Below are 222032 nucleotides of genomic sequence, written 5' to 3'. Positions count from 1 at the left end.
GCTGGAAGGCAGGAAAAGGCAGTTTTGGGGAGATTTGTCGCTCCGAAGTAGCGGAGATTTGTCGCCAGGCGACTAATCTCCCTGAATCTGACCGGGTGTCTCTAATAGGACAGTGTTGTGTGTTCAATACTGTCACATTTTGTGTGTGACACTAAATGCAAAATGTCTGTAAGATAAGGAGATAAAAGAGTAAAAAGGATGAGGAAAAATGAGAGAATTAAAGAGGGGAGAGACAGAATGAAATGAAGGCACATCAGTGTATATAGCTCCAGTCTGAGTTTCCATTGTGCCCAGGAAAGGGTTCTCTGTGACGTTGTATCTGTAGCAATTGAATTCTTTGTCTTCTACATTCAGACATCATTATAATAGTTATAGTTACCTTGCTTTAAAGGCCTATCAAAGTCTGAAAGTGAGAATTCATTAAAAAAGTCACCTTAACTTACTTTTAGTCCCTGCCACCTTCACCCCTTGATTTAATGGAGATATTTCATCTATAATCCCCATGGTTTAACTATGGAGTTATTACATTTGCAGATTGCATTGCCATGTCGTGCAATCCCATATAATCAGCATCATGGGGGAAAGTCTTGTCGAGCAATAAGCCTTTATGCTGTTTATGGCCAAAAAAAATTATAATCATCATTATTTTTGCTATTATATTAATATAATCATATGGTGCAATCCTGCTGAGAGCATAGTAGTGTTCTACATGACAGAAACGTCACCCATAGGGGCAGATGTATCAAGGGTCGCATATCGAGGGTTAATTAACCCTCAATATTCGACTGCCAAATTAAAATCCTTCGACTTTGAATATCGAAGTCGAAGGATTTTGCGCAATTCGTTCAATCGAACGATCGAAGGAATAATCGTTCGATCGAACGATTAAATCCTTCGAATCAAACGATTCGAAGGATTTTAATCCATCGATCGGAGGATTATCCTTCGATCAGAAAATTGTTAGCAAGCCTATGGGGACCTTCCCCATAGGCTAACATTGGCCTCGGTAGGTTTTAGGTGGCGAACTAGGGGGTCGAAGAAATTTTTAAAGAGACAGTACTTCGATTATCGAATGGTCGAATATTCGAACGATTTTTAGTTCGAATCGTTTGATTCGAAGGTCGTAGTCGAAGGTCGAAGTAGCCAATTCGATGGTCGAAGTAGCCAAAAAAAACATTTGAAATTCGAACTATTTTCCCTCTATTCCTTTACTCGAACTTAGTGAATGGGCCCCATAGTGTTCCTTTTATTTGTTATTCAGTAATGTTAGTTGCCATAAGTCCCAATTCTGAGCCATTATTCCTAGACTTCAGCAGCAGACCATTATATATTGATAGGAACACCTCCGAGAAGCTAAGTAGTATGACAGTATGAATTCTGCTGTGAAGAAGCCATTTGCTATAATGGGTAACTGAATAAATGGCACAATAACCCGATTTTAAATACTCTACATTCTGACCGTTTTCTCTCTTTTCTGTTGGTGTATACGTGATTTCCTATGAGGATTTCTGCAGAGATATTTGAAGATACAGCTGAGAATAAACTGAGCAAAGGCAGTAAAATGTAACTTATATTAAGACCGTTTTGGCTTTATTATAATAACTGTTCATCATACTAAAAGAGTGTGGCTATTATCATCTAGAGTTACATATTCCTAATTGCCACTGGAAAGCATCATTAAGCCTAAAGCATTGTGGCTTTTAGAAGTAATTAAGGTTTTTTTAATGTTATGAAGAGTGGAAAAATATGTAAATATGCCATTGAAGCAAACAAGTAACTCTACCATTAGGCCTGAATGTCCACTGCCTTATTCAGCTGCCTGTTGTACAAATATCTTCATATTGACACTTATTAGGACATGTTTAAAATGGGAAACCATGGCACAATTTTACAGGTACAGTTGTGTTCAGAATAATATCACTAACCTGATCAATCACTGTTTTTGGTAGAAATGATATTTCTACATGGCAAATAATTCACTAGTAATCAGGGTCAGACTGGTGGGTGCAAGGCTGCCACCCCAGGGGCTTCCACACCCCTTAAGGGGCCCGCTGTACCCCCACACACCCCTACAGGGGTCGCCACCACTTGCCCTCCCCCGAGCACGTGTAAATTAAACCTTCAGGGCGTCAGGGGAAGGAGATCAGTAGCCTGGGGAAGTGTCAATGGGGATCGGGTCCAAACCCTGAGTGTAGTAAAGTAATAGAAAATCAACGGTCATGACATTCATGCTGCTGATTCTGGAGTTTAACATGTTTTATTGTGTTTTACATAAACAAGCAAAATTGTATCAGAGTCAAATACTGGGCTATGAAGCAAACGTATACAGCTTAGGATGTCTAATGGCATGGGAAAGAAAAGAACAAAAACCAAAAAAAAGAACAAAAAACAGCTACTAATAATTGATGGCGACACCGCCAAAACTGTTCTTAGAGCTGAAGCAAGAAAATTAAATTAAACCATACATAATTACGCTCAGCAAATTACTAATTGATAATCAAGAAAAATAAATTGTCTTGCAGTGATAAATGGATACAATTAGGTGACTGTAAACCTCAGGTATATGGAATTAAACATTAGGGTAGGACTACACAGACTTTTTCGGCGTTGATCCGACGCGGCACAACTGTCGGATGCAGACGGAGTGTGCAGTGCGTTCAAGAGCCAAGGCTCTATGTGGGACATGCACTAAAAATCGTAGTTGCGTCTGCTTCACCGCACTTCACCAGGCATAGTTTCGACAGTGCTCCGGAAATTCACTAAAATCCGAAGTTGCGCTCAGGGGTAGCATAAGGTTGCGAAGTTGCGCTTGCGTTGATTCGCTAAGCGAAGCGAAGTTACGCTAGCGATGGTTAATTTGCATACGGCGCAAAATTCGAATTTCAATGGAAGTATTCGTAGCAACACTACACAAGCCTGGGAAACCTTCAAAACATCAAATAAAATTGCCATGAGTTAGGAAATGTAGGGGGGAAGGAGGGGAGCCCCAAAAAAAATTTCGATCTTTTTCAGCCTATCACCCATAATAAAGAAAAAACGCCAGCGTTTTTTGGGACTTAGAAAAAATGTTAACTTTTTTTGAAGCAATCCCTATCTACTCTATTGCACTGCGCCTGGTCTGAGGTGGCGAAGGAAGTCTAATGTAACAGGTAGCGTTCAGAACAATGCGCGCGTTAGTGAATTTGCGTAGTTACGTCCGTTGCGCAAATTCGCCAGGCGTAAGGGTGCGAAGTTACACTAGCAAAGTTACGCCAGCGTCAATTAGTGAATTTGCGAAGTAACGAAAATGCCCAACGCTAGCGAATTTGCCCCTATGTGGGATAAGACTGGGAATATTCACACAAACAATATGGACCATAATCAGCATATTGAATGGATATTTATTCAGGAGACACATCACTCTGGAGAGCCTGGATTCGTTTTAATTCATCTGAATTACACAAATTTGCCATGTGAGTTTAATTACTTGAAGCTACTTTTGGATTTCCAAAGGGAAACCTGTCCTGACTTGCAGTGTACGGTATTGAGTCCAGCCATTTCTCTGCATGAGAGCCAGTGCACATCAACATGTAACAGCAACAGACTGCAGCATTACTGAACATGTGGGTTGTCGTTTATTCCTAAACCCAAGGCCAAGAGGTATAGAATTTGACCATGTCTGTCAGTTTTCTTTCTGGCTGATCCGCAGTATTATGAGAAGAGGTGGGTATGATATATGGCTCCCTGTCAAAACTCAGATCTCCAAGAGCATGCTTTTTATTTCCACATTCAAACAAGGAAAATCCAAATGCTGAATCGTCTCATGGGGAAGGTCCATTGACGTAGCGCTAGTGGGAAGAGCATGAAACGTTAACAAGAATAAAAAAAAGACTTCAAAGGCACACAAGAAGTCCCTGACATCTGCGAAAAAAACTTTTCAGTATTGAAATCTATATTTTATTAGTCCAACAATTAAAAGTGTATACATAGGGGCAGGGAGATGCTCAGGCCTAACACATTTCATGCCAATAGAGAGGCCAGGCATTTCACACTGCTAAGAAACAATGAGGATATCACTGTAGCGAGTTTGGGAAGGTTATTGAGTGTGTCTGCCCCTTCAGCAATGGCTGAGAGTGTGTTTCCTTTTCACTTTATATTTTGATTCTCAGTCTTTGAAATGCCTTTACATGATCAAATGTTGTGCTGAAATATGTCTTGCAGTCAGGGCCCAGAAGATAATGTACCAGAGGTACCTGGGATTAGTTATTCAGACGCCTGCTTTCATTACACTTTTATTGAGCTAATGGTTCTAAAAAGGATTTTGCTTCATATTTAGAAATGAAATGTTGTCATGTTTAAAGCCTGCTGATGTCAGTGATATATGTAATCTCTCTATTATAAATTATAGTCATAACTAGGATAGTCTTGTGTGGATTTTGTCTGGTAATTGGGTAAAGCCATATTTATACAGGTATTAAAATGATTGTGGGTTGAGTAGTATCCGGAGCGGGAGTTAAAGGGTGTAGTTACACAGAGCTGTGTGTGTGTGCATAGGAGGGTCCCTTTGCTCTGGAATAACAATTTACAGATCTGGAAGCAGAGGCGAGGGTGCCATGGCCACCAAACACATTGGACTCCTGCTGGGGTGCAGCTGCGGGTGTCTCTGATGCCAGTCATTCCCATCCCCATCTCATGCTGATGTGCAGCTTCTGGCTGGGGTGACACTCATTTTTACTGAGCAGCCAAGCTTTTTTTATTAGAATGACTGAACCAGATCCATTGCAGCTTCTCACTATCTCCATCGATCGCACACCAAACTTTCTGTTTTTAGTCTTATCTGAGTAACCCGACACCTATCCAACAGGCCTGGTTGGGTGCACTCAGAACTAGCCAACAAACGCCTGGGTGCAGGTTTAAAAAAGCATTACATAACATTAATAACAAAACGCACACCAAGGACTTTATATGTGGAAAAAGCAAAACATTTTTATTTCAACGTTCCTGAAGACGGCCCGAGGAGCCGAAACGTTGAAATAAAATGTTTTTGTTTTTTTCACGTATAAAGTCCTTGGAGTGTGGTTTGTTATAAATGTTTTATATATATATATATAAATATATATATATATATATATATATATATATATATATATATATATATATATATATATATATATATATGTGTATTTCATCATTTGGCAGTTATTACCAACCTGTGGCTGTCAGCTGCAGCTTAGAGCACAATGGACTTACACTGTAGGGCTAAACATATCCGACACCTGACTGTCCAACGTCTCATTACAATGAATATGGTGTTTTCAGAAATATTGCAGAATTCACCCATAGCACCCAGTGTGGTCAGTCTGCTGCATGAGCCACAGGTCTATCATAGACACAAGGAAGCTGTAGTCACAACAGGGGGTCTATTTCTGCAGCTTTGGCTGTTGCACTACTGCAGCAAAATTGCAGTGCCATTGTCTATAGTAGGGATGCACCGAATCCAGGATTCGGTTCGGGATTCGGCCTTTTTCAGCAGGATTCGGATTCGGCCGAATCCTTCTGCCTTGCCGAACTGAATCCTAATCTTAATTTGCATATGCAAATTAGAGTTGGGGAGGGAAATCACGTGACTTTTTGTCACAAAACAAGGAAGTAAAAATGTTTTCCCCTTCCCACCCCTCATTTGCATATGCAAATTAGGGTTCGGGTTCGGCCGAATCCTTCACAAAGGATTCGGGGGTTCGGCCGAATCCAAAATAGTGGATTTGGTGCATCCCTAGTCTATAGCAGTGATCCCCAACCAGTAGCTCGTGACCAACATGTTGCTCACCAACCCCTTGGATGTTGCTCTCACTGGCAACATCCAAGGGGTTATTTTTAAATTTCAGGCTTGGAAGAAAGTTTTAATTGCATAAAAACTAAGTATAGTGCCAAGTAGAGTCTCCTGTAGGTTGCCAGTCCATAGGGGCAACCAAATGACCAATCACAGCCCTTATTTGGCACCACAAGGGACTTTTTCATGCTTGTGTTGCTCCCCAACTCTTTTTACATTTGAATGTGGCTCACTGGGTAAAAAAGGTTGGGGACCCCTGGTCTATAGCAACCAATCAGCAATGAGTTTTGATCAGTCTGCTGCAAATTGGAGAATAATAACAAATACAATTAAACCCCTGTTTTACATTTTTCGGGGCCAAAAATGGTGTAACATCTGGGAACATGGCTATCCATAATCTATAAGAAATATAGAACCACATCTCCCTCTTTTCTGGGCACTCAATCACAAGTCACTCTGAGCATACCTCCCAACTGTCCTGTTTTCTGCGGGACAGTCTCGATTTTGACAGCTCAGCCACAGTCCCGCGTTTCTTACTGAAATTTCAGAGTTTCTCTTTGATCTCCTGCACTGACGCCAGAAAAAGATATAAAGGCGGAAATGTAATAAAATTCACAAAGAACTATACAATTCGCAATCGCTATTTTACTGTCGTGTGAGGGGTTTGTGAAGTTTTTAAACTTTGCATACATTTATTCACATTGAGACTGATGTCTGTGCTAATGACCAATATTACATTCCCCCCAAAGTTTCTGAAACGTAATTAAAATAAGAGGCTTTTTGGCGGAGAGCCCAGAACTCTGAGCAGCTGCACTTACATACATTTGTAACAATTTAAGATAAGCAAAGATACAATTGCAACTAATAAGATAAGCAGGTGTCTTGGTGGCATTATATACAGACTCTATACATATTCTACAAACTAGGGGTGAGGCAGGCAAGACATGGGCTGTGTTATTGATATGTAGCCAAATGCAATGGCTCAAACCTGCTCAAAAGCAGCATTGTGCTGTTTATCACTGGAATGTCATTTATTTGATTGCTATATTGCGTGTGTAGTATGGCATCTCCATCTCTTATTAACAAACAGATACATTCCAATAAAGGACAAATATGTCCCTTATTCATTAGAAGTTCCAGCATATTATTTGTAGCCTCTCCCTCCTTTCTGGCAGCTCATGGGTTAAACAGTCAGTTTGCTTTAGGAAATCTCCCAGTGTGTCAGCTCCTTCATGTGCCTGTGGGTGCTGCTGGTTTGTAGGGAGAAGATCGGCCCAGTATGAAGCATCTGGCTCAGCAAGCAGCAAAGAGGAGCAGCCGAGACAACATTTGAAGAGAATCCTGGAGAAAAAATGGTTACAAGAAGGAAATAGTGAGGAAAATACTGAATTATCTGAACTACAACAGCAACTACATGTCCATGTTTGCAAGGCCTGGAATGGTTTAATCCCTGTTAAATATTTTACTGAACGTGGCCTTATCTTTTATACCTGAGCCTGCACTGCACATGTTGGCCTGTAGGGGGAGCCTGAGCCTATTAGCAGAGCTGCACCTAAACACCACACTATTAAGTGCAAATTTTCACTTGTTCTTTTCTTTAGAAACTGTTACTCACAATAAATGCAATTTTGTTCTTTGTTTTTTATTTGGTTGGTGGGAGTGTTACATCATAAGACTTGGGGAATGTAAGGGTAAGTTGTGCCTTCATGAAATGCAACTGAATTGTAACGCCCTCAATATAACTTGTCTTGGTCTCCTTCTTCATTGCACTTTACTTTTTTGCACTGTGCCTTTGCCAGTCTTCCTTCATTCTCTAAATTCACTGCTTCTGAACCTTGGGACCCAAATTGCCAGTGAATGAGCTAAATGCTGCTTTAGAAATGGAGTTGTTACCTGGCTGGTAAATTACACAGGTTAAGGCTGGAATTACAAATATGTTTGCCCCCCAGTGTTTCAGAGACAGCAAACTAGATGAGAAATGATGTGGGTGCATCTTGGCTCTGGCTCTTGCCCAACCCTCCCAAACCATAACTCTGTTCTGCCTCACCCTCGATTGTACTCCCTGCTCAGCTGCTTCAGAGGATTTCAGGTGACATTTCTGTGCAATTCACTGGAACAGGTAAGTAAGGATCTACTAACAGCAGGTCACACACCTGTAGGTGACAGGGTAAGAAAGGGTTACATTAGGGTGATTCGGGAGCATTGCTTGATAAAGGGGGCAACCCCGAAACGTTGCATGCTGCAATAAACACTTAGCAAGGTATAACCTGCTTGCATTACCTGTGTGCCGGTGAATTCTTGTTGCACTCTCACACTCTCATATGCATACACTCTCACACACTCACACTCTTATATACACACACACACACTCACACTCTCATATACATACACTCTCACACACTCACACTCTCATATACACTCACTCTCATATACACACACTCACACTCTCATATACACACACTCTCAAAAATAAATAGTCATCAACCTAACCATGCCAATAGCTATTGCTGAATGTACCCATTTTTGATTATTAATTGCATTGTAAGGAATAGGCAGAACTCTTAGCATCAACAACACAAACAGACTCATCCAAATAATCAGCCCTCAGGCCAAGAGCCGGATCATCTGCACAGAACCAACAGGGGCCGAGCCCATGGTTTTGGTTTGGGCTCACAACTGCCCAATATGTTGAGGACAAATCTACAACTGATATGTACTTGTGTATGGAGGTTTTACACGGCAGCCTCGGCACCCTTGGGTAAAACGACTAATGTAATGATTAGTGTAGTATACTATTTAGCATTCATACCAGGGAATTTAGCATTAAGCACTGCTATTCCCCGCATCACTACTAGTCATGGAATGTGAGAGCTATAATTCAGTAACAACAGAAGGAATGCAGGCTGAACTTCAATACACGTTGTATGAAGGAGGCCAGAAAGCATCCGCAGTGTGAACACTTGAGAAAGGGTCCTTGCTGACTTGAAACATGTCGTGTATTTTGGAATAAACGTTTTGCAGCACAGTACTGAGGATGCTTTGTGGCCTCCTTCATACAATGTGTATTCATTAATCTTTTGGTCTTTACGGTGTGACCCAATTAAGAAGGTGAGCCCACTTACTAAAAGTTAAGGGAAGCGCTGGAAAAATTGCATAGGATTGTAGGCTGAACTTATTGGTATTGCCCAGGGCCCTCTCTTTACTAGCCCTTCCTTCTGTATCTGGAATATATAGCAGAGAGGTGCCAGTGGAACATTATCCATTCAGCTGTACAGGGCAGTAGTGATGGGCGGCTTGACAAAAATTTGACCCACACCCAAACCTAACCTGCCTGCTCCTGCACCCCTATTTATAGACCGACCTACCCATCTCTGATGTCACATAAGAGGGTGAGACGGGCTCGAGTCTATAAATGGAGGCTGTCTGAGCTGAAAGCTGGCAGAGTAAGGTTACAGGTGGAGAGAGAGGAAGACCCACAAGCCGCAAAATGTGTGTGGAAGTCGCCCAGTACCCACTTTATCCATTGGTAAACCCGTGAATTGGGAAGGTATCAGGCCCTCACATCACTACATACTTCATACCATGGCTATGATTGTCACCTACCTAGGAAAAAATAACAGCCATCCTATAGTTTTATGTTGTTTCCATTTTAATACCTGGCATCAAGCACCATTTTTACAACCAGGTGGGAAGCTTAGCCCTGGCCCTTACACCTGTAAATATAAAGTTATTCTCACCACTGAGCACCTAACAATATACTGAGGCATCTGGGCTCGTCCCTATGTAGTGCTGCAGCAATTGGCTCTATGAATAGGGCAATGGCCGAGGAGCTGCAATGATTTGTATTGTGAGTTTCCTGGAGAGGAGGGGAAGGTGACATGTGTATGGAGATGCTGATTTCATTGCCGGCTGCCTGAGAGCTCAAGTGCTGATAAGGTTGGATAAAGTGTACATTGGGGGGGAGGCCTAACCTGCAGCTGTATGCTAATGGGGACAAATCCACTGCCTTCATCATTAAACAAGAAGGCACTAGGAGCACACATGACTGAGCAAACACACAGTGCTGACAAGGGACAGGACTAAAATATCTCCCATGTACAAACAGACGGGCCAAACCAAGGCACCAGAACAAGAGGCTCAGATCAGGTCACCAGCAGAAAGTGTGTCTGTATGTGGCCACTTGTCAACTGCCATTGTTCCATCTTCCATTTCCATAGCGACTGGAGAACAAGTAAATAGTAAGGGATCTAAACTGGGGAACCTGTTCTTTCCATAAGAATAATTAGCACTTTAACCCCACCAAGCAACCATCCAACCCTCCTGCTTCTGTACATAGTGATTAATCTTCCTAATACTGCCCTGCCTGCTCTCTCTTCAGCCAGTGGGCAATTCTCCCTGCTCAGGATTGTGGCATCATTACTGATATTAACTGTCGTGTTGAGTAGCCTGACACTCACCCTGCTACCCTGGCACAAGACTAACACACTGGAGAGACTTTACATTAGAAACCCCAAATACAGTAAACTATTTCATATTTATTTTGGGGCTGCTTTATAACGTGCCAGCCAATGTGCCTGAAACAGCCCCGTGTGCCCTTGGATGTTTTATAGAAGGATTAATTATCTATAAGTCCCATTATTTTGCACCTGTACTTGCTGAACTGCACCCAGATACTATGCTCCTTGTGAGCCGAGTGCCAGTAGGCAATGTAAAGCATATATATATATATATATATACTGTATATGTTGTATATAGGGTTGCCACCTTTTCTGGAAAGAAATACAGGCCTTCTTATAAATGTATCTTTTTTCCCTATTAATAACATTGGGATCAACCATCATTTTTACCGACCAGGCCGGTAAAATACCGGCCAGCTGCCAACCCTAATTGTATATGAAGCAGATTCCCATATATCGAGTCCCAGCTCCCCAATGAGAATTCTAATAAAAATCATCATGAAATGCAACTTCCCAACATATTTTTTAGCATAAAATTCTCATTTATTTTCTCTCCCATCCGAATGTCAACTTTTTGTTTCAGAATGTGGCACCCCATCCGGCCTTTTCCTTTCTCTGGCTCCTTCATTCCTTCCTATTATGGATGTAATTATTTAACGGAGATCCATACCAGCTTTATGCTAATGAGGGGAACAAAGGCTGGGGGTCTGGGGAGGGCTGGAAGGTGAATAGAAGGAAAATTGAAAGAAGGGAGGAGGCTTTGGGGTGAAAGTGCAGGGGGGGAATATGTTTGGAGGATGATTGTGTGAGACTATGCCTGGGTGTGTCACACTCGAGTCTGTATATACAGTACATTCATTTGTTCAAAAAATCAGCACAATTCGCCATGATTTTTTTTTTCTTACCCTCAAAACAAAAGTTTAACTGCACCCACCACAATCCCCTGCAAAACTTGTGCTCTGGATTTCTTAATTTCCCCCCTCCACAAAAGAAATTTTAGCACAATTAAACCAGCTGTGCTGCCATAAAAAAAAAATCAGAAGATCCACATCTTAAACTCAGATTTATTGACAATTGGTCTCTTTATTTCGATCCAAGTAGATCCTGGAAACAAATCTACATTTTTGGAGCGGTTAATTCCACCATGTGAGGTTTGGTTTTATGTTGGTCTGTTATTTAATATTAATTGATGGGTCTGTTGGCTCATTTTTCTTTTTATTGTAGTTATTGTGCTTACATTTAAACGTTGGTTATATATTCTTGTGATGTAAACTGAATAGCATATGTATTGTATGTAATCGTATTGTGCTTAACATGATCTGTTAAAACATAAATTCTTTTATGCTTTGGAAAACCTAATAAAAATGATGAAAACAAACTTTGTACCCAGAAACCGGCCAGGCGCCCTAGGCAACCTGGTGGGCCACGGCGCCGACTCAGTGCACGCGAAACTGCGCATGCGCAAAACTACGCTCCAGCGCACATGCTCAAAGCTTTGCTACAGCACAAAATGGTGTGCACGCATGCGCAGAGGCGCATTTTTGTGAAAGTTACACTCGGCAGTCTGGGAGAGACGGGACCGGACACGGGGTAGGCGACAGAGCAGGTACGTGCCTGTCGCCCCCCCAGCTTTGCGCCCTAGGCACGTGCCTACTCTGCCTACCCCTATTTCCGGCCCTGTTTGTACCCGTTTATCCATTTGGGGCAAACAGGTGCAACTTGTGCCTGAGAATGAAGGGGTGGCACCTTCAGCTGCACCGAATTCATTCAGCACAACAGAGAACACCTGTAGGTACAAAGGGAGGCCTGTACTCAAAGCACAAACCAGCTTTAAATCACTGAATAAGAAACTGTGTTTGGGAGAAGGACACTAACATTATTTCGTTCCCTTACAGACCCCAGCAGTGGGCAAGTCTGTGATGCCTGTGTGTGGCTGCTCTCTATTATATCTATATTATATTTGTTTTACATCCGTTTTATATTTGTATTATATCTGTATTATATTTGTTTTATATCTGTTTTATATTTGTATTATATCAGTATTATATTTGTTTTATATCTGTATTATATTATTATATCTGTATTATATTATTATATCTGTATTATATTTGTTTTATATCTGTATTATATAATTATATCTATATTATATTATTATATCTGTATTATATTATTATATCTGTATTATATTTCTTTTATATCTGTATTATATCTTTATTATATCTGTATTATATCTGTATTATATTATTATATCTGTATTATATTTGTATTATATTATTATATCTGTATTATATTTGTTTTATATCTGTATTATATTTGTTTTATATCTGTATTATATTTGTTTTATATCTGTATTATATTATTATATCTGTATTATATTATTATATCTGTATTATATCTGTATTATATTTGTTTTATATCTGTTTATATCTGTATTATATTATTATATCTGTATTATATTTGTTTTATATCTGTATTATATCTGTATTATATTTTTATATCTGTATTATATCTGTATTTTATCTGTTTTATATCTGTATTATGTCTGTATTATATATGTATTATATTATTATATCTGTATTAGATATGTTTTATACCTGTATTATATTATTATATCTGCATTATATCTGTATTATATCTGTTTTATATCTGTATTATATCTGTACTATATAATGTGCAAATGATTACAGATGGCTGCAGAGCTGTGATTGATGTGGCTCTAGGCTGGAACGAGTGTCACCATATTGCTCTCCTGGTGCACTAACGCCTGCAGTTGCTGCAGAGATGCTCAGACTCACACCTGCCAATCACTCTTCTACTCCATAGTCTACAGTAGATCTGTGCCCACAGGCTGTGCTTCAAAACTGCCCCACTATTCAGCAGCTGTAACTGCCAGTGGCACTGACACCTTGTTGGAGAGAGCAGGGGTTGATGGTTCACTTTGGGGCGTAGGTTGCATTCAAAGGGAAATGAAGTGCCTTTCAAGCTGCCCTCAGGAAATACAACCTGATTGTTTTACAGTCTTCAAACTAGAAATACTGCAGGTGGCAGAGCACCCTGATCCACCCTGTGTGCCAGCACCCATATTCATAAAATTGCTAGAAGCTGCAGGTCAATAACAGCAACGGGTCAAGTGCCCTTTTGCAAAGTTTGCCCCTGTGTGTTTAGTTTTTGTGCATAAAAATGCTAAAACAAATTTATTGTTACGGTTTACCTCCCCTTTAAGTTCAAGTCCATGTAATACTAGAAAGTGCAAAGTATTTGAGCAGGAGAGAGAAAGGAATAGTTCAGCATTCATTGCATGTGTGTGTGTGTGGGGGGGGTGATTTGTGTGAGTTCAGTCGGAGCTGTTGCTGTTGCTTCTTCCCCCAAACAAAACAATCCCCTGATTCCTTCAAATACAAAAGCCTCACTTGGCCCTGCACTGGGGTCAAACACTACACAAACAACATTCTGACAATATAGAAGCAGCAGCACAACTTCTCCCCACACAATCAGGGACAGAGACAAAAGGCCACAAGGAGAATCGGCCTCCAGCTTGTTATTGATCACAACAGAAAGATGCAGCAGGGCAGACACAAAGGCAGGACAGATGTCAGGCTCATCCACAATTATGTTCCGCATTCAGCAAGCTGCGCAGCACAGGCACAATACTCCCTGTAACAGGACAAATTGCTCTGCTGCTGCTTCTCCTCTCCCCTCATTTGCCAAACACTAAAATATATAACATTTATAATAACATATATAATAACATAACATATATAATAACATAACATATATAATAACATATAATAACATATAATAACATATATAATAACATAACATATGTAATAACTTATATAATAACATATATAATAACATAACATATATAATAAAATATATAATAACATGACATATGCAATAACATATATAATAACATATATAATAACATATAATAACATAACATATATAATTAAATATATAATAACATAACATATGGGAGGGTTGTCTCTGGCTCCTTTTTATCATCAGATTCATTATGTATAATCCCATTGCGCCCCATTTACAGGGCCTGATACCTCTTCTATTGATCCGGGAATCAGTAGCCCTTTTTTTAACCCCCTTATCCCAGAAGGGTAAGGCAAAAAAGCCATAATCTCATGCCTCAGGCCTAGACTGGGATACAAAATAGCCCCCGTCATTCCAAGTACACGAAGGCCCACCAGCCCACTAAATAGTGACAAGTGTTTATGGCATTTTACAGCAGCCCCTTTGGCATTTGCCACAATCCACAGATTGCCAGTCTGGGACAATGCATCACAATGGCATATTATTAGCACTGGGGGTTTCTGGGAGTTGTAGTTGTAAGTTGGACATCCCTGGCTGAAATACGTATATTGCTTCTTTTGGAATAAGACATGTGGAGCATTATCTTCCTAATTACATTTAATCATAAGATTGGGAAATGCCATACTGTTTCCACTGAGGATAAAACAACATAAGTAGCCTCTATTGAAACTGTCACAGCGCCCTCCTGTGGCCACACTGTGTAGCTGACATAGGGGAATAGTTGTATGTGTGTGAATTTGGAGGACAGCGAGCAGTATGGCAAGACCCTGCATGTATATCCAGTCTAATGTAATATACAGGAAAGGAACTTATCAACTGTACCTCACACTAATTTGCCTGTGTTAGAGAATATAGATGGAAATTTCCCCATTGTTTAGCCTGGAGCAGTGTCAGACTGGCCCACCGGGATACCAGGAAAACTCCCAGTGGGCCCAGGTATCAGTGGGCCTCTTCTTTCTAACCATTTGGTCTATTTCATGGTCATTCCCTATTTCTTTATGGGAAACAAATGCTTAATAATGGAAGAATATAGTAAGTAAATATAAAAGACTAGGAGAATAAAGAGGTTGAGTGAGGAGAGGAGGAATAATAGTTTGGAAAGTGGGCCCATGGTCTGCGGTTTTCTGATGGGCCCCTGGCATCCCAGTCCGACACTGGCCAGGAGTCACTGGGGGCCATTCCAACACAAACCTGGACACCCGGACACTACTGTGCACCAATATCCTAATATGTAAAATTAGGGGCTATAATATTGCTTATAACGGACAGGTGCGACTGAAAATTAAAATAGGTCCTGGCATTTCAGGTACACAGAGGCCCAATCAGCCCACATAGAGGCCCAAACAGCCCCCACTTAATACTGACTTTCTATGGGACCTTATAGCAGCCCCTTTGGCATTTGCCAGAACTCACAGATTGCCAGTCCGGGCCTTATAACAGACACATTTCAGGAATTCATTCAACGCTGGCGACATTAACCAGGAACCAAGTACAACCAATGAAATCACTAAGGAACTATGGGATTGGGGAATATGTAGCCCAGAATGGGCAGGTTATTCATGGACTGTGTGTCTGATATAACATTCAACAATGAAAGTAGCCGATAACTTTTATGCATCAAAGGGGGTGATCCCAAACTTTATTCCATGGTGTTCTCCACACTGTTCACAAGATCAAACGTTTCAGGAGTCGGACCTCATGGCCCTTCGTCAGTGATGATATAACATTCAGCCCTATAGCCGTACAAAGGGTCACCTTTCCCTCTCTAAACTCTGATTTCGAGTTTTTAATTGTGGCAGTTGCACCCACTGTCACTTGGGCTCTGGGGGTGGAGATGTTATTTGAGCCCTGTCCCTGTGTTTGTTTGGGAGGGAGGTTTTAACCATTTGGTCAGAGCCCTGACCCTCCCCCCCTTTATTCCAGGCACGTGTCTCCCAAACTAACAGATTGGCCTCAATCTCTTCTCAATAGCGAGAGGTGAAAGGGCAAAGGCTCATCATCAGCCATACACACACTTACCTGTATTCATTGTGACTCATCATTGCTTGCGCCCCCCTCCAGCGCTGCAGCGCTATTCAGCATTCCGTGATGCGCGACCCCTCTCATTGTATGGAAATTGCCTGAATTACATGCGCCTCGGCCGTTGCTGTGTGACTGTGTGTGATTGTGTGACTGTGTGTGATTGTGTGACTGTGTGTGATTGTGTGACTGTGTGTGTTTATACAGAATGACACGGTTATCTGCAGTAGATTTGAGGTGACGTCACAGTCGCCGTGTGGCCGGACACACTCGCTACCGGTTGTTCTATATATTAACACGTTTATAGCGGTGACACGGGGCAAGTTAATAGATGCGAAAAGACATCATTACAAGTGTTTGTCCCGCCGACGGGAGTCCTGAAATAAAGACAAAAGGGGGAGCCGGAATTGTAGCAGAGATCGATAGAATCGCAACGTTGTCAGGGCTCGGGCAGGACTTTACACTAAACTCGGCTCCCCCTGGTATAAAGGGCTCTATAGCCTCGCCGGGGCAATGACAGGAGGCCAATGGGATTAGTGTGTGAGGACAGAAGCTGTTCCTGAGTCAGTGCAGCCCCGCGCTCTGCCTTTGTGTGATAAGAATTAGGGAAGGAGGCGCACCCCCCCCCCCCCCCCCCATTGTCCTGCTGATGGTCGGAGCCCTCGCCCCAGGGAGCAGGAGCGGCACGTGGGGTCTGCCTGTAGCGTGTGCCACTGTGAGGAGGGGGAGGGGGCGTGTGCCTTTAGCCTGAGGGAGGGGAAGGAGGGAGCTCAGGTACATCTGCCGCCTGCACACACAGCCCCTCCCACTCCCCTCACTGATTGGCTGCTCCGGTGACAGTTCTGCGAGTCCCCCACATATAAAATGCGAGCCGGCTCCAGAGAAAGCAACGCAGAGAAAGCAGTGCAGCACCTCGGACAGTGCAGGAGAGAGCGGAGAGCGGTAGCACCACGGACAGCGCCAGAGAGTCGCACAGCCATTAACCCCACACTCCCCGGGACTCTCTCCGCCCCGGCACCAACATGCCTAAAGGTTTCCTGGTCAAGCGCAGCAGGAAGTCCCCGCCGGTGTCTTACCGGGTGCGGGAAGAAGAAGAGGAGACCCGCGGGGGCTGGATGATCTTAGCGACCTTGTGTCCCAGCGGCGGTGCCCCACCTCCCTCCAGTCCTTACACTGCCACCGCCGCCCCATCGTACAGCAGCCCCCGGCCTCCTCCCGCCGGTCAGTTCGGGAATCCCGAGGCGGTGCAGCAGCATCTGTACAGTCCGACCCGCCCGGTCAGCCGGGAGCAGCGAGACAGGAAATACCTGGGGTCTCCGGTGTCCGCAGAATCGTTCCCGGGCAGCTCCAGCGACTCGCTCCTCTTCCCTCCCACGGGCACTGCCAATGGGCATCACGGACTGGCGCTCCTGCCCCCGGTCTCCTCCTCCTCTTCAATCAGCCAAAGCAAGAGACCCGAGCCCGGCACTGCCCCCAGGAGCACAAGCGGCTCAGCCGCCCCCTGCAAACCCCCCGCCGCCAAGAAAACCAAAGCCACCCGCAAGTTGACCTTTGAGGACGAGGTGACAACATCCCCTGTGCTCGGGCTGAAAATCAAGGAAGGACCGGTGGAGCCTCCCCGACCCCGTGCCTCTAGCTCCGGGCCCCGACCCCTGGGGGAGTTCATCTGTCAGTTGTGTAAGGAGGAGTACAGCGACCCCTTCTCCCTGGCTCAGCACAAATGCTCCAGGATCGTCCGGGTAGAATACCGCTGCCCAGAGTGCCACAAGGTGTTCAGCTGCCCCGCCAACTTGGCCTCCCACCGCCGCTGGCACAAGCCCCGACCCACAGCCCAAACCAAGGAGGAGCCGCTGAGTGACCGGGACACCCCCAGCCCCGACGCCTCCGAGTCCGGCTCAGAAGACGGTCTGTACGAGTGCCCGCGGTGTGTCCGCAAGTTCCGGCGCCAGGCTTATCTGAGGAAGCACCTGTTGTCGCACCAAGTGGCCAAAGAGCCGGAAGAGGCGGGTCACACGATGTTCCTGAGCGACGAGCAGCGCGCGGCAGCCAAGAGTCCCCCCAGTGTAAATGTCACCCACGAGTCCCACCCGTGCCCTGTGTGCGGAGAAACGTTCCCGGGGAAGAGCAGCCAAGAGCGTCACATCCGCCTCCTTCATTCCTCCCAGCTGTACCCCTGCAAATACTGCCCCGCCACCTTCTACAGCTCCCCCGGCCTCACCCGCCACATCAACAAGTGTCACCCCTCCGAGAACAGACAGGTCATCCTGCTGCAGGTGCCGCTGCGTCCCGCCTGCTGAGCCCACACAACTCTATGCATCGGGGATGATTGATGGCTCAGAGCTGACAAAGAAATATAGGGGTGTTCTAAGCCCCTCCCCCAACATGGACCCTAGACATAGAATGTTGCACCAGTTAAGTGCCAGGGACGGGCAGCACATTGCAGGGCGGTGTGTTCGTCTCCTCTCGGGCACTTTTGGAATCAGATACTTTGGGGGAACTTGTTGGCTCAGGCTGGAAATTGAGGGGAGAGCGAACAGCCCTTCAGTTCTGGTGCTTTGACTTCAACTCTGCCTGTGCCCCTGAATGGGACAATGGAACGGACCATCTTGCACTAAAAGGTGGGGGTCGTGCCCTGCCAGTAGCTATGGACTGTCACTGCTGCCAACCAACACTCGCCTTCACAGGTTTCCAAGTTGCCCCTGCTGTGGCCACGGGACTCGCATTCTTGACTAGTCTGTGCCTTTCCCGACGCATCCAATGCCAAGCTGCCCACGACCACTGCCACCTGCCAAATCAGCAGCCATAGGCCCAAGTGCATTACATTGTGGTTATTGTGCTTTAAAGCGACCCACGGTTATCTCCATTAACCCCCTCAGTGCCCAAGGAGCCCGCTGTGCCCAAGTGATGCCATGCCGGACCGGGGGCACTGACGGGAGACAGGACGGAGAGGGAGAGCACTTTCTGCTTTATTTATTGGCTTGATTTCCTCTGAATCTGTGTCTGTTGTGCAAGTGACCAAGGATTCTACAACTAGTGCCCAGTTGGCACCTGCGTTCCCCGGGGCAAAGACATCAGCATGTAGCCCCAGTCACTGGCCCAGCACTCACCCCAAACTGTCTGCCCTTGCCAGTAAGTGTCACTACTAATAGTGCAGCGTTGGGATTGTGATGCCCTGGTGTATGTGCAGATGCCAGTGACTTGTACTACAGGCTGCTTGTCACACCCACAGCTCACACGGGGGGCAATGTTTTGGGGTGGACAAGCCATATACTCACTGTAAGTTTTAAAAATGTCCCATCGCAGGGTTCTCATGCCATTGATGTGCTTAACCCTTGAAATGCTGGAGGTCGGGTTGCCACCTGGCCGGTATTTTACCTGCCTGGCCGGTAAAAATGATGGTTGATCCCAATGTTATTAGTAGGGAAAAAAGATAAATATACAATAAGGCCGGTATTATTTTTCCAAAAAAGGTGGCAACCCTAGGTGTAGGGAGCTGCAGTCGTAATCCCCCCCACCCCCAGCAGCAGTTTATGTCGCCTGTGCTTTGTAGCCTTTACTCTTCTTGTCTTGATATAAATGTGCTTTGTAGCCTAAGGGGTTAATGTTTTGCCTTGATGCCCCCGGCCCGCACACACTCAACTGTACCATTAGCTTTATATAGTGGCCGGGGGGCTGCTCAGCTCTCTCTCTCCTCTCAGCCCCAGCTGTGGATATTTGGGAGGAGGAGACTTTACTTTAGTCGTAGCCACAAATGCCTTGAAGTCATTATTGTCTGTAATAACTCTGGAGTCAGCTGTAGCGACTGCCTTGTCACCCCCCCCCCACTATAGGGACCAACAATCTCTTTTTGTCAACGTGTTTTGTCCCCCCAGCTATAATATCTGTTCTGTATGCGTTTATTATCCAAAATGTTAATTTTATGATTAATTATGTTTATTTATTTTTTTTATTTATTGACGAGAATGACGAAGGTATGACTTTTATTCGATTTCTCTTTCGTTGCCTAGATCTATAAATATATATATTTTGCCATGACTTCTCACTGTGGATTTCAGCCTGTCCTTTGCTTTAACACTGAAACGGAATGAGACGAGGGAGATTCCGGCGCCAGCGCTCCGACCTGATTAATAGCTCTTATGTCTAGAGAAATCTCTTTTGTACACAGCATTATTTTCCTAACTGTAATAGGCATTTATAGAGTGCTTCAATAGAACTGTTCTACTGTGTAACTATTTGCTAATTCAAATAAAATTATTTTCAAATTCAAATCATTCTTCTGGCAGCCTCCGCTCTTCTTTTATTTGGGGAATCAAAGCCATTGGACAGGTTTTTGGGGGTCACTGGGGTTTTGTGTAATGAGCTGCTTGGAATAGATTTTTGGGGGTCGCTGGGGTTTTGTATAATGAGATGCGTATGCAACAAACTGCTTGGAATATTTCGATTGTCTTCTATAATTTGGTGGGACAGACCTGTAACAGACTAAAAACAAAACATGAGGATAGCACACAAAGTCAAAAACGTATTTAATCAAAAACACTCACATATCAGCAATTGGCCCTGCGCGTTTCGACCACAGGAGTGGTCTTCATCAGGGGAAAAATCCATCAAGTACAAAAAAAAGTATTTTTGGGGGTTAAAATGAAGAAACGAAAAAATCCTTAGTGTTTTGATTGCCCCAATGCTATTCCACTGTCAATTACTGATTTACATGGAAATGAAATAAATACGAATAATCATTCGTATTATTCGAATACGAATAATACAGGTAGGGGACCCGTTATCCAGATAGGTAATAATTACGGGAATCCATCTCCCATAACTCCATTTAGCTCAAATAATTTACATTTTTTAAAAATGATTTCCTTTTTCTCTGTAATAATAAAACAGTACCTTGTACTTGATCCAAACTCATATACTGTATTATTAATCCTTATTGGAAGCAAAAGCAGCCTATTGGGTTTATTTAATGTTTACATGATTTGTTAGAAGTATGGAGATCCTAATTATAGAAAACCAGCCTATTGGGTTTATATTATGTTTAAATGATTTAGTAGAATTAAAGTATGGAGATCCAAATGATAGAAAGACCCCCTTATCCGGAAAACCCCAGGTGCCAAGTATTCTGGATAACAGACCCCATACCTGTACTAATAGCTAACAATAACACCTATTATCAGTATTACCAATTACCAGTGTTTACAGGATATATAAGGCAAATAAGAATGGCAGATTTTGGAAGAGACTCCCATTCTCACTGCCAAAGAAAAGGGCATAACAGTTGCTTTACATTTTAGTATCAGAATATTTAGACATTTCTATTTACACATATTTTTAAACATGTTGACAGGGTGTTCTATATTATATGCTACATTTTGAGTCAAGCAGTAGTTAATTAAGAAGTCAAATCTTAACTAGAGGCTTATTGTGAGTTCATATTGAAGCAAACTGGGGTAAAGAGAGTGTGCAAGATGCAATTACCCCAAATGTCACATGGTACAAAGTGGAAAAGATGCAATTCGCTTGAGAGATGATTACTGGAGGATGCTGGGAACTGTAGTTTAGTAACAGCTGGAGACCCAAAGGAGGGCACATGGGTAGAAAAGCTAGGATTTATACACCAGCCACTAATGAAAGCAGATCCTAGCGATCATATTATTTGTAAAGGTTTTCTGTTAATAGTTTATTTATGCTCAGACAGTCCATTAAGAGAAATGATCAAAAGAGTCACCACTAAAGAAGAACAGATTTTTTACTCCAAATTCCAGAATTATCAGGGACAGTGCTACCAGGACACGGGCACTTTATAAGAAAGCATTAAAGGGGTTGTTCACATTTAAAGAAACTTTTAGTATGATGTAGAGAGTGATATTCTGAGACAATCTGCAACTGGTTTCAATTTTTTATTATTTGTGTTTGTGGTTTTTGAGTTATTTAGCTTTTTATTCAGCAGCTTTCCAGTTTGCAATTTCTAGGTGGTGCTAGGAACCAAATTCCCCTAGCAACCATGCATTGATTAGAATAAGAGACTGGAATGTTAATAGGAGGGGCCGGAATAGGAAGATGAATAATAACAAGTAGAATAACATTATTTTTGTAGCCTTACAGAGCATTTGTTTTTATAGATGGGGTCATTTGAAATCTGGAATGAGTCAGAAGGCAAATAATTCAGAAACTATAAAAAAAAAATGAAGGGCAATTGAAAATTTGCAGAGAATTAGCCATTCTATAACATGCAAAAAGTTAACTTAAAGGTGAATTGCCCCTTAAATAACAAAACAAAAGTGTAATATAAGCTGCATGTCTTGGAAACAAGAAACTCTCCAACTAAAAATCCTGTACTGGTTCTGATCCAATCAAGTAACATCCTCCCTATCAGTTTTTCGTCCTATTTACATGCTTTGTAAATACAGTTAGCTGTAATACTGTATATCATCTAGGCCAGTGAGACTGGACACCCAGTGCTGCTTAGTGTGGCTCTCCTCCCCCAGTTAATACAGTGAAATGCTACAATAGGTCATAGTAATAAGGCTCCATTCTAAACCCATGTTTTGTGTTATGATGCAGAAGGTGGCACAGACCAATGAGGAGCTAGAGCCAACTGTCCAGGAGGGAGACAGATTGTCAACATAGTAAAGAATAAAGCTGGACATCTGGACACCTGCTGAACACTTAGGGGCAGATTTATCAAGGGTCGAATTTCGAGGGGTTAAAACCCTTGAAATTCGACTATCGAATTGAAATCCTTCGAATATCGAATTCGAAGGATTTAGCGCTAAAATAGCATTCGATCGATCGAATAAAAATAGTTTGTTCGAACGATTAAATCCTTGGAATCAAACGATTAAATCCTTGGAATCGAACGATTTTTAGCGATCGATCGAAGGATTTTTATTCAATGCTGAAAACTTTAAAAAATGCACTGGAAGGTCCCCATAGGCTAATATAGCAATTCGGTAATTTGGCGAAGTATTGAAATCGAAGGATTTTTAAAGAGACAGTACTTCGACTATCGAATGGTCGAACGGTTTTTACTTCGAATCGAAGTCGAAGTAAATTCGTCGTAAAGTCGTAGTATCCTATTCGATGGTCGAAGTATCCAAAAAATTACTTTGAAATTCGAACTTTTTGAACTTCGAAAATTCACTCGAGCTAAGTAAATCTGCCCCTTAGATTGAGATCCCCAAACAAGTGGATATTTATTCCTGGTAATTTGCTCACTGGACCAATCCATTCATTTGACAGAGCTAACTACAGTTCTATGTAGACCCACTGCATTAACACAATTTGCAACTAGTGATGGCTGAATCTCTCCCGTTTCTCAGAAAAATTAGCGAAACGGTGAAAAATTCACGAAACGCATTAAAGTCAATTGGCATCAAAATTATTTTGACACACGACAATTTTGACATGAGCAACAATTTTTTTTACTGCGCAACTGCACAGGCCAATATGCTGCCAGCTTAGTCTGGGGGTCCCTGAAATTGCCTCTTTAATGTGATTTTTTAAGAAGCAGCACAGAATGTTTTTTTTAATTCAAATTAGCAACTTTCTTATATCCATGAGATGCAGCTTGATTATATTGATAATTATCTTTTGATTTTATGATAGTTCCTCTTTAAGTGAACAAGAAGTAACAAGATGGTTTCCTCTAAATTCCTCCTCCAGGTGTTCTCAGGTAAAGGGAGGACAAATCTGCTCAATTTATAGAACAGATTTCCTATTAATGTACGAGATGGAACCTGATCCTGCAGTGAGAGTCAGAGTCCACCTGGCACGTGGCATTTAGTATTAGTAGAGCCCCTACAGCTAGAAACTGTTTGCACCCAGATACAATGGAGATGCTGAAATCATTGGTGACCTACAAGATGCATTTTTATTTGTACCCACCTGTCTTTGTCCCAAGAGCTAATCTTTATTCTCCCTTAAAGGTATTATCACATGAAGGGACAGGGGGGTGTTCTCTGCTAAAATGTATTTTTGGGATGAAAATTGCTAATACAGTTGCTGCCAGTTATTTCCCATTCAAGTTAATACCAGTTAGCAGAGGTTGTTTTCAGGGCTGATTTTAAGACCAACACTCAGGGGTGTAACTACAGAGGAAGCAGACCCTGCGCTGGGGGGCCCAGGAGGTATAGGGGGTCCCATGAAGCCCAAATTAATGAGCTGTTTTAATATGTATTGGTAGAACAGGACAACCTCTGTATATTTGGGGGAACCTCCCCATCAGCGCCTCCATTGCATGTAAGTGCAAGTGACTGGTTACAGACTGGAGGGAATTTTCTTTAAAGCAGTCTTTTTTTTTTTTTTTTTTTTTTTTTTGCACCAATATAAGGATAGAACTACACGGACGACTTCTATGCGTTTTCGGAGGATCCGACTCACTGCGCCAAAATGCAGGCGTCAAATCGGATGCGATGGAAAATAAGGGAAGAAATATAAATGACGGATCTTGTCGCAGCTTTCATCCGACCCGACTGACGTCTGCATTCGACAGTCGTATTGTGTCGGATGAACACTGTGGCACCATCCGACATTTATATTTCTTCCCTTATATTCCGTCAAAAATGCATAGAAGTCATCCGTGTAGTTCTACCCTAAGAAGGGGCCCTACATTAAGATACTACACCGGGCCCAAGCTCAAGAACAGAGGGACCAGGCAATGCTGACAATCCCCCAACCTGCTAAACTATGGAGTGAAGAACCTTAGCTGCTTTATACTGTAGGTGAAAGATGGGAATTATAGTTGAACAACTAGTAGCTATATTACTACACTGGCCTTAAATAATGCAACCTAAATCTAACTTTGTTTCAATCGATTCATTCAGCCCAGGTTCTCATCTTACCTCTGTGGAGGGAACCAATCTGGGTCTGGGCAGTTGATATTATTGGGGCAGATTCAGAACAACTAGTGTAGTTCTTTTAAAGGAAAGTTGATGTCTGAATTGATAGCATAATGGCTGCAGTCCTGTCCCCAATCAGAACCATAACTAGTTGGTTCCTGACAATCACGGATCTTACACGAGGATGACGAAGGGACCTTTCTCTTTATAGAGTAGATTGAGACTTTGTGCATTCAGTTGGTTCTAACAGTTATTTACATAATAGGATTGGCAGACGTGGATTAAGCTATAACATGAGTATTACGGAATAATGTACATATATACTACAGGTCTTACTATTGGTTACACTATGAATATACTCAATGAATTATTATTATCAATGAATCTCAACATCATAAGAGTAATCTACAGAATAACCTCTTGGCCATATCAGTAAAATGTAATTAGCTGTATATAAATAATAAGGTCTGTTGCTATGCAATCCCCTGTGTCTAGGGAAAGCTCATTTCCATACACTGCAGGATCACTGCATTCCGTTACACACTGACACTGCAACAAACACCATTCTAAAGGGCAAACACGCCTCCTCTAGCTCAGTATTATTCTCATGTTATTAAAGCATTGTGACTTCAATAGTCCATCCCTTTTACCACTGCTATATGGTTGCTAGCTTCGTTTAATTAACCCTAGAAACCAGAAAATAGGGTCAATAAATTGCAAGAGAGGACCTTAATATAGAGAGAAACTATGAAAAAAATAATAAGGGTTACCCCTTAAAATAACTTTTAGCTAACTTTTAATTGTAACTTGTAGAACTTTGATAATCTGAGACAATATGCAATTGGTCTTTATTTTTTTAATTATTATTCTTTTTTAATTTAACTTTTTGCTCAGCAGATCTCAAGCTTAGAATTTCAGCAGCCGAGTCCCCATTTACGACAACCGTTTGGCTGACAGGCTGGAAGATGAATAGGAGAGGGCCTGAATATAAAGATAAACTTGTAGCCTTACAGGGAATGTTAAATTGAAGCTGAAGCAATAAAATAATTTAAAAGATTTAAATTACATATATATACATACATGTACATATATATATATATACACAGTATATATATATATACACACAGTATATATATATATATAGGTATGGGACCTGACAGAATGCTCAGGACCTGGGGTTTTCCGGATAACGGATCTTTCCGTAATTTGGGTCTTCATGCCTTAAGTCTACTAGAAATTCATTTAAACATTAAATAAACCCAATAGGCTGGTTTTGCTTCCAATAAGGATTAATTATATCTTAGTTGGGATCAAGTACAAACTACTGTTTTATTATTACAGAGAAAAAGGAAATATTTTTTAAAAATTTGGACTATTTGGATAAAATGGAGTCTATGGGAGACAGCCATTCTGTATTTCGGAGCTTTCTGGATATCGGGTCCCCTGGTGCTGGTGTTCTCTCTCTCTATATATATAAAATATATAAGTGCAAAGAACTTATACATATAAATGAAGACAAATTAAAAAGTTGCTAAATTTAAAGGTGAACTCTCCATTTAAGCTTTCTATAATCTTCCACGAGACTAGGGTCAAAATATTGGTGAATAATTAAATAATGATCTGAATGCTGAAGCATTTCCAGCAGGGCCCTGGAATTATGAAAAAGGGTCAGGGCTTGGGCAAAGTGGAGGTGGAGTTTGGGCCAGGACATGGCAAAGAAACCCCCGTCTTCAGGAACATTCCTCATTACAAATTGTTTGCCCTCAAGAAGTAAGGATTCAGGCAATTCTGGATGCATTAACATGTGATGGAGGAGACAGCTGGGAAATGAAAGAATGTTGAAATGCAGACATGGTTTGACTTTTTTTTTTAAATAATTTTAATTCAGTTGATAATCTCAAAATTTTCCACAAATATTCCAAGGATTTAAAAAAAAAAAAATCACAGAAATAGTATCTGATATGTCAGCAGTAAAGTTGAGCATTTCAGATATTCATTTGACTTTACAAAGATTATAATAGAATGAATGGACCAATGGGAAATCTCTGACACCCTCATAATAAAGGACAGGATTGCGCCCAAACAGCCACGCGCTACAATATCAGAGACAATGTTCCCTCTAAGGTGTGCACTTCTGTGGGGGGCACACATATCTGGAGGCCAGCGCACATCACAAATTGCGGTGAGCAAAAAGAATTTTGTTTGAAAACGCACAATTTTGTATTCATTCTGACCTGAGTGCACAAAAGTTTAAAACGTGAGCACAAAAGATTTTTTTTTTTGCGCACATAGCCGAGAAGGAATTAGAGGTAACACGGATCAGAGGCCCATAGTTTTAAACTAAATATGTCCCCAACTCGGGAAACGGCATCTCAGGAGTCGTAATGGGACAAAGAGCAACGACCAGCGATCCCTCGGCCTGAGTGAACAGCTACTCCACAAGGAGAGGATACTAAGTGGTCTCACCCAACTGCTTAAGGAAATATATTTATCTATATATATAGATCTGAAAGGGAACTTTCTATGAACACAATTCTCTTTCTGCCCCATTAACTGCTTTGTCTTCTGGATAGTTTGACATTGCTACAGGTTAGGGGGCAGCCTAGCAGCGACTAAAGAGAAGGAAAGTCACATCATTACAGAGAGACAGAGGCCCATGTTCTACACGGTGGCTTTAGCGAAGCCATTCCCTACACAGCAACTGTCACAATAGGCAAAGAATCATCTTCTGGCAAACAGAACCCAGACAAATCCATATTTCATGCTATCACTAGCTGGGGGGGGGGTAGGTATTGTGATGCATGATTGCAGCTACACAGAGCAAACCAGTACTCTCTACCAACGTCCCACCAGAAGGAATGTTACAAGAGAAGCCCAGAGCATTCCTTTTATTACCACTTGGCCGACCACCCAGCATGAGAACACTGACGGAGATCTGAACAAAGAAAGTCTATTGTAAGAGTGCAACACCCGTCTCTACACTGCAGCCCATTATTTTACATTGCATAAAGAATGTTTTACTGTAGTGTCACCTTTCAGTAAATGACTTTGCATAACTTGCACCGCTTCCATGTTTTCCACCAAACTGTGTCCAATCTGCACCCACAAAACAATGGGTAGAGGTGCTGCTCCCCTACAATCCCCCAGAACAGTGGGTTCTCCCGTATCTCCTATTCTGGCTTATAATAGTCAATCAGTATCAGGGCTGGCCACTGAGATCAGTTGCTGAACTACAACTCATTATTCATTGGCTGGCAGAGGATGATGGGAGTTCTAATTCATCAGTAGCTGGCTCGATATCCATGAAAGTAAGAAAAAAAACCATGGCAAAGGCAAAAATGACTTCTGATGCAAATTCCTGAGGGCTAAACAGCAGCAGTTTCCTTCTACAAAAGTCATTAGAACCAACACAATTCTATCTCCAAGTATGTAAATGCTGCACTTTATTTAAAGGGGACCTGTCACCCATAAATAATATTCCAAATCCTATTTTATCAAGTTACTCAAGAGAAAATAAACTTTAATTACACTATATATATGATTTGAATCTTGTTTCCTTCCGTCTGGGAATTCATAATTATAACAAGCAGGCAGGAGCCATTTTGTGGACACTGTTATTAAGACAATCCTTGTATCATCCCAGAATCTTGTTTGTGCACCAGATTGGGGGACCTGATGTCCATCCCCATGCCCTGGCTACACAATTAAATGGTAAAGAGAGTGGGAGAATGAGAGGAGAGCAGTGACATCTAGGAAGTGCTGAATGGAAAGTGAAAGTAATTACCTGCCACGCCTCTATGCCTAAGGCATAGAGAAGGGGCAGGCAATATTTGATTGACAGCTGAGATTTTTAAATGCGTTTACAACAGCTATGAATTGTTTATTAAAAAAAAGAATTTGGATTTCATGTTTAATTTGAAATTAACTTTTATTATACAGATTTTTATGTCTGGGTGACAGGTCCACTTTAATGGTAGAAACCATGCCTGGTGTCTTCCAGGCATGGATATAGAAGCAGCAGGTTAGGCTGTGCACAGACATCTGGTGCATTTGCTTGGGGTGCAGTATATTGTCTATCCATACCAAGTTCCTGACTGGCGGCAAGAAATAATCTGACAATCTTACTTAGAAGGGGAGGAGGGTGAAGTTGCATAAGATTGGTCCCTTGGCAAAGCAATCTTGAGAGGGAAAAAAAAAATATCTAAAAAAAATCAGAAAAGCCCAAGTTAAACATTGCTGATCCCTTGATTTAAAAACTGCAAAACAACATAAAATTTTTTTTTTGCCCCAGAAACACCCTTCCCTAAACTGCTCCTGATCCATAGAATTTCACATATACAAGGTTCACCAAGAAGAAAATAGACAAAATTAGAACTTAAGGTTGCTCTGCTTCACGAGAACAGACTCTTTACAAAGAACATATTCTCTTAGACCTGAATACGATTTACTCTTAAATAAAGAATCACAAGTGCATAAAGAATCCCCAAACAAAATCACAGTAAAAAAACGATACAACAATTGGTCTTGACGACAACATAAAAAAAGGCAATTGACATGAACATTAAAACACAACAGCCCTCACCCAAATACTCTGATTGACCATTAAGGATCTGAAATAAAACAATAAAATGCACAAATGTGTGCTTGAAGCATGCAAACCAACGGCTAGAGAGCACCAAGAGTATTAGGAATGCAGTAGTCTTGGATGAGCTCAGAGGTACCTGGTGTGGCCTGGTCGGGGAGCCAATGGATTCACATGTACAATATTTGGTGGTTTATTGATGACAAAATGCTCCTCAAACCACCTTCATATTTTGGGCCTAGAGGGAACCAAAGACACATTTGGATTTTAGAAAGACCAAAGAGCATCTCATCCATGATTCAGTGTTGATATTGTAAATCAGATAACAGTGCAGCCATGAAAATGCGAGGCAACAAAAAGTGGAGCCAGAGTTCGCTTAAGACATTTCGTAGATAATTTTTGTGCATGACGTGATCCTTGTCTGGCCCCTCTACATCAGTGCTGCCGCTTCTTTGCGCTTCAGCAGCCAATTCCTTCCAACAGTCAATACTATGCCAGTAATTGTATTATATCTTAGTGTCTAGTGGGTGGCTTCTACTCTAACCCACCCAAGGGGGTCCTGCCCCCGCTAGACATCAACTACGACATTGCACACCTCAACCATATTAAAATGTCTATTTTTTTTTAATGCACTTATTTTCATTTAAAAACATCTCTTGAATAAAGTTCCATATAAAAAGTGCTTCAATTGGAAGATTTGCTGATAGCGCTGGCAGAGCGGCGGAGCTTCCCCGACACTTTGCTCTTGGAGGCGCGGCTTAGTGTTGGAGAGGAGGGTTCCACTGTCTCGGCTCCGGCCAGGTCTGCGCTTGTACTTGCCAGGAGTCCTAGGAAAGAGCAGAGAAGATTTAGACTGCAGATATTTCAAGCAAGAAGCTTCTAGAAGAAGACTTTTTATATAGTGTGCAAAAACTGCAGAAATACAAAGCAATGGGACAATTAGGTGCCACCTCTAATGCAACTAAAATTGTGGGCCCAAAATCCCGTGTGTACCATTACCCTATAAATAAGGAGTAAAATAAATCGCTCACCTCTTCTAATGGGCTCACTACAAATGGTGTCAATGAACCCCCTTAGCCCCAACACTAGGACAGCTTTTTACATATACATTGCACAATGGGATTTCATTCATCTGATTAGTCCTAGTACAGTTGATGTGCATCATATGGACACTCCTTTTCAACACTGTGCAACACCGTGGGGCTCATTTATCAACACTGTTCAAATTTGCGCATGGACAGTTACCTATAGCAGCCAATCAGTGATTAGCTTTCTAAAGCCAGCTGCAAGTAAAACAATGAATGCAGCATTTTTATAGGTTGCCATGGGTTACTGCCCATAGGCAAATTTGCTCAGTGTTTATAAACGACCCCCAGTGATAGACAAAGAGCATATGCCTTTTAGATAGCGTAGAAGCATCTATATCAGTGAATGGAATTCCACAACAGGCAGTTCTCCTAGGCCTAAAGCAGCACCCCGACATATGGGAGACACTGCTTTCGCTGCAGCACCCTGACGTATGGGAGACACTGCTTTTGCTGCAGCCCCCCGACGTATGGGAGACACTGCTTTCTTTGCAGCACCCTGACATATGGGAGAGACTGCTTTCACTGCAGCACCCTGACGTATGGGAGACACTGCTTTCACTGCAGCACCCTGACGTATGGGAGACACTGCTTTCACTGCAGCACCCCGACGTATGGGAGACACTGCTTTCACTGCAGCACCCTGACGTATGGGAGACTCTGCTTTCACTGCAGCACCCCCACGTATGGAAGACACTGCTTTCACTGCAGCACCCCGACATATGGGAGACGCTGCTTTCACTGCAGCACCCCCACGTATGGGAGACACATAGCCACAGCTTTCAAATCTCCAACATGAATACAAAAACGCAAGGCAGATTTACCGACTGCGACTTCCACAGGCTCCGCACACCGATATTTTAATCATTAAGTCACAACTCAATTATTCCCAGAAGGTGCAGATGACTGAAGGTCACAACTAAACAGCTCCAGTGAATGGGACCAGATGAGGTTGCCGCTATTAAACAAAACAAAAAAACGAATACAATTGAAGCCTGTGTGTAACAAATTTTTCCCAGTACAATTATAAACGTGCACCGAGGAATTCAGAGAGGTCTGTTGCAATCTAGGACGGTTGTTGCCTTTGTTGCTTCTGCGTCTCCCTGGGCAGAAGGGTGAGAGGGAATTTCATTTCATCAGGCTCTCAAGCTGCATCATCTTTAAATCATGAATCAAGAGGTGGGAGAGCAAACAATAGCTGATGTAAAACCCATGCACTAACCCTTTCAACACAATAAACTGCAACTGACTGGAATAGAATGAATGCTGAGTCACATGCCTTCCCATCATGGTACCAATGTATCTGCTAGATGGGACACACAGAACCAATCAGTACTGAAGGACACACTGTGTCGGACACTCACCAATAACATCCATTTTCCCTGATTTTCAGTACATGTATGCTCCAGTACATCCAGATTGGGGACAGGCCATTCCCATTTCCCAGCTTCACTTTTCAGCCACATTAGGAGTGGGGAGATCAGGTAGGAAGTGCACAGAGAGGACATTTGGCATGGAGCAAGGGTTAGTCAATGCTACTGACTATATGTAGGATTAATACTTTTCTAATGATGCTTTAAACATATGAAAGGCATTTGACTCTCTCTCCTGGATTCATGACAACAAAAATGCTCTTGGTCACCAACTGTTGCAGAACATGGACTCTTAGCTACAGATGGAGCTGCTGGAGGAAACAGAGTAACAGCACAGGAGTCTCTGTTATCCAAAGTCTGTTCTAAGGACCCCTGACCCAATCAGCAATAACTCTCCTTTCTTCCTATTCCTTCCATCACTAGGCACTGCTTACCTGGTACCAGCAGAACATAGAGGGGGCAGCTTTAATAAATAACAAACCCAATTCTGGATCTAATTTAGGTCTTATGTTCAGCTTCTTTCTATGTGAGAGTGCTTCCTTCTGTTCGGTGTAATGAAGAGTAGAAAATACTATGGAGCAGGCATTCAAATGAATGCAATCTTCCATCAGGTAGTTAAAGCAAAGTAAAAAAATTTGTGTCCACAGCCAGTGCCAGACCCCCTTTCTCGATATTTTGATTTTGGCGGGAATTTTTTTTTTCGACGCTGCACATCGCATCTGCGCGCCTTCACACAGTCGCGCAGAGCTCAGCACGTCATAGTAGGGGGCCAGAGGGGGGCACTGGGCCAGCAGACCTGGTGGGCCCCAGGCCCCCAGTCCGACTCGATCCACAGCCTTGCACGTTTCATGTTATAAACACTTGGGGGGAGATTTATGAAAGGTCGAGGTGAATTTTCGAATGAAAAAAATTTGAATTTCAATCTATTTTTTGTGTTCTTCGACTAGGGAATAGTCCAAATTCGATTTGAATTTGAAAAAAAGTCAAAATTTTGAATATGGAAATTTATCATGTACTGTCTCTTTAAAAATTCGACGTCGACCATTTGCCAACCTGCTGAATTGCTGTTTTAGCCTATGGGGGACCTCCTAGAACCTAATTGGATTCAATTGGTGGACTTTGGATTTTTTTTTTGGGGAAAACTTTGTATCAAATTCGATTGATTGCGCTATTCCTTCCTCCAAATACGGACCTATTCGATCGAAAATGAACCTATTTGACCAAAAAAAAAGTTGTCTTAATTTCGGTTGGTCTTTATGAATTCGAATTTTGAAGTTTATTCAATTCGAAATTCGACCCTTGATAAATATGCCCCTTCGTCATAGGTGTAATGAAGAGTGCCATGCATATTTTATGAGTAGAGAAATTCTGAAATATTGCTGCTCTTATAGTGCAAATACAAATTACTTAGTGAGATCTCATGGACACACTGATGGACATTAAACATGTGACATAATCCCTGCAGCACTAATCTCGGCAGTTATCACTGCTTGGGAATACAAATGGTAGGCAGCTAACCAGCATGTTGTGGACGACACACATTTCCAGCACTGATAATGAGGTTGGATACAAACAGCAGTGATAAAACCATCAATAAGTGGCCTTCAAGCTGTGATCTTAGCAAAAAGGCAAAGAGGTCCTTTATTAAGTGTTGACCATATGGGGCAAATTTGAGCCTTGTAGCATCAGTGGTGCTTTAATAAGTGCTCTCCTATGGTGTTTACAGTATGCGCCATAAGACACTACATCATTAAGGCTCACCTCAGTTGGCAATGAAGGAAATGTCTTTTAAACTAACATTGATTGTAACTGAAAAGGACTGGTTTGTAATGACAGAGATGTCTCTACTGCAGGCAGATTTTGGCTTTGAACTACAGATCTCAGATTTAGAGTAAACATGGCCATACACTGAAAGATCTGCTCGTTTAGAAAGGGTGCCAAACAAGCAGATCCTTCCCAGATATGCGCACCTTGAGGTGGATCACAACAACAGGGATACAATCAATACCCCATGAGACGTAAAGCTTTACAAACTGTTCTATCAATATCTGGCAATTTTTCGTCCGGATATTTGTCGGGCAGCTCAGTCAGAGTGCAAGGGGCTAATTTATATTTTTCACGTAAAGGTGGACATGCATGAGTCAATAAAAGCTGCAGACAGTAAGTCGGCACTTACTGGCAAGTGTATGGGGTTCTCCAAGTGGCTTCCCCGGCTGATATCTGTCCAAAATTTGGCCAGATGTCAATCGGGCAGATTTAAAAATCCAGTCGGATCAAGGACTATATCGTTCGTTGATGCAGTTCTCGGGACTGACTTAGGGTTGCCACCCGGCCTAGCCGGTAAAATACCTGGCAAGGCCAGGGCCGGTATTACAAATTTACCGGCAATGTAGCTGCCGGTAAATTTGTAATACTCCTAACAAAAGCCCTCGACTACCCCAACCCGCTCAAAAGTTATATTTTTTTGCTCGCTCCAGGCCCATCACTTGTGTAGGCCTGCCCCTTTACGTAATGACACGCCCCTTTTACGGCACACCCGCACACTTTTACATCATACCCCGCACACTTTTACATCAAGGCCCGCCCATTTGCTCCGGCCCCCACCACCAGCCGGTAATTATTGTATGAAAAGGTGGCAACCCTAGACTGACTGCATTCATGGAGCTGTGAACCAATTGTTGGGCCCTAGGGGTATAAGCTTACCATATTTTACTCCTGATTTGTTGTCTTACTGCCCTGTGCATGGGGCCCACAATACGTGCCTGATATTAGCAAGATATATGGGCTATTGAGCTAATTTTAGCTGTTGATGGGGTCCTCTTAATAGGCCCTTTTTTGATCTGATTGTTGTCCCTGGTCCACAACCTGTGTGGCTAAATCAGACTCAAATCTGCTTGTATGTTCACCTCACTCAGCTGATGTTCCTGTGTATGGCTACCCTAAATGAAAACAACAATTATAACACAAGCGACAGCTACAACAAAATCTAGGATGCTGGGGATCTAGTTCCACAAAGAAGACAAAACGCAAGGTGTGCAGGGTTTGCTTCCGAGACAACGTTTCTGTTCCATCTTGAGCTGGAATGTGAACATTAATAAAGTTGACTCCTTGCTCTTCTCATTTCTATTAGTGTTCTTAAAAACGGCAGAAAAAACAAAGCTTTCTTACAGCAAATTTAAACATGTTTTGAACTTTGCAATCTCAGGTGTCCGCAGTATACATCACTTTGCTATTCAGGAATATCCTCGCAGAAATACCTACACTCTCCAAAAATTCCACAGGGGTCATATAATGTAGAGCAGTGTGAGGTCACGGCTAGTACCTGCCACCCAAGAGTGTCATTGTTCTCTTGGGCCATTATGCTTCCCAATAAACATACTATCTATACAAGCACAATGAAGTCCACACTCCTCCCTCTTTTCCCCAGTAAGTGGGCTCAATGGCTCATTGTAGGAGGACTTAAAAGGAATGTAATTATACCATCATCCTAAAGGAATTCTGCATAATGGCCACACAATGCTTTGAGTTTAAGTGAGTGAACACAACTTTCTTCAGGCACAAAACACCACAGATACATTTAAACCGAAGCAGTTACAAGAATGCAAGTCAGTGGGAAATACAATAAACTGTTTTAATTCAATTCTTTCACAGATAATGGAGGAAAAGGAATAGATTTCCTTGTTTATAGTTTGCATAAGGCAGGGGTGTTTCTTTATTCTTTTTAGTCCCTACAATAAATGGACCATGTCACATCAATTAACTTCAATTTCTAAAATAATGCTTAAATCAGCTTAAAGGAATTCTGTCATGCTTTATATGGTGTATCTTTTTATTTCTAAATTACATTGTAAATAATTCACTCTACAATATAAAATTTAAATCCTGGATGTGTATTTTTTTAGCTGTAATATTGGTGTGTAGGCGCCATCTCAGGTCATTTTGCCTGGTCATGTGCTTTCAGAAAGAGCCAGCACTTTAGGATGGAACTGCTTTCTGGCAGGCTGTTGTTTCTCCTTCTCAATGTAACTGAATGTGACGCAGTGGGACCTGGATTTAACTATTGAGTGTTGTTCTTAGATCTACCAGGCAGCTGTTATCTTGTGTTAGGGAGCGGTTATCTGGTTACCTTCCCATTGATCTGTTGTTAGGCTGCTGTGGGGGGGGGGGGTGAGAAAGGGGTGATATCACTCCAACTTTCAGTACAGCAGTAAAGAGTGAATGAAGTTTATCAGAGCACAAGTCACTTGATTGGGGCAGCTGGGAAACTGACAATACCCCTAGTCCCATGTAAGATTTCAAAATAAAATATAAAAAAATCTGTTTGCTCTATTGAGAAACGGATTTCAGATTTGGAGCAGCACTATTAACTGATGCATTTCCCATGACGGTATCCCTTTAATGTGTAGTAAGATGGCATTGGAAACATTCATCTGGAGGAATGATTAGGTCTGCACTGGCATTTAAAATAGGCCCTGACATTTCTAGTACACAGAGGCCCGAGGCCCAAACAGCCCCAAAAAAAAATGACTGTCTATAGCATCTTACAGCAGCCCCCCTGGCATTTGCCCCAAATCCACAACCAGTCCAGGCCTATAGTATGACATGTGTCTTGAAACTAAAGGTAATAGAAGTCATCTGTTTAGTCTACTGTAATGTCATTGCTTTCAGGTGATAGAAAATATTCAGATAGAACATTTTCTTTAAGTCTGGTTTGCTATAACCAGTCACCTACTGGTAGGGATGCACCGAATCCAGGATTTAGTTCGCAATTCAGCCTTTTTCAGCAGGATTCGGATTCAGCCGAATCCTTCTGCCCAGCCAAACCGAATCTGAATTTGCATATGCAAATTAGGGGCGGGGAGGGAAATCGCGTGACTTTTTTTCACAAAACAAGTAAAAAATGTTTCCCCTTCCCACCCCTAATTTGCATATGAAAATCAGGATTTGGTTCGGTATTCGGCCAAATTTGGGGGTTCGGCCGAATCCAAAATAGTGGATTCGGTGCATCCCTACCGACTGGCAATCTGTCGATTCTGGCAAAAGTCAGATGGGCTGCTGTAAGCAGGGTTGGACTGGGATGTGCGAGGCCCACCAGGGCTGCAGGGGCCACCTGTTCCCCACCCCTTTAATTACGATTACAGTGATCAGGGTAGGGATGGAGAAGGGCAGGAGCAGATCGAGTCTGGATCAGTGGCGCCCACCATGATTTTTCCCCGGGTCACGATGGTCAACCTTTCATTGGGAAAAAACCCGGTGGGCCCCGTTGGCCCAAACTCCCTCCGCTCCTGACCTCCGGCCTGATCCTCTCTATTAGTTCTTTGGCTCTCAGTGATCCACTCATGGATGTTGCTCAGGTTGACCCATGTAGCAGGTCAAACACAACCCTCTATGTGATGCACCTTAACAAAATGGAAAATACAAATTATTTTGTTGTCGACAATAGGGTTCAAATGTGGTTCAACATGGTGTGCTTGGAATTGTAATGAAACACCACTGGAAAGGCAGCAGGTTGGACATGCCTGGTTTAGATGGTGTGTCATATGTAGAGGCAAAGCATATGGTCTCCAGCTGGCCTATATCCATGCAGAGGCATGCATCCTCCAAGGAAGTAAGGTTTCCTTGCGTGCATATGGACAGACCCAGTGCAGCAGCTACTGACTACTGGCAAAGTGCAGGTGGAATAAAGCGAATATAGCCCTTCAAAAGAATTATTCTGAAAGCCAGAAAAAAATAATCATTGTAATATACAGATGTAAAAAAAAAAAAAAAAAAGCAAGTGGAAGGGATATATCAAGATAATCGTTTCACATTTTTGGTTTCTATTCTTTTTTTTTTTCTTATTAAAACTGAGCTTTCAGATAAAGATCCCACATAGAACATAGACCCTCCTGCAAAGGGAAATAAATGGTGTTAGCCTGCCTTGCAGTAATCCTTTGTATCAGGGGTTTCTCTCTCTCTCTCTCCTGCATTCAGTGATTTATTTTACAAAACCCTTCATCAAATGGTGTCTGGGAGTACAAAGCAGAACGGGCCGGGGGTTGGGGAAGGGAACATTTATTAAAATTCATCAATGCAAAACATTTAAAGAAAACTTCTCTGTGAAAAAATGCAGATGCTGGTTAGTCTGGGAGGGTTAGGAATGGAAATTCTTTATCCTTTTTTTTTTGTGCTGCCTGAGGGCATGAAGACAGGGGGAGGGAAGCGGCTTTTTGTATCATATGTTCCTGCAGCTAAACAGAATGGCAGATGGTCAAATTAATACAATTTCAGCCAATTGGGCAAGCTGAAGCAGCACTCGTGCAAGCGACTGAACAATAGCAGCTCCTGCGCATATGAAAGAGCGATGCTTGTGTATTGAGACAGGCCACACCTAGGTGCTCACAAGCTCCCATAACATTCCATTAGCCGGAAAGTTTGTGCATTCCATCAGTCACAACTTTCTTCTGGCAAATCCTTAACTATGCAATCAACCTTGAAGCGCCTTGTGAAACCCTTTTGATTGATAGTGAGACGGCAGCTGCACAACGAGCAAGTAATAACTGCGCAAGATAAAGCCTTTCATACAAATATTGTAATTTCACTTGCAAGCTGCCTGCCACGAACTCTAATTACTTGGCGTTTGTCTTCTAATGAAATTTTGAAGATTTCCCCCAGAAAGCTGGAAGCCAATTAACCCTCTCACCGTCGGAGCAATAAGGTACAAGGTGTAGATTTAATGGAGACACAAGCATGACATAGCTGATGACTTTTGAGTGAAATTAACTGGGAAACAAAGTAAAGTCTCATTTATTTATAACATTCCAAATGTCACCCGACTCCATTTAGGGTAAGGCCACACAAATCTCCAGAAACGCCCAATGTAGCCTTACCCTAAATGGAAAACAGGAAATAAAGATCCAAATATGGCCAAAAGTGTATCATTATCACCCTAATTACCCAGGGTTATCTTATGTCTCTTACATTTATTTATTTTTTTATTGCTTTGGATAATGGTTCATTTCCACATTTGCACTGGATTCACAAACAAATACAGGTAACGTTTTCCAAATAAGGGATCTTTCCGTACTACTTAAGGGTAAGGTCACACTGAGCGTTTCGGGGAGATTTAGTCGCCTGGCGACTAATCGCCTGGTCTTTGCGTCGACCAATCTCCCCGAACGCCTTCCCTCACTCTTGCGCTGGCTAGAATGAAAAATCGCCGGTGATTTTGAACATTATCAAGTGCAGCAACCTGTAAAAGCAAAGTGCAATTTGGGCAGGTTTCTCCATTGAGAGTTCATTTTATAGCCCCTAAAACCAAACAAGTGGATCTTCCCAGACTTTGACAACACCTGTTGGGTAAAAATGTTATCCACAACCATTCCGGTTGGGGATAACAGTAGTTGTTTTTTTTAAAAAATGCCCCCTGTCAACGCTACACTAGCCGCACCGGGAGGGAGCTTCTGGTGCAAGCAGCCATGTTCAGTCACTCGCATGTGCATAATAAAAAACTGTTCCGAATTGCTCTGTATGTGCATGCCGTCACATACACGTTATGCACATGCGAGTGACTGGACATGGCTGCTCGCACCGGAAGCTCCCTCCCGGTGTGGGTAGCGTAGCGCTGGTGGGGGGCATTTTTTTAAAAAAACCCTACTGTTATCCCCAACCAGAATGTAGGCTCTATTAGCCTGCACCTTTGGTTGGGGATAACATTTTTACCCAAGAGGTGCCCTTTAAGGTGGGTAATATCGGCTGATCCGATTATCACAATGCCTGTAAATGCAGGCTGTCGGCAGTCAGAACCACATCCACAAGCCTATGCCCCAACAGGATTTTTAAACCTGTCGGATGAATATCTGTCCAATTTTTGGTCAGATATCGGGTGGATGGGCCTGTCAGAGTCCCCTGCACAAGGGCAGATAAGATGCCATTTGGTGTAAATGTACGGCCACCTTTAGACAGAATCATGTGCTCCTCTTGCTACAAAAAACAACTGTTGGCTATAAATTTGCTCCCGATTTCTAAATTGTGACCATTAAGCACAAATCCCTTGTTTGGTGGAATATATATCGGGTCTGAAACATTTTTCCTATGTGCTAAGCAACTCAGGGTTTATGCGCAACTATTACATTTCCATTTCTAAAGAAACCTTTTTTTTTTGGGTAACTGGCTTTATATGTTTCCATATTTAATACACTTGTAAGTCTTAAAGGTAAACTGCACTAATATCAGAGTTCCTGTGCATTAAGATGCAAATGGTTGTTTCTCTACATTGTAATAGAAATAGGGCAGCAGTGAGGCCTCCTGGGCACTGGCCATTATGCTTTCAGTACTCGTAGTTGTAAAGCACAATTATAAATTGGCCAGACAAACAAGCAGAGCCAAAGAGCGTGCAAAGGTTACACCTGGCGTGTGGCCAGCCTGCTCCGTAGACTGCACTCTCCAATCTTAGGCTTGAGCCGCTCAGTGTTTCCCCTCTTCTTTTGTCTCTTTTCTCCTCTCCCAGCTGTTCCATTCAGAATCCCAATCCACCCTCCCAGCCACCAAAGGAAAAAAAAAAGAGGTCCTTATTAAGTTTGGCAAACTGAAAGGGCCAAAGCTGCACAGCACGTGCCAATTCTTATCTGTGCTATCTCCAGATCCTATTCAGAGATTCTTAGGCTTTACAGAGAAAAGGCAGGAGGGGAAAAGTAAATGGATTCTACTCCCATTGGCTCCCCTGCAGCAATACAAACAAAAGTGCAAGCAACAAAGACATTTTCCAGTATGGCAGGTGCTGGTGTCATATTCCGCCCCAAGCAAACAGAAGAAACAGAAGCAGAAGAAAAGGCAAAGAATGTGCTTTTGCACTGAAGCTCAGACATGCAGGGGCAGGGGAAATACTAACTGCCAGTATTGTCAGTGCCACTACACAGTCAGGTGTTTATTCCCAGTGCCACTTGTTTCACAGGAGCTTTGCGAAGAATGCGTGTAGTTTTGTTTTCTTTATTCCTTTTTTTCTTACAAGCCACAAAATAAAGGGTGAGTGGAATAAAGCTGCAGTGAAACAAGCTGGGGTGATGGTGGAAGGAGGGCAGCCCCATGAAATTCAAATCTTACCTTTTTTTTTTTTCCATTACCGTAAAGAGACTTTTACATATTAATCTGAAAAGGGATGGGGGGAGAACAAAATAAAATCCAGTAAGTAAAAACATCTGCTTGACATGCATATTCATCAGAGAAAAGTCACAGTTTCTTTGTTAGTGTACAATGCAAAGGACAATATGGGCACCCTGGTTGCTCGGAACATTATCATACTTTGTTTATATAGTGTCAGTGTATCTGCAGCACTATACCCATTATACTGCCACAAGTTCCTCCCCCCACAGGAGCTTACAATCTAAGGTCCCTATCACATTCACACACCCACTACCACCAATTGTTTGAGGAGTCTGTTAAAGGGGTGGTTCACCTTCATGTTCATTTTCAGTACGTTATATAATGGCTAATTCTAAGTAATTCTTCAGTTGGTCTTTATTTATTTATTTTTTAAATTGTTTGAATCCTTCGTTTGACTCTTTCCAGCTTTCAAATTGGGATCAATGACCCCATCAAAAGACTAATACTCTGTAAGGCTACAAATGTTTTGCTATTGTTACTCATCTCTCTATTCAGGTCTCTCATATTTATATCCCAGACTCTTATTCAATTCAGTGCATGGTTGCTAGGGTAATTTGGACCATAGCAACCAGATTGCTGGAGAGCTGCTGAATAAAAAGCTTATTAACTCAAAACCCCCTAATAATAAACAAACTAAAACCAATTGCAAATTGTTCAGAATATAACTCTCTACATCATACTAAAAGTTAACTCAAAGGTGAACAAGAGTGGGAGGAAACTGGAGCACCTGGAGGAAACACACACAGACATGGGGAGAACATACAAATTCCCTGCAGATAGTTCTCTGGCTAGAATTGAACCTAGGACCCTGCAAAGCAACAGAGCCAACCACTGCACCATGATTTTCTTCTTACTGAACAGAGGAAAAGATAAAGGTACTGTACATGCTAGTTTTCACTTTACTATATAACAGAAAGTGTGCACCCTAGTTTTGTAGCAGCTGTTCAATGGAATGGGCATTATATACATTATACATGTAGAGAGTCTCAGCATAGAAACTGGTGGAAAACAGAGTGAATTGTAGTCATTTAGGATGACTCTCAGGCAGCACCTCTTCCCCTAGTTTTGCTTTTCTATGCACCTATAAATCTGGTTAAAGGAACAGACTGCAGCATTCGGGGAGTGAAGGCCCCTTATAGGGTAGTTTATTGCCAATAACACACCTCATCCATAGTATATAGACATTGGTCTGGATGGGTGGGCTGCCATACATGTCCAGGATACTGTTTATATCTCTACAGCTATGTTCAGTTTTATAATGCTCTAATGCACTGAAAGCAAAAACGAAAAGGCTGTGATTCCTTACCAAAACTTTATGGTATTTGTAACAATGCATCTTTTTTACAGGCTCATTGAATTAACATGCAATCACATTCCTGTGTTCTACTATAGACTGTGGTGTGAGTACAGTACAGACTGTGTCATGCCCCATTATTAGGACAAGTATGGGATTTTGTATTATGGGAAAAGCCATCTCCCATAGACTCCATTTTATGCAAATAATTGTAACTTTTGAAAAATGATTTCCTTTTTCTCTGTAATAATAAAACAGTAGCTTGTATTTTATGATAACTGTGCTGCCTGAATCCATGTTTTTGGCAAAACAATTCTACAGGGTTTACTATTTTTTTAGTAGACGTAAGGTATAGAAAAGTAAATTGCAGAAAGATCCTTTATCCAGGAAAATCCAGGTCCCAAACATTCCGGTTAATAGAGCTTATAACTGTACCAAGATATTTATCTGAGAACAATTCTTAAAATCTTAACCAAAACCACATATGATGTAGGATCTGAGGGTTTCCAAAATATCGAACGTTCTTAGGGTTAGTCCACACGAGGAGATTCGGGGAGATTTTGTCGCCTGGCAACTAATCGCCTGGTCTTCTGAGCGACAATCTCCCCGAACTGCCTCAGCGTGTTTTCCCATAGGCTACAATGAAAAGTCGCCTGCGCTAAAGCACACGTGGCGATGCGTTTTCAATAGTCGCCCAACATTGCCTCCGTGAGGCAATCTGAATTTGACTGCCTCAACTATTTCAAGCAAAGAAAAATGTATAGACTATAGCAGTGCTGCCCACATAATGAGTCTACTAGCCAGCAAACCACAGTATTGGGGACCGGATTATATAAAAATGTTGATATTTATGGAGCCCTAAGTATTGCACTAGAGAGTCAATCATCACCCAAACATGATTTCAACCATGTATATGTAGGCAATAATGGTGATCCCCACTGATTACAAAGTAGAATGATCTGATACACTATAACTTGGAATGTCCTAGTGTGAAATAATGCAGCAACTTAGCAAAGCCCAGTAGAAAAATGCACCAGCCCCCAATGAAGCACTAAAGAAATGTCCCCATACTTCAGCCTGCACTTTCCTTATGGCATGGCTGTATTCAGTTGTATGAACGATACTAATCTGGGGCAAGTTTATGAGGAGCTCACAGTTATTGCTCAGCAAGTCAACAGGACATTCATACTCATAGGAGAGTTTGTGTACCATAGAAAAGGAAAGCTGCAGCCAGATATTGCTTACATGTAAGATTTAGGGAGACCTCAAACAGAGAGCTTAGAAGATCAATAGAAGAAGAAGAAGAAAATGGAATGGCTGGGATGAACAAAAAGAAGTAGAAGGTAAGGTGGAGGGAACAGATGTAGGCACAGAAGGGGAGAAGACATCTAGAAGGGAGAGGACACAATGGGTCAGAAATGAACGGGGGGAGGAGACCGGCTGAAAAGAGTAACAATAAGGAGAAGGATAGCTGACACTGAACAAGGGCCCCACTGGGACAGGAGAGCAGAAGTCATTTTGCCGACGGCTGGATAGATGTTGGGGTGAAACGGTTCCCTAGTTATTATGCAGGCTGTTCCTTCCAACAGACACAGGAATAATGTGGATCTTATTTAAGTGGAACATTTCTTGCATCATAGTCTGTGGTTATCCCTCCATCCTCTCTGCCTGTAAACTTTCTCTTACTGATGTGGGGACACTGAAATTTTCTAAATATATATTCTATTGTGAGGAATAGTCTATTGATCCCATTCACTGGTGCCTACAGTTCAGCTCACGTCGCACGAACTTTGTGAATACGAATAGCAAGCGATTGCAAAAGACAAATAAACGGATAATCCAAACAGATAACAGAATGGAAAAATAGGTTTGTATTTTTTGTTTTGTCGGACAAGTATCAGCAGCTCATAATAAGATTTACCCAGAAAGCCAACTTTTCTTTTCACTTATGCCATTTTCCAGTGTAAAGGCTCGACAGCAGGATTACAAAAAACTTTGTAGCTATAAATGGTGGAAACAATAACTGATCATTAAGCAGAGATAAATGCAGGAACATGCTGGAAGTGAAAGAATGATATATAATTAATCTCCAGCATCCCTCTTTCCTCCTCCCTGCCCTCCGCTCCAGACGCCAGCCCACCCTCAAGCTATGACAGCTGTTAAGCAGCGCTGGTCTCTGCCCAAAGACAGCACAGAAGATACACAACTGCTGTTCTTTAAACGGTTAAGCCGGGGGGATAGCCATGCATACGGCAGCTCAATTACACTGCTATGGGGGCATTTCTACTTCCAGCATGCGACTCTGAATGGAAGGCCTCGTAAACAATAGAAATTGGAGTTGCAAGACAATGAATCAGTCGGGATCAGCAAGTGTGAATGGCCTTTTTCAAATTGGAAACTGGGGGGGAGGAGATGGATTCACGTCAAATAACAATAGTAGAGATTTTTACTGTCTCTATAATATTTGCCTGATTCTGCACTGGGAACAGTAGCATGACAACTTAAGATTTTAAATGAATGTAAAGGGTATATAAAACCTTCAATTACCTGAAACGAAAAAATGTTGTTGTAAACATTCATGCTAGTGTTTGCAACAATTTGGGTTTTAAAACCAAGAGCAACTAATCTCAGACCTTTGTTGATAATACAGTGTGTAAACAAACCAACATAAAAGAAGGGGCGCGTTCCCATCGTGTAAAAAAAAAAAAAAAAATTTATTGCACTTTAGCAGAAAATGGTTGTTCATCAATAAAGTCTGTTAAATCTGTTTCCCAATGCGTTTCGTTGTGTCCCGACTTTCTCAAGGGTGATGGAGTGCTGTATCAAGATGATGATACAGCGGGGGCAATGGACTAAGCCAATGTTATTAAAGTTTTTTCTGCATGGCTCTTTGACGCAGGTCACTTTTGCAATGCTGGCAGCACAGAGGGCTTTTTAATTGAAGGAAGCTTCTCTCTGCTACGGAACAGATATCTTAGATATTTGTCTTTGAAAAAAATACATTTTCCCATGACCCATTGACATAGCCCTGATATGAAAGATTGAGCTATTACACAGGCCAATAGTTAGGGAAGATTCTATAACTATAGTGGATGTGATGTTTGTGCACTTTTTTTTTTATCAAACTGAGAACGCTTCCCTTCTACACCTAGGACGGGTTTCAAAAGAATGTTATCAGTTATAACATGTTCTATCGATAAAAACATGTTGAGTTTTTAGGGAAAGGACCTTTAGCTGCTTCTTAATTGTACTGCCCTATGTATCCCTTGCATTGGGGCAATTAACTAATAAACCATATGTTTGTCAGCAGGATAGCAATATAAATGATAACAAACATGTCTATGAAGCCTTTGGGTGGTCTGGAGGGCTGTATGCAATCCTGGGGGCTGCGGGTTAAAGAGCCTCGCTGTAACCGCACAAAAAATGCTCACTAACATTGAAGAGATATTTGCTGAAAGGCAACAGTTTCCAGAGAATAAAGCTTTAACAGCAACTAGTGTCTTGTTTTAAAATCCCCAAATCTGTTCAGAAACTTCTCAAGCAGCTGCTACACAGTCACAGCCCACACTGCAGTCAAGGGTCTAGTGTATCCTTCAGATCCACGACTGTAGCTGGTACATGGGCATCCTCAGCCTATGACACCAGGAGCCTATTTATGGACTTTGCTTCTGAACAGTGAAATCTCCATTTTCCATCCCCTGATTTTATGTTTTCTCTCATTTAACACCCATTTTTCTTGTCCCCAGCAAACCATAAAATGGGGGTTCAACCTACGTTATATCCAGATGTGGGAGAAAGAACCTCAACAGACACAGAATGGGGAAAACTTTGGGATAACCTAAAGAGAAGTTTCAATAACACAATATTACTTGCATCAGGCTATAAATGTCTCTTCCGTTGGTATCTTACATCTAGTAGACTAGCACGCGTGTACCCAGACCTTAGTATTGGTTGCTTTATGTGCTACACCAGGAACTATGACCCACATATGGTTGGATTGCCCAAGCATCTAGATATTGGATACATGTATATAACCTGATATTTGCAGTATTAAATGTGAACCTGCAAAAAAAAATCCATACGAAGCACTAAAGGGAGCAACACCACAAAACACAACAAGGGCATAAAAAAGTTAATCAACCACATGTTCTTAGCTGCTAGACAAGTTTTAGAGAGATCTTGGAAGTCCATATCCATAAATTATAATCTACTTAATCCTAAAATTGACTGGATATTTGTAAATGAACAATTGACCAACATATCTCTGGATAAATCCCCCTCATTCCTGAAAGTTTGGCAACCTTGGATAGACTATAGATATAAAGGGACCCTCCCTTCTCATTTGTTATAGCTGTAACTAATGGCAAATAGAATAGGGATCTTTACAAATTGATAATTTATAGAGGTTAAAAATTGTGAGTCGGCCCACTTTCTAACTCTTTCTCCTTTTTTAGTTTGTTTTTCCTTCTTTTTCATTTTATGTTTCTTTTTCTATTCTATGTTATCATTACATATGTTTCATTGTTGGAACTGGTTTTCCGAATTATGTATCATAGACAGCACAATTCACGCGTTTCTTTTCTATAAAACGCCTTTATTGAGACATGGGCTCTGACCCAGACAATCGGCAACCTTTTAGACCGCCATTGGTGTCATGCACTCATACATATGTAAACTGAAATATTGTCAGAATCACTGTATATATCATACAACACTGTAAACTGCTATTGGGAAACAAATTTTTTTTTTGATGAAAACAAATGGGGCTTAACTGTAGTCCCCTTTTGTGAAGAGCTCCATACATATAACCTCTTTCATTGGATTAGTTACTGCAACTTAAATGCCCTGACATACGACTTCCAAGGATGTATGTATTTCCTCAGTTATTCAAGAGAAGTTCATATTTATATAGAGACATTTTATCAGTAATTCAAGGGGAAGTTCAATTAGTATATCACAGATGAACCTATTCTAGGTAATGTCTCAGTTGGTCTCCATTGTTTGATTATTTATGGTTTTTTAATTAGAAGCCTTCCTATTTTTTTTTTTTGGCCTTCTACTAAAAACGCTACGTGGTTGTTGGGGGTCACTGACCTCAACAACTAAAAAACAATTCACTTTAGTTTTATTGTTATTCTTGTTTTTATTGCTGATCTTCCTATTCAGCCCTCTAGTATTGATCTTCTATTCTGACTTCCAACCTCATGCCGTGTTGTTATGGTAATTACATTAAGCCCACCAACCAGAGAGCAGTTAAAATTTCAAACCTGACAGCTGCACAAAAAAGTAAACAATAATAATAAAAAAAAACAACTTTTGGAAATTGTCTTAGAATACCACTGCTTTTATAACATTTATCTTGAGTTTTATGAAGAACTGCCCCTTTAACTGTTAAATAAAAACAGTGCAATTTTAAAGCACTTGAAAAGTGAGGTTCACCAATTCTGAATCAAACACATCATTTTATTTTATGGCTTGACGCTATCTGTTTTAGGGTAGGACTTCACAGACGATTTCTGCGCAATCCGACGCACTGTGCAAAAACTTAGGAGTCACGTCGGATGCAACAGAAATAAGGTACGTAATGGAAATGTCGGATGAAGTTGCAGCCTTGATCTGACGCGACACAGCGTCTGCATCCGACAGTCGTGAAGCGCCGGATCAACGCTGCAACTTCATCCGACAATGCATTCACTTACCTTATTTCCGTTGCATCCGATTTGACGCCTGCGTTTTTGCACAGCACGTCGGATCGCTCCAAAATCGTCCATGTAGTCCTACACTTAAAGGCATATCATCAATGCACTGCTGGACTATACTGCCCCATTCATAAACTGCATTTAAGTTTACAGTACTGCACTCGGAGCTCTTGCTGGCAGCCAACCTGTCCTTCATCTGGTTAGAAAGCAAGTCAAGTTTCATTGTAAACTACATTTGCCATAATTCACAGCTGTGTAGCTTTGACATAGTATTACACATTTAAAGGAATTGTTCAGTATAAAAACTGGGTAAATAGATAGGCTATGCAAAATAAAAATGTTTCTAATATAGTTTGGCAAAAATGTAATGTATAAAGGCTGGAGTGACTGGATGTCTAACATAACAGAACACTACTTCCTGCTTTTCAGCTCTCTTGGTTTCCACTGATTGGTTACCCAGGCAGTAACCAATCAGTGACTTGAGGGGGGGACCACATGGGCCATAACTAGTGATGGGTGAATAAATTCGCCAGGCTTGAATTTGCGGCAAATTTCCACTTTTCGCCGCTGGCGAATAAGTTTGCGAAACTGCAGAGAAAATTTGCCCACTAAAAATCCACCGCGTCAAAATTTATTTATTATTTGGACGACTATCTGAGCTGAATGCTGAGGATCTGTTGCAAACTCACTGAACTGGTATATCCTATGTAGTCCCCCTTCAAGTTGCTGACTAACTCAGAGTTAGAGAGCTGAAAAGCAGGAAGTAGTCGACTGGCTATTATGTTAGACATCCAGTCACTCCAGCCTTTATACATTACATTTTTGCCTAACTAACTATATTAGAAACATTTTTTTTGTTTTGCACAGCCTATCTATTTATCCAGCTTTTATTTTTACACTGAACTGTTCCTTTAACAGTTGAATTCTGCTTCGTATTCTGTTGTTGTCCTATCGGCCTATGTGCCTCATCACTGGCTAACATTTTCCTGCAAGATAATAAATAAAATGTTAATGCCAACTGCCAGACGTTATGAATTGCTGCTTTTCATGACTAATTTACGAAGATCTTTCGCTACTTTATTAATGGCCAATGAATTAGAATCCTTTGCAGACGGGTGACACAAATCTTGCATCCATTTCAAGGCCATAAAATCAGATTACGCTCACTGGTACAAGCTGATCCCTAGTTCAGTATGTAGTAAGCAGAAAAAAAGACGAGGCAATTAACCCCTTTTAATGCTGTTGCTGCGCCACTGAAGGTGCGAAGGCAGGTTAATTATGTTTGGGGTTTTATAAATCGGTGACAATAATAATTCCCCCTCCCTATATTGTGCCCTCAAGTAACAGGTAGAGTGTGTTTACATGCATTTGTATAAAGCCCATCATTACGCTTCATTTTGCAAATCATTAGCATGCAGAATGACCTCATAGCGAACAGATGCACATAGATACAGGAGTGATTAGATCAGTCCTCGCAGCAGCCAACAGTGTCCTACCATTCATTAACCCTTTCATCGTCTAGTTCTCATCTCTGGCTTCACAAACATTATACAGATGAATATGACTGTGAAAAACAGTACACGCACCAAGCAAGATGAATTATACAGCCCCATAGCATCTGCTCCTAAATCCCACCTGGTGCATGCACATGCACATTTATTAAAGGAGAACTAAACCCCCAAACAATGTAGGTCTCTATAAAAACATATTGCATAAAATAGCTCATATGTAAAACTCTGCTTCATTTAAATAACCCATTTTCATAATAATATACTTTTTTAGTAGTATGTACCATTGGGTAATCCTAAATAGAAAATTGCCATTTTAAAAAATAAAGGCCGCCCCCTGGGATCATAGGATCCACGGTGCACACAAACACATGTTAGGTCACATGAGCCAATTAACAGACAGAGTTCTGTCTTTTGCTTCCACACTTCTTCCTGTTACAGTTAGAGTTGTAGTATTTCTGGTCAGGTGATCTCGGAGGCAGCGCAGAGACCATCAAAGAACGGTGGTTCAAGGCAAGAGATGTAAAAGGGCAATATTTACATATATATCTATATATATCTATATATATATATATATATATATATATTAGTTTGGTAAGATTATTTAATGTCACTTAATATGATGTAAACTATCTGTTGCTTAAAGGAGAAGGAAACCTACCGAAGCAGTTTAATGCCAATAGATTCACTACAAGTGCAAGCTAGAATTCTTATAATTATCCTATAGTATTCTTTACCATACCTGAGAAAACAGCTCTAGAAGCTCTCTCTATTTGCTTAGCATAGCAGCTGCCATATTAGCTTGGTGTGACATCACTTCATGCCTGAGTCTCCCAGCTCACTCATAATTCTGGGCTCAGATTACAGCAGGGATGGAAGAAGGGAGGGGGAAAAGGGAAAGAGGAGCAAACTGAGCATGCTCAAGTCCTAGCCCTGGAGGTTTATGCTGAAAACAGGAAGTCTGATATAGAAGCCCATGTATACACAATAGAAGGAAATAAATGTAGTGTTTCTTTTGACAGAGGACTCAGAGCAATATTACTTTGAGGGTTTACTGGTGTATTTATATAGACCTTTCTGATAAAGCTTACTTAATTTCAACCTTTCCTTCTTTAAATATTCATTTTGGGGGTACAGTTTTCCTTTAAGTTTACCTGGGCGCTTGTTAGACATGTGTACTTGCATTTGTATCCTTCGCTTACATTTTTTAAATGTAATTTGTATCCTTGTAAGCGAAGGATACAAATGCAAAAAAAAAAACCCCCAAAAACTCGTCTCATCCCACCACATTGCCTAATTTCTTTTTAACCAAACTCCGAGGCTACACCTGCACACTTTCCTTCCATCGTATATGGCAGACGGGAAGAGTAAAACAACGAGAGAGGCGCTAATGAAAAGCCTTCAGTTGGGAGCATTTCCTAATGTTGCTTGGTATTCTGGTTCAACAAAGATAGAGGCCATCCCTATGTTTCTTGACGCCTCTCCAGGAAGCAGGGCACGATTATTTAAATAGCATTGGTTTCCTTTACTTCTGCCAGCTTGCTTATCTCCAAAGCCTTCTGCCTGCTGCTCCTGGCGACCAATACAAGTGTATACACACTGCTCTTATCTCCAAATAAAGCTCAGAGAGAGCACACGGACTGAAGCCAGCAATGTTGGACAGCGACGCATGGCTGATTTCTCTGTGTCATTTATTTAACTGGATTTCTTTTCTTCACTATGGCAGTTCCGATCAGAGATATTTGTCAACTGTTCCAAGTAAAAGATTACATTTAAAAAATGTCCAGAAACCCATTAATTGTACTGTAGGATAAATGCTTTTTTTCCTGTTGCTGAATTCCATGTAAACCTACAAATGGCTCAGTAAACGCAGTATCCAAGTGATATGGACGAGTGTTCTGGGAAAGCTGGCCTGCTGCATACAGAGGTACATAAGTGAGATGGATGGTGGGAATTGAGGTCCAAATGTTGGCTGGTTCGGATGCCCAAGGACCCTTACAGTGGTTTTAGTGTGCTCCCCTGGATTCAGGATAAATGCATTCAACCAGAAGGGAGCGCAGGCCCAGACGCAGCTGGGCAGCAAAGATGCATGTAAGCACTGATTGCAGGTGGAACGCTTTAAAATAACTCATTACATCTGGGCCTGTGCTCCCCTGCGGTTGAACACATTTAACCTGAACGCAGGGGAGCACAGGCAAAACCACCTGTGAGTAAGGGGGGACAACATTATCCGATTCAACTTTAAACCTTGTCGATTTATTGTTAACCCCTGTCGGTTATAAAATGACAGTACAGTGATACAATGCCAGATGGATCTATATATAAATACATGATGGCAGATTATTGAGGTTTGCAGCGAATGTACAACCTCTTAAAGGACAAGGAAAGGTAAGAAATAAATAAAGCTATATGATAAGTAGACTTAGTAGTTACAGACCTAAATTAATCTGGTGTCTAGCAGTTGGAAACACACTGTTCTGTGAATGCGAGTGCAAGACTCTGTTTTTATCTCTAGCTTACTCCAGGGTGCCCGAGACAGCCGTGAGTCGCAATGGACAAATTTCCTTCTATTGCGCATGATTCAGGAGCTCTGCTGTCCCCTCCTATGATGACGCGCTTGCAAGTTGAAGGTAACTGAGCGCGATATCATCTACGACGGGGGAGTGAGAAAGGGGAGTGGATTTTTCGCACCTGTGCAATAAGAAAATGAGGAAAAGGAAGCCTCTATTCCAGGCATGTCCAAAGTGCGGCCGGGGGCCAAATGCGGCCCGTCTTCAAATTTACACTGGCCCTCAGCCTCCACCATGAAATTAATAATAATATGGCCCAGCACAGTGCAATCAGGAATCGCCTAGCCGTAATATTTGGGCACATTAGTGAAATGATCTGCCTCTTGGTCTATACTAGGGATGCACCGAATCCAGGATTCGGTTCGGGATTCGGCCCCTTCCCACCCAATATGCATATGCAAATCAGGGTTCGGATTCGGTTCGGTATTCTGGCAAATCTTTCGTGAAGGATTTGGGGGTTCAGTCGAATCCAAAATAGTGGATTCGGTGCATCCCTAGTCTATACTTATGCCTGTGTGCTGAAGAAGTTAGCAATAGACAGGTGCTGGCACATAGTGATGAGTCGCTTCACATACTTCTTTAGGGCTGAAGGTGTCAATAGACGTACTGACGTGCCAGTACAGTAAACTACATGCCAGTGTCTATTGCTAACATTACCCATCTGTATAAGAACTCTAGAGGGAGGTATTTCATACATTTTGGCTTTCCTTCTCCTTTAAAGGGGTGGTTCACCTTTGAGTTAAAGGAAAACTATACCCCCCAAACAATGTAGGTCTCTATTAAAAGATACTGAGTAAAACAGCTCATGTGTAAAACCCTGCTTCATGTAAATGAACCATTATCATAATAATATACTTTTTTAGTAGTATGTGCCATTGGGTAATCATAAATAGAAAATTGCCATTTTAAAAAATAAGGGCCGCCCCCTGGGATCGTAAGATTCACTGTGCACACATACAAACCACATGTAAGGTCACATGAGCCAATTAACAGACAGAGTTCTGCCTTTTGCTTCCTCACTTCTTCCTGTTACAGTTAGTGTTGTAGTATTTCTGGTCAGGTGATCTCTGAGGCAGCACAGATAGAGTCACGAAATGGTGGTTCAAGGCAAGAGATGTAAAAGGGCAATATTTATGTAAATATATATTCCAGTTTGGTAAGATTCTTTAATATGTCATTCAATTTGATATAAACTATCTGTTGCTTAAGTATTCATTTTGGGGGTATAGTTTTCCTTTAACTGGTTAACTTTAAGTATGTTATAGAATAGTATGTTATAGAATGACTAATTTTCAGCAATTTTTCATTTGGTCTTCATTATTTGTTTATTTTTTATAGTTTTTTTTTCAATTATTTGCATTTTTCTTTTGACTCTTTTCAGCTTTCAGATGGGGATTACTAACCTGATCTAAAAACCAAATGCTCTGTAAGGCTAAACATTTATTGTTATTGCTAATTTTATTACTTTCTATTCAGACCATCTACTATTCATATTCCAGTCTCTTATTCATATCAATGCATGGTTGCTAGGGTCATTTGGACGCTAGCAACCAGACTGTTTGCAAGCTGGAAGAACTGCTGAATAAAAAGCTAAATAACTCAAAATTCACAAATAATAAAAAATGAAAACCAATTGCAAAATGTTTTAGAATATCACTATCTAAATCATATTAAGGGTAGGTGTATCAAAAACCACAGAAAAACTCATTCACTTTAAATTCATTCCTATTTGATTTTTAAAAGCATATGTATCAAAAAATGAACTCCATTGATAAAATCCCACAGGAATGAATAGAAAGTCAGGGAGTTTTTCGGTGTTTTTTTCTGATGTTCTACCTTTGACAGCAATCGTACGAAAGTTTTGTCCGACCAAAGCTGGTGACAGTCTCCCACTGAAAATCGTACGATCTGCAATACATGCAGAGATATTATCGGCAGCCGACAAATCTTTTAACCTGTCCGATCGACCAAAAATGTGTAGACTCTCTACAAAGGTCCGAAAATTGTACGAATCCTTGATTTGTATGATCAGATCTTTGCATCTCTGGCCAGCTTAACAGTTAACTCAAAGGTAAACAACCCCTTTAAAAATAGAACCACGTCTAGTGAAGGTAAAAGGGGTGCAAAAGTGCAAGATTTACCCCAGTAATTGTCCTTAGGTGACAGTAGGAGCATCCAGGGGTGCCAGTAAGGTATCAGTACAAAATACAAGATTTGATGCAGACTAAACCCAGTGCTGGACAAACAGACATTGTTTTATAAGGCCTTCTGGAAATAATGTATGAACCATGTGCAGCAATAAACAATACCATACAGTACCAGTCTAGCGTGCAGAAATGTCATTATTGGGTTAATGGAGAGCTGATGTCATTGCTTAGAGCCACAACCCATGTTCATGGTATTTTGATTTAAATGAGAAGGAAAGGCTAAAATTAAGGAAGCTTTATCAGAAAGGTCTATATAAATACACCAGTAAATCCTCAAAAGTCAAAAGAGCTTGGAGTCAAAAGAAACACATTGTTTCTTTCCTTCTGTTGTGTACACATGGGCTTCTGTATCAGACTTCCTGTTTTCAGCATAAACCTCCAGGGCTAGGGCTTGAGCATGCTCAGTTTGATCCTCTCTCCCCTTCCCCCCCTGCTGTAATCTGAGCCCATAGCTATGAGTAAGCAGGGAGAGACTCAGGCAGGAAATGATGTCACACCAAGCTAATATGGCAGCTACTATCCTAAACAAAGAGAGAGATTCTAGAGCTGTTTACTCAGGTATAGTAAAGCATTTTGCAGAATAAATATATTGTTATAGCTTGCACTGTGGTGACTAATCTATTGACAATAAACTGCTTCAGTAGCTTTCCTTCTCCTTTAAACATCATGCAAAATGCATATGGACAAATGCTTTAAATGATTTAGGGCCCTTAAACACAGGAGGTTTGTGTGTTGCATGTGCATTTGAGATGCAAGTTCAGGAGCACTCTCTAGCACACGCTAGTTGATCTTGTTTTATTCCGTCTGCTTGTACTTTTGCACATTCATCTTTCATTGCAATATGCTTTAAATGCATTGCTTTGTTTATGCATGAAATGCAATATTCTTTTTTTAATTTATCAAAATGAACTTTCGAATAACATGCACTATTTTTGTCATTATCATTCATGCAATATATAGTGAATAATTGTAAAATATAAGGATATTAAAGTGCTTTTATACAGGTCATGGAACTTTTTCTCTTTCCGTTAACATTTTACAAAAGAAAACTCTGGTTATGTTTAGTGGATGATTTTTTAATGATTTTGTCCCTATTTTGTGATTATGGCTCACTGGCTTCCCTGGCTGTTGGTCCGGGTGGAGCCCCAGGGCCTTAATGTCTCATTCAGAATGCAGACTATTACTTTATTTTCTGCCTCATCCTATTTATATACACCAGCTTAAGGGCAGTACCATCTGGAGGAAGCTGTGTGGGCCCACCTTTTATCATTTAAGTTAAAATCGATCAATAAATGTCTAAAGTGCACACATGGATGCACAATTGAGCATGCTGCTATTCAGAAAGGTACTTAAGTCGCTATGGAATTTATGCCCTATGCATTGGCCCCACCCAGTGATTTTTAGCTCTCACTATTCCTTTTAAGTCGTTTCCCACCACTGCCTGTTCTGGCTACTAACTAGTAACATGTATCTGTAGTCAGCTCATTGAAAGCCAATTCCCACAATGAATTGCATGTTCTTTCGGCAATAAAAGAAGTGGGAAGTGTTGACTGAAGGAGACCTGATTAGGTAGTCAGGGAAGCAGCAAAGAGATAAACAATTATATTTATAATCAATATCAAAATCATTGGTATTTTTAATGATGTTTTCATCAACAACAAACAAACAAAATAAACAATAAAAATTCTGTATTTTAGGTTACCACTAAAACCAATCAGGCTGACTATACAAGTCAGCATTTTATATTATCCTAAGGATTCATTAGACAAGCATTTTTGCTTCATTCATTCTTGACCCTAGTGTCCCAGCAGCATAATCCCCTATTTAGCACCATCAGTAACATTCTGTGCTGAGCTTCTCTGCCTCCCTGGTCTCCAAGTGTACACCCCTCATTGACCACACAATGATTTGTAGAAAATTCTATTCCCAGCAAAGAAATCCACACTCCTGAATGAGCTGGAGAGCACGGCAGTGAGAGAGTTGATTAACATTAATTAATCTTAATGCAGTAATCAAAATCTGCTCTATAAGGATATGGGCCGCACATTACCTTATTATTTATTTATTTTTTTATCAATTCTGTTTTATTGAAATGTATGAAGGAGAGATACATGTACAATGGTATTAAGGTATGTTTCTTGAGTTTACATTCAACAAACAGGTTCATATTATTTTAGGGAAATATAGATACCTGTCTACCATTCTAGAATTCCCATTAGGTTTAAAAAAAGTCCTCTATTGTTATATTACATAACCGTTCTAGAATAACTGGCCCACAATGCTCTCTCCCTGAAGAATATATAGAGAGCAATGTGTGCCTTACTTGTCCATGTGGGGTGACCACAGTTGTCTTCTAGTTCTTCGGGACAAAATTTGTAATAAAAGGGTCATTTCATGAAATATCAGTGCCCCAAAATGGACTCACCTACAAATTCCAGGAACAAGACCATGCAAAAAATGCACGTCTATTTTCTTTTATGTTGGCTGAAACCCATGGTGATGGAACCTACAACTTCTTACTGGTTATATTAGTTTGTTGAGGTAGAAAAGAATGAAAATTTTCATTATCTTCATTTTGTAGGGGAAAAAAATCACTTACCCAATCCTCCTGGAGAGTATGTGGGTGACGGAGAAAACACCTGAGCTGCAAAATCCTCAAACGTCATCACTTCTCTGAAATTATGGATTATTGCTTCGAGGTACAGAGCCCTTTCTTCATAACTGTGATGGTGGCGTTAAGTAGAAACCATAAGGTACATGCAGTGGTACAAAGACTTTGTTAAAAAGTTGAATATATATATATATATATATATATATATATATATATATATATATATATATATATATATATATATATATATATATATATATATATGAACATACAAGTCAAACACATCAAATGTAGTACAACAGAACACAAAAGCTACTGTACATCTGTTGCAATGCCAGCCTGCCTTATTCCTAATGTTAGTTTATCTCCACAAAGAGAAGATGGTCCCAGACCGCTTATCAATAAAATATGAATAATTTAATTTACTAATACAGCATGGGACTTCATTGGACCTGAATTAATTACTCCCATGACTCCAAAGGACATAAATCTTTGCAAATGATCACCAATCTCACCTTCAAGCTTATGACAAGCCCAAGCAGTATGCACTACTGGTATTTTTGCACAGGCATTGTGAATTTATAGCTCCTAAACGAATGCAACTACAACATAGCAGTAACCGGGCATTGGCACCAAGGTGAATCTTTTCTTGCCACATAGTCATGTATTAGATGTTTTGCAAGACAGATATAGCCGGGTACAAAGTCCTGGTGGATACTAAAGTTGTAGTCAATAGCACAAAGAACTTCTTACCAAAAGTTGAAAGGCTAAAATGGGGAAGATTGAAACTGTGGAAAAAGAAATAATCCCTTTTATAATGCAATTTTCTCCTAAATCATAAAATGAAGAGATGTATGTCTGTGTACAGATATGTTTACATTTATTTGAATTTATACTACTGCAGTGCTGTCCAACCGTGGTACCGTGGGCCGGAATTTTTCTGGCCTACATGGTGGAGGGCCGATAATGGAAACCACACCAGTTACCCCAAGACCATGTCCACATTAATTGTGGTAACACATCAAAAAAAACCAAATGGTTGGTGCTCACTGCAGTGATATCACTTATCATTCATATGTGAAAAAAGTTGTCATATTAAGACATACCCATAAATCCACATGCCTCCTCTTTCACAGGGGATAACACAGCATCCCCTCCCCCAGCACATGATTAACACCTTAGGGGCCCCAAACAATCATTTTCAAATGCTAACAAATGCCCAAAATACCAGGCTTATACAGGCAGAGCAGGGCACACACAGGCAGACTCTGGCACACACAGGGAGCATAGGGAAGCAAGAGTATGGCACACCTAAGGAAAATAGGGCAGGCATAGGATGGCACCCCCAGGTAGCATATGGCGGGCAGAGTATGGCACACACAGGGAGCATAGGACAGGCAGAGTATGGTACACCCAAAGAGCATAGGGCAGACAGATTATGGCACACACAGGTAGGACAGGCAAAGTATGGCACACACAGGGAGCATATACAGGCAGAGTATGGCACACACAGGAAGCATAGGGAATGCAGAACAGAGCAGGAGACAGAGAAACCTATCAGGACCACACTACGATGTTCTACATACAGTGACACTGTACAGTGCTGGTGCCCATTCAGCAGTTTATGAACAGGTGAACAATGTGGGCAGTTTCAGTCAGGGTCTCAGGTGTGACTTTCATGTGGGGGCCACACAATGGGGGGTCACAGGCCGCAGGCCATCATTTGGACAGCCCTGCCCTACTGGATACCCTGGCTAAATTATACAAATGACACAGTAACTGCTAAGAATACAACTGCTCTGAAAACAAAGTATGTATAAATACAAACAGTTGGAGAATGAGCACTGTGCATAATGTGCTCTATAACTCAATACAAGCATTTCCTAACAGGGTTGGGTGTAAGGATGCATTGGTTATTATTTGCTGAACTCCTTCAAGTTAATGAAGAAGCTGCCAAACTTCAACAGAGTGGAGATGCACGCCTGGACCCTATTCTATAGGGACTAACTGGTGCCATTCACAGCTCATTATAGGCATGCTTATTCTGCTTGGTTCTTGGCCGTTGGCAGGACTCTGCATGACACAGTGCTGCAGCAAGCCTTTGGTCCTGTAAACAGCAAGATACATGGACTGAGTGACCGTCTGGCGGGCAGGAATCTGACACTAAGCTGGCACGTGCTGGAGCAGCAGGAACAGCCTAAAGCATGACAAATTACTGAAAGAGCGGAGCTAAACTTATGTTAGGCAGCCACCTGAGCCTTGAGACCTCTGTGGGCCTGTCGGCTACTCACAATTCATTGGTCACTCAATTATTCTACAGATGGCTTGAGGGTCCATTTTTTTTTAACAAGGTGCAGTCAATTTCAAGGCTTTTTTATTCTGCGCCTCATGCCATGCTGCTTAATCAACAAGGCTGTAAATCATAAGACATAAAAACAACAGACAGGCAACAAGGAAAGGAACATCCTCCCTCACGTAATGAAACTATTTGAAATTTGCGCTTTTCACAATGTAAAGGTCCTGGACAAAGTGGGAAGGGACCCATAATGCCGGGACAGGAGAACGCACAGTTAATTAAACTGACGCAAACAGGCACCTAAATAAACACTGATTTATGCTTGCTTGCACACGACCCCTATGTGATCATTTTACATTATGTCAATAAATACAATTTAAATGCATACCCAGAGTGTGCCTTTATATAACCTTCCTTTGAGGTTATATCCCGCCTCTCAAAACTGGTTCCCATAATATATTTCTACCAATATTCCAATACAATATTAGTCTTTAGTCTTTATTTGCACCTCTTCCAAAAAAGAAAAAAACCAAAAAAAAAAACCCCCACAGCAAACAGACACATTGTGATAGGCCATACAAAATGCCAATTTGTCGAATCATGCATTTTTATTTTTCTGTTTTATTTTTTTTTTTTCTCAAATAAGTGTGTGCATGTTAAAAACATAACCTGCATTCATGCAAGACTTATACAATTTATTTAGAAGTACACAGAAACACTTTAGTCAAGGGCCATCCATTCACTAGACTTGCACACAGTTGTCATATTGCTTTCAAATGATAAGTTTTTTTTCCCCCAGACTGATTGGCAAAATGTACCTTTAAAGTACACAGGGGCCCAACAGCACCATACTAGTCTAGTAAAAAAATGCCAGTCTATGGAGGTTTACATTACCTCTTCTTAACCAAACAATAGAAAATTAACAATTTCAAAGGAATGACTATATAATGTACTGTTGCCCTGCACAGGTAAAAATTGTATGTTTCCTTTAGAATAACAACTATATTTTATATAAACAAGCAGCTGTGTTGCCATGGGGGCAGCCATTCAAGCAGCAACACATATACCTAATTTCCCCTGAGTCTCTCCTGAGGATAGTTGCCCGGTGCTGGCTGGAGGGGTCGGCGCCTCTCCCAACGATATCTGTAAAGAAAGTTAGCCAAACAACACAGGCCAGTGTAGCGGGGATCTCCCCTGCACGTTTATTTCGTCAAATGATGTAACGTTCCCGCTACACTGGCCTGTGTTGTTTGGCTAACTTTCTTTACAGGCAGCCATTCAAGCACAGGATACACAGTAAACAACAGTAGAATCCCATTGTATACCAAAGGGCTTATCTGTTATCTGCTGTGTATCCTGTGCCTTTTCTCCTTTTTCAGCTTTGAATGGCTGCCCCCATGGCTACACAACAGCTTGTTAATATAAACTATATATATATATATATATATATATATATATATATATATATATATATATATATATATATATATATATATATATATATATATATATATCTTTTAACTTTTATATTAATATTATAATAATGATTAACTGTAAAGTGTAATATAGGGGTATATGTAATTGATGGTTCAATTTTTAGTGTGGATAATATACATGGGAAACAACTAATGTGATTTATGTAAATGATAGTGCTGGCTATTGACTAAAATTATACGCCATTAAGGATGTTGCTGTCTTTTCCTGCCATTACATGTATTTAAAGCACGTATTTTACCATTTTTTGTACCTTGAGAAAGGCCTTTTTAAGTCCTCAGAGTGCAGCTTCTATATTCATTCTCTCTCTCTCTCTCTCTCTCTCTATATCCATAAGAAAGCATTTACATATTCCATAACACTGTTTTCATTGGCACAGAGTCCTGGAGGTTAAGAAGATGGAACACTTGAAATTATTAGTAATGCACATCTTTCATAAACTACAGTGGGGAAAAGGACAACAAATGTTTCTTTCATAAGCTTCTTAAGCTAAATATTGTTCTCATTTTCCTCAGCATCTGCCACTCAAAGATTTCATCTCTTTTCAGATGCCTAGACAGCATCTTTTATCAATAGGGGTTAGCAGAGTAGAGTAGCTAAAACAGGGTTATTTGAAGGACTTTTGTGTGGCTGCCATAGTTAGTCAAAGGTATTCATTCAACTGGGAGCAATCAAAGGAATTCTGAGATGCCTGGCTTGTGTCTAGAACAATAACCTGAATTAAAATGTTTCTTCTCAATAGGACTTCAAAAGGATAAACGCTCAGTCCTATGTATGTTAACTTCATTATTTTTTTTTCTCATTTTAAACAGAAGTGTGGAGCATCTTTTGCATTTTCATTATGATTTTTTTTGTACAATGATTTACATGTGACAATGAGATATTCTGAAATACATAAAAAGCTCGCGATAGAGGACTGAAGAGCGATGAAGTAGCAAAAAAACATTCATGGCAACATGCAAATTTATTCTAATACACACCTGTTAGATACTATAGCAAATGAATTAAATTATTAAACAAGCTAAACAATTGCATTAAATAAAAAAAAAACTATATGTTTCAAAGGATTGCAGTTCACAAAGAAATGGAGATTTTAAGCACCTGTTCCAGCCTTTAGGGAAGGAATTTTTTTTTTTTTTTATCTTCTACGGCTGTAAAATAGGTTCAGAAAATAGGTAAAATGGGTTAAGCATTCATTTCTATGGACACAACCCCTTTGGACTTACTTACTTACAGGTATGGGACCTATTATACCTAATGCTTGGTACCTGGGGTCTTTCTGTAATTTGGATCTCTATACTTTAAGTCTACTAAAAACTAATTTAAATATTTATTAAACCCAATAGAATTGTTTTGCCTCAAATAAGGATTAATTATATCTTAGCTGGGACTGAGTACAAGCTACTGTTTTATTACAGAGCAAAATAAAATTATTTTTAAAAATGGTATTTATTCAATTAAAACGGAATCTAAGGGAGATGGACTTCTGGTAATTTGGTGCTTTCTGGATAACGGGTTTCCGGATAACGGATCACATACTTGTATAATGCCCCTCAAATACACCAATTACAAAATATTGCATGTGTTCCCATGCTCTGAACAAGCCCAATGATCAACATAAATACACTGAAAACAGAAAATGTAAGAACACAAGAGACGGGTGGGAGTGGGAAATCAGAGGCAAATGAGAAACATGGAAACATTTCTAAAAAAAATGTGCAATAAAATAAAAACAATACAAGAGCAGGAATTTGTCTAAAAAGGAAGGATGAAAAAAAAAAGAAGGATGTATAAAGTGTGAATTCACAAATAAATTGGGGATAAGAGTAACCCCCACATTTCTAATGCTTTTTTCTCAAGGGACCAAAATTATGCTGGGGAATTAGTTTGGCCTACCAGTAGAGAAGATTATGGGGACTCATTATTAATAGTATGCAGATAATAGTATCCATTTGTCTGTCAAAAATAATGACTGATGTATTAGCAATTTAAGATACGAATGATCCATAATACACTTGATTTTTTCTATTCTTAAAAGTAATAGAAAAAAAAAAGAAAAAAGGTTTCCGTGTGGTCAGTGCCTTTCCTGAGGTACCTGTACTGTACAGTTTAAAAAATGAAATGTCAAATATTATATTTGTTTGGAATATCAAAGGTTGGAGATGCCCTCGATATGCAGAACAGAAGAGAGAAGCTTGTGACACAACAATCACTTGTACTGTAAGTAGTTATACAACTTTTATATATATATCTAAGTGATGTGCATGGATATATATGGTTTGGATCTGAATATTACTAAATAAATAAGGATATTAGATGTTGCACCAAGGTAAAGGGCACACTATTCCCTAAATCATTTCTTATTTTCCCATTTCTGATTGAGGATTTAATAACAAATTTTATCCAGGCGAAACAGTTACTTAATTAGCCCACAAGTGCTACAGCATATTATATTTAATATTGTATTATCCTTTCTAAAACAATTTCTGGGTTCTACAAAATACGGCAGGCTCTGCATGTACTTTCAAAAATACATAATTTATCACTGCTGCCATAGAAACTAGAGTTACTAAGCAAGAAGTTAATTTAAAAACGAGTCGAGTAGCATAGAGCTTCAGTCAAATGATTTCATAATAAAATTAGGTCAGTAAAAAAAGAGGGTATGTATGCTTTTTGTTGAGGAACTACATGCAGAAATGTCTTCTGTGTCAAACATAATACTGGCCTTAGTATATAATACAGCCTGGGCAAAGGCTTAAAGGTTCTGTAAGCACACGGGGGCCATTATTAAAATAAAAGGAAAAATCAGTATGTGTGTGGTGGAAATTGTGTGCTGAAAATTCCATGCAGAATTTAGTTATGGACTCTACTTGTTTTCCTGCCATTGAGGAGAACAAATTAAAATACATAGGATAGAAAGAAGCTAAGAAATAAGATATTATAACACCATAGTTGCTGAAGCAAAAATTATGTAAATGATTCGATAGATGCCTGTAATGATTAGATATTTGTGGTAAGGGAAATTGATTCACGCTCTCCATGCATCATTAAACAAAACAGCAATTATGCTGGATCTGGTTTCTGCAAAACTTTTGGGGACTTTCTGATACCGCAAAAAGGTGATACTAAGCAATAATTGTTTCCAGAACAGCTGTTCAACAAATTAATTTTCTATGCAAGCTTTTCAGTCTTCTGTGCCTAAGGAAAAAAGCTCCATTTTGTACTGCCACTATATAGCTTTAACACAATAATGGTTTCATGCATTTGCCATGCAATACTTTATTGACTTAGCATTTTATCGTAGCAGCACACTTGCCTCTATGTATTTACACCTTTAAAACAAAAACACTCAAGTCCAAAGTCTAGACCCAATATTGAAAAAAAATATTAAAAGAATATGGCAGCATCTAGCCTAAATTCAAAATCACTTTCATAAATCTCAGCAGTATATAACATCTTCATAAGTGTTGGCATCAGGTGGTTTTAGAAAAAGCAAATAAGCCAATATACTATTTGTTGTATTTTCAATTATACAGGATTTTAAATTTGCATACATTCTGTACTAGGTCCCTTGCTTTTCAACTTGTTTATTAATGACCTGGAGGTGGGCATTGAAAGTACTGTTTCTATTTTTGCAGATGATACTAAATTGTGCAGAACTATAGGTTCCATGCAGGATGCTGCCACTTTGCAGAGTGATTTGTCTAAGTTGGAAAACTGGGCAGCAAACTGGAAAATGAGGTTCAATGTTGATAAATGCAGGTTATGCACTTTGGCAAGAATAATATAAATGCAAGTTATACACTAAATGGCTTTGTGTTGGGAGTTTCCTTAAATTAGAAGGATCTTGGGGTTTTTGTAGATAACAAGTTGTCTAATTCTGGGCAGTGTCATTCTGTGGCTACTAAAGCAAATAAAGTTCTGTCTTGCATAAAAAAGGGCATTAACCCAAGGGATGAAAACATAATTATGCCTCTTTATAGGTCCCTGGTGAGGCCTCATCTGGAGTATGCAGTGCAGTTTTGGACTCCAGTCCTTAAGAGGGATATAAATGAGCTGGAGAGAGTGCAGAGACTAAGTGCAACTAAATTGGTTAGAGGGATGGAAGACTCAAATTATGAGGGTAGACTGTCAAGGTTGGGGTTGTTTTCTCTGGAAAAAAGGCGCTTGCGAGGGGACATGATTACACATTACAAGTACATTAGAGGACATTATAGACAAATAGCAGGGGAGCTTTTTACCCATAAAGAGGATCACCGTACCAGAGGCCACCCCTTTAGACTAGAAGAAAAGAACTTGAAGCAACGTAGGAGGTTCTTCACAGTCAGGACAGTGAGGTTGTGGAATGCACTGCCGGGTGATGTTGTGATGGCTGATTCAGTTAATGCCTTTAAGAATGGCTTGGATGATTTTTTGGACAGACAGAATATAAAAGGCTATTGTGATACTAAACTCTATAGTTAATATAGGTATGGGTATATAGAATTTGTGTGAAAGTAGGGAGGGGTGTGTGTATGGATGCTGGGTTTTCATTTGGAGGGGTTGGACTTCATGGACTGTCTTTTTTCAACTCGATTTAACTATGTAACTATCACTATGGCAGTTGAAAAATTATATTTTTGAAGTGGAGTGATCTTTCTCTCTTTGCATTAGTTGCTTGCCTAACCCTGACCATATAGCTTGTTTATCTCTCTGCATATCAAGTGTGTATACATTCAGCTGAGAATTCATTTTTCATCCTTAAATATAAAATCAAAGTGCTCCTATAATGCTCAGCAATCAGCCTGGTTCTTACACTATTTTGCATTGGGCCTAGAGCAAATTTCAACCCTGTAATATAATTAAACCCTAATGAGTTCTAGGGTAACAGAATAGAGTTGATTTTGGATGCTTTGAGTCCCCAATATTGGCTGCCATTTCTTATGCCACTGCTTGCAGGCAATCGACATGCAAGTCAATGGGGTGGCATCAAAAAGCATTTTTCGGCTGCTCAAAAAATGTGGAGCTAAAAGTCATTACTAATATTCAGTCTTCTCTGATTTGATATCCCATAGTATACGTGTACAAGCCACTTAATAAGAAGGCAACGTTAGATGAAATGTGGATTATATAATATGAAAAAGAAAAAACGGTTTCAGTGGGTTGCAGGGTGTCAAAATTAAAATTGTTCCACTAAGAAATCTTACAAGCAACAAGCATTTCAGTAAATCAAACACTCACTATTTTTGGATATATTAAAGATGGAAACCTGGAGGCTAATTGATTATTAGTAGTCTGTGAGATTTACCCTGCTTGCTTTATTTTTGCTGAACCAAATCCCCAAATCACGTTAAGGTCTACTGAGATCAGTGTCACAATGTGAGTGTTCCACATTATGAGTCCTGTTGATAGCCACGTTATGTAATTACTAAGCTTGTTCTACATGTAAGTCTATCATCTGGGGATGCATTAGCCAGGCACAGGGTGCACGTTACTAAGCAATGTGGCCTTTTGTGCATTGCTGGATTATTAATCCATCTCATAATGATGCTAACATATATGAATTTCAAGAAGCCTCCTAATCAGCTTTTTGAGAGGAACAGCAAGTTAATTGACCCTTTTGGGATTTATTAGAACTCACTCTGTGAAGCCATTTGGCTTCTCCAGTTACAAATGAATGGTCCTAACTAAAAGGAAATATACATTTTACAGAGTAAGTCACATGGACACAAGTTTAGAGTAAAATGATAGCACAATATGCAGTAGATGCTAACAGTGTTCATAATATGACCCCTTAGGGAAATGCATTGCAAGTTTACCAGTATCTATTCTTCAGTAAATGAATGGTACAGTGACTATAGGTTATAGGCCAACAGCTGTGGGATGGGCACAAAACATGTGGCGTGGTGAAGAGTAACAAGAACAGCATTTGAATTGTCAATTACAAGTTTTCTGGCAGGGAGAAAACCATAGCTGTCCATTTACTAAAGAGCAATAGAGTGTGATAATGACTTGAAATAACACCAGTAAACTGCTATCACTTCTCTAAGTGAGGATGTTTTTGGAGACCATATATATATATATATATATAGATATATATAGATATAAATAAATATATATATAAATAAATATATTATACAAATACACAAGATGTTGACATAGTCTCCAAACCAATACTGTATAGGCTTCTCTCTCACACGGTACATTAATATGTACTTTCATAATGCACACACACAATATGCCTTTCAGCATTTCAAATAGTAGAACTGTACGAGTAGAATCAGAAATTCATAATATTAGTCTGACATTATAGCGCTGTAGCTAACCACCCAGTCTGTCACTGCTTTTAATCATAATTTCTAAAGGCAACAGAGCCTTGATTTTCTCTATTTACCCTTGGCAGATGAGGATATGTAATTGTTTGAATGTTTTTGAAGCACAGTGTTTGAGGAATTTCAATTCTTTCTGATCATTCTGTATTACCTTCATAAATTTAGATGGCATTTAGCCTGTCGCTGTAAAGCAGCCCCAGTAGAATCTGAAAGAATGCACGTAATTCATTATAATGATTGTTTCTATCTACAAATATACTAACTGCTTTGGACAAAGTGAAATATTTTCCATGACCCTAGCAGGGATGCCATACCAAATGCCACATAGCTTTTGTTCAGCATCAAACCCCATTAACCAGCAATCAACCACTTCTGCAATGATGGCGTTTATACCCCATGCAAAGAAAAGCATTACTGATGACCTGGTACACAGGGATGATCATTTCGCTAATATGTTTACAAGAAATATGTTGGATTTTGCCTCTTAACTTTGCCTCAGGTTAGGGGCTAGATGAGCATGAAATGTGTGCTCTTGCTTGGGAATATATAAAGTTGCATGCCCAGTTTCCTCTCAGCCTGTGCCTTCTCCAAGGATGTGCATTATAAGCAGCCCATTAGTGTGATAATGTTCATATTGTCTATACATGACACATTTGTTGTTCATTCAGCCTTCAATCTCTCTAGAGAAAATTGAAAAATGTTCTGGATGAACTAGCTGACAGGAGTCATACAGAATAGCAATTACAGACTACTGTCATGATTGGTTAAGCCTGTGCAACTGCGTTCTCTGTTTTGTTTTTTAATTAATAAGGTGTAAAATAGATGGTTTTTTTGTAAAGGATATATATTTTAACCCTTCATCAATAATGGTCGTAACAAAACCCACAGGGCCAACCACTAGTTAAAAATAATAAAAATAGTGGATAAAAATATTCTCAAAAAGATCAGGGAAAAGAATCTATTTATATATACAGAATTTTTTTAGCCACTACTGCTTGAACTGAACTAAAACTTCCTTACTTCAGGGGTTGGCCCTTATTATAGCAACAAACTTTTAAGAAGCTGCCTAAACATTAATCCAACAGATCATTAAGGCAAATGAGTTTCTATTATTAGTACTATAAAGTTGCTTTTTTTTTTAAACAATATAATTATATTTATGATAATTGAAGAGTACACAGAAAAGCATTATCTTTGTTGTAACTAGATTGTACAATATGACACTTGAGGGCAAATTTACTTAATCCGAATTTTCACTTCGGAAAGCTTCGCCATACTTTGTGCAACTAAGTCAGATGTTAATTCGCTTTGACTATGCGTATTCATCAAAATGCAAAAATTTGTCTCGCCAAATGAAAGCTGGTGAGAATTGAAAGTTTCTTTGGAAATTTTCTATAGCGTGACTTTCTTCCTAGCAAAAACATATTACCGTATATACTCGAGTATAAGCCGAGCCGAGTAAAAGCCGAGGTACCTAATTTTACCTACGAAAACTGGGAAAACTTATTGACTCTAGTATAAGCCTAGACACAACTACTGCCCTGTCTCCCAGCAGCGCACATTCTGCCAAAGCGACCCCCCCAGCGATCAACCGGACTTCTTTGCAAAGTTGATGGTGACAGAGAATTGCCAAACGGATTACTGCGTGCATTGTCCCACTGTCCCACTACCATGTGCAGAGGGTGCTGTTTGATATTGCCATCACTGTTAATCTTTCGTATAACCAACAGAGGGCGCTGAGTGATATTGCAGTCAGTTATTCTTTCATATAACCAACAGAGGGCGCTGTGTGATATTGCAGTCACTGTTAATCTTTCATATAACCAACAGAGGGCACGGTGTGATATTGCAGTCACTGTTATTCTTCCATATAACCAACAGATGGCGCTGTGTGATATTGCAGTCACTGTTATTCTTTCATATAACCAACAGAGGGCACTGTATGATATTGCAGTCACTGCTATTCTTCCATATTACCAACAGATGGCGCTGTGTGATATTGCAGTCACTGTTATTCTTTCATATAACCAACAGATGGCGCACTGTTATTCTTTCATATAACCAACAGAGGGTGCTGTGTGATATTGCAGTCACTGTTATTCTTTAATATAATCAACAGAGGGCGCAGTTATTCTTTCATACAACCAACAGATGGCGCTGTGTGATATTGCAGTCACTGTTAATCTTTGATATAACCAACAGAGGGCGCACTGTTATTCTTTCATACAACCAACAGATGGCGCTGTGTGATATTGCAGTCACTGTTATTCTTTCATATAACCAACAGATGGCGCTGTGTGATATTGCAGTCACTGTTATTCTTTCATATAACCAACAGAGGGCGCACTGTTATTCTTTCATATAACCAACAGAGGGCATTGTAGGATATTGCAGTCTCTCCCCAAGTGTGTTGTTGGTATAGGAATGATTAAAAGTGACTGCAATCTCGGCTACGCGGGTCGGGTACCGCTGACCCGAGTATAAGCCGAGGTAGACTTTTTCAGCACATTTTGGATGCTGAAAAACTCGGCTTATACTCGGGTATATACGGTAACATTTTAACGCTTATGTCAATTGAAATATGGCGGGTACATACAGGTCATATGTATGTTTGTGAAACTGCTGGAAGTGGCCACTTACTATTAAAAATGTCCAAGGAAGCAAATTAAAGACAAAAGAGATCCTCTATTGTCCTAAAAATGTGCCCACCAAAAACAAATGAGCTTCATATGGTTAAAAAATTGTAAATAACAGATATTTAACAGTTACTTTTAAAGATAATCTCTCATTAAAATATGGAAAAATGCCAGGGTTTTTTTCATGAATTTTTTGAATACAGGATATGATGTAATTGACATAGTAACGGTGAGGACGTAGCTTCACCGTAACAGTTTGCCAGGTAGAATTCTCCAAAGTAGACTTTGGAGAAAAGGGTAACGTATTGGAAAGTTTACAATTTGATACAATTGCAGATTATCGATCGTTGCCTGAGCAAAAATTCGCCTTGTGAAATGGCGCAAAACTTCTCTATCGCTGAGCTTTTTCGCATTGGCGAATTCACTGCAAATTGTCATTTTGGTGAATTTTTGCCAAAAAACACAATGTGCCCCTTGGTCTCTAGTGCAATACCCAATATATGGCATTAGGATGAGATGATGTACTGCTTGGTTAACACCAGTGTAATAGGTTTACAGTTTTTTTTTAACCACTGAAAACCAAAAGATAGGAACAGAACACAAATGAAGCATGCAATCTGTCATGTAAACACGTTGTCCCAATATCATCTGTGTTGCCAGGGCTTTTTTTTTTCTTTTAGAGGGTTGGCATTGGGGGTGTTGTTGTTGTTACCGGGGTCTTTCTTTGTAGATTAAAATAGTGTTTTCTATTGTGGTCCCTCTTTGTTTCTTGTATAGGCTGTATTTCTGCATGTAATCTATTTGTTCATTGTACACTCTCTTCTATTGTCCAATGTTATGGCATATGTTGGGGCTTGATAAATACAGTATAATACTGTTATACTGTTTCAAAATCGTGGGTCAGCTATTTATTATACTTCATTAGACTATAATAAATTGAGGTCATCTGAAGAGGCCACTGGACCTTTTGAGCAGTCTAAAGATCACTCTGGCTAAGGGATATGATCTTGCATTTTGGTGCTAAGGTGCGAGATTGTTTAATAATCAGACTAAAAATAATATTAATAATCAGATTACCAATATAAACTGAAAACTGCCAGATTTATATTACATTACAGAATGATCCAAAAACGGATCATCTGTTAAAGCAAAACAAAGCTGCATGGCTGGACAGGAGTTCATTTTCACTTCAATAACTTGCCAGTTTCTCGCTCTTTTGCTATCTTTACGCTGCTTAATGTGCACATTTTCTGGGTGGAAGAACAGGAATAATCAATAGTAACCAGGTGTGGAGTGATTTGTGCAGTAGTTAGTAGGGGGACTGGGTATTGACAAGGTGCTGGGTTGACAGGTGTTAGCTGTTAAGGATAAAAGAGATTAGATGCTATAGAAATGGGACTCACCGTTGGCGTGGTCATTCACAAATCTATTAAGTCCGTAGGCCACATGATAATATTAAGTCCCTTATAAATATTCAAAATCAGATACCATTATGTTTTTTACTTACTAAACATTTTGCAAACAGAAGCCAAGGAAAGAGGTGAATTATCCAAGATTTCCTTTCATTTGCATCAGAATGTGTTTTTCATAAAAAGGTTTATTCTATTCTAGAGCAGGATTATAAAAAAGTAGTACATCTCAATGTTACATTAAAAGAATGGTTCATTGCAATGCAAATTAGGAGCCCTAATAAAGAAAAGCCTGCCCCTAAGTAGAAAATATTAAAGCCCTGGTTACAACTCAAGAATTTGATTCACATTTAATGTACTAATAACACACGACAATGTAAAAGGAAAAGCCTTGAAGTATAGATTGAACGTAGTTATTTAGATTTATCTGGTAATTCTAAAACCTTATCAGGTGTATTTAAAAGCTGATTAAGAACACGAGTAGAGAAGATTATAAAGCCCAAAGAAAAATAAGCTTTTTGCAATCCTCAGTCACACTGTGAAATCAAGCAGTTTATCCCCCAGTAAGAAGCAAAAAGAAAGGAAAAGCATAGCACACCTGCTACTCTGGCTCACATCTTCCTTGGGCAAACCTTCCAGCAAGGTGCCATTTGTTTAATGACATTACCAACTCAAGTTAAAGAACATTCTGCTTCAATACCAAAGGCTGCTGCTAGGGATTACACCGGGAAAAGAACCGAACACAGCCGATTGTATTCAAGATCTCTTTTGTCAAAGCACCAACATGAGAGCATGTATATGTGATGCTTGCCTGGTGCATAGAGAAATTACCCTTTATTATTATTATTATTATTAATAATTTATTATTATTACTATAATTATTATTAATAATAATAGTGTTAAGTCTACAAGTATCCTGCACATTCCCCTTATAATCTGAACAAATGTTCAATTTCATTAATATTCATTACTAATGGGTGTAGTCTCACAATTGATTGGTTGAAAGGGTCCCTCCATCTAAAAGTATTTTTCCCCCTAAACAATAAGGAAATTTCACACTAAACTTTCCAAAATACATCAACAAGAATTTCCAACCATCTTAAAATTATTTGTAAATTTAAATGAAATCGGTATTTTGTTTATACCTTTCTATGATCTGTTATATACAGTGGTGTGAAAAACTATTTGCCCCCTTCCTGATTTCTTATTTTTTTGCATGTTTGTCACACTTAAATGTTTCTGCTCATCAAAATCCGTTAACTATTAGTCAAAGATAACATAATTGAACACAAAATGCAGTTTTTAAATGAAGGTTTACGTTATTAAGGGAGAAAAAAAACTCCAAATCTACATGGGCCTGTGTGAAAAAGTGATTGCCCCCCTTGTTAAAAAATAACTTAACTGTGGTTTATCACACCTGAGTTCAATTTCAAAGGTTATAAAGCCATTTCTAAAGCTTTGGGACTCCAGCGAACCACAGTGAGAGCCATTATCCACAAATGGCAAAAACATGGAACAGTGGTGAACCTTCCCAGGAGTGGCCGGCCGACCAAAATTACCCCAAGAGCGCAGAGACAACTCATCCGAGAGGCCACAAAAGACCCCAGGACAACATCTAAAGAACTGCAGGCCTCACTTGCCTCAATTAAGGTCAGTGTTCACGACTCCACCATAAGAAAGAGACTGGGCAAAAACGGCCTGCATGGCAGATTTCCAAGGCGCAAACCACTTTTAAGCAAAAAGAACATTAAGGCTTGTCTCAATTTTGCTAAAAAACATCTCAATGATTGCCAAGACTTTTGGGAAAATACCTTGTGGACCGACGAGACAAAAGTTTAACTTTTTGGAAGGTGCGCGTCCCGTTACATCTGGCGTAAAAGTAACACAGTATTTCAGAAAAAGAACATCATACCAACAGTAAAATATGGTGGTGGTAGTGTGATGGTCTGGGGTTGTTTTGCTGCTTCAGGACCTGGAAGACTTGCTGTGATAGATGGAACCATGAATTCTACTGTCTACCAAAAAATCCTGAAGGAGAATGTCCGGCCATCTGTTCGTCAACTCAAGCTGAAGCGATCTTGGGTGCTGCAGCAGGACAATGACCCAAAACACACCAGCAAATCCACCTCTGAATCGCTGAATAAAAACAAAATGAAGACTTTGGAGTGGCCTAGTCAAAGTCCTGACCTGAATCCTATTGAGATGTTGTGGCATGACCTTAAAAAGGCGGTTCATGCTAGAAAACCCTCAAATAAAGCTGAATTACAACAATTCTGCAAAGATGAGTGGGCCAAAATTCCTCCAGAGCGCTGTAAAAGACTCGTTGCAAGTTATCGCAAACGCTTGATTGCAGTTATTGCTGCTAAGGGTGGCCCAACCAGTTATTAGGTTCAGGGGGCAATTACTTTTTCACACAGGTTTGGATTTCTTTTCTCCCTAAATAATAAAAACCCTCATTTAAAAACTGCATTTTGTGTTTACTTGTGTTATCTTTGACTAATAGTTAAATGTGTTTGATGATGAGAAACATTTTGTGTGATAAACATGCAAAAGAATAAGAAATCAGGAAGGGGGCAAATAGTTTTTCACACCACTGTAACAGTGTAATGAACTGTAACCCACAGCACCTTAATACTCCTCTGAATTGTATCTGTATGTTACCCTCCCATTTAGACTGTAAACCCTACAGGGTAGGGTCCTCTAGCCTTTTGTTTCCTTGACACTGAGCACTTAATCTGTTAAATTGTAATTATATTTTATATTTATGTGAATTGTATGCCTAATAATGCACTTATTGTTACTTTTTATTTCACTGACCCCTTGTTTGTTACTACTAATTTATTGTTTTGTTGTACAGTGCTTTGCCCTCAAGGAGCGCTATACAAATAAAAATTTACATACATTCATGATCTGCTTATGACTTAAAACAATGTAGGACAGGTCAGTTCTCTTCCAGATTTGTTAATAAGCTGCTTCTGCTACATTATGAGTGGTTTAACTATATAATAAAGCTAATGTGTCCATACTCTTTATAACCACAGACACATTTTTATGCAGAATTATATAAACATATGAAGCCAAGACAGTAGCAGAAGGGTGTAGATCTAGTGTAGAGCACACTTATAAAGTTTTACTTGGGTCCTAGCAGTCTAACAGGAGATATCATTCTAGGTATGATACTTTGGGTGTGTGGTACCCCAATATTGGTCGTTATACACCCATTATCCAGAAAGCTCCTAAATACAGAAAGGCCATCTGCCATAGAGTGCATTTTAATCAAATGAATCTAATTTTTAAAGATGATATATTTTTTCTCTGTAATAAAAAGTTGAATTGATCCATATTGGTGGCAAAACAATCCTTTAAATAATTTCCAAGACCTTTGATACATATATGCCTGATTTGCACACCTTGTTATACATTTAACAGAAATCTAAAGCAATCAAACAGATGTAATACCCAGATGTAGTGAGTGACAGCTTAGTTCAGCCAAGTGGAAAGGCTAAAACCTAATGGAACTAATGGAAATGACAAAAGTTTGGTTTTTATAAATGACCATTAATAAATTAAAGGGCCACCATATCTAATTTTGTTTTTTAAATTTCCCTATGGATTTGCTTAATAAAAATATTATGAGTTGAATATAATTTGTTTTATTTCCCCAAGCTACTACTAAGGTATTTCTGGCTCAGTGGTCACAAGCTCTTTCTCAGCTTTCATGGAAGCACAATAGGTGTTGAATGACCTTATTGAGAGTTTGGTCAGCTACAAATCCTCATAAATGGCACTTTCATATCTTTCTGTTTTCTCAAAAACTGAAATGCAAGATACTATATATGTGATTTATGATGGAAATTACAGCTGGAGAATAAGTGGGAGTAGCATCCTCAACCAAACTACCATAAACAAATACCACAATGTTTTTTTATTGTGATCTAGTTTCTTTTTAAAGTAACATTTTTATTAGCAAATTACTATAATCACAAGCTAGAATACCCCTTTCCCCTAAACAATGCAACCATGATGAGTCCACCCTGGTCCAAATCAAATTTCCATCTGACACACCTACATTAATTCTTCTTTCCTCTTGGGTAAACAGATTTCATTGGATCCCATAGTTTAAGTTCACTTCCTATTTTGTAAGTACCTTTATTTTTCCATTAATTATCAGAAAGTCAATAAATATAGTACTGACACTCCACTGATGCTCCATCTGAGAAGAGAAGGATCACTTATATCACCTAATGTTAGGCACTACCCAGGGAATATAATCACTTACCGGATACCCGAGGCCTGTTTTCAAGTTAGCAAAAAACGACACCGGCACATGGTGCTTCTGTGCAAGTACCAGCAGTCGTCTTCTTTATTCTTATGGTCACAGGCCAGCACATGTGCAGCAGAGGAAAAGCAATGGCTTTTTGCTTGACTTTACTCTCTACTGCACATGTGATCCAGCATGAAGAAGGAAAAAGATCATCAAAGAGTAGGTTATCACGTTCATCTCGAATGCAGGTCTATGACATAAAACAATGACTAATTAATCCACCAAGATGATACCCGATACAGGTCTAGCATTCATTGGTGCATAAATACATTTCCACATTCTGGTCTGTCGCAAAGTTGCAAAAATAACAATCAACACCACCTCAAAATAAATATAACCTCACAACTGGCTATTAGTTGCCTTATTTAACTTACCACATTCCAGGGCAAAAATAAACAGCAGAATATCTTAGGGGTGTATTTAACCCATAAGTCATCATTCAACTTACAAAAGATTTGGCCCATTGCATGCCAATGTAAAGCCTTATTTGCTTATTCAAATTTTAGATAAAAATATATTAATCATTTGTTAACAGAATTCAGTTTATATTATTTATAGCAGTCCCTATGAAGCAAACCAATGTTCCGACCAAACTGGTGCAGGCATTTGGGTGAATCCCAAACGGAATCCTCAATTTGGTGCGTCCTTTTGTTCCTACTGCCCAGTGCCTAAACAAAAGGCAGCATTACAGCACCAGGAACTAAAAGGGTTTTTTTTGTGTGCATAAACACTAGGCGGAACATCTACACATTCATTAAAGGGGTTGTTCAGCTTCCAAGCACTTTTTCAGTTCAGATAGTTCTTCATAAACAAATACTTTTTTCAATTGCTTGCCATCTAAAACCAACTGAACTAAAAAACGTGTTTGAAGGTAAACAATCCCTATAACTCAAAACAGTTTTCACACATATTTTAATGGAAAAAGAACATTTATTTTAATTTGCTATAATTTAACACCTGCGCAATTTCCCACAGACGCACAAAAAAACCCCAAAATGATCATGCAAAAATATTCCAACAGCAATTCTGCCACCAAATAGAACGGTAGTAATGACAAATGCTGTAACTGCTCTTCCTATTACCCATCAATAATAATATTGTGTCTTCAAGAAAGCTTTATTGCAGATTTATCAGAATGTGCAAGTCTGAAGATGACCCTTCTGCGGCACAAAACAATGACCGGCACTTGCAAATGAAAAGATGCGCCACCGCCATTAACACATCAAAGGATGCTCCGTGCAAAGGAAAACATTTGCATGACACTCTCTTTAATTATGGGCAGGCTAAATTCCATTTTTCACACAAATGAGAATATTTGTCACAAGGAACATATTTGCTACCTTTATACAAAGCCTGGTACGGCTGCATTTGACGAGTTTAAGTATTTAACAATCATAGGGCAATGCAACAGATGGCTAGCTCAACTGGCAATGCACAGCTTTACGTTTAGTCAAAGAATAGTATTCAGCTAAGCAAAAATGCAACTTGGAATAATGAGCGTACACTGACAGATCATGCATTATCCATGGGTAGTATTAAAGGAGAAGGAACATTTGCATAGAGTCAGTGGGGCTGTATACTAGATGTGTACCACAAATTATTATGCTATACCTCTTTTTTTTTTAAGGACTTGACAATTACTAGGATTGCACTTTGACTCGACTGAAACTACTGAATTATTGGAGAATGACTGCCAAAACAGTAGCAATTTGCTTGTAAACTTGTTATTGGATGGGGGCCACAGAACATATAAGGGTTAAGGTCCCTTTTGTTTTCCAGTAAGTCTGGATGCCTCTGCTTTATAGGATACTGTTGCCCTTATCTAGGGATGGAAAATTTTAGACACTACATTTATGGGATCAATTATCCGGAAACTCATAAAACTCCGAATTATGGAAAGGCTGTCTTCTAAAAACTCCATTTTATCCAAATAATACTTTTTTTTAAATTATTTCCTTTTTCTCTGTAGTAATAAAACAGTACCTTGTATTACATCCAAACTAATATATAATTAATCCTTATTGGAAGCAGAACTAGCCTATTGGGTTTGTTTCAATGTTTACATGATTTTCTAATAGACTTAAGATATGAAGATCCAAATTAAGATGCATTATCCGGAAAACCCCAGGTCCCGTGCATACTGGATAACAAGAACCAATACCTGTCCGATTCACAGCTGCCTTGAAAGTTTGTATTTCACCAACTATAAATTTGATTTAAATCTGCTTGTATTTTATATATTTTTTATTGTAGAATGTAAAGATAAGGCCTGCTGGTTTAGAGGGGAAGCTTGAGCAAAGCCTGACCTTTCTTTTTTCGGTTTTCTGGTGATCTCCAATATTGTTCAGCGAGAGACAGTGGCCAATATAAATGCCCACCTAAGTGGCCAATTACAAATCAAAGGGATTAACGTCACTGAAAACTTAAAGGGATACTGTCATGGGAAAAATTTTTTTTTTCAAAATGAATCAGTTAATAGTGCTGCTCCAGCAGAATTCTGCACTGAAATCCATTTCTCAAAAGAGCAAACAGATTTTTTTATATTCAATTTTGAAATCTGACATGGGGCTAGACATTTTGACAATTTCCCAGCTGCCCCAAGTCATGTGACTTGTGCTCTGATAAACTTCAATCACTCTTTACTGCTGTACTGCAAGTTGGAGTGATATCACCCCTCCCTTTTTTCCCCCAGCAGCCAAACAAAAGAACAGTGGGAAGGTAACGAGATAGCAGCTCCCTAACACAAGATAACAGCTGCCTGGTAGATCTAAGAACAGCACTCAATAGTAAAAACCCATGTCCCACTGAGACACATTCAGTTACATTGAGAAGGAGAAACAGCAGCCTGCCAGAAAGTATTTCTCTCCTGAAGTGCAGGCACAAGTCACATGACCAGGGGCAGCTGGGAAATTGACAAAATGTCTAGCCCCATGTCAGATTTCAAAATTGAATATAAAAAAATCTGTTTGCTCTTTTGAGAAATGGATTTCAGTGCAGAATTCTGCTGGAGCAGCACTATTAACTGATTCGTTTTGAAAAAAAATGTTTTTCCCATGACAGTATCCCTTTAAGGCTCCATATATTTTTCTCAATGTGGAGACTGCTTTATCTCCTACTACATTAGCTTCTATAAATATTTATTTGAACCTAGCTCTATTTTATTCATATTACAGAGGCTTCCATATTTTATAGGAGATAATAAGCTTGGTAAAAGCTTTCAGACTAATTCAGATCTTATAATTTAGAATTGTACATTATGTCCTATAGCACAGTGCCACAGCACTAAATTATAATCAAGATACAACATTCATTTTATTTAGCCAAATACGTTAATAATATCATCCAATAAGTCAATAGCTACAGTAGACAATTGCTTTTGTTTCATCCAGTTGCAAATGAAACTTTGAATCTGCTGTTGTGATGTGTTTGAGCACTGATACCCTGCACTAGTACACACTATATGCTTGTTTCATTGGAACTACTATATGTAACATAAACCGACGTGTAACACTAGGGCAGGGATCCTCAACCTTTTGAACCCGTGAGGAACATTCAGAAGAAAAAGGAGTTGGGGAGCAACACAAGCAAGAAAAATCTTCTTGGGTGCCAAATAAGTGCTGTGATTGGCCATTTGGTAGCCCTATGTAGATGTCAACCAACATCGAGACTATGTTTGGCAGTGCACCTGGTTTTTATACAACCAAAACTTGCCTCCAAGCCTGGAATTCAAAAATAAGCTCCTGATTTGAGGCCACTGGGAGCAGCATCCAAGGGGTTGGAGAGCAACATGTTGCTTATGAGCTACTGGTTGGGGATAACTGCACTAGGGGCAGCCACTGAAGCTGGATTTAGGCAGCAGGGCCCACACAACACAACAGTTATATATTATAATATATGTATTTGCAGGTGCTGAATGAATAGATGCAACATTTAAAGGCAACCTCACACTTGTGGGTTGAATTTCTTTTACTCTGATAAATTCGAATATACTCACAACTCGAATGGTAGGTTATTTAAGAAAACATTTGAATGTCTAATATTTGACCGAATAGTTCTGACCGGAAAATTCGAATCAAATTCAAATCGAGTATTCCCTCCGAAAAAAACCCCTTAAATGTCAGGAAGGCAATTAAGATATTCAAATGGTTTAATGGACCTGTTTACATGGTCGAGGTGTGATAACTCTCACATACGAATTTACATTTAAATTGGGGGATTAAAATTCAAATGTTGAATTTTGGACACCAAAAAAAAAAAATTTGGAATATTCAACCATTAATAAATCTGCCCCATAATGACCCCCTGTGTTGTTTTGTCACCATGGCTTTTACAAGTCCCACAGGCAGGTAACAAAGAGCTTGGTAATTATTTTTTATGGCAATTGCTTGGAATAAAGGGTGAAGCTGTATGTCAACTAAACGTTGCACAGAAATGCTTGAGTGATATAGATGATAAAAATAAACAAATGCCAAATAGCAATATGGGTCTAAAACAAATGCTGTATTCAGTCTTTATATTCTCATCTCTTCTGTTGGTTGTCTTTTTTTAAACAATAACAGCGAACAGTATAACAAAGTGTATTAAGAAGAAACTATTTTAGGGTAGAAAAATCAGATTGAAAGACTTTTTTTCAAAACTCTAATTAGCCTTTGGAATAATGAAAATCTAATCCTTTTGCAATTCTTTCATGTAATAATCTGAAAGTGTGAGTTTTGGGATTCCATAATTAACATCAAGGCAACATTTTTTTTCTTTAAATCAATGAGCAAAAAGCTGGAATGCAAATCCTATTTAACATCTTGAGAATACTAAGAGCTTTTTTACAAGGCAAAAAAGAACATGCTGAAAAGTTCATTAATTAAACAATACTTCAAGAACAGATGGAATGGCTATCCGAGCTCTAATTACTGTAAGATGGCATGTTGGTTTGCAGACTGTAATGAGGTTCAATAAAATAAGCGGTTGAACATCAATCATAATCAGAGGAAGAATGTAAGATGAGGTGACTTATTAGGTAACAAGTCATAAAATATCAGAGTAACCACATAATGGAATCTGGGCTATTGGTAAAGAAATTCTGCATATGATTAAGAAAGAGGGAAGATGTTCTTTCGGCCTACACTTACAGGCCACCCGGTATGCTTGGGTGAATGTTTTCCTAACATAAGGGCAACTTCTTCTGACTGTTTGCCAAATTTTTCCATGGTAAGTATGGGACACTGGACAAGAAGAAAACATTATAATGAACAAAACATTATGTGTGCCATTTACGATACAATTGGGAAACATTTTGCTTACATGTTTCTATGTGTTAGTATAGCAGTGTAAAGCTTGACATACACAGGCTCATTTAATTTATCAATTATGCCCCTAACCTGCCAATGTATGGGAACTCCCGGCTCTCTTTCTGGTACAAATTTGACCAAATCAGCCAGATATTGGTACCTGATACAGACACAGGACCAGTTATCTGGACCTTGGGCTTTCCAGATATGGGATCTTTCTGTAAATTGGATCTTCATACCTTAAAGGAGAAACAAACCCTTAATAAAAAAAACCCTACCCCAACCCTACAAAGCATAGTTGCCCCCCCCCGACAAATGCCCCTAACTCTTTACTTACCCCTCCGTGGAGATTCTGTCCAGCGGAGTTCACGGGCGACATATTCAGCCGCTTTGGTAATCTTCGGAATGAGACCGGCGGTTCGACAATTTTCGTGAGTTTCGGAGCATGCGCAGTTGTCGCGAAGCAGAAAATCGTTCCAACTGCGTATGCGCCGCATCGCCGGCCTCATTCCAAAGATTACTAAAGAGAAGAAGATGGCGCAGCTATGCTGGGGGGGTCTATGTAGGGTAGGGTTTTTTTTATTAAGGGTTTGTTTTTCCTTTAAGTTTACTAGAAAATCATGTAAACTTCGAAATTCGACCCTCGAATTGAAATCCTTCGACTTCGAATATCGAAGTCGAAGGATTTAGCGCTAAACGTTCGTTCGATCGATCGAAGGATTTTTCGTTCGATCGAACGATTATATCCTTCGAATCGAACGATTCGAAGGATTTTAATCCAACGATCGAAGGAAAATCCTTCGATCAAAAAAAGGTTAGCAAACCTATGGGGACCTTCCCCATAGGCTAACATTGACTTCGGTAGGTTTTACCTGCCGAAGTAGGGGGTCGAAGTTTTTTTTAAAGGGAAAGTACTTCGACTATCGAATGGTCGAATAGTCGAACGATTTTTCGTTCGATTCGTTAGATTTCGTTCGTATTCGAACGAATTTAACCAATTCGATGGTCGAAGTACCAAAAAAATACTTCGAAATTCGAATTTTTTTCATTCGAATCCTTCACTCGAGCTTAGTGAATCGGCCCCTAAGTAAACCCAACAGGCTGGTTTTGCTTCCAATAAGGATTAATTAAATATATACTTGGTCAAGTACAAGATACTTCAGATATCCAATTATAATCATGCCAATTTTTCCTACAGAATATTTCTAAAAAAAAAAAAAAACACCTATTCATGACACCAGACCAAAACAGAAAATCCCTCTCTCCTAATGTGTATTCATTATAGGGATGGACCAAATCCGAGCCTTTTGTAAAAAGCGGGATTCAGCTAAATTCAAGCTCCTGACAGAACCGAATCCTGGCAGATACTTTAAAATAACGTGACTTTTGGTCATATGAACAAGAACATTTTTTATTTAGTGGGCAGAATTGTTTGCCATACCACATTTGAGGGCTGGATTATGTTAAAATGATATTATCATATAACAAGGTCTATAAACCCACTGAGAAGACTGGGACCATAAATATCACTTGTAGAGCTACACTGGCCTATGGGCCTCCAGTTGGACAGTCCTGTTGCAGAGGCAAGGAATACAGTATGGGGAAAGAATAGGGTGTGTTCAAAACACTGACAGCAAATTCAAAGTAGAAAAGAAATAATAAATGGAGAAGCAATAGGAGACAAGTAGGCCAAAGAAAAAGCAAACAAGCCAGAGGATATAGAGGAAGAATAATGCTTTTGGCATCAGGTGGTATAGTAAAGAGCATGACATTTGGAACAAAAGATAAGGGAACAGTAGAGAGCTGGATGTAGGCAGTAAAGCTGAAAAGTGATTCAGGCAAAAAGTGGTACAGAAAAAGGGGGAAATGTGGTGTAACAGAAAAGTACGTAGATAATATTAACAAAGATTAACAAGCCTATTCTTTCACATGCGTACAATTAATACTGTTTTAGAGAAAGTCCATTTAATATTCTGGCAAAATCCACACTTCAATAATTTAACATTATGTTTTTCTTTCTAAACTTAATTAAGATGTCTCTTTAAACTCTTTGCCATATTACATAAGGACAGTCTTTTCAAAATTGAAATCTTAGTGCCTGTCTGTAACAGGGATATAGTAAAACTAAAAAGATGCAGTCTGGACACAAGTGGCTAAAGAAATTAACGGAACAGAAATCTTTTTGTCACTAATAAAATACCTTATTGAAAATGAGACACTAAGGGCTCTTTTTCATCTGAGTTGAAATAAAAAGATAAAGAATGCCAGGTACTTAGAGATTTTTTTCCTTAAGCTATCTGGAAAATGGAGTTAATAAGACTAAAAGACTATTTCAAACTAAAAAACGTATGATGTTTTTCCCCTGCAGCATTAATTAGACCTCTGCTCTTTGTGAACTAAAAGGCTCTTAACCTTATTTCTTTGTCAGTCAGGCTTTGTTCATGTTGCATTGTGAAGAGAGGAAAAGTCTGGTCTTAAAATTTGTATAATCACTTAAAATGAAAAAAGGCAAAAAAAATTCTAAAACCCTAAAAGGTCATTTGTCACAATTCTTCAGTTGCATCTCTGCTTATTAAATAAGCATTATTTTATTATAAGAAGGAGACCGTGGAAATTCAGGCTTAATAATTATCTAAAGATGCAGAGATAATTCCAGAGAATAAGATGAATGGTTGCAATGCCATCTTAAAATGTGGTAAGTGAAGTACAGAATATGTAATGCATTTTAGAGTAACCAAGTTAGAATACATAGAATACTACCTGTATCTGATGATTCAGCACTAACAATTGCCGATTTTTGGGTGCCTTCAAAGGACCCCGGTCAAAATTTTCTGTCCAGCCTGATCGATGAGCCGACCAATTTCCAAGTCTTCTGCCGATATCGATTGGCTCTTTTCCCACCATACACGCACTGAATATTGTACGGAAATTTGTTTTGTACAATATTATCTGTGCATCTACAGGTGTATGGCCACCTCAACTTAACTTGACTGTCGGCCAGATATCGATTGGAAAAGCCCGTCGGAGGGCCCCATACATGGGCCAATAAGCTGCCGACTCGCTCTGTTAGCAGCTTTTATCGGCCCATGTATGGCCAACCTTTAGTTGGCATCAAGTACAAGGTACTGTTGTATTATTACAGAGAAAAAGGAAACTATTTTTAAAAATTTAAATTGTATTGAAATTAAGTTCATGGGAGATGGCCTTCTCGTAATTCGGAACTTTCTGGGTAACAGTTTTCTAGATAACGGATTCCCACACCTGTATTCTTATTGTTTAAGTAGCAGGTACATTATTTGTTCTTATTATCGTGTCATGTGACAAATCATTTTGCACTCTATTAAGTTCTGCATCAGTACTTTCTGGTGTATTTGGTCATATATCCACTATACATCAAGTTCAAGGGCCAGAATATAACCAAGGGCCAAAATAATTATGTCATTCAAATTCTTAAAGGAAAAGGAAAGGCTAAAATTAAGTAAGCTTTATCAGAAAGGTCTATATAAATACACCAGTAAATCCTCAAAGTAATGTTACTCTGAGTCCTCTGTCAAAAGAAACATCACATTTATTTCCTTTTATTGTGTACACATGGGCTTCTGTATCAGACTTAATGTTTTCAGCATAAACCTCCAGGGCAGGGCTTGAGCATGCTCAGTTTGCTCCTCACTCCCCATCCCTGCTGTAATCTGAGCTCAGAGCTGTAAGTGAGCAGGGAGAGACTCAGGCAGGAAGTGATGTCACACCAATCTTATATGGCAGCTTCTATCCTAAACAAACAGAGACAGTGTCTAGAGCCGTTTACGCAGGTATGGTAAAGCATTCTGCACAATAAATATAGTGTTCTAGCTTGCACTATTGTGGCTAATCTGTTGGCAATAAACTGTCTTGGAGCTTTCCTTCTCCTTTAAGTAGTGCCATTAAGAGATGGCCAAGGGGCTAATAACTTGTGGAGGTCCTATTTTGTGGACCTTCTCTGCTGTTTTCTATGTATATGTAGTATGGGTTTGGAAGATGATATGGCTCCAACATTAGAATGAATTAATGTACAAATTAAAATATAGGCATAATAACCAAAATCAAATGGAATTTAAATGTCATGTTATATTTCACATTGAGAGCTTTTAAAAATGTTTTTTGTTTAACCATGCCTAAAGATTTTTAAGTCTTCACAGCCCCGAGGGTTAAAAGTGTGGGTGTGGAAGCAGGCTTTTGTTTGGAAAAATTAGCAATGCTATGAGTCATTGTGCATTAGAGGCAGAATAGTTTTGCATCTTGTATGAATCCAGACACCATATGCCATGCGAGGCCCTATTACTTTATTCGGTGCCTTTGCTGACAGGCAGACACGTGGGTATCCCCAATGGAAAGGCTGTCTCTTCTCAGTGGTGAGTGCAGGAACCCAGTGATCTGAACACACCAGACATTGTAACTAGCAGCAGGAACAGCTGGTAAGCTAGCAAGAAGCAGGGGCAATACAGAACCTGAATGTTAATAAGACACACTACAATATACAGACGGCTGAACCATTCTCAACTGTGCTCTGCTACTAAAATGTATATATGCACAATGCTTACATCACTGTGAAGTAAAGGTATCCATAAAATATAACTGGGGTTTAAATGAATTAGAAAATTAATTCTTTTCACCATCAAAATCATATTGATCAATTGTGAAACCTCAATTTTTCATCCCCTGATTTTAATTTTTTCTAATTTTTTTGTGGTGAAAATATATTTCACTGTGACTATATATTTTTTTCAATTACTTATGTTAGATATATATCACCGATTTCACATTTTCCTGCATTTAACATATTTTTCTACCCCCCCTCCCAAAAAATGTAACATGGGGGGGTTTAACTGTATTAAATTGTACTAAAACTGGAACTAGTGAACTTTGAGAACAACAATTGAAATTCTAAACAATGGACAAATATTGCAAACAGAATTATTTATGTTCTTTGTGTCTGTACAATGAAAATTACAGCTGAAATGCGAATAATGTGACCTGTTTAATATTCCTAAAAGCTATGGCTCATGAAAATGCTCAGTGATACGTGTATTATGCCCTACTGAGGGGTGGCTGTCTCGTGCCTTAATCCAACACATATAAGTGGAAAGAAAATGAAGAGGAGAGTCTTTGAGATGCCGACTGCTTTGTTAACCCCTTCACGGCCAGGAAGATCACTTCATACTTTTGAAGCAAAAATGTATTCATGTCCTTAAATATATACGGAGATGAGAGCATGCAGCGGATCTATTAAAATGTGTTCATTTCTAGCAGATTGATCAAAGAGGTTTCAAAACAATGTGTGAGATTAACCAGTGGCTGTGCAAATAGTTAGATGGAATATAAAATCACATATAAATAAAACAAATTATTTAGGTTCCTTGTCATGGTACTAGTGCTTGGAAAGCCTACAGGTTAATTCTTACACTTGCCTCAACTAGGCAATTAGAAATTGCATTCAGGTTAAGTATAATATAATATTATAATGAAATAAATGTAACAGCAGTGTAAAATATACACAATTTATGTAGTGGCGTAACTTGATGTTACTGGGCCCCACTGCAAATTAATTTTAGAGCTGCCAACATATCCAGAGATTGCCCTTGTTTTCCAATAAATGTTGAAATTGCTCATTATTTGGGCCTCATGGGGCACCCTATGCCTCCTAGGCCCCCCTGCAGCCACAGGGTCTGCTTCCTCTATAGTTACGCCCCTGAATTTATGCCAACAGATGCATTTTCACCCATATTCTCTTAGTAAAGAAAATGTATGTAAAAAAAATAAAGTGTACTAACATTTCCATTCACTAGATTTTAAAAAAAATTGCACCATTTATGCATGTCTTATAATAATTGTCAAAAATAGAGTGCTGATTTTTTTGCTGCCCCAGAGATGCTGCTTAACTACCATTCTACCTGTAAAAATTGCTACCATCTGGATTTGCCAAGTGCAAGTGTTCTGGACACGAAGTTGAGGATGGACTTTATTTAATATGGTACAATGAGAAACACAATTAGAAAAACTACCAGTTGCCTGGGTGCAAATAAAGCCCAAAAAGATAAGTATATACTAGAAGGAGGCTCGCACTCATAGGTCTTACAAAGAAATAACGGTGTTTATTAGTCAAAAATAAGAACTAACGTTTCAACTAGCACTGTAGCCTTTCTCAAGAAAGTCTATCTATCTCTATCTATATATCTATATATATATGTAATGCTGTCCTTGAGAAAGAACACGGCTAGTGGTCAAAACTATGGGCTTTTTAAAACAAATACTTAATTTTTAATTTTTCACAAGTTTGCTGTGAGTGTAGTGCTATGTTACATTATCTAATATTCTCACCAGTACCGAGGTAAGTAAAGGGAGTGCTCCTCTAGGTCCTTTATATGATTATATGAATGTTTAGTAGGTGACCAGCCACACACCCATCTGTTTGCATGTTCATATGTAGATGATTGCCATGGAACCAGGTGTTGCTCTGCTATCAACAACAAAAGCAGTACATGGATGGTTAAGAGGAATTTTTAAAAAGAATGTCTTTATTAAATTAAGTAAATAAACACACATATACCTGCAGATGACATGGATCTGTGAGTTAATATATCTTTCAACCATTCTGGACAAACGTGCCAGATCTAAACAAAAGAGCAATCAGAGAGCACGAACAAGAATCAAGACAGGGCTGTTAAGATGCTACGTGCAAGAAACGGAATTTAGCAAATTTCTGTGCAAGTTCGTAAAGTGCGCTACAGGCAAGAGCAAAAGTACTTTTTCCACAATCCCATGTAATGCCACCTAAAAGCTTTGCCTCGCATGAGCTATTACAGGCTAGGACAGATTAGTGCCACCAATTGATGCCTGCAGAAGGTTCTCACTGTGAGAGCGGAAGGTAAGCAGCAGAGGCAGACAGCTTAACGATCGATCTGCAGCAGCGGGGAAACTGCACTTCAAAATGAAGGTCAAGGCTTCTTCATCCCACCTATTATAGTTACCGTGGTGTTCATCAGGACACAACAGAGATTGGTGTTACTCGGGCAAGTGCTTCGGCCTCAAAACTCCAGCCTGTCTGGAGATAACCGCTTACAATAAGTGACAGAAATGGTTCGAGATGGCAAGTTAAATCTTGTGCTTCCATCTGAACGAGGTAACAAAGGCCGAGCGGCGACAAACCTGTCAATCAGAGATGATCACGTCACAGGAGAGAGCTGTCAGGTGCCACGGCAAATAAATTGCCACTGCAGTGTCAGGCTCCCTTCAAGGGTATCATAATCGCTTCCAAATAACACTTCAGTCACTATTACAAATGAGAAATGGCAGGAGCATAGGGGGAAAAAAAATAAAGCTTTTCAGAAAACCAACATCAAAAGGTTCCTCTTTACTAGTGAGGTCAAAAGAGGTTCTCCATTAATGAACATTTAATATTAACGGCTGTATACGATTTAATACCAAATATGCCATATTTTAGTCCATGCTACATAATAACTCAAATGTCCTTTTTAAAACACTGCGAAATCTATTCATAGATATAACGCCTCTCGACCCATATGCATTTATATTACAAACACAGTTTATACTCGAAACAAACATATCAGGGGTTATTTATCAAGGTCCGAACTTATATCAATATTGTCTGCTACAAACTCTAATCTAAGCCGATCGGATTTTTAATGCTTATATATTATTACATTTTCCCGAAAATTAGCTTTGTGGTAAAAAAAAACTCTGATTTTCACGATTTTTCCGGAGGTTTCACCAGATTTTCACGATTTTTTTCTGAGTTTTCACCCGAAACCTCATAAAACTTAGGGGTTTGGCACGTGACCCAGCTCACATCAATAAAATCATTGGCACTTCTCCCATTGACTAATATGCAACCTCGACAGGTCTGAGATGCCGGGATTTCAGATTCAGACTTTTCCAGCATCAGGGTTTTGTTTTTTTTTTAAAAAAAAAGATCGATATAATAAAAAAATAAAAAAATCACAAACTTTTCATGATTTTTTGCATTCGGGGCTTAGTAAATAACCCCCATATACTATACTTACATTAAAGGAGTTATCAATGTTTGAATTTTTGATGGGATTCCCCTTTTTTTATGCTAAAACTTTTGAATTTGCATAATGCTTTCAAAAACTCTAAAGTACGATATTTATTAAGTGCGAAAATTTCAAATGTAAAACATCAGCATCTAAAAGCCGTTGAGTTCACGTAAAAGTCAATTTTGTCTATGGCAAAAAAAATTTTTCAACGAGTTTTTTAGAATGTTTTGACGCATTGAAAATGCTAACTAGAGATATTAAAGTTATTTTTCATGATTTTATTCAGTCATTAAAAAGTATAAAGTGGCAATGTATAAGCACAAGTGTGAAATACTATAGAGGGATTTATTTCAAATGGGGTCTTTGCTCTTTGACTATAAAAATGCCAGTTTTAACATTAAAGGCAAACACAGTCAAAAATGGCTGTAATCATGATTTATCTAATAAGAGTTAATCACTTCAATGGAAATAATGCAGATAATTTTGCAGTGGGAAGATAGTAGAGATTTTGGCTTACCCTCTTACAGTCTATGCGAGTCACTGGCTCACTGTACTATAACTTGTCTCTAAGCTCAAATGGTCAAGATGGGGTTGAAGGAAACGTTCCAGTTGTTTTTATGTTTCTAGGTAAGATATCCCTGGTTTTATTTTATGTGAATTCTCTAACATCTGTAATTTATAGTACACATTTATATTCTCTTAGAATCACAGTCGTGCTATGCACTGTGTTAAAACATAAAACAATATCAAGGCATAAAACACACCACTGCATAGTTGAATATTTCAGCTACCAACACAGAAAAAAAGCCCTTGTATCACAGTGACCTTTTATGTTTACACGCAAAATTAGATAATTACTATAATAACGCTGCTTACCCTTCATTAAGTGTCAGTCAAACCTCAGCATATGCACTCTGCTAAGATCCTACCAACCATAAAACTGGGAATATGTAGAAACTGGAAATAAATCTGCTTCATGTAAAAAGTAAAAATAAATGCAATATTGGGTGGGATGAAATTTACAGTAAATGGCCTTCTATTTGAGTTATGTTCTGAACAGAGTCTGTGCAATATTTTTCATTAAAGCATTATTGTCATTCAGGACTGAATGACAATACAGAAACAATAACATATACTTACTTTATGAAATTTACATACACCCTATGTGAAAAAAATCTTGAAGGGATTGTTCACCTTCCAAACACTTTTTTCAGTTCATTTGTTTTCAGATTGTTCCCCAGAAATAGAAAAAAGACTTTTTTCAAATACTTTCCATTATTTATTTTTTATCATTTTTTCAAAATCTAAGTTTTAAATTGGATGTCCCCGTCTCTGGTGTTTGAGTCTGACAGTTCAGTAGTGATGTGCGGGCCAGCCCGATACCAGCGGGACCCGTTGCAGTGCTTTTATAGACGCTGCGCCTGCTCACCCCGCCACCCTTTTGGGAAGTCATTGGTGAAACGTGACACTTTACACTTGAATATTAGGAAACCGGTCACACATAGAAAATAGAAAGTAATCGGTAAAAGTCGTTATTTGGGGTGAACAATCTGAAAACATCTAGGTGTTTGAAGGTGAACAACCCCTTTAACGCCTCATATTTTATGCTTTACAATACTATGTTCGAAAACGTATATAGGTATGGGACTTGTTATCTAGAATGCTTGGGACCTGGCTTTTCCAGATAACATATTTTGCTGTTATTGCTATCCTCATACCTTAACTCTTAACTAGAAAATCATGTAAACATTAAATAAACCAAATAGGCTGCTTTTACTTCCAAAAAGGATTAATTATATTTTAGTTGGGATCAAGTAGGAGGTACTGTTTTATTATTATAGAGAAAAAGTAGGGATGCACCAAATCCAGGATTCGGATTAGACAGAATCCTTGTGCCTGTCTGAACCGAATCCTAATTTGCACATGTAAATTAGGGGCAGGAAGGGAAATCACATGACTTTTCGTCACAGAAGAAGAATTTTTTCCACTTTTTCCTTTCCTGCCCCTAATTTGTATATGCAAATTAGGATTCTGCCGAATGTTTCACCATGGATTCGGGGATTTGGCCGAATCCCAAATAGTGGATTCGGGCATCCCTAAGAAAAAGGAAATCGTTTACAACTTTAGGATTATTTGGATAAAATGGAGTCTATGGGAGAGGACCCATACGTAATTTGGAGCTTTCTGGATAACAGGTTTCAGTATAATGAATCACATACCTGTACCATAATAAATTAAAAACAGTGTTTGCACTTTAAGCCAAGACCTTATTTTGTACTCCGGACAGCATTTTTTAGCTGCCATTAACTGCCTTGCATTAGTCTAAACACACAATCATCTGGAAACTCTTCATCGCAGAATTCAAACATAACCATAACATACATTCAGACGATACCCCTGAATAAAATATATTTTGACGTACAAACAAAAAATCATTACAGCAATTGCACAACTGCATCTAAAGAAATTTTTGGGTGGCAAAGCTGATTTTTAAATTAATTTGGGTCCCCTAAGAAAAAGGTTTTAGAAGCTCTGCTGTAGTATACTGTATATCTCTTCTGAACAGTTGCACTTCTCATTCCTTCACAGCAATGGACACACACACATTCACACTTGAACTTGGGCTGGATGCTTGGCTTTCACTTGGTCTGGATTCCAGCAATCACAAAGACTGGTGTGCACATATATAAACACATTTCTTAACTATATTTCTTGTTGCCTGATTTTAATTCTGCTTCTGATATAGGTATGGGATCTATTACCCAGAATGCTAGGGACCTGGGGGTTTCTGGATAAGGGATATTTCCATAATTTAGCTCTCCACACATTTAGGGCATTGTTTACTAAACTCGTCAGGCTTTTTGGGGCAAAACTCGGATTTTTTCGGGTTTTTTTTAAAACTTTTTTTCGTGATTAATTAAAGCCTGGTGCAGCAAAAAGCCCCAATCTGAAAATCCACCATCTCAGACCTGCTGATGTTGTGTATAAGGTATGGCTTATGCCCCTATCCTATTTTCAAGTTTCTGTGGTATCTCGCTGGAGTTTACACAAAAGTCCAACCTTTTCAATGCTTTTCAGGCAAAAATCTGAAATATTTGGGCTTTTCCGGAGAAAGGCTGAAAAAATTGTACGATCCAGGTTTTTGCTCGATTTAATCAAGTTTTTACCCAACTGATTAAATCAACCTTTTTTATTTTTTTAATACTAGACAAGGTCAAATTGTGGATTCTAGTTTGGTCGACTTTTTATTTAAAAAATCATAAAGTCGGATTTTCATACATAAACCCCTTAGTCTACTTAAAAAATAATTGAAATATTAAATAAACCCAATAGGATTGTTTTATCTCTAATAAGGAATAATTATATCTTAGTTTGGATCAAGTACAAGATACGCTTATTATTACAGAGAAAAAGAAATCAGTTTAAAAAAATCTGAATTATTTGATCAAAATGGAATCTATGCGACACTGCCATCCTGTAATTCAGAGCTTTCTAGGTAACGGTTTCCTGGATAACAGATCCCATACCTGTATTGTCAAAACATAACCAGAAGCATACTTACAATTGCAGTATCCAGGGAAAACATTTCACATAATAAAATCAGATTTAAACATTTTAAGAAAATCAGGCCTGGAAGACACATGGACACTATAAAAAAATAACTTTCAGAAAGTTTTATTTGTCCCAAATGAATCAAGAGAGAAGAATTTGTGGTGATCAAATCATTACGGTGCAAACTGTTAAGATTTTTCAATGGCTCAGTAGGTCCCTAGTCCCCATGGAAATAAAATCTCATACATTGTCTTCCACTCAGCTGAAGAATTAAATATTGGGGCCTTTTGTGCATGAAGAGATTTCTTCTCTAACCTTCCAGCAACAGACTTCAGTGCTTCCTCCTGACTCTTTTCTAATTGAGATGCAAATTAATCTCTGCGGCTGATTACACTTCCCTAAAGCTTCTGACAAGTGCAGCTGTAGCCAGAGTTTGCAGACGCTCCAACAAGTGACTTCAGCTGTCTTTACTTGAAAACAGCTGCTGAGCATCTACTGTCCTCACGGAGACAGATCAGATTCAGAGGCACCCTTTCCCCCATGCAACCAGAAACAAGCCATCACAATCACCTGGTAAACTCGCCTGTCCACCTTTGTAGAGCCTTCTAAAGACAAACGTCGGCAATGGAAAGCAGTGAAATGATTTAAGCGAAAGAACATTGCTCAGTAATAAGGTCACAGCCTTTGTTTTCAAACCTGATTTGCACATTCACTGCGCTAAATCAATGATAAATGAAGAGAAGTATGACATCTAAACCAGAGCCATGCAGCATTTAATGAAAGCCAGAAAGCTAAGAAAGTTTTCCTACCACATTTATATGCTAATTAAATGGTCAATATATATCCAACCGTTCCTGGAAAATTGGGCTTAGAACAAGTGGTTACAAATCTTATCACAGACATATGCCCTATTTCTGCACAGCATAGGAAAAAATCCTAAGCATTTTTGCCAACTATGTTCCATTTATGGTCACATTCAACTACCTATGCAGTCAGTGACATCTTGCCATAGCCCTGTCAGGTTCTAGCTTCTTTTAAAGGGATTTTGACACATCAGAAAGTCTATGGTAATTAAGATTCCTTGAGCTTTGTTATGACATTCCAAAGGATTTCAATGGCTCTCAAGCTACTTTTGGCCTCTAAAGACTGAAATAAAAGTTTGAGGCCATCCCCTAATAGATTATATCCTTAGTAGGGAATGGGATGCACCGAACCTAGAATCCGGTTCGGGATTCGGCCAGGATTCAGCCTTTTTCAGCAGGATTCGACCGAATCCTTCTGCCTAGCCGAACCAAATCCGAATCCTAATTTGCAAATGCAAATTAGGTATGGGAGGGAAATTGCGTGACTTTTTGTCACAAAACAAAGAAATAAAAAATGTTTTCTCCTTCCCACCCCTAATTGGCATATGCAAATTAGGATTTGGATTCGGTTCAGGATTCGGCAGAATCCAGAATAGTGCATTCGGTGCATCCCTAATCCTTGGCCCACTATACAGTATAAAGTATACATTTATGTTCTAAATAATAAAGTTGGCCATGTGTGAGGCTGCACTTTAGGGGAAGGACCATATATCTATAGAGAATGCACCATATTTACCCTTCCTAAATACATTTGCTTTACAAATTAAGCATACAGTTATTGTTTTAATTATCTGCTACTTCTGAACAGAAGCACTCTCTTAGAAAAGTTTGCCAAATGTAGAGGCGACAAGCTCCCTACACAATGTGTGTATATATTCAACTACTCATATTTTAATTCTACCGAATATACATATAATATATTCATTTCCCTTTTTGAAATCAGAGAGCAGTAAAAACCTACCTACATAACATATCATAAGAACAGAGCCTTTGCACTACATTAATGTTTTTTTAAAAAGAGGCAAATTATGAATTCTAATTTATAATTCTAGTCCAGGACAGTTCAACAATGTCCCTTTACACAAAAGAGAATCTATGGGTGTGCTAATGGCCCCTTAATGCAATGCATCTTAACTTTTTTCCCCAAAGGACCCAAAACAAAGCTGTTACAATTATCATTTTAATTAATATTGGCAGAAAGAAACTATGTATTATTAAAGGTGGTCATTGGGAGCCACTCAAAACAGAACGGGAACCCCTTTTTTGAGTCCTTACCCCTAGGTTAAGAATCTGTGCCTTAAGGGGGGGTAGCAAGAAGTTCAGCACAGTGTTACAACATGCCCTTTAATCCTTTGATTTCAAAATCACTGAATGTTTTGAATTAAATTCCCGCATATATCAGAAACATTAATGTAAAAAAATTTTGACAGATATACAAGCACAGATATGTTGCTCGTTTACTTTTGAGTGATTGCTGCTTTTGATTAATATACTTATACACATACTGCAGTTATTCAGAAAGCTTCTTGAATATGGGCCCTGAGGGTGCAAGCTTTGAGGCTGACCCAATAACATTCACTGCTACAGGGAAAATAGACTTTAGCACTGCAAATGTATTTTCAACAGTTACAACAAAAAACAAAACAATCCCTCCTGATAAGGAGAGCATGTTGAGAAATTAAAGTAGCAGGTACATTAGACTTTCCATAACACACACACACATAACCCCCCCCCCCCAACAAAGAAAACTTACCAGTTAGAATCCATTTTGTCTGATGATGGAATCCTAGCTAAAAGACTACACAACGAAAAAAGGATACAAGCTCTGGTAGAGAGGTAAACGGGACTTGACAGCTCTGCTGGCATTGATACAGGTAGCACAAACAAGTGTAGGCAGGAGCTTCTCTGTTACAATTGCACCATCGAAAAGTGGACCAAAAAACGGCACCTAAAAAAAACACACACACAAAAAGATTATTATATAACAAAAAAGATTTTAAAAAAAAGAGAGAAAATGAAGGCTAGAGCCCAATGACTCCTTTCCTATAAAGTTTACAAACGCAGACTCTTTGGGGTCTATTCCCACTGTTATTTTGTTCCCATGTTACTCACCAGCATGAGTAATTTAACTTTTAATGTGCTATAGAAAGTCCTATTAGCAGCTTTTCAATTGGTCATAATTTTACTTTTGTTTTTAAATTATTTGCAATCCTATTCTTCTTATTTTCAGCTACCAAATTGGGGTCAAAGACCTGTGCAGCAAAAAAATAATTGCTCTGGGAGGATACAATTTTTTATTGCCTATCTATACTGGCACTCTACTATTTATCTTCCAGTCTCTTGTGCAAATCACTGTGTTTGGTTGCTAATGTAAATTCGACTGTAGTAACCTTATATCTACTAAAGTAGATGCTACAGAACAAATACAAAATTAAGACGGATGCACTAATTTTCGAGGTGAACAAACGACATCATGTCCCATAGATCAAGCGCTGACTCTGCTGATATAAGCTTGGGCAGAGAGAGGGATCTAGGAGCCCCTCTAACATGCTCGTCATTGGTCAGATGGATACAGCTCTGTGCCCAAAGCTTTAAAAAGAGAGATTAAGGGGGTTATTTTTTAAAGTCTGAATGCCAAAATATATATAAAATCCGAATTTTTAGTGGAAAAAAAACTTGAGATTCATTATACCCGGAAGACGGCAAATGTTCGAACCCGAAAATCCGGCATCTCAGACCTACCGAGGTTGTATATAAGTCCATTTGAGAGGTCCCTATCTTATTTTGACATTTCTGTGGTCTGTGCTGGAATTAGCCTGAAAACCCGACTATTTTGGACTTTTCAGGCAAAAATCCTAAAAATTCTGGCTTTCGGGGGAAAAACCTGAAAAAAATCTGAGCGATTTGGGGAAAAACTCAAACAAACCAGATTTTCTCTTGATTTTATCGTGTTTGTTCCCGATCGGATTAAATTCTGCTTTTTCAATAATGAATAAGGTCCAATTGTGGATTTTAGTTTGATTTGACTTTTTTTAGTAAAATACTCCGATAAATTCGGATTTTGATAAATATGCCCCCGTGTAAATGCAGCACTATTATGTTACAGTGTTATACTGTATTGGGGAAAATCAATGAGCACCCAAATTTGCAAGATGAGGCAGTCGAAGCTTCATAAATAAATGTATATTTCCATTGGCTAAATGCACATGGAGAATAGAAAAACACAGTTATATTGGCAAGCGCAGCAATTCTTTCCTTGCCCCAATATCCAAATACTACATCTCACATAGTTTTAAAGCAGAAAGAAAAGCAGCATGCATGGCATCGAATGCCTAGGATACATAGCCAGGACTACATGTAACACACAGCAAGTGTGAAGTAGCTAACTTACTAAATCAATAAAAGTACAACATATACAGGTATAGGATCAGTTATCCAGAATGGTCAGGACCTGGACATTTCCAGATAACGGATCTTTCCGTAATTTGGTGTTCATACCTTAAGTCTACTAGAAAATCATGTAATAACATTTAATAAACCCAACAGGCTAGTTTTGCTTATAATAAAGATTACTGTAATTATATCTTAGTTTGGATCAAGTACAATGAACTGTTTTATTACTACAGAGAAAAAGGAAATCTTTTTATAAAATTTGAATTCTTCTGATAAAAGGGAGTCCATGGGGGATGGCCATTCTGTAATTCGGAGCTTTCTGGATAATGGGTTTCTGGATAAAGCATCCCATAACTGTAGTTTGTAAAGATCACTTTAGTAAAAAAAGATTCATTGACAGTTAGTTTAGCCAGTGAATTCCAAGGCTGCCAGGTTTGGATCATATATGATGACTTTCTTTTGTTCCACGTATTCAGACACCATCATTCTTCATTCATGTAATGCCACTCAATTAAGTTCTCCAAAACATATTTCAGCAGCACTCCGATGCAGTGAAAATATAATTTATTTGAGCAACATTTTGGGTTTGACCAGACCTTTATCAAGTTACTCAACTAAGTTCTCTCTACCTGTCGGTAAACCTTTGGTAGGTAGGGTGCTAGAGAGTGAAAAGACCACCTTCCATAGGTCAGACAACATCCAAGGTTCAAAGTACACTGTAGCACACCACAACTGCATAATAAGTGCTTCAAAGGCTCCATTAGTAGATAAATACAAGGCTCATTTATATAATGCCAACATATTATGCAGTCCCTACCCAAGCAGAGCTTACAATCTATATGCCGCATCTCATACATACACACACACACAGACACCAATCCCTAACACTGTTGCCTGACTATATTTCATTAACTCTACATTTGATTCGTGTCAGTCCCTACATTGGCTTGCCATACCTATTATTAAAGCTAATTTCCATATTTTTTTTACTTTCCGGCACAATGTATGAGCAATAGCATGTCCATTGCGAAATATTCCACCAAATCTACCTCTGTGCACCACAAACAACTATTGACTATGGTCCTCTCTGTACTTTACTCTGGCTCTGCCGCACATGTGGAACTTGTTGCCTTTTGTCACCAACTAAAAGACTGGGGATGCATTATAATCTGACACTGCAGATTTATAAATCCAGTTCTACTGACTGACTCTGAACTTTAATGTGGCCTATTACCTGAAGGAACCTTGTGGAAACTGAAATTTGGCAGACAGCTTTTTTAAGTCATTGCTTTGTGCATCATGAATGTCAAAGTAACAAATTAATATTCATTTATGTATTATGTGTAGCCCATATCTGCATAAGTAAAAGTCTATATATAAGGGCTACATTGTCTCTGGTTGCAGGATGTCATTATATACTGTCTTCTATATTTTCCTCTTTCTACAGTGCTGTATGATATCTATCCATAAATATTTGCTGATATTAACTGCTGCTTTTTATAATCAAGGACTTGACTTAATGTTTTACAGTAAATGCTAAAATGCAGTCGTGCATGCTAAACAATTTCGCAATTTGTGTACAGAACGTTTTTTTATGGCTGGTACCATCGGTATTCAGTCATTAAAAGTAATAAACCCCCCAGCACAAAGAGAGATTTAAAGATGCTGATCAAGTCCACACTTGCCTTCAGCAAAAAGCAAGAGTAAATGGACAGCGGTTCCAAAAAAAAAAAAAGGAGTGCATGAAAGTCAGAGCATCGATCGATTCAATCACAATTGTCTGTTGTCCTGAAGAACACAGCATGGCAGATTGAGAAGCGACAAAGTGCTGCCTCTATTGCAAGACTTGGATAGGCTCACTTAGGTCCTCCAGGGAGAAAACGGCCAGGCTTGACACCAGATTTGCACCATCTGTTCCTTTTTTTTTTTTTTGTGGTATTGTATGTGCTTATCAACCCCTGGCTGACCAGCGCTTACTCAAACACAAATGGATAAAACATCTAGTAAATATAATTCATAGCATGGCTAAGCCTATTTTGGAATAATTTAAATGTCATGGAAATGTTATATTATGTCCCACATAATTTATGTAGCATCACAAACTGGAATCCTGGGCTATCGAAATCTGTTTTACATGACTTAAATTTCCATTATTCTAAAGAAAATATTTTTAGTACTATACCTTATAACTGGAAACTGAAATTATCTATAATCAAGGGCAATTTTTGTGTGTTCATTCCAAAGCATGGCACAAAAATACTCCAAGCCAGGCCTACAAGTTTCCTCATATAAGCTTTGTGCTTTAATATATGCTTTATTTTATATACCTCGATCTCTCTCTCTCTCTATCCATCAGTTTCGGCTGGAACACCAGCCTTTCTCAAAGTGAACCAACAATACAAATAACCAGTTAATATATAGGATTATAGTTAACAAAGTGGGTACACTAACTGGGTTTCTGGTAATGGTGATACATTGTAAATCTTTTGATCCGATAACATTTTCTTCATATTTACACATGATTATTGGTTACAGAGTACACTAACATAGATACTTTTGAATTTGAATATTGGACACTTGGGGTTTTCATTTTAACATCTGTATAATATTCACAAATTTGTGATTGGTGGTTTTGTATTGATGGTTGAACTAAGCACCTTATGAGTGGTTTAAGATTGGTTGAATTGAATTTTGTGATTTAACCACCCAGTGAAATGGTTACACGTCACACACTCTCTGCATGCCACGCCCTCTCCTGTCATAGCCTGTATATTAACTGGTTATTTATATTGTTGGTTCACTTTGAGAAAGGCTGGTGTTCCAGCCGAAACGTCCGTTTTTTTGCGCCCACATTAAAGACTTTTTTTATCACTCTTAAGACCTGCGAGTGCTCCTTCTAAGGACTACATAGATACACATATTTGAGGATTGCACCCAGGCATTTGTTCATTGTATTTTTCGTGAGTGCCGGTAGTCTCCAAATAGATATATATATGTACATATATATACATATATATATATATATATACTTTTAGAAAGATCCATACTCACAGGTCTTAAAATTAAACAACTCACTTTATTGTAAAGCAAAAAAACTAACGTTTCTGCCCAAACCCAGGCCTTTCTCAAAGTGCCTAATCAACAGTGAACATGTCTTAAGTATACGCTCTGGCAGAAAAACAGCAGTATTCCCCATGATGTATCTAACCAGCATAATATTCAATACATAACCATTAAATAACATCATACTTCTAGAATTCATCAACTGATACACAAAAGTTAAAAACAAGACACAAATTAGCATTCATAAATGTATCCGTATTTTAACACGTAAATTGCTAATGTGTCGATCTCTGAACAGATATTTAACACTATTGTGCAAGGCTACCAGTCATTTAAATGGGCTCCTTGAAATGTACCACATGTTTAGCTACAAATCACACAGTCTATGTGTGTGTGTGGGGGGGGGACTAAATTTTACCTGCAACTTACTAGCAACTTAAAACTCCCAAACTTGGCTGCCCTTTTATTTTATTATCATAAAAGGGCAACCAAGTTTGGGAGTTTTACTTTGAAAGCAGCTAGTAAGCTGCAGGTAAAACGTAGTCTCTTTGTAAAATGTATAATGAAGCAATAGAATTCTTAATGAATCAGATCAAAATTGAGCAAAGGATTGGCCAGATATGGGATGACTTTGACGTAGTTGGACATCTTAAATATATTGCAATACATGGACAAACAATCCCTGTTTTGTTTAAAGGGTAAGGCATTTTTCAGTAGCAGTATGCACAAAATGTCTCTGTCTTAAATATATTGATAATGGGTTGAGTGCAGAGGACTCTTGTATTTGTCTATCTATCTATCTATATATATATATATATATATATATATATATATATATATATATATATATATATATAGATATAGATATAGATATAGATATATAGATATATATATAGATATATATAGATATATATATAGATATATATATATATAGAGAGAGATAGTCCAAAGAGGTGCACACCTTCCTTGTAAATAACTGCCCAGGTGCTGGTAAACGAATAGTATTATATTGTAACAAAAAAAACCGCACTCACAGGACTTCAAAAGAAAGCCGCAAAGGCTGTGATTTATTGATCCGACATTTCGGCTACAACTCTAGCCGTCCTCAGTCCTGTGAGTGCGTTTTTTTTTGTTACAATATATATATATATATATATATATATATATATATATATATATATATATATATATATATATATATATATATATATATATATATATATATATATATATATATATATATATATATATATATATATATATATATATATATAGTGCTAATTTTCTAGCAACTTTGTACAATCCACACTTCAGAAACTTTAGATCCGACATATGCAAATATAAAGCACTCATTCCCTTCCATATAATATCATCAAGTATATTGTTTACATCACTTATTCATTAAGAAAAAATGCAACAAGCAAATAAGGCGGCCTATTATTAGCAAATACCTGTGATTTAATACAGATCAGCAGATAGACGGAGAGAGCCATCTAGTCAATGGAAGTGGAGTAAAACAGATCATACTGCAATAATTAAATGCGTCTCATTCATTAAGGATCTCTAAGAAAAATGGTTATTTTGTCGAATTCATTAAAAAGTAGACAAGGTTAGCTAAACCTCTTGAATATAAAGCCCACAGTCAATGGCAGCAGTTTAAACACTGGGGAATAGGTAAATTATTGTACCAAATGACTGAGAATTAATCTCGGATGACTAGCAGCAATCTAACGAGGCATCGGTGTCCCAGGGAACCCGTACTATGTCTCTGGCGGTATGTGTAGTGTATAGAGTCGGCATAGTATTCTTTGTCCTCTATGGCAGGCAGCTTTTCATCTCATTGTTTAAAATACCCTCATACATCTGTGACGCGTGGAATGCTTTCACGTTAACAGACTTACTATTGTCTTCCTCTGTGGCTTTGTCAAGCAAAGCCTGCCTTGTGGTCTGTGATAATTATATTGCTTAATTAATCAAATGTAAAAGGGGGAAACATGGAAAATAAGGAACTAGAGTCTAATCAATAATAATAGTAGTATTAATATATATCTATAAATCTTGAACAAAGAAAAAAAGAGGCTAAAAGCGCTCAAGAAATCATCTAGAACATTAAACCGTTCCGGCCTTATTACTGCTCCAGGTGTCCTCGTTTACAAGCAAATAAAAAGGCGAACATTATGTATATAAAGGCCAAATGTTGTTATGGATGCTGTAACCTGATAGAGAGGACAGCCTTTTCATTTGATTAGGGAATGCAATTTAAATACCAGTGACTGAAGCCAAACAACAGCCATGTCCCTGTGCGAGCCTCTTTCATTCACCCCGGGGTCAGTTGCTGGTGAAGGAAAGGTCAGTCGCACTTGCCCTGGAAATGTCTGGATTAATTTTATTACATTGTAAAGGTTTTTGCACATTTATATTTAGAGATAACCTTAATTTTTTTTTAATCAATCAAAATATGATTGGATGTTCAAAGAACAAATCGACCAATGACTCATTCAACCAATTGTTTTATTTTAATCAAATAAAAGGCAATTCAGAGGAATATTACAGCATGTTCATTTTCAGCAAGGAGCTTCGAGGCAATCACTCAACTTATTGCTTCCTTGTCCAAGGCCACCAGATTTTTTTCCTGTGTGTATGAAAGCAATGGAATTTTGTTTTTTAAAGAAAATAATTGTAAAAGAAATTCGGATTGAGTAGAGAGGACTGCATTGTGATTTAGAAAATAATGAAATATTTGGTAAATCTTAAGCGAGCCACAGGTACAAAACTGTCAAATAAAATTAATGCCCCCACTAAGCTTTGGAGTTTTTTGCATAATGAAAGAAAATGCCATTTGAATTAACTTTACTGTACACATTGATTTTTAAATTTTCATGTTTTTAAAAGGCACCTGCCAATCCGAAATTGTTTCCTCCACCAGGTGGGAGGGCTAATAGAGTCTGCACTCCAGTTAGAGGAATCAATATTTTGCGTTTTCAAAAAAAAAACAAACTAACAAAAAAAATGGCCCCTGCAAAGGCTAGGCATCTGGAAGGTGCAGGGTGGCCATGTTGTATGGAGCACATGCACATTATGAGCATCTAGCCTAAAATGTTTGTTATGGGCATGCAAATGACTTTACACACGCGTATATTTTTGAAGAAAAAAAAATATATGTATTTTTCAATAAATAAGTTATTTATTTATTTATTTTTTTAAAAGGAATCCTGGTGTGCATCAGTATTTTTCTACAATTGTGTATTTCTTTTCTGATTTGCACCCGGGCTTGTGTTTTGTTTGTGTGTTTTGTGTGTGTACGTGCTTTGTCTGTATGTTTTGTGTGTGTGTGTTTTATGTGTGTGTGTTTTATGTGTGTGTAAAGCTCGTACATATATAAAGTTCACAACCTTTTTCAAGATGCATGCATTACCATACAAAAATGTGTGAATAAATATACAAAATTTATTGTCTCACCTATTATGTGACATAATATACCCTCAAAGCTGTCAACATTACCCTGTTGCCGACGGCATAAAATTTTGCCTATTGTGGTAAGGAAATTGAATTTTTATTTTTACATTTAGTTGAACTGTAATAAGATGAAGTATTCCCTATATCGTAAAAAAACGATCGTAACACTGTGTTGCATGCAACCCAGAGGAAGCAGACCCCGCAGTTGCAGGGGGGAACCCCTCCTCCCCAGCCACTCTCTTACCTATGAGGAAGGGCGACGCAAGTCGGGTTGGAGTGGGCGCAGTCTGGGTGGAGTCTAAACAGGGAGTAGTGGCGTGACTGGGACGGAGGCTGGGTTGGAAGTGGGCGGGAGGATGGGGATCGGAGGATGTCAAGACCCTTTGAAAATTCTTTTGCAGGGGGGCCCAGCCCACTCTAGTTATGCCACTGATGCAATCTTGTATTCGTTATTGGTAATCTGTACGTTCATTGTATACACCCATTTATTGTACAGTGCTGTGGAATATGTTGGTGCTTTATAAATATGCAATAATGAAAACCCATTTCAGCATAGATACAGGGAACAGTACAATTTTACACACTTTATTATGGTTCATTTTGCTTAAGTTAAACTATTACTGTTGGTATTTCAATGTTGTTGATATGCAAGCAAACAAACATACAGTAGGTTACCATGAACTCACCTGTGGTTTCTTCATTATCTCTATGAAAAACAAATGATTCTTCATAGGGTAGATAACAATTAAAACATCTCCAAAGTCAGTGGGTATAATACCCTTCCTGTAGTTCCTGGTATGTTCCGACCATACAATTTGTACTTCATCATTCCCCAAATGACGCAGCTGAAAAGAAGGAAGCTCTCAATTTAGTAATGAACAATTCTGTCACAAATAAGCTCTGAATAATGGATTAATTGAGATAACTGCAGATGGTCATATTAGTGGGGTTTGCTTTAAACCTGTAGTAGTTTACCAATTTATTTTTCAAATTCAATTAAAAATAAAGTCATTTAGAATAAAAACAAAATAGATAAAAAAAAAAGACAGAAATGCAAATGATTCTGTCTCTGAAAACATACTTACCTGCATGTTTGGATTTTAGAGTGGGAGCAGCCATGATGGCTCAGATGAGCTAACCTTGTACAAAACTGTAATGAAACTGGGACCTTGCAATAACTTTTATCATACTTTATCTAAATCCCCACTACATATTAGACAACATATTAGAGATAATTTTATTCCACATCAAAAAAATATTTTTAACAATGGATTAAAATAAACGGTTACATTCAAATGTAGTATTTTGATGTTATTGTTAATGTAGGGATTCTTGTTTAAAGGGCAACTTAAGCACCACCTAAGATAGGGTTAGAAATAATCTTTTGTGGTGATGTTGATTAAACAAATGGTAGGGATGAAGCCCTTGGACAGCAAAGATTCATAAATCTCTATAGAGGGCAAGCTTAATGATAGTAAGAAATGGGACTTGCTATGAAAAGAATATGCCTTAGCCAAAGCAGGCAGTATAGAAACAAGATGTTCACCAATCCAAATGCTGTCTGACCACAGTAGAGTGCTGCATATACATCCAAACACAGTATAAGGAGTGTTGTCTGTGCTGAATAGGGTGATTTATTGACTATACAACGATAAGTCGCTGCTGGACGCGTATACCTTGAGACTGAAATGATCCTGAATGAGTTATGACTTCTGAATACAATGTGCTGGCCATGGCACAAAATCACTCAGACACTTAGGGGCATTTTTATTAAAGGTCTAATTGAAAATTCGAATTTTCTTTTTTTTTTTTTGGTCAAAACTCTCAAATTCGAATAATCCAAACTCAATTAAAATTTTAATAAACCATGGCCCTTTAAAAATTCCATTCAACTATTCACCACCTAAAACCTGCCGAGTTCATGTAGAAGTCAATGGGAGAGGTCCAGCGACCAATTTGAACATGTTACTAGCCTTGCTGACATACGAGTTTTTTTAAGAGAAAAAACTCGATTCAAGTATAGTCGAATTATATTCGAATTCGATTCGAGTTTTCGGGTTGGTAATATTTGTTCGAGTTTTAGATATTCAATTTTTTTAAATTAAATAACCCCCCAATCAAATTTCGAGTGTATTTGAATTTATTAGAGTTAAAGGGGTTGTTCACTTTCAAACATTTTATTCAGTTCAGTTGGTTTCAGATTGTTCTCCAGAATTTTTGCAATTACTTACTATTTTCTATTTGTGATAGTTTTTTCTAATATTGAAGTGTAAAGTTTCATTTTTCTCCTTCTAAAGCAGCTCTGGAAAGGGGGGGGGGTCGCAGATTCTGTTTCATTTAATTTATACATTTGTTATCTTTGTCCCTGCTGAGCGGAATCACTAAATTTCATTAAAGCCAGCTGAATTGATACAATAGTTGCTAATATTCCACAGATACTGCCGAGAAATGGATCAACTAATGTTGCAACTCAATGTATCAAATTGCAACAGTTAAGCATCGGCTCCTGAATTACTGAGCTGCAAGACTGAAACAGGAACATTCAACTTTAAACGTAAATTTTGGAAAAATGATACAAAATAAAAAGCAATGGAAGAAAGTCTATTTCTGGTCAACAATCTGAAAACGTCTAAAAGGAAAAGGTGAACAACCCCTTTAAGAATAATTTACATAAATTCGAAATTCAACCTTTGATAAATGTGCCTCCCAGATACGAGAACAATAAAGACAGTAAGGAAGAGTGTAAGTGTAGTTCAGCAACATCTCAAGCAAGTTCATATACATAACACCTACTCTATTCATCTTGTCTGAGCTGTCTTTCCTTAGTATCAGGCTTTGCTTTAGAATGCACTTGTTTCAAGTTGCAGAACAAATGCTCCATTTTACAGCTTTACCAAAATAATGTGTTACTTTAACCCTCAATGGCGCCAGAGGGGACTTACACTGTGCATTGCTCTGCAAGGCTTTGGAGAGATTGCTGGCACGAGAGGTTAGGAGGCTGCCCATATGCCTCTGTGATTCAATAGTTGAAAAGGCCAACCAGTTTCTATTTAGTTCCCCCCCCCTTTGGAGCATGGAGCCTGCCAGGCAGCACGCCACTAGTGATACTGGTCATGGTACACACCTAATGGTCTGACCTCTATTCTGTACTAATTGCATTACATGGCCAGCTGGCTCCAGTGAGAAGTTGTCTGTTTGATTGGAGAATTCCTTCTCTTCAGTAGGCACGGCTGCTGCTTTCACGTCGCAACTCAAGCCTGACAACCCCATTGTTTTCCCCACAGTGTGCCCATCCTAAAATCTAAGTTTTATTTGTAAATTAAACGAGAAACTTCCTGCCAGAAGAGCAGTGCTTGGAGTCTAATAATGTGCTCCTTTCATTCCCTTTCACTCTTACTGTATCACTGCCAATTTTGTTTTTCTGCTGCCGGCCAGCCCCAGGCTATAAAAGCCTGGTAAGACATAAGTGCAATTATAGTCCTAGAGTCAAATGAATTGGACAAATCCAATAGCACAGCCCTGTCCCCACTGTACAAACCCCCTACAGCAGTTAGATTAGCTGCTAAAAATCTAATCTTGAAATAGCTGACAAATTTCTCCGACAAAGGAGCAAGAGTTCACTATGGGGTTGCAATTCAGGTCCCTGTAAGGAATTGGTTCTGTCACAAACAGGGCCAAGTGGCAAAAAAACTGGGATTTTTGTTTAAACTCATTTCAGAGTTGTTAGCCACAATTTAGTTGCTATAAGAAGCACGACTGCAAAAAGCTGTTAGGGTGATTGATTTTTATTCCAGCCAAGGGACATGCTGGTGGAGAAAGTTTATTGCCAATAAATCCACATCTCTGAGCTGAAAAAGGTGTGTGGGAAGCCTATTTCAGTAGAGGATCCTTTACTTTTAACCAAGGCTTCCAATATTATTCAAGTGGCATCTGTTCAAACAGCACTGACCTACTGCCCCAAAATCAAGGCATTATCCTATTACTTTATTCAGCCTCCCATACAGTCCTATTTAAATAAACCATTATTTATGTACAATGTTTATAGCAAATATTCTATTGGGTTGTTTCAAGGCACATTTAAGCTTGTGGACAAGCACCCAAAACATTCCTGCCACCAATCATTTTTTTGAGGGAATAGTGTGACACTACTCACGAGAGCATCTTTGGTCTAACAAGCAACATTACTCATACTGTAATATGTAATCCATATTCAAGTTCAAGTGCACTGAAGGCAGTGGAGGAGCTTCTAGGAGCTTAAATATGTAGTATTGTTAAAGTTTTTAAGGACATGAAGAGTTTCTCCTAGATTTTCTCAAAATTCTCATTATCCCTTAAAGTATGTATACTTCACATGTGGGGGCAGATTTACCTAGGGTCGAATATCGACGGTTAATTAACCCTCGATAATCGACTGCCGAATTGAAATCCTTCGACTTCGAAAATCGAAGTTGAAGGATTTAGCGATATTCCTATGATCGAACGATTCGAAAGATTTTAATCCTTCGATCAGAAAATTGTTAGGAAGCCTATGGGGACCTTCCCCATAGGCTAACATTGGCCTCGGTAGGTTTTAGGTGGCAAACTAGGGGGTCTAAGTTTTTTTTTTAAAGAGACAGTACTTCGACTATCGAATGGTCGAATAGTCGAACAATTTTAACTTCGAATCATTAGATTCTAAGTCATAGTCAAAGGTCGAAGTAGCCTATTCGATGGTCGAAGTAGCCATATCCGACCATTCAAAATTCAAAGTATTTTTTCTTCTAATCCTTCCCTCAAGCAAGTAAATGGGCCCCGTGCTGTACCATCACCTTAAGAAACTTTTTCAAAAACTTCCTATATTCTGAATTATAGATCTCATGCACCAAATCCACTATTTTGGATTCGGCCGAACTCCCGAATCCTTTGCCAAAGATTTCGAATCCGAATTTGCATATGCAAATTAGGGGTGGGAAGGGGAAAACATTTTTTACTTCCTTCTTTTGTGACAAGTCAAGTGATTTCCCTCCTGCCCCTAATTTGCATATGCAAATTAGGATTTGGATTCGGTTCGGCCGTGCAGAAGGATTCGCCCGAATCTGAATCCTGCTGAAAAAGGCAGAATCCTGGCCGAATCCCGAACCGAATCCTGCATTAAAGGGGACAAATGCAATTAACGCAACTTTAAATATTTTGGGGTTTTTTACATTTAATTTTATTTCCAAAAACCACACTGGTACCAGCGCACAGTTTGTGCCGTTTTTTCCCAGGCCATACAGAAGATCAAACAGCACTTTTCACAAGAGATCGAATTGGAAGACAGCCAGCAGATTACTGGACCTGATAGGGAACTGTAATAAATATTTCCCAGTGTGAAGACAGAGCTACATTAAACTATCCCCAGTGGATGAGGGTCCAATTGAAACCTACACAACTTGTAGACTTATAGATGATCCAGAGGAAGGTTAACCTCACCTCATCTGAAGCCACTTCAGCAGTGGGAAAAACAATTGCTGAAGAGCAATTGGACCAGTTAATAGAGTAAATTCCACACAAAAAAAACACCACAACATATCCCCTTTTAATAGCAGATAACATAATTCAAGGAAAGATTATGTTTACAGGTTATTCAGAAAGCTCCAAATTATGGTAAGGCTATCTCCCGTAGACTCCATTTTATCCAAATAATCCAAAATTTTAAACTGATTTCCATTTTCTCTGTAATAATAAAATAATACCTTGTACTCAGAGGCATAACTAGATATTACTGGGGCCCACAGCAAATTATTTTTCAGGCCCCCAAAATGTATAGAGGTTGACCTGTTTTACCAATATTTATTGAAATTGTATATGATTTAGGGTTTCATGGGGCCCCGTATACTTCCTGAGCCCCCTCCCCAGCAGCTGCCTCTGTAGTTATGCCCCTGCTTGTACTTGATCCTAACTAAGATATAATTAATACTTATTGGAAGCCTATTAGTCTTATTTAATGCTTACATGATTTTCTAGTAGACTTAAGCTATGAAGATCCAAATTACAGAAAGATCCATCAACCAGAATATCCCATGTCCTTAACATTCTGGATAACAGATCCCATACCTGTATTCATAAACCTGTTTTAAGTGAACTAAGAAAAAAATTGCTACATTCTAACAATGAAACTGAAATAGGACAAAAGCAGTCGTGACAGTTTGTAGGTACAGTATATTCTCCTCCTTGGAGTGCTCTGTGCTGTCTTCCAACAGTTTATTATTATTATTATTAACATGTATTTATATAGCGCCAACATATTGCGTAGCACTGTAAAGTAACTGTGATTATACAACTACATCACATGAATTACATACATAGAATATATGGAGTAACAAACATCACAATCAATACAGGTACAAAGAGGTAAGGAAGGCCCTATGCATAGGCATACAGTCTAAAGGGAAGGGAGTAATACACAAGGTGTGGGAGTGGGCAAGATCGAAGTAAGTGGGTGAGAAATGTGGTGTTGCGTTTGGTAGTTAAGCAGAGTGAGGGTAGGCTTCTCGAAAGAAGTGCGTTTTCAGAGATTTTTTGAAAGCAGAAAGGTTGGGAGAAAGTCGGACAGATCGTGGGAGAGCGTTCCAGAGGAGGGGTGCAGTCCTTCCAAAGTTTACAATTATTAATATAAAAAGAAAGGAAGATGGCTCCAGCCCATCAATTTTTTTGTGCAAATTGAAAATTACTGTTTTCTCTTAATTAGAAACACCCACCTTTTTGGTCAGCGAGTCATCAGAATCGGACACAATTCGAGTAGACACATGAAAAATCACTTCTACTGTAGAGGTAGCATAATATGGAGCAGTTTGTCCAGTACTTCCATTCCGCTGTAAACCACCCATGAATCCACAATGAGTAGAAAGGTCAACCTAGATTACAAAACATTACAAGTGAATATACACATGTATCTTTGTCTAAAAACAGAAAACATGATATGTATTGTATCCGTGCAAATTATAGGTGACTGCCAAAATAAATGGGAAAATGATTAGCTGTCTAAATTGGCTGATTCAGCCCATCTTGATATAAATTCTACTGATAGCTGATACTGCTATGGGAAATATCAACATTTGATACGTTGTTGTTAGTGGCAGAAATGTGTTTTATATGGTTTACAACATGCTCATATTTGATTCAGTAACCATCCAAGCTCTGAGGTGGGAGCAATGTTATCCTGAAACCTTCCATTCTCATTTGTACAGAAAAGCTTAACAACAGAATGATGATCACGACACCTTTGTCTTGTTTGCATTCAAACTGCTATCAAAAGGCACTATTACAGTGCTTCCACAATCTTCATCATAGAAAGTACTTGAGCCTACAAGCTTCATTTACCCTTCTTCACACATATACTGCTGCATTTGTTGAAAGAAGGGCGAAGGATAAGCTATCTACCTGTATGACTCTTTCACAGCGAACTAGATCACCACATTGTTTTTGCACAACTGAACGTAGGAAATTGCTTTTTCAGATGGAATCGATTGTTAAGGCAACCCAGCCAGTTTCCTTCTTTGTAAAGTATATTTATTGTATTTGTGGGTGTCTTAAAAGTCAAACTAATGGATGGAATAAAGGTGAAGAAGGATGAACTTTTCTAATGGTGATGTTGTTCCCTTCAACCTAAAATGCGGCTTTAGTCACGGTTCTTTGGGAAATAGCAGGCTAAGTAGTTTCTAACTGTATCTGAATAATCTTCCATTTAATGTAGTCAAAAATGGGCATCTGTGCTGCCCTGGTATTTCCATATAAGATCCTAATAAGTATGGGATATTTATTTATAAAAGGTCAAGAATGGCCTTTTGTCTAAAGCAGACATGGTGTTCAGCTGTCCCTGCTCATTAAAGTAAGGGGTCTGGTATTCCTGCAAGATGTTTCGTTGCAAAATGATTGCATTTTACACACTGATAATGAGCCTGCCGCATATCCACAGACAATTTAACTATTCTATTGATATGTATGGAAGTGCTTAGCTGCTGGCAGTGGTAAAATGTTAAAATACTGTAAAGCAGGCACTCAAATGAAGGCAATCGTCCACCAAATAGTTGTTACAAACATTTAGTCATAGGCTTTGCTAAAACTTTGACTTGCAAGTCATAGCCATCTTTGTACAACAGCGACTTTTGAATGAAGTTTTCACAGAAATCCCAGAGCGCTCTTATTTAATCTGCTAGAAGAGCTCTACAACATAGTATAGGACTGTCATAAAAAAAAGTGATATTTCCTATTATTTTATGACAAACATCTGTTAGAAAGGGCAATATTTGTGTACCCCAGAATAGATTATTTATACGTATCTGACAAAAACAATGTATAAAACAAGAATATAGTTCCTTCCCCCGAGAGACAACATAGCTGCTTCCCACACTGCTAAAAATCTAATGACAATGATAATAATCACTTTGTGACATGTGTAAAATAAAAAAATGTAGGTAGATAATGGAGCAAATATGAACATGGTACTGCAGATTCCAGTTCAGAATGAATAAGTTGCAGGTACAGTTATGGGATCCATTATCTGTAAATCCATTATACAGAAAGTTTTGCATTATAGGAAGGTTACCTCCTATATACTCTATTTTAATCATTCAAAATTTGCCAGATATGTCCTTTTTCCCTGTAATAATAAATATTTTTGCTTGATCTTAACCGAGTTATAATTTAATCAATACAGTAACAATTACTCTTTTAGTAGTCTTATACTATGGAGATCAAAGAGAATGATCAGAAAAACACCAGGTACCAAGCATTTTGGATAAGAGGTCCCATACTTAGCTCCAGGAAGCTCAGAATTATGGGAAGGCCATCTCCTACAGATTCCTTTTTAATTAAAAAAAATTCACATTTTTTAAAAATCATTTCCATGTTCTCTGTAATAATAAAACAGTTCCTTCTACTTGATCTCAACTGAAATATAATTAATCCTTATAGGAGGCAAACTGATCTTATTTAATTAATGTTTAAATTATTTTTAGTAGACTGAAGATCATGGGGCAGATTTACTAAACTCGAGGGAATAATTCGAATTAAAAAAAAATCGAATTTCGAAGTATTTTTTTGGGTACTTCGACCGTCGAATGGATCAAATTCGATGATGATGCAAACAATTCAAAGTAAAAATCGATCCCATACCTGTACTTATAACCCCTAGCAACAACCCAATATAATGTAATTTATGCTTAAATAAAACATTGCAGCCAGAGAAGTTACTAGGAATCTTTTTGCTCCTGTAAACAATAATTAATGAAATTGTATTTATTTACAGGAGCTACTTATATACAATTCTTCTCTACTCATTTACAGTAGCTGTTCATATATATATATATTATATAGTTACCTCCCATCCAAGTCCTCCTAAAAAATCTTCATAGGCCTTGCTTCCAGCACTGTTTGAGAGAATGGAACGCTTATCCTCTTGTCCTTCAGCAATATAAAACACTGCAATCTTGTGTGTTTCACGGCTGTGAGAGAGATAACACTTAAGACCAACCTGGAACAGACTGTTGTAAGAGACTAAGGGGTTATGTTATAAAGGGCACTAAGGGGCATGTTTACTAACATTTAATACAACGAGCCATTGCTTAGTCATAAATTACTAGCGTTTGCCTACCTCACAACTTCTCCAATTAAATAATCACAGGGATTTTTCTTACCGAATTCCATTTATTCCTTGCAGCTCTGATCAACATGCCTACTTAACTCTGCCTGAGGGCCATGGGGATTTCCACTTTCGTAAGAACATGGATGTGGAACAAATCATTTGAGGTAGGAAATCTACAGAATTGTATTTAAGAGACTCTGTTTTATTTAAAGAATGTGGATCTAGCAAAGCCTGATCACACAAACAACACATTTGTGGCTATGTATCATAGCTCAAATGAAGAAGGTGTTTGAGGACTTCAGAAAAAAGAGTTGTTGATACCCATAAAGCTGGAAAAGGTTACAAGACTGTCTCTAAAGAGTTTGGACTCAAGGCAATAGTCCGAGAGGTTACAAAGGAACCCAGGGTAACTTCTAAGCAACTGAAGGCCTGTAACATTGGAAAATGTTGATGTTCATGAGTCCACCATCAGGAGAACACTGAACAGCAATGGTGTGTATGGCAGGGTAGCAATGAGAAAGCTGCTGTTCTCCCACCAAAAATATTGCTGACCGTCTACAGTTTGCTAAAGATCATGTGTAAAAACCAGAAGGATACTGGAAGAATATTTTGTGGATGGATGCAGCCTAAATAGAACTTTTTTGGCTTAAATGAGGAGCGTTACATCTGGAGAAAGAAAAAACTGCATTCCAGCATAAGAATCTTATCCCATCTGTGAATCATGGTGGTGGAAGTGTTCTGATTTGGGCCTGTTTTGCTGCATTTGGGCCTGGACGGCTTGCAGTCATTGATGGAACAATGAATTCTTAATTATACCAGAGAATCCTAAAGGAAAATGTCAAGAAATCACTCTGTGAATGGAAACTCAAGAGACAGTGGGTAATGCAGCAAGACAACGATCCTGAATACACAAGTCATTGTACTAAAAAATGGTTAAAGAATAATAAATTTTATGTTCTAGAGTGGCCAAGTCAAAGTCCTAATCCAATTGAAATATGGTGGAAAGACGTAAATCGAGCAGTTCATGTGAGGAAACTCACCAACATCCAAAAGCTGAAGCTGTTCTGTAAGGAGGAATGGACTAATATTGCTTCTAGTCATTGTGCAGGACTGATCAACAGTTACCACAATGTTTAGTTGCAGTTATTGATGCACAAGGGGGTCACACCAATAACTGAGCAAAAGTAAGTGAATTGGATCATTTTTTTCAATATATTATTGACCAAATATAATAATTTTTGTTTCATTTGTTTTAACTAGGTTTGCTTTGTCTACTTTTAGGACTTGTTTGAAAATCAGATTATGTTTTAGGTCACATTCATATAAAAATATAGGGTTCGCAAACTTTGAAGCTCCACTGTAAATGGTCAGGAGTCCATGGGCCTGTCAAACGAACAAGCATTTCATTTGACTGTATCTACTGGGTATTGATATCTGCACAATACTGAAAAGATTTTATAGTGGTGCATTATCTGGATTATTCAGTATGGTATTTTGCTTATTATATTACCGCTCTATAAGGAGTGAGAATTTGCAGACACCACTTTAACTTTTAAAGCGTATGCTGTTCAGGAATTGCAATAGATTTTCACAGAGTTTGGAAGCCTACATCAAATGCACACAAATAAATCAGCTGGGCACAATGTCACACTGCTTTATTCTTTCATAAAGAGGAGGCTAAAAGCTTGTGCTCCACAAAGAGTGTACTCCAGACAAAAGGAGTTCCAGCAGTAGTATGACCATTCACACACAACAGCTCTATCCATATAACATAAAGGTTTGAAGAAAACACTTTTCCCCAAATAATGATTAGATCCACAAGAGTCTTGTACAAAGCAGTCTTCCTCAGTATTATTGGTCAGCCTTGTGCACTAATTTTGCCACTTTGTCTTCTGCCTGAGCAGTGCTTTCCCTTTCTTAAGGTGGCCATAGACACACTGATAATATTGTACGAAATTAATTTTGGTACGACATTCTGTGCATGTATGGCAGGAGATGGGTCAACCGATATCGGCAGAAGACTTGGATACCAGTCGGCTCGTCTGAACATTTTAATCGGGTGCCTTTAAAGGCACCTGAACATCGGCCATTGTTAGTGCTAAATCATCAGATACAGGTAAAATTCTATTGTTTCTACCTGTATAGCTGACGATGCAGCTCTACACGTGTGTATTAAAACTAATGATCTTTCTTGGAAAGATCTTTCCCAACAAAGATCGTAATTGTTACGTCTATGGCCACCTTTAAACTGTCAAGTCGATAACAATAATGTTGAGCCACTGGAGCACATTAAAGCTTTGGTCAGTCAGCTGGAAGTTAGAAAATGAAACCAAAGGTCCAATTTAACAAAATGTAAAAATTCTTGCAGAATCTTATGCATAAGAAATGCTGCAGTGTTTCTACACTTTTGTACTGGGGTTAAGTAAAGAAATCTCAAGAAAGCATAGTAATATATTTCCATACATAGAAATACTGAACTGCCTGCTGGTTTGAGCTCCCAAGGTTTGTAATCAAATTACCAGGCAGAAAAAAAAGTAATCTGAAGGAGAAAAAGCATTTATTTTGTGTTGAGAATAAATAGAAATTTTATCTCAGCCTTCGAAAAATTGCCAAAGGTTGGTAGGATTGGTTGTTAGAGGGTTACTGTACTAGTACAACATTGCCTAGCCTTAGTAAATGAGCACAATGACTGCTGGTCTGGATATCTAACATGGCATCTTTAATGGAATAGGGTGTTGGTATATTGTATTTTCTAATAGTCCGTATTCACACACCATAATTGTAAAATGTGTCGGGTATGAAAACAAATTTGAAGACAGGTTATCACTTAAAATATTAAGATTACATTGACAAAGTCACCAGGGGCTGCAAATCCACAATGCAAAAACCATAGTCCAAGTATCATGGCCGCCATCACAAACCTTGGGGCCTTGTACAAGTTATTCTTGCGGTGGGGCCCAATAATTAGATATACAACGGCTGAAAACTTAATGTAGGAGACATGCAAATAATTCAGTAAGTAGATCCCAATATTAACCACTGATGTTATTCTACAACAAACAGTTTGCATAAACGGTTAATAAAATAATGAATGTGCTAATAAGTTAGTCAGTTCATTTGGGGGCAGTTGAATTGTATTCATTGGTGGTCAGTGGAGTTTGCCGCTACTGCTCTTGTTTCTCTGCATTGTCATTGTTTGATATGTAACTTTCTGTGCATGCGGCAGTTATGTGCATTGCATCACTGTATATGTAACGTGTGTGATTTGCGTAATTATTGCAACACGTCCTGCCCCCCCCTTCGGATCTGGATTTCAGCAGGCCCTCCACAACAGCAACCCCCACAATGGTGGTCCTACCAAGCATAATTACATTTTTAGAATACTGAAAAACCTCTTTAGAATAAAATGTATTATCTAACTGATTAGAAAATGTTCATGTTGCTTAAGCCCCAACACAGCAGTTTCCACCTTTTACACTTGCAAACAAAATGTAACCAGCCTTACTAGAATTGAATTTTAAATGGATGCATTATTTCATTTCGTTCGTGCTGTTCGGTAGATTTCCATTTATTAAATGACTTATGAAAGCTTTACTAGTTCATGTTTTCAGCATGACTTCCCATAACAACCTGTTTGTCAGCAAATAATTTCTATTTAATGTCTAAAGGCAACATCTCCTGCTGCTCCCCTTCAACCGCTGGAGCAGCTCCAGAGAAAAGTTGATGTGAATCCTGAAGGCCAACAAAAAAGGCTTAATGAATGTATGGATGACAGAGAAGATAAAGGTGACCAAGGGGAAGCTGTTGACATTCCCCGCAGGATCAAACCCTGAGCAGCCCTTTAGGATAACATGCGTCACCGGTATTTTGTTTGTGGGTAATTTATTTTACAGCAGATTGAATGAAAGGCTGTTTCTATTCATCTTCTTTCCCAGTGTCTAGCTCTATTTATCTGCTTTTTGTGCTCTTACCTTCTCTCTCTCTCTCTCTCTGACCCATTTCTATTTCATTAAACCAAACTAGGAAATAAAATGAAATTAACTTAACGGGGACATAAAGTGGAGCTGCCAATTTGTATCATTTGTTCCATAACAGAGATGACTTTAGCGAGGCCAGTGGGTGCATGCTTGCAGGGAAGTACTGTTTATCCCCAGGCATCTTAATGGAAATGTTTTGCTGTGCTAGGACCTGTATCGATTCATCACTAATGAAATGATCTGTTTTGCAGGAGAATCCTATTCCTACGACTACGAGTATGGTTATTCACTACACTTACTGGCATATCTCCTGGTTTTGTTTCTTACTGTACTCCTACTTACTTGTAGGGTGTGCAGCTTCTCCCTACTTCACACCTAACTATTTTCTTTTTTTTAATAACGAGCATAAAAAAAGCACACTTTTATGACAGTAAATGCAACAATTGAAAGTTAAATGTTAACCACTTAACCCTAAAATGAATACAGCTAGAAAAGCCATATTTCTATACTGAACTTATAGCCTAAAGCTTCAACATCATTATATAAGTAATCTGCGTCGGACTAAAAGGTAGGAGGGTGGTGTTGTGGGACCCCCCAGGGCCTGCCACCCCAATCCACTACCCCCACGGGACCCCTGATCCAGGAGCAAATCCTCCTCTGCCCCCCAGCACGTACCTTTGCGAGCTGACGTTTTTTATTTCAGCTGCGATTGGGTGGGGGTAGGGTCAGGAAGGAAGAAGCTCTTCCAGTTGTGGGGAGTATATCTGGGATGGAGGGGGCCCACTGGATTTTTCCCCAGTGTCCAACCCTGTAAGTAATGATTCAGGCCTTCAAAGTTGTCAGAGGAGCTCTCCATCTTGGATTCTGCTAGGAGTGTCAGTGACTCTGCACATGCTCAGTGTGGTTTGAGCAGCTATTGACAAGCAAACTTGGGGGGTTGTCGCAAACGATCAAGCAGAAAATTAAGTTTGCCTGGCATAGAAGCTGATGCTACAGGCTTATTATTAAAAGGGTGGTTCACATTTAAGTGAGCTTTTAGTATGGTATAGAAAGTGCTAATTCTAACTACTAGCCTTCTTTTTTTCTTCTTCTGACTCTTTCCAGTTTCCAAATGGGGATCACTGTCCCCACCTAAAAAACAAATGTGCTATAAGGCTACAAATGTACTGCTAATACAAATTTGTATTACTCCTCTTTCTATTCAGGTCCTCTCCTATTCAAATTCCAGTATCTCATTCAAATCAATGCATGGTTGCTGGGGTATTTGGTAACTGGAGACCTGCTTAATAAAAAGCGAAATAATTTAAAAACCACAACAAATAAAACATGTCTCAGAATAACATCATACTAAAAGTTAATTTAAATGTGAACAACCCCTTTAAAGTCTGATGCTAATTGCACTTTCTTTAGAACCATCATGTGCTAATACAGTGTACTGTGAGTAGTTCCCTAAGCTCAGGTAAAGGACAACAGCTCAGAGCATGTGCAGTGAACCAGCAGAAAAGAATATGGGGAGCGACTAGGGGCTTCTTTAGTTATACTTCAGGTCTCCCTTAAGGACAAAAATAGAGAAAATAATTATCAATTATTGTGAAAGTTCACATTTTACAATGACACTAAGGCCTAAAAATTACCCTGGTTATTTTTCAAAACGTTTTTTTTATTTTCATCATCCTTACAGTATTTGCATTAGACGTGTTATTTTGACATTTTCTTTCAGCATTCAAATACTCTCCTTCAGCAGAGGGGAGATCTTGCGTTATAGACCATTATACTGTACATAACTGTATTATCACATTTTTGTCAACATGTAAAAATCCTAATTTCAATAAAATAAAATTAAAAACAAATTAAAAATGTTGACCATTCAACAATAAACGTTTTTAAGCACACCTTTTGCATCCATCTCCATTACTTATTTTATCTTTATTATTTGTTCTCTCTGTACGCAATCATTCAAGTTATTAAGGATTCCATTGTAAATTTGACTAGGGATTGTCATCCTCTCTATGTTTTTACCCTGAAGGAGACTTCACCTTACAACTATTTTCATTGACCTATTAACAGCTTTTAGCTATTGGCGTCTATTGCTGGTTTACATTATCCAGTGGGACCAACTTTAGTATAAACGTTATATTTATCTGGCCCCAAGTTATTTTTGATTTGTTTGTGGAAAGAAGCTTTAGTCATTTTAGGATTGGCTAACACAGGTTTTTTCTGATGCAGTACACAATCATTCTGCCAAAGAATGTCATAAATTGAACGTTTTAATTGTTTGGAAAAGTGTAAAATTGAAGATCTGGTATTTATTAATGAATGAAAGAGTTATACCAATCCCAGGGAGGGGGAAAGCTTAGTCAATTTAACCGACTTTAGTATAAGAAAGAATGAAAAGCTTCACACTGTAGGTATATTCGCAAATTACTTACCACCGTCTTGAGTCCAGATTCTTTAGTTCCCTCAAGAGCTTGGCATTTTTCTTTAGCAGGTGAAAATTCTTCCTGAAAAATGTGCATTTAATACATTTCATACTATACACACAAAGAATTACAACACATGGCAGTTAAATAATACAGGGGATGTTGCACTCTGAACCACCCATGCTGGAGTGGTATGACTCCTACTATTTTTCACTACATTGAGGGCTTAGGTCTTACAGAGCTTAAAATGTAAATTCAACTTCAAATTATCTTTTACAATATAATTGACCAATTCTAAGCAACTTTTCAGTTGGCCTGAATTATTCGTTTTGTATGGTTTTTAGAAACAGTAAAGAGAGATTTATTAATATTAGAGGTTGTGATTTTACTGTGATTTTTTAAATTTTTGTTTGATGTGTTTTTTTCCCCTGGATCGAGTATTTTGCGCTGATTTATCAAACGCAAATCTAAAAACTAAAGTTAAGCCACTAAAAACTAAAGTCAATGGAAAGTGTAAAATAATTTTTTAAATTGAACATTTTTATTTTTTCCTGCTACTGTACTGGAATTATTCAGCTGTCAGAGCTGTAATTTACTGTGCTCTATTATTTTCATCTTTTACTCATTTCCAAACCCGTTGCAAGTGTAATTAAGCTTTAGCTACCAAACAGTAAATTGTAGAACAAAATTAAAAACCCAGCAAAAAAAAAAGGAGAGGGAAATGAATGGCAAACGTGTGCCGGCATCAGACTAACATTTATGTTCAAGGTTAACTACCCTTTCAATGTAAGCTGAGCAAAGCCAAATAAAGAGCAGTAGCTTTTTCCTATTCCCAACTAATACGAAGCAGCCTAATACAGAAGTGAAGACCAATGTATGTTTTGTACATATCATATAAAAGTATGGTAGGGAGACGATGTAACAACATACCTTCTCTCCCAGGAATTCATTCCCAAATCGTTTAGTAAAAGCCTACAGAAATAAAATGGGGCTTGAGGTTGCGTTGTGCGTGGCTGTTCCTGATAAGCAACTTTCACACCGGGGTCAGAGTTGCACATTTGTACATGCTGTGCCTCGTGTGCACTCTGTCTGTTAATTGCCTGGATGATCGCCTCCTCTTGCTCTCGATTCATTCCATAAGGAGGTGAGGCAGGTTCATTCAGCTTTGATTCTGGCTGAAGTAGGCACTCTGGACTTATATTTCCGAGCTGTTCCAAGAATGTATCCAACAAATCCTCTCCTTCACCATCAACTACCGCTGTTTTACATACACACGGCTCTACAAGATCCTGAGAAACATTTAGAACTTTTTGCTCCATTTTGAGTATAGTATTGCATTCAAGTGGTCCATACATTATTCCAGCGTCCCAAGAATACTTCCCTGAGATATCCCTGACAATAATTCGGACATCACCAGGAACCCCTGATGGGTCCTGACCAATGGTGTTTTCTGCAGGGATCTGCAAATAAGATATAAGTGTACTATCGTTGAATACAAATAGCTGCAAGTTAGGACTTCTGAAAACGTCATTAGAAAGCTCAGATGCTTCAACATATGGGTTATCTTGATTCTCATTGATTAAGCTGTGTAAAACTGCTGGGCCCCCACTCAGCGGGTAATGTCCCAAGTGATTGACAAGGTGGGTCATGACCATACGTGCAGTTAAAGGTATAAGCTCCAAGTTTCTTCTTTTCTTCTCTGAAATTAGCATGTGGAGAAAGAAAATGAAAAACCGTTTCAAACTAATTGTTGATTGTTTAGTGCACATTTTGTAATTCAAGGACTGCACTCGGACTAAATATGGATGCAGTGTTCAGACATCAGCAACCAGTCTGTCTGTGAGGCTAATGGCAGAAGCAGCATTTACTCTGCTAGCATATTTCTACCAGTGGAAAAGCAAATGTCCCCATCAATGCTAGATGCCACTGATTTTAATGGCAACATGATTTGAGCCATTCAAATCAATTTCAAACCAATGCATGTATGTCATCACGAATGCTGGTTTCCATTAAAATGACAGCCTGCATAGCTCGGCCATGTTTCTCCAAAAACATCTGAAAAATCCCATGTGTAGCATAAACTTGCAGATTATGTCACTTACCTTCTACAACAGTGAGGAGATCACCTAGTTCAAAAGTGGAAAAGAACTGTTGTGGCTCTGAGTTTTTCACATTCCCCAGAGGCAGAAAAGGATCATAGTCCATGGAGGAGAGGTCTGCCAGACTTAAAATGTACTGACTTTGCTGAGTATATGTATTGGATCCACAAACGCAGCAGTGCAGGACCTTAAAAATAAATAAATAAAACAGAATATTTTTTTTTTATTAAAATCTTTTCTTCTTTGCAATTGTTTGGTTGTCATAGATACTGTATAATATCTCATAATATAGCTTAAAGGACTGATGTGATCAAATAACCCATTATAATATCATATGGGTTTTACAGAGGTTTCATTTTCTGTCGCATTTCAGGTTCTGCTTCACATATTTAGTTAAAAGCTTCAGTACTTCTGTTTATTCTGTCTGTTAAATCCCCTACAGGCAGCTGCAAGCAGCAATGTACCGTAGTAAGTTTGCATGCATTTCAGAAAAAGAACAATTGATACTGCTTTGTCTTGCGGGACAGTGGCTCTTACATAAAATATTTCTATTATACCACTGAATATCAACACAGGACCTTCTGTTCAGAATATTATATTTGATCTTCTGTACACTTTTTTGTCATAATGAAAGAATTTAATTCTACTAATTTTTTACTAATTAATGGTTTTAAAGCAAACTTTACTGCTGCATTGACGTGGGAGTCAGAATCAGCAGTGCACAGATAAACCGACAGAGTTTTAAATTATATTTATAAACAGCATTAAACCACTGAACAGTTTTAATCAATGTATAGTAAAAAAATTGCTTACAATGACATTTTTGATTCATGCAAAAAACTATTTTTGGGCAGAGGTCCCCTTGCACCGAATCCTTTATTTTGGATTTGGCAGAACCCCCAAATCTTTTGCGTAAGATTCGGCCGAATATGAAACTGAATCCAAATCTGCATATTGCATATGCAAATTAGGGGTGGCAAGGGGAAAACATTTTTAATTTAGGCTTAGGGATTAGGATTTTTAATTTAGGATTTGGTTCGGCTGGGCAGAAGGATTTGGCCGAATCTGAATCCTGCTGAAAAAGGCAGAATCCTGCTCGATTTCAGAACTGAATCCTGGATTCGGTGCATCCCTAGTCCCCTTTATATTTCTTGATGCAAACATAAAAAGTGAAAATAACATTTTAAAAAGTAAAGTATATAATTTTCATATCTGAAAAAGAATGAACACTGGCATTTGTGCAGTGGCATTTAATTGTTTGCTTCAATGGTCTGAAAACTTGTACCAATACTCGTAATAAGGGTGAGTCTGAGGAGCAACACTAAAACTAGGCTTGAGGCATGTGACCTAAAAGTAGATACAAAATAATTAGCTGCTTGAGCTATTTTGTAAATAGCCTCCTCAACTGCAGCTCATAAGCTCACTTGTGTATATTATGGGTATGGGAGGCAGGCAGAAGACATTTACAAATAAGCGCAAAGTATATTTGGAAACAACTGCCTTACAACTAGTAATTTGCTAGCAGTCAGTAAGTACCCTGTAGAGTTTCAGGCACACAGAATCAACATTAAATAATGTCATAGTGCTGTGGTAGAGGTTGCCCATGTGATACTAGCTTTATGATATGAGATGATTGGGGGCTGGTGAGTTTTAGCAAATGGTAAAGACCATGCCACCAAACCAACGGTAGATTTCAAAATATAGGGGGTCGTACTGAATTCTTACCCTGTATATGTAGTCAAGGAGAGATGCTTTGGGTGAATGAAATTCATCAATTGCAAAGGTAGATATTGGTTCTAACAAGATGTCAAGAGGCAGAGCCATGCACCAATCCAAAAGGCATAGCAGGAGTGACACAATGAGCTGTAAAACATATACTACTTGTGAAAATAAGGTGAAAAACTTGGTTGCAAAGCAGACAATGGCAAAAACGATGACAGTTTTGGAACAGAATGTAAAGAACAGGTCCATGTCAACTAATCAAGATGGGAAGGAGCAAAGGTTTATGTTGGGTTACCACTAAATAAAGCACTCTTCATATTTTGCTAAGCCCTGTTGAGTGTTCTCTCTCACATTTTTTTTTTTTTAAATGTGACCAGATTTAACATACTCCAAAATACAAAAGAATGCATTGCAAAAGTTTTTTCATCAGGACTCTACAAGTGTGTATATATATATATATATATATATATATATATATATATATATATATATATATATATATATATATATATATATATATATATATATATATATATATATATATATATATATACATATACACACTTGCATGCACATTCCTCCTTGGGTCTAGTGCCCTTTCTTCAGATGTACTGCAGGAAAACAAGTTTTATGGCTATAAAAGCTTTGTAATGCTTTATTGTGCTGTGAAATGTAAGTACATCCACTTTCTGTACCTCAAAGAACGAGCAGCAAATTTCAGTGTAGCCTCAAGTGGGAATACAAAAATGGATTTTTCTTAAACACAGGCTTTTGCGATTATTGTGGATATCAACTAAATGGCACACATAAGAAATACCAGAGCTATGGTCTAAACTTGTTCTGCAAAAAGAAAAAAAACCTTTGTCTTTTGTTGGCCTCAGTACACGTAAGAGGTTTACAAAAATACTTGCTGGGGCTCAAGAACAGATGCTGCAAATCGGAATAAGTTTTCACTTGCTTGGCTGAAATGAGCAAACATTAAATGGCAATTGTATCTGTTTTGTATAGTGATCCCAGATAAAAAGATGACTAATTGTCACACTGGGCTAGCATGATATAACAGGTAGCAAAATAATCGTATATGGATCTTATAAGGGGCATATTCCTGTGTTCAGCATGAACTACTAAACTTGGCAAATGTTGGGCGTGAGATCCTTGTGGGAGTTTCAATAAACCTCCTTCAATCTCCTTGAACGCAGTGCCGTCTACTTTTTTGGTTTTGGTGTGATAAAAGCGGCGGGGGCGCTGCGGACTGAGCACCCAACAAGGAGGAAACGGAACAGCCAATGGGAGGGTAAGCTTTGAGCGGTCTATTTGGTGTGAGAGATATGTTGTAAATACACTCTCTGCTTTATTATACATGCATGTTATAAATAAACCAACCTCCTTGGTTCTTCAGATCAGTTGCTGGAAGCTTTTGCTTATCTGATTTTCAGAACTTAAAAGGGCTGTTCAACTTTAAGTTAACTTTTATTATGTTATAGAATGGCCTATTCTTTAGCAACTTTTCAATTGGTCTTCATTTTTTATATAATTTCAGAATTATTTGCCTTCATTTGCATCATTTTGTGAGGCTACAATTTTATTGGTAGAGCTACTTTTATTACTTATGTTTTTATTCAGGTATTCTCCTATACATCTTTCAGTTTCTTATTCACATCATTGCCTAGTTTCTAGGGTAAACTGGACCCTAGCAACCAGATAACTGCTGTAATTCATACTGGAGAGTTGATGAAAAAAAAACTAAATAAAATAAAAAAAATAAAAAAGCTAAATAGATTAAAAAACACAAATAAATAAAAAATGAAGACAAATTGCAAATTGTCTCAAAATATCACTAAATTCTATTAAGGTTCAGGGCACACGCTCAGATTCGGGGATATTTGTTGCCCAGCAACAAATCTCCTCTTCTTCAGGTAGAATGTAAATCGCCGGCGGGATGGCACTTGGAGTGCTTCGTTTTCGGAAGTCGCACAAAGTTTCCTGGTGAGGCAATTTCGGAAAACTAAGTGCTTTGAGTGCCACCCCGTCGGCGATTTACATTCTAACCGGCGGGAGGCAGTTCGGGGAGATTAGTCGCCCCCGAGGAAGAGGAGATTTGTCGCCGGGCGATTAATCTCCCCGAATCTGAGTTTGTGCCCTGACCCTAAAAGTTAATCTGAAGGTGAACTATCCCTTTAACTCTTTAAATATGTACAGACAACAAACACATAAAAGTGAAGCCAGTTTATACAATTAAAGGGGATCTAAAAACAAAAAGTTAGGTGATCGAAAGTTACCTTTTTATCCATCTCCACAGAGGAATTTTCAGCACTTGGTAAAAGGAATGAAATCGTAGCTACAAGAATCTAGACAAAATATTTAGAAAGTTTATACTGAATTGATCGTAAGACTGTATTCACTGCCAAGATAAATATGATCATTTTAAAAAGTCACTTGCACGTCACTGCTGTTACCAAAAAGTCAGGATTATTGTTAGTAACCGCATTACACTAAAGCAATAAAGACTAATAAATCAACTACATCAGTAGCTTTTTTTGGTTTTACAGGGTATGTGAAAAATAACTCTTGCATTGGATACACAAAGATGAATTATGTACACTGAATAAAAAAATAAAAAAAGTTATACAGGTACAACTTTTATTGCCTGAAAAACATGTTCTTGCTTGCGGAATAACATTTGCAACATGTGGCCTTTATAATTATGTTTTATGCATATTTATGCTTTTAAACACAAGACTAGGTTATTTTCAATTATCTGGAATCTTGTTATGAATGAAAGGGGGGTCCCTTACCAAAGTGGGGGGGGGCGATCACTGTACCAAGTAGTTAAATGAAAGGGTTTCATGAGGAAACTGAGGCTCAATGTTAGACATCATAATCAGAGGGTGAGGGGTTCCTAATAAAATTGCCAGTAAAAGGGGCTCAAGGAGAAATTCCTCATCCCACAATGAAAAGTATAAAACATACTTCGGTAATTTTCCTGGACAAAGGTAAATCCGTATTCTGGAGTTCACGCCAGTATGAAACCAACAGCTGAAGGACATCGCATGCCATCTGAGCCACTGTTTTGTTGGGAAACTAAACAAAATTAAATTATTAAAAAAATAAATACATTTCAATTTCTTTCTAAAGACAGTCACAAACACTGCATGTATTTCTGGGTATCTGACCCACTAAAAATGTACTAATGCATAATAGATGCTCACGGGTTGAAAATCCCAGAATTTACAGATGTCTGATTTTGAGGGTGTTTTGATATATACAGTAGGGCTGCACCGAATCCACTATTTTGGATTCGGCCAAAACCCTAGAATCCTTTGCGAAAGATTTGGCTGAATACCAAACCAAATTCTAATTTGCATATGCAAATTAGGGGTGGGAAGGGGAAAACATTTTTTACTTCCTTGTTATGTGACAAAAAGTCCCGCAATTTCCCTCCCCGCCGCTAATATGTACATGCAAATTACGATTAGGATTCGTTCGGCCGAATCCTGCTGAAAAAGGCTGAATCCTGGATTCGGTGCATCCCGAATATACAGCTTATATATGATCTTATAATCGGCTGTTCTATGGTTTTAACATGAAACAAATAAGGACTAAATATCAATGAGCTGCCAACAAACCAGGGATTTGCTCGTTTCACTCTGGTTGCAACCTTCATTAAGTAGATTCTACACAGAACTGTCCTTGGTGCTGAAAAGTAAAAGAGTTGGAGGAACCAGGGAACAGCAGGGGTGAGTGCACAAGGCTTAAGAGCCACACATCACATTTATCTGCTGTTTTTACTTGAATAATTCCACCAGTAATATTAAACAAAGACAAAACAATTAAGAGTAGGACAATCACTGCAGCTACGGCATATGGTGTAGATGTTCATCTTGCATGCACTACATCTATGGCGAAATGTGTCAAGTTCTGGCATTTATAGTCCCCTAGAATCATGTTGAGTTTAGGACTAGATATGGCACATAATTATCATCTATAGCCTTGTCTAAACTCTATGGGATTGATTGTTGTGCACTGCCTTGACATATCTATACTTAATGCCAAGAAAATGCATCCGTTATCAGCTTAAATGGCTTCTTACCAGCCTACTATATTAATAACTTGCCCCATGAGAGCAATGAATAAAGTGGAAACATGCTCTTGTCTACCAAATCTGTTTGATTAAATGTACGTATATATTGACGGCACTGGATATGTGTCTCACTGGTTAAACCCTGGGGCAGTAGCAAGTAGGGCAATTACCAGGATGTCACCACCCAGACAATTTCCAGGTCAGCGAGCAGGTGGGAAAATGGTGGGAAGAGCTCCTCCATAGATTTGTACTGAAATCTCCTGGGCTACTAATGCACCACAATGGTCCAGGATACAAGTCAATAGAGGGTCAATTACCAACAGGTGGCAAAATCAATCTATGTGTCATTGAATTTCAATTGTGCAATAGAAAATGGGAAAATGACTGCAGTTACTTCTTTAAAGGGATACTGTCATGGGAAAAAAATTTTTTTTCAAAATGAATCAGTTAATAGTGCTGCTCCAGCAGAATTCTGCACTGAAATCCATTTCTCAAAAGAGCAAACAGATTTATTTTGAAATCTGACATGGGGCTAGACATATTGTCAATTACCCAGCTGCCCCAAGCCATGTGACTTGTGCTCTGATAAACTTCAATCACTCTTTACTGCTGTACTGCAAGTTAGAGTGATATCACCCACCTCCCTCCCCCCCCCAGCAGCCAAACAAAAGAACAATGGGAAGGTAACCAGATAACAGCTCCCTAACACAAGATAACAGCTGCCTGGTAGATCTAAGAACAGCACTCAATAGTAAAAAAACTCACTGAGACACATTCAGTTACATTGAGAAGGAAAAACAGCAGCCTGCCAGAAAGCATTTCTCTCCTAAGTGCAGGCACAAGTCACATGGCCAGGGGCAGCTGGGAAATTGACAAAATGTCTAGCCCCATGTCAGATTTCAAAATTGAATATAAAAAAATCTGTTCTGCTCTTTTGAGAAATGGATTTCAATGCAGAATTCTGCTGGAGCAGCACTATTAACGGATTCATTTTGAAAAAAAATTTTTCCCCCATGACAGTATCCCTTTAAGCACCCGAGAATGAACTGTCCAGAGAGTTTTAGTGAGTAATTAAATAACTGAGATTTGCTAAAAAATAAATTTCATTTGTAAATATAATTAGTGTTGAAAACAGGGTTTGTTTTTTTCTTTCTGCTCTTTGGGTATGACCCTTGAAAAAAGTTATAGGAGTCAGTCCTCCTCCGGGTCTCTTAATCAGCTGGCCGGCAACATAGTTGAAGAAGAAGAAAAGCTAACAAGGCAAATAATTGGCCACAGGTTTGCCACAATAGTGCAGGCTAGAACTCTATATTTATTCTGTAGAATGATTTATCATACCTGAATAAACAATTCTAAAAGCACTCTCTGTTTGTTTAGGACAGAAGCTGCCATATTTGCTTGATGTGATATCACTTCCTACCAGAGTCTCTCTCCCTGCTCTCTCTCATAGCTCTGGGCTCTGATTACAGCAGGGAGTGGGGGAGGGAAGGGGAGAGAGGAGCAAACTGAGCATGCTCACGCCCGGGGCAAGGAGGTGTACGCTGAAGGCAGGAAGTCTGATACAGAAGCCCATGTGTACATAATAGAAGGAAAGAAATGCTGTGTTCCTTTTGACAGAGAACACAGAGAAGCATTACTTTGAGGGTTTACTGGTGTATTTGTATAGACCTTTCTGATAAAGCTTACTTCATTTTAACCTTTCCTTCTCCTTTAAGGAGTCAGAGCCAGGAGTGGAAAGAAAATAAACAGCCAGAGAGACACTACTTTCAATAGGAATTTCACTTACAAATAACTTTAAAACCATATATTGAAAGTTCTTTAGAATTACATTTTCTTTCATCATGCAATATGAAAGAGGTCCCCTTTAAAATGCAGCAATATACACTAACATGAATGTCCGTAACCTTAGATTGATTGTTGGTCATTTTCTTTAATAAGAAATAATAGAACATATTCAAAGAATCCTACATGAGTGGGAACATTCTACCCACGCACTTCTTATCAAGCACCAAAAGAAGGTGTATGCGTGGCTCTATGCTGCTGAAGGAAGTTGTGTGTGTTTTAGAACATTTTTAGAATTCAATTGGCTGTGCATTGTTCTGTGCTTAGTAGTGCTTTATGGATGATGAATTCAGATAATAAATATAGCTATCAATATAAATGTAAACATAATCCATTCTTGCACTTAACAAGCAAAATGAAGGATGGTCTTAGGGAATGCTAAGACAGACAACGTACCTAGCTTGTAAGTTGAGTCAAGCTATTATTTATTATAAATAATTTAGAGTTGGCTTTTCCTTGGATAAACAGATCCCAAGCTCAGCCCTTAACTCAGCTACTGACAGAAGAAAGATTTAAAGGTAAAAAAAAACAGAGAGCGCCTTTTTAGACTTGAAGAGCTTTACTTTTATATGAAGTAGCGTAGGTTGTTCTTCATAGTGAGGACAGTGATTGTCGAATGCCCTGCTGGGGGATGTTGTGATGGCAGATTCAATTAATGCCTTCAACGGTACTGTCATACAGGGAGATTTGGTTGTGTAAATCTGCACTATCACAGACGACAAATCTCCCCAAAATGCTTTGCCACTGGCAACAAAGTAAATGACCGATGGTAAAAAGATACATGGCACTTTGTTTTCCCCAAGTCACTCAAAGTGGAAACACCTGCAGTAACGTGTATTTTAACGCAGGAGACAAATCCCACCATGTGCCAGTACCCTAAGAGTGGCTTGGATGATTTCTTGGACAAGCATAAGATCCAAGACTATTGTGATCTCAAGATATACAGTCTAAAATTTGTTAGTATATAGAGTAAATTAGGGCACCAGTTTTAACAGATAATGCAAAGAATGAATGGTCAGAAATACATCTCCTAATGTTCCATATTATTTAAAGACCATGTGCGGAACAAGTCCACAACATAAAATAAAGGTTTTACTTTTACATATAGGAGAAACGCATACTGCAAATTGTAATGCAGACGGTTTGTCACCAGCTACCGGTACATATAAATTCACAGTAGGTTGAGCCTATTTGAGGGTTATTTACTAAACTCCGAATGCACCAAAAATGTATGATTTCATTTTTCTATATAAAATCGAAAATTGCGAATTTTTCTGAATTTATTAAACCCCGAGGACGGGAAAAGTCTGAATCTGAAAATGCAGCATCTCAGACTTGTCGAGGTTGCATACAAGTCAATGGGAGACGTCCCAATGATTTTTTGATGTGCACTGGGTTTTTGGCAATACCGTGAAGTTTTTGGACAAAATTCTGAGTTTTTGGGTGAAAAATCGGATGAAAAATCTGAAAAAAAATGTGAAAATCAGATTTCCCGTGGGTTTTTTTTCAGATTTTTTCCTGCAAACAAGTGTATTAAGTGTATTAATAAATAAGGCCAAAAAACGCGTGAGGATTTGGTTTGAGTTTTTTTCAGAAAATATTGAGATAAATTCAGACTTTGATAAATAACCCCCTTAATGTTTGTGTTCCCTGGCAAATGCTGCTTAATACACGTGATTATGGTTACATGTCACCCTGTGTATAGTATAGAAAAGCGCTGTCCAGCTGGACATCATCATTAGTTCAATAAAGGGTCTAATAATTGATAATAGATCCGGTACTAAATAGATGTTGCAACACATAGATAATAAATTCAGATACAGTCACATTATGGGCTAGATGTCCAAGCACATATTCGTTGCAAATCTACCTTTAAAGGCCATCTAAACATATGAAACAAAAGTACCTTTAATGTTACTCCTATGACATTAATAGCATCCTTAATCTGAGGATGATTGGTGTTCTGTACAAGTTCCTCACAAATCCACAGGCCAAGAGAGCAGATTGCAATACACCTTTGGATACAAAATAACATCAGAAGTTGAACTTGTCTACCAAAATCATCTAGATATAATTCTCAATAAGAGAAATATTTCCATTCTTAATGTAGTTAATAACATGCACATTTCACACAGAAGAAAGGGTCCGTATCACTTTTTAAATGGTGCTGTGGCTCCCAAATGCTCCTTGACTACAAAGCACAGCATACACCAACATATTATGCCTAGTTAAGTGGTAATCAACATTGAAATATGATGTAGACATGTGATCCCCAACAGTGACTTTTACGTAACTACCATGTTGATAACCAACCCCTTGGATGTTGCTTTTAATGTCCTCAAACTGGGGTGATTATTTTTGAATTCCAGGCTTGGAGAAATAAAAAAGGTGTACAGCCAAACAGAGCAACCTTTAGGCTGCCAGTCTACACAGGGGCTACCAAATAACCAATCACAGCCCTTATTTGGCACTCCCGGGGACTTTTTTCATGCTTGGGTTGCTCCACCAATTCTTTTTTCTTTTAAATATGGCTCAAGGGTAAAATGTTGGGGATCCCTGATGTAGACGTCCTCTAATATGGCATGGCTTACCTAGCTACTTCTGCAGGCTCGTCTTTGGCATTCTTCAAGAGTTTATCAATTAAATAGCTCTATAAAAAGCAAATATATACATAATCAGAAGCGAAATCTTAGTCACAATCTTTATGCAAAATAATTTTGCCTTCAACAGAAAATGCCAGTTTTTAAAGAGAACTATCAGATTTGGAGTACATATACAGTATATAATTTTATACTGAGAAGTAAAACATTCTCAACCCTGATATTAAAGGAGAAACAAACCCTTAATAAAAAAAAACCCTACCCTCCATAGAACCTCCTTCCCCCAGCCTAGCTGCCCCCCCCCGGGCAAATGCCCCTAATTCTTTACTTACCACTCCGTGCAGATTCTGTCCAGTGGAGTTCACAGGCACCATCTTCAGCCGCTCCGTAATCTTCGGAATGAGACCGGCGTTTCGGCAAGTTTCATGAGTTTCGGTGCATGCACAGTTGTTGCGAATATGCACCGATTCGCCGGTCTCATTTCAAAGATTATCGAAGAGAAAAAGATGGTGCCCGTGAACGCCTCTGTACAGAATCTGCACGGACAGTAAAGAGTTATGGTCATTTGCCGGGGGGCAAATTATGAGGGCATGTGTATAATAAAGCACACGTACATGGGGCTAAATATTTGCACCTAAACAAGAATCCTACTCAAAAGATGCATCAAAAAACAACAGCAGCATTAAACAAGTCAGCAGAGATGTTGGATGCCAGTTTTAAATTTAAAAGTTGTTTTTATACAGAGTTTTGTATACCTTAATATCTTTATGTTCTGTGCTGGTATCCGTTTCACCCGTTGAAGACCCAAGTAATGGGAGATCTTTATACACATTTGGAAAGCAAACAAGTGACCCCAGGATAGTCTGAGCTTCCAGTCGTGGAGCCTATAGGAAGAATGATGTAAACAGATTTTCAGCTGTTAAAATGGGTAGAAGGGGTAAATATCTTAAGAAAAATTGCCAAAAGAGCAAAGTCTTTAAATAAACAGCATATTAAGGCCACCAACAGTAATCATAGAGCCCAGTACTAATAAACTTAGAACACTGGTCATCTGGGCCCCTAATGCCCCTAGCATGCATGGTCACATCCTTCATCTGCCCTGATCATGCCCTAATTATTCCAAAACTCCCTCCATGATTCACCCAAACCCCATTCAATCCTTCACAAGCCCAGCACAGTCTGAGAATTGCGCCTTTCAACCTCAGGAGTCACTAACTGCAGAACCCCACGATAGCAGCCTTGCAGCTCAACCTTGCAAATACATATACAGTAGAACCCCCATTTTACATCCCCTGATTTTAAGTTTTCCCTCATTTTACATTGTTGTTTTATGGTCCCACCTATATATTATGCATTAATACATTTCCCTGATTTTACGTTTTCCTTGGTTTTACATAATTTTTTTCTGGTCCCCTGAAAAATGTAAAATGGGGGTTCTACTGTAACTACATCTCCCAGCATGCACCAACATTGGAAGGAATTCCCTAGTCAGAAGATGCTAGGAGTCAGAAAGGTACAGGTTAGCCAGCACTAGCATAAAATGAACATCACTTGCCTGGCTGCAGCATGTGAAATAACAATGCTCTCATGATCTATCATTTACTTAAAAAGGGCAATGCACTAAGATTTCTATCAATCTCCCAGAATATTAACCACTATCTAGGTGCAAAGCAAATAATAATGTGGTCATACTTCAACACGAATACAATACTACGACTACAAAACTAAAGATGCAAAGAAAAAAACACATCGGCACACAGAGTGAGCCCCAAACATTGATAGTTGCTTAAATACAGGTTTTATCCTTCCTCTGTTTGTAAGGTTGCTTCACAGAATGAAATAAATTGTGCAGATTTCAGGATAAACAGTTCCTTTGGGTGTAATGATGTGTAAACTGCGACCCATGAGTAAAATCAGAGCTGAAAATGTCAAGTTAGTCTCATAAATGACAGCATTTTGTCACAAATCCCCACTGGTGTGGTAAAAGAGTGGAGACTTGTCACCATCTTAAGGGGTTAAAGCTGAAATCACATTAGGCTTGCAGCTAAACAATAATGACTATAGCGGAAAGGTTAGGCTATAAAGCTATTTCTCTATGCTCAGGTATATTTATTTCCAATCAGCCCTGTCCCCGGATTGATTTTATTTCCTGTTAGTCATTTTCCAATAATTATTTCTGCAGTGTCTTACAGCGGCCAAGTGCTGGTGATGACAGTGGCTGATTACAAGTGCTACTTATAATGGGAATTATTCTTCCCATGAGACACAATTAACCTTTCCTTTTTTTCTGCACGTTCTTTTATTCTCTCCTGATAGCCAGAGCAGATTACCTCAATGTATCCTCTTGCTTTTGCTTTGGTAATGCCCCACACAACAGGCGTGCTTGCAAAAATTAAAATTTTTTGTTATATGGTACAAAAACATTGAGAAACTGAATTTATGGCTCATTTTAACATTATATAATTTAAGTCAAAGCATCCAAAACACCAAGTACAGCCAATATTTACATTAACAAATACAGGCATGGGATCTGTTATTCAGAATGCTTGGGACCTAGGGATTTAGAGATAATGGATCCTTCTTTAATTTGGATCTTCATACTTTAAGGGTGGTGACACGCAAAGATTCCAGGGAAATTAGTCGCCCAGCGACAAATCGCCTCTTCTACGTGCGACTAATCTCCTGAAAAGCCTTCCTGCCGGCTAAAATGTAATTTACCGGCAGGATGGCACCCTGAGTGTTTAGTTTTCCAATGTCGCCTGAAGAAAACGAATCGATCCAAGTGCCACCCTGCCGTCAATTTAGATTCTAGCCGACAGGAAGGCTTTTCGGGGAGATTAGTCGCCTGAAGAAGAGGCGATTTGTCGATGGGCAACTAAATCTCCCTCGAATCTTAGCGTGTGTCACCACACGCATATTTATCAAGGGTCGAATTTCAAATTTGAAAAACTTCGATATTTGAATTCAAAAAGACCAACCAAAATTAAGTCTAAGTTTTTTTTGGCCGAATAGGTCAGTTTTCGATCGAATAGGTCTGTATTCGGCCAAATTCGAATCATACGAATCTCATTAATAGCGCATTTGATCGAATTCTATTCAAAGTTTTTCCCCAAAAAAGGGTAAGATTTTTCAAAGTCCACCAATTGACTTCAAATTGGTTCTAGGAGGTCCCCCATAGGCTAAAACAGCAATTAGCCAGGTTTTAGATGGCGAATGGTCGAAGTTGAATTTTTAAAGAGACAGTACATGATACATTTCGAAATTCTAATTTGAATTGAATTTGGACTATTCCCTAGTCAAGGTACACAAAAATAACTTGAAATTCTAATTTTTTTCATTTGAAAATTCACATTGACTGTTGATAAATCTGCCCCTTAGTCTACTAGAAAATCATGTAAACATTAAATAAACCCAATAGGCTAGTTCTGCTTCCAATAAGGATTAATTATATCTTAGTTTGGATCATGTACAAGATACGTTTTATTATTACAGAGAAAAAGGAAATAAGTTTTAAAAAGGACTGGCCAGATATGGGGTAACTTTGACGTAGTTGGCTTAAATATATTGCAATATATGGACAAACAATCCCTGTTTTGTTTAAAGGGTAAGGTATTTTTTAGTAGCAGTATGCACAAAATGTCTCTGTCTTAAATATATTGATAATGGGTTGAGTGCAGAGGACTCTTGTATTTGTCTATATGTATTTTGTGGTCACAGCCTCATTGCACCCCCGCCTAATGGTTTTAAAATTGGTAAGTTATGGATACCAAGCATTTCTCTTGCTCCAGCCATGCAACTGGTTTAGCTTACCAACATTAATGTAAAATAAAGTGGTAAATATATATGAGTAAAAAGATATTTTTAAGTTTCTCTTACAAAATTCACGTTTTTTTTCCAATGACAGGCTGATGGCACTATTCCGCTTCTTTGGATTTTCTTTCGCTTTTCAATATGAGACACTGTACAGTAGCACCTAACTGAACCTTGGATTTCCAATCTTTTTATTGAGGACAGTTAATGAGGATATGAAACCAAAGCCGATGCAGTTAATGCCACAATATTAGCGAGGGTATGGTTTCTCTTTGATGAAACACCTCTGCAATACCAGAGTGTCATCCTATCCTGCAATTTCACACATCAGCTGCCATGGTATTTCTCCTCCAGAGACCCGTTTCACGTTGCACTAATGAGTTGACACCTGTTGGAGTGAAGAAATCTGAACCTTGTTAGCGCTTGTACTTTCTCCAGAGGGAGTACAGGTTTAGCATTGTCATACTTACATCCAGCATGTCTGCACTTAGTACCCGGGCAGCAGCCGTGATGAAGTCCCCTATGAGCATGGTGAATCCAGGTAGGCCGAGGAAGAAGAAACGAGATGGACAATGCCTTATGACTGTATTCAATATATCCTGCAAAAGAAATTGAACTGTAAAAGGTTCTTGCACATAAGTTTTTGGAAGCCCTTTAATGCAGAAAAAATAGAAATACAGCAATATACTTGATCATTTTTCCATTGAAACTAAATCATTACAGTCCTGTTCCCTTCCAAATCAGACAGATGGAGATGTATATCAACCCATTCATTCTAGCATATAAGTTCCAGAAGAAAAAAACTTGCACATGCAAAACTGAACATACAAAGCATTAAAGCTGCTTTATAAAGATGGCAAAAAGTTGCCTTTCTCTACCTTAAAAAATGTCTTCAGCCCTAGAGGGATGGAGTCCAAATTCAATTGCTCATAAGAGGAGACAAATTACATGAGACAAAAACAAATACATTTCTGCACCTTATTTTATCCATGCTATCCACTGCTTTGTTTAGCACCTTAGATATATTTTTTGCAATTTGCAGTTCATGTAGCACAGCGGTCCCAAACCTTTTTTGCTCCACAGACCAGTTTCAAACAAGAGCATTTTTACGAGGTCAAGGGGTGGGGGTGAGGAGTGGATGTAGCTGCGTGGGTGCAATTCAGGCTTACAAAAAAAACTTCCCAAACAGTATTTTTGTCCTTATTGCGATCAGTAGAAAGCTTCCTGGGCTTGTTATCATGGCAATGGCATGTCAGGGAGCTGGGATTGCAGGTAATAAGGGTATTTTTAATTGTTTTTCCAGCTATTATAGACTGCAGCTGGGACCAGAGGCAGCCGAGTTCAGCACAGCCGCCACTTGACCGCGGCCTGGTGGTTGGAGAGCCCTGATGTAGTAGAACACAGTAAAAACACAGACAGGAAATGCGCTTAAAGAGACATCACCCATTTTCCATAAACATAAACAAATATTCAAAAATGAATTTAAGTTGAAGTTTGTAAAATAAAATATGGCTAGGCAATGATGATTCAGCACTCAAAAAGGACTGTAGTACCAATTATGTAATAAAGTGCATATAGTATAGTGCATTAAGGAATAAATAAATAATAGGATGATCGTAAACATCATTAAAGAGACGGATAAGAGATCCAATAAACCTGGTAAAAAATAGGATATATCTAAAACAAATGTAACATTAGCTGGAGGGGGTGGACTAAATGATAACAGCATGCTATGTCAAATTCAGCATTCATACCTAAAGGCATTTGGGCACCTAAATGAAAAATCCCAAAAGCCTCATGTTTAAGCATATTACAAGATATATCCCCTCCTCTTGGTTCAAGGCAAACCCTTTCTATCCCCTGGACATTCACATAAAAATAAATCTGATAAACTGAAAAATATTAGTTGTTTTTCCCTTCTTATATCAGTTATATGTTTTTTTTTATCTTATGCTCTTTTATCCATTCTTACAAGCTCCTGGATGTTAAATCAACATTTTTACAATATATACATTGTTTAACTCCTTATGCTCACTTTGTAACAGGAGAAGTAAGTGCATCACCAACACAAAGAAATGAGCATGTAATATGTCGTTCACCTTCACACTTAAAAGTACCTCCATGTTTCAACCACACAGAATTCTCAGGTCCATATCTATTTACCATATGAGGAGAGAGAATATTTCTTAAGTACAGTTCCTTCCAGCTACAAATTTACAATCAGGTCCTAAGACTGTTTTAAGAATCAGTATATATACAATTGGAAGATGTTTCTCAATTATTTTACCTGTAAAAACTATAGCTTTAAAACACGTGTGGGACTATTAGAAAAAGAAGAAGATTTGGACTCTTTCTGTGTTTGGAGTATACATTTTTTGCACCTTTTGCTGGGGGTCTGGGGTTGGGGCACAGAGACTATGTAATACAAATGAGAGTGATTATTTACTTTTTGCTTTCACTGTGGTACTGTGTTTTATGTTTCTTTTTGTATGGTGCATACTACCAAGCCACTTGTGATAGAAAGATTTATCTATTCTTCTCAGAGTTCCTAAGAAGTAGACGAGGCGACCCAGAAATGCAAAAAGACAAATAGGTACTAAAATGCACCTGCCTATAACAACTAATTGCTTGGAAAAGTCTACATTAGGATGAAAAATTTAGGGAAATACCTGAAACTGCTTTTGTGCCCTGTGGTTATAACAACCAAGTCATTATGCGGTGGTTCAAGTTGAATTTATGAAACAAAAATAAAATAAGAGCAGAAAGAGCAAAAACTTATATTTAAGGTCAGGTCAGACATCGACCGATGAGAAGTTCCTATCCCCATACAAAAAAAGGGGTGGAACTTGTAGAAGAGTGAAAGAGGTTTGGATAGATCATAGTCACTGATTTTTTGATTGATAAATGTAAAAAGTAACACAAAAAATAAAGTTCAAAGAAAAAGCAAATAGTCTACAGTAAGAACTTTAATTGCCTTAGACCACTGAAATACAAACATGTATTATTGCAATTGCATTTATATATATTCAGAACTGAGCTTAAACAGAATGAGCTACCCCCCCCCTAAAAACGCTCCATTTTAACATGTTCATTTTGGTGCTCTTTGTGGTCTTTAGAGACTCCCTTATGAAGTCATTAGAAGTGCTTTCACCAAAGCATCAAACTTGCATAGATGGAGAAAACTACACACCAAGCAAATATTTATGGCTGAGACACATATGGCTCTCTAAAGCCACAGTCCACTTGCCTAGAAAAAAATGCAGTTTCATTTGTGACAAATGAACAGATTGTGTTTTCACTGCACAAACACACCACTGTACTGCTTCTTTCAGGTTAATATATAAACTGGCTTTAATCACTTCCTTTGATACATTTTAAGTCAATATCAGGAAGAGCAAACATTCAGAGAGTGAGCAGATGGGCTCTGCAGCTCATAAATGGTGCTCTCAACTGCTCCAGGAATGGAACAAAGAAGCATCTTTTTTTAAATATAATTAAGGGGTTGATTAATGCCGAGGGTTCCCCACAACACACCTGTAATTACTGTCATCACTAGGTATTGTACGGAGCCTTGCCTTTGGATTTCAGCAGCAAGCTACACAGCAGCATCAGATGGCAGTGCATCTCTGTTGACATATGCTTCAATAAAAGGATTCAGAGAGACCTGGCTGAGAGAGGTGACAGAATGTAGTACAGCTGAAGGTTAATAACACAAACAGCTATGCCGTTACGTTTGCTCTGCTGGCTTTTACTTCCATCTGTTGCAATTGGCGTGTTTAAACCCATAAAACATGAACAGCATACTGAACTGTGTGAGTGCTTTAATTTCTTAGGATTTAGAAAAGTCTTCAATGGAATTCCCTGTGACCAAAATGCTAAAGCATCCCAGCAGTATGTCTGACAATCTGCCTTTTCCTCATAGTATATGTAGCATCTATTTAATCACTGAACAATGGCAAGCTGGAAAAAACATGAAACGATTGCTCAGACTTTCGGAAGTTCTCCCATCATTAAAGGGGTAGTTCACCTTTGAGTTAACTTTTAGTATGATGTAGAGATTGATATTCTGAGACAATTTACAATTAGCCTTCATTTTCTATTATTCGCGATTTTTGAGTGATTTAGCTTTTTTATTCAGCGGCTCTCCAATTTGCAATTTAAATAAGATACTGGAATATGAATAGACGTGAGCATGAATAAAAACAGGAGTAATACATGTTTGTTTTTTTTAGAAAGTGTCAGAAGAAAAAGAAAAATAATTAAAAAAAAACCTATGAATAATGAAGACCAACTGAAAAGTTTCTTATAACTGACCATTCTATACTTAATATAACTGAAAGGTGAACTACTTCTTTAATGGTGCCTCAAAATACCTAGTCCATTTTTAACTTAACCCCCTACCTGAATTGATAGTACCTTTGCTAAGCAGATCTGGATACTGAAGACCAATTTTATGGTGGGCAGAAAAGGCATCTGCCCTGAGCCCTCAGAATATTTTTTTTTAAATATTTTATATACTGCGCTTATTGTACCAGCCTAAAAAGTTTCAGCTTGTCAATAGCAGCAATGATCCAGGACTTCAAACTTGTCACAGGGGGTCACCATATTGGAAAGTGTCTGTGACACTCACATGCTCAGTGGGCTCTGAGCAGCTGTTGAGAAGCTAAACTTAGGGGTTGTCGCAAATTATCAAGCAGGAAATGAGGTTGGCCTGTAATAAAAGATGATGCAACAGGGCTGATTATTAAATTCTGATGCTAGTTCCACTGGTTTCTGTGCTGCCATGTATTAATTACCTGTATTAATTACTAATCAGCCCTGTTGCAATATTGTGATGTTTATATTCTATGTGTACTGTATATTGTGAGTGGCTACCTAAGCTCAGTAAGTGACAGCAGCACAGAGCATGTGCAGTGAATCAGCAGAAAAGAAGATGGGGAGCTACTGGGGCATCTTTGGAGACACAGATCTTCTCTGCTAAAGGATGTGGTTGCCTTGGGCTGGTACAGAAGCCCACAACATAATGTATAACACTTCTAGCCTACATCTTTATTAAGGCTTTAGTTCTCCTTTAAAAGGAACCCCTTGGGGTAAAGTGTTTTTTAAGTTTCATGATGCATTTAAAAGAGTGATAAGATTAAAAGTTGGACAAAAAAAATACAAAGTTTAAGCCCTTCCTAATGGAGCTTGCATTATTTTTTGGATTTCATATTTAGCAGTGAAGAGCAAAAGACACATAAAGCTCCCTAGTAATAAAGCTTATAGCTTCAGAGCACTTAGCAGATACCTGTAAACCATTAGGGTTTACAATATCAATAATGCTGAATTCAGCAGTACACCAAATCATCCAAAGAAATTACCAATTTCTGAAGCAAATCCTAATTTGAATATTCCAAATTAGAAAAACACAGAAACATTGTACAGTCTGTGAACAAAAATGTGTTACTGTCATATATCCACAGCTTTAAAGTCACAAACTTTAAGGAATCAAAGTCAGAAGGGCTGGGGAGTAGTTTGTTTTTTTTAAATAATCTCAACCAGTTTGGCAAACTATTAACCAACAGTAAAATATCATGAATGGTTGCCTACATTTCTGCCTAAAAGAAACTCTTATCTTGTCATAGGACATGAAGGGTTTGCTTTATTTTATTGGATATGAACTGGCATACCAATGCGGATATTAGAGGAGGTCAGCAGTTTTTCTACCCAGGTCATAGTTGCTTTAAATCTTTATTTTCTTCTTTAAATGTTTAAAGGGAAGCTTAGGTTTTCAAAAAGGAAAAGTTAGAATAAGAAAAAGTCAAAAATTCACATGTTCTTTTGAGTCTTAAAAAGTTATAACTGGCCTATAGCTCTATAAATACATACACTACTACTAACACATATACTATACGGGCAAACATATTTTGACACCTGCCTGGCTCATTATTCAGAAAATGCAGAAACAAAGCAGGAAGCAAAGAACTGTTAAGAATATCATTGTACACTGTAGCAGTAAAGCTTTGCTTTTCAGTGGAATCAGGAGCCATAGCCCAAAACCATGCAAAACAGACTCAGACTATTATTCCTATTTAATATTGGCATAATGCATTCAAGCAATGGGCATTGCATATGGGGATATTATGTTTTGTTTGCCTCTGAGCACCCATATAAACCCCATGCTCCCTACAAATAAGTATTGTGCCAACACAGTTTGGAATTCAGCAGTGAGTTTCATGGTTACACTCTGTTTTCAGAGCATCTGCTGCTCTCAGGAATGCATCATAAATGTTGATAATCTATTAGGTGTAAAAGTGGTTAAAAAAACAATGCATTTACCTCAAACAATATTAGAAAATTATCAGCATTAAGTATAATTTTTTAAAAATCTGGCACTGTGTAAAAACGCACCAAAGCTGGTGCATGTGGCACATACTCCGACACCCTAACTCCCAGCAGTGCTGATAAACTGATGATATTGTACCTGTGCCTTGACTTCTGAGCACAAACATGGCACACAGTCAAACACTGAGAGGCAGATTTATTAAGTGTCGAAGTGAAAATTCAAATTTGGAAATTTGTCAAAACTGTCATATTCAAATTATGAATTATCCAAACTGAATTCAAATTTTAATTTGACTTTCCAGATTTATCATACTCTGACCCTTTAAGAACTCGAATTCGACTATTCGCCACCTAAAACCTGCCGAATCAATGGGAGAGGTTCAGGGATCAATCTGTTGATGTTTGTAGCCTTCCTGACATTCAAGTTTTTTTCAGAGATAAAAACTCGATTTAAGTTTTTTAAATTCAAATCCAGTTTTTATAATTCAAATCAAATTTGATTCAAGTTTTCGAGTCGTTTAAATTTGTTCCAGTTTAACAAATTCGATTTTATTAATAAATTTCGAATAGTCGAATTTCGAATTTATGGGAGTTTAAAAACTCGAAATTCGACCCCTGATAAATGTGCCTCTGAATGTCATGTTGCTATGTTACGCACAAAAAACTTATTTAACGGCCCCAATGACAACGGGTTGAAGGATTGTATGTCTACTCTGCTAAATCTTGGTTGCACTTTATGTGAATGGATCTTCTGGTTCTTAAACTAGCACCAGTTAGCAAACTGTACATGGGCATACACTTATATACCCTTTAAATTCACATTATGCAACTGGCACAACTTGCAAAGGGAGCCCTGTACTTAATGCCTAAGGAAGGTGTTCGGTACCAGGACCCCTTGTACTACAGTGTCTGAATCTGAATTTTTAGTGGAAAAAAACTAGAATTTTTCAGTTTTTATTATACCCAGAGGATAGAAAATCCGTAGTCTCAGACCTGCCGAGGTTGTATATAAGTCAATGGGAGAAGTCCCAACGATATCCTGATCTGCGCTGGGTTATGTGCAAAAATCTGAAGATCTTGTGGTTTTCGGGCGAAAATTGGAAAATAAACCTGGATTTTTCAAGTGGAAAAACCGAAATTCGTACAATTTGAATTTTGGTATGAAATTCGTGGTTTTTTTCCGAACTGGAATTTTCTGGGAAAATGTAGTTAAATATGAGGATTTGGTCAGAGTGTATTTTAGAAAATAATGAGATAAATTCAGATGTTGATAAATAACCCCCTAAATGTCACATATAGCCATAATATCCATTTACTATGGATAGTGGTTGCTTTAAAGATCAGCCATGTTTGACTATGAAACCTGCAGATACAGTACACAGTATCTTCAAGGTGCAAGTGAAGATGCAACTTTCTGCTGTTCTGATCGTTTAAAATGGATCTGAAAGTATCTGCCCACTAAACAAATTAAATATTGAGAAATACAGATTTTAACAAATCACTATTCAAAAGAGTATAACAAAAATATATTAAAAAGCAATTGGAAATTGTGATAACAGTACCCCATTACCACCCACACCTCATATCAAATTGAAAAGGATTGCATTTTATTGCACTGAATGAATGCAATTCGATTTTCCCCATTTAGTGAGACTCCAAACAGTGTGAACATCTGTCATTTATCATAAAGCTTATAGGCAAGAAAAAAAGAAAATCACTTAATCCGAATAGATGTGCTTCTTTCCAGAATCCAAAGTGCGGTTCTTGAAACACAAACTACATTCAGAAGCTTGCAGCCTGGTAAATGAATCGCTTTAATTGAATGCTACTGTATGTATACAATGACTGGAAAAACACAGTCAATAAGGGAAAAACATATGGTGACAGCAATAGAAATTGGTTTACTCATTTGGAGCGGTGTTGTCTCTGCAGCTCTCTCATAATTGACCTTTTGAGCGATAAATGTGTAAAATAATTGTGTTTATTATCGTCTCCAAAGCGTTCAACAATTATGAAGAATAAAGTGGTACGAAAAGGAAGGGTTCGTTCTGCAAGCATTTCCATTGTTTACATAATTGCACAGCTATAATTTAGTTCTTGTGTTGTTATAAAAAGGGTATTTAGGGTAGGAAGGAAAAGTAGAATCATTATGGACCATTTTCAATTCTAAAATGAAACGCTGCAGTCAATAAATAGGAAATGTCCCCTTCGGATGCCAGTTTAAATTAATTAGCAGTGCAAAGGAAAAAATGGATTTACCCCCTTCAGAGGTCTGTAATGCATGGATTTGCACTGGCACCAATAAGGTTAATCCCCTGCAACACCCCAAGAGGTTTCTATGCATCAGCCTAGCAGGGGTTAAAATGAATCACAAGGTGATGGGTGGGGCATTAGATGAAAAAAATCCTGCATGGGGTTTCAACACAGATGCAAGTGATAGACAAAAAACAGAAGGGGAAAAGGTCAAATGAAAATAAATATGTATGCTATACTATTTTTAACTTGACATTTTTGTGGAAGGGAAAATAACATTTGCTGTTGTGTAACCAGATAAGTCGTCAATCTGTTCTTCAGCGGAAAAGAAGAATAGTCATGAATAGTGCAAATTATTGAGGACTACTTTTCATAGAATTGAAATTACAACCCCTACCTTTTTCCTCCAAAAGGTATAAAATTAAGGCAAATCAGAACCTTACCACTCAAAACACACAAATCTAACATTTCCAACCTTTACATTTTTTTGTGCAACAATATTACTGATCTACAGCTCAGGTAAAAAACCTGCTTTTAGAATACTAAATACTACTTTTGGTTTTAGAATGGGATAACTATTTGCTATGAAACTAGTAATACATAAAAAGGTGACACATCCAAGAAACCCTGCAACCTACTTCATATCCTTAACAAACACTGTTAACGCCTAAAAGGAGGACTAAACCCTAAAATATTAATTTGGTTAGAAAAGACATTTAATATATATATATATATATATATATATATATATATATATATATATATATATATATATTTTTTTTTTTTTTTATTTTTTTTTTTTTAAATTATGGAACAGCCTAAAGACTATGGGGTAAATTTACTAACCTCCAAAAACCCTTCACCAAGCGTAGATTCGGCAGGGTGCCGAACGATGACGAAGTTGCACTAGCGTTACTGTGCCAAGCAAAGCAAAGCGAAGTTTGCGCTAGCGCTGGCTAATTTGCATATGGCGGGAAGTTAAAGTTCAATGGACATATATTTGTTGCAGCAAATACATTACACTACACAAGCCCGGGAAACCTTAATAAAATAAAATAGAGTTGTTATATTGCCCTACTTATGAGCCCAGTGTAAAAAAATTTACGCTTTTGCAGCCTATCACCCTGAAAAAATAAAAAGACGCCAACGTTTTTGGGACTTAGAAAATTTTTCAACTAAATTTGGAGGAAGTACTATCTACTCTATTGCACTTCGCCTGGTCTGAGTTGGCGAAGGCAAGTCTGGCGCAAGGGGTAACAGTCAGTAGAATCCTCATCTTAGTGAATTTGCGTAGTTACGTCCATTCGCCAGAGCGCAAATTCGACTGTCGTTAGGGAGCGAAGTACCACTAGGGGTAGGCAGAGTAGGCATGTGCCTAGGGCACAAAGCTGAGGGGGCGCCAGGCACGTACCTGCTTTGTCGCCTACCCCGTGTCCGGTCCCGTCTCTCCCCGACTGGCGCTGGTGTCTTTGCGTAAATGCGCTTCAGTGCATGCGCACAAGCCATTTCGCGCATGTGCGCTGGATCGAAGTTTCGTGCAAGCGTGCTGGATCGAAGTTTGCGCATGGCAGTCGCGCGCACACTGAGCCAGTGCCATGGCCCGCCAAGTTGCCTAGGGCGCCTGGCCGAGTTGGCCCGGCTCTGTCTTGGTTGTCAGGCATGTCTATGTACATTGAGCATTAGGGGCAGATTTATCAAAGATGATTTTATTTTTAACTCCAATAAATTCGAATTTACTCAACTCGAATACTCGGTACTTCTACAGGCAGGTTAGAAATAGAATAGGGACCTTAGACTGTAAACATCACTGGGGCAGGGGCTGATGAAAATGATGTAACATGTCTCTGAAAAGTGCTTTGTAAATGTGTCAGTACTCTAGAAATAACAAGAAATAAATAAATACATTTGTATACATATTAGAAGCAGTTGCAAATTAAGGCTCAATTGAAAGTGGTTGAAAACCCTATATATAAAAAAATAATTCTTAATTCTAAGAATGCTTACTTAGAATGCAACATTAATAGAAACCGGACAATATAAAGTAATTAGGAAGAGAGTGGAGACAATGTGGTTTAATATTCCAAAAAAATTAATCAGGTGTGTAGCTTGTTTGTATACACAAACAAAAGGTAATTTTTAACAGGGAAACTGTTTAGTTACTTGATAGCTAAATCAGTGCTGTCTGGCAGGAAAATATCATTCTTTGGTATGTGATGCCTTTTTTACTTGTTCATGAGAACAGCAACAACAGAAAACTAGTTGTTTTACCATTAATAATATTATTATGGAAGGATGCAAGTTTTGGAACATGAAGATTGCCCCTTTTTACTTCTACTTCTGTCCTTGGCTAGGACATGGTGCCATCGAATGAAAGAATAACCATGTGCACTTATTTATAAGGACTTCCTCAGAACTAGCTCCCTTACAGAATCCTGTAAAGCATTATAACAACCCACTTTTTTTTCCCTTGCTCAATAGCATCTGCTGCTGTTAACCCAATAGCCATAAACATGTCATCATTAAGTTTTCAGTTAGTCCCTTTTTTCTTGTGCCTCATCCTCTTTGTAGATATCACCTTACACTTTGTCCATATTGTAGCATTCTTAAGGCATATCTGCTAAAATGTAACTGCACTTTACTGGAACCGGCACCATCTGTCAAGTAGGGCATTCTTGCAGTATCCACTTTCACAGTTTTACAAAGTGGAGTCCTCAGGATTCCAAAATCTCCATTTGTAAAGGACTGCAGTGTCATGTTGTATATATAAAGCACAGAAATGTGACAGAGAAGTTTTTTTTTTTTTTTATATATTCCAACATTAAAAGAGAACAAAAGGCCAGTATTAGGTTGGTGTGATGTTTATGTGTGTTTTAGCCTTTAGTATAAGCCGAAAGGTATCACAGGTCTATAGAAGTAACAATTCCTCTCTGAGGATGCCTCCTTGTGCTTGCTACTTTATTTTGTGCTTAGGTTCTGCATATTTTCAGTTTACTTTAGGCTGCAGTCATTCTTCTAAGAAATGGGGCAGACTTACAAAATATTGAGAAGAAAGCAAAATGTAACTTTTCAAAGGGTCAGTAAGAGATACATTACTTAAAGGAGAAGGAAAGTCGTTTCACATTTGGAGTGCCAAATGTTACAATAGGTGTGCCAAATGATATGATCAAAAACTGAACATTAGTAAATCAGCCCCTTAAAAATCACATAACTTTAGACCACAAAGAAGATGCCAGTTTTATGGTTTGGATTCAGTCAAATCCTTTGAGCAGGTTTTGGTATTTGGTTAAATATTAAAAAAAGGAAGAAAAGAAAGTAGATTTAGTGCACCCCTAGTTTAAAGTGATGCAGCTCTTCTGATGCCTGTGACCTATTAGGACTGTCTGTTGAGGTACACAATTATCTCAAAGTTAAATATAACTGTGTAAACAATCATCTGAATTTGCGGCAAAAACTAGAGGAAAAAAATGGGACAACAATCAAGTAAATACAGTTTTTGTAGCATTTTACACTACATGCTGCCAAATGCAAGCAAAAAAGCTAATTTAACAGAAAAATGTAATGAACTGGCACGCTATACATAGTGCACTTCAAATAGAACATACTGGGTGCCTTTTTTATAGTTTTGCAGCATTACTCTCCGTCAGTTGATCTAACTACACTCAGGTACTTTGGCTCACTTTAAAGCCAGGAGATGAATAATACTCATCTGAACAAGTCAAACACTAGCCATGAGCAAATGGTAATGCATCCAAGCTGTGCAAACAGATGCTGATGGAGTAAGAGGGTATGGCGTTCATAAGAAAGAGGAAAAAAGGGGGTGGGCGGAAGCAAGTAAGATCCACTTGACTATCTAGTCTGACCATTCCCCGATTTATTGCCCGTGCCCACTCTTGAAGTCATTATTAGATTTACATGCACCCTCTCATTTCAAGAGCAAGTTCTTACAGACAGCACTGTTTCTCAATACATATTGTTATTTTTATAATTAACATGTATTTATATAGCGCCAACATATTGCACTGTAAAGTAAATGTGATTATACAACTAAATCACATGAATTATATACATAGAACATATGGAGTTACATACATCACAATCAATACCGGTACAAAAGGTGGGGGAAGGCCCTATGCAAAAGAGCATACACTCTAAAGGGAAGGGAGTAATACACAAAGTGTGGGAGTGGGCAAGATTGAATTAAGTGGGTGAGTGTGGGTGTGGTACTGTATGTGGTGTTGCATTTGGTAGTTAAGCAGAATGAGGGTAGGCTTCTCGAAAGAAGTGTGTTTTAAGAAATTTCTTGAAAGGTTGGGAGAAAGTCGGGTCTACCCAGGGTAGGGGGAGAGTTTTTTTAAACTATGGGTTGAATTCTCCTTTAATTACTAATCAGCTTCATACTGTGACATTTATATTCTATGTGAACTTACTGTATATTGTGAGTGGGTCCCTAAGCTCAGTAAGTGACAGCAGCACAGAGCATGTGCAGTGAATCAGCAGAAAAAAAGATGGGGAGCTACTGGGGCATCTTTGGAGTAACAGATCTTCCCTGCTAAAGGACTGTGGTTGCCTTGGGCTGGTACAGAAGCTCAAAACATAATGTACAACATTTCTAGCTACTTCTTTAGCTTTACTTTCCTTGTCCTTTAAGCCATATAATCTTTCAATGATGGGCAAATAGAAAACAAGCCACTGGCTTACTATATACTACAACCCTATGTTATAAAACCTCCCTAAAAAGTATCCAACAATGCCACCTTATGGCCAATTGAAAGTGACCTGTGTATATCACTACTTAGACCATGAATAAAGAAAGCAGCTCATAGCAACTCCTTATCAGAACAATTCTGTATAGTATGAATGACAGCTTACTGTAAAAGAAATGCTAGGCCGTTAGCCTTTAACAAAATGTTTATGCATTCAGTGTTATTGGTCTGAACATCCAAACCCCGCCTATATTTTTGGTAGTATGAAGAAAACCCTTTCTTATTTAAGAAAAAATTGTAGACAATGACTTAGGGCACACAGGAGTTGAGAATGCTACCTGCTCGAACAACAACTACAGTACATGCATATAGCAGGAAAATTAAAGGTGGCAATTACTGGTATAGGACGTAATATAGAGAATGCTCGGGAACTGGAGTTTTCCAGATAAGGGATCTTTACGTAATTTGGGTCTCCATACCTTAAGTCTACTAAAAATGTATAAAAATTAATCTATGGGAGATGGCCTTCCCACAATTCTGAGCTTTTTGGATAAAGAGTTTCTGGAAAATGGATCTTGTACCTGTACTTGGAACATTTTATAAAAATTTGTGCAAGGTACACCTGATTACTATGCTTAATCAAGGGACTTCATATTCTGCAAAGTATCTTTCCTTGGCGTACTGAAAAGTCTATGGGCTAGAAAGCCAGTAAACTTACCCATAAAAAAAGATGGCTCAGCATTCCCAGTAGAAAGTTTTCTGGAATTATTAAAGGGTTGGTCCCTTTTAAATTAACTCCTAGTATGATTTAGAGTGTTATTCTGAGACAATCTGCAATTAGTTTTCATCTTTTATTATTTGTGGTTTTATTATTTGTGGAGTTATTTCACTTTTTATTCAGCAGCTCTCCATTTGCAATTTCAGCAATTTGGTTGCTAGGGTCCACATTATTCTAGCAGCCATGTATTGATTTGAATAGGAGACTGGAATATGAACTGGAGAGGCCTGACTATAAAGATGAGTAATAAAAAGTACCAATAACATTAAATTTGTAGCCTTACAGAGCATTTGCTTTTAGATGGAGTCAGTGACCCCTGTTTGAAAGCTGGAAAGAGTCAGAAGAAGAAGGGAAATAATTCAAACACTACACAAAATAAATAATGAAGACCAATTGAAAAGTTAGTTACAATTAGCCATTCTATAACATATTAAAAGTTCTCTTTAAATCTGGGAATGCCAATAGCTCCGCTAGGCACGTGATGGGTAACCCCCTGTAAAGAATACATGTAGTTTAGAGTTTATAAAGAGTTACAAAATAAACAGCTATTATCTGAGCCAGTCTTTGCATGAATTTCTTGGAGATTTATCTGTAAGGTTGCATGTATGCATTAGCTTAAAAAAGGTTTTTCTTATTCCTCTTGAGGCTATGTTCCCTGGATACGAAGTTAGTGCATTACAGTGAATTGCTAAAGCTTTGCAAATTATTGTGACGAAGGGATAATACCTCTTGGGACTCATTTGACAGTGCAGAAGGCCCACTCATAGACTATATGAAATCCCAAGATATAAGCTTTTAAGCTTACACAAGGCTAAGATCCAATCCAACTGGCACAGTAAATTGAGACTGCCATATGCCCAGGTATTAGGTAACCAAATTTAGGCTCCAGTCTGGCACTGTTGGAATCATTCTTTACTGTTCAGGCAAGTAACTTCATGTACCCAACAATTATTATATAAAGTACATCACTGACTCAACCTCTCTCACTCACTCCATCCATTCCCATACTTCACCTATCTAGTTTCTTGCTTTCATCTCATATTCCACACATCCCTTTTTAATCTCCAGTCTCACTTCTCTGTAATCGCCATCCCTCTTACTTTCTTCAGCCCCTCCTTAATCTTTCTTCCTTAAAGGAACAGTAACACCAAAAAAATGAAAGTGTTTTAAAGTAATGAAAATATCATGTAGTGTTGCCCTGCACTGGTAAAGCTGATCTGTTTGCTTCAGAAACACTATTATAGTTCATATAAATAAGCTGCTCTGTAGCAATGGGCGAAATTGAAAAAATGCTATATAAAAGGTTAAATAATGGATAACCGAGAACACCATTATGTTCTACAGAGCTTATTTGCTATCTGCTATGTAACCTTTGAATGGCTGCCCCCATTGCTACACAGCAGCTAATTTATATAAACAATAGTAGTGTTTCTGAATCAAACACAGCAGTTTTACTAGTGCAAGGCAACACTGCATTATATTTTTATTTCTTTAAAATACTTTTTTTTTATGTTACTGTTCCTTTAATTTGTGTTTTCAGTTTCTCTCTGTTGTTTTTATTTGTTCCCCATAAGAAGCAACTTATTTGAAGATACAATCAGCAAGAAATTAACAAACATTAAAAGAGATAAATCAATTATGTGCCATAAATTCTCAAAATTAGATGCAAACATAAAATTATAGCAGCAATAAAGCATGACTAGTGCTTTAAAGGAACAGTAAAGATGAGAAAACTGTGTCAATGTGTATTTTAACAGCCTTCATAAAAAAAAATGGTTTCTTATCAAAAATATGCAATTTTTCTACACAAATCTATTAAAAGCTGTCTTTATGCAACATAAGGCATTAATTAGAGGGTTATGCAGAACAACAGGGCAGTGTTTTCACAGCCCTGGAAACAATGGCAACAATCAGCTCTAGTGCTGTCAAAAAGGGGGATAGAGTAAATACCCTGGTCTTCTAATAAATCTATGGGTTACTGCAGTAAGGAAAGTTTTGTCCATATTTCTGCAGTAGTTTGACTTATACATGTAAAAAGTGATGGAAGAAGTTGAAGATTGTGGGTTAAAGGAGAATTCAACCCTTTAGCAAAACAAAACCCTACCCCCCACCCCACGTAGACCCCCCTTCCCTCTTCCTCCTGCCTAACTGCTGTCCCGGGGAAATGCCCCTAACTTTTTACTTACCCTTCGGCGCAGATTCAGGCATTGGAGTTCAACGCAGCCATCTTCCAGGTCTTCTGTAAGCTTAGATGGAGACCGGCGAAGTGGTGCATGCGCAGTCGGAGCAATTTACTGATTTGCCAAAACTGTGCATGTGCTGAAATGGACGGAAATTGCGAAGCGCGGGAAGAAGACACAAAGACCGGAAGATGGCTGCTGTGAATTCCGATGCCTGAATCTGCACTGATGGGTTTTTTTGCTAAAGGGTTGAATTCTCCTTTAAGAGAATGATTTGATCTTACCTGATCATCACTATTTAACCCAGCGTGCATGATGAGATGAAAATGAACCAAATAATCTGAATTTGGGAGCACATCTTGTCGGCGGGTCATCATACTGCAAATCAGTTTGTAAGCTTGCAGCTTTCCTTCCTTGTACTCATTTGGCAAGGTTGTAGCCTAGGAAGAAATAGTTTAATCCGCTTTAAAAAAAACTCACTCAAATATACTAATCAGCAATTGTAAAACAAAGTGGTGCATCTGTAGGGCTAGTTTTTATTTTAACATGCATTTTTATAAATCATAAAAAACAATATGTAGTATTCTATATATATGGAGCATTGCAGCCCTAGAGGACAGATATTATTTGCACAGATGTAACACAAAAAAAAAAAAAAGAGCAGAGGAATATGGTAAATTACCTTAAATAACCATGATGCAAACATTCGCAGTGGTGGAATCAATACAGGTGGTGCAGGAGAAGACTGATTGTCCAAACTGATTGACAGATTGTCTCTAATCTGTGAAAATAAAGCCATTCTACTTCAGCAGTGCAATAATGGTGCCTCTCCCTGTTGTAAAACAAGGATATTAGAATTGAACACAGAGTTTCCTGACTTGTATAAAAGCACCTGACCTGTAGCCTTGTGCCTTTATATGATAATTGAATTCCTCTGTGGCCTATAATATACATATATTTTACAATAGGTAGGTACATTGCTCCCTATAGAATAGCAAAAAACATATAAAAAGGAGCCACACAAAACAAACTTCAGTGTAGAATTTTACCTGTTTATTAGAGTGATACGAACACTAAAAAAAATCTATACAAAATATGAATCTACATTAAAAGTTACCTATAGGTCATGTTGATCGTTTTTCATCGTTAGGTCTGCTTTTGTAACTAATTGTTACTTGAAGTTTCTACCCTATGCTAACGGACTACTGCTGCACAAATATGGCAGCTAATATGTGGCTAAGAAAGGTAAAAGCATCAAGCAAATAGTTTTAGGGTAAAATTATAAATAGCATTCAAAGACAATGTTGTGATATATAAAAAAAGGTTATTTTCTGACGTTAGTATCTTCTTTTTTTTTTTTTTAGATTTGCTTGACAAGTGCATATACTGCAATTTGATAGCAACATGTGCTTGCCATCTTATACAGGAGCTGCAGGAAGGTAGACTATACTGAAGGCTGCACACTTGGTTCACTCTCTTTAACCACAAAAATACAGTGGAAAAGATACAAAGTGCTTTAGTTGTTTATTGGTAAAGCACATGTTGTTTCTTGGTAGCAGGTTAGGGGATAGCACAAGGATTTCACAGGCTGCATATGCTACAAACATTGCTATCCTTCCCTACCCACTTCCCTAAAACTGGAATAAACGCATATGCATTTAAAATGTATAATGTGCAGCTATTACAGGTATGAGATCCATTATCTGAAAACCGTTTTCCAGAAAGCTCAGAATTACAGAAAGGCTGTCTCCCATAGACTCCATTTTATCCAAATAATCCAAAATTTTCTAAATGATTTCCTTGTACAGGTATGGGACATGTTATCCAGAATGCTCGGGACCTGGGGTTTTCCGGATAACGGATCTTTCCATAATTTGGGTCTTCCTGCCTTAAGTCTACTAGAAATTCATTTAAACATTAAATAAACCCAATAGGCTGGGTTTGCTTCCAATAAGGATTAATTATATCTTAGTTGGGATCAAGTACAAGCTACTGTTTTATTATTACAGAGAAAAAGTAAATCATTTTTAAAAATTTGGATTATTTGGATAAAAATGAAGTCTACGGGAGACAACCATTCCGTAATTCGGTGCTTTCTGGATATCGGGTTTCTGGATAAGGGATCCTATACCTGTACTTGATCCCAACTAAGATATCATTAATCCTTATTGGAAGCAAAACCAGTCTTTTGGGTTTATTTAACGTTTACATGATTTTCTAGTAGACTCAAGGTATGAAGATCCAAATTACAGAAAGATCTTTTATCCAGAAAACCCCAGGTCCTGGGCATTCTGGATAATAGGTCCCATACCTGTATTTGCAATCCTGCGGATGCAGTGTAAAAATGGTACATTGTTCCAAGATAAAAGTTTGGTTACATATATTTTATTCTCGGGATGCAAAATTCAGACAACTGGTTTGTTATTTACTCATATACTAGATCCATAAGCCATACCTTTGCCAGTTTATACCACAGGTCATAGAGATGGACAAAAACTCTGGCATGGATTTTTGCAGACTGGATGTTATTCACATCACCGAGAATTCCCAAAATTCTTCTCCATAAGACAGCTGCAGAATCCGGATGCCATCCAGTTAAGTTCCCACCAGCAATTATGCTGCAGTCCCCAGCAAGACACTCAATGCTATCTAGAAAGGAACATACAGAGGAGTTTAAAGTAAGATCTATATCTAGGCTATATTTAGTGTGTCGGGGTGGGGGGCAATAATATTAATTTGGTCCAAGTGCTGATGGAGAGAGGTATAGACAGTGACGCTATGCTCTGATACTCAAAAGGCTGATTTCTATATACCTTACATAAAATTAATGATCCATTTCTGCGGCTCAGACCTTCTGCAATTATTTTTATCTGAAACAAGGTAGAAAATAGTGCCTAGTGGACTTAAACCACGTTGCCAGGCACCCGTATTGTGCATTTTGTTCCTTGCACCTTCTTTGTTAAAGGAAAACTATACCCCCCTAACAATGTAGGTTCCTATAAAAAGATATTGCATAAAACAGCTCATGTAAAACCCTGCTTCATGTAAATAAACCATTTTCATAATAATATACTTTTCTAGTAGTATGTGCCATTCGGTAATCATAAATAGAAAATTGCCATTTTAAAAAAATAAAGGCCGCCTCCTGGGATCGTACGATTCACTGTGCACACAAACATACCAACAAACCATACTTGTTAGGTCACATGAGCCAATTAACAGACAGAGTTCTGTCTTTTGCTTCCACACTTCTTCTAGTTACATTTAGAACTGCAGTATTTCTGGTCAGGTGATCTCTGAGGCAACATCACGAAATGGCTCAAGGCAAGAGATGTAAAAGGACAATATTTACTTAAATATATATATATCAGTTTGATAAGATTATTTAATATGCCACTTAATATGATATAAACTGTTGCTTAAGTGTTCATTTTGGAGGTACAGTTTTCCTTTAATGTCGTTTGCTGTGAGAATTGGTTGGGAGTTGTATAATCCCTTAAATTACAGTTTTGTGGCAACTTTAGTTTGGAAACAAATAGCCACTCCACTATAAATGAGGATTGGTTGGCAAAGGTGTAGCAGAGCAAATCTGAAGGATATTGGTAATTTGTTAAAAGATTACAATCTAAACCCAAAATGTATGTGAGCGGTGGGAAACAATGCCTGCTGTTCTGAATGCGTTTACAGGCATCAGCCAGTTATAAATCTTACATGATAGGACTAGGCATGTTTTATGTATACAGACTCATGCTGATCATGTGCAGACCTATTATTTAAATATGCATCTGCCGGTAGCCGAACTAGTGAATGCTGATCGCAATTCACTTGCAATAAGGGAATAAAACGATATTTCTCATTTGTTACACTCAATGGACCCCTGTGTGTGGCAAGATACAGATGCTTTGCACCTGCTACACTGCTCATGGTTCTACCCCTGGCACCTGCACATGCTCACACTCTCTGTACTATACGACCTCTGATGAACACCAAACTGTGTCTTTATAAATGGTTTATATTTGTTTAGAACTGCTGCGATCATTTCATAAAAATGCAAACTGTTTATTCACATGGTCAGTTGAAAAGATGAAGACAAATCGATTATAAAGAAATAAAAAGCAGTGACAAAACGTATTTCGGAGCATGATTCAAAGAAAAGGTTCTAATATAAAGATTGTATACTGTGCTTTTGAGTCTGAGTGCAGAACATGCCCCATGTTGTGCCTACTTGAATGACTTAACCCTTTCCCTGCCGGCCGTTTTGTCCTAGATGTGAACATCTACTGCCAAGCAGTTTTTAGACATTTTGTACTCTTTCACTTTAAGGATCTTTCCTGGGGCGGTCTTTTAGTTTACCCAGGAAAACAATATATTGTTTTTTTCAGGACAACCTGAACTTTCAAAATATGCAAGAATTTTGGTGCAATTCTACTTCTGTAAAAAAAAATATAGGCTTCTAAATGTCTAATAAAATTAAACAAATCTTGTTTCACAAAGAACAATCACATATATCAGAAACATCATGTATTTTATGTACAAGAACACAGCTGATTTGGAAAGGTCTATGTCTCCTGAATGCGGCAATACTAAATATATATAGTTTTATGGAGATTTCTCTCTTGTATAGATCCAAATCTACAAGCAGTACACTAGCAAATTTCCACTGCTCCCCAAACGGCATACTTCTGATTTCAAGGCCAAACATTCCACTAACAGTAGGTTTACCCTAGAAAACCCATTATTAGAAAGAACAGATTCTGGTGAATCAAAAATGGGTAAATATATCTTTTTTACTCCAAACTACCAAGTTGCAATTGTTTCCTAAAGTTATAATGTTTTATAGATATTGGTGATTTTTTTGAAAAATTACCTCAAAGCTTCCACTCTACAACATCATATCTCCCACACATCATTAGGTATCAATGTAAAATACCCCAAATATGAAAGCCTGGGGTCCACTGAACAGTTTGATGCCCAATATGTATAGGTGTACCTAAGCACACTGAAAAATCACCCTAAATATGGACGTCAGAGGTCTACTGAATATTTGATGCCCAATATGCATAGATTTACCAAAGTATGTGGCGTGTACGTACTACATACCCCCAAAGACCCCCAAACTGTAAAAAGACTCCCAGAAAACCATATATTTTTGGAAAGCACATATTCTGGCAGATCAAACTAAGTAAAATCTATCTTTCTATACCAAAGCACCAAACAATATGCCCACCTTGAAGTGCGTGATATCGGGCTAATCCGATCATGGGCCCTAAGGCCCAATGATCAGATCCTAATGGGCGGTCGGATGGCGGGACCGCATCAACAAACAGATGTGGTCCGTGATCAGACGGCATTTTTATCGACATCTGGCAGACTCTCAGCCAGATATGGATGGGAGAAGCCCGTCAGATATGGATTGGAGAAGCCCAAACACATGCCAATAAGCTTTCAACTTGGTCTGTAGGCTGCTTTTAATGGCCCGTGTATGGCCAGCTTTAAAGTTTGCTTAAGGGTGAACAAACCCTTTAAATACGATTCCTTTGTCACTTCATTGGCACTAATGCAAAATATTTATCAAGGAACGGCCTGGCAGTTAGAACAGGCAGTAGCTCAATGCAGACTTCTGGCACCTGTTCTGCTACCTTACAGTTTGCTTTTTAAAGAGCGTCTCGGAGCAGCTGCATAGAGTGAATGCGGCAGCGTATCTATAGAGTTTGGCTCTGATCTACAGCACACAAGAGAGCCTGTGAGAATGCACAAAGCCAATAAAAGTGAACGCCATTCATCTGGTAAGTTACAGGAACGTACCAAGACGGGTGGCAAAGGGCAACGACAAGAGATAAGAGTGTTTTTTTGTCAACAATGCAGTTGAATGGGTTAAGTGAGTGGCAGTGAATATGCATGTTGGAACACCTGCTAGCAGCTGCAGCCTTGTGTCATTGAGTTATGAGTGAGACAAAGCTTGCACACTGTACACCTACAAAGCATGGTTACAATGCACTCACTAGTTAAAGACAGCTGAACAAGTCAGCGTTTCACTGTCTTTTTCTCTCTCAGCACCATTCAGAGACTTTTGTTGGATCCTAGCTTTTAAATGCTGTACAGGCCACGTCTGGAGAATGTCATGAGACAAACGGCAGGGCTGAAGAAATCTACTTTTAGTTTTAGATGATTGTGTTAATTATCATTCTTGGGAGAGACTCACTCCATTTATATCCAAAACAAAGCCAAGACTTTCATGTTTTGGCACCACCAGAATCCTGTTTTTAAAGCGTGTCTTTAGATTCGCCCATTCAACGCTAAAAAAGGGTAATGGCTAAATATCTATTTCTTTACAAACTTCAGAAAATGTGTTATGTATTATGTATAATAACAAAGTTACAATAATGTTTGAAGAAAACCATTTAGATATATATTCCATTACTGAAACAGAATGCAGCTCCTCCAGACATTTAATCAATACCAAGGCTAGGGATTTCTTGTGTTGCTTTTCCATGGACTGCAAAAATAATCGATAAATCTCGGTTTCTTCATAAATCACTTTCATTATAAATAATAAAATTAATATATGGGTCATGGGGCAGAATGGGTTAACCGTTTAGAACCAGAAACGTTTATATGACACTGTACTGTTTATAACCGGGGGTTTCATTGCTTTCAACCCAGTTATATCCATTAAAAGCCAATCAGGTATGCTTTCTGACCGGCCACTGGGCCAAAAGAGATAAAGTTTATTTATTATTCTAACATTTCGGTCTTCCTTGAGACCTTTGTCAAGGTCTTAAGGAAGACCTGATTGTTGGAATAACAAATAAACTTTATCTCTTTTTTACCATATTTTAAGACCTGTGAGTGCCTTGCTTTACATAATATTATATATATATATATATATATATATATATATATATATATATATATATATATATATATATATATTATATTACATAATATTATATATATATATATATATATATATATATATATATATATTATATTACATAATATTATATATATATATATATATATATATATATATATATATATATATATATATATATATATATATATATATATATATATATATGAAAGCTGTAGAGGCCGCACTGACAGTTTTCGGCCAAAATAAATATATTTTTATATAATTTATAGCCTAACGTTTCAGCTGGAACAGCAGCCTTTTTCAAAGTATAATAATGATATAGATGGTACCCGCAATATGGATTTCACTTCCGGGTGCTTGGCCATTTAATATAAAAAATTCAAAGAGGACTAGCACTCAGTGTTTCAAAAATCACAAAAATCTATTTTTACATCACAGTGCCTCCAACGTTTCGGGCCCGCATTGGAGCCTTCATCATCTATGTCCTTGATAAAGGCCCCCGAATCATTGGAGGCACTGTGATGTAAAAAAAATTTTTTGTGATTTTTGAAAAACTGGTCCTCTTGCTGGTCCTCTTCAAATTTATATATATATATATATATATATATATATATATATATATATATATATATATATATATATATATATATATATATATATATATATATATATATATATATATATATATATATATTTATATTATCATGTAAAGCAAGAAGGCGTGGAACAGCTCATGATCCAAAGCATACCACATCATCTATAAAACATTAGGGAGGCAGTGTGATGGCATCGGCGTGCATGGCTGCCAGTGGCACTTGGACACTAGTGTTTATCCATGATGTGACACAGGATAGAAGCAGCTGAATGAATTCTGAGGTGTTCAGAGATGCCGTCTACTCCAATCCAGCTAAATGGAGTCAAATGGATTGGAGGCGTTACATAATACAGATGGACAATGACCCAAAACATACAGCCAAAGCAACCCAGGAGTTTATGAAATCAAAGAAGTGGAATATTCTTCAATGGCCAAGTCAGTCACCTGATCTGAACCCAATTGAGCAGCATTTCACTTGTTGAAAACTAAACTTCGGACAGAAAGGCCCACAAACAAACAGCAACTGAAAGCCGCTGCAGTAAAGGCCTGGCAGAGAATTAAAAAGGAGGAAACCCAGAATCTGGTGATGTCCATTAGTTCAAGACTTCAGACTGTCATTGCCAGCAATGGGTTTTCAACCAAGTATTAGAAATGAACATTTTATTTTCAGTTTTTTAATGTCTTATTACCTTTGAGCCCCTGAAACGAAGTGATGGTGTTAAAAAAAGGCTTTAGTTCCTCACATTTTTATGCAATCTTTTTGTTCAACCCACTGAATAAAAGCTGAAAGTTGAGTTGTTTCATTTAAAATTCATTGTGGTAACGTACAGAACCAAAATTAGAAAAAAATTGTCTCTGTCCAAAGATTTATGGGCCTAACTGTATGTATATTCACAGCAATAACTCAGCACTCTTAGGACTTGCTTTAAAAAAAAAAAATATATATATATATATATATATATATATATATATATATATATATATATATATATATATATATATATATATATATATATATATATATATATATATATTGCCTTCCATAAGGTCTGACTAACATCACAGAATGATGAATGCACACCAAGCAAGGTCAAATTTACACTGTTGGCTTCCTCGTTTCCAAGTTTGCGATGTCAGCAAAGAGAGATTGGAGTTGCCATCCAGTAATAGAATATTTCTGGACAGGGTGAGCAAAAGGGAAGGTGTGTGGAGCAAAGCGAGCTCCCCGATTGCATCTCAACAACAGTGACAATGATACAGGAAATTCCCAACCTCAGCCCACCTCCGATTTTACTAAAGCAAGCATCAAGAACAGTCGTCAGCGGAGCTTACACAAAAAGATTATATTTGAAAATTATAGCTTTTTTAAAATACAATTTTACCCTATAGTGCCATATATTGTAGGGAACAGGAGCAGGACATATTTTAAAGTGGACCGGTCACCAACACATAAAAAGCTGTATAACTAAAGTCGTTTGCAAATTAAACATGGAACCCAAATTGTTTTGTTTTTTTTTCATTAAAGCATCCATACTGTTATAAAATGTTTTTAAGTATCTGAGCTGTCAATCAAATATTAGCTGCCTCGTCTCTATGCCTGAGGCATATACGTTACTTATTACTTTCACGTTCCATTCAGCGCTTACTAAATGTTACTGCTCTCCCCACATTCTCCCTCCCTCCTCACACTCTATAATTATGTAGGGAAATGTGTATGGGCATTAGGTCCCACATTTGGGCACATACACAAGATTTTGGGGATGATACACAACTTGTCGTAATAACAGTGTCCACAAAATGGCTCCTGCCTGCTTGTTTTGATTGTGAAATTCCAAGACTGGAGGAAACAAAATTTAAATAATAAATGTAGTGTAAGTAAGTTTTATTTTGCTAAACTAACATGATAGAAAAGAATTTGGAATTATTTCTTAAGATGACAGGTCCCCTTTAAAGGAAACTTTATAATACACTTTATGAGCTTTTCAATAGGACAACCAAACAACGTTAGAAATTATAAGATAAAGAATTACCTGTGAGCGGAGTTGGCTCCGCTGGACTGAGCTGAAGCCACTGTCTCGCATCATGATCAATACCCATGTCAATTGGTGTATTTACTTCATGATCTTCCTCACTACTCTGCCAAGGCATCAGACAAATCTCACCATCCTTAATATACCCATTAGCAATATCGCTGCTTACACTCTCCCCTGTAGAAGACAAGCACATAATAATGAAAACAATGGGTCTTTTGGGACAGTCCTCTGGTGGGATACAGTGTTAAAATGTTCATAGCATTCAACATTTCATTGTAGTGGGACAATTAAAAGATAGATAACCATGAAATGATGGCATGGTATAGAAAGATGTATGGACTATAGAGTAGACCTCTAGTCAGACAGCCCTACTTTTCAGCTCAGCATAGCATAAGACCCATCGAGAATGCATAAAGGGTGAAATGGGTACACTTACCAGGATACAGAGGGCAAAATGGGTCAAACTATTCGAGGGTCATTGAAACATTGTTTCAGTATTGTGCAGTTATTTACTGGAAACCCTAAATTCCCCAGTAAAAAAGAATCCAAGAATGTTTCTTGATCTCAGCTTCCATAGTTGCAGTCACATGGGCTATATAAACAACTAATTCATAGCATGCATTTCTTCTTAAATTGGGTAAAGAACATTTCAATGTATATAATAAACTTGGTCCTTAATAAGAGTCCGAAATGAATCACCCGCAGGGATGTGGTAAACCAGCTCAACACTTGAAAGTAGGGTTGCCCAAAATACAGTTCCCTTAATGGGACCATAAATCAATAACTACAGCTAAAAAAAATTCACAGTACAGGTATGCGATCCATTATCCGGAAACCCGTTATCCAGAAAGTTCAGAATTACGGAAAGACCGTCTCCCATAGACTCCATTATAATCAAATAATTCATATGTTTAAAAATGATTTCCTTTTTCTCTGTTATAATAAAACAGTATCTTGCACTTAATCCAAACTAAGATATAATTAATCCTTATTGGAAGCAAACCCAGCCTATTGGGTTTATTTAATGTTTACATGATTTTCTAGTAGTCTTAAGGAGTGAAGATCCGAATTAGGAAAGCCCCGTTATCCGGAAAGCCCCAGGTCCCGAGCATTCTGGATAATAGGTCCCATACCTGTACAAACAATGCCTTTTTTGAATTTGGATTCAGCATGGAATTCAGCTGAACTAGTGAGAAGATTCTGTATCATGTTGCATTTAAATATCTGGTGTATTTTTCTTAATTGCGTGTACTTTTTATTCCATGTTAAATATTTAAAAATAAGGGAAATGTAACAATGTCAATAATGATTTTCAAGCTTGGTAAAAACAGCTATGGAGCATTAGTAAAAGCAAAACTGCTCTGTTATTGCTGCTACTGTTTTCTAAGGACAGAGCCAAGACAAGACCCATTGCATGAGTTTCTATACAGCTGTACCTTTCTCATGATAAGCAGTTCTTCCATTTGAAGACTGAGAATCAGTAGTAGTCCACTCCAGTTCAACAGGGCTACTGCTTCTCTCTACAAATATCTGAGGAAAACATTTTAATTGATTAGGTTTGATGTATGACCACTCACTCACATTATTGACAATTTACACTAGAAGCAATTATTCAGCTACTGACGCCAGTAAGGTCTGTGCAGGCATTCCATGAGAGAGTTGTGTTATTTTAGTAATTGATTTCTCTTTAAAGGCTCACTATTACACAAAGTTACATCATAGATCTCTCTAGTACCAGAAAGCAAATGTAATACCCAAGAGAATGCTCAATCACTGAGGAATTCATCACTGCCTAGAATAACAAATGCCTTTCTAGAGATGTACACATTCAACCAACATGTCCATGGTTTACTTCATTATGCAATAATTCTGCTTTGTGTAGCCTACATTCAAAATTACAGAGCATATACCCACACAAGGTAACTAACTAGCAAATAAACTAAAAACTATAAAGCACCAAGGGTCTTAATGTCCAAAAAATATATGTATTAATTACATGGTATGTATAACCGACGTTTATGTCCCATTTGGAAACGTCATACCATGTAATTAATACATATATTTTGTTCACATTAAGACCCTTGGTGCTATAGTGCTGGTTATAATAAATCATGTATAGAGCAAAAAAAACACACTCGTAGGACTTTTTAAAGGTGCAAAATCAGAAAATGATGTTTATTTCAACGTTTCGGCTATTCACTTAAGCCGTCATCAGGAAGACGGCTTAAGTGAATAGCCGAAATATTGAAATAAACATTTTCTGATTTTGCACCTTTAAAAAGTCCTGCGAGTGCGTTTTTTTTGCTCTATATATATATATATATATATATATATATATATATATATATATATATATATATATATATATATATATATATATATATATATATATATATATATATATATATATATATATATATTTAGCTTATTTAATGTGTCACAATTTTTTTGCGGGGTGCTTTAATATATTTCATCGTGGTCCTGTACAATAAAGCATCTACAATAGCATGATCACCAGCATATGAATTGGTGAAGGAGACAGAATTTACTGACTGTATGTAATAAGCATTACCAATATTGTCCAACACAAACAAAAAAAACCCTAGAGATTACCGTAGGAGCCTCATTATCGCTCTTTCCCCTTCCAGTAGATTCTTGGACAAATGTAGAGTCAGTAGAACTTTCACTTATAGGGCAGTCAATTTTCTGACCTATGTTTATTTTAAAGATAAAAGTACAGAGTTTAGGATAACGTGACAGATATGTATTATATACTTATATACATTCAGGGTGATGACACATGGGTAGATTAGTCGCCAAGCGACAAATCTTCTCTACTGCAGGCGACTAATCTCCCCAAATGCCTTCCCCCCGGCAAGAATGCAAATCAACGGCTGGATGGCATACGCATCTCTTCTTTTTCCGAAGTCGCCCGAAAGTTTCCTTGTGAGGCAACTTTGGAAAACGAAAGCAGTAAGTATGCCATCCCTCCGGCGATAATCTCCGGCAGGAGATTAGCAGCTCTACCTGTGTCACCACCCTAACAGGATATGGTAAACTGATATAGACTACACCTATACAAAGAAACCATTTTCTATTTGTAGCACCCCTCCAGCTTCTACTTAGTTATCTCTGTGGGGGACTCCCCACAATGCATTTGGGGTATGATAATATTTTAACCTTTTTAAAGTGGGTAATTAAATGACTTACTGAAGAATTTGACTAATACAAGCAAAATCCTTCTTACATTCATACACTGGAAATGTAAAATTCTGTATCTAGAATACAATTTCTAAACTTCATTCCTTTATTGATTTAACTGCTGAGCACTTTGACACATTGATTACTACCACAAGGCCCATCTTTTATAATTATACTATTGCCAAAATTTACTGGGTTTATTACTAATCTTTTCTTTTTAATGAGAGGAACATATAAGAGAATATGTATTGGGTAGCCAGCAGAATAAGTGGAAGGCAAACATATTTCATTAAGCAGGGAATATTCAACAATCCATTAAAGTAACCTGGTATATTTTACTAAATGTGCTTACACACTAGGTTAGTGACACAAGATGCGTTAACTGCTGTCGCGCAAAGCATCAACCTGTCAGTGAACACAGAATATATTTCAGGATAAAAAAAGACATACTATTGTGTTTTTGCTCCGAAGCATGCGGTGTGCGCTCCGGCAAAGCATCCGACATATATTAAAATTAATAAAGAAGATTCATATAGGACTCTGGCCTGCAGCCATAGGAATCTCACCTGGAGTAAGGTCAGGATATGGTTCTGCTAAGTCAGGTGTACTGCTACTACGTGCTAATTCCTGTGCTTCTTGTTCCCAATTTTCAAAACAAGATTCAGATCCTGGAGCTCCTTCCTGAGGCTGTATCTCATCAACTTCTGAAAAAGCAAGGAAGCTTTTGTGAATGTAATGTACAAAACTTTATCCCATCCAAAAGGCAAACAAAATTAACACTGCAGATGAAAGAGTGAGGTATGCTTGCACCTTTAAAATAAACGTAAATTAGTCTGACTGTCAAGGTTTGAATGGTTAACAGTAAAAAAAAATGCAAGGAACAGTGAAAAAGGCACAAGATTCATACCCAAACTTTTTACAAATCATATAACTATTTAATTTATTTTATTTAATGTTATAAATAATATTGGAATAAGTAATCTATAATTTTGCAGCCAGCTATAATCTTTTGATGTTGCCTGCTTCCTTCAAATATAACATGTTTCTTGGATCAGAAGAATTGCTTGTTATGTTAGAGAAAACCCTCTCCAGAGCATTAATTGTATAGGAAATAAAGGAGAATTAGTTAGAGGGAAGAATTAGGTACAGTACCTGAAAGCCTTTGAGAGCAAGAAGAAGAAATACCAGGTAAAAGAGAGCTCACAGTGTGAAGAAGGTGAGGGACACTTTTAGCTGCTGGCAATGCCTCATAGAGATGCACACAGTTGCTGATAGATTGGCTTCGCTTAGCTTTTAGAGAAGAAGAAACATTGGGGAAATAAGATAAAAACCTTAAAAAAAGAATATTTAAAACCAATATCGCTACATGAATCAGGGACATCAGCCAAAATAGAATGGGATAGGGGGCCAGATGCCCCATGATCTGATGTGATCTTGGGGATTAAACGAAACAGTTTAGAACAGAGTTAGAATGCTTGAGGCAGATTAAAACTTTTAGGGGAATTACCTGTTGCTTTCTGCCGCACAATGTTCCTTGCTTTCTCCACCCCAGGTGCTCCTGAGGTGGTGGCACTCCGAAATCTCATAGGTTCATGAGAATCAGGATTGCTCCTCCAACTAAGCGAAAATGACCTGCCAACAGCAGCTCCTTTCGGAGCATCCAGGAAGCCACCTACATGTTCAAGAAACAATAAAGGTAATTGAAAATTAATATTATAGCTTTCTACTTCTAGCCAACCAAATAACTAGATATATGGAATATCACTAGAATGTAACGGACATGTACAACCTGGTGTGAATAAAAGGTATATATCAGAATTCCTTAATAAGGGACAAAAAATAAAAAAAAATTAATATCGAATGAAAACCCTTTTAGCCTAAACATTGCCCTACTCTGCATTACCTTAAATAAAGAAATGTATATGCCAAATATTATGGATAGTTATTAATATGCATACCATTTGGGTTTTTCATTTAGCAAGGTTACACATTTCGTATACCTGGAAGGACACCTAGTGGCCAAAATTGTGACTTATTTCTAGGGTATTTAGATTCTAGTTTAGTAATCAAACCTGTGTACTTTAGCATTAAAGCTACATTAGGAGGGGATCATTTGGTGAAAAGATGCAGCACATGAAAATGTTAATTATACATAATATTATACAATTAATGAGGGCCTAAGAGTCCAAAGTCATGGAAGAATTTGACAGCCAGCAGCATTTTGGGGTTCTCTGTGCGGGTCCACACAAAGAATAGGCCTAGTTGGTTAAATGTCATGGGGACGTTGTTCAGATTTGCATGATGTTATATTGTCTTCATTGTATTAAGTGTAAAACAAGGTTTGCAGACTGGGACAAATGGACACATTGACACAAGAAAATGTTCAGTGCTGAATAATTCTATTGAACTCAAAAGAGCAGGAAATCAAATACTGTATGCATTCATAAAAATGCAAAAAATCACCTTTGCCTCTTTGTTTTTTCTCCTTTTGCTCACTGAGCTTGTCTAGAGGTAAGCTGTTCATATCTAAACCATACACCGTCCTGGCCAGCACTGCAGTGAGAGAATCCATGATCTTTGACCACTCATTTATCAGTTCTTCCCAGTCAGTAAGTGAGGACAGGACGCTCAGCAGTTCATCCCACAAATCTCGAGATATATAAACACACAGATTGGCTCGAATCCACGCTACAATGAGAGTCTACAAGAAAGAGATTTGGAACATTAATACAAATATTGAAGACTTTGTACTGAAGACAGTATATGTATTAGAATTTACTTTATAGGGAAAAAAAAGTAAAAAAAATAAAACCCTCTCTCCACCACCAAACCAATTCACAGTCTTAACCCAACAATTCCGTTTTTTTAAAAAAGAGGTCGTTTTGTTTTTTTGTTTTTTAAATTCCTGAATTTGCTCTTAATTGAATTTGCTATTGACTGATCAACCTAGCCTTACCTTTACCACATTTAAACTCTCTCAATCTCTGAGATTGCAATTAGTACTAGCACTTTAATTGAAGGAATAGAAGGAAATTAATTGTCAAAGGTGTATATTTTAAGGGTTAAGGTATTGTCCTTTTAAGTATTAAATTTAAAATCAATTTAGGTAATTAATTTGCATGTGCTTAAGTGCTGTATGCCCTTTGTTTAGCTAATTAATTAATTTATAATATATTTAAGTATTGATTAATTACTAATTAATTGCACCTGTATTGATAAATCTAGTCATTTGAATTATTGACAATTGCACCCAGCATTTGTCAGTGGGTTAAGACTGTGAATTTGTTTGGTGGTGGAGAGAGGGGTTTTGTTACTATCTTTTCCCTATAAAGTTATTTTTCAATTTGGTAATTGATACCTCCTGTTCTCCTGAAAGTGATTTTTTGTCTATATTAGCAAGAGTCCGATATTTTTCCTTTTTATTATTGATGTATTAGAATTTGTCATATGCAGCATAAAAGCCAATATAGCTTCAGCTAAAAGGAGAGACGGCCAGTGCAGAAGAAGGTTATCTACAAGGATTTGCTGTCTGGGCTGCAAAGACAAAGTATCAAGCTAATCACTGCAAAAGAGCAAACATCATTTATTAAAATAAAAAGGTAAAATGGATGATGTTAATTCACAACCATTGATAATGATGTTAACGCACAACAAACAGAACACCCTTCATCACGGTAGATGCAATTCTTAATGGATTAATAAAAAGAATCACTGTCTCCATTATATTTGTAGAATGCCTCAACCAATCACTACTAAGACTTTAGCGAGAATGCTGTCTCGTACAGGTAGAGACCATCTAAACGATTGAAGCAATAGCTAAATTCTGGCATAAAAGACAAACTAATCTTAGAAATGTGGAATCAAAGTTTCTTCTCTGGTTTCCCTTTGCTTTCAACACATTTTTCATGTCAATATAATATATATAATACCCGGAATAGAACACCGGCCAGGTCCTGAGAAAAGAGGTCCTTTTTCAGATTATCTTTTGGTTTCTGAACAACAGCTTCTGTTATCCTCAGCAATATCTGCAGCATTTGCTCCCTGGGTAAAACAAAATCCATTACAGTTCAGCCAACAATACTATACAAGTTGTAAGTGTGCAATTAAAGGAATTCTGTCATGATTGTATGTGTAGCTATATTACATTGCATAGTGCAAATGGTTTGCTGTACCAATTAAAAAGTTATCCTTGAACCAACATATGTATTTTTTTTTTTAAATTTAATAATTGTATGTGGTCATCTCAGGTCATTATGCATGATTCTAGGCTTTCAGAAACAACCAACTAGTCCTTTCTTGCAGCTGCAGCCTCTCCCAGTCCAAGACTCTGCTTTTGCTTCTATATCTCTTGCTTGGGTGTTATTCTCCTATCCACCAATGCAAATTATTTGAGCTTGTGTGCAAACATCCCAAGAGAAAAACATTGAAAAACGATAGCATTTGTACTTTGTTGTAATTAAACTACTATGCAGAATATATTTTCAATACAGTTCTTTTTATTTGAACATAAATGCTAACAGCCCCTTAATACCATTTTCTCAATGATAAGGATTATGGGTACAAAGATACTTTTCCACGAGTGGAGTATTTTTATTCAAAGGGGATATATAAATACATACCATAAAGGATAAAAAAATTAAGCAACTAAAGCAATTATGCACTTCTTGTGTGAACACTGCATCTTTAAAACTTTTCTTTACACATAATATCGCTTCTTAATATCCAAAGTACAAAAACAACATTAAGTAAAAATACTTTTTTTTAAAGAGAAGCATCATTACCGCAACTCAATCAAAAATCTTGCATTAAGCCCATTATTGATAGGAGCTAAATCTTGTTTAGTGAAGGGGCATCCATTAAGTAACTGGTACCATTTGTTTTAGTTGTCAGTCTGCACTGTTTACAACTGATAAATTTAATGTTCTTCTCTTTTAAAGTTTTTTTTTTATGCTCATTTCAGCCAAGTGATGGTAGAACACAGAAAGCGAGAGTATAATTTGTTATGTATAATGCTTCAAATCAGATGAATATTTTAAATTAACGAGTCATAAGCTGTTATTATTGCCAAGTTTAAAAGCATTCAAAAGCCTCTGAGATGTGTCCTTTTGAAGATATTAACGGTCTTGCTCAAACATTCTGCATTAATCTGTAAGTTTTAGCTTTTTTTCTTTAGTAAAGCACTGGGTGTATTAATTCGGAATCCACTTATTATTTGCTTTGACTTTTTTTACATTCTTACTGAGCTTTGTCCTCTTGACTTTTTAATATTGAAATCAGCAATGACTGTGAGAAGATGCTGTTTTTGTTCTGGTTCTTAAAGGGATACTGTCATGGGAAAACATGTGTTTATCAAAATGTATCAGATAGTAGTACTTCTCCAGCAGAGTTCTGCACTGAAATCTGTTTTTCAAAAGAGCAAAAAGATGTATTTATATTTAATTTTTAAATCTGACGGGTCTATTGACAGTTTCCCAGGTGACCCCAGTCACATGACTTGGGCTTAACTGAATCATTTAAATAGCTACAACACATTTTGATTGCCATGAGTTACTTGCCATAATTCAAAAGCTATAATAACTAAATAATGAAGACCAAATACATAGTTGCTAGGAATAGAACATGTTATATTTACACCAAAAGTTAAATTAAATGTGAACCATCCCTTTAAGGAATAACCTCATACACACTGACGTAAATTAATGCAAAAACAGCAGAGATGTCACTTTATAATATTTTTAAAAACTACATTGGTGTTGTCACAGTTGGTGCTTAAAAGTGATTAGACTTTACTCATATCAACATGTGGTGATCCATAGTTACCACTTGAATTCGGTTACATATAGGGTTGCGTGTTTTTTATTGACCAAACCAGAGCAAACATTAGAAGTTGGCAGGGATTACCTTTCTAACATATTGGCATGGTGTGAGAATGTTGAACAAGCAGTATTTTTCACTATTTAAAATGAAATTACCATGTTTTCTTGTCCATAGCAAGATCCATGATCATGCGCCTGTAAATACTTAGAACAGATTTGCAGGCTTCAACTTGTTCCTCCAAGAGCATGGGGACCTCTGGACAAGGTTCCAGCAGAAACACATTTGCCGAATTGGTTAGGAACACCTAAAAATGATATTAAGGTAAGTAACAGCAGAATACATATCCACAAAATGTCATTCTTTTAAGAGTCACCCGCTGTACACCAGTAACTCGAAGTAACATCCTGCTAATAATATCAGGAGGCCAGAAGCAGCTTCACAAAGCAAATTTCCATTCCTAGGCAAGATACAGAAAATACATCGATCGCACAATCTGCTCGTGTTTGTGTACACAGAATGCTGCAAAATGAACTCTTATATCAACAGCTTGTACATTGCCATATTTCCTCTGAAAAAGGGAAATGTGATAACTGTATAAGCGGTTTCACTGAAAAGGGGAAAATATGATTGTATTTACCATTTTTCTGCTTGCTGTGTGCACAAAGCAGTGAAAGCACACATTATTCATGTATTTGCATATAAGTTCACCTAAAAAGTGAGACATGCAACAATGCTGGCCACAGCAAGCATCTGACTGGTTGATGCGGTGCAAACTTTGTTACTTGTAATCTATTGTCAAGTACATTTCTTTCCAAGGGGCAATACATGGATGTCAGATTTATATTCTGGCACTGAACAAAGGTAGATTTGCCCAATGTTACCAGACCAGTAAAATCTACAAGCATATGTGTACACAAGACAAAAGCTAGATACATAGAGTTTGTATTTGAGATGGCTGGGAAAAAAATAAAGAAATCCATTGCGTAACAGTGTTGGCACACGAACCACTAGTAATATTACTATTTAAGAGACACTGACAGCAGAAATTAACCCTTTATTTACATCTATCATGACATTGTCTTTGCATGCTCTCCATATATGTATTTGCCCAATGCTTTTACATTACCCATCTGATCCCCTATGTTCCCTATGAAGGGGCTACCATATTTGAGCTTCAGTAGTCCTTTAGCATTAGAAACAGTAACTGAAAGGTCAAGGTGGGACAGACAGGTTGGGAAAACAGTCAGGTTTAGGAACTTCAAAGTAATAATTACTTACAAAACCTGACTTATCAGTGAAAAACGATCAACATGAGCTATAGGCAACTTTTAAATGTACATTAATATTTTGAAGAATATTTCTTTTGTGTCAGTCATTTATCAACACTGGGAAAATTTGCCCATGGGCAGTAACTCATGGCAACCAATCAAATTGCTGCATTTATTGTTCTACTTGCAGCTGGCTTTAAAAAGCTAATCACCGATTGGTTGCTATAGGTAACTGCCCATGGGCAAATTTGCCCAGTATTGATAAATGACCCCCAGTATACCTTGAAAGAGGTTACAATCTCTTAGGGTCAGGCCACACTGGACGTTTTGGGGAGATTTGGTCAGCTTGTGACCAATCTCCTAGTTTTTGCGGCAACCAATCTCCCCAAACGCCTTCCCTCACTCTGCGCCGGTTAAAATGAAAAAACGCAGGCAATAATCACACGTGGCGATTCGTTTTAAATCTACCCAAAAATGCCCAGTGTGGCTTGACCCTTAAAATAGTTACCTTATCCTGCTCTGTTAAATTGCTGCAACAGTCAGAATGTGCATAAAATTAGTTTTTATTGACCATTTTATCCTCAGAAAGCAGCAATAACATAACTAAAGGTGGTACACGATAAGGTCGGCAAACAAACAGATCTTTCCCTGATATGCACTACAATGGCTAGCCGATATTACGTTATTCTGAACAATCGGATTACAACAAAGAGAATAGCAGCCCACGGGACAAGGACGGCATCAGCTAGCCGATGTGGTCCTTGATCGCCAGAAAAATCAAACTTCCCCGATCAAATTTATTTACAAAATCAAATTTATTTATTTTACAACTGTCAAGACTTTTTATAAAAACAAGTATACAACTGCCACCTACTATTTACCTGCAATGAAGCTTGATCCCCAGCTTGTACATCCATGTTCTCATCTTCACACACGCAACCTCTGCTCACAGCACTGGTGAAAGAGTATGTCCTTCCCCAGCTAGAAGAGCGTTTGTGCCCACTTTGTTCAGAGACCTGACATAAGAAAACAATTCACATGTAAAACATGTGTATAACTGTCTGCACTATATAAGAAGTTTTTAAGACAGTATTGGTGGGTAAGAAATAACTGAACGTATTCTAATGCATATCCCAATTGATCATAATATCAGGAGCAAAAGGCATTTAAATCAGCACATGTGAATGTTACAAAACATCTGTCATGGTATTCAAGGCAGGACAGTTACCACAGCCATATTAAAACTGCACTAGAATACTCTAGGGAGTATATACAGTTATATGAACCGTTATCCAATGCTCAGGACCTGGGGTTTTACGGATCTTTCTGTAATTTGGATCTCCATACCATAAGTCTACTGGAAAATCATGTAAACATCAAATAAACCCAATAGGCTGGTTTTGCTTCCAATAAGGATTAATAATATCTTAGTTTGGAGCAAGTACAAGGTACTGATTTATTATTCCAGAGAAAAATGTTTACATATGGATAAAATGTAATCTATGGGAGACCGCCTTTCCGTAATTCGGAGCTTTCTGGATAACGCATTTCTAGATAACGGATGCCATACCTGTACATCCTTTACATGGAGAAGCCTAGAACATATTAGTAACAGATGTATTTATTTTAAAACCTGAAACTTTAAATAGTATCTTATTGAACTAGATAATAATATCTCATTCGGGCTATAGAGGAACCTTCTCTCCCCCTTACAGGTATGTATTTAAAAAAAAAAAAAAGAAAAAAAATTACTACAACATTAAACGCATGTCTCTATTATTACTGGGCTTAAACTTTTAAAGCAACTCTGCAGCAAATCTTACAAATGCTGGTTTTAAAACTATTACAGTTAAAAAAAAAATCAAAGTAACAAGCACTAGAATTTATTCCACTTTTAACTCGCATTATCTGTGTTGCATGACTGATATAAGACTATCAATCTGCTTGTTTCCTTTTCACCGTTCCCCATCTTGTAGAAGGAAATTTTAAATAAAAAGCATAATTGGCAGCACTACGCTACCTGTTTACTATCCGTCTCTATAACAGCGGATTCCAGAACTGGAAAATTCTCGTGGTCGCTAGAGGTCTTTGTAGGCTGCTCCATAAATATGGGCTTGTCTTGCAGGATCCATTTTCTGTATACTTTTACAACCTTCTTGGTGGCAGATACATCACAGGCGGGCAAGAGAAATGCCTGGTAGTGGATAAAAAAAATGCATAAAGTTATGAACAAAAAGCAGAGAGTGACAGACTTTTTATCATCTCAACAATAATTCTAACAGACACAAAGGTGCAGTACAGTCTGCATCACTATACAAAACAGAGTATTCCCCTAAATAGCATTGAGATTTTGATAAGAAAAATGTATTTCTTGTACTGCTTGAGAAAGACTGTCCATGACAACAGTAAAGTTCAACATAGGAGTGCATCTCAGCCCTAACAAAAGCAAGGAGTGGGATGCATTATTCTACACACTCAATACAAATTTTCTGGGATGATCTAAGCTATAACAATGAGAATAAATACTGATTTCCATATATAATTTTTACTTAAGCATATAGGAAATTATTGCTTTTTAAGAATCTTCTAAATAGACACAAAATGAGAAGTGTTTACAATATTCAAGTTGGAAAAGCATCAAGGCATTAAATATAAAGTGCTTGCCACCAGATGGCAGCACCTGATAGTGAACCAAGTACCTGATCTATTTATCTGTTGAGATGTTTTCAGATAGATCACCAGAAACAATTACTTTTTATTTTCTAATATTGAAGTGTAATGTGCTTTTTTTCACCTTCTAAAGCAGCTCTGGGAGGGGGGGTCGCCGACCCTTTAAACTGTTCTAAATTGATACATTTAGTTGATACATTTCTTATCTTTGTCCCTGCTGAGCAGAATGTCTGGGTTTCATTACAGGCAGCTGTTAGAATTTATACAATAGTTGCTAATATTCCAGAGATGCTGCTGAGAAATGTATCAACTAAATGTTTCAAAATTGTAACGGTTTAGAATCTGCACCTGAATTACTGAGCTGCCAGACTGAAACACCAGAGACACAAACATTCAACTTTAAACGAAGATTTTGGAAAAACAATAAAAAATAAATAATGGAAAGTAAATGAAAAAAGTCGCTATTTCTGGGGAACAATCTGAAAACAACTGAACCACCCCTTTAACCACTAGCTAATTACATGTGAACCTCAAATATACTTTCATATCTGTTGAGGTATTTTCTTTTGGACCAGTTTTCTTTGGCTGTTGTTGGGAAACCTGTTGAAGCAGTTCAGCAAAAACTACAGAGCCACAGGTTATAGACCACTGGTCTATTATATGGGGCTGCTGCTTTCACCCAAAATGATATTTGTTCCACTTCATTCACCTTACCTGCCTAAACACCTCATTGATAAAATTGACATAGCCTCGCGTAGAGAGCAGGATTCTCTGCACCATTTCGTATACGCTTTTCTGATCCTCCTCAATACTACACAGGCTGGAGTTGCTGGCCCTTCTATCCGACAGGGTACTGCTATTTGAGTGGTTCTTTTCTTGCTCAGCTGGGCCACTGTTGCTCTCCAGTTCAGGATTCTTTTCTTGGTTGACGTTAGCCACAGATACAGACTAGAAAAAAACCCCACAACTTTTGAGATTTCAGCAATATATTGAGTTTGAATGCAAAATCTAGAACAGGTATGGGACCTAGGGTTTTCTGGACAAAGGATCTTTCCGTAATTTGGATCTTCATACCATAAGACTACTAGAAAATCATTTAAACATTAAATAAACCCAATAGGCAGGTACTGCTTCCAATAAGGATTAATTATATCTTGGTTTGGATCAAGTACAAGGTATATAATATGGAATTCGTTATCTGGAAACCAGTTATCCATAAAGGTCAGAATTGCGGAAAGGCCGTCTCCCATAGACTCCATTATAATCAAATAATCCAAATTTTAAAAATGTATTTCCTTTTTCTGTGTAATAATAAAACAGTAGCTTGTACTCAAACCAAACTAAGATATAATTAATAATTATTGAAAGCATAAACCAGCCTATGTGGTTTATTTAATAGTTACATGATTTTCTAGTAGACTTAAGGTAAGATCCAAATTACAAAAAGATCCATTATCCGGCAAATCTCAGGTCCCCAGCAATCTGGATAACAGGTCCCATATCTGTACTGTTTTATTATTACAGAGAAAAAGGGAATCACTTTTTAAAATGTTGATTATTTGCATAAAATAGAGTCTATGGGAGATGGACTTTCCGTAAGTCAGTGCTTTCTGGATAATGGGTTTCCAAATAACGGATCACATACCTATATGATTAAATATTATATTTACTGTATATTTCATCTATTTAGAGCAAAAAAATAAATAAATAAATAAAGATTTCATGGATGGAGTAACCACTGACCATGCCGGTATTGTTTGGCATACTTTTCAAATAGACAGCACCAGACCAATGGAAATTTTCTTAAAAAGCCTTTATTTGAAGGGCTTTATTCAGATGCAATACAGCAACATTTCAGGCTTACATTAGCCTTTCCTCAAGCCTGAAATGTAAGCCTGAAACGTCTGACTTCTTATCCTGGTTATTGTTTGGCATGTCTGATCAGATACCAGCAGGGAGACACATACAATCCTTTTTTCATAGATCAGAAAGTGATCACTGATTAAAGTCTTTCTATAGTTCCATTCAATCAGGCTGGCAGACCAACTATTAGGAACAGCAGGAAGTGAGGTTCAGTCGCGTTTCCTCTTCATTTCCTCATCTGTCAATGGATCTCACTCTGGCATATATGGTATCAAACTATCAACATGACCTATATGCAACTTTTAATGTAGATTAATATTTTGATATGAACATTTTTAGTAACAGTATCACTTTAAGCTCATCCAGGCTGAAACACCAACAAATGTGCTTTGGAAACTCGTTAGTAGGTAAAAATAAATGTAACCATAGAAGGTGCAACAGTATTGCTTAAAATGTGAGAAAAGCACCTTCAACAGAGTGAAAATGTACTCTATGAAAGATGTCTGCCTGCATGAGAAAATAAGTGCTTCCCTTCCTGCTGTTTAATATTTGCATTACTCATTTCATTATGTGAAATCTTAGGGGCAGATTTAACAAGGGACGAATTGAAAATTTGCATTTTTAAACTTTTTATGGTCAAAACTGTCAAATTCGACTAGGGAGTTCTTCAAATTCGATTCGACTTTTCTTAAAAATTCAAATTAGATTTTTGAGATTTATCATACTCTAGCCCTTCCAATCCGCCACCTAAAACCTGCCGAATTGCTGTTTAAGTCAATGGGAGAGGTACAGGGTTCACACTGGTCATGTTTGCAGCCTTCCTGACATTCGAGTTTTTTTAAATTTGATTCGAGTTTTCGGGTCGATTCAATTCATCAGAGTTTTAAAAATTTGATTTTATTAATAAATTTCGATTGGTCGCATTTAGAATTTATGGGAGTTTAGGGGAGTTTACATTTGATAAATGCTTCCCCAACTGTCCACATAAAGAGAAATACCCAGCACCTACAGTTCCTTTTATGTGAAGAACGTGGGAATTGCCATTCACAACAGAAGAACTAAATCCACTTAGTCAACCTTGCCCCCAAAATTTCTCTCTTCCCCTAGATCAGGGGTCCCTGATCTTCAACCACATTCAAAGGTAAAAAAAAGTTGGAGGGCAAAATAAGCATGCACAAATTTCCCGGGGGTGCCAAATATGGGCTGTAATTGGCTATTGATAGCCCCTTTGTGGACTGGCAGCCTACAGGAGGCTCTGGTTGGCAGAACACTCAGTTTTTATGCAACAAAACTAGCCTGGAATTCAAACATAAGCACCTGCTTTGAGGCCACTGGGAGCAACATCCAATGGGTTGAGGAACAACATTTTGCTCAAGAGCCACTGGTTGGGAATCACTGCCCAAGATCATCATTCTTTCTAAGGCAGATTGGGTTGGTGGCCGTCATGTTGGATCATTTCACATCCACTCCCTGGTGCCGATTGCCTTGAAATAAGTATCTGTGCTAAGTTCCCAGCTGTTCCTGGCTTTTGTGTGCTCCCTATAACATACATTCAAACAAACAGAACATAAGTCCTTCAATTTGTTTGACTTTAAAGCTCTGGGCAACGATCCAGAAATGTTTTTATGTTGTTTACATTTAATAATGTAAATTATGGTTTGTATTTGGCTGAAAGTTTGTGAAAGATGTCTTTATTTGGTCAAAAACAGTTAATTATGGATATCTGGCATACTTTGCAAAAATGTAGCACTGAAAGGTGAAACATATTTGGAAGGGAAGTTGAAGGCAGGGCTGACAACAGATGCCTCAAGGAAAGGTTAGACCAGTGATCCCCAACCAGTAGCTCGTGAGAAACATGTTGCTCTCCAACCCCTTATACCTGCATTATAGCAGGTGCTTATTTTTAAATTAAAGGCGTGGAAGGAAGTTTTAATTGCTTAAAAACTAAGTATAGTGCCAAGTAGAGCCTCCTATAGGCTGCCAGTCCACATAGGGGCTACTAAAAAGCCAATCACAACCCTTATTTGGCACTCCAAGGGACTTTTTCATGCTTGTATTGCTCCCCAACTCTTTTTACTTTTGAATGTGGCTGACAGGTAAAAAAAGGTTGGGGACCCCTGGGGTAGACCCTCAATAACACATATATGGCACACAGTATTTTACCATAATCTGCTCATGAAAATGTCTTATATAAGACACAGGACCAATAGAGTTAGATTGCCTTATAATTATCCAACCTATCACACAAACTAAATGTGCATACCTGCATGATCTTAGGTAAAACATCTCCTCCCCCATTTTTGGTGCTTTGAGAAGATATTACATATTTCTTTTCCAGAAAGAATGTGACAAGCCACTTTATAAACAGAACTCTAGCTGCTATGTGCGGAATTTTTGTGCTATAAAGGTTTTCATTATTCCGGGTTAAAGTGACATATACTGGCTTTGGTCTGACATCAGGAATATCTGAAAGACAAGCAGGAGGGAGAGTCAAGTCACATTAAATATTACAATGTTACAAACAGAGACTTGCAATAATACAAACAATAAAGAAAGGAATAGGCACAAATCCATGGGTTTGTTAGTTATTGAAATAACTTTCCTTGCAGTTCTATTTACAAAAGAGAATGGAGTCTGAAGCCTTCCAGATACTGATAAACTACAACTTCTATCACCCATGCAGCATTAAGCTATAGGCTGGATACTAGCACTTGCAGTTAAGCAACTTTTGGAGGGTCACATGTTAAATATTAGTAAATATATTATTGCAATTGTTACTTAAAGGACAAGAAAGCCCAATACTTATTGTAAGGCACCTCCGTGAATAGAATCATTACAATTAGGGAAAAACTGCAGTAAAAAAAACATACTAAAAAAAAAGCTATCCGTCTGGACTTTAGGCATGTGCAGATCAAAAAATACAAAGATAAAAAATAAAAACCAGTTGCGAATTGTCTCAGAAAATCATTCTCTACGTAATAAATGATAATTTCAAGAGAACAGCCCCTTTAACAACCTACCAGAGAATGGCTTTCATTATTTAACCTGCAATAGATGGATCCAACTTAAAAGCTAAGGGTTACTGTTTTGTACAAATTTGCATAGTATTACTAAATATGTAAGCCTCCAAATAGCCAAAAAGCACTAATCAGATGGTTTTTTTTAGTTAGGAGAAACAAGGTCACAGCAAGAGAGCCCACCGTTGTGAGTTATTTGTGAACAAACATATAAAAATATATCTTAGAAGTATCTCCTAAAGTACTTTAAGAAAAGGGGAAAAACTTCTTACAGAAATTTGCACCCTGGCTCAAAATTCTACCAATAGTACTTAAAAGCCACATGCAAGTGTCTCTGCCCATATAAAGGAATGAAGCTGACGGCTGAGTTCTTTTGTACAGGTAAATTCCAAGGGGACATATTTTACAACAGTAGGTACATTATTTCAGCGAGTCATGTGACAATAATTACATCACTAAGCACAGATTATAACTGATGACATAACTAAGCACTGTTTACAGGAATGTAATTTATAGAATATGTATTGCCTTTACGATATAAAATATGAACTTACCAAGTACAGGCTTGTAAAGGTTGGTTAATTTAGTAAAGGATGGAAATAAGTGGTGCAGATAATACTTTCTTAACATGTTAAAAAGAAACGTGAAGCCTGTGTCCTGGTTTTCTTTGTTTCTCCATGATAAGCTTGCAGCCTTAATAAAAACAGGAAATTGATACTTATTAGCACATATGCATATCTATACATGCAGATTTATTTTAATACACTTGTATTTATGATGTATTTATCGAGGCTCTAGTCCAGGGGTTCCCAATCTTTTTTTTACTCATAAGCCACATTCAAAATTAAAAAAAAGATTTGGAGAGCAACACAAGCATGAAAAAGTCCCAGGGGGTGCCAGAAGAGGCACGTGCCTAGGGTGCAAAGGTGAAGGGGCGCCAGGCATGTACCTCTTCCGACGCCTACCCCTAGTTCCAGAAGCTGTGGAAGCAGTTTTTCTCCCCTTGCGAGTGTGCACGTCCTCTGTACATGCGCACTCGCGTGTCCCCTGTGCACGTTGTCTTCCGTGCATGTACATTCACCTGTCATTGGCGCATTTTGCGTGTCATCGGCGCATGCGCTCTTCCCTACAGCAGGGGGCGACGTAGTTGGCCAGGTTGCCTGGGGCGCCTGGCCAACTTGGCCCGGCACTGAAAATGACTTTTGCAAATGTAAGAATATAGACCCCAAAAAGTAAGTATATCAGAAAAGTGAAACAGTGGCAATGTATGGATTTATTATATCACAGTTTAATGTGTTTAGTCAAGTTTGATATTTGTCCAATTAGCCATGGTACTAAACTACTGTTTTCATAGAGAAGTGAAGTTTATGGATTGAAGATTTAACCTGTGTACTCATTACTGTGAGGCTGCTCCTACCTAAAGTCAGACGTTATTTCAGTACAGGCAAAAGTAATGGTCCAGATACATGTGGGAAAAGATATAACGGTGACCTGTCAAGGTCTGTGAAGGAGCTACACTTGGAAGAGATTTTGCTAGGAAACATCCTGGTAACCCTCTCACAATAACACACTGATAGATGGGTCCTTGTACAATATGTATTTGTGTTTAAATGTAACTTTGCCCTCAGACTTTGCTTTGAGACAATTCCACACATTTTTATTGGCGACTTTTCATACAAGGCAACTCCTGTGTTTGTTACAGTAGTGATTTTCATACCTGGAGTACCATATATTTTAACAGCAATTCTAAGAAAAAGCAGCTCAGGTCTTCAGGATTTTTTTCACCAGACACAGCAGGCAATAGTGGTGTTATTTCCTCAGGTAGAATTTTACCTACAAAACAAAAAGTACATATGAACATGCAGGCAACGCATCTGCAACCTTCTCACTAATGTGCCACGAAAAAACTGGAATGTCAGGAAGGCTATAAACATCTTTAAATGGGTCACTGGACCTCTGCCATTGACTTCTACATGAACTCAGCAGGTTTTAGGAGGCGAATAGTCAAATTTGAGTTGTTCGCAGGGTCAAGGTATGATAAATCATACCGGGGGGGGGGGGCAGCTAGGCTGGGGGGGAGGAGGGAGAGGGGTCTAGGTGGGGTGGGGGGCAGGGTTTTTTTGGCAAAGGGTTGAATTCTCCTTTAATAAATTTGCACCCTAAGTTTTAGAACTTTCACTGTTACTAACCATCTGGTAAATTGTAAGTAGGGTTTATAAGTTTGTCCAGTGTGCAGGGACCACATGACGACATTACAGCAGGAAAGCCGGGCACAAGGCATGCAAATATTAGTGCCTGTTCCTCTCCACAGTTGGTCTGCAGCGCTTGAAGCCAAAGGAGAAAGAGTCGCATTCCTTCACAACGTATCTAGAGAATTAAAGAAACATTTTAATTGATCAATGTACACTCAGCAGGGAACTTCGAGTACATATATAACAACAACTCGATAGGTTCAACACCAAGTAACGATAGACTCAGTAGGTAAACCTATAACCACGGCTTCCGTCCACTGAAGCAATATAATCAAACAATAAAGGTGGTGGTTAATAATAGGTCCAATACGCAGAACTTTACTGCAAAGTGTTTTAATGTGTCACAACATGTTTCGAGCTGGGCTCTTTCTCACTTGGGCTCTTTCTCACTTGAGAAAGAGCCCAGCTCGAAACATGTTGTGACACATTAAAGCACTTGAGTTTTGCAGTAAAGTTCTGTGTATTGGACCTATTATTAACCACCACCTTTATTATTTAACTCGATAGGTTCACCAGGCGCTGCAAGACTAAAATTTATATTAGTCAATAGCTTATTCTACAAGTCTCTAGAAAAAGTTGCCGGATAAAAGTTCCAGGATAAAAGTGTAAGCAGTCTTAGACAGAAAGCCTCTTACATGCTTTATATTAGAGATAGCAAGAAATTAGGCAAAAAGCCAGTGTGTTGGGATATCTAAGAGGAAGGAAGCCATCCAGCACATGTTTACCAAAGTAATAAAACCAAACTCGAGCTCAAAGAAATAGACTTCTGGAAAATCATCATTTATTTATATAGCTGCACAGAAAACTAGAATTCTGAACACTAATTAAGGCATCACTTCAACACACAATATTGTTACTTAGAGGGTAGTTGCATTTTATAATGAAAAAATGAACAAGCTGGAAACAGCCGTTAGTAGGCTTGCAGGTAGGCTTCTCCAAAAGAACATTAACATAAGACCATTTATGTTATGGGATTCATCCTCACTACACCACTATAACAACTAGACCAGCCATTACAAAAGACGGCATCTACACTATACAAAGTACATGTCCCATCTACAGTATGTAGGAGTGCAAACAATGACAGTTTCTAGACATGCCATCATTGATTTAAGGGAAAGAGCAGCAACAGCTGCAAGGTGAGGAATGACAGACTAATAGAAAAGGTGGTACAGAGAGCAGGATTTGTGTACCACTACTTAAAGGAACAGTAACATAAAAATTGAAAGTGTTTAAAAGTAATAGAAATACAGTGTTGTTTTGTACTGGTAAAACTGTGTTTTGTACTGATAAAACTGTGTTTGCTTCAGAAACACTACTATTATTTATATTAAAAACCTGCTGTGTAGCAATGGGGGGCTCAAGTTACACAGCAGATAAGCTCTGTAGAATAGAACATCCACTATTTAACCTGTGCCATATATATCCTTTTTTCAATTTCCGCCATTGCTTCACAGCGGCTTCTTAACTATAGTAGTGTTTCTGAAGCAAACAGATCCGTTTTACCAGCGCAAGGCAACATTGCATGATATTTTCATTACTTTAAAAGATAAGTAAACCTTTAAAATAAGTGAATGTAATATTGATAAAGGGTGCCATTCTAAGCACTTTTGCAATGTACATTCATTATTTATTTTCTTTTAATTCCAAAATATTAAGGGATACATGTACTGTTAATATGCATGAATTAAGTTCCAACAGCATCAATTTCCCACCAGTCTGACCACCAAGTAGTCAAGAAAGTTGTCAGGAGAAAGAAAGAGGCTGTTCTGATGTTCTTCTGCTTAGGAAAGATGGGAGAAAGGTTTCTAATTTTATTCCTAAGCAGAAGAACATGAGAGCAGCCTCTTTCTTTCTACTGACAATTTCCTTGACTACTTGGTGGTCAGACTGGCCGGAAACTAATCAGCAGGTGGCGCTGTTGGAACAAAATTCATTCATATTAACAGTACATGTATCCCATAATTTTCTTGGAATTAAAAGAAAATAAATAATAAATGTAAATTTAGAAAGTGCTTAGAACAGCACCCTCATCTATTTTACATTCACTTATTTTAAAGGTTTACTTAGCCTTTAAAACACGTTCATTTGTTGGTGTTACTGTTCCTTTTAGTAAGAGAAAATGTAAGAAAAAGTAAGAAAAAAATCCCTCCATTTGACTAATTTAAGAATCAGTTTCTTATTATGGACTCTTTTTATGATGAAATAAATTGCACATAAAACAAATACACTGTTTCCAGCTCTTAACGCCACCCCTCCCCACATCCATTTCTTATCCATTAGATGCAGCACAAAAGCAACTTGAATTTCGTTTATATATACTTTGGAGTTGGCAAAGAGGGTTTTCAATTTATCATCTTGAGATGTTGTTGGCACGTTTTCATAATAAATGTAATTCCAAATATTAAATGCACATTATACAGTTATGGCAATGTAATATAGTTTCTGAAATAAGATTAACTTTTAGTATGATGTAGAGAGTGATGTTCAGAAACAATTTGCAATTGATTTTCATTTTTTTTTATTTGTTGGTTTTGAGTTGTTTAGCATTTAATTCAGCAGCTCTCCAGTCTGCAATTTAAACAATCCGGTTGCTAGGGTCCAAATTACCCTAGCAACCATGCACTGATGTGAATTTGCAACAGGAATTTGAAAAGGGAGAGGCCTGAATAGAAAGATGCATAATAAAAAGTAGCAATAACAATACATTTGTAGCCCCACTTGAAAAATGGAAAGAGTCAGACGCAAAAGGCAAATAATTCAAAAACTATAAAAATAACGAAGGCCAGTTGAAATGCTGCATAGAATTAGTCATTCTAAAAGTAAAAGTTAACCTAAAGGGGGAACAAACCCTTTAACACAGTTAGAGATAGTATGATGAACTATATGCCAAATCTGGTTAAACAAATTATTTAGTTCTGTCATTAGACAAAAGGTGATACGAATGTGAGACACACATACAAACCAACATACCTTTATAGAGTTTCCAGTGTGTAAAAGCTTTTTTAAAACTGATCCTGAAAAGAAAAAGGTCACAATGTCAAACACATACATAACAAAAGCAGCTCATGTATGGAGATCCAGTAAGCAGCGTTGCACCAGAATATGTGGGGCTGGGAATATATTACGGACGTTAAAGGAGACATACAGGATAAATGAAAAAACCCTAATTTTGTAGGCAATTATGAGTTATATATGGTGTTGGATTTACATGGTGCTAAAAATTCATATTATCTTTAAAAATAGCCCCTTTATTAGAGCTCCCTATAGATGTTCACTGGTCCCTGTTTCAAATGAGGGTGGGCGTGTCCTAACGGCCCCTGCACAGTAGGAGGAGGGCAGCCAATCACAGCCCTGCAGTCACACAAGCAAAGACATGCTTCAGTCCCCTATCAGGTCCTGCTAGCTGCCGATTGGTTTCTGTCCTACAGTACAGTGAGCCAAGTTCTGCCAGCCCACCTTCCCAGCCTGGGAATTCAGCGAGCAAGAAGTGGAAGAGAAGGGAGGGATTATTAGGGTTTTTCAATAAATCAGCCTGAAACACTACTTTTTTAAGCACAATTCTTCTATATCTAAACGAGTATAACGCACTGGTACCTTTTTACACAAAATGTCTCCTTTAAGTAAAACCAATGTAGTAACATACTAACCCTCGACAACCTTCTAGTTGCTGATGAACAACAACTGACAGCATCCCAACAAACAAAGGTTGCCCATAACATGCCGGGAGTTGTTGCTCAACTGCTGGAGGATGCAGATTGTCTGTCTCTATAGCAGATAAAGGTTGGTCTGCTTATAACAATGGGAAACATACAGTAGGTTGAGTATGCAATGCATGACAGCTAGAGACAGGGACAGCCAGTAGAATAATCAGGAAACTAAAGGAGAAACCGGATATCCTAAACTCATTAATCATTTTCATTTGCAGCCCTAAAGTGCACAGAGGCACAATCAAAACTGTCCTGTTTGGGAATTTATAATACAAACTGAAAGAACAGAAAGGAATAAGTTTTCAAGAACCTTCTGCAGATGTCTCTGTTTCCTCCAACAACAAGTCGGTGCTTCCTGTGACCTGCCATTTCCACAGATACATTGATGCAGACTCAGCAATAGGCTCAAAGACATTCCCTAACCCCTAAAGGGCAGTTAGTTTTCACATTTTAAAGCGCAGCATGTGAAAAAAACTATGTGTTTTATAATGACAATGCTGCAATAAAGGCCACCAAAATGTATTTGCACAAAACCCAAATACAGGAGAACAAGCCTTGCTTAAAGGGATACTGTCATGGAAAAACATGCTTTTTTCCAAAACACATCAGTTAATAGTACTACTCTAGCAGACTTCTGCACTGAAATCCAATTCTCAAAACAGCAAACAGATTTTTTTATATTCAACTTTGGAATCTGACATGGGGCTAGACATATTGTCAGTTTCCCAGCTGCCCCAGTCATGTGACTTGTGCCTGCACTTTAGGATGGAACTACTTTCTGTCAGGCTGTTATTTCTCATACTTAATGTAACTGAATCAGTGGGACTTGGCTTTTACTACTGAGTGTTGTTCTTAGATCTACCAGGCAGCTGTTATCTTGTGTTAGGAAGCTGCTATCTGCAGTAGGGGGGCGGGCCCTGGTGCGTGACGCACAGCCGGGCCCCGCCCCCCTCCGTACGGCCGCATTTGTTAGTGGCACACGGACTGCCGGGGGGCCCTGAGGGGGTGGGGGCCTTGGCCCGCTCGCACCCCCTGCTCCCCCGGTAGTTCCGCCACTGGTATCTGGTTACCTTCCCATTGTTCTTTTGTTAGGTTGCTGGGGGGGGTTGATATCACTCCAACTTGCAGTACAGCAGTAAAAAATGACTGAAGTTTATCATAGCACAAGTCACATGACTGGGGGCAGCTGGAAACTGACAATATGTCTAGCATCATATCAGATTTCAAAAGTGAATATAAAAAAATCTGTCTGCTCTTTTGAAAAATGGATTTCAGTGCAGAATTCTGCTGGAGCAGCACTATTAACTGATACATGTTTTCCCATGACAGTATCCCTTTAATAATTTGCCTGAGGGATATAAGCCCGAGATCGTTACAAGTGCTGTTTGCCTTAAGCTAATGGGACACAACCATTTTAACAGCTACCATGGTCAGCAGCAGAATTAGAAGGTACCCTGGCTGACGCACAGCTATTGGGCCGGTGGCACTTGCAAAAAAAATGCTCAAGTCAGTGGTGAAAACACATATGCCAATGGCTCCCCATTTACTGTACTGCACCAGACTCCAAACCTTGGGAAAAGGATACCTGACAAAAGGGATGCAGGGAAGGCAGTGAACTGGCAAAAGTGAATTGTAAGTTATAATTAATAGGACCTTATTTAAACCCTGCATGTCTCTTTATTTGTACTTTAGAAAGGTTTGTTTATAAAATAAACTGAAGTGGTTAAGCAGTGAGTTGTCAAAGTTGAAGCTCAAATAAAAACAAAAATCTTGCCAGCTGAGTTTCTGTGGCAGAGCCCTACTCTTACATGCCCTGAACTCAATGCATACTACAGAGCAGCACACTTCACACATACATGATATACCAGTAGATAATGATTCCACAGAACAAGGTACTGTTTTATTACTATAGAGAAAAAGGAAATCATTTTTAAAAATTTGGATTTTTAATGATCTTAATGGAGTCTATGGGCCTTTCTGTAATTCTGGAAAACGGGTTTCCGGATAATGAATCCTATACCTTTAACAAAATAGTAGCTTGTACTTGATGGTAACTAAGCTGTACAAATCCATACTTGTGGCAAAACAATCCTGCTATATTTATTTAAAGGAATTGTTCAGTGTAAATATAAAAACTGCGTAAATAGATAGATTGTGCAAAACAAAAAATGTTTTCAATATAGTTAGTTAGCCAAAAATGTCATCAAAAAAGGCTGGAGTAATCTCACATAATAGCCAGAACACTACTTCTACTACTGCTTTTCAGCTCTCTTGCTTTCCACTGATTGGTTACCAGGCAGTGATATCAGTGACTTGAGGGACATGGGTCATAACTGATGCCTTTGAATCTGAGCTGAATGCTGAGGATCAATTGCAAACTCACTGAACAGTTATTTCCCATGTGGCCTCCCTTCAAGTCGCTGACTAACTCAGAGTCAGAGAGCTGAAAATTGTAGTGTTCTGGCTATTATGTTACACATCCAGTTACTCCAGCCTTTATACATTACACTTTTGTCTAACTAACTATATTAGAAACATTTTTTATCTTTTTGCACACACTATCTATTTACCCAGTTTTTATTTTCACACTGGACTAACCGTTCCTTTACGGTTTACATTTTTTTTTAATAGATGTCTGGAGATCCAAATGAAAGAAAGATCCTTTATCTAGAAAACCAAGCATTTCAGGTACATGTATACACACTATTGTGCAGCTGCACATATCACTCCACTTTGGTTTTAATTACACTACTTTACTTCTTTTTTTCTAAAATGGGCGTTGGTTAGAGTACAGGTATAGGATGCCTTATCCGGAAACCCGATATCCAGAAAGCTTCGAATTACGGAATGGCTGTCTCCCATAGAGTCCATTTTATCCAAACAATCCAAATTTTTAAAAATGATTTCCTTTTTGTCTGTAATAATAGAACAGTAGCTTGTACTTGATCCCAACTAAGATATAATTAATCCTTATTGGAAGCAAACCAGCCTATTGCGTTTATTTAATGTTTAAATGAATTTCTAGTAGACTTAAGGCATGAAGACACAAATTACGAAAAGATCACCAGGTCCCGAGCATTCTGGATAACAGGTCCCATACCTGTTTTACATACCATACCTGTACAACAGAATAGCTATTTATCAGAAGTTTGGTGATATAAACTGTATTTAAAATGTTACCTATGCTGTGATACTGCCAGCGATAAAATATCCGTTCAGGTAGTAGTTGTAGAATTTTCTAAGGAAAGGGAAAAAATAAATGTTTCAATGCATCTTTGTGTTGAATGAGTCCAGTCAAGCATCTCAATTTAATACGATTTGAATAAATTACTATTTTTATACAAAACGTTTTCATACAATTGTTTAGAGTTCCTGAACATTTTTGTGTTCTTGTGCCAACCTTAATTATTTTACAGATTTCCACTTTATTATTTCTCTCATTGCTACGGTGATGTGATATGAAGATACAGAGAATATCTGACTTGAGCTCTATGAGAATACTTTTCAGACTTCCCAATAATAGGGAGTCTTTTGTCACATTATAGTTCATCTACAGACTAAAGGGGGCGGATATATATTATATTGCATAAAACAGCTCATATGTAATACCCTGCTTCATAATATATAATATATATTTTATATATATATATATATATATATATATATATATATATATATATATAATATCCTTTTTTAATAGTATGTGCCTTTGGGTAATCCTAAATAGAAAATTGCAATTTTAACCCCTGGGGCCATACGATTCACAGGAAACAAACATGCTAGATCACATGAGCCAATTGATAGACAGCGTTTTGTCATTTACTACTATACGTCTTACTGCTACAGTTAGGGGCAGATTCGTTAAGGGTCAAATAGTAAATTCCTCTAATTTTTTTTTTGGTGTGAAAATTCACACAATTTTGGTGTTAATCCACCAACTGAAATGTAAATTTAAACGTCAGATTTATCACACCTCGACCATGGAAACAGTCCTAATTCGAATATTTGACACCTAAAACCTGCCGAGTTCATGTACAAGTCAATGGCAGAGGTAAGTTGAGCCATTTGGAGATGATAATAGCCTTCCTGATATGAGTTTTTTTATCAGGGAAAAACGTAATTCGCACAAATCTAATACGATTACTCTTTACTTTGTTCTGGTGACGTCACATCCGGTTTACAATGACAGCACTTCCTGTTTTACTCCTTTTTTTCTGATCATGTCTACTTCCGATGATGTCACTTCCGGTTTACAATGACAGCACTTCCTGATTCTTGATGGTCAGCGGGTTGCGGGTCTGGGTTGCGGATAAGGTACTTGCAGGTAGGGTCGGGTAGCGCTTCCAAGCGGGTAAGAATGCAGGTTGCGGGTATGGGTCCCAAAAAATGGACCCGCGCAGGACTCTATATCATATTGAGCGGCCTATTAAAGATTCCTAAATAGGCCACTCAATATGATATAAATTATTAGTGAAGTATTCATTCCAGGGGTATAGCTTTCCTTCAAATGTCTAGCAACAGGTTTAATTTAAAAATAACACATACGCCTTTAATAGTGTTTACAAATCATCTATTAAAATATCAATAGCCAGCAATAAATGTTAAGTAAATCCCAAACGCTTTATTTCCTTAATTATACTTACTTCAAAAAGAAAGAGAATGGAGTCCAGCTCCTCCCTCTGTGATTTATTCCCTGAAAGCAAAAGTAAATAGTCTTATTGCGATCATAAAACCTAGATAATGGACTGGAAGGTATAACAAATACATATATAACAAACACTGTATGCCTAGTAATGACAATGCTTTATTTTTGTGAAGATCCTCATTCATCCAGGTCATGGTGTATCTGTAGAAATAAGTCAGATCAACTGGATTTGCTGTATTTTTCTTGAAGACGTTTCACCAGTCATCCAACTGACTTTCTCAATTCAGAATCTCAATTGAGAAAGCTAGATAGATGACTGGTGAAACGTCTTCAAGAAAAATACAGCAAATCCAGTTGATTTGACTAATTTCTACAGATATGACAATACTTTAGCTAGCATTCTAGCATATCCCCTTCAGAAGCAGCTGAAACGCCATTTGATGGCCTGGTTTACTAAATAAGCTTTCCCTTGTAAACACCACATAATAACACCAATAATGATAATATAAAAGTTGTCAACAATTTGAAAAAACAAAGTGACATTTTTGCCAATTTATCTACTTATTTAAATTTATGCTCCACCTACAATCTGCTATTGTGTAAGGTGTAAAGACGTTACTAATTACGTGCTTGACTGGCCAAGCAGCAATAAGCTACTAATTCTGGCCAAAACATCATTTTAATTAAATTAAAGGGCTTGTTGAAAAACAAAGCTCTAAATCCCCCATATTGCACAGAAAACAGACATACCTTTTAGCTTTAAGCTACTTTCCAGTGTAATGAAATTTTCATAGAAGATAAAATAAATGTGAGAATAATAAGCTTCAAAAAACTGCTTCAGTTCACTCGACTCCTGATTATCTGAAAAACAAGAGAAAATATTTGTATTGGTGATTTTTTAATCCAATGAGGAGCAAGCTAACTTACAGAATTAGATAGCCAGGGTAGCAGTTTTTTTTTTAAGGGTAATAACACACAGCGTTTTTATTGCCAGTGCAAAAATCCAACCGATTATTCACATTTAGGATTTCCTCTGCAACCCACTGAATAAAGCTAATGAAGAACTAGTTGTTTTACTGGACTATGAAGTCTAATTTGTACCTTGCATCCATATGTAGACAATGCAGTGCCTGGCACAGTGAACAGACTGGGTATTATAAATAAAGAACTTTTCTTTAAATTATCTATTTGATGTTGGAACACAGAGATTTACTTTAAAAAATAAAGAACAGGAGGTTCAATAGAGGAACTTCCCATAAAACAATCAAGAATTCTATTCATATAAAATTACAGAAACTAAAGAATGAAAACAGAATAGGACGTGTGAAAGAACTTTCTTGCGACACAAAGCTCAAATCTCCCTCGCCCTGTTATCATTTACAAAGACAGGGTTTGTGTTTCCTTTGTTTGGGCCAACTTCCACCTATACATCTTTATATAAAGCCAAGCTGGATAAATGAAGAGGCCTGTGATGGTGGGTACCATCCACTACTTTTCCTTTAAAAGGAATAGGCAAACAGGGAACTATTGGAGGGAGGGCATGCTTTGCCAAGAGCTTAAGTTAAATAAATGGCTTTCATTCTCATATTGTTTTCAAAATATTACTAGGCAGTAATAATATTCAATTCAGGAACATTTTATGTTTCATTTCTAAACTAACAATTTTCAACTTATCACAACTCAATCTTCTCTTCCTTAAAAAGAATTAGGCAGTGTTATGGGTCCAAAATGTAAGTGCAGAAGCAAACCACAACGGGATAACACGACACACAAGCCAGCAGCATTACACAAGTGCACAGGATATACATGAAGCAACCAACACTGCAGCAATATTACATAAATAATAGCAGTGAACAGTACTTCCTAGTTATTTCAGTTAGTCCTTATACAGCAGCAAGCACTGGACTTTATAAAGGAGTGGATTTCTGACCATCTGAGATATAACTGGACGTATAATTGATTCTTTTCCCAGTGATGTTCAGCTGTAACCCACCATTCTGTTTTATTTATTTATTTATTTTCATTTTGTCGTCTTTCTTTACGGTAGGACTACACCACTGACTTGGATGAGTTTCCAACAGATCCGACGCTGGGCAACAAAATGCCCGTGGCAAGTCGGATGGGACGGGAAACAAGCCAAGTAATACAAAAGTCGGATGGTGTCGCAGCGTCTGTCCGACGCGACACGACTTTCAGATGCAGACGCAGCGTGCAGCGGAAACGCATCCAAGTCGGCCGTGTAGTCCTACCCTTAGACTTTTTTTTTACACTAAACACTTTAATTGTAATTTGATTCAGCTGGTTCAGCTAATCGGGTCACATTCACACCCATTAAGTCAAAAGAATTTGTGATCTTACAGCAATATTCAATAACACCCGATACATTGGGGCAAATTTTTACTTGCGAAGGCTTCACCACACTTCACGTATATATGTCTTCATTAGAGATGGTGCAAATGCTTGAAGTGGCTACTTTTTATTATTAAAAATGTCCAAGGAAGCAAAATAAAGACAAAAGAGATTCTCTAATGCCCTAGACATAACATAAGCCCATCTTAAACAAATGCAGCATGCATGGTTAAAAAAAAGGTTAAAACAAAAATTTGTAATAGTTACAACTTTAAAAAAAAACAATCCCACTTTATAAAATGAAAAAACACCTGCGTTTTTTATCATTTGATAACATTTTGGCATAGAGGATATGAGGTCACTGACATAAGTTTGAGGATGAAGCTTTATTTCATCTGTTCGCTAGGTCTAAGCTGGTGAAGGAAACTCTGGTAAAAGAATTATCGTTCTTTAAATTTCATATTTTCGTGAATTTGCTGAGTAACTAATGTTTGTCTGAGCGAAAATTCGCCTGGTAATAGGGCGCAAAACTGCGCTGGTGAAAGTCTCTTTCCCTAGCTAATTGTCCTCTACGCCTGTTAGTAAATTGAAAAGTGATTTCCCTGTGCATGAGATTTCTTGCTAGTGACAGCCACTTTGGCTTTTAGTAAATCTGCCCCAATGTGAGGAGGTGCAGCATGCAGCCACTTTGAACCAATCAGACCAGTAAGCCAAAACTTTGCATTCCTATTCATATCAATGGCATGTAGATCAAATTTCTATGCACACACATTTATTTTTACTTTTTAATGTACTATTGTATTTGAAAATTGCAAACAAATCAGTTGTGTGAAATCACCTCAGCTACCGTATATACTCGAGTATAAGCCGTCCTCGAGTACCTAATTTTACCTCCAAAAACTGGGAAAGCTTATTGACTCGAGTATAAGCCGAGGGTGAGAAATGCAGCAGCTTCTGGTAAGTTTCAATCTCGTTTTTGGATGACTATTCTTAGGCGCCGGCTACTATTCTAAGGCGCCGGCAAATATTCTAAGGCGCCGGCAAATATTCTAAGGCGCCGGCAAATATTCTAAGGCGCCGGCTAATATTCTTAGGCGCCGGCTACTATTCTAAGGCGCCGGCGAATATTCTTAGGCGCCGGCGACCGTTTTTGTGCTTGACCCGAGTATAAGCCGAGGTAGAGTTTTTCAGCATATTTTGGGGGCTGAAAAACTCGGCTTATACTCGAGTATATACGGTAATTTAAAGTTGCATCTAAATTCAAAAGGATACTACTATGTCCTGCTGCCGAAATCGCCCCAACTAAATCAGATTCCTGTCTGCAGCGTCAATAGCCTCAAATTACACACAGCAAAAGTAAGTATTGAGCAATATCCCACTTCAGGGTAAAGCTGGGAAATAATTAACTGGGAAAAGAGCAGACACTTACTTTTACAAAGGAGCAATGGAGCATATATCATTTGTAAAAGTTTGGGTCTGAATCTTGTGCCTTGTGCGTTTTTTTTTGCTGATAACCATTCAAACCTCTACTTGACAGTCAGACTAATTTACATTTATTTGAAAGGTGCAAGCATACCTCACTCTTTCAACTGCAGGTTGCACACCTTGAAGTAAGTTGGATGACCTGGGTGCTCTAGTGAAAAATAATACATAAAATGTCCAAAGTACTGGCACTGCATAACAAGAAAAGATTTTAGTGAATGAAAAATTGGTTTATTAAGCCTTAATAAACCTGTTTTTTCATTCACTAAAATTTTTTCTTGTTATACAAATCCCGTGAGTGCTAATAAATATATATATATATATATATATATATATATATATATATATATATATATATATATATATATATATATATATATATATATATAAAGGTTTTTTTTCTTTTGCTTAACTGCAATTTGTGTGTATATATATATATATATATATATATATATATATATATATATATATATATACACACAAATTGCAGTTAAGCAAAAGAAAAAAAAAAGAAAAAAATATTATGGGTCAGGAAATGAATCACTGAATACAATCAGAAGCAGTAAGAAGCTTGCTTTAATTGCGCTGTAGAGTTAAACATTTCTGTTCATGAAACAAAATATATTCTAGTTTCCTAAAGGGCAAAGAAAAACAGATGCACTGCACTGAAATCCTGTTATTCAGAGATAAAAAAAATGTGTGCATACATCCTCTTGCCTCACAGCAGATCCCCATCTAGTATGTCTCTGGTGCCCCCCTAATAGAATCAAAACAAGAAACTGGCCAAAAAGGTCAAGAGAAAACTTTAGAGCACATTTCCTTTTGTCACCTATTTGTATACCTCCCCACTGTTTTTCGCTCTCTCTTATCAGAAGAGACACACAGCTGGCCTACAACTAACTTTTAATATTGAACTATTTATTTACAGATAAATACACCCTGAATGAAAACAAAAAAAAACTGTCAATTAAATCTAAGGGATAATTTATATAATCCCAACAATATTTTTGCTAAATGTGCCGTTCATCTGAGCAAATGTTTTGGGTGAGACATTAATCCTGTTCACAGAACTCTGATCAGATTTGATCGTAATGAGTAAATAGACAAGATTATCAGGATACAACTGTGCTCCAGCAAAACAGACCAGAGGTTTTTGGGTTCAAGATCCTTTAGAGGTTCAAAATTTGACCTGAGCCTCCCATAACTAACAAAGTTATAAGAAAATACTCTTGAACCACTGAATTACACCCACCTGAACGGACAAATTGCTTATATGCTACTAAAGCCCAGAAACCTGGCTGGGCAGTAGGCTGATAAAATATAAAAGAAAGAAATTCCCTGCATCTGTGTGAGTGCAACCTAATGGCTCAACATCTAAAATGCGAAGGCACTACAGCTAATGTGCAATTTAAATTCTCCCCTTGGAAACTGATGGAAGCCTAGCACTCTAACCTGTGTAATGAACAAATTTATCTATCATTTTCAGTCATCTGTGCTATAATATTTCACGGTGCAAGACAGCACTGGAAGGATAGGATTCAGGCAGTTTTAGTGTATTTTTAAAAGCTCATTAGTCAATCCAGTAAAATCACTAGTAGTGGAATTTGAGGCACATAAGGCTCAATATCAGGTCCTGACTGGGATTCAATATAGGCCCTGGCATTGCAAGTACAAAGAGGCCTAAACAGCCCCAAAAAATCCCTATAAATAGTCACTTGATTATGGCATCTTATTGTCAGAATTCACAGATTGCCAGTCCGGGCTGCTGAATTTATTTTTCCTAAAAAGTGTGGTTTTGAGCACAAATTATAAAGAAACCTTTAGACAAGGCAGTCTTCCTAATCTGCCATCAAAATAGAAACATTTACATACTGATAAGAATTTTTTTTTTAATGTGTAATATAAAAGATCATGCTGCATTAAAGGAGAAGGAAAGGCATATTTCCTTGGGGGTGCCAAGAGTTAGGCACCCCCAAGTGATCGCATGTACTTACCTGAAACCCCCGGGTCAGTGCTCCTATTAGGAGAAAACTGTACCGGTCTGGGATTCTTGCAGCGAGCACCACGGAGTGATCAGTTACTGGCTTCTTTTTTCTTTTCGCAGATGCGCATGTGCAGTAGAAAAAGCCGGCTATTTCGTTCTACTGCACATGCGTCTGTCCTGGGAAATTTGAATAAAGAAAAAGCCGGAAAACAATCGATCCGTGGTGCTCGCTGGAAGAATCCCGGGCCGGTGCAGTTTTCTGATAATAGGTGCACTGGCCCGGGGTTTCAGGTAAGTAAATCTATCTGGAAACCCGTAATCCAGAAAGCTCCTAATTATAGAATGCCTGTCTCCCATAGCCTCCATTTTATCCAATAAAATGATTTCCTTTTTCTCTGGAATAATAAAAAAGTACTTTGTACTTGATCCAAACTAAGATATAACGAATCCTTATTGGAAGCAAAACCAGCCTATTGGGTTGATTTAATGTTTACATAATTTTCTAGTAGACGTAAGGTATGAAGATCCAAATTACAGAAAGATCTGTTATCCGGAAAACCCCAGGTTCCGAGCATTCTGAATAACAGGTCCCATACCTGTACACTGTATTTCTACAATCGGTGCAGTGAAAGTTGAGATTATGAGAACATGAGGTATAAATGCATTGAGGGCATTTTGATTTCTTTCTTGACACAGATTCACATGATCTTGTGGTACGAATCTACAATATATTTAACATGGGGTACTGTTTCAATAATCATTAATTACATGGTGACAGATATACACAGTTTTAATGAATGAGCTCCAAACAAACAGAAAGTATACAGGAGTCATGTGACAGGAGCAAGTTCTTAAATGTAAACTTGGCTTCCCTTTTAGAAAGCAGGATTCAATTGCAGGAAATTCATATTCTGGTTTATTTGCCTATGTCCCTTCCTGTATTACTATGTTGTTAACTGAACTGGCTACTAGGTGCGACTTGTTCAAAAAGAATGATACATAATTTGTTATTAACAGTGCTGGAATCAGGGAGGGATGCACAGAGATGTCATCCCTTCACTTCTTTATTTATGAGAAATAGAGATGTACCGAATCCAGGATTCGGCCTTTTCCAGCAAGATTCAGATTCAGCCGAATCCATGTGCCTGGCTGAACCGAATCCGAATTTGCATGTGTAAATTAGGGGCAGGAAGGGGAATCACATGACTTTTCGTCACAAAACAATGTTGTTTCCACTGTTTCCTTTCCTGCCCCTAGTTTGCATACGCGAATGAGGGTACAGATTCAGTTTGGTATTCGCCCGAATCTTTCACGAAAGATTAGGGGAATCGGCCGAATCCAAAATAGTAGATTCAGTGCATTCCTAATGAGAAATACCATCCCCCTGGGTGGGTGAATCCCTAAACTTTTTTATTGTCATAGTCAGCTTTCTTTTGATCCTTCCCACTTCTGTATGAAAATTAAAAAAGGTTAAAACACACACATTAAAAAGGGCATATAAAAGGCAAGGAGAGTGAAAAGATTGCTGGGCGAGAAGTAGAGAAGAGATGGAGAAGTGTTATATACAGTCATTTGAAAAAGTTTGGGAACCCCTCACAGCCTGCATAATAATTTACTCCACTTTCAAAAAAAAAAAAGGTAACAGTGGTATGTCTTATATTTCCCAAGAAAGAACTGGGGTGTTTTCTGAACAAAGATTTTAAGAGAAGCAGTATTCAGTTGTATGGAATTAAATCAAATGTAAAAAAACGGTCTGTGCAAAAATTTGGGTACCCTTGTAATTTTGCTAATTTGAATGCACGTAACTGCTCAATATGGATTACTGTTTGGTTGTCTTAGCTCGTTAAGCCTTGAACCTTATAGGCAGGTGTGTCCAATCATGAGAAAAGGTATTTACGGTGGCCAATTGCAAGTTGTGCTTGTTTGACCCTCCTCTGAAGAATGACAGCATGGGATCCTCAAAGCAACTCTCCAAAGATCTGAAGACAAAGATTGTTCGGTACCATGGTTTTAGGGAAGGCTACAAAAAGCTATCTCAGAGGTTTAAACTGTCAGTTTCAATTGTAAGAAATGGAATCAAGAAATGGAAGGCCACAGTCACAGTTGTTGTAAAACCCCGGTCTGGCAGGCCAAGAAAAATACAGGAGCGGTATATGCGGAGTATTGTGAGAATGGTTACAGACAACCCAAAGATCACCTCCAAAGACCTACAAGAACATCTTGCTGCAGATGTTGTATCTGTACATCGTTCTAAAATTCAACACAATTTGCACAAAGAACATTTGTATGGCAGGGTGATGAGAAAGAAGCCCTTTCTGCACTCACACCACAAACAGAGTCACTTGTAAGAAAAAGCTGATTTAGACAAGCCGCAGTCATTTTGGAACAAAGTGCTTTAGACTGATGAGACAAAAATGTAGTTATTTGCATGGCGAAAAAAGAACACTGCATTCCAAGAAAAACACCTACTACCTACTATCAAATTTGGTGGAGGTTCCATCATGCTGTGGGGCTGTGTGACTAGTTCAGGGACTGGGGTCATTGTTAAAGTCGAGGGTCAGATTATTTCAACCCATTATCAACAAATTCTTCAGGATAATGTTCAAGCATCAGTCACAAAGTTGAACTTACGCAAGGGTTGGATATTTCAACAAGAAAATGGACCCCAAACACACTTTGAAATCTACAAAAGCATTTATGCAGAGGGAGAAGTAAAATATTCTCAAATGGCCATCACAGTCCCAACTTGAATATCATGCAAAATCTATGGGATGATTTGAAGCAGGCAATCAACTTTAACTGAACTGAAGAGAATGGTCAAAAAAAAAAACCTCCATCCAGAATCCAGCCACTCATCAAAGGCTACAGGAGGCGTCTAGGGGCTGTTACATTTACTAAAGGAGGCTCACCTAAGTATTGATGTAATATCTCTGTTGGGGTGCCCAAATGTATGACCTGTCTAATTTTGTTATGATGCATATTGCATATTTTCTGTTAATCCAATAAACTTTATGTCACTGCTGAAATACTACTGATATATAAAATGGAAGTTGCTACTTTGAAAGATCAGCCAATGATAAACAAAACTCCAAAGAATTAAGAGGGGTTCCCAAACTTTTAAATATGACTGTATAGGTGGGACTACAAAATAACAACTTGTAAATTGAGGGTACTTTGTGCCTGTTCCTTCAAGGTGACAGGAGTGCATCCCACAAAGCACCATCTCTATCCAGGAATTCATAGCATCACTTGTATTAGTATTTTCTATTTGTATCCATCAACGAACAATCCACACATTCCTATATGGGAACTTTGTGATAATTTCATTTTATAGTGTGGGCATGTACATGGTGATTCAAGGCCACTTTCTCTTAGTAGATTGTATGCCATTTTGTTCCCAGTAAGCCATGCACTCGAAACCAACTCAAAAAACTGTGAGGTGTATGGAAAAGGTTGTATATCAGCAAGTGACAGGAGGTCGCAAGTGAAAAGTGCCAGGAATAACAGAAACCTTAGATATTTCTTAATTATAACAAAAAGCATGTTCAGCACATTCCCTATTCACTGAACTGAAAAGGGGTGTATACTGCCCTGTTAAAACAGACCACTTTGTTTTACACAATTTTTTTCAAAAGCACAAGAGATGCATGTAGAAACAAGCAATTAGAAGGACTGCTGGTAGGCACAAATGGAAACATTATTTTGCTGATATAAAACAGTAACATGGGTCATGAAATGTTAACCTGACAGCTCAAAAATAGGTCCCTCTTTTCCCCTGAGCTGCGCAAAAAAGTGGGCTGGTCTGACTCCGACGCCTGCCCAAAGTGGGGGGTCCTAAAAGCAGACATCTACTGTGGTCCTGTTCTTTGATTAAACAGTTTTGGCACACGGTCATATCTAGTGATGGGCGACAATCGGAAATGACGCCGGCGACAATTTGGAATTGACACCAGCGTCAAAATGGTTGTTTCGCTTGCAGCATGGCACTCGCGGCGCTTCGTTTTCCGAAGTCGCCTGAAGTTGCTTCATAAGGAACTTCGGGCGACTTCGGAAAACAAAGCGCCGCAAGTGCCATGCCGCAGTCGTTTTTTCATTATAGCAGGCGGAAGACAGGGGGAAGCCATTCGGGGAGATTAGTCACCCTAAAGAAGAGGCGATAAATCGCCAGGCGACTAAATCTCCCCAAATCTCCAGGTATGACCTTACTCTAAAGGAGAAAGCATCTCTACAAATACCCTGATTTTCTGTGTTATATCTAATCTTGAATGGGGGGGGGCACTCAATTTAGCATTTGTGTGTAACAAAAAAATGGCCAAACGGCTAGTGAAAAACATATTTGAAGGTTTTTTTCCAGAATGCTACAGCAGCACTTACTGACTAATTACTCTTCTAAAGTGTCCTCATTACATAAGTCAATATTGACAGAAGAATATAAATGGGGGATTAAAAGGAGGCTGACTCAAAGATTCCTGGATGAGGTAGTTTTGGCACTAGCTTTATTTTTATTAGTTATTATATTTTATATATTCTTGAAAAACATATATAGTAAAAATAAAAAAAAACTTTGGTTTTGAAGTTACTAGCTTTCATTTACATAGGCACAAAACATCAGACAATTATATAGACTGAAGCCACCTCCATCTGTTTTTGTCTGATTTTGCTAATCATTTGGTTAACACAACCTCCTATATTTTTTGTGTATAACAGAACTGGCCCTAACGTCACAAAGCAAACAAAATAAAAAACTGTTCCTTTAATGAATATTTTGACAGTTGCATTTGTAGGCACTGAATAGGAATCCGTTGTCCGCTTACTTTCGAGATTTACACCCCCCCTATGACTGGATGCTGGAAGCAGTAGCTCACAAAATGCAACAAACTTCCTATGATTGGAAATATGTTTCAGTCAAAGCTGGTATAGGACTAATCAAATCCAAGCAGATATCAGTTAGCTATCAATCTTTCTTCTCAAGAAGTACAACACGGTTGTGCTGCTTTAAAAATCAAAACAGAACCCATGGCACAGCTGATCAAGTTCCACACCTTATAGCCTGTACCTTTCTATTTGTACTTCCTAGTTCAGAGATCACTGTGAAGCAAAATCCACGAGGACATAAACACAAACACACAGAGGAAATTAATATCAATAAGAACATTCAAGTGGGGAAACTCACATCATTTCAGACACTTCCTTATTTATTATTCATGAGAACATTAAGTTCAGACACCAGATCTATGCATTAGAAAGACATGGACATACTGATGTGTCGTAATTAAAATGTGACTAATTGAAATGCATTAAGAAATATATTTACCCTAGAATAACCAAAGCAGGGCTACCAGTTCTTATATAGCAAAGATGTGAATGAACTGTAGGCTAAAGCACCCAATCAGATATTTGCTTTAGAACTCTAAATGTAGTAGACTAATCATAGCTAATTATTGGTTGGTTGCTATGGGATCCTGCACTGATTTATAGAAGAAGAATTGCAGTATATTTCAAATTGCTATAAACCTAGGCAGAGCGACTTTTACACAGTCTGAGAAAATAAAACAATAGAGGGGTTTTTTCCACCTCAAGCAGCTTGTGATGCCAAATAAACAGGTGTTCAACACCTAAAGACGTCCCACAACAACCATATAATAAGAGCTTTAGAAGCAAAGGTGTAAACAACTTAAATGATTAGTAAATTTCCTCCTGCCCCATAAATGTTGTGATTTCTGGAGACATGACATTGCATACAAAATTGCGATTTCAACCTCTCTGAAGGTCGCTGTGGGATTTGATTACATAAATATATAATTATGAACCCTACTTTAACAAGATTTATAAAGTACCAACATATCAATGGCAAACTAAAGCTTATAAAAGAACATATATAGAAATACTGTATAATACACAAAAGCCAGGAATATCTTGTAAATTATATCCTTATAAACGGTGAGTAGTTATGTCATCAGTTATAAATGGTGAGTAGTGATGTCATTTGTCACATGACTCACTAAAACGTGTGTATTAAAATAAATACAGCCCCCCTTTTGCAAGATATGAGGATATTAAAAGTTACCTTGGTGTTCCATGACCTGTATAAAAACTACTCGGTTTTCACCTCATGTTTTTCTATGGTCATGAAACTCCTCGGTAACTAATAATATCCTTATAATTTACAAAAGGGGGTACTTTATTCACTATATTATACATTAAACCAGCCCAGTGGTTCAGCAGCACCAAGTCGTGCAGAGCAGTCCCCTTCTTGAATCGTATTAGGCTATTTTTTGAGTGACAGTGGCACTGCACATACTCCGTGTGCTTTACGCTGCTGTTGAGAAACCAAGCTTAGGGAGCTGGGGATTTACAGATAAGAGATCTTTCCATATTTTGGATCTCCATACCTTAAATCTACTAAAAAAAAAAATCATTTAAACATTAATCAAACCCAATAAGATTGTTTTGCATCCAATAAGAGTAAGTTAGCTAGTTGGTTGGGATCAAGTACAAGGTGCTGCTATATTATTACAGACAGAAATAGGAAATCATTTTTTAACATTTTAATTAATTGATTAAAATTGAGTCAATGGCAGATGGCCTTTCTGTAATTCATAGCTTTCTGGATAACAAGTTTGTAGATCATGGATCCCATACCTGTATGTATATACACACACACCAATATAACAGACTATCACAAAACAAATTACAGGACAAACATATTTTGCTTTATAGCAGTTATTATATTGCTGGGATATATAGACACATAACAAAACGAACTACTTGTAATTAGGCACAAACTGGAAGAACAGCCAAAAATGACATTACAGCCCTGAAGTCAGGTGTGCTGCAAGTTCTGCATAAAGTTCTGAAATATTAAGACACAAACAAATAACTTCCCTTTATAAAACCGACGTTCTTGTGTTAAAACAATGGGAGGTGTGTTTGTACTGGGTTTGCTGCCATGGAATGCCAGGAAGTCTATTACAGCAGAACATTATATTTTAGATTTCAAAACTTGGTAGGCACTGTGATCATTAGTCTCAGTATTGTATTACACCTCTTGCATTATCCGTATAATGGCTTAGGGCAACAAGAACATTAAATAATTGCAGTGACCAAAAAAAACACCAACATCTGAGACTATGTAATGTCAGGCTACAATAACATGGATAACCTGAGGCTTTCTATACAACGGTTTAAGACATACGCATAAGGTTGCATAATATTACAGTGCTGAGATCCTAACTTCTATTCCAGCCAATGCATTAACCACATGGATTTAGTATGTTCTCCCCGTGTCTTAAGAGGTTTTTACTGGAATCTCTGGTATTCTCCCGCACTCCAAAATCATACAGGCAGGGTAATTGTCTCATGCTAAAACTGATCCTTATGCATATGTGAAGCTTTCTATACAACTGTTTAAGACATACGCATAATGCTGAATAATATTGCAATACTGAAATCCTAGCTTCCATTCCAGCCAAGGCTCTATATAGCTTTCTGGTTCCATATAGCATTCCGGCTTTATAGCAATATTGTTCTATACTATTGCGGCTCTCTATAGCATTGCGGCTCTCTAAACCACTCCGGCTCTCTTAAACCACTCCGGCTCTCTTAAACCACTCCGGCTCTCTTAAACCACTCCGGCTCTCTTAAACCACTCCGGCTCTCTTAAACCACTCCGGCTCTCTTAAACCACTCCGGCTCTCTTAAACCACTCCGGCTCTCTTAAACCACTCCGGCTCTCTTAAACCACTCCGGCTCTCTTAAACCACTCCGGCTCTCTTAAACCACTCCGGCTCTCTAAACCACTCCGGCTCTCTAAACCATTCTGGTTCTATATACCATTCTGGCTCTTTTACCATTCTGGCTCTATAGCATTCCGGCTAGGGATGCACCTAATCCACTATTTTGAATTCGGCCAAACCCCCGAATCCTTTGCAAAAGATTTGGCCGAATACCGAACAAAATCCTAATTTGAATATTTAAATTAGAGTTGGGAAGGGGAAAACATGTTTTACTTCCTTGTTTTGGGGCAAAAAGTCACGCAATTTCCCTCCCTGATTCAGATTCGGTTCGGCCAGGCAGAAGGATTCGGCCGAATCCTGTTAAAAAAAGCCGAATCCCGAACAGTCTCCTGATTTTTGGTGCATCCCTAATTCTGGCTCTATAGCATTCCAACTCTATTGCCATTCGGGCTCTACAGCATTGCGGCTCTACAGCATTCCAGTTCTACAGCATTGCGGCTCTACAGCATGCCGGTTCTACAGCATGCCGGTTCTATAGCATTGCGGCTCTATAGCATTCCAATTCAATAGCATTGCGGCTCAATAGCATTCCAGTTCTATAACATTGTGGCTCTATAGCATTCCAGTTCTATAGCATTCCAATTCTTTAGCTTTGTGGCTCTATAGCATTGCGGCTCTATAGCATTCCTATTCAATAGCATTGCGGCTCTATAGCATTGCGGCTCTATAGCATTGCGGCTCTATAGCATTCCGGCTGACAATGGAGACTGGAAGCTGTAGTGTAAGAATACCTCAGAGAAGCAAACTGTTTACATCCCTGAGCTCCACTGAAAAGAGTAACAATATAAATGGCTGTGGCAAGGTTTCCAATATTCTCTTCCTCCCCATCCCCTTCCTCACATGACTCACCTAACACAGCCCGCAGGTGCTTCAGCCGGGTGGCTACGTCCTTCTTTGGGTCCAGAACTTTCTGTGTAGATTTCTTGAGGTCTCCATGGCCTCTTCGGGAAAACATCCCGCTTGGGGTGGAGAGTGAGAAGCAACTGACTAGGCTCTCCGGATAAACGTGACAAGGACAATATCGGAGAAATGGACGTTTTCTCGCAGTGTTATGTATAAAAGACAGCCAGTCACTTACAGACTAGACAGAACACTCTACATTAAAGCCTGACAGGTGGCTTCAGGGGTAGTAACACCCAGATCTGCTACCCAGCATGACCCTGCTCAAAATCGCCCCAGTATCCAAGGTATCCCATAGATCCTCCACAAGGCAAAACAAGTGGTCTTCCGCGCTTATGTTTAAACATAAATATATCTCTCGTACAACCCAACTGTCTGCTTTTCCTGGGGTTGTCCTGATTTCCTTGACACAGCCCACAGACCCGGATCGCTGTTTCAAAGTGTAGCTCGTTTACTTCTGTCGGACTGCCAATCTGGACGTCACAAGTCTCATCTCGCGAGACGGTGACGTCACGCTGCGCGTATATAAGCTGTGACGCTTTACGAAGCCAAATGTTGGTGAGATCTTAGCTAGGTTGCAGTTCAGAAAGAAATGGTCTGCTTGTAAACATGGTAGCGCGTGTAGACTACGGAAAGCTGCGGGCGTTCGCTAATAATTTAATTTTCTGTGCTTCTCCTTGTCAAGGAAAAGTACTTTTTAGTTGTAGTTGGTAGCAAAGGGCGCTGCTAGCAGACTCTCAGATACTATATATTCCTGCCTGTCTGAGGCATCTTTCACTATCCCAAGCAAAAGTCACTGGATAGATAGGCAAACATTTCAACTTGCAGATACAAGGTCAGCGGTCAGCTAAAAGGGGCGATATGCCTTTTGAGTTAACTTTTAGTATGTTATAGACTAATTCTAAGCAACTTTTCAGTTGGTCTTCTTTATTTATTTTTTATAGTTTTCTAATTATTTATTTATTCTTCTGACTCTTTCCGGCTTTCAAATGGGGGTCACTGACCCCATCTAAAAAATAAATGATTTGCAAGGCTACACGTGTATTGTTTTTGCTACTTTTTATTACTCCTCTTTCTGTTCGGGCCATATCCCAGTCCCTTATTCAACTCAATGCATGGTTGCTAGGGTAATTTGGACCCTAGCAACCAGATTGCAAACTGCACAGCTGCTGAGTAAAAAGCTAAATAACTCAAAAAACAGAAATATTGAAAAATGAGAATTGATTGCAAATTGTCTCAGAATATCACTTTTTGCATCACATTTATCAAAGGTTGAGGTGAATTTTGTGAATGAAAAAAAAATTGAATTTCGAGCTATTTTTTGTGTACTTCGACTAGGGAATAGTCCAAATTTGATTCGAATTTGAAAAAAAAACAAGTATCAAAATTTATCATGTACTGTCTCTAAAAATTCAACTTTGACCATTTGCCATCTAAAACCTGCCAAATTGCTGTTTTAGCCTATGGGGGACCTCCTTGAACCCATTTGGAATGAATTGGTGTTTTTTTGGGGGGGAAAACTTTATCAAGGGTCGAAGTGAATTTGATGGAATTTTTGAAGTAAAAAAATTCGAAATTCAAAGTAATTTTTTGGATACTTCGGCCATCGAATAGGCTACTACGACTTCGAATTCGATTTGAAGTAAAAATACTTTGACTATTCGACCATTCGATAATCGAAGTATTGTCTCTTTAAAAAACGTTGACTTCGCCAAATTAAACCTGCCGAAGTGCTATGTAAGCCTATGGGGACCTTCTAGAGCATTTTTCTACGTTTTTTGAAGTCGAAGAAAAATCGTGGATGAAATCCGCAAATGGCCAAATTTGATATAAAAAAACTTTAACTTCGAATCCAATTTGATGGTCGAATTTAGAAGCTTTTTCTACTTCGAAATTTGACCCTTGATAAATCTGCCTTTTGGTGTCCAAAAAATTCATTCTGAGTATGCTACTCCTCTTAACAACAGCTCCAGGAAAACTGACACACTTATTTATACCCATATTTTCCCTCTTTGCCACTGTAACTCAGGTTTTCTTAATCAGATAACCTCACCTACTTATGTCAGATGGACAATGTATTTGTTTATTCCTTAGACTGTCACCTTAATTTCTCCACCCCTGTCTTTGACAGTTGTCACTGGGTCCTTGAGATACACAGTGATAACCCTTTGTGTAGTGTTAAGCTACCCATGCCCAGGATGTCCTTACCACCTCCCTCGTTCCATTCTTTTGTAATCTGTTAACTGCTACTTTAAAGATAGCTAAAGCCTAACTAAAGAAGTAGGTTAGAAATGTACATCATGGGCTTCTATACCAGCGCAAGGCAACCACAGCCCTTTAGCAGTAAAGATCTGTGTCTCCAAAGATGCCCCAGTAGCTCCCTATCTTCTTTTCTGCTGATTCACTGCACATGCTCTGTGCTGCTGTCACTCAGATTAGGGACAGACTCAAAATATATATACAGTACGCATAGAATATAAAGGTCACAATGTAAGGCCAATTAATAAATAATTCATATAATTACTACATGGCAACACAGAAACTAGTACAACTAGCATCATAATTTAATAATCAGCCTTGTAGCATCAACTTATATTACAGGCCAACATAATTTTCCGCTTGATAATTTGGGATGACCCCTCAGCTCAGTTTCTCAACAGCTGCTCAGAGCCCACTGAGCATGTGAGTGTCACAGACACTTTCCAAGATGGTGACCCCCCTGTGACAAGTTTGAAGTCCTGGATCATTGCTGCTATTTTCAAGTAGCTGACCTGTAAATGCTTCTTTTGAGTTACTGGAGTAGCAAACTAGGAAATGTAAACTCTCAAAACAAAATTTTGTATAGTTGTTCTGAGACCTCTGATAAGCACGTTTGTAATTTATTATATTTTTCTGGATTTTAAAATATTTGATTTTTCCATTGCTACTATAATGAAACTGAATTATAGCGCCGCCTACTGGTCAGTTTTGCCAAGTGGTTTACATAAGAGCTGTTTTATGCATTATATTTTTATAGAGACCTACATTGTTTGATAAGCTCAAATCTTCCATGGGTATCTAAGATGGTGAAATATCAGCTATGAAGAAAGCCTGGCCAAGTTGGGGTTGTTCAGGGTGTAGAAGAGGCACTTGAGGGGTGATATAAATATGTATAAATATATAAGGTGATCATATAATAATCTCTTTGATGCTTTATTTACCAGTAGGTCCTTCCAGCTGATACTTGGGCACCCATCCCAATAAGAAGAAATGCTGTTCCAGCTAAATATCTGGAAGGGTTTTTTTACAGTGAGAGCCAACCGCACATGCGCTGACATACCCTTCTCCCAGTCAGCTTACCGAGGACCAGAGAAAAAGGTTTAAAAACATTGCACTTATATCTAGATAATCATCCTGATGCTCACGTGTAGTCACATGCACTAGTCATTTAACAATGAATTTACAAGAGTTGCAGGCATCAGTCAATGTTCAGGTATATTAACTCTAATTAGCAGATAATTCACTTTAAAGGCTATGGTATTTGGAATGTTAAAGTTGCTGCCACTGAGCTAATGTAATCAGTGGATTGCTAACCACTGACTGTGATTGGACGGTTTTGAAGCTTGACTTTGTCTGGCTGAAATCAACTGCAATATTTTAGATGTATATAGAAATTTCTGTAGAGCCAACTGTAGGCTGGATATTTACTGTCCTGTCTTGTGTCATGTCTGTGGAAAACATAATTACAAAGTAACTATTAATACAATGTAGGCCAATGGCTTTTTTTGTATTACTTTCAGAAATGCCTGCCCTGTGGCCCTTCATCTTTTGCTACACTACAACCCAAGATGCTGTTGAAGGGTGCTGTGCCCAGGTCTTGTGGCACAGACCTTTTGCACATTGCCCTAGGACCCAGTTAGTCACTGTAAATGGTACTTGCTATTTTAAACTCTCCTGTAAGCCGGTAGTATTTACAGTGACACATTTTTATTGTATGCCCTAAAACAACATGGCTTTGTCTTGTATATTTTAAGAAATAACAGGCCTTAATATTGAACTCTAGGGCCAAGTGTAGTAATCCAGTAGTATAGCGTCCACTAACCATTACCATAGTGATATGATGATCTCCTCCAGCTCCCATTTATAGATTTACTAACTCTCCCAAAATCAACACAATGTCACAATGAGGGAATTGAGCACCAAGAGGGATGAATCTCAGTTACTGTTGCTATGCTGAGTTATATGGTCTGAATATGGCTTTCCAAACTATATTTCCAGTATTCTTTCTGGACATAAGTTAAAAAACTTATGCTTTGCCCAGACTCCCTTTCCATTGCTATTCTTTCTGGATATTGTAAGTTGTACCATATGCTTTGCCCATATTCACTTTCCATAATTGCTATTCTTTAGCATAGAAAGAGAACTAAAATGGTGAAATGCTAAAGACTAGATTAGATATTTGTGCAGAGTAGAGAATAGCATCACATGTTCACAATATAAACAGATGATGAATCTCTAAGCACATCAAAGCCTATGAATTTATTCCTTGCAGAAATCAGTGGCTGAATAGAAATCCTACATCCTAGTTAGCTGCCACCTTGTGAACCTGCATTGCAGAGCTATATCCACAAACACTGCAGCTCCCTCTCTGTTTGAATTGACGCAGCACAGCATAAAATCATTTCATCCTCCATTGTCTCCTTTTTTCATATAATTGTAAGCCTCGCTCCATCAGAAAATGATCTGATATGCATGAAGAGGATTAGTATTTAGTATTTCTACTCATAAAAGTCTATGGGTGACTTTTTTTTCTCATTCCAAATGCATTAAAGAGAATAGGCTTTTTTCATTTTTTTTTCACTGCAAATTTTTAATTTGCTAATCATATGCTTCATATTTGACATGGATAAATGACCAATCAGTGCATTTTTACAGTACATATACTATTTAGCTTATCTTTTATGGATACAGGGCCAAAAGTATAGCTTTCCTTTTCCTGTTCACAAATACTAATATTTTAGACTCACTGGCGTTAGAATGATTTCTAAGCTGAGCATTGTTGACGTCACACTGCTCCTTTTCTCCCTTACGTTCATAGCAAGCTACGGGCCCAAAGAAAACCACTGTATCATGATTCAGTAATTCGGTTTACCTTTTCTGCAATTTGCATCTCAATTCCAAGTCTACTAATATTTAAAATCTACCTATTAAAATGTACTTTTGAAGAGGTGGCTTTTGAAGGTACTGTCCCACCATATATTCCCATATTATATTACAGGTAGCAATAACTGTTCATTTTCCTTTTGATACAATTAATAAGTGGGGATGGGTGTGACCTGTCCACCTATATGATAAATGAATTGTATTGATCTAACCAGCTCTGGGTACTATTTTCTGAGTGATGCACTGCGATCATCTTCCAGTCTTGTAGGCATCCCCTGCCTGTAGATCAAGCTTCTTCCATCTGTATTGTATATGCATTTACTTAATTTATATTTTTAAAGAAACCCAAAAGAGACAAATAACTATACATTGCAACAGATTGCTAGGCAACATCGCACACCTAATTGGCTCGCACAGTGGCATGTTATTAACCATATGCTGCAAGTCTTAATAATTCCTGTAATTAACACTTTTCCATTTCCTTAACATACACCTAAGGCATAATACGTACTGCTATGGCGCACAATCCATTGCACAACATTGTTTGTAGAGTTTAATGGATGCTGTACTCTTTGGTCCACATATGTGTAACACCCCTATCTAAAGCAAGAAACACGAACAAGTGCTGCATAGACAGTCTACAGGACTACATATCCCAGCATGCCTCAGAGCTGAGGACCTGGCTGGGGCTTTAATCCACCAATGATAAGAAAGGGCGCAAAATGTTTGAGGACCACACTGCTGGACTATAAAAAAGGGAGAGAAGTGTGTGCATGCGGGGGAAAAACTGCTGACTGCTGCCTACTGCTGTACCTGCTCTGCGTGGGAGAGCTGCCAGAGGGGAGAGACATCTGCAGGGATCCTGCCCCAGGGGAAGCTGCTACTGGGAGAAGCTGACCCTGCTATCCCAGTCCTAGACTAGCACCTGTAAAAGAGCTATCAGTGCTAGCCAGAAAGGGAGCAGGGGGAAATGGCCTGCGGTTGGTGGGAGAGTCCTAGGCTGACATGCTGCAAAGAGGCCCAGGTGATTTCAGCTGCTAGAGAACAGAGCTGCCTGCATCCCATCTGAGGTCTGTTACTAAAGGTGATACAGAGTTTGGAGCACAGACTGTGAGTAACCTGCAACACCACACACTATTGGGGAACTGTGTATTATCAAACAATGGGAGCTAATCCATCTGTTGCTGAACTATACACTCTGCCAAGTCATTTCTCACCTGGGAGGAGAGTGTTTCTTCACTAAGTTTATAAAGTTATACTGCTAACCGACAGAGGAAAGGATCAGTGCTATTGGCCAATAAGCTAAACTCAATAAGGGCCCCAACGTGCACAAATCATCTGGGACTGTGACAGGGAAATTAAGTTACAACATTTAGCACAAATATTTTCTGCATACTTTGTATTAGCAATTTAAATGGTGTCATTGTTGGTTGGTGTATTGTTATACATATATATCTTGCTTTAATATTTTAAATCATAGTCGAATCCCTGCTGATTATTTGTTACGCTTAATAAAGAAAAGGGATATCACTGTTTATCATTATTGTGGTCCGTTCAATGGGGTGTCACTGAGTGTGCTGGAGTTACCCATATATATATTAGTCTCACTCAAGGGTGTGCTACATTTGGGGGCTCGTCCGGGATCATCTCCACCCACGTCACTGACTCCGCCCCTTTTCACCAGTTGTATAGCATCCTGCCATAAGAAGCGAAGATGGAGCCGCAAGCCGTGCTAGAGTGGTGTCAGGACCGTCAGGCAAACCCCACATATTGCCTAGCTCTGATAATAGCAGAGGCAAACTTAAATTCAAGGCAGATTTACCAGTTAATGGATGAAATGTCACCTTTTGGCCGCTGCCTAATAGTTGATAGGAAAACAGATAACAAGGATGTAAAGACATGCATTTTGCTGCAAATGGAGGATCCTATAAATCCTGATGATGTCCCATTCATGATGACATTCGGCAGTGAGAAATATCAGTGTAACTTGATTTTACCTGCTTCACCAGTTTCAGTTATCACATCAGACGGAGATGTTGAACATCCAGCAGCCGGAAACAAAGAAGTTAACAACCCATCCCTCGCAGCAAATCCATGTGGGCCCTCTGCTGCCATCGGGGCAGATATCCTTACTGCACTAGGAAACTTAGTAGAGAAGTGTGTTCGCCTATACAGCCTCACAGCGGGTTTGGATACAGAAAACTACACTTTTTCTCAGGAAAACAACCCACGCCAGAAGGGGAAGATGACTTTGAAGCCTGGATGGATCAAGCCATCCAAGCCCTGGAAGAATGGGATGTTCCAGAATCACAGAAGAAACAGAGAATCACCGAGAGTTTGATGGGTCCAGCTGCGGATGTAATTCGGGCCCTGAAGCAGAGCAAAAGGGATTGTTGTGCCACTGATTACTTGCAAGCTTTGCATGATGTGTATGGCCGAACTGAGAATGTGGCTGAGCTCATGTATCAGTTTGAACACACCTACCAAGAGAAAGATGAAAGGATGTCCGATTATATCCCACGGCTAGAGAAGATACTCCACCACATAATATTAAAGAAAGGAATGGATCCCTATATGGCTGACCAGCTTAGAGTAAAGCAAATCTTGAAAGGAGCTCAACCGAATGATCCCATCATGTGGAAACTAAGGATACCAAAGGAAGACTGTGCAGTCCCCACTTACCCCCAACTAATCAAACAAGTCCGGGAGGAAGAGGCCCTTATGGAAGCTAAGTTACTGCCTACCAGTAAAAGCATGACTTCAAATAAGGTGAAACCAGGAGGGGAAGCCACCCGAATTGTTCAAGCGAGTACTGGAGTTATAGCCCCAGAGCAAAGTGAGATTCACAACCGGTTGGATGCTCTGAGCGAGATGGTTGAAAGGATAGCCAAAATTCAACTGGCTGCATTAGAAAAGGACACTAAGTGCAGGTCAGATATTGTATGCTGTGAGAAGCCTACCTCTAGCCAGGCTCAAGATTTCCATCTTACATATGAGAATACCCCAGCACCTGGGCCCCCTCAACTAAATAAGACAAAAGGAGTACTGGGGTTCTGTCATCGGTGTGGTGAAGATGGCCATTACAAGAGGCAGTGCCGAAATGCTGAAAATGCCCAGAAGGTAGTAGCAAAACTTCTGGCTAAAGAGAGAGGGAAGGCTCAGGGAAAACTTCAGAGGGCCCCAGTGAAGGAGCAAACTGGAAGCCCGCCTAAGAGAAGCTCCAATAGATTTAAACAATGGGTAGACAATGGCGAGGAGGCCTCCAAAACCCAAGCAAGACAGGTGCCAACTGAAGGTGCACTATACCATACCAGTATGGAAAAGTTCAAAGGACAATTTCCTCCCCGTACCCAGAAAGGGGTTAGAGAAGCTTGCACATGGTGGGGACCCGAATTGCCTAAAGGGTTGGCAGGTCCATCTCCAGTGGTTCCAGTCCAGATTGAAGGAATCTACGGAGATGCTCTATTAGACAGTGGGGCTCAAGTGACTATACTATTTCAGGATTTTTACAAGAAATACCTGAGCTACATCCCTTTGGAAAAAATAGAAAACCTTGAATTATGGGGCCTAGGTGATACAAAGTTCCCTTATGATGGCTATATTAATATTAAGTTGGAATTTCCGCCTTCAGTGACCGGATCTAAAGAGGCTGTTGAAGCATTGGCTTTAGTGTGCCCTAGACCAGGGGGATCTAAGACTTCCATAGTGGTAGGCACCAACACTGATCTGATAAGGCGAATGCTTGCTGGCCTGTTGGACTCAAGACAAAGACTGGATTTTAAGAAAGTTAACATTCACCCCATGCTGCAGTCCGTACTGGTCTCCAGGCACAAACAGAAGCGGGAACCAAAAGAATGTGTGGGAAATGTATGGTTTATACAGAGAAGAGAGCAAGTAATACCCCCTGGGCAAATAAAATTTTTGAATGCTCGGGTAAAGATGCGCTGGGAGGACTCAGTCCCTGACCTCATGATTGAAGGGGAACAAGGTGCTGATTTGCCTCTTGGAGTTGAACTTATTTCAGAAGCTTTGCCGGCGGAATGCTTAAGGCGAAAAAAGGGAAACATAAGAGTAGGCCTCAAGAATACGACCAGTGTACCAGCTATACTACGTCCCCATGCCCTGCTGGGTAGAGTCCATTCAGTTTGCCCTATCACTGACACTGACCTAACTTCAGATGCCTGGGAGTTAAAGCCAGAAGATTTCAAAGTTGGTGACTCACCTATCCCAGAAGATTGGAGAAACCGATTGCAGATTCAGCTGCTTAAAAAAAGTCAAGTGTTCTCCAGAAGTGACCTGGATATGGGCTGCTCTAATAGCACTCAACACAGGATTCGTCTCAAGGAAGATAGACCCTTCAGAGAGAGGTCTCGGCGCATAGCTCCAGGTGACCTTGAAGATTTAAGGAAACATCTAGAAGAGCTGAAGACAGCAGGGATCATCAAGGCATCAAGAAGCCCATATGCTTCTCCGATCGTGGTGGTGCGTAAAAAGAATGGGTCCATTCGAATGTGTGTGGATTACCGAACTCTGAATCAGCGCACCATACCAGACCAATACACTACCCCTCGGATAGAGGAGGTCCTGAATTGTCTTGTAGGAAGCAAGTGGTTTAGTGTATTGGACCTTAGAAGTGGATATTACCAAATACCAATGCATCCAGATGATAAAGAGAAAACTGCTTTTATATGCCCTCTTGGATTCTATGAATTTGAACGGATGCCGCAAGGTATCTGTGGGGCACCCGCCACCTTCCAAAGGCTTATGGAGCATACTGTGGGAGACATGCACCTACTAGAAGTGTTAGTGTACCTGGATGATTTAATTGTATTTGGAAGAACTTTGGAAGAACATGAAGAAAGGTTGATGAAAGTTCTTGATCGGCTCCAGAAGGAAGGCCTGAAGCTATCACTTGATAAATGTCAATTTTGTCAACCTTCCGTGACCTACATAGGACATGTGGTGTCTGCAGCTGGAATTTCTACTGATCCCAGTAAAATAGAGGCTGTGTCCACCTGGCCAGAACCCAGAACCTCTACTGAGTTACGTTCTTTTCTTGGATTCTGCGGATATTACAGACGATTTGTAGAAGGGTTCTCCAGAGTGGCTAAACCTCTCAATCAGCTCCTGCAGATCGACACAGATCAAGAGAGTGAAGACAAACCCAGGTCGATAAGAAAATCAACCACTCCGGGGTGGACCAAGGAATCCATAGAGGACAAGTGGACAGAAGAATGTGACCGAGCATTTAATCAGTTAAAATATTGCCTCACTCATGCCCCAGTTCTGGCTTATGCTGATCCCAGTAAGCCATATACCCTTCACATCGATGCCAGTAGAGACGGCTTAGGAGGTGTGTTATACCAAGAGCATGAAAAATTGTTGAGGCCAGTTGCATTTATCAGCAGAAGCTTATCCCCCGCAGAAAAGAATTATCCTGCGCATAAGCTAGAGTTCCTTGCATTAAAATGGGCAGTGGTTGATAAACTCCATGACTACTTGTATGGCACTGAATTTGAGGTCCAAACAGACAACAACCCTCTAACGTATATCTTAACAACGGCTAAACTGGATGCAACAGGGCACAGATGGCTAGCTGCCTTAGCTAATTATACATTTAGCCTACGCTACCGTCCAGGTCGCAGTAACGGAGATGCTGATGGGTTGTCCAGACGACCCCATGAGACCCTGCACCCTGATGACGAATGGGTTGAAATTCCAGCTCCAGGTGTAAAGACTGTGTGTTCAGCAGTGTCCTATGAATGTCGAACAGGTAGCATGGCTGAGAACATAGGCCTCAAGCTGGAGGGAGTTCCGTTACTCTACTGCAATATTACCTCTATTCAGGCTACCTCACTACCACCTCTCTCTAAAGAAGATATAATGAGGGATCAAAGAGATGACCTTCTTTGTAAAGTAGCCATGGAAGCTCTTAAAAAGAGACAAGTAGAAGTACTGCTGACTCTCATCCCCTTGCTAAACTTTTGATAAAGGAATGGGAAAAACTAACATTGAGAGATGGAATGGTCTATAGAAGGGCTCCCAATAAACAAAACCAAGAGAAATGGCAGTTACTGCTTCCACAAAAACATAGAGAAAGTGTCCTTGTGTCGTTACATGATGAACATGGTCATTTGGGCTATGAAAAGACTTTAGGACTAGTAAGAGACCGTTTCTACTGGCCTTGCATGAAGCAAGATGTGGAAGATTACTGCAGGTCCTGTTTGCGGTGTATACAGAGAAAGACTTTACCAACCCGGAATGCCCCTATGGGTCACATTGAAAGTCAAGGGCCCATCGACCTTGTGTGTATTGACTTTTTATCACTTGAACCAGATAAAGGTGGCATCAGCAACATCCTAGTAATCACAGATCATTTCACTAGGTATGCTCAAGCATTTCCAACTAAAGATCAACGGGCTATCACAGTAGCTAAAGTGCTCGTTGAAAAATTCTTTGTTCATTATGGGCTACCACATAGAATACATTCGGATCAAGGCAGAGACTTTGAAAGTAAACTTGTCCATGAATTGTTACTGCTACTGGGAGTGCATAAATCCAGAACAACTCCGTACCACCCACAGGGGGACCCACAGCCTGAAAGGTTTAACAGAACTTTGTTAGATATGCTGGGTACCCTAACTTCAGAACAGAAAACACATTGGAGCCATCATGTGGCCACCCTAGTACATGCATACAATAGCACTAAGCATGATGCCACAGGCTACTCACCTTACTTCTTAATGTTTGGACGTGAAGCTAGACTTCCTATAGATATGGCCTTTGGAGTTACTGCGGATGATACCCCTGTTAAATCACACCAAAGTTATGTGGAGAGACTAAAAAGAAACTTGCAACAGGCCTTTGAGAAGGCTCAAGTAGCATCAGGGAATAGAAATCAGCAGAATAAAGCCCGGTATGACCAGAAAGTGAAATTCCATGATTTACAGCCTGGAGACAGAGTTCTCCTAAGAAATCTGGGGCTACCAGGAAAACACAAACTAGCTGACAGATGGGGATCGCAACCTTATATAATTTGTGCTCAACTTCCAAACATTCCGGTATATCAGATCAGGCCTGAAGGAAAGAATCATCCTATTAAAACATGGCATAGGAACCATCTACTTCCTATTGGCCCAACAGTAAGAGAGCCTAGATCCGTAGATGATACACCTCCCAAAAACACCAGACCCAGAAGGTCAAAGAGAATTCAGAGTCAAACTCCTACTGTACCTAGGGCTGACTGTCGCATCTACTCAAGTGAAGATGAATCTGAAGAAGAGGAATGGGGTTTAAACTATTTCTTCTATGAAACAGACTCAGAGAGACCTGCTTTAAATAGTGAGGAACCCACTACAGAATTAAATGTAAATGCTCCAGAGTTTATTCCAGAAAATCCTGAGTTAATTGAAAATATAGATGATGTACCTTCCCAGGTGTCAGAGGTTGCTCCTGACACATCTATCACAAATGGAAACGAATCTGTACATGAACTGTCAGACAACCTACCGCCTACACTAGAGACTGATACTGATGTTGGCTCCAGAGTTGTCTGTGATGAAGAACATATAGAGTCAAGAGTGTTTAACACAAGAGAACCCAGAGTAATCAGACCACCTCAAAGGCTTACTTATGATTCTCTGGGCAATAGTACAGAAAAGACTGTGATTGTGGCCCATAGAAATGCCTACGCCCATGTTCCCTCTACTGCACACTCTTCAGGTGACATCCCAACTCAGTGTAGATCTGTGGTGTATTTTCAATGTCCTTACTTGGTAGATATACAAATTTGAGTTATGTTACTTATACATGTATGTACCTGTCATATATTATGCATTGCTAATTATGCTCAGAGGTTGCTCTTGAGAGGACTCAAGATTTGTGGTGGGGGGAGAGTGTAACACCCCTATCTAAAGCAAGAAACACGAACAAGTGCTGCATAGACAGTCTACAGGACTACATATCCCAGCATGCCTCAGAGCTGAGGACCTGGCTGGGGCTTTAATCCACCAATGATAAGAAAGGGCGCAAAATGTTTGAGGACCACACTGCTGGACTATAAAAAAGGGAGAGAAGTGTGTGCCTGCGGGGGAAAAACTGCTGACTGCTGCCTACTGCTGTACCTGCTCTGCGTGGGAGAGCTGCCAGAGGGGAGAGACATCTGCAGGGATCCTGCCCCAGGGGAAGCTGCTACTGGGAGAAGCTGACCCTGCTATCCCAGTCCTAGACTAGCACCTGTAAAAGAGCTATCAGTGCTAGCCAGAAAGGGAGCAGGGGGAAATGGCCTGCGGTTGGTGGGAGAGTCCTAGGCTGACATGCTGCAAAGAGGCCCAGGTGATTTCAGCTGCTAGAGAACAGAGCTGCCTGCATCCCATCTGAGGTCTGTTACTAAAGGTGATACAGAGTTTGGAGCACAGACTGTGAGTAACCTGCAACACCACACACTATTGGGGAACTGTGTATTATCAAACAATAGGAGCTAATCCATCTGTTGCTGAACTATACACTCTGCCAAGTCATTTCTCACCTGGGAGGAGAGTGTTTCTTCACTAAGTTTATAAAGTTATACTGCTAACCGACAGAGGAAAGGATCAGTGCTATTGGCCAATAAGCTAAACTCAATAAGGGCCCCAACGTGCACAAATCATCTGGGACTGTGACAGGGAAATTAAGTTACAACATTTAGCACATATATTTTCTGCATACTTTGTATTAGCAATTTAAATGGTGTCATTGTTGGTTGGTGTATTGTTATACATATATATCTTGCTTTAATATTTTAAATCATAGTCGAATCCCTGCTGATTATTTGTTACGCTTAATAAAGAAAAGGGATATCACTGTTTATCATTATTGTGGTCCGTTCAATGGGGTGTCACTGAGTGTGCTGGAGTTACCCATATATATATTAGTCTCACTCAAGGGTGTGCTACATATGTTAACCGTTCATCATAGGGCAGAGAAAACCTGTGTGATGGAGATATGGCAGCTTCCCAACAAACATTAAGGGGCAGATTCATTAAGGGTCGAATTTCGAAGTTAAAAATACTTCGAAATTCGACCCTCGAATTGAAATCCTTCGACTTCGAATATCGAAGTCGAAGGATTTAGCGCTAATCCTGCGATCGATCGATCGAAGGATTTTTCGTTCGATCGAACGATTAAATCCTTCGAATCGAACGATTCGAACGATTTTAATCCAACGATCGAAGGAAAATCCTTCGATCAAAAAAGGGTTAGCAAACCTATGGGGACCTTCCCCATAGGCTAACATTGACTTCGGTAGGTTTTATCTGCCGAAGTAGGGGGTCGAAGTTTTTTTTAAAGGGAAAGTACTTCGACTATCGAATGGTCGAATAGTCGAACGATTTTTACTTCGATTCGTTCGATTTCGTTCGAATTCGAACAAATTTAACCAATTCGATGGTCGAAGTACCCAAAAAATACTTCGAAATTCGAATTTTTTTCATTCGAATCCTTCACTCGAAGTTAGTGAATCTGCCCCTAAATAAACCCAATAGGCTGGTTTTGCTTCCAATAAGGATTAATGATATATTTGTTTGGATCCAGTACAAGGTACTGTTTTATTATCACAAAGAAAAGGGAAATTCAGAAATTTCTGGATAATGAGTTTCCAGATAACAGATCCCATACATGTATGATGTAGAGAGATAAGGTGGCCATAGCCGTAGAGATCCTCCGTAGAGATGACTTGGGGCAGCTGTGAATTTGACAATATGTCTAGCCCCATGTTAGATTTCAAATTTGAATATAAAAAAATCTGTTTGCTCTTTTGAGAAATGGATTTCAGTGCAGAATTCTGCTGGAGCAGCACTATTAACTGATTCATTTTGAAAAAAAATTTTTTCCCATGACAGGATCCCTTTAAACAAAACAGGGATTGTTTGTCCATATATTGCAATATATTTAAGATGGGCAACTACGTCAAAGTCATCCCATATCTGGCCAGTCCTACGCTTAATTTTCATCCGATTCAATAAGAATTCTATTGCTTCATTATACATTTTACAAAGGGACTAAGTTTTACCTGCAACTTACTTGCTGCTTTCAAAGTAAGCAGCTAGTAAGTTGCAGGTAAAACTTAGTCCTTTTTTATGGGTTTATTGAATGATTAACTCATTTTTAGCAGACATAAGGTATCAAGATCCAAAATATGGAAAGACCCTATATCTGGAAAACCCAGGCATTCTGGAGAACAGGTTGCTATAATTAGTAGAACACAATTCATGGCTTAGGCATAGCAGACATTTCCATGTTAGGGCTCTATTCTGGGAGCTGCAGTACAGGTATGGGATCTGTTATCCAGAAACCCAGAAAACTCAGAAATATAGGAAGGCCATCTTCTATAGACTCCATTTTATCCAAGTAATCCAATTTTTTTTTTTTAATTATTTCCTTTTTTTCTATAATAATAAAACAGTACATTGTACTTGACACAAACTAAGATATAATTTATCCTTATTGAAAGCAAAACCAATCTATTTGGGTTATTTAATGTTTATATTATTTTCTGGTAAACGCAAGGAATGAAGATTACTGAAAGTTCCATTATCCGGAAAACTTCAGGTCCAAAGCATTCTACATAACAGGTCCCATACCTGTGCAACAAAATCCAGTAGAGAAACAAGTTATTTCTCTAAGGGATAGACACTTTTAAGGTGAGGCAAACCGATTTCCTGCATAAACATAATATTACTGTACAACAGTGGAGCAGCAATCAAGAATAAATTGCATGTTTGGTGCTTCAAAGGGAGAGGCAAATACGGTAGAATGTGTATTTTGATGTATTAAGCAGCAGCTAGAGAAGGATCTGTATCTAAATGTGATTTAGCCTGGTATTACATACCATACGGCAGGGTTAAGTACTCACTTGGAATCAGACTCCTTTGGGGGCATCCTTTTCTCAGTCAGGCATTAGAGAGCGGAATTCAAAACTCATGCTAAATAATAGTGTAAGAGATACAGGGCATCACTTTAGTTACAGTGCAGGAAAATGTGAGTCTGTATAAGTGCCAAAATGGTAGCATTTAGTAGCAATATAATATCACCTAGCACATCTATGACTTTGTGCCTAAGTGAGCCAATCTGGCCAGTTACGCCTCGCCAGAAATTCGCAAAATGGCGAAGAATTTCGCTCATCACTAGTTGTTCCTACTTATTGTCACTTAGATTACATTGGCAGTGCTTAATGGACAAGGGAACCCTGGCCATTCAATATACATGAACAGATATGGAATCTGCTATCCAGAATGTTCGGGACCTAGAGTTTTCCAGACAAGGGATATTTCCATAATTTGGATCTCCATTACATAAGTCTACTAAAATATATTTTAAACATTTAATAAACACAATAGGATTGTTTTGGCTCCAATAAGGATTAATGATATCTTAGTTGGCATCAAGTACAAGCTAATGTTTTATTATTATTATTGGGAAAGAGAAAATCATTTATAAAATTTTAATTATTTGCTTACAAGGGAGTCTATGGGGCCTTCCTATAATTCAGAACTTTCTGGATAATGGGTTTCTTTACGAAGCACATGTGAGATCAGTATTAAAGGATCATTTATTTGCTATACTGAAAATATTATTGTTCATAATAAAATTGGATTGCACTGCAGGGTGACCATGTAAAGATGCCAGTCAGGTACCAGTGCAGACCATGATCCTTTGGCACCAATGTTCCTGTTAAGCTTTGAGCTTGTGTGCTCGCACACACATTTTGAGGAACATTTTGCATTTATTTGGACCTCAGCACACAGTTTTTAGAAATTAGAGGAAACATTGGCACCATTGCTTTTATTAGGGTGACTTATCGGGATTAAGTCCAACTGCCTAAATAACTAAACAACTGATATATATATGGTACAAGATTTCTATGATGATCATTTCTTGGATGTATATGTTCTGAAAACTGTATGAAAACATAATAATGAATGAATGTTATGTTGAGTGTACATAACTGAGGGATATGTAAAAGTCGGTTAATTAAAGGGATACTGTCGTGGGAAAACATGTTTTTTCCAAAACACATCAGTTAATAGTGCTGCTTCAGCAGAATTATGCACTGAAATCCATTTTTAAAAAGAGCAAACAGATTTTTTTATATTCAATTTTAAAATCTGACATGGGGCTAGACATTTTGTCAGTTTCCCAGCTGCCCCAGTCATGTGACTTGTGCCTGCACTTTAGGATGGAATTATTTTCTGGCAGGCTGTTATTTCTCCTACTCAATGTAAATGAATGTGTCTCAGTGGGACTTGGCTTTTACTATTAAGTGCTGTTCTGATATCTACCAGGCAGCTGTTATCTTGTGTTAGGGAGCTGCTACCTTCCCATTGTTCTGTTGTTAGGCTGCTGGGGGGGGGGAGAGGGGGTGATATCACTCCAACTTGCTGTACAGCAGTAAAGAATGATTGAAGTTTATCAGATCACAAGTCACATGACTGGAGACAGCTGGGAAATTGACAATATGTCTAGCCCCATGTCAGATTTCAAAATTGAATATAACAAAATCTGTTTGCTCTTTTGAAAAATGGATTTCAGTGCAGAATTCTGCTGGAGCAGCCCTATTAACTGATGCATTTTGAAAAAAACATGTTTTCCCATGACAGTATTCCTTTAATGTGTGAGTGTGTTTGTTAAAAAATCTTACAGTGTAACGTGATAAAACGGCCACTAGACAGTGTCGGAACTACCGGGGGAGCAGGGGGTACGAGTGGGCCAGGGCCCGCACCCCCTCAGGGCCCCCGGCAGTCCGTGCTCCACTGAGAAATGCGGGCTAATGCGGCGGTACGGAGGGGGGCGGGGTCCGGCTGCGCGTCACGCACCAGGGCCTGCCCCCCTCAATGAACGCTACTGCCA

At 38.5% G+C, this 222032-nt stretch overlaps 2 protein-coding genes and 1 long non-coding RNA gene across 6 annotated transcripts; 1 reads left to right on the top strand and 2 right to left on the bottom strand.

Annotated features, from left to right (window-relative positions):
• Positions 1 to 3245: 3245 nt before the first annotated feature.
• LOC121394172 lies at positions 3246 to 8144 on the bottom strand. The gene is made up of 3 exons (XR_005961531.1): positions 7857 to 8144; positions 6276 to 7150; positions 3246 to 3827 (listed from the first exon to the last, which is right to left on the bottom strand). It is a non-coding gene; the product is annotated as an uncharacterized LOC121394172 (long non-coding RNA).
• Positions 8145 to 16794: 8650 nt separating this feature from the next.
• Positions 16795 to 20378, top strand: insm1.S (insulinoma associated 1 S homeolog). The gene has a single exon (XM_018265102.2). The coding sequence runs from the start codon at positions 17133 to 17135 to the stop codon at positions 18405 to 18407; it is 1275 nt and encodes a 424-aa protein (XP_018120591.1). The 5' UTR covers positions 16795 to 17132; the 3' UTR covers positions 18408 to 20378.
• An 8438-nt stretch (positions 20379 to 28816) lies between these two features.
• Positions 28817 to 204539, bottom strand: ralgapa2.S (Ral GTPase activating protein, alpha subunit 2 (catalytic) S homeolog). Of its 4 annotated transcripts, XM_041564348.1 has the most exons (41): positions 203955 to 204539; positions 190245 to 190355; positions 189493 to 189542; positions 188030 to 188087; positions 184113 to 184156; positions 181077 to 181254; positions 180605 to 180720; positions 179442 to 179580; positions 178134 to 178336; positions 174722 to 174955; positions 173358 to 173531; positions 172219 to 172353; positions 170225 to 170373; positions 168182 to 168293; positions 166716 to 166953; positions 165760 to 165924; positions 165405 to 165542; positions 164819 to 164956; positions 163665 to 163762; positions 162488 to 162581; positions 161049 to 161225; positions 154002 to 154195; positions 152229 to 152327; positions 151831 to 151986; positions 135779 to 135907; positions 132254 to 132382; positions 131490 to 131548; positions 130805 to 130913; positions 125946 to 126056; positions 125255 to 125323; positions 122979 to 123116; positions 121257 to 121440; positions 120085 to 120853; positions 119164 to 119235; positions 112494 to 112617; positions 109873 to 110028; positions 103840 to 103998; positions 95062 to 95189; positions 57009 to 57130; positions 41072 to 41116; positions 30325 to 30359 (listed from the first exon to the last, which is right to left on the bottom strand). In XM_041564348.1, exons 1-40 carry the CDS (start codon positions 204058 to 204060, stop codon positions 41112 to 41114), a joined length of 5769 nt encoding a protein of 1922 aa, XP_041420282.1. In that variant the 5' UTR covers positions 204061 to 204539; the 3' UTR covers positions 30325 to 30359; positions 41072 to 41111. The 4 variants fall into 4 exon arrangements, with proteins under 4 accessions (XP_041420281.1, XP_018120588.1, XP_041420282.1 ...); XM_041564347.1 differs by lacking the exon at positions 41072 to 41116 and having other exon boundaries at positions 28817 to 30359; XM_018265099.2 differs by lacking the exons at positions 41072 to 41116; positions 165405 to 165542 and having other exon boundaries at positions 28817 to 30359; positions 203955 to 204537.
• Between the last annotated feature and the right edge of the window lie 17493 nt (positions 204540 to 222032).

This window comes from Xenopus laevis, chromosome 5S (genome assembly GCF_017654675.1).
Source record: "Xenopus laevis strain J_2021 chromosome 5S, Xenopus_laevis_v10.1, whole genome shotgun sequence".
NCBI classification, from domain to species: domain Eukaryota; kingdom Metazoa; phylum Chordata; class Amphibia; order Anura; family Pipidae; genus Xenopus; species Xenopus laevis.
Note: the sequence above shows the minus strand (reverse complement) of the source record. Positions and strands in the feature narration are given on the sequence as shown.

What these genes read in the sequence shown, in the direction of transcription:
- insm1.S (XM_018265102.2), top strand. Translation starts at nt 17,133, where the DNA reads ATGCCTAAAGGTTTCCTGGTCAAGCGCAGCAGGAAGTCCCCGCCGGTG.
- ralgapa2.S (XM_041564347.1), bottom strand. Translation starts at nt 204,060, where the DNA reads ATGTTTTCCCGAAGAGGCCATGGAGACCTCAAGAAATCTACACAGAAA. An exon ending in TAAGTGCAGACATGCTGGAT is followed by an intron (nt 132,383 to 135,778) that starts GTAAGTATGACA and finishes TTCTTCCTATAG; the next exon opens with GCTCCACGACTGGAAGCTCA. An exon ending in CTGTGGAGATGGATAAAAAG is followed by an intron (nt 123,117 to 125,254) that starts GTAACTTTCGAT and finishes TATGTTTTACAG; the next exon opens with CTCATTGTGTCACTCCTGCT.